Source organism: Procambarus clarkii, chromosome 94, assembly GCF_040958095.1.
Source record: "Procambarus clarkii isolate CNS0578487 chromosome 94, FALCON_Pclarkii_2.0, whole genome shotgun sequence".
NCBI lineage: Eukaryota > Metazoa > Arthropoda > Malacostraca > Decapoda > Cambaridae > Procambarus > Procambarus clarkii.
The window spans coordinates 11,731,475-11,946,910 of NC_091243.1; the positions used below are offsets into that span (position 1 = coordinate 11,731,475).

The window sequence follows — 215,436 nt, forward strand, 5'->3', positions numbered from 1 at the left end:
GTAGAGATACTGAGAGTACTGGTGGAGATACTGAGAGTACTGGTGGAGGTACTGAGAGTACTGGTGGAGATACTGAGAGTACTGGTGGAGATACTGAGAGTACTGGTGGAGACACTGAGAGTACCTGTCTTACGAATTACGTCTGAATTTGGCCGTTTGCCTGTTTGGCCGATAATGGACGTAATTTGATAATAGAAAATAAATTTTGGATTTTTTTCCAAAACAGCAATTTAAGGGTCCTCTGGTAGGTTAGGAGGGCAAGAAATTCCTCCTAAGGTTCCAAAACGTCATGAAAACCGTTAATTGAAAGTTTCCCCTCCTAATCTAACCGAATAAGCCAGGGGACCCAAAGCAGAAAACGGGACAGCATGTCACTTTCGTGAGCCGATAGCACACGAGCGAAAAGCGACGTAATTTTAAGAAGACGGGTTGTTCTCCACCAGAGTACTGTCGGAGACGCTGAGAGTACAGGTGGAGACATAGAGGGACGTCGTAAGTACTCACCATTGAGGCGTTATTGGCAACACACTGCACCAGCAGCTTGGGGCTTGGCAGGAAGCCTGGGGGTGGTGGAGGGCCGGTGCCTGTAGGCTTCTGGCACGCTGTGTACATCATTCAGAAAATATAATTAGAATCAGGGATCTTATGTTATTTTATACGTAAAGTTGATATTTACATTGGTAATTAATGCTGCTGCTTTAAATTTCATATCGGGAGTTATTACTCATAATATTTATAGAATATCTTAGAGGAATATTGATAAATTAATTTAATTATACATAAGATTTTTGTCAATGATATTTGATGATCAAAGTTTTTCAAATTAGTTTGAAATTTTACTAGGTCCTCATAACCAGCTTTATCCAATATATATTTTTAACAAATTTAACTACTGAACAACGCTCAAAATGTTGTCCAGTGCATAAATATACAGAAAGGGAGACTTGGCAAACGGTGTATTTACATGTGTCGTTGGCGTTGACCTGGGCGTCGAGGAGAGTCCCGAAGCAAACTTTGGTAGCGTCCTTAACCGAGTCCTTGATGGCCTGGCAGGTGGCGGCGTCCACGGTGCTCGGACACAAGCACGCAACTGTAAGGCAGATAGACAGCTACAACCTTCTCCAACCATTACGCCCCGACGAAGTCTTTGACAATATGGGGGAATTATTAAGCATATTTATGACAAGAAACATGATCACAGTGACGGGTGGAGTGAGCCAGAGAAGGGAGTGGATTGAGCCTGGGAAGGAGTGGAGTGAGCCAGGGAAGGGGTGGAGTGAGCCAGGGAAGGGGTGGAGTGAGCCAGAGAAGGGAGTGGATTGAGCCTGGGAAGGAGTGGAGTGAGCCAAGGAAGGGGTGGAGTGAGCCTGGTAACTGGTGGATTAGGAAGAAAGACAAGATGCTCGAGTGTGTGGTCCCTACCCATTTTTCCCTTGAAGCAAGGTGGTGGCATATCTGGGGGAGGTCCACCTGGGCCACCTGAAGGAGGAGGTGGTCTGCTAGCCTGGGGTGAGGCGCAAGCAGCCCCCACAAGAAGCACCACCGTCAACATGAAGACCTTCATCACGGAGCTGATTCACTGCGGGTAGTGGACACATACATTAGTCTCTTGAACAGACACGCAACAGCAACGATAATAATATAAATTAAATTAATATGTAAATGGTGGACATAATTGTAATAAAATATTATTACTTTCAAAGCATATAAAAGTTCACATAAAGTTCAGTGGTATACACAATCAATAAAATAGTACACAAGAAAAGTTGTTCTTTTGATAATCCCAGTCTACAAGATGGCTACACCAGACGGAGGTGGAACACAGCCATGACACGAACATTGTTCATATTCAGCGTACACTCCTTTGACCTGACTGGTGACAAGGGTGCTCTAGCAATATATTTTATTCATTACTAGGGGGGGGGTCGTACCCGGCGTTGCCCGGGTCTGACTGTCTGTCTCCCATCCATCTATCTCTTTATCTATCCATACATCTAGGAGGGGTACCCGACGGTGCTCCCCTCGTCGTTCCAACCCTTCCCTATTCCCTCGTGCTCTCCACTCTTCCCCTCCTCCACCCATCCCTCCCCCTGTCCTCAACACTCCCCTCTCCCCTTGTCCTCGCCATCCTCCCCATTGCCTCTACCTTTCCTCCCTCTCGCTCTTCCCCACGTCCTATTCTCTCTGATAGATTATTGAAAACAGTGAATGTCAAAGTTCCATCTATTAAGCCTGAGCTCTTGTTAATCAGTTCTTGATGCTTGGGACAAGATTTAGAACGACAAACTAAATGTGAGGCTACGACGAAAGGCTACATGTAGAGAGTGAGGTTGTTGTTGTTGTTAAAGATTCGCTACCTGAAACAAAAAGTTCCTGGTAACACGGGCTATGGTGAGCCCGTAGTGCCTTGCCGCGACGAGGGACACGGACGGTAGGTGAAGGACACGGAAGGGAGGTGTGGAACGAGGACGAGGGAGAAGGACGTGAGGTGTGGGACGAGGACGAGAAATTGAGTGTAAATGTGTTGGGTTCTCTCTTGCTGGAGTTAGTCTACTTGTCATAACTGTGGTCATTATGTTTCTAAATGGTACATAAAGTATGTTATTTCTAGCATCAGATTCATACTAAGATATTTTTGGTAACAGCAAGAGTTGCGTCACGTGCTTCTCTGTAAAGTCTCAACGAGGACGCAAGAAATAAGATCTGGATGGTGTCGGACCAGCGAGGGGCTCACCTGAGCTGGGCTGAAGAACAAGAGCGTTGGGATACCTGGCCGTCTGTGTCTCCTTCAGCATCTGCTCGGGTTTATATACGGTTGAGGCTGCGTACTCTGCACCGTCACTAATGAGTGTGCACCTGCTTCGGGCTCCGTCCGACCTTCAATCACCGATTGTCTCACTACCAAGAGTAAACCTGTCGCTGGCCCCATACTCACCACCTGTCTACCAAGAGTAAACCTGCAGTTGGCCCCATACTCACCACATGTCTACCAAGAGTAAACCTGCAGTTGGCCCCATACTCACCACCTGACTCACTACCAAGAGTAAACCTGCAGCTGGCCCCATACACATCACCTGTCTACCAAGAGTAAACCTGCAGTTGGCCCCATACTCACCACCTGTCTACCAAGAGTAAACCTGTCGCTGGCCCCATACTCACCACCTGTCTACCAAGAGTAAACCTGTAGCTGGCCCCATACTCACCACCTGTCTCACTACCAAGAGTAAACCTACAGCTGGCTAATTAATCACATTTATCCTTCCTAATGAAAAAATACTGTGTTTACACCATCATACTTACCAATAGACCACGGTACTCATCCAGTAGTGTTTGCAGAGGTTGAGCTTCGGCTCTTTGTATGGACTCAACAGGTTCACAATCTTCTTTTCACCTCAGGTTTCAGTTAATGTCTCCAGATGTCCCACTGGTTGTCAAGTATTCTATTGGAGACATTTGTCTTATACAATAGACTGAATTTAAGTATGAAAGCTGAACAAGAAAGTCTGGTCAGCCAGACTTGAGGCTGATCAAGAAAAGTCAAAATTTAAGTTGATAAGACCAGAATTAAAGCAGGAAAAAACTAACAAGAGGAAATTAGAGCAGAATACCATACAAGACAAATACTAGGCTCGCTGAGCAAAGGACGGCAAGGGGGAATTTCTGGAAACACCAACAATAGTTCACCATCGAGACGTCAATATGTCTATGGAATGAGACGCCTATTTTTATATCAGAAGAGGCCGAAGTATATTTCAGCCACTTTAAAAAAAAAGCATTCTTAAAACAATGGCCAGTGGATGACTGGGCCCAGTTGTTGCAAGCACAATTTACAGGATTGGTGACGGAGGCCGTCTAACCAGTTAACCTTGGACGAATGTCGAGATTACGAAATAGTGAAGGATAGCGTTTAAAACTCATTTACGCTTACACTCGAAAATTATAGAAAGAGGCTTAAAGAGATGGTAAAATCACAAGGGCAGACATGCAGAAACAGCCAGAGACTTAAAGCATAGGTTCCGGAGATGGTTAAGTTCGGTTGGGGTAACAATCTATGAGGAATTAGAACAGCTCATGATAATGGAAAATTTGTGACAATGACGCACCCTGACACCAGATTTAAAATCCAGGAAGCAGGAATTAGACATGTGGCAGAAGCGGCAGACATTATAACTCATCCCTTTGTGTGTATTTTACCTCAATAAACTTATTTCAATTGTAACCGAGCTGCATAAAGAATACCGGAGCAGCCTATCCAAGGCAAGGAAAAACAGAATATTGGTGGACCGATTTGTTCAGACAACAGAGAGCAGAGATACACCAAACCGTACAGCCGGTGAGGGGCCCAGCGCTGGCAAGTCATGTAATCCAGAGCTCTCTGGGACGCCGCAGCCACCATAACCATATGAAATATGCCTTCCTATTCACATTTATTTTTGGTGAGAATGATTCTATTATATCTATCAACTTGAGAATGGTTATCATTTTAGGTTTGGATGTGTCTCTTACTGACATTGACAAACACTTTAAATTTTCTTTAAATTTGGCTTCAAACAAATATAAACTGAATGACTGGTAGTGTTACAGAGAAAATTAATAGTGAAAGGCTTAAGATGAGCTCAGGAGTGTGGAAGGAAGAGCTCTAAGCCTCCTGGCAGGAATCACATATCATCTGCCTCTACCTACATGTGTAAAAATGAAAAAAAAATTATACATTTTGTCATAAACGATTACAATGTGTAAACGCCATATTGATAAGAACATTTTGTCTGTAGGAATTATGTAACTGAATCTTAGAATTTATAGGATTTATTTTCGTTTGTAATACTACAAAGACTTGCCATACAACCTTTAAAACAAGCACAAGTTTTGCGTTTAAAGTGTCCTATGCTGACTCACGCTTCAAGTGTTGTATCCGGGAGGCAGTTGTGGGGTGAGGCTCCGAGCGGGCGGTCGCTTCCCAGGTCATCTACACCAGCGAGTGATCACCATCATTGTTCTACCTTCCATGTGCGGCTACAACACACACTTACCAGGCCCGCTCTCACGCCAAAATCATGTAATGAACTTCCATCTTTTATAATTTGTTTAGTTAAATTATACATAACTGGAGTTATCTGAAGGTCTTGATAATGATTCTATGCGCTAAAATCAACCCGTCCTCCAAAAAGTATAGTACTTTTATCGAATGTGGAGTAACTGTACAAAAATATTAATATTGTTCCCAGAAAACGCCTTTGTTTTATACTATTGTGTATTATAATGGTATTACAAGAACTGCAACAACCTAGCCTCTCCTTAGCCTAAATAATCAATCAATCATAGGCCTAATATACGTAATATTTTGCTTAATTTGTTACATATATGCACTATACTAGATCAAGAAAAGATTATAGGTTGTCGAGTGCCTTCTCTTCCTAATCCTCGGAAAAGCTACATCTACTCAGCAATCACTATATTTACTATACACTTTGGAGGATACGCTGGTTAAAACATAGGGAAGCGCTGTATAGCGATTCTATATCTTCTAAGAATGCCAGTGATTGTAGGGGCTTACAACTGCCTGCAGGGGCCGCGGCGCTGGACAAGGGATTCTCGCCCCTCCGGGACTATAATTGTCGCTACGCTCCATCTGTTTCTGCCACTGCTTCATAAGGTCCGTGCAGGCAGGCACCTTGTTACATTCCAGAATGTGCTTTTTCCGGCATGACTTGTGCCCTTGACTCAAGCATTCAAGGTCAAGAACTTCGGAAGTTTTAACTTTGTATATTGTCGATCGTTAGTTTGGCCCTGAAGTAGTTTTGTGTCCAACCGGCGATCTGCATCATTTGGCTTCTCATTATTAAGGACGGGAAGCCTGCAGGTCGTATCAAGGTTCCTAGTCAAAGGCGAGGCTGTCTGCGCGATCACCCGACCAGTTACTCGCCATACCCAAAAATGTTTCTTGCAACATTAATATAGGAAACAGAAGGAAATTCCTTATGATATACATACGTTGGTATTTTTTCTGATTTTTTTTACACCACGGAAACGATTTATAGTTTATAGCAGAACTAGCTAATTAAATCTGTGTAAGCTATTGCTAGAAAGATTGTGGACCTCAGTAATCGTCTACTATCGCCCACAGGATGGGTATAGGGTGCATAATAACTAGCCTAACCTAACCAAACCCATCATAGCAACATAACTAAGCCTAACATAACCATATCTGACCTAATCTTACCTAGCTAAAGCAATCTACCTCATCGTAACTACCCCTCACCTAACAAGCGGCATTACTAAACAAAAGCATTGTTTGGTAGATAATCCAGTAGTTGATTAAGTTCACGTCGGTGGTAGTTGCCAATACTTCGTAGTGCATATTGCCTCGTCCCCCTATTTCGTATCTCCCCTCGTCATCCCCTCCCCTTTCCCTCCTGCTCCCCCCTCTCCCACTTCTCTCAGAAGATGTATTATTAAGAATCACTGAAACAATTGTATGGGTCTCAGATAATACAGATAATATATTATTACGAACACTAAGAACTCTAGAGGAATCACACCATATATCTCACACATGACTTGAAAATCGCATGAGGGGGTCTCAATAAATGTTAATATTTATTTAAGTATTTAACTTAAGCCTACCTCGACCAGCCTTTGTTCGTCCCATACCCACCAGACCATTTGACCTCCCTGCAAAGTTTTGTGAAGCTAGCCTCCTGTATCTGGCCTCCAGTTTTGGATAGACAGACAAATATTCTCTCATACTATCAAATGTGAAATAACTTGTTTGATTTCCCTAGAGCTTTAGCGATAGTTAATAATACATTCAGCCTATCCTGTTTTGGTAGTATTTATAGTAACGATGAGGACCATAATATATATACCGACGTACAACGCAATTATAAAATAGAAATTGGTACTATTGAATTTGGACAAACTAGAAAAGATTTTATATTTATGTTGCAAAGACAAACTAACCTAACCTTCCTAGGCCTAATACACGATATTTGAGGCCTAATATAGTACATATGTGTGCTATACTAGGCCTAGAAATATTTTTGTTTGTTTTTAGCCTTATTTTTTCACACTATGAAGTACAGATAGTTACAAAAACTACTATCTAAACAGGAGGATGGGTTGAATATATTTTCTGAAACAGATTTGTTTCAGTGCGTCTTAATAATAAATTTTCTGAAAGCGGGGGGAGGAGAGATGAGAATGAGGCATTATTTTCATATACATGATCGAAAATGTTGGTAGTCCTTTTAACCTTTTTGTTTATCTCATTTGGTCATAATATTTTAGATATTAAGTAATTAATTATACTTTAATTTCGAAGAGGACTGATATCTAGTATTTCGATACACTTTATGTCGAAAATTATGTAAGGTTGTAACTGACCAATCTTGGCACATTAGATGAAATAAATGTGAATATTCTTACTATGAACAATTTATAGATCTTATGTGCCAAGATTGGTCAGTTACAACCTTACATAATTTTCAACATAAAGTGTATCGGAACATCACACCACCACATCCTCGCAGTGGACTAATGTTGACAAAAAAAGTGAAGTATTACTCAGAAAGAGCGGAAGACCCTGGGGCAGCTGAGCAGTGATGGGGACGACGACGCAGGAAATAATGGTGAAGATGATCATGAATGCCTAAGGCAATGATAATAATGGCTAAAAAAAGAGCAAGCGATGGTGACGTGGTAGGTTTCCGCAATAGCACCTTGACCCGGCTAGGCTACACCAGGACTACGTCCGGGTTTAGCCTAGCATGTAATCATTGATTGCCCACTTTATCACGGCTAGGAGTCAGTCCTGCAATCATTGCTGTTTTAAATTATTATCTCTTTCTCGCTCTCTCTTAACCCTCTCTCAGCGACTATCTTCGGTAAGCGTTTTGCTGCGGTCGCTGGAGGTGATTGATTGATTGATTAAGATTAAGTCACTCAAAAGGTGGCACGGGCATGAATAGCCCGTAAGTGGTGGCCCTTTGGAGTCATTACCAGTATCATTAGCTGATACTGGAGATCTGTGGAGGTGCGACTGCACCCTGCGGAGAGGTCGTGACCTCTCGGCCGGAGGTGGAGCTTTTCTTGTTAATATGTCTCAGGTGACATTAGACTTATGACGACAATTGGGAAAAAGCCAATCCATCCCGTAAGGCCCGGCCGTCCTTAAGCGTTGTCGTCGACGCATATAAGCTCTCATTTCTAGACTTACATCTTTAAGAATGGCATGAACAGAGAGAGGTAATTGGAAATGTTTCAGACCGCAATTTTTCCATAAAATATATTAATATAGCAGCATCAAAGTGCCATACGCAACATTGCCTCACAAGCATTATAAACAAAGAGTAACGCGTCCGCCTGAGAAACGCTGGACGTCACAAAAACAAAGTGGCTGGATCAATCATCTCTCCTGAGCTCTTTCTTGGTAAGGATTTACAAGTGCGATAATGACACTACTCAATGCTTTACAAAAATAGTGCTATATTATGATTTTTTTTATTATAGTGAGGCCTTGGAAAAGATCTCTATGAACTCTACAAATGGTTAAAAGTACTTTAGAGTAATGGAAAATAACAACAACTCTCAATTGTAGGGTAGTGTACTTACTGAGCAGTCGAATCACTGCCGAAATATCCTGGGTTCAATTCCTGGGACTGGACGGAAGCGTTTGGAGACTGTCAGAATTCGGCTCAAAAATCACGCTCAGGAGTCAAATTTCCAACATTTCATATATTTTGAAAACTGCAGGGGGTTTGGGCAAAATATGACCCATCGCCGTTTTCAGTAATTGGCATATTTTCGGTATAAAAAGTCGTAATTTGAAAATGAAAATAGGTGCAGAGAGTCAGAATTCGGCTCAAAAATCACGCTCAGGGGTCAAATATCGGACATTTCAGATATTTTGAAAACTGCAGGGAGGTTTGGGCAAAATATGACCCATCGCCGTTGTCAGTAATTGGCATATTTTCGGCATAAAAAGTCGTAATTTGAAAATGAAAATAGGTGCAGAGAGTCAGAATTCGGCTCAAAAATCACGCTCAGGGGTCAAATTTCGGACATTTCAGATATTTTGAAAACTGTAGGGGGGTTTGGGCAAAATATGACCCATCGCCGTTTTCAGTAATAGGCATATTTTCGGTATAAAAAGTCGTAATTTGAAAATGAAAATAGGTGCAGAGAGTCAGAATTCGGCTCAAAAATCACGCTCAGGGGTCAAATTTCGGACATTTCATATATTTTGAAAACTGCAGGGGGGTCTGGGCAAAATATGACCCATCGCCGTTTTCAGTAATTGGCATATTTTCGGTATAAAAAGTCGTAATTTGAAAATGAAAATAGGTGCAGAGAGTCAGAATTCGGCTCAAAAATCACGCTCAGGGGTCAAATATCAGACATTTCAGATATTTTGAAAACTGCAGGGAGGTTTGGGCAAAATATGACCCATCGCCGTTGTCAGTAATTGGCATATTTTCGGCATAAAAAGTCGTAATTTGAAAATGAAAATAGGTGCAGAGAGTCAGAATTCGGCTCAAAAATCACGCTCAGGGGTCAAATTTCGGACATTTCAGATATTTTGAAAACTGTAAAGGGGTTTGGGCAAAATATGACCCATCGCCGTTTTCAGTAATTGGCATATTTTCGGTATAAAAAGTCGTAATTTGAAATTGAAAACAGGTGCAGAGTCAGAATTCGGCTTAAAAATCACGCTCAGGGGTCAAATATCGGACATTTCAGATATTTTGAGAACTGCAGGGGGGTTTGGCCAAATATGACCCATCGCCGTTTTCAGTAATTGGCATATTTTCGGTATAAAAAGTCGTAATTTGAAAATGAAAATAGGTGCAGAGAGTCAGAATTCGGCTCAAAATTCACGCTCAGGAGTCAGATTTCGGACATTTCAGATTTTTTGAAAACTGCAGGGGGTTTGGGCAAAATATGACCCATCGCCGTTTTCAGTAATTGGCATATTTTCGGTATAAAAAGTCGTAATTTGAAAATGAAAATAGGTGTAGAGAGTCAGAATTCGGCTCAAAAATCACGCTCAGGGGTCAAATTTCGGACATTTCAGATATTTTGAAAACTGCAGGGGGGTTTGGGCAAAATATGACCCATCGCCGTTTTCAGTAATTGGTATATTTTCGGTATAAAAAGTCGTAATTTGAAAATGAAAATAGGTGCAGAGAGTCAGAATTCGGCTCAAAAATCACGCTCAGTAGTCAAATTTCGGACATTTCAGATATTTTGAGAACTGCAGGGGGGTTTGGGCAAAATATGACCCTTCGCCGTTTTCAGTAATTGGCATATTTTCGGTATAAAAAGTCGTAATTTGAAAATGAAAATAGGTGCAGACAGTCAGAATTCGGCTCAAAAATCATGCTCAGGTGTCAAATTTTCGACCTTTCAGATATTTTGAAAACTGCAGGGGGGTTTGGGAAAATATGACCCATCGCCGTTTTCAGTAATTGGCATATTTTCGGTATAAAAAGTCGTAATTTGAAAATGAAAATAGGTGCAGAGAGTCAGAATTCAACTCAAAAATCACGCCCAGGGGTCAAATTTCGGACATTTCAGATATTTTGAAAACTGCAGGGGGGTTTGGGCAAAATATGACCCATCGCCGTTTTCAGTAATTGGCATATTTTCGGTATAAAAAGTCGTAATTTGAAAATGAAAATACGTGCAGAGAATCAGAATTCGGCTCAAAATTCACGCTCAGGAGTCAAATTTCGGACATTTCAGATTTGTTGAAAACTGCAGGGGGGGTTTGGGCAAAATATGACCCATCGCCGTTTTCAGTAATTGGCATATTTTCGGTATAAAAAGTCGTAATTTGAAAATGAAAATAGGTGCAGAGAGTCAGAATTCGGCTCAAAAATCACGCTCAGGGGTTAAATTTCGGACATTTCAGATATTTTGAAAACTGTAGGGGGGTTTGGGCAAAATATGACCCATCGCCGTTTTCAGTAATTGGCATATTTTCGGTATAAAAAGTCGTAATTTGAAAATGAAAATAGGTGCAGAGTCAGAATTCGGCTCAAAATTCACGCTCAGGAGTCAAATTTCGGACATTTCAGATTTTTTGAAAACTGCAGGGGGGTTTGGGCAAAATATGACCCATCGCCGTTTTCAGTAATTGGCATATTTTCGGTATAAAAAGTCGTAATTTGAAAATGAAAATAGGTGCAGAGAGTCAGAATTCGGCTCAAAAATCACGCTCAGGGGTCAAATTTCGGACATTTCAGATATTTTGAAAACTGCAGGGGGGTTTAGGCAAAATATGACCCATCGCCGTTTTCAGTAATTGGTATATTTTCGGTATAAAAAGTCGTAATTTGAAAATGAAAATAGGTGCAGAGAGTCAGAATTCGGCTCAAAAATCACGCTCAGGAGTCAAATTTCGGATATTTCAGATATTTTGAAAACTGCAGGGGGGTTTGGGCAAAATATGACCCACCGTCGTTTTCAGTAATTGGCATATTTTCGGTATAAAAAGTAGTAATTTGAAAATGAAAATAGGTGCAGAGAGTCAGAATTCGGCTCAAAAATCACGCTCAGGAGTCAAATTTCGGACATTTCAGATATTTTGAAAACTGCAGGGGGGTTTGGGCAAAATATGACCCTTCGCCGTTTTCAGTAATTGGCATATTTTCGGTATAAAAAGTCGTAATTTGAAAATGAAAATAGGTGCAGAGAGTCAGAATTCGGCTCAAAAATCACGCTCAGGAGTCAAATTTCGGACATTTCAGATATTTTGAAAACTGCAGGGGGGTTTGGGCAAAATATGACCTATCGCCGTTTTCATTAATTGACATATTTTCGGTATAAAAAGTCGTAATTTGAAAATGAAAATAGGTGCAGAGAGTCAGATTTCGGCTCAAAAATCACGCTCAGGAGTCAATGTTGAAATTATAAAAAAAGGTGAAAAATCTGTTACCTATCATATGCCTTAGCTTACATGGCCACCATTTTCGGAACTTCCGTTAGTATTAGCTGACCAATCTAAGCTTAGTGAAATTGAAAGTCAGTGGCGCCTACTGTTAACCATTGACTAGTCCAACATTTGTAAGGGACAAATTCCGACATCTGAATCGTCATTTCAGAAGAAGACAATAACTGTCAAGAACACTGATGGCGATCCCATACTGATTGACCTCGCTGAGTTTGTGTTGAAAATATACAGCTTGCCAATCAGTAATGCCCTGGTTGAACGGATATTTTCGAGAGTAACGCGTACGTCTGTGAAAACTAAACTGAGAAATCTTGAATGGGAATGGGACTTGAGCTTTTGACATCAGTCTTGAGAATCAAAACATATCTTGAAGAAAGTGTAACTTGTTGCTCGTCATTTGAACCACTCATGTCAATGGTTATATATGAGTCTGCAATATACAAGAACGAGGTTGTGGATGCAGATCAAGATCTTGATAATCTTCAACTGTAAAGACGTGGAAGGACTTCACACCCATTAAGCTTCAAACAGTAAATATTGGTAAGTTATCCTATTATCATATTGGTTAAATATATATATATGCAGAGATAATGTTAATAAAATAATTAAAATCGTTTAATGTACTCTATATATCATAATAGATTACTTTGAAACCCGTATCAGTCACTGAACAAAAAATTGGGCTACTCTTATTACAAATTCACTACTTTTAGACCGTCAGCTCGCTACTTTTAGCAATTTGAATCTGGCAACCCTGTTTGGAGCAGCGATTTTGTTCACCTGATTCATATGTTCAACCAGCTGCAAATAGATACCTGCGAGTCAGGAAGCTGTTGTGGGTTGCATCCTGGAGAAGGTCAGAAGTCCTATGAGATCCTCGATAAGCCTAACAGAGTTCCGTCACCAATTATGGGAACAACACCATCCTGCAGCAAATTAAAAATATATGAAGACTTCAGAATAATGATCCACCAATCATTGAAAACTGTTCAGCGGTAAGGGAGCTGGTCGGCCGAGCGGACAGCACGCTGAACTTGTGATCCTGTGGTCCTGGGTTCGATCCCAGGCGCCGGCGAGAAACAATGGGCAGAGTTTCTTTCACCCTATGCCCCTGTTACCTAGCAGTAAAATAGGTACCTGGGTGTTAGTCAGCTGTCACGGGCTGCTTCCTGGGGGTGGAGGCCTGGTCGAGGGCCGGGCCGCGGGGACACTAAAAAAAGCCCCGAAATCATCTCAAGATAACCTCAAGAAGATAAGTAAGGTAATTATCATAAGAACGCTCTAATCCAGTATATGACTATATAGTACTTGGAAGGGATATGAGGACGGAGCTGGGATACATGAAGACGTGAGGAACAGTGCACAACACTCTGATCACTGGGCCGGGCCCCGCTCAGCAAGTACAACAGCCGCAGTAAACACAATTTCAACCAAACCCTAGGAATATTTCAACTAAACTTCGACTTTAATGAAATGAAGCTAATCATTCAGTTGTACGAATCCTTGTTGTTCTCCCACTTAGACTACTGTATCCAAACATGAATACATTACTTATAAAAGTGCTTGGTTTGGAAAACGTTCAGCGCAGAACAGCAAAAAATCATCCTAGAACTGTTACCTCCATTCAAAGGTTGTCAGGACTAACAACACTACAAACCAGACACGACAGTGCTGATCTCATAAGAGATCTTTAAAATACTGGACAAACTGGAAGACATTAAACCAGACATCTTTAAAAGCTCCAGTGTAATATGGGCAATAGCATTACCTGTAATCTATAACCCTCTATATAACATAACAGAAGATGCTTTTGTACTCATGGAATCTCCTACCCGCCGAAACCACAAATGTAAAGACAGTGCTCCAGTTTAAAATACAGCTGGAAAAATCCTCAGATATAATTGGGAGGACCTTTGACAAGCAATATAACGGCTTCCCGGACCTCTAGTAAATTCATGTAGGTCAACTTGATGTAGCGTCAGTAATTGCAGATCTAGACGTAAAACGGTTGGCGAATTGTATTCCGAGTATAACATGGCGCTTAATAACCTAACATTTTTTTTCCTGCGCACAAGGGCGAATGTTTGAAAGAAGCAGTGCCCAGTCATGTCACTCAGCTCACAGGATTTGAACCCAGGCTTCTCGCTAAGGAGAAGGGTGTGATGACCTCAACACCTATATCCATACCGGTTCCAATACCTTGCCTCAAGCTAAAGCTAAAATCCAAACATTCAAAAACAAAACAAAAAACTTGGACATTGAATTTCTTTTGCTTATGGGGTGTAGTAGCCTAATATTGTCGGCCACATCTGCAGGCGTTCCTTTGTTCATGGCCACCGACCCTTCCCACCTACCCCGAGTCTCGCTGAGTCCTGGCGTGGGCCACGCCTAGACTTCTAGGAAAATCATATCTTGAGGTGATTTCGGGGATTATCGTCTCCGCGGCCCGGTCCTCGACCAGGCCTCCTGTTTGTTACACACCTCCAGGAAGCAGCCCGTAGCAACGGTCTAACTCCCAGGTACCTATTTACTGCTAAGTAACAGGAGCATCAGGGTGAAAGAAACTTTTTGCCCATTTGTCTCCGCCTCCACCGGGAATCGTACCCGGAACCTCAGGACTACGAATCCGAAGCGTTGTCCACTCAGCTGTCAGGCGCCCAGGCTTCTCGCTAAGGCGAAGCCTGGGCGCCTGGTCTACATAGTTGTAAGTGCAGTGGGCTACATCTTAGTAATGAACTTTTTTCTAGAGTTCTTAGTGTAAGTTGTGTAAAAATAAATAACCACTACTGCTAAGAGAAATCACCTTGCTGAAGCTATTGAAGCAAGAACATGTCTTAGGGTCAGAAAATTCTTAGAAAATATTCAAGCATAATACTTAGGAGGGGAAAAGACCTTGAAGCAACAACAAACTAATATCCTGTCCCTATCAAGGCCATGCATAGACGCGGGAACCAAAAGACAAATTCATGCAAATTTCCGGTGCAAAATCATGCACGTGTTAAACATGGAACGACACTTCATAGATCTTAAGGAATACAGGGCCTAAGCACGCTAGTGTAGGCTACAATAGATTCCACTCGCATCCCATGCATGACAGACTAGAGATATATTGTATGGCACTGTATGTAAAATAAAAAATAAAATAAATAAAATGTTTATTTAGGTAAGGTACATACATACAATAAATTTTTACAAAGATTGGTTGACTTATAGGTAGAGCTAGTACATACAATGCCTAAAGCCACTATTACGCAAAGTGTTTCGGGCATGATAAACTTAAATGACAAGCTTAATACTAATTGAGCATAATGAGTAGAATGAAAACAAGAAATGAAAACATAGATGAAAAAGCAGCACAAATACAATTATGTCGACAAACAGCGCTCTTTACACACAAAAAATGTACTAGCCCTATCTATAAATCCATCACTCTTTGTAAAATCTCTTGTATGTATGTACCTTACCTAAATAAACATTTGACTTTTGATATCAGTAGAGATATATAAGGTGAGCCTAGCTGGCTCTAGGCCTACTGTACACTCTTTAGCCCAAGTGATAGCCTAAAGCGTTGAATCAGCAGTATGAAAGTGTCATTATATCTATAAACTGTTGATTCAAAACTCAAATTTAATTTCTAAAGCAAACTTCTATATACATATGCACCTTTCATGTATAAACAAAAACCTTACATGACAACAGACAGCTTGAAAAATCAAATAATGCAATCCAAGGAACTGCTCCGGTAGAAAAAGGACCTGTGTGAGGAAACAAGTGGCAGGCAGCAACAGAACCAGCCACCCTGTATTTGGAGGGGCCATGAGTAACATCCCGCCAGTGACTTGGCGAAGTTCCATCCACCACACTTCGGGGTCGTTGTCTTCCATGCTGCTTGAGATTTAATCACGGTGTCGCTAGAAACCTGCCTGGCCTGCAGCGGCCATTATGGGCCCTGGCAACCAGTCCCCATGCAGTACCTGTAGCGTAATAGTACCTGTAGCCCAATAGTACCTATAGCCCAATAGTACCTGTAGCCCAATAGTACCTATAGCCCAATAGTACCTGTAGCACAATAGTACCTGTAGCGTAATAGTACTTGTAGCCCAATAGTACTTGTAGCACAATAGTACCTGTAGCCCAATAGTACCTATAGCCCAATAGTACCTGTAGCGTAATAGTACCTGTAGCACAATAGTACCTGTAGCACAATAGTACCTGTAGCACAATAGTACCTGTAGCACAATAGTACCTGTAGCACAATAGTACCTGTAGCCCAATAGTACCTGTAGCCCAATAGTACCTGTAGCGCAATAGTACCTGTAGCACAATAGTACCCGTAGCCCAATAGTACTTGTAACACAAGAGTACTTATAATGTGTTGTATATATAAAGACGTTTGTATGTCCGTAACTTTTCTTGTCACACATTTGTACTAAACATTTTGACCCAAAGATTTCCTATTACTGTATATTACTGTGTAAACACTCTATGCAAATTAAGGGACCTAGTCTATGGAACTCACTCCCTAGTGAATTGAAAAACTGTAAAACTTTTGCCTTATTTAAAAGCAAAACCAAAAAGTACCTAACTTCATCTATTTAGTTTCCTACACTGAGCTTTAAATTTGCTCTGTACCTAGTGTTACCCAATCTCCTAATTTTTATGTAATATCAAACAACCTTATAATTGTGTTCATTGCTGTCTTCTTTTATGTGCTAGCCATATGCTGTATTGTGACTACCAATTTTTGTCAACTACCATCCAAGCTGTCATTGCAATCAATCTTATATTGTTTCTGCTGTATTGTGCCTACCAATTTGTTGTCAACTACCATTTTAAGCTGTCATTGCAATCAATCATAGCTACCTATGTGCTTTAATATACTGTACCTATAATTTTCTCTCATCTTTTTTTTCATTCCATGTAATCTGTTATCATTTTTTTGTCTATAAATTTTGCAAGTATTTACTTCCTTAAAATTTTCTTAGATTAAGGACCTGCCCGAAACGCTGCGCGTGCTAGTGGCTTTACAAGACTGTAATTACCATATTTGTATCCTCACATTCCTTATGTACATTCTTGTATATGCATAAATAAATAATAAATAAATATTAATGTTGAATTAAAAGGGGGCGTCAACATGATAAATATTGCCGAATGTCTTTATAGTGTGAATTGTAACTTTTTGTAGGGCAAAGTGGAAGGTTTTATGGAAGTTTTTTTTAATGAAGGAATATATGTTTTCCTTAAATAAACAAGTATACAGTTCATTGGTGGGATTTTCTGTATCGAATTAAATATTCTTCCTAAATATAATATTATTATATTAGAACTAAATATTATATTTATAATATTTTTTTATATTATCTATTTTTATAATATTATCTATATTTATATTTTTTTATATTATCTATTATTACTAAATAGAATATTATTATATTCTTCCAAATATAGGATTTTTATAAGAGCATCTGTTTATAATCCGCATCTTCAGTCAACACTTGTGACGAACGCCTCCAGACGTAAACATTGATGGCTCCACTCCTCAGGGCTGTCAGAAGATCCCTGGCCCAACGCCCAGTAAACCTTTTGTCTCCTATTTCAGATGTTTTGTTGTGATTTCTGACCTTGGGGTTAGATTTTTTTTAGCATTTAAGTTATCTGAATTTAGCAGGTGATACGAGGCCTGGGGCATAGCCCAGAGTGGCAGCGAAGAGGCATTTAAAAAGGGGAGGGAACAGAAGGCTGTTCCCTCCCCCTTTGCACTCAAATAATAATTATAATAATAATATTGTATTCAGGAAAAGTCCATACATAGATGCAGAGTTACAAATATAATGTTGGATTTATAGATAAAGCTAGTACATACAATACTTTAAATCCATTAATACGCATAGTGTTTCGGCAAAATTCGCAAGTTTTACGCACTCGCAAGATAATGTAAACTTAAGGGTTGTAAGATGTTAATCTCTTGATTGACAATCTGTTCATTTGAGATGGTTAAGTAAGTCCCAGCTCCATCTGGGTACACGTAACACGATGGGTTTTCAGTGGGTTGAAATGAAATCGGTGGGTTTTCTTACTATTGATGAGTGTTGTAAATGCTGCTGTGCACATTCATGCCTGGCATTTTGCTTGGCGTTTCACGAGCGCTTTGTCCTGGGTTCGTATCCTGGCCGGAAAAGATATACTTGGCATCAATCCTTAACTGTAGTCTCTGTTTACCCAACAGTAAAATGGGTACCTGGTTGTTAAAGGATTTGGTGGGGTTGTATTCCGGGAAACATTAGGATTAAGGACTTGCCCGAAACGCTATGCATTCTAGTGGCTGTACAAGAATGTAAGAACTTTTGTCTAAATAAAAAAGGAATAAAAACATAAAAAAAGTGGGAGTTTGGCTTTACAACATTTAGGTTACTAATATAAAGCAGTAGAAAGCTTTTAGATAATTACTGTATTTGACATTTAATAAACATTTATTTAATTGTACATATAAGAAAGATTATTTCAGAGTGAAATATTCAGTGTAATATTGATTGTTTTTGTCAACAGGGTGTGTGAGCTGTAAGGAATAAGCAGTATAAAAGATGTATCCAGCCAGTCCAAAGTTGGGTCTGGCACACCTTGGTGCATCCACCTTCTTTGCCTCAGCTCACCCCAGTGAGTCGTGTGGCAGCAATGGCTTGCCACTCACACCAAATTCAATCAGAATCTATGGTCGTGCTCGAGCCTTGCACCTCATCAACCATCCCCACTTATGTTCTTATGTGGATATTCACAGAGGAAAGCATGGTGAGCCTTATACTAACTTATAATCAAGTACTATAATCAATTTATCCCAATTCAGCATTTGAGTTTCCAACTCGTTTATTGAAAAATGTTTACAGTAATCATCTGCACCAGCTTTTAATACACAGAAAACACTAAATTTGCATAATGGATCTTTCAATGAAAAATCTTGTGCAAATTTTATTCAGGCAAATCAAACTGAAGCTTTTATGGGAAATGAATGGATTCATTCCAGTTCTCCTAAAGTCAGATTATTTTTCACATTTTTTTAAACAAATACAATACAGCACAATACAAAAAGCATTCATACCATTTTCCCCCACAAATGCATTGTTTCCTTTTACATGATGGCTCTGTTCACCTAGTAGTAAATAAGTGTCCTGTAGTTAAGCAACTGTTGTGGTCGCATCCTGGTAAAGGGCATTGGTCTTTTGCCTGGGGGAACTTCGATAAGCCTAACAGGCTTCTTAGCCTCGAATATGGTAAACTATGAGGTGAACCAATATACGTAACTAGAAAAGTGTGTCATACTTTCAAATGAGAAGGGTAGGACAGATGTGGTGCTGTCTGCTATAGTTCTCTTTAAGTACTGTATAGTCATCTATATCCTATCTGGACGAAGGTGACCCGAATAAACAGTATTGTTCGAATATGTGGTCGCTCATGAAATATCCAAATAAATTTTAGTGTTAATACCTCGTGTGAATATTTGAATTACCTGTAGCACATTTGAAGGAATTACTGTTTTATACCAAAAAGTACAGTAAATAGTATCTTGATGAAAATATTTTGTTAGCATGTGAATTGAGGTGATAGACTGTAATTTAATACAGATATCGGTGTCATTGTATGCACCCATAACACCGAATTATCGTCAGTAAACTTTTAATTCTTTTTACTAATAAGATATGGTACTTCAGAGAGAATAATGGTGATTCAAGAGTATTATCTGCTGAACTTGCGGATGGCTGTACAGAAGTATCCAGAGTTTAGATGCCACAGAAGTCTTGCTAAAGTGGCCTATCAGGTTGGTTGTTACTGATCACCAATAGTAATTTGATTATAGCATGCTCCGGATTGTAGAACCCTTGCATGTAGCACCATGTAACTAGCCGTGGGGGTTAAATAATGCTTTGTTCAGATACGTTTAGTGTTATATGTTAATGCTCTAATGACATATACCAGGAGATCTGGAGATGAGATTGCATTATTTCACATCACAATAGTTGACATCATCTTGGTCATTCTCAATGCTATAATCAGTGATACAGCTCTGTATTCATATTTGATACAGTACTATAAACATAATCTGAATACAGCATTATTTGACCCCCATGTGATGTCAGGACAAGGAGTCCATAAGTGAGTATTTAAATCAAGTTGACTTTCTAAACTGTACTTGCAATTTGCATTTTGTTGACAAGTGCTTCCTCAAAAACATGAAATGAATTTCACATTAGTAAATAAATTCATATTATCTTGCATATTTAGACTATTTTATGTTCATGACTGCATATGAATATAATTTTAATGTTTCAGGTGATTCAAGGACTTGTATACCTTAATAACTTTGGAACTGTCAACTGCAATTTAAGCCCAGAAAACATCTTGATTGATCCCTGTGGTAGAGCCAAGCTGTATAATTATGGTCTTTTCTACATGACAGAAGCTGGTACTGCAGTTTCCTTTCCTCTTGGGTTAGTTATTTAAGATTTATTGTATGTCTTTAGCAAATTTTAATACATTCTTCAATGTTTGTATATTATGCAGTACATCACAATATATAAAAATTGGATGAAATGTGCACCAAGTGAGAGAGATTATGACGACGATGTAGTTGTTGTATTGCAACGGGTTTCTAGAAATTTGATAATCATTTGTACGTGAATAAACAAACATGCTTATTAATTAAAAAGAGAGCAGATAGATGTAGATGTACTAGCTAGATATTTAGGCAACCTCAGATCTCCTTGGTCAATTATAATTATCCGACTTCCTTGAGAATTGAGCCCCCCAAACTTTGGACAGATCAAGCAGTCAAGTGGCTGTGGAGAAAATGGAGCAGACCATCAAGTGTCTATGTGAGTGTAGCTAAATAGAAAAAAACATAATGAGGACAGGAGTAACCGAGACCAACTGGTCTGCTACCTGGGTAATGTCACAATTTATTTTATAATACTATTCATAAAAACTTTTCTGATCTAAGTCTCCTTGATTGCTTCCTTACTTAATGTTTGTCAGCATTTTCCATATTCATCACCCTCCAAACTGCTTATATTATAGAAATGCTGTCAAATTGGGCCAGAGCACAGAAAATGGTCAAAAAGTGGCACCCAAACATTGCCATAATCAAAACATAAATGCATTCAAATGATAAAGTGATTGGCTACTTCAGAAAAGTTTTAAAAACAGAAACAGACAACATTGGACAAGTTCTTTGCTAAACCAAGTGTTAGTGAATCATTGGCAAAGGAAATAAAATAACAACTATCACCAGAACTGGAGTTACCTAATGTTTTAATGGAACATGACTTCCCCTCTAAACAATAATACCTTTGCTCCTCTTTCGCTTCTACCATCATCTCTCCTCAGTACAGTAAAGGTAAAGTTCTGTCAAATTTGTATTTATGAATTATTTTTGGGAGACTGGGAACAGATTGCCAGTTTATTGAATTTCAGTTACCGGTAGGCAAATCAAAACAATATTTTTTATTTTTATTTTAAATACTGCACTCACTTTATTTAATCATATTTTATAATATTTACATCTGTAGGAGCATTCAGTATACAGCACCAGAGATCTTGCTACAAGGATGGAGCCAAGAAGGAGGTACTGGTGGGGCTACAGTGTCGGGTAATCCCGCCTGGGATGTTTGGTCTCTTGGCATGATTATGGCTGAGATTATAATGGGATCTTCACTTTTTAGTAGGTAAGATGCTCAGATAGTAATTTTAATTTCATTGGTGCAAAACTAGCATGAAAGAATTCTAGTGCTGTAATAATTTTTACATAAATTTAGATTAAAATATTATGAGTCAGGCTTATTCATATATAGACCAGAAATGTCTTTATTATTATGAAGATACAAGTGGCAATTTGAATATAGTACTGTAAGAACTGACTAATTCTGACCTCAGTACTCCAGTTTTCTGGTTAATTGAACCAAAATCAAGCTGCAAGTTCTCTTGGTTCTCTTCCCTGTGCACACTCTAGTGCTTCCCTTGCACTGCCAGGGTTCTCTTCCCTGGAGTGTTTGGGGACGTTCCTAAGGAGATCTACCTCGCTTGTGGTAGCTTTCACCTTGGAGTGAGTCTGGGGTTTTCGCCCTCCGTCTTGCCCTCGGTTTAGAGCATATTTGGCTAGTGGGATGTCACGGTGTATTTGCAGCTGCACTACAGCATGCCGAGATAGGTTTTCCTAGTCGAGTGGTTTAAACTGGGTTGATTTACCAGAGAGCACCGGCATTGCATCCCAGTGCCTGGGCTTCTCGCTTAGCTCAAGCTTTCGGGCCCTGAAAATTCCCATCGGGTTTGGCAGTCCATAAGGGTATACCTGTCAACCACGCCCTCGCTATTTGCAAGGTTCAGGGTCTGTTCCATGGACAATGTTCATTTGCTCTGCCTCCTCCTGCTCCCTGTTGGGTCGCTGACACCTTCAACCCTGAGTTGTGCGGGGTGTGTTCCCAATACGCCTTTCTTCTCCCCAGCCCTCCTGTTGAAGTTCGGGCTTCCCAGGCAGTGACCATTCTTTGTCTTCGTTTCTCTAGGTTACAGCAATCCAGGTTGTGTGCCCAATTGGATGCCCTGGAGCTGCCCCGGTTGGGTTTTAGGGCCTTGGAATTGCAGGTTTTGGTCACTTAGACCTTGGGCTCTGCTGTTCCACTTCCTCTTTTTCCAGTTTGTTTGGTGGTGCCCACCCTTCTTTCCCTTCCCCACCCTCTCAGCCCCATGGCGTCTGAGGGCTTCGGGGTCGGGGAAGGGTTTAATAGCTAAACGTCACTTCCCACGAGGTAAGCATAGGCTCTACTCATTACATCAGCCTAAGCCTGTACAGTACTTATTAAGTCTTATTCAATTGAACCATTTCTAGTTATAGTATTTTTACCTTGATCCATTTTTTATTAAAAAAATTTACTGATGTTTTGTACCTTAGAACATTGGCAAAAGTTTGTTTGTTAAAGGCAGTAGAAAATGTAAGTTTTCTGTCCATAATTTTCAGGTATGATAATGTTGAAAGCTTAGTGTCTGAAGTCTTAAGAATGTCTATGGCAAATGATCCACTCCACTACTTGTCACAAACTCATGATGCAGTTACCAAGATCGGTGTAAGTTTATATTATACTTAGATATGTAAAAAGTATTGGCATAATTGACTAAATCTACATTAGGTGTTTTAAAGTACAGAAATATTATATTATAAAACATAATTTGTAAATGTTTCGAAAACTGTGCATCTAAAACAATACAATTTTTATTTTGCAATGCAGGCATTAACAGAAGAAATGAGAGATTTTCTATGCCTTTGTCTGACAGTGGACCCAGAAGACCGACCAGTACCACGCAACCTGTTGTCCCATGTGCTCTTCAAGCCATTTGTTATTTCATCTTCTCTTATTCCTGTTCCTCCTCACTTCCCAGTTATTGATCCCTCTCTCTGCTTGGTAGATTTTGTACACTATAAGGTAGGTCAAATATTTTAATTGTGTTCATGTATTTTTGTTATTTTCAGTATACTGTACAGTACTGTATATTCTTTTCTCTGTCAAGTTAATAAATATTAATTAGAAGTACAGTACAGTGGACACCAGATTGAATGAACTAATAAGGATAAAACTCTTTTATTTGATAAGGATAAAAGTGCTATAAGATATGGAAAGCCACTGAAGTGCTGCCCAGAAATGTCATTACATTAGTCTCATCTATTTTTTTTTTTTTTTTTTGACAGGCCAAATTAGGAGTGATGGAAAATGAGAGAGATCAGCTCATGGAGTATCCTTTGGTGCCTGATGATGATTTCATTCAACAAACTCATACAGATGAAAGACCTAAACTTAGGTGATGATTAGCCTTGCAGTGTATTCATCTGGTAAATTTGAACATGTATCATTGAGGCTGAAATTATTGTAACTCTTAATTTTGGTAGAATCAACAGTACAGAATTTTGTAATTATTAAAATTATATGTTTTCAGAACTGGAAAGAGAGACCAGCTGTGTGAACGTCCTATGAGAGAGGTGTACCATTTATGGCAGTTGGCTGGCGGTAATGTAGAACAAGAACTTAGGAAGCAAAAACTTGTTAGGATTAAACCAGCCATACTTACACTTCCCAGGTATATGTTTTTTATTATTAATTTGTTCAAGTGTATTTATATTAGAATATCTTTGAGAGTTTGATAGCCATCAGTAAGTTAGTGAATTCATATTTCATTCATACTCAATTCATGCATTGTATTATGAATATACAACTCTTAAACCAGAATACTAAATAATCTCATGACTACTGTATCTATGGCAGTACTGGAGTTCATAAAATACCTTATTAAATTTCGTAAGGAATGTAGAAGCAATTTCCCTGAATATTTGTACAGACTTTTAAGTATAAAGTGAGTTATACTTGTTATATCTGTTGTTATTTTAACTGTTCTGCAACATGGGTAATTGTAACCCTTTTTTGTTTGATAATTTGCCAGGTGAGAGGGAAGGAGAGTGATGTACAGAGGTAATGGAAAGATGTGCTGATACATTGTATTACAAAGTATCCCCGTGGCGCAATGGTAAGACATTCGCCCAGCGCTTCACAAGCGCTTTGGCCTGGATTCGTATCCTGGCCGAGGAGGATTGACTAGATGCCAATCCTTAACTGTAGCCTCTGTTCACCCAGCAGTGAATGGGTTCCTGGTTGTTAAACGATAAAGCAAGTCGTATTCCAGGGAAAAATTAGAGGGTCCCGGTAGTACAATACAGTCGGATTTGTTCTTGACGCACAATCGAGAATTCCATGTTCAAATCCCGGGTGGGACAGAAATGATTGGACACATTTTCTTTTACCTAATGTACTGTTCCCCTAGCAGTGAGTAGATACTCAGGAGTTAGTCAGCTTGCTATGGGACTGCATCCTGGGGGAAGGGGGGGCCTCGATAAAAGCCAAGCGTGTATGAATACACTCTGGCTGTCTGTCCCACGGCACAATGAATTATATAATTATTTACAAATCTCTTTTGAGATAATGTTGCTGCTCATAATCACATACCATTAGAAAATGTGTATAAGAAAATATTGTTTTGTATTCTAAATGTTAACAGTAGTGCCCAAGGAAAAAACCCACACTTGTTTATTTGTGAAATTTATGTAAGGAATTTACACCAAGTTTTTCACTCTCCTGAGTGCTTTGTCAAGGTCTGAGTGTGTGTGATTAGGATGAGACTTGCATCTCAATGTGTAATGACGTTGTCATTAGACTAATAATGTCTCAACGTCTAATAATATCATTAGATGTTGAGATGTAAGTCTTGTCCTAATCACACACTCGGACCTTGACAAAGCACTCAGGAGAGTGGGAAAGACTCGGTGTAAATTCCTTACATAAATTTCACAAATACACAAGTGTGGGTTTTTTCCTATGTTATTATGTCTGTGAGAAGACATTACCATTACTAAATACAGTAGTACTGAAAACATTGATTTTGTATCATGGAAGTATGTGATGCTAAGGACTTTGCAGTTTTGTAGCTTGATGATGCGGAATAGTATCGAAGGCAATGATATTGTTTATTCCCAACACATGCTGTCAGTCTCTCACTGCTCTGAGCTGTGGTGGTAAACACTTGTGCATTACTGAGGTAATCATTAAGACAATTGTAATGCTATTTAATTCTGCAAAGAAAGTATTTGAAAATGTACTATGAAATAAGAGAATGGCTTTCAATTAATAAATATACTATATTCTGTTTTGTGATTTTCTCCAACATCATTCAGTAAGAGTTAAAGTGGATTGTTTCAGTGTGATGGTGGTGGAGGGAGAAGTGTTTGGTGGAGGTATACACCGACGTCAACTGCTGGAGACTACGACCATCATTTTGCCACTACACAATCTACGTAACAGACTAGCTCACATACCTCCTGAGAAATATTACCCTCTCATTACTCAAGGGTAAGAAAACTTTATATCTTATTTGGTACTTGGGTAGCACTATTGTTTCATGAGTTGTTTAATAGTAGTGATGTGAACAATTGTATTTATATCTGTAGAAAACTGTACACTGTTTCCCACTTCCAAGCCATGGAAAATGCAGTCTTGGAACACTCTTTAAATGAAAAGCTCAGAAATCCTCCTGTTGAAACACTCTTATGCTATACTTTTTTATATTTTATCTTTTTACCTTGTTCATCATTGTCACCTTCATGGATGACATAATTGTTGCAATAATTGTTGTATTATTAGAGCAGTTGTAGTGAACTTAATAGTGCTTCATGATTTAAAGATAGCTTACAGTTTCTCCACCAGAAATTAGTAAATTACACGTAACTTAATAGATGATTATTAAAAATCATAAAGAATGGTAGAACCTTGACTTTTTAGACCAACTGGGATCCAACCCATTCTTATCAAATCAAGGGTTTTGTCATTTTTCACTATTGTCAATATTTAAATGTGGATATGACGGAGCCCATTAGGCTTGGGAAGCTGTGCGCGAGTTGATTCAAGATTGGAAGGCAGGACCATAACAGTAATTTAACTCTAGCAAACACAGTTATGGACATACAATTAGGCAAGTACATCTTTGTGTTCATGTTTACTTCATGTTCATGTTTACCCGTTGTATTGCTTATTTATCCTTATATAACTTGAGATACTGGTGTGTAGGGTTTATCAACACAGGCTACCTCAGCCTCATCTTCACACGACAACATAACAAATTCTGCCTACAGATAACATACATAATGTACAGCCACTTTGTTCAAATTGCTGAACATGTAAACATAAATTATTGTTATCCACTTTCCAACTTTCATTGGATGGGGTGGCATCATTCTATAGAAAAAGTGAGTAATAAAGTATAAGATGGTTATAGATATTAAAAAGGGTCTCATAGTACCGTTGGCTTCGTTACCGACTCAAAATCAGGTATTCCTAATCAATTCTCGACCAGAACCGAAATGGTTGGGCATGTTTCCTTTCATTTAATGTTGCTGTTCACCTAGCAGTAATTAGATACAGGAGTTAGGCAACTGTTGTGTGGGTTGCATCCTAGAGAGGGTCAGTAGTTCAACCTTGGAGGACTTTGATACAAGCCTAAAGTAAGCAATTACCTAAGTGTAATTACACTTAGGTAGTTACACACACTTGCTGTCACCTCCACCAACAAAACAGATTACATAGTAAAAATGATAAAATATCACTTGTCCATTCATAATGCTGTATCATTCGCAATACAATACAGTTGATAGCATCACAGACAGACAAGTGCCACCACACTGTGGCAGTCATCCACAACTGCTCTCCATTACCAACATTTCATGTTGGAGGGATTTCTCAGCTTATTTAGTGAGGAAGCTGAGAAAAGGAAATAATAATAATATTTTGTAAGTTAATGTAAGTTCTATGTCATAGAAGAGTACAGATAGTAAAGTACTGTAGTTAAATAATTGTTTACTGTATTTAGCTATGGTTGTTAAAACAAGGATTTCGTCTTAAATTCATTGATATACAGTACTGTATATTAAGAATGCACAGTATTTCTTATCATGCAATTTATCATATACAGTACAGTATATGATAAATATCAGTTCTATAATTTTCATCAAAAAAGAGCAAATTACTGTGGATAGTATGTTTTGGGTGTGATCCTAATTTATACTGTATTGATTAGCAAACAACTATTGTATCATATAAACTAATGATAGGGTGCAATAGCAAAGTACTGTACTTTTCAAAATATCTACTACGAATATTATGCCATTAGATATGCACTTTAATCTACAAAGAAAAATCTAATTTCCTAGAGAATGTGGTAAAGATCATCTGGAGACTAGTAAGCTTCCACTCGTGATAAGAGAACGTGATGTCGAGTACCAATTCCATCGTTTGCTCATTTTTGAGAGATTACTTCAGGTAAGAAAAGAGGAGAAATTTGACAGGCCGTTGCTGTTTTCAGATTTTTTCTGAGTTATAAAACAAGGTTGCTTCCTTAGGCAAAAGTGGCCTAAGGAAACAACCTTGTGCAGACGATGAGTCACAATAACGTGGCTGAAGTATGTTGACCAGACCACACACTAGAAGGTGAAGGGACGACGACGTTTCGGTCCGTCCTGAACCATTCTCAAGTCGATTTGACTAGTGGCTGTACAAGAATGTAACAACTCTTGTATATACTGTATCTCAAAAAAAAAAAAAAAAGATTGTAAAGACAATCGACTTGAGAATGGTCCAGGATGGACCGAAACCTCCTCGTCCCTTTACCTTCTAGTGTGTAGTCTGGTCAAGCAACCGTGTCCTCCTCTAGTCCAATCCTTCAAAAGGATTGGACTAGAGGTAATCACTCCCTTACTGCTTTATGTTTTTGTACTGCTTTTACCCCTTCTCTTTGTTTTTATTACTAGTACAGATACAGTACTGATAAAGTTACCACTATACTCATGTTGAACTTGAAGGACAGTTTCCTGCTTGGTGTCTTAAGAAGTCAGTTACTGTATCAATTATTTTGAATGTATCTTTTTTTTTTCAAGCTAGCAGTGTATAGATATTTAATAGTGTAATTTCTGATTACATGAACAAGTTGATCATTATGCAAATTACTAGAAAAATATAACCTTGAATCTGTTTCACTTGTTATTATAGCAATGTCATATTTTCCTGATCTAATGATACTAATATTAAGTTGTTTAGGTATTTAATTATAGTAAGTTTTAAAATTATATTCAGTGGCATATTCTATATTTTGTTTGTTTTAATTTCTCAGTCATACCCATTCAAGGCAGAAAGTATTCTGCGAGAAGCTAGAAAAGACACTCCTCCGTTCTACCGAGCTCTAGTATGGGCATCACTTCTGGCCGTTGATGGTGCTGTAGCACATACCTACCACCAAATTGACAAGGAAACTCCTACTCCAACAGACAGACAGGTATTTCATCAACACTATATTAATTTTCTTTTGTCTTTAACATAGTAATGTGATATGTTTATTCAGGAAGGGGGGGGGGATTAAGAATGACATTCAGTCAACCATCTCTTTCATTATCCTTGCAAGATTTGTCGTTCTTATTTTCTTTTATTATTTATCATTAACACAAATCCAGTAATTTATTCCATACTCCTCTTAACTACATATGCTTCAACTCAGGTTACTTCACCACAATTTTGGTACCCCTCTGTGCAGCTCTGTTCTTATATGCCACAACATCCTTCATCAGTTTCATTATACCAACCTCCTTTTCTACTTACATATTTCACACACGTTTCAATTCACCCATTTTGTATTTTATTTACAGTCTTCTCTTTCATTACATACACTTTCAACATCCACATTCATCATTCTGACTATTATTACTACAGTGAAAACACAAAAAAAATACTGTACAGTATTTAAAATATTATATTTTCTGAACTCCACTGAAGAGAGATAGAACAGATGGAGTTTTATATTGAAACTGAAATTGATATTATCACAGGTGTCCTATACAAAGGAAGTTTTTAGTTACTGAATAAGAAGTCAGAAGAAATCTGGCGAACTACTAACTGCTATAAACACTGATGCTTAAATATTTAAACTACTATATTGATTTTCACACAGATCGAGGTGGACATCCCACGATGCCACCAGTACGACGAACTGTTATCGTCACCACAGGGACATGCCAAGTTTGCACGCGTTCTGAAGGCCTGGGTGGTATCACATCCTCATTTGGTGTATTGGCAAGGCTTGGACTCACTCTGTGCACCATTTCTTTATCTCAACTTTAATAATGAAGGTCAGGAATTTATAATAATAATAATAATAATAATAATATTAATAATAATAATATAATAATAATAGTTCTGATGGCAGATTTTTGCTGAGTAATGATGGCTTGAGTTAATTTGCATTGATTGAACCCCATGCACAAATAGCGTATGTAAGATAGGGATAGATTAGTGCGTGGTATGATGAAATGAGAGCAGAGTGGGGCACATAATACAGTATCTGATTTGAAAAAGTATACCGACCGTTTTTTAGACTTTTTAAGCTACATGTTGTATATGTGTGCTGAAGTTCAGGCTCTTGTCTATGTATAGGCCAAGGAATTTTTTCTCAATTTTATTGCTAATGTTAACATTGTCTATCTGAATTTGAATTTTATTTGATGATTTACTACCAAATAAAATGTAGTAAGTCTTTTCTACGTTAAAATAAACAGAATGTTCGATAATGTTCAGTGTAAGTTTGTTGGTTAACATCTATGAGTAGACTCTTTTAAATTCATTACTGACAATATTATTTAGTGTGTGGGGGTTGATATTATTGTCAGCAAATAGTATAGGTTTAAAAATATTAGAAACATTTGGCAAATCATTGATGTATATAAGAAATAGGAGAGGTCCCAAGATGCTGCCCTGTGGCACTCCTACTGTTAATGGTAGACTGGGGGAGGTTATGTTATGTATGGCTACATATTGGTGTCTGTCACTGAGATAGGAAAGCGTGACCTCTCTTCAGGTCACTAAAGAGGTCAAGTGGGAACTCATTTTGGCAAGGGATGTGTTAGATTATATTAAGCAGACTAATAATAGCATCATTGGTACTCTTTTTGGGAACGGAAGCCAAACTGGCAGGGACTTAATATGTTGCATTTTACAAAGTAGGAATAAAGCAGTTTGTAAATAATTTTTTTTCAAATATTTTTGAAAGTATAGGTAGATTTTATAATGGTCTGTAATTATTTGTTTTATATATATTAATAATTATTTATATTTATTATCATTTGTATGGCAGATAATGAGCCATATGTTTAATGTCATGTGTAGAGCTTGTTCACTCTTAAGGTTTAACCTTCTTCCAAAAAACTTATGTAATGATTCTAATGTTTGAGTGTGCATAAATCATAACTTTTCCTTATAGGATACTTTAGTGATATAATTGACTATTTCCTCTTTGCTAGCTCTGGCATATGCCTGCTTGTCTCAGTTTATCAACAAGTATCTACACAAGTTTTTCTTGAGGGACAACAGTGCTGTGATACAAGAATACCTGGCAAAGTTCTCCCATATGATTGCCTTTCATGATCCACAGCTTTTTAACCATCTGGACAACATTGGCTTCATCCCTGAGCTATATGCCATTCCTTGGTTTCTCACCATGTACACACGTAAGTAATGTATTACAATACTTGACTACATAAATACAGTATTAACTTGTTTTTCTAGTTTCTTTTCAGGGCTGGCCCTCCTCAGTAGCTCCCTTGAGCTTATAACACAGGCTCACTAGGGACATACTGAGTATGCCTCGTTTCCATGCCTACTAGTTTATCCATCAATGAAAAGCGCATTTTCAAGCTATCTTGCCCACTTTATGGGGCTGGAGACCCTGGTAGGATAAAAAAGAAGCAACCCTCTGTTTAGGTGAATTGCTTACTAAACATTTGGAGAGTTACAAAAAACTCAACCTCCCTCCCAGCAATGTTTGGCAACATCTACATCAATGAACAAAACCCTTAATTTAAACAGTATATCAAGGTACTTATTCTCCTCCCACAATAAGCAACTAAGGATCCTGGTGAGGTGAGCACCCTACTCTTATGTCAAAGTTCACCTACTGACATGGAAAAGAAGGTAGACACTGTTGGAATAGAACTGAGATGCCACCCAGAAAGGGACACTTCATAACACTCGGTGCTTTATTTGCTGTAAAGATAAGTTTTCTGAAGCCAGATAAGTTGCTTAGATTTATGTTGAATGCCAGTAAGCAGGGAATGTATACTAGTCATTTTGTATGTATCTTCCATTTCTTTTCATGGCTCTTTATGCCCTCCCTCATCCATCAGTAATGGAGTTAGGTGTTTGTTAGTTATATTGTTAGTCTTTTGTGTTTAGTAGCTTCATCTGAGGCTCTTTTTTTGGAAGGGATGGACCCAGTTTCCTGTGCTTTAAGAACATTATTTACTCTGTTTTCCTGCTGGTTGAGTCATGATTGATTCCCCACAGTTCAGAGCATGACTGCTGCTTACAGCCTTCCATGATATTCCATGTTTTATTTTTAACACCAATAGATATCTAAGTTCCCATTTTCATACAGTCTCTGGGTTCATGGGCATTTTAAACCCTCTTGAGTTCAACATGTGTCATTACCAGACCTCTTTTGGCAGTGACTCATCTCTTAAACTCATGCCTTGCAGTACAGGCTTTCACAGCCCCAGGTTGTAGCTGGTATGGAGGCAGGGAGTTGTCCTCTGTTTTTTCCAGGGGAAGAGGCGTAGCTTCCACCTGCTGTATGTCCTTTTGTCCTATTTTCTCTCACTTTAAAGAACCTGACCTGGTCAAACTTCTGTGCACCAAGCCTTTTAGCCTGGCTGCTTTGGATATGTCGTCCTGTGTACTCTGGACCTTTCGCTTCCTCCAGATCCTAGGCTTTAACCCTCTGTGTGGGCTCTATGGTAATGTGTCCTGGGTTCTTGGGCTTTCGGTTTCGGAGCTGAGTGCATAAATTCTTTTGGGTATGTGTACTCCGGGCATTGGACCCATGTGTCCTGATCCTCTTGTTTAGCTGGGCTGATGTGCCAGGTTGGTGCTGCGGCCAACTGGGTTGGTTACCTTGCTCCTCTGGGGATGAGGGTACATCTTTACCTCCTGTTGTACTGTATTTCCCTATCTGGTTGGGGGGGGGGGAAGTACTCTCTCTAGTTCTCTTTGAGTGTCCTTGGCTTCCCATTAAATTTGTGGTCCCATTACATTTGTGGTCTTCTCACTTTCTGTTGGAGGCCCACCTGGCCCTTTCCCTCATACTTAATTAACAGAATTTGCAGGATCAAATTACAGTTCCATGGGAGGGTGCACTATATATATAAAAGTAGGAACATTTTAAAATCCAGAAATTGCTTGGCCCCAACTTTTTTATTATTGATGTTTAGCTGTACACTATCTTGTACAGTGAGGAATATCGTCCATTTTGTGACAGGCTCATGCAAAATAAGTAGTTAGTAAAAATGTGTTTAAAAATCAATTTTAACCCAAACACTTTTTCAACAAAACTAATGGTATTTTTTCCTGCAGATGTTTTTCCATTGCAAAAGATTTTCCTGTTATGGGATACTCTTCTGCTAGGAGAAGCATCCCTGCCATTGTGTATAGGAGTGGCTCTTCTACGACAGTTGAAAGACAGACTGCTGCAGTTTGGATTCAATGAGTGTATTCTCCTTTTTTCTGATATGCCAGGTAAGATATTTTCTACTTTTTTTACTGAGAGTATCTCTAGGCAAACTAATTTTTAATGTTAGGATCATGCAAAGATATACTGTACAGTCATAATGAGATAATTCTTCTTTGATATTAAATGATGGTTATCTTTACATGCTGACTGCAACTCTTATCATTTCCGTTTCATTGATGCCTTATTTCTTCTTACCCTTGGAACTGGTCCAGCACTGCTTGTTCCAGTCATGAATTTTCTGGCTGCTTTCTTGGTGGTGCCCAGTACATTTCCATCCCCCATGGGGTTTCTTTGTTGAAGCTGCCATCTTTCATCCCAGGGCTGAGATGGGTTTTGGCTCAATGTCCGAGCTCCACAACAAACTGCTTACATTGAGGAGACTCTGGACTCCCATTTTTTTCTTGCCCACTGACGGTGACATTGTTGGCTGGCTGTTGGTTCTCTCAGGGTTAAAGAAGTTCTTGATTGCCTCTTCTTGTCATCTTACTTTCAGTTCATCATGTCCAAGTCAAGCACTTGCATTCTGTTGCTTCTTGGATTCCTCTCCTTTTCTGTGGTTTAGTAGTATTTTGCGAGTCTGTTCAGATAGACAGGATATTTCTTTCCTTATGGTACAGTGATCTGGGAGGTTTCCATTTGCCTATTGGGCTTATTGAGCTATTAAGCCCAATAATAGCCCAATATTATTATGCTATTAAGCCCAATAAGTAGTACCTATTGGGCTTCTGCCCACTTGGCTCACATGTAGTCAGTCAGAATAGGCAGTCAAGGCTTTAAAGTTGCTGTTTCACAGGTATTTGCTGTTTCAGTGACTTGGATTCTCTTGGTTGGTGAACAGTATGATCCAGCCATCTTGTTATTTTTAGGACTGCTGCTATTGCTCTTTGGTGGTGTGTTCACATCTGCCATGTGCCTTGTTGGCATCATGTTTTAATGCAAGTAGTGTTAAGCTCTGAGTGTTTGGAGGAGCCTCACCCTACATGTATTTGTCTTGTGTTCCTGCTTGTTATATTTGCTGGATCACTCCTGACATGCCAGGTTGTGTATCTGTTTCTATTTTTGGCACTGCTGGACTCTTGTGTTTAGTGATTGCCAGAAGTTTACATTAGCTGGCCCAGTGCAGATAATTTTGCTCATTTCTTGCGTGACTTGCTTACTCTCCTCGCCACCTCTGGCCTAATTCTTAGCCCTGTTCTCCCTATGCCCAGGTCTTCTCTTTTTGTGGCAGTCCAATCATTGTGTCATTTGAGTACATACTTTAGCACATCTCTGTGCTCTGCTGGGATATGGAACTCTGCTCCCAACTTTCCATAATCTGATTACCGATGTCTGCCTTCTGCTCTCATATCTTTTCAAGCAGTTTCAGGGTTTGCACTCCCAGTCCACTTCACCAGCTCTTATAGGATCCTGTGACCACGCCAGGTTTCTGGCACCCATCTTGGCATGTTGTAGATAAACATTTTTGAAACCTTGAGTTATCCCCTCTTCATGGCATGGGGTCTTGTTAGTATTGATCAATCTATAGTACTACTAATATAAACCTCCGAGAATTAACCCTGACCCTCAGGTGGCCCGACCCACGTGAGGGTCAGGGTTAGCAAGCTCCTCGCATACATTTGCATGGCATTGTTTGTTGCTGAATGGCATACTTCCATTACTGTTTAAAACAAAGTAGCCTGACTCATTGTTGCACTGTGTCTTGTATTGAGCCTCCATGCTTAGTCAGTTTGACAGTTCAATTTTGCCTTTCTTAACATCATTTAGTTTTGGCCTTGTTTCAGAGTTTCCTTCTGTCACAAGGACAGTCAACTTCCACTATAGTTATCTTCTCTGAGGATTGATTCATTCTTGAGAAAGATTTCTTTATAGTTAAACCTGTTTTGGGCTGTGCTGCAAGATTTTATTGGTGAAGCGATGCTTTGGAGGGGAAATGATATCATCAGTGTACTATTGTGTGTGTGTTGTACTTTTAACTGGTTTCACACTTGAGAGACGTTGAATGAATATTCCTGGTTAGATGATTCTTTGTCCTCTTCTCATTTGTCTTTTTTGAGGTTTGGTTCATGGTGCCAGCCTTCTTTGGCCATCTCACCCACTTTTCCATTGGCTCTGCCAGCTGTCAGGTTCTTTGGATCAGTTATATTTTTAATCCTAGCTTCATCATGTTATTTACCAAGCTTTAGTGCCCCAAGTTCATTCTTAGAGTTGTCATGCTTAGTCAGCCACATAAGATATTAGCCTTCAAATCACAAACCGCGAGAATCATGAAAAAACGTCAACATACAGTACAGGTATTACCAAATAAGATGATTTTTACTTTAAATCATATAGTGAGATTTCGTGTTATTTAGATCATTAAATTGCACATCTGTAATGTTCCTGATTTTCGATTAATTTTACCGAACGAGGATGTGCACAGAAATCAGCTCCATTCCGGCTTAAACTTTGAAATATGCAGTAAAAACACGATTTCCCTCATACGTATCCTCATACTTCTTACTAAAATATTGAATAATAGAGAGAACAGTTTGGAAGCAGATAAATAAATATTTCATGGTTTGAATATAATAGGAAAGGATTTTAGATAACAGAACTATAATGGGCTGTAGTTCTGTTATCACAGGAGTAAGGCATTGTACAAAGGGTCTAGATTGATAAGAAAGCAACCATCCTGGAGACAGAAAATGGAGGAATATGTATAAGAAATTGAACAGAACATTTTTCTGGGAAAAGAAGGCATTATGGATTCAGACAATATAATAGCTTTCTAAAAACTAAGATGTAATCATTCAGATGAATGTCTCATTCCAGAATATCACATATGTTAGTAACCCATGGTGATTGGTATTCTATATTCACAGATATTGATATGGAACGTGTTGTACGCGAATCAGTTCAAGTATTCTGCTCTACTCCTCCTTCAGTCACATACCGACAGCATGAACGACCTAGACTTGACCCTAGCAAACATAGCTCAACCTCTCCCCATCTTACTCAAACCAATCAAGATTTGGTAAATTTTATGCTGTATTTTACTATGCAATATCTTATCAAATAATATTTCAGGTATTCTTATTATTATTAAGGCTTTGGTTTGAACATTTATTTCTGTGGGGAGCCCTGTTGGCTACCTGAAGCTTTTCAAACTGATCTGTGCCATATTAGTTTGGATAGCTTCATGGAGCCTCCGAGGTTCGCCCAGAAAATGACGTTTTATTACATTCAATGCTGTTTTTTTATGGCCAAATTTTATAATGTATTCAGTAAGAATATTTCTATTAAAAATATGTAGGAAATTGCAAATTGAGTAATCCTCTACTTATCTATACTGTATTCTTACATTGCTCATTACTCTACAATTATTTACAGGCAATGGATGCAGTACCAGTAGCAGAGCTCAAGGCAGAAAAATGTCCTCGTGCTTGTGGTGCCGACTTATTGGAGCTGTTGGCTCATAAGAAAAGCCGCAGTGGCAGAGCCAAAGTTTTGGTGGTAGATATTCGACCATCTGATGAGTATCCTTTATCTCATGCCTTGAATGTGAACTTTAAATTTAATTCAATATCTATAGCTAATTTAACATAAAAAATCACTGCTTTACATATACAGTATATGTTATCAAGATTTAAGTCTGAGTTAGCTCCCATGGTTGGTCCTGCAAGCAATGTATCCATAGAATGCACCCCAGACTACAAAACACAGCAGTCACAGTCAACCTGTTCCCTAACAAGTATCTTCTTTACCCGAGGGCCACTAACACACTAGTGGCCTCGATGAGGACAGGAAACCGGCAGCTTATCAAAGGTCCCCCATTTGTCCTGATGATTTTTCTAGCTGGATTTTAAAATTCAACCGTTTTTTGGCATTTACAGCCTCAACAAGTAGTAATGGTCACTGAGAGGTCACTATCCATCACTGAGAGACCAGTTCGCTATGAGAAAAAGCAGGAAAACAAAACTCCCATATTCTACTATATTGACTGTGTCTTTCAAATGTATCTTGGGGTGCTGGGCTCTCTTAGAATGTAGACAATATGCTGCATCATTCCCTGGATGTCACTAACTAGGCATAATGTTGAGCTCTTTTTTTTTTTTTTTTTTTTTTTAATTTATTTATTTTAGTTATGGCCTGTTCTCACCATTGTTGATGGAACTTAGTTAGGTCAAACTCTAAGTACAGTACAGACCTCTTGCAACTATGCTTCCTTCCGAGTCCTTACTATGTTGGGGAGGGGATGTGAGAGTAAGAAAATCTGAAGGAAAGTCTTCAAAGTGTTGAGGAAATTTTTCAAAATATAATTTCCTTAATTTTTCAATCAGATTTGCCCGTGGTACATTGGTAGATGCAATAAATTTGCCTGCAGAATCCTCAATAACTCATGAAGGTTTGTTAGCCCCTGGACCCCAGTACGACATTCTTAATTCCTATCGGGGTAAAATCGTGTGTGTTATGGGTTCACGGAACAACTGGGAACAAACCGTAAAGGTAAGTTAACAATGGATTCAGTTAAGCATTGGTAACACTTCTTAGAATTAAGCAAAAATCAAAGCAGAATTTAGTCATGCCTGAAACTGAAAAATAATTTTACCGTACACTTATTTACTGTATAGTTTATATAAAAAAAAATACAATATTGAAATATTTTATTTTAGTTTGCAGAAATGCTTATAGCACAAGAGTTTCCACGAGTGTGTACACTGCATCGAGGTGTGGAAGTTTTCCGTGCATCAGGAGCTCTAGTTGTGCCAACCTGAGCTCGCTCACTTACTTCACAGTAAAGAGTATTAAATTATATCATTAATACAATAATGTGTATATTGTACTTTTAACATTTTATGATGATACTTTTACAAATTATATTGCCTCATTACAAATATTTTAACATGTTTTTTAGTGTTTCGATGTTTTTCAGTTGCATATTGAAGTCATTTTTGCCTAATTCTCTTGGACCTAATTGATTTGAAAGTTCTTTGTTTAAGTAACTTTTTACTTTTGTATACTGATTAGTTTTGCATCATTAGTACTACAATCAAGTAAAATATAATTAAAAAAAAAACTGATCATCTTAGTCTTGTTTGGATAGTCAGAAAAAGTAAATTTGTACAGCATCAGTTCTAGTAATTATAATTCAACTTTTTTTTTGCATGAATGTTGTTTTGGCCATTGCAAAATATTTAAGTAATGTTGGCAGATCAGATCTGATTAAATGCTTTAGAATTACTGAAGTAATTATCAAAAGGCACCAAGCCGAGAAGGCTATGTAGCACCATCAAATGTGCGGAATATTAAAAAAGGCATTACATATCACTACTTAGGATGCCAATACAAGAACAAAAGCACACAAAGGGAACAACATCAAAGGTATCCAATTCACCAAGGATTCTGTCGAGGGACAAGTGACCGCGGGGGGGATGGTCGGGAAGCAAGACACACACATCCTGGAAGTCAGGACATTCAACAAGGATACACACGCCCATAAGAGGGGACAGTAAGGAGCAGGGCGGTGCTCCATTAAGTGCCAGTGAATTAAACGGGTATGGCCAATACGTAACCTCACCAGAGCTGTTTCCATCACCAGTTATGGTGGTAGGAGGAAGGCCAGAGGGACACGCTACCCTTAAGAGCATGCAGTTTTTTACCAGTAACAGAAGACCAACAGTCCTGCCAATGGGCAAGGATTGAGGAATGAATAACTAGGTAGAAGTCGAAATAAGGAACACCTTTGCTGGAAATGGGACAAGTGCAGATAGCCTCCTGTGCAGCAGCATCTGCACGCTCATTTAAGGAAACCAACATGGCTGGAAACCCAGCAAAACTCGACTGTCTTTAATCTGCTGGAGATGAGAAACGGCAGATTTCTGCTGTTTCTGCCAATGTTGAATTTCGACGACCATAGGATGGACAGGATTAAAGAACTCCAGAGCTATGAAAGCACTGAGTCAACTACAACAAAAAGAAGAATGAAGGCGAAAAAACAGTTTGAGCACAGAAAATTGTATAGATAGCATTCCAAAAACCACACAGACAGACATTACCCATACGTTCAAAAGAGTTTGCAGACGCAACTCATTAGAGCAATGGGGCAGAAGTCTTTACAGGATGACTCTAAAGAACCAGGTTTTCAAATAGCAAGAACAACTTTTTATAAGCCGCATTGCCACTTTACATTGCAAAACTGTCATTAATAAGCAGCCGATGAGTCACAGTAACATGGCCGAAGAAATTTTGACCAAACAACACAAGAAAGTTAAGAATCAACGACGTTTCAGTCTGTACTGGACCATTATCAAGCCATATAGATACAGGAGACCCAAGACAGTGATAATGGTCCAGGATGGATTGAAACATCGTTTCTTCACTTTCTGATGTGTGGTTTGGTCATCACATCTGTCATTAATAATTCATCAAAAAGAATTAAAGCAGTTTGAGACATTGTGACATCATCACTGAATAAGAAGAATGAATTAAAGCACTAATTGTATGGGCATTAAGAAATAGCTGTAATTATTCCTCCATACACGAGAGATAAGAATGACTTCAAGCGTTGAATCATCAACATCAACATTGATTTAATGTCAATAATGTTGTTTCAACATTACTTGAGCATATTTTGCCCACTGGGAGGAATAAAAACAGGAAGGAGGGGGAGAGGTGGAAGGATTGGGAAGTGAGAGAACAAAGTGAGGAGATATAAAGATAAAACAGCAAGGAAGGAGGGGAGGGAGGGAATTATCCGGGGAAAGCGCCAAGCCATTACTACTATATAGCACTGGGAAGAGGTCAGGATAAGGATTTGGGATGGGACGGGGGAAAGGAATGGTGCCCAACCACTTGGACGGTCAGGGGATTGAACACCGACCTGCATGAAGCTAGACCGTCGCCCTACTGTCCAGCCCAAGTGATTGGGTAGGAATGTTAAACATACATATTCTTGAGTCACTCTTGTGACTAGAACATCTGATAATTAGTGTGATTTATCTACCTATCTAGACAGCAGCATTGTAATGTCTTAGGTTTCACTCATACAACTGTTGTAGAAATTTTGTTGATATAAATTGCCACATTTCCATAAATTATAATGCAAAAATATACTACAGTTAGTATAATAAAACAAAAAACAAAATATCTTTTGTGTAATGTCACCTGTCAAGTGAGGGATACTGTACCATTCAGCGACACTGCCCCACAACCCGTGGTAAATGAGTTTTTAGACTGAAGATGCAAAGGTCCTCTCTGACCCTATGCACTTGAGAAATGGTGAGTAATGATTATGACTATTTATGTATGTGTTATAAAGTATGAAAATGTAGATATCTTATTGTCTAACAATATGATTTATTCATATATAACATTTGTTTTACATTGGTGCACTATAATATACAAAATATAATTACTGCATATACTAAATCTAAAATTACACTGCAACAAGAGCAGGTAAAATTAAAATGTTTAATACTCAAATAATGAAAATCATCAAGAACAGAAAAAGCTGACATGTAACAGTTTAGTAATGTTTTTTTCAGAAATAATTGTAGTTTGTCATAATTCATGACTTTCATGGTAGAAACATTCTGGATCACGGATTAAACTAAAGCAATTATGCTAAGTGGTTATATTTAATTAAACCCATTTGCCTAAACACACAATTGCAGTTTGACAATTATCTAAAACACTAAAGTTTTGAATTTTTACATAAACTGAACACAATACTGTTATACACATTTCTTATACTATATACTAAATTCACTTTACTATATACACGTTATGAAGGGAGACCCCAAGATTTTTAAGCAAGTGGGTAATAGGCATTCTAAAATAAATTATTATTAATGTTGTACAAATTATAAACAAATAGGTCCTTGACTAAGTATTGAGAATGTGAAGGAAAATGGTAAGGTAAAGGCATTGACTTCTAAAATAGTCAATGTCAATACATATACAGTATAGTTAATCTTTTAATATCTATATATATTTTCATTATTGGTAGGAAATTATTATACCGTCTCTGAATGACTATCATTTTATTGCAATTAAGTTGGCAAGTGCCACACTTTGTGATCCCAACTTGATAATTCACTCCATCTAACATGTACACAAAATTGTCCTTGCAATAAATACTATTTTATTTGTTATTTCCTAATTATTTTTAATTGGTTAATCATTATCTTTAGGTAAATTGTTTAGTTTACAGTCAGTGACAAATACTAGTCTAAATGGACAGCCGCTGAAACATCACAGTTTACACAGTATAGGGTATGTGGTGGTTTTTTTACACCTATGTTCTGGAGTAACACATTATATGTGAGACCATGCATAATGAATGTATGTAGAGTAATGCTTTTATAAGTTACCAGTCTAGTAGCTACTATTTAGGTAATGGAGCCTAAGTTTGTCTCTCCAATTAACAATTTATTCCTCTCAAAGTACATTTGCTCAAACTATAGAAACATAGTTTATACTGTGTTCCACTCTTCAAATCGGAACTTTAATCTGTATTTGTCATGTACAAATTTCTTATAAATCTATAAGAAATTATGTCAAGTGACACTTGATATTTTAATTTTAACACTTTGGCTACAATAAATGATACTGGGTAACAGCTGAAAATACTCCATAGAAAGCAATAAGCTACTTTTGTCCACATGCCTTAAAAAAAGTGTCAACTAGGTTTTCTGTCCTTCAAAAAAGCCCTAGACTCAGTACATGTTATCAGCAATTAATGGCAGAATGTAATATCACCCTATGTGATAGTTCAGCAGATAATCTACTTGAAACAGTCAAAGCAGCATCCACGAGGACCTTGCCCCACATCCCCAAGGCTGCCCGTCATCAAGCAGCAACCAAACTCACCAGTCTGGTGACAAAGGTCAACAATGCTCCTAGAACTATTGGAGCATGGCACAATCTCCTACTGTTTGAGAATGCATGCCTTGCATTACTGCCGCAACATGCCTAGCATTACTGCAAGTCATTAGCAACCTCAGTAATTAGGGTTCTTAATGAATTTCCCAGAGAAGATAACCTTGTCCACCTCCCCCCCTTGTGACAAGAACACAGGCCGCAGGACGACCAACAATAGCCCACCTGAGAACCACAAAATGAGAGCACAGATCACCAGGAAAATAGAAGAGGGCAATACCACTGATGCAATCAGAATCATAACCAGTGAGGACACTAATGTCACGACAGTACATGCTTTACAGGACAATTCACTTAATGGAGCAGGGCAGTGCTCCATTAAGTGCCCGTGAGTTAAACATGTATGGCCAATATGTAACCTCACCAGAGCCACTTACCACCACTGGTTACCATGGTAGGAGGAAGGCCACAGGGACACACCTACCCATAAGATTAAGCAGTTTTTTACCAGCAACAAAAGACCAACGGGCAAGGATTGAGGAATGAATAGCTGGGTAGAAGTTGGAATAAGGAACACCATTACAAGAGATGGGACAAATGCGGATAGCCTCCTTAGTGGCAGCATCTGCACACTCATTTAAGGATACACCAATATGGCTGGGACCTCGGCAAAACTTCACTGTCTTAAATCTACTAGAGATAAGAAACAGCTTATGTTGAATTTCAACAACCACAGAATGGATTGGATTAAAGGACTCCAGAATCCTGAGGGCGCTGCAAGAATCAATGACAACAACAAAGGAAGATTGACAGCGATAAAGCAGTTGACGAAGAGCACACAAAATTATCATAAAGTTCTGCGGGAAGATGGTAGTTTCTGGAGGCAGGCAACACATTGGTGTGGTCAGGAAAACAACAGAATAGCCTACACCCTCTGCAGACTTTGACCCATTAGTGAAAACGGTAATGGAGTAGGAATGCAAAGAAAAGTGTTCAAGGAAAAGGCGCTTCGGAACTGTAGGAGGGGTAAAAGCTTTAGTCACATGGGTCAGGGTTTACAAAACTTAAGGAGGACCCTCCATGGCAAGGATGGAATGACACAAGGAGGAATATTGGCAATATGAACCGAAAGATAACCTTGGAAGTGAGACAACCGTACAGAAAGAGGTGGGTGGTGAGAAGTGAGGGTGTTGTAGGGACCTCTCAAGGTAGTGATCCTGTAGACAGGATGCCAGTTTCAACATACAGGTTTTAATACTTTTGCGTTCTGATGATGGTCTCAATGTCATAAAACCAAAATACGCAGAGGCTCTGATGACGGTAATGCCGTCATCAATTAATAAATTTGTAAAAATTCCATTTATTGTCCGCATATTTTGGGACTGGTTTAAAAATGAGCACCATGATATTGCGAAGAATTTGATACCACAATGAATGATGTACTGTAGTACAAAAATGGAAGTGAGAAAGCCAAGAAGAGTAAACATTTGGGAGTGGTTTGTGCGCTCACGGCCAACGCTCTGCCTACTGTGCAGATTAATAAATTTGTAAAAATTATTGTCCGAATATTATAGGACTGGTTTTAAAATGCACGCCATGATATTGCAAAGAATTTGTTACCAACATGAATGATGTAGTCCGAAAACTGAGGTGAGAAAGCTGAAAAGATTATAAACATTCGAGTGTAGTTTGTGCACTCACGGCCAACGCTCTGCCTACCTTGCAGTATGCGGCGGATCGCCCACCGGGCATGCGAAAGTGTTAATGACTACCTTGCTGGATTAAATAATTTTGTACTTGGAGAGATTAAGGACAAGACCCAGGGTTTTCCTATGACTTCACCAGCTGCAGGTCTTCCAGCAGGGTGTCTTGTGTGCCTGCCATAATCCAGGAACCAGATGTTGAGCTCACTGGACAGACTACTTGTGATTTCTCGAACTGCAATGCAAAAGAGGAAGGGTGCAAGGGGGGGGGAGGAAGTCATAGTTCCCTAACACGAGCATCGAGTCTTTGCTGTAACCTGCTGACACAAAAGGGAAGAATGCTTGGGCAATGTTCCTGGACTGCAGTGAGGACTACTTCTGAAACCTAATTTTACCACTGCCTGGTCTTTGGTAAGAGAACTAATGCAGGCATCGTGAAGCATGGGCTGCTGCTTCAATGCCTTAGGGGATCCCAAACCCCAGCTGGTGTGGTTGCAGCATGGTGGCTGCTTCCATTCGGATTCCTTTGACAGCACCTTTTGCAATTACATGGCGAAGGGTATTGCCAATGGCAATGGGTTTTATCCCTCCATCCATCTTTTTCAGTGTGCATAGGGATGCACAAAAGAAAAACAATTTGATTTCATCAGGAATTAACACAGCGAGGCAGTTGTTAAACGTTGTGATGTGCGACAGGAGCGCCTGTGCAACTATATACAAGACTTTTGAGGGAGTACTTGAACCATCTGCCAAATGTTACCTATCTTATTGCAATATTCCCCCATGGAATTCAAAATGCCAATTTTAAGATGGACTTTCTTATTATTAAATACAACAAATTTTTATAGAGATTTAAGTAATGTTACTTTATCTGACTAAGGGTATTTAGTTTAATTTGTTTCAGTAACCGATTTGAGCAAGGCACAATATAAAAAGCATTAAGGCCTTTCTTAAAATGAAATTGTACAGCTCTTGACTAACAGTACACATTGACTACCATAGGGGTAATGGAAACCCTAAGTTAATGAATGAATAAAAGGAAATACATGCATAGTCCAGTCATTCACTGAAGGAAACACTACTAAAGATGAATAACTCCAAAAACTCAAAAGACAAAAGTGAGCATCATTTACATGAGGAAAACAATCACCGAGGAACATATGACCTTGAGAGAATACTGGTCACCGAGATGTGAGGCACACGCAATACTAATTATAAGATGTTAAAAGGCTAAACCAAGTAGTCTACTGAGAGACTTGTAAAGCTTTCCACAACCACCAAATACAGATGATACTGAGAAAGGAGCCATATTTCAAGACTAAATTCTTGGTCTTTGCCAAATGAATACAGGTAAGTTAAATTTTGATTGATACTCCTAACATTATTAATTAAAATTAAATATTGATCTTTTTAACTAAACAAGTAATTATGTGAGACATAGAGGAAACAAAAAAAGAAGCTCAAGAAAATACATCTTACAAAAGACACGAATGTTAGAAAATATTCTAAGTGGCACGTGTGAGCTTATACATACATGTCAATATGAATACATGTAATTACAGAATTATTCTTGTGTAATTATATCTGTATTCATGCGCGCACACATATTAACACATGTATCAAATGCATGTTCACACAGATGCATGTATATATGCATATATATACTCACCTAGTTGTTGGCTAAGTAAATGTGCATGTGCACATATATATGTTTATGAAGACATCTGTGTTCACTTTTTTTATGCATTCTCACCAATCAGTACTTGCAGAAAGGATTAGCTCTCAAGCCTGCAACTTCACTTTCGGGTAATGGACAGGTAGCGGGTGCAGTTGCCACAGAATAAAAACCAAATTTAAGTAAAGTACGTAAAAGTAAAGAATACATTCCCTCAGTGCAAAAACTACCCAGTATAACAATTTTATCACCCTCATAAATGTTCCAACAAATACTTGTACATGCTAATTATTCAGATATGACAAACTTTCATTAGTACAAGCATTCATGAACAATAGCCTGCATGAAGACTCTTATCCTATTTCTCTCCTAAATGATTGATTATATATATGTCATACCTAATAGGCCAAGTTGTCTAAGAAGCCAAATTTTCCTTAAATATTATACAGTACTGTATTTTTAGATCATTTTTCTTATGGAATGATAAAGCTTTCCATTACGTTATGTACTGATTTTAATTTGTTTTTATTCCTCCGGAACAAATGTGATCAAACCCAACTAACCAAAAATAACTAAGTCATGTTCCTAATATAATAGATTATTATTGTTATTAAAGAACCAATCTGGAAAGAATTATTTGAAAATAATGAAAATCATTTTGCCTGTTAGACAAATCAAGGCCTTGCATACTAGGTCAAGTAGTGCAGTTCTGGCTATTAGGCATGATCAATATAAACATGCCATTCAATTAAAGAGAGACTTCATTACCCTATGGAAGTTTTCCTACCACATACATAAAAAAAGTATGCACTACTTATCTACCTGTCACGAGCACACATGTGTGTGTCTCTCTCTCTCCCTCTATCATCATACACCCACTCTATCAAACTAATACCATACACACAGTGATCAAATAAGTTGATACTTATTATAGCTCTTTAATAGTAGTTCTTAATGACAAGCCCTTTCACAAACTTTTTTTGGGGGCAGTCTTTATTGAATACTTAATACAATTAGTGTCCACAGCCTAAATCTCTCATCAACTTGTATAACAAAATACTCTCTCACTCTGTACATGTGTTATGCACTCACTCTACACCCACACCCACACACACCCCTACCACCCTGCAAACACACAAACAGGGAGAGGATATGCAAAAACTTGCATGCTTAACCATGTTCAAACATTTTACACTAACTTTTCATTCAGAAGTTGAACAATAATCATAACTTACACTGCTACATAACGTATAGTATTTCTCTGCTTAACTGAAAATATCACCAAATGTTTGCTAAATATTAAAAACAAGCCTGAAGTGAACTTTATTTTTATTAGCAATTGCTCAACTGTCACACCCAGTTTTAAGAAGAGTTAGTGCTTTCTGTAGATTGTTAATGGCAGTTTTAGAGTCTTCATAATCAAGTGCTGATACAGCCCACTTGCAATACTTCTGTGCTTTCACGATCATGTCAGGACTCAAGGTCACCGCACCACCTGCACAAATGTAAAATATATTATTAATGGACATAACTTTTACAAATTACTTCAACCTTCAATCATTTAAATTTTATTTTGTCTATACCTGTGGGGAAATATCCCACTAATAGTAGCATAGTAAACAATTCCCTTTGGTAAGCTCAGCAATAATGATAATTAAGCCAAATTTTATGCAAAGAAAATATATATATACATATACTGCCCCCGGACAGACCCCCCAATTAATGTGACGAGAAAAATAGGTGGTATTGCAGTCTCTCTAGGCAGATGGAATGCCAGTCACACAAAAGCAACAAAAAGAAAAACTACTTCCAGACGTCTAGACAGTACCTCCAGTCCCCCCCCCCCCCCATACACCACTGCCCGTCACCCCACCTCGCACCTGGGTCACTGGGAGCTCACGCCATCTCAAACAAGCAGTTAAAAGTGAGCCGGTTCATAGTTGCCGAAGTCATCAGCGCCATCTGCACGGCCATCGTCGTGTATATATAGGGCTACCTAGCCCACTACAGTTCAGATTACTCTCGAGTGCTCTACCGAGTAGACCTGTTGACATACCCCGTGTATGGTAACAGAGTTATTCAGTTTGGCTCACAGTATTCCTGCACCATATTTTATTTTGCACATAATCAAATTTACATTACGTTAATCTTGTTTATTTTGTATACTTAGAATATAGCCAAGTTTTTATATTATTTATATTTTCATGTTAAGTAAGACTATTTTAAATGATTTCTCTTTTGTGCTTTATCCTACAGTTTACCTCACAGTGAAGATTCAACTTGCAGTCTAACTTTTTTTTTCCTTTTGTTGCTTTTATGTGACTGGCATTCCATCTGCCTAGAGAGACTGCAATACCACCTATTTTTCTCGTTACACTGAATACATTATACAATAAAGCAGGGTAGTTATAGAAAATTCTTTATATAGATAGAATATATCTATAATAAAAATGCGATACAATGATGCTCGGTACTCGCTTCCCTTTTCAGAGCGGAAGAGATCTCTGAATTAGAGGGAATACTGTACAGAGAACATATGCGGCACGCATAGACACGACAAATCATCTAAATTATTGGGACCATTTCAAAGCTCTCAAAAATATACTCTTTGGAAAGGAGACAAGAGGTATCAAATAATATATACATGGAAGATACTTAAAGGTCAGGTCCCAAATTTGCACAGTAGAATAACAACATACTGGACAAAATAATATGAAAGGAAATGCAGAATAAAACCAGAGAAGAGTAGAGGTGCCATAGGCACAATCAGAGAACACTTGAACATCAAAGGTCCACAGCTGTTCAACACCCTCCCAAGAAGCATAGAAATATTGCTGGAACAAAGGTGGATGTATTCAAGAGGTAATTACAGTAGATAAGTTCTTGCAAGAAGTGCCAGATCAACCAGGCTGTAATGGATATGTGGGCCTACTGGCTGATCCATGCAACGGCATGTTGGACCAAGTTATCAAGTCGAGCCTGGCCTGAGGCCAGGCTAGGGGAGTAGAAGAACTCCCAGAACCCTCTCAAGGTATACTCCAGGACTAAGTGGGCATCAAAAAGCCTAAATGGCTTTCAGTTCCTCATCATAAGAAACCAAACCATTTGAATATTGTGCTGGCATGGTAACAAAATGTTAGGGATTTTCAACGGAAAATAAAAAATAATGTGAGAGAACATTCCGTATGTCATAAATTAACTTCAGGCTGGTGGTATCTTCAATGTCAGGTCAAGAATGGATGGCATCGCCATGAAGAGGTAGGGGGAAAGTTTTTTGGACTTAAAACAATGAGTAGGACTGTCCAAATAGAATGAGGGTGAATAGTGAATTAGTCCCTATATTCCTCTAAATGGCAACATAGAATTTTGTTTAGCCCAAAGTCTTAATACCTCATATAATGTAACAAAATATTGTGTTTTACCTGCAGCCTCTGGTAATGGTGCCTGGTATGTGTTAGTTGCTGGAGGCTGTGCTGATACAGAGGGAGGGACCTGCAAAACATAAGTTTCACTATCACAACTGGGTACAGTACTTACACAACATTACAAAGATTTAATTGTTCAAAACTTGAATCATAAATATAACTATATTGTAAAGATTATTTTTGGGGAAAAGATCTGTATATCATAAGCATACTATTCTAACTGCAGTATTCTTAATTAGTAGGAGTAGGAAGTCTGTACAGTATATTAAAGAGAACTGGCATGCACAGAGCTCCTGAACTTGACCAATGAGGTGGTAGAGGTCCTTGGAATCAAGGTACAAAATATAAATCTAATTATTATTCTAATATACAAACTGCCAGATGCAACAGCTGACGAATTCACTGAGCAAATACACAAAATAGAGAATATCCTCGATAACCTAGCAAATCCAGTACCAGATATTATCTTCCTTAGAGACTTCAATCTACCCAGTTTAAAAATGGAGAATAGTAAACAATAACATTATATAGCAGGAAATCAACCTGGAAATAACCAACCACAGGTGAGAGAACTACTGAGATTATGTGACAAATTCTCAATCAATCAGCAGATTACAGAAACAACTAGAAACGAAAACATGATGGACCCGATATTCACAAACAATGAGCTAATCAGATATTAGTCTCATACTACATACTCAGACCACAACCTCACTGAAGTGAAAACGAACATTAATAATGGTAGTAGGGCCAAGAGAAACAACAAGCGAGAAGGGAATAAATTCAATTTCAACACTAAGAGGATCGACTGGGGAAAAAATAAATAGAGACTTTACAAACACTCAGTGGGATATGGTCTTAAGCGACAAAACTACCACACAGGGTATAGCCCAACTGACATCTGAATCATACAAGATCTGCTTGAAGCATGTGCCTGTGAAAGTCAGAAAGAGGACCTCTCTAGAAAGTTTCACTGAGCAAATATAACTGCAGCCAGGAAAATGATAGGATGGATTATGAGAACGTTCAAATCCAGAGATCCCACAGCAATGCTAACACTATTTAAATCGCTAGTACTGTCTCGTCCTGAGTATTGCTTGGTACTCTCTTCCCCTTTCTGAGCAGGAGAGATCTCTGAATTAGACGGAATACAAAGAACATACAGCACGCATAGAAATGATAGAAAATCTATATTACTGGGACCGTCTCAAAGCTCTTAAAATGTGCTCTCTGGAAAGGAGACAAGAAAGGTATCAAATAATATATACTATACATGGAAGATACTTGAAGGCCAGGTCCCAAATTTGCTCAGTAAGAAAAACAACATACTGGAGTGAAAGGTACGGAATGAAATGCAGAATAGAACCGGTGAGGTGTAGAGGTGTTATCGGTACAATCAGAGAGCACTGTCTTATCAGAGGTCCACAGCTGTTCAATACCCTCCCAGCAAGCATTAGAAATATTGCTGGAACAAAGGTAGATGTATTCAAGAGGCACTTGGACAGGTTCTTGCAAGAAGTACCAGACCAACCAGGCTGTAGTGAATATGTAGGCCGCAACAGCCTGTTGTACCAAGTTATCACAAGTTGAGCCAGGTCTCAGGTTGGGCTCGTGGAGTAGAACTCCCGAAACACTATGTGTATGCTCCAGTAATATAATATAGACTGTAGCAAGTTATTGAAAGAAGTTATTAGTTATTGAAGTTATTGAAGGGATGAAGTTATTACACAAAACTAAAACATGAAACAATGGATATAAATTGGAGAAGTTTAGATTCAGGAAAACCTGGGTAAAATAATGGTTTGGAAATACGGTTGTTGTTTTACTGAACAAATTACTAAGGAACATAATAGATGCAAGCTCACTGGATTGTTCCAAGTGCAGGTTAAATATATTCTGTACTAACATGTGAACGTGTTTGGATGAATATAAATAAGATCTGCCTCATAAGGGCCAATAGACCCAGTGCAATTTTATGTATTCCTATGTTCTCAAGATGAGGTAACAGGAATCAATTTTCATACACACGTTACCAGTTACGGAAAGGCAGGTATGAGAGGACTAGACCGACATAAAAAAAAAAATGCTACAAATAGTTATGAAGAGTGAAGCAGTTTGAGAGTTCAAGAACCGTGGCATGACAGAAAAGAATCAATTGAAAGATATATGCCTGATTAAGAGGCTCCTGGAGAAACTTGTGCTGTGACCAGCCCCTAATGGTAAGCTCCAAAGAGGAAGACGGACATCAGGGGCTATATTGATAAATAGATACAGTAAGAACATTTTTTTCAGTTCACCATTTAACCTGATATATGTACTTTCTAGCAACTGCAGTACGTGTGTTTTCATTTAATACTGTAATTTTCAATACAAAACTGTATTCATCGAACCTGTGGTTGCAAATAGGGATCTCTGAATGCTCGAGACCCTGCCCCTCCAGACGGTGTGGGTGAAGATGATGACACACTTGGTAATCCACCAAAATCTGTGGCTGCGGGTACAGATGGTATACCATGATTTGGCTGTGCAAGGTGAGACCATCCCATTGCTCCACCTGATGCCCCACCCACAGCACCCTCCTGGTCCCCCTCACCACCACCTACGTCCTCACCTAAACCTTCATCATCTGCAAAATATCATTATGCACCAGTCAGTCAAAGTATTAACCTGTTTATGTAATACAATATGCATCAGGTCTAGTGTTCAGAACCAAAAATCTGCAATAACAAACTATTTTTTTAAAGTTAACAAAATAATTAAATATTTCTTATCACATCTCATCATGAAGGGTTTCTAGTCCCACATGCAAGATATAGCACACAATACAAACAATAGAGTATTATGAAGTACTGTAATGTACTCCGAAAACCACACATTGATTATCTCATGATACAAATTACATGAAATATTTAAATACATAATTTACTTTTCTCTCTAGCACCTTCCTCCCTCCCTCTTACATACAACTGCTTACCTATTAGTGATTACAAGGAAGTAAGAACTAGCTCTTTATGCCCCACCTCCTACCCTTTAACACAAGGTGTACTAATTCCATATCAAAATTTTGATGGTGACCTTTTTTTTCAGATTATGAAACAAATATTATGACCCTTTGTTTCTCAAGTACCTAAGCAAGTGCCTTGTTTAGGTGCTCCCTTACCCAGTCCAATGTCATTCCCATTATCTCTGATTGTCTCTTCATCTTGTGTATTAGACTTTTGAGGAACTATATTAAAAGTTTTCTGCCACCTTAAAAAGAATGCAGTTCCGTATACTGATCCTTCATTCAATTGCCTTACTTTAACGACCCTGTCAAGGAATTGAATCAAGTTTTGTTAGGCATGATTTTCCTTCCAATTCAGTCTCCACTGAACATTTGTGGTTTGGCCTACACTGTCATCATATCAGTATGTAGTCTTGCTGGTTGGATACCCTTGGAATCTCTTATTTTCTCAACGCTCCAGTGATGATGTATCTCTTTCTGCCTATTTATCCTTTCCTTTCTTACTACCTAGTATCCTTTTGGAACTATTGCATCCTCTATTAGGTTTGTCATTTTAGTCTAACTGCAATGATAAGAGGGTGTAGTTCTGCCACCTGCACTTGCAGTAACAATTATTTGTAACATTTCTGTACCAAATTTTTCTACTACTCTACTTATTTTTACTAGAATGCTTAGGTTCATCCCAGGGACCAGATTCTTCTTTTGGTTTAGTCCCATTCCAGAGGGTGGCATTTTAGTGTTGATTTATTCTTACACTCATTCCTCTGATCTCTCATTCTCTCTTCTGTTTTCTTTATTATCATTTCTTTATATCTGCTAGCAAGCATCTGTCAGTGGCAATGCCATTAACCAGCCCTCTTAACCAGTCCTGCCTCTCTCACTTTGTAATAGCCCATTCACACTAGTTTATCATAATTACAGGATGTCCCAGATTTATGAACATCCAACTTACATACAACAGACCTTAATAACAGATTCCAAGTCTAGCTCCCTTTATTAATGTTACAAATGTAGCCTATGAAATCATATCCAGCATTTACCTCCACCCATGGGTCCTGGAATGGGTGTCTCCCCGTTCTTCAAACAGTTATGAATGTATGTGGCTTTCCACTTTGCATATTTCCTCTGGGATGCAACTTCTTCGGTCAGTTCACCAAATACTTCACAAACATCAAACATGAGACCAGCTGTATAGAAGACTTTTACAACATTCCTGTTAAGAAAATAAAGTCTTAAAACTTCCACAAATTAAATTAATAAAATACAACAGGTCACAAACAAAGCAGTAGTAGCTTTGCTTCTTAATTAATCTTCAAAATATCCAAATAATAAACACTTCCACACCTAAAGTAATCTGATACTGTAGTTCCATTTTTTAAATGGAATTTGTTCCAGTTGTTCCTTGAAATGGAACAAATATGTATATTTTTTATCACATCCGTTTGCAGACGGTATCTCCAGCCCTGACACATTTCACAGTACAAACCATATTATGAATATTCTTACAAACAAAAAGTCCCAGCCCAGCCCAGCCCAGGCAGGACCAGCCACTGCCTAAGGTAGCTTGGCCAATACACACAGCAACAACACACATTGCACAATGGTCAAAACACTAACTACTGAACCCAGCAGGAGGAGTGACAAGAGGCAACATGGGTATCCATCACTTCAAAAGAAAACTGTAAAACCTCAGGAAACTTGCAAGCTTCCAAGTCAAGATTTCAATTGTAGCTGGGTCCTTTGCCCCTGACTAATGTTACGAAGTGGTCTAGTAGCCAAGGAACAGATGCAACAAGACCAGTACCATAACCTAAACCTGTCACTCAAGACATGAAAATCTACAAATTCCTGAGGAACTAGTCTATTGTATCCAAGTGCTGAGATGTTATTTAAAAATCTCAGCTCTTTTATTTAAAACATTAAATATAATTTTATTCTAAAAACCGTGACTAATTTAAGCCACAAAACTTGCCCAGCAATCCAAATAAATTCTATCCAAACCCACCTACCCACTGAAGTCCATTTAATAGTAACACACTAACAGATACCAAGAGGACTGTTACAATACCAGATCCTGCTACCATGTGGGATATGAAATTACAAGAAAAACTCACTTATTAAACCTAGCAGCACGGTCCTCTCCATCAGCCCACATGAAGAGTTTATGTGCTACATTCTCCACCAATGCCTGACCAGCAATATCATTTGTTACAGATTCATTAGCAGCATTTTCCTGAAATCCAAGCAAAAACAAACAAAAATTACAAAATACCCCATCAAAAGGTGGTAAAGAAGGCTATTCATAAAAAAAAAATATATGGATTAAATCTATGGGGCCATGTGCTATTGGATTTATTATAAAGTAGGATGATATAATCAACACTAGTGTTGTTATAACAGATTAGCTTATATCCAAATATTGTACTGTAGCACATTCCATAGGTCTATATCTAACATATCCACAATTCTTTAGGTTAGGGTGGGATTCAGTATTCAAACGATTCTTTTATTAAGCGTCATAGAGCACAGTGTTCTTCGACATGGTGCTTGCTGCAAAGACATGTTAAACAGTACACTCAACATCCTTTCTTCTGGACACCTCGGACCCAACTGTGATTGGATATGTAGTCGTGTCTGGATAAATGCATACAAACAAAATTAATTACCTTCTTAAAAGTCTCTAGATAATCCATCAGTCCTGACAAGAGGGCTCGAGCTTCAGGTGATTTTCGATCCAGTTTGAGAGCCGACTGTAGTGTATAGAGTCGTGCTAGAAATTAAAACAAAAACAAAACTTTACAGTATATTGGGTATTGCCTAAATGTAGTACAATATATTGCACAGAGCACAAGATGTGTACTATTCCAGTGATATCATAAATTGAAGTCTGAGGCAGTTTTTGGACATAACTGCTCCATGGAGACTAAAGGATGTGGTGTGTCTTGAAAGCTAAACACATTTTGAAGTTATTCCTTCTGATTCTGATGCAAGCTGTACCTACTGAAGACAGAAGTGCTAACCCAGTTTATGGATATAATGGAGACACTGATCAAATGTCACCAATCAGCGGGTGAAGATCTGCAGCATGAATGGCACAATAGGGAGAGTGGGTTTTAAGTCCACAAATATTGCTACTCTTTAAATAAACATTCTAATCTAACCAAAATACTGTACAGTAAAACTGGATATAAATTTTAGTTTTTTATATATAATGATCACAAGCTGTTTGTGGTGAAGCAGGAATGATCAGGAAAGCTTTGTGTGGCAAAAGTAGAGCAGCTTAAATGCCACTGACATAAGTAAAGAGGGGCAAAGACATGTGCAGTCCTCCCATTGATTTCCGGCTCAACCTTGACGCTGTGCGGATGCCCCTGACCTGTTCCACCTGAGATTCGCCAGAAAACAGGCCGATTATGCTGCCCACTGGGTTACATTTTGCTGTAACACACCTATATTCAAATGCACAGATGGTTGTAATGCCTGGTTATCACCACTGGGTAAAAAGAGGCACCTGATTTTCTTTTTTTTGGGGGGGGGGCTATGCTCTTAGGGCATTGAGTGAGGGTCTCGTACTGGCTTGGTCAAGAGGTGCCAGGAATTGGTGGGACCTGAAGGTTCTCATGTTTCCTCTGGACATAAAGGCTCCTGGCTCTTGTTCCACCGGGGTAGCTACCCTGTGTGGTGTGGGTGACTGGTGTTTACCCTGCCGTGGTAATTTGGATATTGCCCAGTGTGCCAGGCCACTATGCAATTTAGATTTTTGCCATTTGGCTTTTTGTTTTGTTTTGGGGATAGCATCCCCCTTAAATCAACAAACAATAATCACCCTCCCACATGCAATGAAAAACCCCAGATATCATACGTGGAATACAGTATCTCCCTTCCAAAAATAACAGCAGAGACAAACCTGAGATTGCCTTATTGAATGGTAATCTCAGGTTTGCTATTTTCCCCAATTGCCATTAAGGAAAATAACAACCCCCCTCCCCCCCAACACACACACAGCAACCTCTTCCAAGGGTGAAACTGGAGACACTGGGGAGTGGCATAGCCTCTGGAAGAGGAATTATCAAAAGACGGCACCAAGCTGGGGAGAACTGTATTATTATTATCCCCAATGCCAAGTACCTGTTGTACCCCAGTGCCAAAGGGCCTGTTGTCTTTCCTAGAGCTTTGTAATTGTTTAATTGGAAGATATCTCGTGGTTTAGCCAAAGTGTGCTAGTGCAGAATAGAAGACCTGACGTACATCTCAACTTCCCCAAGATGCCATGCATGACTTGCCATCCTGTGAGAGATGAATAATATATGAAGACATAGCTAGCGCTTGATATATACTCTGTAACCCCTCATATAGAATAAGTTAGCAGAATACTTGCGGCCCTAAACGTGTTAATAAAGAAGGAATATTAAGTGTTGGGCAGAGTGGGGTGTGTCACACATCCCCCCCTGGAGCCTGTTCTCCTCTCCCACCACCACCACCAGACCAGTGACCTCCTCACATGACCGGGTCAAGGCCTCACCCCAGTAGGCCACGACGGGCTCCCGCTTGTCATAGTCGCTGGCGAGCTTGATGTAGTGCTGGAGAGCCTTGAGGGAGGGCGGACACGGAGGAAGCTTGAGGCCAGCAGACATGTTTGTTGTTGTGGTCACCTTCCCCCGCCTCGCCCGCCAGGCTTACCACACCACCACGGATTGTGTCAACATTGAAATATATATTTAATACAGTATAATATATATATATTGCATTTTAAAATATTTAGCAAATTTATTTAAAAATTAAGGGCTATATAAGTTACCCAAAAATGTAGATAAATACCGTACATACTATAGTGAATCTATAGCGATACACGTACTGTACTATTTCAAATCAAATCAAATCAAATGTTTATTCAGCTAAAGTACATACATACAAGGTGAGATACAAAACATTGGTGGATTTATAGATAGAGCTAGTACATACAATACCTAAAGCCACTATTAGGCAAAGCGTTTCGGGCAGGCAAATATAAGCGTTTTATTTTTATTGTTTTATTTGTTTATATATACAAGAGTTCTTAGATTCTTGTACAGCCACTAGCACACATAGCGTTTCGGGCAGGTCCTTAATCCTAATATTCCAGGGAATACGACCCGCTAAATCGGGGTATCCATTTTACTGTCAACAGTTAAGTAGAGGCGCCCAGTCAATCCTCCCCGGACAGGATACGAACTCAGCCTAAAGAGCTAAAGCGAAGCTCCGGGCGAGTGTTCGAAATCTTTCTTTGAATTCATTGTTTCAGGGGATAGGTAGCTAGTGTATATATACATGTTAGGCTCATATCGAGGTTCCCAAGGTCGAACTACTGCCCCCCCCCCCCCCAAGGATGCCACCCCACAAAAAGCTAACTGCTGGGCACCTACTTACTCACAGGAGCATTTGGTGATAGGAAATGCGCCCAACCATATCTCTCCCGCCCGGGATTCGAACCCAGAGTTTTCCATTGTGAGTCGAGAACGAACCCGACTGTACTTGCAAATATATACTCTTTGCCTTGCTTTAGACGATATTAAACCACATTACTTTTTGAAAAGGTCAAATGTAACACAAAGAAAGAGCAACGGCATCAGCCTGAACAAGCCTGTAGGACAATAAACAAATGATTTTTCAGTGATGGGTTAAATAAAGACCAACTAATGTCAGCCTACCCGCTGACACTGCTGCAGTTAAAAATCCAGCTGGATAAATTAATCAGCCGGCTTCCTGTCCTCATATAGGCCACCAGAGAAATGGTGGCCCCTCAGGTAAATTCAGGAAAATGTCTCTTCATAGGAATGTTTCTATAATTCCTGGGGTTAACTGTCATCCATCTTGATCTGTGCTAAGTTCAAGTAAACTCATTCCATTCAATAGTATTGGTGATCAAAATTTAACTGCATAATTGAAATTGAGTCTAACAGGACCAAAATAAATCTAAAGAATAACATAGTCGTTTTATTGTTAACATCTGTAACGTACGATTATGTTACTTTGTTGGGTAGATTAGATACACAGTGTTTAGTGGGTTTTCATATTTATTTAGTGGTCTTGTGTCAGCAGTGTCCTAGACGTTGAGACTGAGCTTGGAGCAGAGCTGAGTGAGGCTGGAGTCGTGGAGCTCTATGATGGAGAGCGTGGCGGCTTGATGCAGAATGATGAGTGTCTAAACTCGATGAGATCGTGAGCCATTCTCAAGTCGTGATTCTCATCAACTTTAGAATGGTCCTGGAAGGACCGAAACGTCGTCGTCCCTTCTCCTTCTAGTGTGTGGTCTGGTCAACTGGTGAGCCTTGTAGCTCCATGCGGTTGTAGTCTGGTCAACTGGTGAGCCTTGTAGCTCCATGCGGTTGTAGTCTGGTCAACTGGTGAGCCTTGTAGCTCCATGCGGTTGTAGTCTGGTCAACTGGTGAGCCTTGTAGCTCCATGCGGTTGTAGTCTGGTCAACTGGTGAGCCTTGTAGCTCCATGCGGTTGTAGTCTGGTCAACTGGTGAGCCTTGTAGCTCCATGCGGTTGTAGTCTGCTATCTGCTCTGTAACGAAGCTGTAGCATCTTGGGGTCGGTTGGAAACCAACAAAGATCCTTTAGCCTCCCATATTGTCTGGGTCAAGAAGCCTGTCAGCCTTACTGATGTCTCCATGGTCCAATAATTGCCCTTCCCAATATGTAACCTACAACAGTCATCCAACTCTTGAACATCAGAACTACTGGATGAACAGAAGCAGCAGGTCTAAGGATAACTGCCACAGGATCTCATTGTGCTAAGAAAATCCACTTTGGCTCAGTCAGTCAAGAGCCAACAGCACAATCCACTGCCCTTCACATCACTTCTCTCCTCTTTACTAATAAGCTTAGGGCTGGAGGAACTTGCTACAATGCTGTAATGATTGATGAAGGTTAATGAAAGGTCCAACATTTTTAGTATTAAAAACAAATTTTTGGATAAAACCTACATCTTCTATTGGTACTAGATGCAGTCAGAACATTGTATACAGAACCTTGAGAAAGGATGTAGGTTACATCTGAAAATTTAGTTAATACAGTTACACGTATGTATATTGGGCCTTTCCTTCACCTTCATACTCGGGGATTACAGACCATAGAAGGCAAATCACCCATGTCTGAGTAGAGTAAAGTAGGTCTCATAGTAGAACAAATTCAGAGACCCTTTCCAGGTACGATCAAGATCTAGCTAAAAGGAACAATAATAAAACAAGACCATTAATTAGTGATTTTACTGCAGTACCTTTCCATAGTACAAGCATGTAAAGCCGAGGCAGCAATTTTAGTGCAATAAATTTTACAATTGTAAAATACTTTCACTTTGCTTTTGTTTTCCTCTCCCTGCATAAGTCCAACCGAAAAGTTTCTGATCAAAGGGCCAGGGCTAATTACAGCTAAATCCTAGCAAACATGGTGAGAAAGCCGTGGTAATACTTTTATCTCTCCAACTGGGTAACAGATCTGGATTGTAAAACATTTGTTTTACATCTGGACTACAATAGTCTGTACATCACCAGAAGTGTTAGTCAATTTCTAACCCGCCAATGCTAACATCACACCTAATTTCAGGGTAAATAAAAACTATGGCTTTTATTTGGCATACCATTCAGGCTATTTTACTAAAAAAAAAAATTTAAGTTTGCTTCCAATTATAATTTTAATGATCATAGTGAGACTCGGCTAAAGTGAATACTCTTAAAATATTCTTATTTAAAAGAATATGAGAGAATATACACACCTTAATGTTCACAATGATCAAGTGATACAATATTTGCTATTATAACATACATCAGCTATAAAGGTCATTACAATTACCTTTCTCACAGTCTGATTTATATGTTACTAGACATTTTATTCAAGCAGTTTTACATAATTCAAGGCAATGTTGCATATTGTATTTTAATAGCCGATGCCATGTGGTTAAACCTTGACGTGAGATGATGTAAAAATGGTAGCTTATGGTGACTGACTGCATGAAATTACGGTGAGTGGCACGTGTGATAATATAAACCTGGATATCTCCTGCTGGCAAGGATAAACTTAAGGCAACAGTGGGATGGATAAAATGTAGCTGCTCTCATACTACAATTAAAATAAATAAATTAGCCAAATTAAATACTAGTTTTCTCCATCAGGAATGGACTTTAAAACTTAAAAAAAAAAATTGCTAAAATTGTTTCTAATACCAAAGTTATTAAGGGCACTGTAGGACACCTTGTGTTCAATTTAAAGCTGAAAGAGATCACTCAACCTACTGTAGGAGTGACTGCTGGTCTAGTATAAAGGACATGACAAGTAGTGCCACAGGCTACTACAGCATTGAAAACAAACAGTAATATATATCTATATATTAAGTCCAAGAGATTTAGCATAAACTGTCTCGACATAAAATATATCTTCTCCAAGAACCATACAGCCTATCAACATCTTTAAACCCCATGTTCCCATTGTAACCATCATAACTGGGAATAAATAGGACCTTTCTGACTTTCTTGGCCAATAAGGATCACACAGGAAATTTGTACAATGCCTCAAAAATAATCATCCACTTACATAAACTTAAGTTACATATAAAACCTGAAACAACATTATATTAAATCAGACACTGAACATTCCCTCACTGAGCAATGTCTACAATACCCTCCTTCATTACTGACATCTGACGTACACTCCGTGTAGCGACAAAAATAGGCAAAAAAGGAAAGGAAATGGACATCTCGTTAAAATTTTCCGAGGGTTCATTCCATATTTAAGAAATGAAAACAGCCATTTTGAAATATAACACAATTAAACACCATCTACGAGTATTCCACAGGCTCTTCCAAGATCATGGAAACTATTAACCTAAAATTAAACCAAAAGCAAATTTAGCTGAGAATTATTATTAATCCTCAACAATTAATACATAAAAGCTGTGTAAGTTGCCTCTTTAATTTTATCAACATTAATTTATATATAAAAATACCAGTGCAGTATATATATTAGAAAACCCTATACAAATTATATTTCTAAATAGCTGCTTTTATATCTATTTCATCCATTTAGAGAAATAAATCCATCAAAACATCTTAGGTATATTATGATATGAAACTTTACATTATTGTACAGAGAAAATGTAACAGGTATTATATGATACAATCTGATTGTAAAGATTGGGACATTGTATAATTGTTTAAAAGCAGAATACACCATAAAAAGCCACTGGTGCTTTTCAGACATGTATCAGAAGTCACAATTATTAAGAGTACAATTCACTTCATCAAATCAATCATTTTGGTCCAAATAATTCTCAACTTCACGAGGCTTATCATGTAATGATGAATTGTAACGGAAATTAAACTGTAATTTGTTCTAACAATCTACACCTTTCATCTCCCACCTTAACCATAAAGCTCATCCACAGTGATTTTTAAAACCACAAGACATTTGCATATGACTTGGCAGTTGATCAAAGGTGTCCCCTCCATTTGTGCTTCACTACTTTGCATGTAAACATTTCTTCTGGACTTAATGATGACAAACCTGACAATTCTTACAGGCAAATGATTCACTTATAACGAACCTTGATTTGTACTTCTGAAGGCTTAATTTTAAACTCAGGAAAAAATATAAATCGAGCATCCAAAAATTTCAAGGTAAAAATGTCTTAAAAGAAAAGCAATTGTAATATGCAAAATAATACAAATGTCCAAGGCTCTACAAAATGATATCATTACCTTTACCCCCCTTACTTCCCAACCCTCATTACCCATCTGCCTCGTCAAGCAATGCAATAACAACAAATTTAGTGGCGGGTGCACAAATATGGTGGTATAAAATTGAGATTGGTAACAATGTTTCATGAGAACATGGCCACAGCTCAACATACACAGGGGCTGGATTCTATCTCAGAATCATCGACACCACTAAGTTTAGCTCGACATGTCTGAAAAATACAAATATATATATAAATTTGAAATGTTTAATAAAAATAAAGCATGCTATTTACTGCTTAAAAATCTAGAATTATAATTTGAAAATATTGGTGAGGATAAATGACGTGTATAAATGAGTCATTAACCCCTTCCCCAGGCCTATTTTGATGCAAGAAAGCTTAGTGCCTTAGCAATAATTAAAACTATTTGAAAGGCAGGTATAGCAGTTATCAGAAGACACTAAACTAATATGACTATACTATAAGACACTTGCAAGGGATTCAAGGATAAGAGCAAATATATGAGGAAGAGTGAAGGAATGGAACCCAACCACTTAGACAATTCCTTCGAGAATCAAACCCCAACTAGTCCAAGAAAATTTCAAGTATTTTTGTATTTTTACAGCACTACTGTAACACTCAAAATATTGCTAATAAAGGTCAATTCCTAGCTGTTTATTTAATTACTGTATAGGGAGAGCTGAGGGAAGATATCAAACAGAACAAAGCCAATAATTTGGTACATTTCAAATCTGTCAAAATCCAAATCATGATTTTATTTATAAATGCTTTAATAAGATACTCAAACTTGTTTTCAACATTTAAAAAATAAAAATTGTCCAAATGATACAAAGAGTTCTTTATAATATTTTATTTTTTTTCTGAAGCATCAGTTAATTAAAGAGTTCATAAACAAAATCAAGTATACAGTATTTGATTTGACAAAATGTGAACAGTAGGAATGGCCTTAGGACAAGATCTCTTACAGAGTACTGTAGGCAGGAAGCATAGACTATGAAGGAAAATTTGGTGCTTATATATGGTCAATAAATCCTTAAAAATATTAGATACAATATGGGACATGGTGTTTAAAAAAAAGTTGAATATAAGAAAGTTTGAAGCATTTCACGATTTTGTTATAAGGTACTTATAATAGAGCCCAAGATGAATACAGTATACACTAACTAGTTAAAATGTATATAGAATTGTTTAGTAGTACTGTACTTTAGTTCTTATGTGCTTTGAAATTTGGAAGTCGTGCATTATTTAATTAAGAGTAATTAAAAACAAGGTCATACTACACTCTTCCACTACATACCCATTCGTGCACCACCACTTGCTACTCGCTTCTGCATTGCTGGTGGCTGGTAGGGCTGCATTCCTCCACGAATAACAGGATTGCTTGCATGATTTGGTTGGGGTGCGTGTCCAGCACGAATTGGTTTAGCTGTAAATAATGATTATATTGTACAGTACATCAATGCAAAATGTAAGGTGTTAGCATAATAATCCTAATAATATCTGATCTCTCTCTCTCTCTCCCTCTCACAAACAGCAGATAAGCATTTTCAGAGAACACATTACTGAACCAACCAGAGAAGAAAAAAAAAAAGAGAGGGGACCTGCCAACAACTCTAAATCACATTCAGCCAAAATGATGACCAAATTTCCAAGACCTAATTCTCAATCATTCAAATGCCATTAAAGAAAACATGAACTAACAAACTTGTTTTCTACATACCAATCTGTGCAGCAGTGCCTCTACGCTGAAGATTCTTTTGTCTCACCGCTTCTTTAATTCTGTCAACTTCCTGTTGGTATCTTTTGCGATCCTTCATTGCACCTTCCTTAGCCTCTTTTAATGCTGTCTCCAAAGCCTGAAACATGCAAGTTATGCCATATAAAGTGTTTAATGAATGGCATTTTTCTCTATTATACACAAAGTTTTTAACTCTCAAAAACATCAAGAAGGGTGGGGGAAATGGAGGCATGCCATACCAGGCTTTTACCCTACAACTGCTCCAAGTCCCCGAAGTGATTTAAGGCAGCCAGTAGGATTTGTAATATCCGCTACATCTATGGTGACATTAACCACACATAGACATGCCTAGGCAGTTGTCAGCCATCTTTAAAACAGAAATTGGGTATGGATCAGCATCCCTTCAGAAAAGCACTATTGGTAGTACCATGTCTGATGAAGCACCTTTGAATTCTGGTCCAAGGTGCATATACTAAACACTATGCAATATTGACAAAACTTTGACTTAGGAATTCCTCAATAACAAAAGATGAATGGTTATAAGGCAGGGTGTAGAACCTGGTATTTTCAACTGCACATGCAAAAATCTGTCACCATTCCAGTAGGGTTAGTTCTCAGATCGAACCACTTCTGTAGCCAGTCACTATCTGGCAGCCAACAAAAGCGGTCAACTTCATGACAAATATAGACAAACCACAGTAAGTTGAGCACGTTCGTTTATGTATTTGTAATCTTCACATACTTGTCTGTAATATAAGAAGAAACTGTGTGGATTTTTTGTTTTTCTTGCACCAGTTACAGAGAAAGGCAGGGGGAGTAGTTTAATGAAAATTTTTGTGTGGCTTAAGGTTTAACAGTAACAAGGGAAGGATGACAGCTCTTGGCTCATAAAATTTATTAAGAATTTTAATGTTAATTATATAAAAAATAAGTATCAGTTTTAGAAAAAACAGAAATTATTAATACATACTAGATAAAACAGTGTATTTTTAATTACTGTACTCTTACCTTTACACGCTCCATTGTTGCTCTAAGTCTCTTCTCTAACTTGGGAAGTTCACACCGAAGATCAGCATTATCTCTCACCAGCTGTTTATGTACCTTAGTCAACTGATCCAAATTATTTTCCAAAAATTGGATCTTCTGCTTTTGAGCTAACGATCCACCCGATTCGTCACTCTCCTCTCCCGACACAGACTATAAAGTAAAAAAATTGCTTGGTTATATACAAGCTAAGGTAAACTCTGCTTCACCATGGCCCTTTCTCTACTACTGTTTGTCACTGTAGTTTTCCCCATAAGGTAAGCAAAAACTGCTACATACAACACTGATTTACAGCTGGTCATATTTCACAAATGTTAGCTACTCCTTAATTTCTTCCTTTATGTTTAAATAACACTCAAGTTCTTGATTTATCCAATGAACTTTTCAAGGGTTGGAAACATGTTTGGAGCCAATACTATTTCCCATGTTATACTGCTAAATTTCACAAGAGATTTAAATTTCTACCAATCACATGGTAAACAATTCCCAGAGAAACCTGACTGTATTGAGACTCCACCATCATTGCCAATATTTCTCAGGATCCAGCCCCTTAAATCATACATTTTAAGAAGGTATGGCAATGACTAAACTGGTGTAAATGGACCAGGTCCATTAACTACCTGAAGACTACAAGAATAGTAGATTGTGACATTAACCACATACTGCACAATTGAGTGTTGTACAATTTTTGTTTAAGCCATATTTTATTGTTTTCATCACTCTGATTTGAAATAAAAATGGTTGAGTTTGGAAACATTTTGACATTAACATTAGCTGAACATTTCTAAAAACAAAAATATGTCCTTAACAACTGCACCATGAATTTTTTTCCCAAAACAGGTGTGCAGTGCAGGGGTTAATATGGCTGTGACTGGTGACTGGCATCTGCCAGTCTTTGCTGACACACTGCTGCCTGTTTAAGTCTCTGACCAAATTAGTGCTATGTCATTCTAATTGCCAGAAAGCAAAACCAGAATGCCTATCAACAAAAAAATTAAAATTAACATGCAACTAGTGTGCATATATGATTTTTGGCCTCTATATATCAATGCTAGAAGCTACAAATATCATCAAATTATGAAGAATGAAAGAATGGCTGGGGGTTAAGAGTTTCATTATATTGTCTGTTTGCAAGGTTCAGTAGTGATGACAACACTAATACCCCTCTTAGCCACATCAACAAATCCAAACTACTATAGAGTAAGAAATACAATTAATGCACTTCTAATAGCAGGAGCAACAATTATCAGCAGAATTGTCATCTGTTACATAACTTTTAAAAAATTTTCTGGCCTAAATATTTGTATCCGTGCTATTTTCCCTTAAATTGAGATTAGAGAACTATAATACTTAATACAAGAATTTAAGAAAACCTGAGAAAAGTTACCAGTTCATTAGTTTTGGTATGGAAGCGTGTGTCACAAGCACATGCACAATGAAATAACATTAATATGATGTATCAATGAGAAAATCAGTAGGAGCCAAGACGAGGAATTAAACTTTCAAACCCCCAGGGCTATCAATTGATTTGGGTAGGTAATGTGTGCGTCACATTGTACTGTATGTACAAGCACAAATTATAATATAAATATATAATTTTAAGTCGGCTAATCTTTGTCTATACTGTATGTTGTTACCAGACTAATCATTTCCAAATCCTGGCAAAATATAGTTAAGCTATAGAATTTACAAGTTCCACAACTAGAAAAATAGAAATTGAAAAAATTCACATTACCTTCTTCACTCTGGCCTGGAGATCCTGCACGAATAATTTACGTAAATTGTGCAAAGTCTGCAACTCTTTGGCCACAGTCTCTTCAAGACCTTTAAGGTCCTGCCGCGCCTGCTCCTTACGCTCGTGGACAATCGTTAATTCGCTCAATTTAGTAGTCTAGAAAAAAGGAAAGATGGGTCAGTCAGAGTTTACTGGAGACTCAGTTTTAACCTGGTGTTTGAATTGCTAAACGGACTCTTAAGCTTTAATACTACAGTAATTTCAGAAGCTCCCATATCAATGTCTATCTATACTTGACAATTTTTAGTTTTGTAGTTCCTCACTCTGAACCAGGTTACTCATAAAATAACTGCCCTTGCTATATATATAACAGAAATATCTAAAACATCACCCATCTGCTGGGATGTCAAACTACACATACTAAATAATAATTAAATTAACACAGTTCTTATCCAAAACTATAAACAAATGACTTACCTTTTCAGCAACCTCAGCCTTCAGCTTCTCATACTCTGCCTTCAGCTGTTCCTCTGTGACAGCTCTCTTTTGGGTTTCATCTGTCAGTTCATCGATCTGTTGCTGTTTCTCAGTAATTTCATCTCTCAGTGCTGCCAACTGCAGGACATAAGACACGTGTGATAGATTCAAGACAATGATTTTATTTATTTATACATATTACATATATAATATATATTATGCAGACAAACTATATGTGAAAAAGAATGCTAAATGCATTTTTGGCTCAATTCACCTTCATCAGAGCAAAATAGAATTTAGAATGAAATGTGATAGGCAGACCTTATACCTGCCAGGGCAGGTGACCTGACCAAGCAAAGCTGAAGAAAAGGGGGCAAAAAATGAAACGAGAATGAAGGTGGCTGTATAAGGCCAATAACTGTAGAGCTGCCCATACAAGGCAGCTCTTATTTATACCAATAACTGGATAATATTTGAACATGCCACTGGATAAACACAGGTTAAATGGATGCTATATTGATTTGACGAGCTATATTGAAGCTTATGCGGAGATCTAATTTGTCATGCCAGGGCTAACATTAATAGGGGCCTCGTAGCCTGGTGGATAGCGCGCAGGACTCGTAATTCTGTGGCGCGGGTTCGATTCCCGCACGAGGCAGAAACAAATGGGCAAAGTTTCTTTCACCCTGAATGCCCCTGTTACCTAGCAGTAAATAGGTACCTGGGTGTTAGTCAGCTGTCACGGGCTGCTTCCTGGGGGTGGAGGCCTGGTCAAGGACCGGGCCGCGGGGACACTAAAGCCCCGAAATCAACTCAAGATAACCTCAAGAAGGCTGTTGTTATACCCTTAATTAGGGAAATATAAATTTAAGAGAAGGTTTACCTGTTTCTGGTGCTGTTCCCTGTGTTGTTCAATCTGCTTCTCAAGAGCATCTTTAACATGGCCATCTTGTTCAGATACCTTAGACACTGCCTTCAGGCGAGCAACTTCCTCATTCAGGGAATCCACCTAAAATTCATTAAATATATTAACATTTACATATAATAAATTCTACATTGCAGGATATTGCAACCAGCAATTAGCCTTTGCTAGGAAAACATCAAAATCTGTTCATTTCAAAACAATCTTTGCTTTTCAATTGAACAAAACATACTCGGTACCATGCAAAATTTAAACACTGTATAATAAACTGTCAAGCAAATAAGCTTGTAATAATACAGTATTTAAGTCTGTAGACAGGTTCCCAGAAATATGCCACCAAATTTTGTACAGAACCTCCAGCTAAACATAACAGCATCATATATAGAGAATAGTTAAAGACAAAAGATTACATTCATAATCACAAAATTACTAGGTGATATGAAAATTAAAGCCATTCTAGCCAATTTTACTATATTTGGAATGCTTTACCTGTTCTTCCAAGGACCTCTTCTTATTATCTCCTTCTTTCATAGACTGTGAGAGTGTCTTCATCTTGGCCTCATGTTGCGTAACGAGCAGCTTGGCCTCAATAAGTTCCTTCTCACGTTCTTCCATTTGTGAATGCATATCTGTCTGTTTTGTTTCAAGTGTCGAGCATCGCTGTGACAAGTTCTTCACCTCTGAGCGCATCTTTGATATGTAGAGTCTTGCAACAGTGAACTCCTCTTCCACCTTGCCTTCAACATCCCCAAGGTTCTGAGGAAATTAATATAATTTTAAAATACATTAACCCCTAAACCTCTACTGTTCCCCCTCAAGTGATGGATGCCTATGCCCTGACTGCCTATAGGAGACTAAATGTGACCCATAATATTTAAGTCCCGCTGGGTCTATGGATATCATTCGACACTAGGCATCTCTTCTGGCACTCTTTTTGCCATATTAGAAAAAATCCCAAGAGCCCTACTTTCCTTCCTTCAGTGAAAAGATGGGCACCAAGTCTGGCTCATCACCTTCCAATAATTGGTGCCCACGTTAACACTTTCGCTCAGCACTTTTGCACTCTTAATTAAATTAAGAACCACTTACACCATGCAAAACTGTAAGAACTTATGGACCTGGAAAATATTGGTGATGAGAAATTCTATTATAAATAGTTAACTTGAAAATTATTCCACAATATAACTACAACATTCCTTCACCTCAATATGACCAGACTGAAATAAGTAGAATATATTTTTTCTGACATCAGCGAAGAATGTTTAGGATAGAGAAAGATATTTTTTAACGTGCACCAGAATATCTATCTAATTTTAGGCGTGTAGTACAGGACCCAAGCAAAACTTTAAGAAAACTAAGGAAATTATCAATTTCTATTACACATTAAAGAATTACCATTTGTTTATTTTATTACTGTAATAATAGTTTGTTAATGTTTTATTAACCTTCTACTAACCTTCATGGCATCATTGGAAGTTCCAATGAGTGACCCCACTTCATTCAGATCTTTGAGAAGAGATACCAGCATCTCATTTATACGTTTCTTTTGATGTAATTGAGAGTCTTTCACTGTCTGGAGTTCAGAGGTGGCTACACTTAGTGATGCCTGTGGAAGAGCATCCATATTAGTTACTTTAGCTGGGAAAAATCATTCATGTTTGTTATAAAACTACAATAACAAAGAACAAGGTGGGTAGGTAGGTAGATACAGTAGTATTTATACTTGGAGCATAGCACTGGGATCTTGAAAGCTAAAATTAACACTTTGAAAGACAACATTCAATTCTTAAATGTCATAATATCTCCATTTAAGAGATGGAGATAGTTATTCATACATCAGTATGAATAACTTATAGTAAACAATTGTTTGTCAAACAATGAATTTTACCTGTTTCTGACCAAGTTCCTCAGTTAGACTCTCATTCTCTTTGCTCTTGCGCTCCACTTCTTCTGTTTTCTGGTCGTAATTGACAGCCAATTCCTCCAAGGCCTGTAAAACTTCCTTTACTTCTTCCTTAGCTTTCTCATTCTCATTAGTAAGGCGGGTCATCTCTGATTGTAGAAGTTCATAATCACGTCGAGTCGATGAAATCAACTAAAAAAGGAAAATATATTTAAATCTACATGAACAGCCATTCCACAGTAAGATACAAGAATCTTTCCAGTAGGATGAATAATTTAAAAAAAGTGCTCTTCGAAAATAATGGTTATGAAAAAGTATACGTATATGAAAAGTCCCAAAATTCAGATGCATACATTTATGAACATGAGAATGAAAACAGTTTTTATAAAATCAATGACACTTGTCTAACAAAGATACCAGGAGCAATACCTAGAACTTTCAGGGACATTAAACTTATTAATGAAGAACCTAACGACAGGTGACTGCATGCAAGTATGCAGCCACCAAACAACAACCATTGAACAGGTCATCATAAATTAATACTTTACTAAAAAATATTTAATATATCCCGCTCTTGTCTCTCAACTTCACCTCAGCGCCCTCAACCCTCCCCCTACCTTTTTCCCCTCAAGTACTGCACTAGCATTATTTGTTAAATGTTGATAAAGCTCTTACTGGCAAATCAACAAATAATGTTTGATGGTTAAATTAAATCTTGGTATTTTACTATATTACAGCCAGTACTTTGTGCTCTCCACTGTTTAGACAGCTAGTATAGGTCATGATCTCAACAAATTACCAACAATAAAAATTAATATACAGGTTTCACAACTTCATATATACTGTACACTGCCCCTACAGGCAGTATACAGTACCGGTAATACACAAAACTTCCGTAGTGTAGTAATTCTACCAAATAATTAAAATGCTGCCAAAAATGTCTCCCGATATTAAGTATTTCCATACCTCCTCCTGCTCAAGCATTTGTTCCTTAAGTTTTTCCACAAGCTGTGACTGATGATTGATTTCGTCATCCTTCTCGTCCAAGTTTTGGTAGAGGCGCTCGCGTTCTCGTGCCCACTCGGCTGCATCTCCATCGACAGCCACAGGTGGAGCCAAGACTTGAACTGTGAAAGTTGTGTAAAATAAGGTCCTTCAGCTAATATTTGGTGGAAAGCCAACAATTCTACACTGCACCATATGCAAGTACAAATTAGAATGTACAACATTTTTCTAAGTAGACACTATTTATTCACAGAAAATGCTTCCATGTACCAGTTAATAGACAAAGAACATTTCAGAATAATGGTTGTATGTACATATAGTATTAAAATACCCTGCAACCCCATCCTCAGACAACACTTACTAAATTGCTGTGAAGTTGTCGAAGCATCCATATCAATAGCCACTTGCTCATCAGTGCTCACAGACTCGCCAGCACGCCATCTTCCAAGTTCTAGATCCATTTTCTCCAGTTGTGCCTTAAGCTTTGCAACCTAAACAAGAGCAACAACATATAAACACACTTGAATCAAAGAATTTATTTACAATTAAATTTTTGTTAACAATAACTTGCCCTTATGAATTAAGTTCCCTGACAGGAAGTAGATTTGACTTAACTATTTGGTATTATAATAACAATATACAGTATACTCTTATAGTCTAATATCAGTTCTTTTACTTCTGCATCCCATACCCTCACACTTGTCTCAAATATTCCCACTTCAAATTCCACTTGCCACTTATTTAGTACTTATTGAGGTGCCTTACCAATTTCCTTTTACTATCTAGAATCTAACCAATAAATATCTTTAGTTCCTAGCAACATTACTAACAATTACATTTCCAGGAGAGGAAGCATCCTTCCTCCAGGCAACCATCTCCTAAACACACGTCCCTCCACACCATTGACAGTTGATTGACAATTGAGAGGCGGGACCAAAGAACCAGAGCTCAATCCCCACAAACACAACTAGGCGAGTACCATTCACTCCATTATGCCAGTAAGCCTCACAAAGAAACTATCTAAATTAAGCTACACACACAATCTGAAAACATTATAATGTGTACATTAAAAATGTCTAGATAGAATTATGTAGCACATCACATTAGGACAATATGAATGTCAATCATTATTGACAAATGATGAATACATTTATTTAATTATGGACAATAATTACCAAACACTTCTGAAGTTTGACAAAGTTATAAAGTTTGTTGTGAATGGCTCCCTAGCTAGGTTTGTATGTAGCCATGTGGTTACATACAATCCAAAGCCGACAATAAAAATGAAGATTTGGAGCGAACCAATAATACCCAAACATACTTTGCATTGTTACTATGTAACAATAAAAAAACTATACGAGAAATTGGTTAAATAGTTTAGTCAACAAAAGCTACTTAATTAAATTATCATCCAAAAGTTTCAACTTATTCTTGCCAGCATTTCTTACCAATTTTGATCTATTCCACACTAAGCATCTACCATTCTGCAGTACTTTATCACTAAGCCATATTCATTTATCAAGAGGACATCTCCAGTCATCTCCAACTGTCTTCCAATATGTTCACTTATGCTTTTATCCCCTATTTCTGCTCCATTTGTGTACACACATTAAAAAGCTACAGGAGATTATTACCACAACCTTCTCACTGCTTTCATCATCCATTCGCTTTCACACATGCTCGACTTCTCTTTTAGAACTTTTATACTGAACCTAGCAGCTCACTTCAATCTTTAGACTACCACAGCATATTTCAGTAAACTACCGTATCTAGACAAGTATCTTATCTACCACATCTAGATAAGGGCCAACAGACTAGTTAACTGATTATAATATGCAAAATTAGCAACTTGCATGCTACAAAAAAAAAAAATTTAAATACTTATCATAATCAATGATTAAAAAAGAGAATTACAATATCAAGCACTTCAAACACAATATTGTTCAATAATAATTCAGCGAAAAAATATAAATTTGCCTTTTCTTTCTCCTTCTCATAGCGACGTTTCCACTCCTCAGCTGTTAGCTCCTCATTGACTGTCACGACATTCTTCACAGTCTTGGCTCTGGAAGCAGGAACGAGTTTTAAAAACTATTCATTAAACAGTGAATTCTCACAATAGTGTGATTATCAATGTCCAGAGAACTTTTACAATAATGTGATTATCAATGCCCATAACTTAATCTCTTAGACATTACCTCTTGCCGAAATCAAGTGTCGATTTCGTTTCAGATTCGTTGAATGAAGCTGGAGAGCAGCAAATAACAATTGTAGTTCTTGCATTACCACCAAGTGATTCTTGAAGAATTCGAGTGAGTTTAGAATCTCGGTACGGAACGTGTGTTTTACTGTTGTCAGCAAGGGCAGAAATAACATTGCCCAAGGCTGAAAGGGATTTGTTGATGTTCTTTGCCTCATCTAAAACAGAACCTTCTGCCCCAGTTTTGCTGACCTGTTCAAGAAATGACAATGACAGTCATCAAATAATTAAATTTGACACAAGTTTAAACTAATATGGCTGATACACTCGAGATATAAAACATTAGACACACCATTACATTTTCATGACTATGTTTCCAAATTTACTATTATCTTATGATATAATGTAATTAATAATGTTTTCAACCCTTTAATGATGGCTTTTATCATATATTTTTGTTCATCTGTGGTGAGTCAGCCTTGTGGTCAGGTTAAATTTCTAGTTAAATATCTAATGTTTTCCACTAGAAATTTAAGGTATTTCAGCTTATAAATCCCTGTAATTACCAAGATTTAAATCTCTCTGGTTATCACTACCTAATAAAATAATAGCTAGTGTTGTTACACAGAAATCACCAATTATAAATCTAATCAATTATTATCCTTATAAATGACTACTGAAAATGCTACAAGCAATGCAAAGTTTTAAGAAGCAACTTTTTGAAGAGAGCACATTACAAAATATAATTTTGTAACAAGTTTTCCCACAATCTTAAATAGTCAACCTTCTTGCTACAGCATGCAAAGAGTGGTAGGCTTACCTTCTCACTACCAGCTAAATCAACAAGATAAAGCTTTCCAAGAAGTTTCTTCTGTGACTCTATATTCTCTTGTTTTACTTGAATTAGGAATACACTGTGACTTCTTGAACTATGCTCATTCATGTCTGTAGAGAAAAATCATTTACAAAGAGCCTACAAGACCCCCAAAATATTTATTTATATTGTATGATTAAAAGAAATGCATATATATATACTGTCACTCACTGATGGCAATCAAGAAAATATACACACACTTTGTTTCCCAGTTACTTGTCTTCCAACAAGTCCCATCTCAAGGAAAATCTTTATTTCAGCTACAAAATCCCTAATAACTGTAGACATTCTGTAAGTAGTATTCAAGCCTTATCTCCACCAAACAATGTACCATCTCTATTTAAAAATAAAAAATAGAAAAATAAAAAATAAAGTCTTGTTATAGCTCCTTAAGACCTATCCCCACTTACTTGTAACTGCAACATGACGATTGCTTTTGCCCATCTCTATGACCTCAAGCACTTCTTCTGGAGATGACACAAACCGTTCAGTGGCACCCTTCACAAATGGTACACGGTTTTTATCTTCATGTACAGCCAGATTCACCTTCGACACTAGAAAATAAAATGTTTTCATTTAATATTTCTGTACTTGGGCAAGTTAAACTACAGAATCTATACAAAACAGTATTACTCTGCCAAAATTTTACTTTAAAATGGACCATTTATCTGTAAGAGGTACTGTACTATTAACACTTGTTAACTTACAATGTTATGCTACTAAATCGGCCACGAGTTGCATTGGCTAATAATAAAAAATTTGATATTCCCAATACTTAACAGAAGAGTAAAACAGAAGAAAACAGAGGAAAACAGAAGAGTAAGGGGAGACATGATAACCACCTACAAAATTCTCAGGGGAACTGACAGGGTGGACAAAGACAAACTCTTCAGCACGGGTGGGACACGAACAAGGGGACACAGGTGGAAACTTAGTACCCAGATGAGCCACAGAGACGTTAGAAAGAATTTTTTCAGTGTCAGTAGTTAATAAATGGAATGCACTAGGAAGTGATGTGGTGGAGGCTGACTCCATACACAGTTTCAAATGTAGATATGATAGAGCCCAGTAGGCTCAGGAATCTGTACACCAGTTGATTGACAGTTGAGAGGCGGGACCAAAGAGCCAAAGCTCAACCCCCGCAAGCACAATTAGGTGAGTACTTGTTCCATCTTGCATAATGCAATTGCCAAGACTGCATTCTTTTCATTCATTTTAATCTTTTCCTTATAGGGAGATTAAAATAGGCATAAGTTTCAACAGGAAATCTAGCTTTTATTATTATTTTAATTAAAACATGACGGCTCACTCCACTTCTCCATACTTGTGCTCCTATGCTGTCCTGAAGACCAAACACCACCACCTTCATTAACATTAGCAGTCTCCGTGGTGTAGTGGTAAGACACTCGCCTGGCGTTCCGCGAGCGCTATGTCATGGGTTCGTATCCTGGCCGGGGAGGATTTACTGGGCGCAATTCCTTAACTGTAGCCTATGTTTAACGCAACAGTAAAATGTGTACTGTACTTGAACTATGAACCATAGGATTAAGGACTTGCCCGAAACCCTACGCGTACTAGTGGCTGTACAAGAATGTAACAACTCTTGGATATATCTAAAAAAAAAAAAAAAAAAAAAAAAAAAAAAAAAAAAAAAAAAAAAAATTCCTCAGCTTTGGTTTAGTTTTTTTAAAAAGGACCGATATTCTTTTTATTAAACCAATCTGTCTCCACCATTTCAACATTTTTATCACAAACAAGAGAATCGTGTATAGCATTGCCACGTTCAGAAATTTCCTAGATTTTTCTTTTCACTCCAGCAATACTGCTTATCTGGATCACCCTCCACATTACAACAAAATACACAAATTAAAAATGCTAGTATTTTTGTTGCATGTTAGTTCTAAATATATAGAAAGTATTTTTGCAATGTTACTGTACTACATTAAAACTCAAAACATTACCTGCCATCAGCAGGAATGTACAGTATAGCAAAATTAAGAAATTTGTGTTATTGTAATAATTTTATGTTACTCAATTTATAGTGATTAAAGTTAGAAACAAAATGAACAAGTTCAGTTTAAATATAAGACAAGCACTTTCTATTTAAGAAATACTATAATGTAAATGCAAAAATAAAAAATAAAAAAATTATTAATTAGTAATGATTAAATAAATGGAACTAATAACATTATTGCAATTAACTACTCACCATCTAAGAGATCTCTAATTTTATCCATGTAGATTTCAAAATAAGATACTTTGATATGGAACTCAAGATTTTCTTCCATGTTATAAATATGATTAAAGATATCTTGAATGATACGAGGTATGATGCCCTGCAGATTTGGGTCCCCAATAACACCTTCCATGGTGTGAGTTTTCCCTGATGAAGTCTGCCCATAGGCGAAGATTGTTCCATTGTAACCATTGAGTACATCTGTGTGGAAAATCCATATTAAATACTGTACAAGAAATGTTACTACTGTACATAAATATGATATAATGAACAGGAGAGAAAGGTGATCAATAAAAGTTAATAAAATGTCAAATGGAAGAGGATAATTACAGCAAGATATATTTCTTCTAAACCTCCCACAACAAAAATATAGGTAAAATAAATAGCTAGGCCAAAACATTTTCATGAACGGAATAGGACATTCAACAAGCCATCAAAGCTGAATACTATCCTCTACTTATTATCATGACGGCACAATGAATTTTTATTACTTAAAAAAAGTTCCCATACCTTTAACAATATCTCTGGCAGCAGTATTGTAGACTTTTTCTTGCGAAACATTAGGCTTCAGGATGTTGTCAAACTGATAGACTTTGCCCTGTGATATAAAAACAAATTAGGAAATCATAAATCAACTTCAATACAATATAATTATTACTTTAAATATAATATGGGAATATTTTGCACTTTCTGCCATGCCTCCTGGTCTCATAATGAGTTATTTCTGAGTGCATATTTTGGGACAGTTAATCTAATATTTATCAGAGTAAATTAATAAACATCTCTTGCCTGCACTCTTAAGAGAATACAGTTCCAGAAATGTTAAACACTCCCAATATTTTAGATGTTTTATTGAAAAAATTCAGGCAGTAAAAGATCTCTATACATTCTCCAGCTTTGAATGAGGATGTTAGTGTGCAACAATATTCCACCCGAGAGAACACCAGTGTCTTAATTAATAAGAACAGTACTGTATCATTGGTCTAGCATCTCGTTGAAAATGTTCTTGTTGTACAGCCTATGATTTTTCTTGCCGTTGTGACAGCTACTTCATTGTGTTCTTTAATAGTACAGTACAGTATAATCTTTATATTGATTTTTCTTTCCATTGTGTGATTTGATTGCATTTTATGTGGTTTTTGTTTTAATATTCTTGTCTTTACCAGATCTGTACAGCTGAATCATCACTTTCTCTTCCTTGAAATCAAAGGTTCACTTTATTACTCTTATGGTTTGGTCTGATTTTTTTTTTTTACTGCAGCTTTTATTTGCTGAGAAACTTTCAATAACTGGTGGATCATAACTAAGTTCCTTTACTCTATTAATTTGCTGCATGGTTGTGTTGTTGATATATAGTAGCTATTATGAGTTATTATGCCCTAAATACAAAACCTTACATATTCAATATTGAATATAATTTGCCAGTTTTCTGACTATTTTTGAACTTTATTAACAAAGCAAAGCTTCAATTTTGTTTTTGCTTCCCACTTTACCATAAATCTTTGAGTCATCTGCAAATTAGATGCTGTAGCTTTTTTTGTTTTTTTCATGCATGTTGTTGATGCATTGTATATTACAAAAAGGGTTGACCCTAAAATGGAACCTTGCAGTATTTCATTTAACATTTTTCCAGACACATTCATTTCCATTTAAGGCAATCCTTTGCTTTCCTCGTTTTATTCGTGGGTTTATCCATTCCAGCATTTTGCAGTTTATTCCACTTGAGTGCAGTTTCTGTGCAAGTCTTACAGATGGTACCTTATCAAAATCTTTGGAGTTCATGTATAATATGTCTACTGAAATCCATTGTCTGAGTTACTGGTTAGTTTCCAAAATTGGAAGCAGGTTAGTTACAGGATTTATTTTCTATAAAACCAAGTTCTGTTGATTTTACAAAATTGTGCACTTTGAGATGGAAAATGATTTCCCCCATAGGCTTCTCTCCACACCCTTGCAAATATTACAGGACGAGATTAGGCCAATTGGTCTGTTGCCTACTTATTTTTCTCCCTTTCTTGAAGCTGGGCTGACATTTGAACATTTCCAATCTAAAGGGGATTTGCCTTAGTCTACAAATTTTCCAAATAGTAGTTTCAGTGGTAGATCCAGTTCATCAGCTAGTTCCTTCATGATTTTGGATTTAATTCCATTCATATTTGGAGCTTTTCATTTGTTTAATTTGTACATGTTCTTCCTGACTATTTCACATGTAATGGAGATACTGTATCTCTTACATGATGAGTTCTACTGAATATTCACATGTCCTCTAAATGTCATCTTCACTTTACCTGGAGCATACCTGGAGAGGGTTTCGGAAATTCTTCTACGCCCCGAGCCCGGCCTGAGGCCAGCACCTCATTTGTACAGCAGACCTCAGCATAGGTTAGGAATTATGCTTGATTTAAAGCCATGATAATGCGTTTCTGCCCGAAACGCATTGCGTAATAGTGGCTTTAGGCATTGTATGTACTAGCTCTATCTATATATTGATCCATTAATGTAACATCACTTGTATGTATGTACCTTACCTGAATAAACATTTATATATATTTATTTATACAAAAACATGCAAACATTTCCACCAGTTGTGTAAAAGTTTAGGGATATCAATTGTTCAGCAACATAAATAATGCCATATGACTATATATAAAAAAAAAGTACAAACTGGGTAAGAAAGAAAATACCAGTAGCCTTTAATCACCTCCTACCATCCAGGTGGGAAACTATAATTCCCATCTCACTTTCCCAACACAGCCTTGGGAACTGTTAAAGCCTTTCTAACATCTAAAATATTCCTTCTGTGAATTCACAAGACAATAGGACAAAAGAGGAAAATTACTCAAGTCTTAAATTTCGTTTTTGTTCTTTCTTTAAAGCTTTACAACATTTAAAAAAATATTTAAGTATAAATTAGAGGAGCAGTAACAAGAGGGCCACGCCTCGACAACTTTCCAAATAGTTAATGACATTTTATATGTCAATTACCAAGTAGAAAGTGGCATTCCTGGCCACTGTCAAATGTATTGTACAAATAACCTGATTTTCCTTATTATTTTGGGTGTAAGGAGTGTGTTTTGGGTATGTGGAGAGTGTGTGGAGGTCCCAGAGAGAGGCAGACTTACCCCTATGTTGACTAGTTGGTCATCTTTGTTGTGTGGGAATGTGACTATGAACTTGGACCCCGCTCGCTCCTCAGAGTCATTCAGCGGCCTAAACCTGGCCACCACCTTAATGGAGTCCTCATTACCCTTCTCCGGCGCCTCGCCCGACATGTTGCCGTCCTTGTAGCACTGCTTATCACTATATCAACAACATACACGGTACAGTTTGGTCCATCATGGGCGAGGGAGCGGTGGTGGTGGCAGGAGTCAGCTGTTGTGGGTGGCGCCTCGTGCCCCTCCTCGCCGCCGACCCTCCAACACTACCAATGGCCACCACGGTCCTCGAGACTGGCTTCTCTGCCTCTCAGCGACACATAGGCTCACTCACGCACACTTCTAGCAAGGCTACGAACGCCTAAACAAGAGTCAACTAGTGCCGTGCGGCCATTTTCTGCCGCGGTGCATGTCGGGAGGCGACACAGGAAGTTGAGTCACCGGCCGCCACCTTTGACTCCCACTGCTGCTCCAGCCTGCCATTATGCCCTCACCTTACTCCCCTCTTCCTCTACACTACTCTCTCACAACTTAAATTACTAAATCTACACAACTGCGCAAGTCGGAGGCCGTCAATATACTATATCTTTTTTGTAATTAGCCATCTGTTCTCACAATTTTGTGTTATTTGGAATGTGTGTACATATATATAGGGCCACACATGACTGTAGTTTTAATTTAGTTGGTTTATAATAATAATAATAATAATAATAATAATAATTTTTATTTAGGCAAAGGTACATACATAAAGAGATTTTACAAAGTTTGTTGGCTTTATAGATAGAGCTAGATAAAAGTACAAGCTAGATAGCTAGAGCTAGATAGAGCTAGATTTATAGATAGAGCTATATAATGCACACAGACGCCTCCTGTGATCAGTAGCCTTGCAAACTGCTACCATAATTTATATATAAAAGGTTGAAAAAATGAATTAATATATATGGTCAAGAGTTTCACATATAACCCCGATTTCGCAACCATTATAATGGTTTTCCCAGTTGTGGGGCAGCAAGGAAGCCTGTACTAAGGCTTATCGAGTTCCTCCTGGGACAGAGGTCACGACCTCTCCGTAGGGTGCAGTCGCACCTCCACAGCTCTCTAGTATCAGCTAATGATACTGGTAATGGCTCCAAAGGGCCACCACTTACAGGCTATTCATGCCCGTAAGTGGCATGCATTAAACTTCAAAGGAAATCTGGCAAGATGTAAATAAAGTAGGGGGTAAAAAAGCATAATTTTGTTGCACATCCTGACCCGCAAGGAATCGCGAAATGGTGTCTTAGATAAATGGGCGGAAACTGCTAAACTTAGTTCATTGCTCGCTATAACGAGAGAGTCATTATCGTAGATGTTGTTGTTGTTTTAGATTCAGCTACTAAGAACAAAAAGTTCCAAGTAGCACAGGCTATGGTGAGCCCGTAGTGGACTTACCTGGCACAGGAGCGGTGCTGTAACTGCCTCTATCTTAAATCATTAGAAAATCATTATCTTAGATCTTGGAAAGATCTAAGAAAGGATTTTATACTTACAGCAGGTAATAGTGGTGATGTTACTTGCATAGGTATTACTAATAATGGCGATTAAAGTTGGGAAATCTACCGCCCCTAGGGAGGATGGAGTAATTTATGAAATAGTTAAAGAACTTGGCATTATGACGAAAAGTAGTAAATTAATAATTCGTAATTAATTCGTTTGGCTTTATCAAAAGCTTGTAAATCAATAATTATTCTACAGTAATCATTATCATTAGCTAGACATTTAATACAGTCAAAGGTACTTTTTCCTCTGAGGAACCCGAACAAATTACTAGACAGCTGATCACCTATCATATATAAAAGTCTATTTAAAATTATCCTCTCCATCATTTTTACAAAAACACGAGGTTAATGACACAGGTCTGTACTCTCCATTGACTTTAGGGATAGGGATAATCATAGCTTTTTTCCCTTTACTAGGAATACTGCCCTCTTTATAACTAATATTAAAGAGGTCTAACAGTGGGCTTTTCGTCATAATGCCAAGTTCTTTAACTATTTCATAAATTACTCCATCCTCCCTAGGGTTATCTTTTAGGTTAACCTCCGAAGAGGTTATCTTTTATGAACTAGCTGGTCTTTGTGTTAAAGGGAGATTATTGAGCTGGATAGGGGATTATCTTCACGAAAGGAAGGCTCATGTGTGGTATCAAGGTTGTATGTCAGGTGTGAGATCTTTTGAACTCGGCACACCTCAGGGAGAAGTGTTGAGTCTCACCCTTTTTAATGTACTAATGAATAAGAATAAGATAGCATCTGAGAGATACTCAAATGGGGTAACTCCGATCATAATTTCGGAAATCTGTGTCACCACATGGGACTGGTGGTTAATGAAGACAAAACTAAGTTTGAATGTAGAAGTCGGAGTCCTATTGTATTGAAATATGTTGGTTATACTCATGAGAGTTTGGAAGCTGAGATGAACAGACTGTTGGGTCAATGTCGGAAGAGATTACAACCTCTGAAGGCCTTGGCATGCTGTGGAAAGGGAGTGGGAGTCCCTGTGCTACGAATGTTATACTTGAGTACTGTAAGATCTCTTATCGATTATGCTGCACCTGTCATTTCTTGTTTTGGTAAAGGTAGGATGGGCAAGTTGGAGAAGGTACAAACTGATGCCATAAGAATTATCTTAGGATGCCCAAGAAATCTACATCAGTGACTATCTCTCCAGTAGCTTCGAAAAGGACAGGAAGCCAGCGGCGTATTAAGTACCCCTCCCAACCATTTGTCCTCATGATTTTACCGAGCTGGATTTTGAAAGTCAGCAGTTTTGACATTTACGGCTTCGGCGGGTAGGCGGTTCCATAAGTTTATAACCCTATGACAGGAAAAACATCCGTTCTCTGTCCAACATTGTGACTGGTTGAGCCAATACCTGAAAGTTTAGTCAATATCTACAGTTTGCTAACTGCAGGTAGTAAATGTGGATGATTGTAACCTTTCCACCGCTCCCCAATGGATGTGGGGTGGTGTGCAAGATAAATATTATCAATTATGAAACAAACTCCGAAACAAGGTTGGTACATAGGAGGGCCGGGTTAGGCCTAAGTTAAATTCTTTAAGAAATATTAACATTTATAGAGGAATCCCCCCTGTGATTTTCATAGTCAAGTGTGAAATATATGCCGTATTTCCCCTAGAGTTTTGATGAGTAATAATATTTTCAGAGTCCCATAGGTAGGTTTCTTTGCCTCTTAATAGATTTTCTGAGAGAAGAGGGAAAAGGGGAAATCATGGGGAGAAAGAAGGAGGGAAGATGGGGTAAAGAGACCCAGATGCTGCTGGATACCCCCCTTCCATATTATATATATATATATATATATATATATATATATATATATATATATATATATATATATATATATATATATATATATATATATATATATATATATATAATGATTGTTATATGTGTGTGTGTGTTTTCTGTAAACTGTAACACACACACATACATACATACATATATATATATATATATATATATATATATATATATATATATATATATATATATATATATATATATATATATATATATAATATATATATATATATATATATATATATATATATATATATATATATATATATATATATATATATATATATATGTGTGTGTATATATATGTATGTGTGTGTGTTACAGTTTACAGAAAACACACACACACATATAACAATCATTGTTCCAAGACCTCATCCAGCTCTTTGGAGGTAGAGTGCGTGCCCAAGATACAGCAAGCATTTCCTCTCTGGATCGCGACACTGAGGTGTTGGAATAGAAAAGTAGCCGGACTTGTGCCACAAGTTTGATTAATGAGTTCGTCACCCACCTCCAATAGGAACTTTAGTGCACATTTACCCCAGGCGCCCAGGGTCTCAAGAGGCTATCGTCACGAACCTGTAACAACGTTCTAGGTCCCTGTACTTATTAGTTTTCTGGATCTCCCTGAAGGTGGCTGCCCTGCCTTCATCAGCTGTACTGTGAGGTATTTCGGTATCAGCCAATGTAGACGCAAATGTGTAGTCCCATACGACCTGTCTACCATACCTCCATGGCTGCAGGGTGACTCCATCTGGGCGATGGTGACTGTTGTCAGGTCTGCACAACTGAAGTTCCCTTTGTGCTGGACACCCAGCTGTAGCCAAACTTCTCTTGATATCATTGACTGCTTCATGTCTGACAATATTTCTCTGTGACTTATGACAGATGAGACCATGGCTGCCATATTGGTCTGCCCACGCATAGCCGCAAATACACCGGTGTTTGGTGGAGATAGGGACGGCAAGCTGCAGGATAACACCAATACTTAAGGCCCGATGGTCTAGGCGGGTGCCCAAGGTTGAATTAGGGACAGCCAACAGAAAATCCCCGGCATGGGGAGCTTGCACAGCTAGGAGGCACACTTTGTCCTTCCCAGCTGCTGCCTCCAGCAATGCTCTCCACTATGGGGCTATCTTTTATATATATATAAATATATATATATATATATATATATATATATATATATATATATATATATATATATATATATATTAGTATATTTTGGTAGCAGTCTTTCCTGTAGACATATATTATTAAATATGACCGAAAAAGTAAGATTAATGATTCTAACACGAATTTTCTCGATCTTTCGTACATTTCTTTTCACTGTTGGTGGTAATTCAAAAATCAATTCTCCAAAATTCATTTTTATTTTTAATTCATTTTATTATTAATAAAAATGAATTTTGGAGAATTGATTTTTGAATTACCACCAACAGTGAAAAGAAATGTACGAAAGATCGAGAAAATTCGTGTTAGAATCATTAATCTTACTTTTTCGGTCATATTTAATAATATATATATATATATAGTCTCCGTGGTGTAGTGGTAAGACACTCGCCTGGCGTTCCGCGAGCGCTATGTCATGGGTTCGTATCCTGGCCGGGGAGGATTTACTGGGCGCAATTCCTTAACTGTAGCCTCTGTTTAACGCAACAGTAAAATGTGTACTTGGATGAAAAAACGATTCTTCACGGCAGGGGATCGTATTCCAGGGACCATAGGATTAAGGACTTGCCCGAAACGCTACGTGTACTAGTGGCTGTACAAGAATGTAACAACTCTTGTATATATCACAAAAAAAAAAAATATATATATATATACAGTACTGTATGTATATATATAATTTTGAATGATTATTTTTACATCTATTTCTTAAAAGTAATTATTATAAGGAAGTGCTAAGCCAGTAAGGTTATACTGTATAGTACAGTACCATGCAATTTACAAATAGAAACCACCTATACATCACTCAAGAGAGCAAAATGATATTAATTTACATAAAAAAAGTCAGATTTACTTTTTTCTCTCATGCAAACATATCCTGGTGGTCTATCAGTCACTGGCAAATATTAATGAAATGTTTATATTTTTTGTAAGACTATTCACCTATTCAAGCTATATGTAAGCTTTACTATGCAAAATAAATTACATACAATAAATGAAACACAGTAAGATGCATTGTATTATAGGCTGAATACTTCTTGGAGATCCTCGGATGTCAGGCAGGAACCATGAATGTAGCAGACTTTCCCTTTGTATCACTATGTTTTGGCTTGGAAAAAAAGAAGCTGGCCGCCCTTGGCTCGCTTATTGTTTTGACGAGTCTGGAACCCAAAACCTTCAGGAAACGCTTGGCATTTTTTTACCATGGACTCAGGTTCTATCGATTAAAATTTGAATTGGTGGGACAATCCCTGTACTTGCTTGACTTAGCAATTTCCATGGGTGTACAATGTGTATGCATTATATTTAATATACTGGACAATTGTTCTTTATAATATAAATATATATATATGTACCACCTCTGGTGCAATTGTAGGGACCCATAACCTCAGAGAAGAAAATAAAGAGTACTGGGAAAAGACCTTGTGGATCCTCACTGAGCACTTTGATATTTTCTTCTCTTACCACCCCTATTCTTTTTGTATATTTATATAAATATCTCACTTTATTTTAAAATTTCATTACACAAAAAGGGTTACAACATTGGTTACATGCAGGTACAAGGCTACCTGTCACAGGTTGTAGAGTTCCTCCAGCTCCTCAGATGGCGGGCAGGAACCACGGACACAGTGAGCATTACCTCTCTGGATCGCCACACTAAGACGCTGAAAGAGGAAACTGGCGGCTCACCTCTCAACTGTCAATCAACTGGTGTACAGATTCCTGAACTTACGGGGCTCTATCATATCTACATGTGAAACTGTGTATGGAGCCTGCCTTCACCACATCACTGCTTAATGCATTCCATTTGTTAACTACTCTGATACCAAAAAAAGTTGTTTCTAATGTTCCTGTGGCTCATTTGGGTACTCAGTTTCCACTTGTGTCCCCTTGTTCGCGTAACCCCCACTTCCCCGTGTTAAACATCTTTATCTACCCTGTCAATTCCTCTGAGAATTTTGTAGGTAGTGATCATATCTTCCCTTACTCTTCTGTCTTCCAGTGTCGTGAGTTGCATTTCAAGCCCGTACCTTGTGCTTGACATGGTACTGGCTCCATGCTGGAGCTGCACACTCCAGGATTGGCCATACATATGTGGTATACAAGGTTTTGAATGATTCCTTGCACCGGTTCCTAAAGGCAGTTCTGATGTTAGTCAGTCTTGCATATGCCGCAGATGTTATTCTTTTTACGTGGGCTGCAGAAGATAGGTTTGGTGTGATATCAACTCCTAGATCTTTCTCTGTCTGTTTCATGAAGGACTTCATCTCCCATTCGGTATCCTGTGTCTGGCCTTCTGTTTCCAGGGTTCTGTTTCCTCCTGTGTGCATGTGTCATGTTTAACACCCAGAACTGCACTTCTTGGGCTTGTATGCAAGGTCTAATGTGCCTAACAGGCAGAATGATTTTTGTTATTTTCAAATATTTCTTTCCAAATTAGCTCTTTTCTCACAATAATAACTTATTATATTAGGAATATGAATTGCTGACAGTTATATTGGGTTATGTTAGGTTAGGTTTGATCAAATTTCTATGTTAGTTTTGACTCAAATAACATAAAATGGCAATCATATATAATACAAAGAAAATTTTATTTCATTATAATTTTTTGTTTGAAAAATTAAATATTTCATGAAAATTCAGCTTGTTAGCAACACTAGCTATTAGCAATGATATACATACATACATACATATACCTGTATATATATATTTCAATATATTATATAAATTCAATAGTTATAAATTTATCTGTACAGTTATGCTTTCTAGTTTTCAAGGTCATCCGCTAATGCTATGGTTAATGATTCAAAGAAGTTTCCACCAGTATAAATATGAACCTTTCTTATCCCATCATAAATAAAGTATGACAAACACAGTGGAAAAATAATTATGTGAAAACCACAGAGTATTCCTACCAGGGATAACAATGATATTACACTTGTTAAATAACATGTAGTACTCCAAATAGATACATATCTATGTAATTAAACTACAGTACAAGTAAGAAGCTCAAGGCTGTGCTTCTAAAGGATTCTTTTAGAAACTTGTAGCCCACAGGACCTGACCCTGAACTATCAACAATCAACTCTGAGCATTTTATTCCAGCCATCATATAATGATTTGCTGATGACGACGATTTTAAGTACCGAATATTATTGCACAAAATAATTTGTCACCTAGTTTCATGTGTAGAAAACATTTAGCATAATTCTCGTTGCTGATAAATTTAATGGTTTTGCATGTAAAGTACTGTACAAGATTTTAGATACTAAACAGCAAACTGCATACAATACTCTGCCCAAGCAATATCTTCATGATAATCCAAATATAGAGATTTATCTTAATTTTCACATAAAGTTTTGCACATTAAATATCAATAATTAAATATACCTTTTAATTTGATTGTGCTTGTGTGGTAAGCATGCTTTGTAGCACAAGTAACACAAGGCTCAAATATATCAAATGCAGGAAATGACAACTTGCAGCAAAATGGTAATCACTCTTGACCAATTTTTCTCGATTGATATGGACATGGATTTAAAGCCTTTACCTGGAGTTTCGCTGATAAAACTTCAAGGATGCTTATAGTGCTAGGAGAAAAAGCATATGCAAAGCGAGATTCGATATGGAAGATAGGTTTACATATTGTAATAATATTTTGGTGTGGTTTACTTGCAAGGTAGCAGATAAAAAAAAAATAGACCTGTGTTTTAAACAAGAGTTGGGTAGGGAAAAGCTATCTACAAACAAGTTGGGAAAGCACAAAAAAGGAAATCACATTCAGGTAGGAGGAAAATAAAGCCAGCTAAAGAGAAATGTTTCAGCAAGTGCAACCAAGAGAGCTTCCTGTTGTCACCACCCTCCCAAACTCTTTCTTTAAAATTTGGAAATGAACAGAAATTTTGTATGCTGTTTTTTTACCCCCACTAAATTTAAGATACAAAATGTGAACAATTCTTACATATTGGTCAGTGAGAAATGTATTATACTACTTCTTTACTCTACAACTTGCTATAAAGGAAACTTATCAATTCTTAGCATAAGATATGCTAGTGATAATAATAATGATATTTAAATAAACGTGAAATATACTTCTAATAGTATGTTCGCCCAGTTTTGCATCACACAACTATACCGTAAGCAAAACTGACCACAACTTGGGTTAAATTGGTGGTTTGTTAATATGATTTTCTAAATGTTTAACAAATGGCTGATTTTCACCACCCTCTGTTCAAAGGTCCTTCAATGCAAATGAACACTGGAGAGTTTATTATAATTCAAGATGTCAGGGAATACCAGATTAAAGGTTTATATAAACTAAAGTAAACTCCTGCTCTTTTTATTATCACAATGGTGGTAAAAAAATTAAATGCCCTGCAATTGACTCTGGAAAGAACTTATTTAATCATCACCAATAGAAATGTGTATTGATGATAAGTTAGTTTAAACCTTACAGCAAAGTCAGATATGTAAGTAAAAAAAAGGATGAAATATTTGCTCTTATCAAATCTTTTTTTATAATTATCTAATATTGATGAATAAGTTATATGTTAAATTTTGGCTCGAATGAAAAAATAATGCACATAATTACATTACATACAGCATTTATTCTCTTATTTTAACTTTGGCAACTATATGAAACGCAAAAAAAAATTTAAGGAAAACACTTAATACACTAAAGATTTTCCATTCTACTGTACATATATAATTGTTCAAGCCAAATTTTAATCTACATGTATTCCCCAATAATTCCAATTCTTGAAGAGCACAAACGTTTTTGATAACTTAATACCCAATGAAGTAAACAAAAAATCACTTGCACAAAGCCAGTTAGCAGCAACCATTATCATTCACCAAGTAAAGAAGACACATACACGAAAAGCCAACAATGAACTACTGAGTAAAAGGCAAAGATGACTGCATGTCATTGATATATTACCACACTCCAGTAAGATGCAAACTATTTTCTTGTAATAAAACTGCAAATAATCAAATTAGACGAGTTGATGCATACAAATTTGCCTAGTCATTGCACATGCACGTTTGTCTACCAATTTGGGATACATACATGACCCTAAAGGTAGACAACACCAATATGTTCCTGATAACAAACACACACTCATGCTAGTGTTTGTTACGATAGATACAAGGTAAAGTCATGTTTAAAAATAAACATTTAAATTATCTGCTATAAAGCAGTACATATCACCACTGGCAAATTAGGTGGCCTAACTGCTGTTTAAAGCAAGATTTACATCGCCTTGCCATTAAACTTGCATAAAAAAATTGTCGTTCTTCTTGACAAAGGACTGAATGTACTGTACAGCCACTAGCCAGCTGAAGCTGACTATATAACACCACAGGCTATAGTTGTATTTATATATATATAGATATATATACAGTGATCCAGATACAGTTGCATAAAAGTCCACAACCTGCATGGTATGATACATAACTACTGTACTTACTTAACAACAATTTATAAATAACTGCCCATAAAACCTGGATGAAATGTGTAACTCTCCCAAAGTGACTAACCATCCTGGAGCTGCACTGTAACGATAAGGCCCCAATTCTGGAACGGCACCTTTCAAAGAACTTGGATGACAAGGATGAAAATAATGTCAATAAAAAACTTATTAAACAAGAAAAGGATAGGTACTCTAAATACCTGATTGTATTTGGCATTCATATCCTATTGACAAATAATGTTCTAAAACAAATATTAACACCAGCCAGACCAAACACAAATATTCAATCACACTAAAGCTCCAAACTAAAGTCTAATGAGATACAGATAATTTAAGTCACAGAAAACACTTGCCCAATTATTCCATGTATGGAGCAAAATAACACTGATTATAACTTGCATTTTGCGCTCACTGAGTGCGTTCTCTGGTATGGAAAGTGTATTTCTGTTACTGGGAGCCAGGACAGGCAGACTGGTTAGCTACTTCCATAGGCCCCATCATACTTGCAGGAAGTCCGTCAAAAGGGTGGTTCTTCGCTTCTCTACAATATCCATTTGGTTCTCCAAATCACCTCTGTCAGTCATCTCTGCACGCTCAATTTTCCAAGAGAGATTTTCAATCTCTGCTTCCAGTTGTGCTTGCTGATACTCAAACTGGTGGGAAAATAATTATCATTATATTAACTGGAAAGGACAGGGAAACACAACAATGCTATATGACTAAAACAACAATGAAACAAAACTTACTTTCTACAATGCAGTAATTTATTTCACAACTGAAGAAATTTACACAAAGTATATGCACATTCCTAGCTATCCCACTAGATTGCTATGCAAGGAAAGATTCTCGTGGTTCCATGATTAGAAGCATGCCAAGTCAAGGAACATCATCATTTCGTGCTAACACCAGATTTTTGTACAAATGTATCTGCTGGGTCATACTGAGGCTAGAGAGACATGGGGAAACCTCAATTCAGCCTGGAATGACCTATAGAAGGCTTAATTACAGTATACAATCTTAAGCACCTTAAGAGTGTAAGCTATTGGTCGCGAGACCAACAGCGCCTTGCCATTTACGGTCGCGAGAGAGGCGGAAGGGACGTCTTCAAAGGAACCAGAACAGCAGACGAAGCCACGCCCGACCCGGCGGGTAGACCGTCACAGCAAAGTTCAGGCTCCCGCACAAATCCTCAAGCAGAGCCTCTCAAAAACAGACAAAGGTGGGAATACAGCCGAACCAGAGCCACCAGAGAGAGAGACAAGGAAGTGGCCCGAGTTTCCCCACACAAGACCCGTCAGAAAAGATCAAACCTGAGAGGGAACCAGATGGGACTTCCATCAGTTCACCAGGAACCCAAACCCGGCAAGCTAGGGAAGAACCAAATCCCTGGCGAGCAGATATGCTGACTGGCTGGGTACCCACACCAGCCAGTCTTCGAGGTAGGCCAGAACCCAAACACCTAACAGAAGCAAGCGGGCCACCACGACCCGAGTAAGGCATGTAAAAACTCAAGGCGCCAGATTCAAACTGATTGGAAGGCAACGAACGCGGTAACTCTGACGCCCCACAACAAAACTGAGCCAGTCCCTGAACCTTGGATGAATCGGGACATGCTAATATGCATCCTTGAGATCCAGGGACACCATCCAAGCTTCTGGCTCCAACTGAAGACAGACCTGGGAGAGAGTAGTCATTTTTCACTAGCCCCAGACAAAAAAATTTAGACATGAACAGCATAATACTCCCCAATTATATCCTCACTGGCCTGTCATAAAAACCCAACTGGTTATGAAATATCCAACCAAATAAGGGAGATGTAAATTCCATAAAAAACAAAACTTAAGATGGCTGAACAATTTTTGGCCTTAATTGCCAGTAACTTAAAATAAAACAAAATTTGCCACAGATACTAACCAAGTCTTTTCTAGGTCCAGATTCGAGGTAATATGCAAAGGGATAAGTGTTTTGGAGAGTGTAGCGGCAGCGTGCAAGGAGAGCTGCAGCATCAAGGAGATACTGCCAATCAATCCAGGTGCCAGTGCCAGCCATCACCTTATTTTGGATCCTCTCACGGATCTTGGCTAATGTCTCTTCTTCCAGTTTCAGAGACTTGCTATGATTCTCCCACTGAAAGAATCCACTGTATTAAATAACAAAATTAAGACTTACAATGTCAAGAAAATATAAATTTTCATCATATTTAACAATAACAACTCTGTATCAAGCATGCATACATGTAAACTAACATAGCTGTCCTTCCATTCAGCATTACAGTACTCGACAAAAGTTTGAGCAGACTGTAAGTAGGCTTATGATTATCGTGAAAAGGTTGTGAAAATACTCACCCGCTCATAGTAGTGAAGATACTTTTTGAGAGCTTCTCTGGCTTGCGCATGGGCAGATTCATGAGCTATATTGGGGTTTTCCTTATAGCGAGAACATTCATAATATTCCGAGCCATGGGTTTTCCAACAGCCAAGACACATCCAACAAAAGTCATGCTTACAATTGTAGCATTGCATGTGATTGCAGCCACCATTTTTTTCAATACATATGTGGCATTTTGGACACTGCAAGCCAAAACATTTACATTAAAACACAAATGCTTTGAAAACATTTGACAATACAGTATTAGAATAACATAATTTTACACATTATAATCGACTTGAGAATGGTCCAGGAAGGACCGAAACGTCGTCGTCCCTTCACCTTCTAGTGTGTGGTCAGGTCAATTTACATATTATAACATTTGTATAAAGTGTATTATCCAATAAGAACCAGGGACACTTATGCAATCATCATCTCAAATTTGAAAAATATTAAAATACGTAAAGGAGAGTTTGATCCAATAATATCATTAAAACTTTCAAATAAATTTATATAATTCCTTTTTTTTGTTAATTCGTTATTCATTATACTGTACATAAATTAGATATTTAATGTTTCTGTTTTCATATTTGTAAGTTATTATGCCATGTGTTTTAAACCACAATGACTATATTTGTAAATTCCAAATGCATTTGTTTCTTTAATACAGTACTATAAATGACTTTTAATTTGCGGAAGAACTCATCATAAACATTAAACTAAACATATCATAATCATACATTATCCATTTATCAATCATTCCATTAAATCATTTTGGCATCCACATGCAGCAAAACTATAGCTTAAATATTAAATGAACTGCACACAGAAATCACAATTGTGTGATGCATCAAATGAACCAATCCACAAGTACTGTGATGAGGATTCGAACCTGCGTCCGAGAGCATCCCAGACGTCGTAGCTCAGTCGATTAAGGCAGCGTCTGGGATGCTCTCAGACGCAGGTTCGAATCCTCGTCACGGCCCTTGTGGATTAAATGAACTATCACATCATTCGCCCCTCAGTTTTTGTTATATAACACAAAAGGTTCTAAATCAATAATTCTTACATCTTTGGTATGTGCACTGATGTAGTTAGCCGTCTCGCTGTCATCGGCACACTTGGTTAGCCAACGCTTGATTGTTTCACAATCTGTTGGGGCATGGTAGTCACCACCACATTTGTAACTGTAAGATGAGCAAAAAAACAAGAATGCTAAAAAATGCTTAGGAATTCCATGCCTAGAAGTAATGGGAGAAGATACTCATGCCAATATGTGCAGCAACTGATAAGGGCAAACAAAGGAGGAATCAATCTGCTTAAGGTAAAAAAATGACATCTTAGATACCATTGTTATTTTCCTTATTTACAATATAATAAAGACTAAATACTTAATTTGATAGCAAGATGTCAAATAAAACCACCATTAAATGTAATGAAACACTTCTTTTTTGGGGAAGGAGGGAATGGTTTGCTTGAAGGTAGTGATGAACTGCCAACTGATACAAGAAATGACATACTCCCAGATGAACAAACCAAGTATCAATGACCAGAACGCCCCTTTAGAAGTCAACCATCTCATTCTTTGCCAGAAAAGAAAAACGAAGAAAGGCTGCAGATGACGAAACCATTCACCAGGGTCGAAAAAATAAAAACCCCATTTCTGGAGGAGAGCATGAAGCTTCTCAAGCCAACAGCCAGAAGAAAAGAGAATTCCCCCCCCCCAAAAAAAAATGAAAAAGGATTCATGAATCAAAGGGATGACCAAGAAAATGAATGAAAAATCAACACCTCTATCCAGAGCCCAAGAAGGCTCAGGAGAATACACTGGTCAGAGGTGAAAAATAATACAAGGCAATTTACAAATGGCACTGAGGAAGAATTGATGCTGAAAGTCATCAAAAGTGGATCTGCCAAGACTGAATGATGAAATGTGAGAGTATTTGGCATAAGATGTAGATCAACAAATAACCAGGACAAAAACAACAGGACCACCAAAACAGATGACAAACAACGAAGAGATAAGATGAAGAGTGCTCCAGGAAACCTCATACTGCCACATAGAGAGAGACCAAAAGTTTAACCACATGCACAGTTACACACCATACAATGGCAACAGACAACCATCAGAAACTCCAGATGTGAAGATCAAAGGAGAACCTTGAACCAGTGAGGAACCAATCGGATGAAAGAGGTGGAGCTACAGGAAGACGCCTGGGTTTGTATACAGGATTACAAGGGCTGAAAACCAACGCTGAGCAGGTTACCAAGGAGCCAGAAGGATCACCCTGCCAGTATATGTCTCCAGTCTGGACAAAACCTAGAGCAACAACCAAACCAGAGGAAAGAGGTAGAGAAATCTCCACCTTGACCAGTCCAGCCAATAGGTATCCACCACCAGAGCCTCTTGATCAGGTAACAGTGCCAAGTAAAATGGAAGCTGCTGTTTTCAAGTCGACACAAGATGATCCATCTCAGGGTGATCGAACACCTCACAATGCCAGTGGAAGCACATGTAATCCAGAAAATTGCAGAGCCCAACTCCAAAAGAGGAAAGGACTGAAAAGAACCTGAAGTATACCTGGAGTGTGTTCTGAGAGTTCTATTACTTCCAAAGCTCGGCCTAGGAGTAGTTCGAATGGAGTCAGAGAACAGAGCCAAAACAGAGATGAACTCGTTGCAGGTCCTCTACAAGATTCCTTACTTCACATTCCTGACAATCATGTACAAGAAGTCAGCAATGTGAGGAGAGAATGGGAGCAATTGAGGGACTGCTCAGAAAGGAGCTTTCATGTAACTCAGTAATACTTCTGAGCAAGATTCCATCAGCTGCTCTCCAAGACAACAGAGACCCACTGATAAGGTAAAGCCTTAAAATAACATACAGCACAAGTGGAGATTTACTTGAGCAGAACATGGCTAACAATGGCCACTACTAAAAGGCAAATCCACCAAGCAAGCAAGGGAATGAGCTGAGCCATCTTGGATGAGGTAATGGACCACTAGTCACAATCCAAATGAAAGCACATGTGAGCCAACACTACTAACCGGTGTGGTGACAGGTGGAGATGAACCTCAACCCGAGGCCCAATGCATCCATACATGGCTTGAACAACAGAGGAGGCATGCACCATGTGATTGAACCCCAAAAAGCTTGAAAAAGATGAAAACAAATGTAGGTAATCCACAGGTAAGGAAGGGCATACACCACAAAGTCCCGATCACAGCACATCCCGCTCATACTGAGACAGAATAAGAAAATATGTCCATCAAGAGTAACAAGCTTACTGGGCCTGGAATCAAACTCCAAAAGGCTACTCCTGTAACAACTCCAAATCCTTGAAACTCATTCTCTCCTTAATTAAAGGAATAAGGCCCTGGGATGAAACCAACATAATCCTTCTGGTTCCTATGAGCATGAAGGTAGAAACAGAGCATCAGCAAAGGATGCCAAAGCCCCATGCATATCCCAAACAGTAAAAGAGGAAGGAATAGAAGACCCCACCAGCTACATCAAAGCCAATGGGCCGAGCCACACCCAGTGGCACCAAAGCTAGGCTCTCCTCCTGTCAGTACCTGCAAGCCCAAGGCCTGGGCTGTTTAGGAACCCATACCAAATGAAGCTTAACAAACTGGCTGGTCAGTAGCTGAGGAAGCCACCATAAACTTGGCACAAATGTCCATGATGATAAACATTCTCCTCATAAAACAACAGGAGATTCTGCCACACCACCCGGGCCCACAGAAGCCAGGACTGTGAAGGTCAAGGGAACTTAACCTAACGATCTTAGAGAACAGACAAAAATTATCACTGCATACAAAATACTGAGGACAATAGATAGGATGGACAAGGACAGTCTATTTACATTGAAAGGAGGAGGAACAAGGTGACATCAGTGGAAGCTGGATAAGCAATTAAGTTGCAGAGATGTAAAGAAATGTTCATCCCCCTGTACAGGTGGTCAGCAAATGGAAAAAACTGAAATAAATTGTCAAAGTGCTTCCAACCACAACTTTAAGAAAAAATATGACACTCTAACTTGACCATTAACAGATGTAATTAGCATGCCAGATACAATAGGTTAGGAGGAGAGGCATAAAAAACTAGACCTCACTCCCTTGTAGTCATTGATTGGTAAGAATTATAGATTAATAAACTGATTTTTCTCAATACAGATTATAATCTTACAGATTATTAGTCTCACAAATTTCATTTCAAAATACATAAATGTACCAACTCCAAAATACCATGCTCTCACTCACCAAAACTGAGTTTTACAAGCTGTACAATTAACTCTTTTTGCTCTGCATTCTTTAGCTTGAACAACAATATTACAGTTGGGACCCGGACAGAACCGTAACTGGGGATGACTTCTAACATAGTCAGCAAATGCATACTGTTGATATTTTTCTTTCAGTCGTGGACGTTTTAGCAATGGGACTACAAAGTCTTCTGGAGCGAGAACTTGACAGCTATTGCCCATACACTCAATACCTAAGGATGGTAATATTATCAGTTATTTCTAGCAAAAAAATTATTCTTTATACAGCACAGCAATGTCTCATTTATATTACAGTTACTAATATTCACTTGAACACTTCCCTGCACTTCTCTGTACAGAGAACAATAAAATACCAATTATATGCACATTTTGGGTAGTGTTAATGTCTTACTAGATTGAGCCTTATCCAAACAAGTTCAGCCAACAACCCACTCTTAATCAGATGTAGAAGTGAATATATAATTTTACCTGTGGACATTCCCTGCATAATTTGAACTTCAAAGTGCATGCTCCAGCAATCCCTACAGAATGTGTGACCACAGGAGAGGTGACTGGTATAATCTGGGGACATTGGAGCAAGACACACAGGACAAGTGATTTCGCCCTCTCCTTGCTGGCCGACAGTCAGCTGTTGAGGTGGTGTGACTGGCTTAATGTGTACCGAGGTGAGCAGCTTGTGACAATCTTGGCGATAACCCGCAACAATCTCCATTTGATTCCAGTTGTACATGTGAAGGAGCAACTTTGCTAGAGATGGAGTTGCCTGAAACACAGATGCACAATTTAATTAAGAGAGCACCCTCTGGAATCATGTGACATTCAAGGACAAATAAATACTGTTGTGGTATTTCCATTATATTAGAGAATATCTTTAACAAACAGTAGATACAGTAGATAGTACACATAAACTATCACAATTTGAAATGAAGGCTGAAAATATGTATGGTTAATTGTACATCAAGAAAAACCTAAATTAAAGCAATTCTGAATGGGAGATTTTTAGATGTTGACCAAAGACCCACAAATTTTTTTAATTGAAGATAAGAAAAACAAAACTTTAAAACTACAGTATTAGTGTTATGATAATAACAACTTGTATAATAAGCTTGAATCAGTTACTGTATACTGTATCTAACTGTTCACATGCATTACAACAGCACAACATAAAACTACTTTAATTTTAAACTTCCTTGAGCATCAGGGTATACCTGGAGAGGGTTCCAGAGTTTTTCTACTCCCCGAGCCTGGCCCAAATGTATATGCAGTACAGAGAAATTTTGGTACAGCAATGCATATTAATTTTTTAAATACTGTACGGTCAAAACCTTCCCCAACGATGCATTCAAGTAGTAGTTCTAAAATTTATAATGCTAAAAAATATTGATTGCTTTCCTTGCACCCTGCCATACATAAATGTTAAAAGTTTGACACATTTTCCAGTGTTTTCCAGTTATACTAAAACACTGCACAAAATATTGAATCATGTGAAAATCATAAATTATCCCTACCAGGTATATTTAGTAGCCGTGCTGTGTTACTGTAATCCTGAGCTCATCTCTTACCTGTATACTGTTTGAGAGTTGCTCTACTGATTCATTAAGAAGCCTCTCAACCTCTGTGTCAGTGAGACAAGCAACATCAAAATACTCGGGATCATTCTTCTGGGGATCGACATGGTCAACATCACCATCATATTCTTGATCATAGTACCCATCATAATCATCATCACTAAATTCCATTTCCTCGTCAGACATCTGCAAATTACAATTATGATAAAAAAAAAATTCTATGATAAAATTCTTAATGATTATCATAACAACTTGGGGTCAAGTCCTGAAGCCATTATGTGCCTCCGTAATATTTTTCACTACCTCACACAGGATGGGTATGTGGGTGCAAAATAAATAGACAAAATTAAATCATAACAAATACAGTAAACTCTTAAATGTTATAAGCAAAAACAAAAATGATCTAAGTTTCAGAACACTCCCCATGTGGAGTGCAAAGATTTTGCAACAGAGAAAAACAGGGTTCAGACCATTAAGACTAGGTTTGAGAAACCTAATAGAATTCTATGATACAGTTATCACTAAAAACATAATACAAAATAAAAATAAGTAAAATATTTTTGGGTGAGTACCCCACCCCCCCCAGCGGAGGATAAGCCAGCTGATCATAGTAAACAACGGACTCACAGCAAGAAAACTAATATTACTGTACAGTATATCAATAAAAAGAAAAAATACACTAATGTATATATCATTCTGCTAAGGAAATACAAAAATTTAATGTAGCACTGATGACAGTAAGTTATGATAAATGTGGCCATTGAAATTGTGAAGTAGGAAGACAATGTTATGAATCAAATGTGAGAGTTGCAACACCACTGTATACCACTGTACTTGTCTTGAGATCTCCGACACCTTATGCAATGTATACAACAACGAGGAAACTGAAGACAATGGCCTCTTTCACTTTAAATGCATTAACTATACTGACAAACTCAGTAAACATAGAGAGAATAATGATGAAACAATTGATGAGAATAATAATGGAACAATACATGGAATCAGAGAATATGAAAATATTATATATGAAAATATGTATGAAAATAAAGACAAAATAATTGATGAGAAAATAATAAAGAAATGCAGGAGGGTCACAAAGCAATAAAAAGAGCTACAGAAGGAACAGAAGATACAGTATTGATGAAACAAAGCTTCACGGGCTTTAAACAGTAATAATACTCGTATAGACATGTTCCCCGAGGACAATCGGGAAGAACCTGGAGAGACATCAGGCACTAGGGAAACACAGTGAATACAGTACAAGCAGAGTACAGGATAGGGATGCATATGCCTAAGAGAGGGCTGCAGAAGCCATGGATAGGTAAAGACAAAAAAAAACTTATTATAAGAAACCTTACAAAAGAAGACGACAAGAACGCTTAGCAAATCATTAAAGCAATGATAAGAGAAACTGATAGGCAAGGAGGAAGATCTAAGTATTTCCTGTGTAGGGAGAATAGATAAGTCTGAAGCAAATCTAGTATGCATGACCATTGCAAATTTTGAACATGGAAGAACAATACTCAACAGTGCACACAAACTAAAAGATCATGACAGGTATAACAAAGTTTACATCTTGCCAGACCTCACAGTAGAGCAGCAACCAAAATGACAGGGTACTAGGAGGCAAACTAAAGGCATTCAAAATACAGACCAATACAAAGATTCAAAACTAAAGATCAGGAGAGGGTAGGTGATCATGACAGGAGGAGGAGAGGACATAGTCCTTCACCCGACCAGACAGAACTAACCCTATATATCTCCGACGAAAAATGGGCACGAAACCGGAGTGACAATGAATGGAACAGTATTACAGTAGTGGAAGGGTTAAAGTAATAATCCGAGTCAAGCCTTTCCAGTATTTTTTTGGAGATTGAACACCGACCTGCAAGAAGTGAACTTGTCACTGTACCGACCACACCAAGTGGCGTGGAAAATAAAGCACCTTCTAAAAACACCAAGCTGAGACCAAAGTTCAATAACGCACTTCAGATAACGTGGAGTAACTATAGTGCATGCACAAGTGTAGCAAGAAAACTTTGTTGCCTCATCGTTAAAGTTGTATCTGTTTGCCATTTTTGCAACCAGATCTAAACATTCTAGTTGCAGCTATACAGGTAATTTAGCTTCCCAATTGGATATTGATATACAAGTCATACAAGACGTATACAGAACTACACCTCAGTTCTAGTAGAGGGCAGAGACCCTAAACTTAAAAGTAGTGCAGCATCTTCCAATGACTTTTGGAACAAAAACAATGCAAGGATTTCTGTGAAATCTCACCTTGAAAACTAAAATAACAAATTACTCCCTAATTTGACACCTGATCTAGTAAATATCATCAACATTCACATATAATACCCCAGTAACCGGAGAAAAACCACTAACGTCTTGCACTGAAAAATGTTCAGGAAATAAGGTTGAATCACCATGCACTTGCTCCTAGCAACCAATACTTCATCAATATCCGCCATTTAAAAACAAAATAAGACATCGACTGGACACCAGGAATGTGTATCTACAACTTATTCTGAAAATGGGAAAATAAAAATGGTAATAAAGGTTAAATACATAGGTGTTTTGGACATTAAAACCTCCTCCAAGAGAAGAATTGTACCACCATTCCTGGCCCGTGATTTACCCTCATACATCCCTTGTGTGGCTCGTTGGGTATCTCTAACTTGTCAAAGTTACATTAGGGCAATGCCTTACCTTGGGCACGCTATACAAAGTTAGGACCCTTGACTTATTTCTGAGGTGCGTAATATGTATTGATATTTTTCCAGCTGCTTAGTTTACTATTTCCCCAGTCGGCCGTTCCAATACTATTTGCTGCAGCTCTTTCATCGCTTGTATTCATCAATAACTTCAACCATAACCACGGAACCCTTCTTACGTTGAGAGTTAATGAAGAACCTGTTTTTCCCCTCTCTCATGCAGGTCAATTAAAACAATCATACGGATTTATTAAATCATTTTAAAAGGCTGGAGACTAGAGGGGGTGAGCGTGAGGCTGCCGTTTTCTACAGTGTTGGATCCCTTACAATATTTCCACCAACTTGAACTCACGCACACAATTATCTCTACTCTTTCTTATAATAATTTAGTATTATTGGCATTATTATCATTACCATTATTATTATTATTATTATTATTATTACAACTCCCATTCAATATTTCCACCAACTTTAACTCACACAATTATCTCCACTCTTTCTTATAATAATTTAGCATTATTGGCATTATTATCATTATTATTATTATTATTATTATTATTATAAGCCCATTCTTGTAGCTACCACTGCCACGGACTGTGTAACACATTTGCATATGTATTGGGACAAAGCACTTTAGCAAACTCTTAATGGGACGCGACGAAGGTTTTACTATTGGTATAGACCAACTTTTTTTTACTTTACGTGACAAGTGCAGATGACAGCAGAGGGGTAAAGACGTTGACTAAATGAGACTACATGTATCTTGAGTCCTGAATGTGTATACCTTGCATATACATGGGCAGGAACGGATTTATAAGGGGGCATTTGCCCCGGGCCGCCCCCTTTGCAAGAGGGGGTCTCCTAGACTCTATTCACAAACAATTGTAATAATTGAAGAATTAGTTTTACTATTAAAAAATTAACAAAATATGTGTGGGGGGCGTAAGAAAATAGAAAGACAGGGGGCACCTAAATTCCGTCTAGGGGTTTGTACTGCTAAGAATCTTTAGTATCCAAAGTTTGCTTGCTATACGTGCAGCCTGCACACCGTCGACTCTACCAGGGGTGCTGCAGCCTGCACACCGTCGACTACACCTAAATCCTGCCTCACAGGTTTAATAGAATTCTATGACCAAGCAACAAAAATTAGGCAAGAAAGAGAAGGGTGGGTAGACTGCATTTTCTTGGACTGTCAGAAAGCCTTTAACACAGTACCTCACAAAAGGCTGTTACAAAAGTTGTAGCAACAGGCAGGAGTAAAAGGGAAGGTGCTCCAGTGGATAAGGGAGTACCTAAGCAACAGGAAACAGTCAGTAACTGTGAGGGGGGAGACATCAGAGTGGCGAGATGTCACCAGCGGAGTCCCACAGGGCTCTGTACTTGGACCCATCCTGTTTCTAATATATGTAAACGATTTTCCTGAGGGTAGACTCATTCCTCTCAATGTTTGCTGATGATGCAAAAATTATGAGAAGAATCAAGGCAGATAAAGATAGACAGAGACTATACAGGATGACCTGGACAAACTGGAGGAATGGTCTAGAAAATGGTCTCTTGTTTTTTTTTTTTTTTAGCAAAAATATGTTGCGTTTATTGCAGAAATTATGCGCTGTGAGTCAAGAACGTGAAGAAATGTTTTAATTAAACGTAACCATTCTACACTACATTCAGAAATCACAATAGCGTGATATATCAAATGAACTAGGCAGGATTTGATGAGGGTTCGAACCTACGCACGGAATGTTCCCAGAATAACCATAATCAACTGTACCAAGATAGGTACCCTGTGGTTCTGTTCATTTAACCACTCTGCTACCGAGACCCTCAAATGAAAAAAAGATAATGAAAACTTTAGAAAACAGTTTAAAATTATATTGTATTCAGGAACTCACACAATATATTATGCTTCATAATTTATTATGTAATGTAACAGCTAAACAAATTAAAAAATAAATGAATTAGAAATTCATTATGCCTCAAGACACAATATCCAGGCACAATATTATTGGAACCGTGTATGTTTTGGTGGTGGATCATATGGCGGATGAACTGAACCTTCAGAGAGTTGCCGTAAGGTTTTTGAGACTATGTATGAAGGTCATACACATAATACGGTGAGTTGCAGTCAAATATCTGAGAATGTATTAAGATCTTTCTGTATAACACGTGTCAAATACAAGCGTTTACTCAGGGAATGATATTCTGAGTTTGACTTGGAAAATTTTGACCTGCCAAAGGACATCTCTCACCATTCATAATGTTAGAGCCTCGGGAGGAGGAGGAGTAGCGGTGCTGAGTGCCGCAGAGCTAGTAATAACTTAGTGCCAAGTGTGCCCAACATGGCACAGTTAGAGACCAAAGTATTACACCAGTAGTGGGTGTGTGGTGAGGGAGGCATCACCAGGTACAGTCTCCTCCAATGTCACGACACTAGATTTAGATTTTTTATTCCGGTAAAGGTACATTCATTGAAGATGAGTTACAAATATAATGTTGGAATTTAAAGATAGAGCTAGTACATACAATACCTAATGCTACTAGTATGCACAGCGTTTCGGGCAAACTAGTAGTGTGTGTGTGTGAGAGAGAGAGATGGCATTATTGGTTTAAAGTCATGTCATACTTTTTACATGAACTCTTAAGAAAAGATGAGATACAGTTTGGATATTTTGTAGCATTCACGATAGTCTGCCAGTACAGCTTAGTGAAGTAAATACCAAATTCTGGTCCACCTAGACATTGTCTTTTGGTTAGTTTTTTTTTTTTTTTTTCTCACCAAGGATTCTGATCCTAGATGAGACTAAGGATCAAGCATCCTTCTGATCCAAGGAGACCAAAACATTAAGCAAGGCCAAGCAATGCTTGGCCTTGCTTAATGTTTTCAGAGGTTAGAGTGCCCTTGATATGACAAGAAGCAGGACAAGTTGCAGCATTATGAGACTTGTTAAGTAAGGTTTTCCATTAATATATTAAAACTGTACAACTTGGAGAGCCACTGATGTAAGCTAAAATAACTGTGTATGGCACCATTCCTCAGGCTAGATTGACCTACAGTGTGTTTATACACACTGGCTACTAGCCAGATCACAAGTGTGCATAGGAGATTCATTGACCCAATACTGTATGACTAGTAGGGGTGTTGCTAGGCATTACTGAGGTCAGACAATGAATTTGCAAAATTTGATTTTGGACTTCACTGAACTGTCTGTCAATGTGACTGTGTTTGTGGTATTTTATATTTTTAAGGGTATTGTATGTTTGCATATAATTAATTTTTGTATTCTTAAAACTATTCATAATATTGTTTATAAGATTACTAAGGATTGGGGACTTGGGATAACTTCCTTGTGTATCTACTACAGTAGTTTTAATAGTTTTAAATTAATGGTTGTAATTTTTAGGACATTCAATGTAACAGTTTAGAACATCAAATCTTTTATTAATTTTTATGTCCTTAAAATAATGAACAAAATTATCTGATTTAGATTTTGAATTCTTATTTGCTTGAAATTTAGAGCCTATGTGATTTTACATTTAAGATGTAAAAATAAGTATTAGAACAGTAACTGGTTTGCCAATCTTTGATACACCAGTGTACAATACATTTATTTACTTATTTCTGTAGTACTTTATTTTGCACTTGTATTTGTGCTCTCCAAAACACCTAGGCTTTCAGTCTGATGCTATAGGTTGTGGCATCAAATTTTAAAATTTATGGAAAATATTTTTTGTCACGTTCCTTAAAGTCTTTGGATTGAGCTCCAGACAGCTGAGGATTATAAGCTTAGCTTAGCTTCCCCTCATTCTGTGCAAAATAAACAACAGGTGCATTTAGCACAACACCTGCCATTGCATGTCAGGTTGTTTGAGGAAGTGTAAATACTAGATTCCAAAATCTTTATGTAATAACTTTATTATCAGTGAGCACACACTTTGCATGGTATGATTGAACACACTTTTACAAACATTTTAATGCACAAAATATAGACTGTGACAATAAACAGATACAAACATAAAAGTATTATGTTACAGACATTTACTCTTTTTCTCTCTCCATCTACCAACAGGATCATTATGTGGACTGGTATCTTGCCAGGGACATAAGTATAAAATATCTAAGTGTATGTTAGGTTTACTGATATGCATGTGCACTAAAATATTCATGATACAATTTCTTAGTGCAGCATATAAAAACCAGGCGTCCGGACTAGCCAGGATGTGAATGATTGAGATGTACCTCAAGAAGGGTACCCCATACTTCTCTGGACCAAACCATTGTTTTAATATTGCTAACTGCATTCGTCTGCTCTGTTCCTGGCTCTGGAAGTTGTTACCTGAAATACTGGGGTAAGTCTGTAAGTGTTTCTGTAAATAAAAATACAGTATAGTAATAGCTTTCCACTGGCATGTTTAAATATATAAAAATACTGTAGTAATTTTATTTGAGTTTTGTTTATTTTTCAACAAATCATATTATTCTGGCTGACAAATGATCTGAATACTTTGTAGCTTGATCTAAAAATCCTTTATTAATTACATGATAAACTTTGACCAACTTAGATACTAAGAATAAGTACCAGTGGTTCTTTTCTTCCTTAATTAAATGTTTGCTCTCTAAACCAACAGGTATATATATGGACACTATGATCAATACTCCAACACGAAGAATGTCATTGCGACGTAAGCGAAACACTAAAGGCACTGATGGCACAGGTACAGTATGTAATTTTTATATACTACAATGTAATTTTGAAAAATGCAAGATAGAAAATATTTGTAGGTATAGATTTTATATAAAGACATAGAAAGCAAAACAAAAAATTGGTTTGTGTGTATAAATTATATAGTACACTGTATTACATTTTAAAGGGGAGGGGGGTAAATTATTCAAGCAGAGTTTATACAATTATAAATCAAATTTGGGAGCAAATTTAGAAACTACAATAGGATTAGGTCATTGACCCTTAGCTACTTCTGAGTGAGTTTTTCTTTTAAGGGAATACAAATATCTTATTTAACTTTTTGGAAAATCCTGTTATGAATCAAATGAAGAGATGTTTTTCACATGACATCACAGTCTAGTATGTGCATGCAGTATTTACTGAAACATCAACCAAAATACTGTGCAGTATTGTATATCATTGGCAAAGTTTCTATGCATTTTTAAATCCTAGACTGGATATCATAAAATTGTCAGCATGCTCACACAAAATACTGTATCTGTTTTTCTTGTGAAATAGAAGATCTGTATGGAACAGTTTGAAAACAAAAATCATAAGTACAGTACTATACTGTACTGTATATCCTTATTGTGGCCTGGCCATTGGTCAGCATTCTGTCTAGCATGGGTCAGCATCTCAAGATGATGAGAGCTTGAACCAAACATAAATTAATTATGTATAGTGTATACTGTGTATATATATATTGTGAAATACAGCATATTTATGTGTATATGGAAATGAAAAATGTTTATGTAAAAGAAATAATTTTGTACATAAACAGCATTGATCTTTGTGTTGGCCTGGCAATTGCAGTTTTTCATTTAAGAATATAAAAATAAATGAAACTGCAGAAGGCTTACTGGACCATACAAGCTAGCTCCTATTTTTAATTTGTGAGATTAACATTGTCATACTTTTCTGTACTGATTACAATGAATTTGCCTATTCTTTAATTCAGTGACCAGAACTAAACTACGTAATCTCAGTGTGCCTTAAGAAAGGCAAGATAAAACTGAAGAATACCATAAGATATCTTTTTGTTAATGCTTCTAGATATGAATCCCAGTATTGTATTGGTCTTGGTCTGTACATTTATACATTTGTTTTTTTTACGTTATCGGAATGTGGAAGTTTTAATATAGATGTAGGTTGACCTTAAATCCTTAATAGTAATAATATATATATTTCAGTGTCTGTACATTTTTGAAATTTCCATATTCCTCTTACTCTAATGGGGTTGTTTATGTTTCTATGGAGTAGAGTGTAATTACTGTACTTATTATATTAATGGGTTTCAGAATCACCTGTATCAAAGAAGAGCTCCCCATTAATGGAAAGTAAGGATGAGGAAGCTTCAGCCAATACCTGTACTCCAAAATCCCAAGTTTATAATTCTCGTCGAATTCGAGGCCAGACAGCTGTATCTCCTGGTCTGTCATCAGGGACATTAAAGGTATTGGCTGATGATTTTTATATTTGTTGTGCATGGCATTTTTTTTTATATCCTCTACTCTTCTGACAACATGTGTCTATGCTGTTTGTGTTATAAACACTAAATGAAGTGCAGTACTCTACAGTATACATTGGTATACATATCTTTTCCTACACTGTTGTTCTCAAAGTTTGCTTCTCCATACTTTGAGATTTTTATTACCCTATCGGTATATATGTTGAATGTTATTAGTGTAAGTGAAGTGGAGAGTAAAGTGAGCCAGGGAAGGGTATTGCCTAGTGCAATAAAAGTCCCAATAAGAGAACATACAATAGGTAAAGAGAGAGCCAGAGGGCTGTAATGAGAAGCGGTGGGATGTTGGTGTGGCATGGACATAAAATATCACAAATTAGAGCAGTAGAAATGAAGAAGCTGAGAGGTTTGTGCGATGTCAGAAGAATATAGCGTAAGAAATGAAAATGGCACAGTGTTATGGAGAGCAAAAATTTGGTGAATACAGTAGCAAAACTGAGGAGAGTTTACAGAAATTTCCTATACATTTCCTTTACATATCCTGTACCCCATAACTTATTCCCTTAGAATTCAACATTTCCTAAGTTTTAATAATTTTTTTCTTCAGAATAATGAGCAAAGTTTTCACACACCTAATAAAAGGCAGCAGCATCACACAATTGAACATCGGCAACAACATTCACCCGACACACCGCTCATTTGTAGTCAGCTGTGCGGGACTCAGGAGTGTGAGGTGGTGTGGGACTGTAACTCTCCCGGTTACTCCAAAGATGATCTAAAGCGCAGTGAGTACAGTACTATTTCTCTGAGATCACACTTGACATTTTTTGTATGTACTATATTACTGTGTACATAAATTGCATTATTCGTGTTAAAATGAACATTATGCTAAACATACATATATATGTTAATTCAAAAGAGTTTTTATAACAAAATGTGTTACCATGTACACAGAACTGCCACAGAACAAAATGTGTTACCATGTACTGTAAATTATTTGTACATGTAAGTTGAAAATGGAATTCTTTTTATGACAGGCTTCAAATGTAAAAGGAAACATAGAACTTTGTTGCTTTACAGAATGAGTGGGGCTTTTACATTGAAGGCAAATTTGGTTCTGTATTGTCTTGAGAGGTAACGATTCCATTTATGTTTTATGGAGAGCGCTAAAGAAATAAATTGGGAGATTAAAGAATGGGAAGCATGAAGTGGTAACTAATTGATCAGAACAATACATTGGTGATAGTAAATTATATATATTTCTTGAATTTTGTACAAGATGGCACCTACTCATAAGAATGATTATTTTTTAGTTATTGTAATAAGAAGAGATTATTTATAACGGTAATTATTTTCTTACAGTGCCAGGTGGTGATACCGGAGAGAGGGACTCAGAGGAGAGCCCGGTGGTGTTTGTTGCACCTGCATTTCATCGCCTGTTTCCCCGAGCTCGGGGCCGCCCACCACCACCAACAATAATTACAAATACCACTGCACAGTTAGATGAACTATTGGATCAGCTCAGCAGTAGACGTAGGTTTTCAGACTTGTCATGTGAGATAATTGTAGTACAGTACATAATACAAACTGTACAGTACAAGTTTGCATTTATTTGTATGTAGATGTAGATTTAAGTATCAAGTTATTTTACTGTATATACAGTACCATTTATTTTAGGTATGAAAATTCTTAAATTGCAATAAAAATTTTTGATAACCAGCATTTTTCTTAATTTAGAGGGTAAGTTCTTTCCTGAAACTAGCATTATTTAACACGCTGCCTCTTCAGCAGGAATTAAACTTTGGTCTCTTTGACTGTGTCGGTGATATGATAACCACACTGCCAACTATTTTCATTAAACCACCCTGGAAGCATGGGGATATGTTGATCTAGGGTTGCTTCTGTCGATTGCAATTTCTAGTAAAAGCTGTTTAGTCTCAAAAGTGTCACATTAACATATCTTCACTAGCTGCAGAAAATAAAGTTGTTTAACTATTCTTGGCAGCTGGGGTAAGTGCTAATGTGATGGGGGGTGCCTCAGTAGGCTCTTGAACTGGTTAATTATCTTTTGAAGTGAGGAATCGGTTTATTTTCTACTATACTTTGGTTGAGTTCAGAATGTGAAATTAGTGATTCATGATCTTTGTTTTAGCTCCCTAAGCACCCAGCATTGTTTCTAATAAAATTGCAGTTTGATTTTAGACTAATTAATCAGAGTTGACTGGTGGGTGGGGAAGGGGTTTAATGAATATCACAACCCTTTTAAAATGGTGATTAAAATTAAAAGGCATCACCAGTAAAGAGCTATTGGAGGATTTCCTTTGTCCCCATATCTATGTCCAGTCTTTGAATTACATTTATGAAAGGAAGGAAATGGCAAGTTTTTCCCTGAATGCTCTGTATTCCCTTCTCTGAGGCTGTGGGTCCCTATAATTGCACCAGAGGTGGGTACCTTTATGAAAGGATATTTTTATATTTTTCCTGGTCTTTTGTCAAATTAAATTTATTCTAACAAGTCTATCATATTTGCAGGAAATTCACCAGTGGAAACTAGAGGTCATTCCTTGACTACTCCACTACCGGCTTTAGACTTCAGACAAAGAAGAGCACTTCCTGAAGATGAATCTGATGCAACTTTAGAAGAGGACACGAGCCCCAGTACTTCATCAACTCCAGGGTTGTTACAGGATGCCTTGTCACAACCCTTTGATATAAGAGATGAAAATACTCAAAATGAGCAACAGCTTACAGTTCCTGCAACAAAGAACATGAACCTAACAATTTGCCCAGATGATTCACTGTGGGGTGATGATCTCAATATGGGTATCTGTGATATTAGTGAAGTGTGTGATACAGACACCAGACATTTTGAGAGAGAAAAAGTGAGTGCTACAGTTGATGGGGGTAGAGTGAATGTAGATGATCAGGTGAAAGATGTTTCTAATATGTCATCTGATATATTTGATGATGATCTGTTTAATGAATCTGTGATACGTACTACACAAGCCATGGAAGAAGCCATGAATGACAGTGTCGGTGGAAATTATTTTACAAATGTAGTTCAAAAGAAGGATTTGGAAGAATTGGAGCGAAAGAAGAACAACAGACTTTCAAAATATGATAACTCGAGTGAACATTCTTTAAAGTCTGATATGGATAATGGAGGTATTAAAATTAGCCAGAAAAGTGTAAAGCCCAACAACAGTTATAGAAATTTGAGTCACACAGTCGGTGATAAACGTAGTAGTAGTAGGCATGTCAGCAGTGTTCCCAACACTCTTCATAACAGTGCAAGTGTAAACCAGAATGTTAGAGTGGTTCAGAATTCTACTCATTCTGCCAGTACTGCTTACCAAAATTTAAATGATAATACTAAAGATAAAATAACTAGTGTTAATAGTCTGAGTAAATCCAGTGCTTCCAATGTTTATAGCAAAGCCATAACTAAGAGCCATATAAATCTTGCTGATGATGATAGCTGTAGCCCTGTCCTTGGCAAAACTCATGTATCCCCCACAAATAATCCTGTACGGAAAGTTAGGAATTCATTTAGATTAAACGTGTCTAGCCCTAGAAAAAATCGCCAAATTAATGCTCAGGATAATGGCTCTTTTGTGCAAAGTGCTAACTCCAATAAATTGCTAAACAGTGTGTCTGTAAATGAGAGATGTTCAACAGGTAGTGGTAGTGTAAATAGCAAATCTGAGAGTAATTTGGTAGTTACAGCTGAAACAAGAAGACTTGAATCAGTAAGTGCACAAAAAATATCTGTGATACATCCTGTAGTTGGGAATGAGTCGTATCAGGCCAACACGGCTCCTCCTCATGAAATGAAAAGCACAGTTAAATCTAACTATGGTTCTACTTACACTAGTATATCATCAAAAAAGTCATTTAATAATTGTAGTAGTAGTCAAGTAGGAAATGTGACAAATACAGGCCAGACAATGAGAGGACCTTTATTGCGCTCACATTCCACTGATAATCCAAAGTCTGTTGTTGGTAATTTGCCATCAGTCACACAGCGGAGCAAAAGTTCAGTGGAAGGAGACGCTTCCCGAGAATTTGGAGAGGATGATGAATTTTTCAGGTCATTACTGTCGGTTCTTCCTGAAGACGAGAACCTACTTGAAAACCCTCCTTTCCAATCAGAAATTAGTGTACTGAAAGGTAAAGAGGTAGCCTTACCTCAAGGCAATAAATGTTCCGTGAATACTGTGAGATTTCTTGAAAACTTTAATACCAATAGCAAACATTTACCTAATGAAGTCCATTCAGATAGTTACGCATGCAGAAAAGATGACGCCAAGAAGCCTCATACAAAACCAGTAGCAGCGACTTGCACAACGTTGAAGGATTTGCCCAATCAACCACAGACTCTAACTGCCAGAAGTAGGGCTCAAAGGAGTCTTATCCAAGCCATACCAACAACAACTGCTAACCCTCATAATTCAAGACTAGGCCCTAGTATGGTGTCTTGTGTAATTGTGGATAATTTACGTGGTAAGTAGTTACATTAAGCTTATTATTGTAGTTAAAATTAATAGATACATTATTACCCTGTTCCCCATTTTGATTGCATGCGGATATATGAGCCTGAAGAGAAAAGTGAGTAATATAGTAAAAGACGGTTTCGTATATTAAATAATGAAATACTACAAATATCATTCGTCCAATCACAGTACATTATTTATTTATTTATTTAATTATTTATTTATACATTGTACATTGGTACATTGTATAAATATACTTCTTGTACATTGGGTTTGTACCAATGTACAAGAAGTATATTTATATGAGGTACATTGGGTTTGTGAGAATACATAGCATAGTATTTACAATCTTGTAAAGCCACTAGTACGCGCAGCGCTTCTGCCCGAAACGCTGCGCATTTCATTACAGCTATTACAGTGTATAGCAGTGTATAGATGCTATTACAGTGTATAGATGCTATTACAGTGTATAGATGCTATTACAGTGTATAGATGCTATTACAGTGTATAGATGCTATACACTGTAATAGCATCTATACACTGCTATACACTGTAATAGCATCTATACACTGCTATACACTGTAATAGCTGTAATGAAATGCGCAGCGATAAACAAGCACTACCAGGTACTGCACTCAGCAGTCTTCAGTCTTCAACAGAAGCACGCAACTGATTAATAAGACCAGGTGAATGGTGCGCCCTGTGAATTGTCAAAAAAGTCACTTACACCTGGACAGTTGGCGGAAAGTGGACAGTCGTGCCAACAGAAGCATAGTGCAGGTGTGGTTACATTCTTGCAAATGTTCTGAAAATCAAAACCTGTATAAATCAAACTTTAAGGAATAAGGAAGAAATGGGGTAGGTTCCAGAGATCTCTAAAATTCCACTGCTTCACACTTGAAAAAAACACATTTAATGTAACATTATTTACTGAAATGTTTATTATGCTTATCTCCAAAAAGTCAGGAAACAAGCACTGCTAAATGTGTAACATATCCCCATTTTTTCCCTCACATTAATGACCACACTATTTCTTCCATATCTTATATTATTATGTAAAGAGAATGAAGAGAGAGAAGGCGAGAGAGGCAGCTGGTGATTTTCTACTGCTGTGTGACACCAAACGGCATGGAATTTACACATAATAACTCACAGGAGAAATATGAAAAATTGCAGATGTTTGCAACAAAGATATTACAGTACTGTACCTGAATTAAGAACTAGTTAAGTAAATACTGATGGAATCAGTAACAAGCACAGCCCTTTTTAAAGTGAGAAATGGGACAAGAAGACATAGGGTGAATCTGAAAATGCAGATAAAAGAAATGTAAGGAAATATTCATATCCATTATAGATGCCCAAGACATAGCTAAATTAGAGAAAATTCACAGGTATGCAACAAAATGAATAACGGAACTCGGACATGTTACATATAAAGAGAAACGAGATTTCTTGAAGCTACCCAAACAGGAAGCTGTAAGAAACTGGTGGGATGTAATTACCACACAAAATAATGGTAAGATTTGAGAAAGTTGATAAATTAGATTTCTACAACCTATCTCAAACAGAATGAGAAGACATCAGTGTTTCTTGATCTTGTACCAAAGTAGAAAGAATATAAAAATATTTCTTCAGTGATATTTAATGAATGGTTCGGGGGATAGAACACACTATAGGAGAGTTGTATATGCCAAAACTATCATTAAATTTGATAAAATATGTTTAACAAGATGGAGCACCACGAATATGGCTCTTAAAATTATGTAAATACTGAAAAAAAAGTGTTTGACGCTATCTCCACATACAACTTTAAGGCCACATATGACAAAAACTTGAATATCAAGGAAGTTCATTTAGAATACAAGAGGTGTAACATGGCTTGTAAGCTGGATATACAAAACTAGACTTAAGTCATATGTAGCCATTGTTTGTTTAGCACATTGCTTTTTTGTTGTCTGTATTCCTTAGACCAGCCTGTTTGTATCAGAGATAAGACAGTCCAGGGGTACTTTTCTTATTACCCCTCATTCTATTAAATCATATTTACTGCTTCTGTTTTTATTAAATTAAGGAAGGCACATAGCAACACAGTTTAGATAGTCTGGGAATCTTCATTGATGTTTCTTGCTTTGCCAACTAAAGCGAGCCCATTACATGTCATACATCCTAATTATATTTACAGATACTGTGCAAAGTGTTGGACAGGTAGATACCTTAACCAGCCAGCCTGCATTACCTACACCTCCTCAGCAAGACATCACCACTAGTGATATCTTGGATGATGATCTCTTTGAGGATGAAGTTTTAACATTATTAGATGAAGTGGAATGTGAGTACAGTAAAGTTCCAGTAAGTCAGTACAGGTAATAAAGTAAAATGTTTTATTATTGTAGTTCCTAGGATGTACTACATTTATATTTCTAGAAGAAACATTTGCATGTAGTGTGAACATTGTTAACTGACCCTCTCTAACATAGAAATATATGATTCAAGAGGTTATTGATATCCTCTTGTCTTATCCGCTTTCAATTTAAATAGGCTACGTTTGTCTATTCCACTTAATATTGTGTCCACAGTGATCATATCCCATTTCTTTTCTCTTTGTTTGTGAGGGGTGAGTTCCCTCAACCTGTCCTCAAAGCCAAACCTTCTCAATTCTGGCACAACTATAATTGCAGTGCTCTGTAATATTCTGCCAGTGCTGCATACTTCATTAGTGTTGTCACATAGGCACTGTGTATAGACTTTATGTATATTTTTAAATGCTGTTTTTATGTTTGACAACTTCCCATATCCCGCTGACATTATCCTTCACACACGAGCTTCTGGTTAGTGTTAGGATTATATACACTCCAAGGTCTTTTTCTCTTATTGTGTCTTGCAATTGCCTTCCTCTTATGGTGTCATTTTCTACAGGTCTTGTGTCTTCCTTTCCCAACATCTTTATTGCCTTACACATTACTGTACTGACATGGATGCAGTGAGTTTAAATATAGTAGAGGTAAGTGATGTTACAAAGCATAAGAGACTGGATATTGTTGCGTCCTTAAAATACAACTCGAGATAGTACTAAATGAGAGAAAAGGTGCTGATGAAGAACCCTTGACCATGTCTATTTTCAGAGATTTTAATTTTCCTGCAAAATATGGCACTGGCAACTAACTGTATTAACTGATATAAATAACTTACAATTTTTTTTTTTTTTTTAGCAAGAGGAAAAGATATACTGTACTGGGCCGGGCACACATTAGCTCCCTCATCAGAGCTACGTATATTAACAATCTTTAAACACAATAACATCACTCATATTTGCTAAAATGATCTCAAAATTACAAAGGTCTTAACAAAGCTCATTTCATAGTAACACTGTTTACCAAGGCAAATGGAGTGTGTAGCCTTCATAGAAATTCACACTTACGGGTATCTCATTAAATTCCTGGTAATGCCTTTTTTTTTAACATAAAAGGTCTAGCCCTGTGAAAATGCTCAAGTTTAATTGAATTAAATTTGTCAGTGATGTACATATATTTTTAAAGTTATTTGGAAAGTATATAAAGTCCTTTGATCAGAATGGTGGGCTATAGTGTCGTGGCTGGTATTCATACTGTTTAATTTGTCCAGTTCCTTTAATATCATAACACAAAATGCCCAGAATTATATATATAATGAGAGACTAGGCTATATCAGTTATGACCATTTCCGATAGTTGGAGCAGGCGAAGTTAGTTGTGGGAAAGCCTGGAAGTGGAGGTAATGGCTCTCCTAGGAGAAGGTAGTTGTTGAGGATGAGGAAGAAATGAGTGGTGCTTTGGGAATATAGAAGCACGATGAGTGCGGCATTGTTGGATGGGGAGCTAGAGGATTTAGGAGCAGAGAAATTCTGAGAAATATGTGGAAGAGTTTAAAGTGGGTGAAACCTTTGGATATGGGAAGTCGGATTTCAGAAACATGGTAAATTGGGGTGACTTGGAAGTGTATGGTGACGGGAATGAATGAGTGCAACTTCAGTTTTAGGGAGGGGAATCAGATTACATAAAAGCTTGGTGTGGGGGCAGGTGTAGGTGTGACAATAATAATAATAAGCATACAAGATTCGGTGAAGGGTTCAGAGAACAAGAGTAGAGCAAGTGAAAAAGGTAAGGATTTTGTTGGGTATGAGTGAGGTAGGGGCGAAGTTTGGTTTGTGTACAAGTACTGTAATTTGAGTTAGATAAAGAAATTACTTAACTGGTGCTCCTAGACATGTTATGCTGTATTTACTTGCTTTTCTTTAATTATATTTTATTCAGCCATCTTTTGAACGTGGAAAGTTAAACTGGTACAGATGGAACTGACCAATTTTTTTTATTCATCAGCACTGTATGGTAGCCAGCAAGCACAGTCTGATGCATCCAACTCTCAACAATCACTCTCTCAGCCTCTCAGATGCACGCAAGATGAGATTGCCCGTAAGAAGGAAGCAGCTCAGCGCTTACGTGAAGAGAAACAGAAACTGAGAAATCAGTTGGTACAGCATCAAAATTGTTAATTTGTATTAGTAGCCCCCAGAAATTTTAGTAAATATATTGTAATTTTTATGTTTGTTAAATAATTCATACATTTGTATTTTACCATGCAATAAATGTATGCATCGCACAGTTGGTAACCTCTAATACCTTCTTAATTTAGCATGACTTTTTCCAAGGTATGGGAAGAGGTGCATAGTGAAATAATTTCCATATTTTACCATAAAATGTAGTAATATCTGGTGGTGGCTTATAGAAAATTACCCAAATACCTTTTAAATCCTATGCATTAGTTACAGGTGTGATGTATTTACATTAAATGCACCATGTGAGGAATACCCAACTTATTTAGTAAGTTAATATCACTCCAAGGTGAGAAGAGCGAGCACAACAATGGGGAGCTGGTCAGATTGGTTGACGGAAGACTATCATCAAGGGGGTAGTGTCAAGTCTTGGTCAAACACAAGCAGCCGTGGGGCTATCAGGGAGTCTCTATACAATAAGCAGATACTGGAACCCAGGAGCCATATGATAACACCTTTAGTGGCAGAAAGAGGTGGGGGATTTGCAAGGATACCAAATGCTACCAGAACTTCCCCAATTTTACTGAAGGGTACTAAAACAAGAGTTCACTCCAGTGCAAAGACCTCTTCCTGGACACCCATTATATCTACACAAAGTGGCCCCTTGAATGGCTCAAAGGGAAGTACACTACAGTAATTATAAAAAAAAAAAGCAACAAGCCGAGAAGACTATGTAGCGGCTCGAATGGAAATTCAAAGACTGCAATCTGCTCCAGTAGAAACCACCATCAATTGCCTGGAATACATTTTGCAAATACCCACCTTGCCACACAACAGCCATTCCTGTAAGGAAGATCTATTTTCATTAAAAAAAAATCAATTTTAGCTGTAAACTAACGTATAGTAATTGTATCTTGAAGGGAAAAATAACTGCCAAATATATTTTATTTAAATTTTATTAAAGTATAAAATATAAGTTTAAATATGATAGCACATTTAGTATCTATTATTGCTATATGACAGGTTTAGCTACTAACCTTAATTAATCTACATCCTTTTAAATAGTTTAAGTAATCAGTAGCTCAATGAAATAAGAAAAACAATCTAGTATATTTGTAATTAACACTGTACTTGAGACTATAATGAAAAGTTCAACATAACGGCTGTGGGAAGCACAGTATGCCACCTGAACTTACTAGCAGTTAGCTTGGGTAAACTTTATCCATTTCTATTTCTTTTAATTAACTTCAAGATACTCTGCACACAGTGAAATATGCTCACTATACCAAGATTTTACAGAAATGTGAATCATATTGAGTTTTGCCAATTAATTATACTAATCACCACGCCATTTTACAATGCATTCTTAAATGTGTATACATATAGAAAAATCTATGTAACTATTCCATTAATGTCTTATCAAATGCAAATACAGAGTGAATTTTTACCTATGAAGCTTCACCACTATACATCTCATTCTTATAAATAGGTTTAGAGTACTGAATTTGTTAAGGCTTGTACACACAATATCTATTTGTTTACATATGAAGTGATGTACACTATATGTACTCATTACAGTAATGATGTCAAAAGTCAAAAATAGCTTATTTTATCCAGGTAGTTAACACAGGGAAATGAACCAAGAACTGCTATTGATAGCACAAAGTGCTGACAGCTATGTATAAATTGAACAAAAAATAAGTACAATTCTTTGGCACCGAAAATGACAAACAAACTTAAGTACCTGAATGTTTACTAACTGTATTGTTTATGCTACTTTTGGTGACCTTACTACTAATAATAATATTTTACTTATTTATCCATCTATATGATACATGAATAGTGGAGAATTCATAGGCAAGACATGTACAATACATAAAGCCACTAATATACACAGCACTTTGGGCACACTTCATTGCTCAAGTCTCTATTTTCCTTTTTATTATCTACTTGTTGTAAGAAATTTAAGCAGAGGCCAAGTACTGGAACTGTTGTTAGAGTGATATATATATCACCTGGTGATGCATCAGTGTGAGATTTGAATTATCTCTTCACAAATGTAAAGTGTCTGGGATGCTCTCGGATGCAGGTTCGAATCCTCATCACGGCCCTTGTGGATTTGTTCAGTCTTCTCCTTAGTCACTCTTTTAAACTTCATAAACTACTATTGGCATATCATCAACTAAAAGATATAGATTCATCTAAGTGTCATGGATGGATCTTTACTACCCAATTTTTAATAGCAATATTTTGCCTTTTTTTAAAAGTACCTTCTCCCTAAATATTAAAATACAAAACACCAATAACAATTTTAATTTCGGCACGTTTTAAGTTACAGTACTCTGCTTACCGTGTAAAACTTTTAAACCACCGTTGAATATTTTTAACTGATGGTATCATGGATTAGTGGGCAGAGTGCTAACACACTGCCTATCTGTTATTGTAAGTACTTGGAAATACTTTACAGTACACAAGGAAGATCAACAATACCTCTTCAAAATACGTGTATTTTTTAATAACATTTATTTATGAACAAAATTAGCCCATCCTTCTATCCTCAATACAACCTGCGAACCTAAAGGAATACAGTTTTAATCTTTAAAAAGTTTTAAAAAACATTTATTTTTAAATATGGTTACCCTGACTTTGATTACAATTTCTACATTTCAGGTGTTGAGCGTAAACTGTTGACATGATCAAACATCAATGACAATACTTGTTTGAACTAACACATTATACTGATAGCATACTAATGTACAATACTAGTCATAATGGCTTGGCACTTTCTGCTAATATTTCCCTTACCTTCCTGATAATTGCTTTAGTGTACAATATCTTTGACATTTGTAAATATGAGTTATACAAGTTGATGAATTATGATGCAATTGAATAATGAATTGCATACACTAAATTTTACTTATTAATGTATATAATTCTAAATACTGTATATTGTATTGATTTTATTAAAATGAATTTTAAATTTAAAAAACTATAAATATGAGTAATATCAAAGCACATAAGAATTTGTATTGTCAATATAAACCTCAAAACTTTTCAAGCAACTGCAGCTCAGATGGTTTTTAGACCACCTAAAAAAGTTAACTATCTGGAACTTCAAACATCTTTCAAAACTGAGTTCAAATTATATAAACCCCCACACAGAACCATCTGTTTAATCCCAAAGGTACAGCTTCCATACAAACCTTAGTTTGATCATTTGTTTTGATAAGTGTGGGTTGGTATGCAATAGGCAGTATGCAATACATATTCTATTTGATCTATTTAAAAATAGATGTTATGAATAACATTACTTCAAAGAAAGCAACAATCAGTGCACTCGCTTAAAGCCAACTTCCATATAGTCGATCACTACATTAGGGACCAAGCAAATGCCTCGTCAAAACAGATTTGTTGTATTACAAAAAATAAAGTCCAATAGTGACAAAAGGCGTGGTGAAGTACGATATGAAATTATTTTCCAGTATTTTTGTTTCTTTTTAATACTAAATATTTAATTTTTTTTTTTTACCTTTAACAAATGTTTCATTGTGCTTGTACTACATGTAAATTGTGCCAAAAAGCTTGTTCTTGTGAATTTTCTGTAGCATCCATAGACCTACTTTTCATGCACACACATACTACCCACGAGTATTCCCAGTGCACGCATGCAGTCTGACTTTTCGTTGCTCAAGCATCTTCATTTGCAGTATCACCACTGACAAGTTGAAATCATGTCGTTAGCAAGGTAAGGCCACAAGAAACTTCCTTACCCTGGATAAGGTAAATTTATTGGAGAAATTAGACAGTAGCGGGGCAGACAAACTGCTGGCAGAGGATTATTGCATTGCCACACACATGAAAAAGCTACGGAAGGAAATTGTGGAGGTAAGAGCAGCGACAAGGAAATCTCAAGGCCATCAAAATCCAAGCAGTTAGATGTGACTGCTTATCAGTGGTTTATATATGGCAGGAATAGCTATTGGTGACCTGCCAACTCAGTCGGAAGCAGAATATATGGTACAAACCATAGGCATTAAGGAATTCAAGGTTAGTGCAGAGTGGCCCTAAAATTAACACATCAAAATGCTTTTGTTATGGCCTAAACTGATAGAACATATTGGACAAAGACAACAAAAAGATAAACAATGTACAGTATTTTAAATACAGTATACTGCATTGGAAGGTAAAACATTGGAATATAATTTAAGGCGATAAAACTGTACTTACCTTTGAGAAGAGCTGATTAATTACCACGCTCAATGGGCAAATATTACTGAACAAAAATATTGATTTCAACTTGTCACATGAACAAATTTGACTGTACAAAGATTTAACCATCATGCTATTGTTTCATCATGAAAATGGTGAAAAACAGCTTCTAAACTATATTTTTCCAGTCTTGATGAATGGCAAATGAAAATGCCTACAACTCAAAATGAAAACCAACCATAGAATTTTGTAGTTATGCTCAAAGGATTATGCTGCATATTTTTTTTTACAGTATCTTCACTTAACTTTCTCCCAAATTCCTCATTTTTCTTTTTAGGCACAATCATTTTCCTTAATCTTTGAACAACTTATATTTCATCTTTCCTTTGTAAAATCACTTGGCATAACTTTCCATGCATCCCTTCCTTTTTAAAAGCCCGATATTTTCACAGAAAAGGCAGTATCTTCCCTATTCCCTTTTTGACAGTTAAAATCACACATTTTCTATGTGTTTTGGTTCTTTCCCAATATACCCCTTTTGCATTCACCTTCCCATAGTGACTCCTTACATCAAATATTTTACTTAATATTTCTCGATAATGTACTGTGTATACATTTTTCTACCGTCTTGCTATACACCACACTGATCATAACATTCATCTCCCACTAATCCTACGTTTGCACATCATAAAAATAATTTTTTATACATTAAAAGAGAAGACAAATATTATTTAAAATACAAATTAAATAAAATTTTGTTTGTAATATACAGTATTAACAATTGGTTGAGATTGCAGAGCTTTTCAGTTGCCCCACAAGCACAGCTGCATTGCCTCAATATATGAAGCTTCACTGATCTGAATATTACATTATATATGGAATAATTACAAGATGTGCAGATTTCCCAAGATTTATATACAGTATAAACATAACTGCACTTTAACCACCTATTTAAAGGAAAATGAAGCACACATGTAGAAATATTTGACTTAATTTATGTTACTGGCATAAAATGTTATATTGAGAGTTTATGCACATTCCATCACCAATAACCACATTGACAAGATTTTTTATACAGTACTGGATAAAAATATATATATTCCATTAGTTTCTTGTATTTTATTACATGCTAAAATTAAAGTAAACCTCCACTAAGCATAAACTGAGTCAAGGCACTTGTATTGCGTACTTGTGCACATAATGGTATACTTTAATGGAAGGGAAGAGGGATGTGATAAGGCACTTACATTTTGATAGCACTATTTACACACCACTAACTCTACAACCACACCGCACTAAAATGCCTGGCAATAAATAGAAGAATGCATCAGAGAAATACATTTCTTTAAACATTATATTTCTGTTCAATTTATAACATCAATTATTTGTTTTCATGCATTGTGACCCAGCAAAGGCCTGCATAACATAACAAACATTCAACGGTTAATAAATGTTTACCCGCAGCAATTATATACAATGCTACTGGCAACTCAGGTACTACACGGCTCCAATAATGGCATCACTTTCAGACATGGAGAAGCCTCCACAAGATAAATGCCATCGGCACAATGACAGTTATTATAAAGGATAAGCCCTCTTATGGCTCCATCATATTATATTAACAACTACGTGTACTTGGGTCAACCAGTAGTACAGCAGTAGTAACGGTGCCCATGTCACTTGTCCATGATTAACCAAGCAAGTACACTCACTGTACTTGTAGTTTTCTTATCTCAATTTTATATCCATATCAGTACATCTAACATTCAATTTTGTTTTAATATTCATCTCTAAGTTTAGAAAAAATTACTTTATTCCTTCTTGCATCTATATTCTTCTGATTTCTAATACAATTATCAAAAAATTTAATGCTGCATTAGTCAACATAATACAGTATATCTCTACAAAATATATACATCAAAGAAAGTTACTTTTTGTCAAGCATATTATAAGCATCTAACTTTTGTACTTTCAGCTTCAACATTTAACCCCTAGGCTGCTAACACTTTCTGTAGTTAAATACATTGTATTCTTCTAAGCACATATAGAAATGTAGCAATCATAGTAATGAGTAAAATTGAGATCTGTTTTGGAATTCTTAAAAACCAATAAGATCTGATTTCTTGAATTATAACCCCCTTAAAGGACAATTTAACTGAGAAAAGGGATATTGTCCCTTTTCTCAGGTAAATTGTTTAAATTGTCCCTTACCTGAGTAAGGGACAATTTAATTTAGCAGTTTAAGAGTTAATTATCCAAACTTCTTTAACATTTTCCGGATAATTTTTAATTACCACTTCTTCACCGACATTCTTTTGATAATAATTACTTCGGTTTTAATATTTTTTTTTACATCTGAACATTCCTAAATACCTCACTAACAGCTTTACCTACACAATACATAACTATTTTTATCAATGTATTCACATGCAACCTACGTAAAATTACTTTTGGAAAAGCATTACAGTTTTGTCTGGAAACAATCTTAAGAAAATATTAAATTACAAAAGACTTTCCTGAGTACATCAACAGTGAAAAGTGAAAATTTCTTTTCCCCCTTTTTTAACAAATATCATTAAGTGTCAAACATTAGTATCCTAAAACAATATAACAAAGATGCTCTGTAATATCACATTCTTGATTGTCACATCATATCTTGGCTGAAAGTGTTGCAATTCTATTATTACGCATTTAATCAAACAAATTATCTGACCGAGACCAGTACAGCAACATGCACACATGTACAAGTATTACACAATAATTCAATGCTAAGCTAGCATATTATAAACATTCTCCATGTTGATTTTTGTGTCTTACAACTGTAAGTACATAAATGAACTTACATTCTCTTCAGTATAAAATAGGGAGCATTGTTCTACATGGCTGATAGAGTAGCTTTACAACTGAATAAAAAACTGCCATTTAAAACAATATAAAAACATGACTTGCCAATATTATGGCAAGATTCAGGCCTAAGCCCTAGTATTAAACACATTACTGTACTTGTAAGACCAATCCAAGTGAAACTTATTTCAAATAAAATATTTTGAGCTCCATTCCACATTACCCATCAAAACATTCATGCAACTTGTTGTGAAATGTCAAGAGATATGTCACATCATCTGATTGACCTGTCTTTGCTGTCCTTACAAGCACTGTATTGAAAATTATTAAAACGTTTTTTTTAATTAGGAAAATGTGAGAGGAGGCAAGTGACTCTGCAATACATACTACGTTCTGGCAGGTTCTGTCATTATAATAAATTATTTACACAAAGTAATTAGAGTGGGAAAGACAGAAAAACCAGAGGAACAGTAAAGACTGCCAAGAAATAATGACATCAGGAAATGGAAAAACCTAGGAGATATCACCTGATAGTCTTACACCAGAAAAACAATGTATGCAGAAGATGCACCCAAAAGAACAGCCTTCTCAATCCTGAACATTTAATAATTCAAAATACTACCCATACCTTACATAAAGCCAGTCCTGAAGCAAGCAACAACAGGGAATGTTATTGGAAATGCAAAACCCATAAAGCCAACTTGTTTGCACATGAACAAGGAGACATGGTCATAAACAAGATACAGAGATAGGAGGAAAGGATCGAATGTCATAACAAGAGGAAATAAATGAATTGATGTGCGGAAACTGGAAAAATAAAGTCACTAGAGATACAAGTACTCCTTCAGCAGTTGCACAGCGAACAAGTGGAATAAGCTAGAGATAATAGATGCCAACTTGTATGACAGCATCAAAAAAGACATTATTGTCATAGTGTATTTCAAGGAATGGCTGCACCAGATGCCTGAAAGGGAAGCAGGGCAAAGACTAAGGCTAATCCTCCCTACCTGCAAACACACGTGCATACATCCAAATGAAGCCTCTCAACCTACCAATATTACATTTTAGAAGCACATCCGCGGAATTGGAAAGTAAATAATGCAGTAATGATTTTTAACAGTCCAATCATGTTAACTCGAGACAATATCAAGTAAAAAAGAAAACATTTGTAAAGTTTTACTTTGTAAGCAATGGTCATTGAGGAAGCAAAGAATTTTATCTGTTTGCAAATTCTACAGACATTGGCAGTGTTACAAGTGTTATTTGAGCATGTTTTCCTGTCTTCATAGATAATTTTAAAGTTATTACTCTAACACTTTCGTGCGGGGATGACACAGTATGGCGTCAAAAATTTATTAGACGAATATGCAGGAATGACGCAGTATGGCGTCAAAAATAAAATTTTTTGCTAAAATTCAGGTTTTCACTCGATTTTGGGGGGACTGGTTTTAAAATTGGCGCAATGTCTTCCCATTTTCCGTGATGGCCCATGTAGCACAGAGGCAGCACGACCCAGAAGGCATTTGAGAGCTGGATATGAGTGTGTAGCGGGTAGGCCAATGGGTGTACACTCACGGGTAACACATGATCTGCCTTTGGCTTGGCTGCGGGTGGAGCTTGTCACGGTTTTGGACATTATATGCATATACTCCTGTAGGGAATTCTATTGTGAACACATTGATACCAAAATGAAAGACCTAGGACGAGAACTGAGGTGACCAAAATGAAAAGAGTATTCACATTTTATTGCTTTTGCACGCTCACAGGGAACGTGCGACCACTTTCAGTTTGTTGCGGGTGGTACGACGGGCTTTTGGACTTTATATCTGCATATATTCCTGTAGGGAATTTTATTGCAAACACATTGATACCAAAATGAAAAAAACGAGGACAAGAATTGAGGTGACAAAACTGAAAAGAGTATTTTCACTTTTCAGTATTACCGCGCGCTCCCTTGGGATGCCCGACCAACCTTGGGGTGGGCACGCGTTCGCCCAAAGCGCGAAGGTGTTGAACAATAGTTATTTAAATTCCTGGCCTACAACAAGTTGCTCGATTTTTGTGAATGCAGATGGCTGGCTGCTTTGAACCACCATAGGCATTTCTGTATAGGGTGGGCAACTAGGGTACTCGCAAGCACAGACCACATTGCCTCGGAAAATCCAGTGTTTATAGCATTAGCAATATAAACTTTTTATTATTCATGAAATAGCTGGGATGGATTTGTTAAACGTCTATGGAGGGTATGACTGCCATCTGTTAGTGATTCAGATACCGTTATCATGCTTCCAACTCAATGTAATCGCCTTGCAATTTTAATCAAATAACGGATGCATTTTAACATACTAGTATTTCTTTATATACTCATTAAATAAGATTTGTGCTTAAAACTGTATAACACATTTCAAACAATGTGTGTGTGTGTATACACACACACACACGTACCTTGTACGGGTTTAATGTTACACGTCTTAAGAAGATATGTAACATTATACCCAAACAAGGCCAACATGCTGGTAAACACTAAAAGCCAGAAAATAAACAAATCTGGAAATTTGCTTGACCACAACCAATCTTCAATGCATTACTAAATATAGATATACAGGTATACTTTATGTGCACACACAACATTAAAGTTACTTAGAAGGGGGGACAATTCATACCAACAAAAATGTTCTTAGTCTATGCAAAAAAATTTGAAGGAAATGTCCAGAGAATTGATAGAATTTGAAGACCGTGGTAATAACTTTCACAATAGTAGCAATTTTCCTCAGAAGTTCATATTAAGCAGTTCCAAAAATGCTCCAACTATATAGCCATTATGATAAAACATTATGCATGATATAGAACTATCCCAAAGAGAGAAAAGGTGTTTGGCAGTCTTACATTAATAAAATTTTCAACCTTGAATTTTGTTTATTATATTAGTAAACAATGCATTTAGAAATACATGATTTTATAATGCCAAATGCCATTTATGAGTCACATTCCTCACAAATACATATTTCACCAGTGATTAAATATATAAACACTCCCTGTACAAAATTACTTTCCAATATGGAGAATATAAGCAACAGCGTTACATCACGCTTAAGACCCCTTCACATTTGCCCTACTGAGTGAGCAAAACTCGAACAGTTGTAAAATTAACGCAGTATATCACATTTGTATGGTACACATCAAATACTGAATTTTGGGTATGACCTCCTCAGGTGCCCTTAAGAACTATTAGAGAGACTATACAACAGCTGCATGAACACCCCCCCCCCAGCTTAAAGTTCAACTTTTCTCCCATAATGTCACCATTCTAGTTACTTTGAACTAAATGTTTGATGGGGACAAAATTCAGATTTCAAGAGTCTACCCAATCTGCATTTACACATGTCAGGCTAGTCATCTCTATTTAAGGCCTCAGTTCCTCATAGACCAAATCTTTTTACACATACACACACACACACACACACAACACGTGCATACACGCATACACACATACAATATATATTTAGCATTTTTACAGTACTCGTGACTGCACTATGTCATATATCTATAAAAGAAGGTCTAAATATGGAAGCCTTGGCAGCAATTTGGATTTCTTTTCACAGAACAAGGACAATTTAAATGTGCAAGTCTCCCAAATTTAGATAGCTCCAGTTTATTAATTTACACATGATCATTAAGTGAAAACCATCTTTAGGAATATTGTTAATTATATAAATTATATCTAAGCTGGCTTCCTAATGATGTACCACTTCAAATAACCCTCTGTAATCATTACTGATTAGGCTAAAAAAAGTAAAATCATAATTGCCAAGTTTTCTCATACTTCATTATATACTTGTATGTGCTTAGTTTAGAATGATCCCGATTGAATGCCTAGTCAAATTTGTCACAAGTACCTGAAGTCAATGAAACCAAGTGTTCTACATGTATGACTCAAGTCATGAGAACGATCTTTCCAATTTATATGATTTAGCCAACAGTTTTCAACAATATACTGATTATCATAAATATGGTAACAAATGTGACCCTATTATACAAAAAATGAAATGGTTTGGCCAGCATGATTAAATTTGCAGTACAGGTGCTAGATGAGATGAGGTTATGGTTTGGACAGTGTTGGCATTATAGTTAGTGGATGCATGCTGGGTTAAGGACTTGGAAGGTAGAAGGTGAAGTGCCTGTGTGGCTGCTGAACATACAGCTGGTGGCAAGACATCTGATGCAGTGTAATCATTTTGATTTTCATGTTTGTGAAGTAGCTGGTCTGGGTATTCAGAGATAGCTTCAAGAGGCCTCACCTCTTCTACCTTAACCTTGGAATTAGAAGGAACTAAGCATTCTAAACTTTTCTGAGGATGTTCTACTGGCATATTAATATACACATCTTGTTCTCCATGCCGATCATTCTTACCCTCTTCAATTATCCCCGCTACCGAGAACACACTATTACCTACATCCAAATGGTCAATAATCTCAACATTTTTTAATAATAAATTGTTTTTAATTGTAACCGACTGTTCTATCTCATGTTTAACTGCTGGATAGGTAACCTGATTTTTAATATGTGTAACAGTACCTTTCTTCAACCCCTTCTTACTACTAGTTACAGAGATGGGTGACAACCGTCTGCTGCTGTTTATGGTCTGCGAGGACCAAGGTTGGTTGTCTTGACTAATGGAGACACTTCTGGAGTCTGTTATACAAGGCACAGAAGTAACAACAACAGGTGGTGATGGAGTCATGGCCAGTGAAGTTTGCTGTAGGTCTCCAGAACTTATACTTACAAGACTACCATTCTTAACAATATGATTGTTAAGAACAACATTGTTTACAACCTGTTTGTTTATGAGTGCCTTGTCATGATTAGAGTAAGGTCCATTAATAATACTCATGGTTCTGGATGGAGCAATAGTAGAAGCTCCTGTATTATACATATTACCTACAGTCTGTAACTTCATGCAATCTCTGGCTGCAGCTCGAACAACCAATTTAGAACTGTTCACTGAGGAAGTGAACGAGTTACAAGCAGCAGTGCTAGGTACAGTAGTCACTGGCATGGTCATGTTTTTATTAACAGAACTGCCAGCTAAAGTGTTTGCATTAGTAATGGTGCCTGTCTGAGTAGATATCTGTTGATTATTCCTATTTACAAGTGAAGCATTAGCATGATAAACTTTGGCCAACCGTCCATCCCGGCCCTGAATATACTCAACAACATACACCCCATGACCATCATTAGAATTAATGTTGGTATCTGGATGGGCACCTTGAGTAATTGCCATGGTCTCTGAGCTAATGCTGGCACCAGATTCCACCATGCTATATCCTGGTCTTCCATAACACTTCTGGGGTTTCTTGACAGTAAACCAGTCATTCTTACCTGACCCAGAATGATGCCTGGCCACGGGTGACATTATTGCTTCCTCATTCATGCTTTCCACTCCAGCACAAATTGTTATCACTTCCTCTGGGGAAATCTGATCACCCACAAACTCTGAGGAACCATCAACCATTTGTGCTGTTACTTCTGCCACTTGACCAATAATATCGCCCTTCACATCTTCCATACAATCACCTCTTTTACTGTTACCTTCTACAACAGGTTCTGTGGCCTTTTCTAAACTTTTAAGGTCAATGTTAATGGTATTCCAAGAAGATCTTATATTTACCTTGGGCAATGAGTTATGCTCTGGAGGGGGCTGGAAGACATAGGTGCGCAAGTCATCCATGGCAACTTCCTCTGTTATAACCTCTTCCTCAACCCTCTCCTCCAAAAATATATCTTCAGCTTTCTTTTCTAGAGCTAATGGATTCTCCCAGTCATTTCCTCCTCCTACATGGCTAGATCTAATATTATCCTTGGATGTACTTAATTTATTAGACCTGACATGCAAGCCTGTTTTACCATTGGCAATTTGTTGGACTCCTACTGCTTTTACTAGAGTACTTGACAGCAGCTGACAACCTCCTACATCTGTATGATCACCTGATTGAAGAGACTCGTCAGTATGTGAGCCTTCTTCCTCCTCTTCCTCCTCCTCTTCATCATCATCTTCATCTTCATCCTCTTCCTCACGATCACATTCCTCAAAATCAGTCCATATCTGTTCTTCCTCCATTTGAGCAGCAGTTTCAGGACTAATAATCTTGAGAGGCTGACGAGGCTTTCGAGGTTTACGTCCTTGTGTCTTCTTCATGCGGTCTGCCTCTTCTTGTGAAAGGATGATGATAGCCCCCTGGGTAGTTAACAGTTTCCCATGTCGTGTTCTAAGATGTCGCTTATATGTATTTCGAGTTTTAAACCTGCAAAAGTGTTATTAATTTTTATAATTAAATTTCCTTAAGAAAAACAAAATACATTAATTCCTTTCACGGTGGCAGGGAGGAACTCTCCTCGGAAAGAAGGCAAAATAGGAAAAGAACAAAGATAGTCCACCAACCACTTGCCACAATTTCCTCACAAAACATAACTGCATCCTAACACTTCCACAATTTATCCACAGCAACACATTAATGCTTCACAAGAATAGGTGGGGTTGAATAACGGCCTGGTTTAATATTTTATCTTATGGTAGATCTAAATTTAAACTCTACCATCACTTACAAGAATAATCGTACAGGGCTCGGAAACCATCCATCTATTCGAGCAGAAAGTAACTACTGTATACTAAATTTTCCTCAAAACGCTTCTTAAATTACTAAAGCAAGAGCAATAATTTAAGAGTACTACATTTCTACTACACTTTCCGATTCAGTTTCTTAATTCAAGTCTTAAATTAACGATCTTCCATTCTTTTTTTCTTATTCTTGAATTTACATTATATTTTAATTCTTGTACTCTTAAATCAGTTCAGAAACCTTCACAAGCGACTGATAAAACTAAGAACCATATTTGTCAAAAGTATCAAAGACTGATGCAAGATTCAAAAGGAATATATATAAAATCATACAAGTTTTGTTTTTTCTTAATTACATACCAGTCTCAGTTAAATAAAATTATAACCCATTTCTTCTCATTTTTGACAACCATACATACTATCTCTTCAAAAAAACACTTAACATACCTCATAAGACAATCTGAGCATTCATAAGGAGACTCGCCAGTGTGACGGCGTCGGTGTTCTTTGAAGTGTGATGGATGGCGAAACTTGCGTCCACAGTCTACACAAGTAAATCGTGTTTGGTTGGTGTGGATGAGCATGTGGTAATTCAAGGAGTGTTGTCGCGTGAACACTGCTTCACAGATTCGACATTCATATGGCCGAATGCCTAAAGAAAAAAAAAAATTAATTCCTTCCAACCCAAATCACCCGCTCAAGCTTTATGATTCTAGAAAGCCCTAATGCAATGACTATAAAATATAGATCAGGTAATTATGAACAAAATTCTCAAGCAGAAATGGACAAACATGTTCTGACACATTTTAAATAATGAGCTTATCAAGTCTCAATCATTTCCAACAATTTGAATAACAATCTTTATTAAACTAAAATTTGTTATATACATTAAACAAGCAACTTTCCTATGAAAATATTGTAAGCCTTCCAACTATTTAATGGTACAAGAGCCTAAGTTGAAATTAAAATATATGAAATATATTTGCACATTTTTAGTAAAGCAGGCACTAATTTTCCAGTAGTGTTAGTATGAAAAGCAGAATGACAGGCCAGGTACTACTGAAAAGCAGTTAACTAACTTTACCTTCAAATTTTCCCCATCACAAGAAAGTGGTGGGTAGAGAAGATAAATGTCAAGATAACATTTTTAGTCATGCCTTTCAAGTGATATTTAGGTTTGACTCCACGCGTGCTCAATTATGTTCCCCCTTATTTACATTTTTTAGACATGAAAAGCTGACCTGAATTACCTACCTGCATGACTGCGGTAATGGGACAACAGAGTGGACGGAGCAGTGAACAGGCGAGGTGGATGACATATCTTGCATTCAAGTGTGTCCAGTGCCATAACAGACTGTGACCTTATTTCTGTAATAAGCTTCAAAGCCATCTCTTTTTCAGCCTGAATAATGAAGGTAAGCATTTAAAATTTAAATAAAAATTAATAACAAATCAAACTTCACATCTCACAATGCTTAGTGAACTATTTCTTTAAAGCATTACCTTGGAAAAAGCAAATTATATTTACAGTCAGACCTTGCTATTCACAAGTTTTGAAATTCACTACAATCACTATTCAAGAAGTTGACATTTGCTACAACTTCACTAAACACCACTGCTGGGGTTCACAAACATTAAACTGGCAAGGATTTTATGTGGCTTATGCACATTCTGACTGCTCTAACTTGACACTTATAAAAACGCTCCCTGTAAAGCCTTCTGCACAGAAAGATACCCACAAAAAGAAATAAAAAGGTAATGCTTACTTTATTCTATATCATATGTAATTGAACAAATCTACTTTATATATTACCACCTACATGTTTCTGGCTGGAAAGTGGTGGAAGTACTGTACTTGGTACAAGCTGCCATTGATTTGCACGATATTAAAAATGTAGGTAATTTTTGATGGGGCACAGGTTGAGTAATCTACAATAATCTGCATGATCTTCACTGCTAGTCTTGCATTTCAAAACTTTTGGAGAAATTGTACCCCAAACATCACTGCACATCTCATGCATTCTACATTTCATTATATGCTACATTAAATGAACAAATCCACAATGGCATTGATGAGGGTTCAAACCTATGCACTGAACGTTCCCAGACGTGCTCTAGTCAAATGTACCACGACATTTGTAGAATTGTAACCTGGAACACTACTGCCTTCACGAGTATCCTGAGGCTTCCACTGAAGCAGAAGGCCCTTGTGGATTTGTTTACTTTATATGTCACGTTATTGTGATTTCTGTGTGTATGCTGCATTAATGACTGGAAAATAGAGTAGCATGATATGTTATTGAAAAAATGGACTTTTAGAAGTCTTTGAAGCCTAACTTTTTCTCATATATATATATAATACCTTAATACTTAGTTTGAGTGGGTTTTTTCCATTTACATTGTAATACAGGAATGTAATCCCTGCCAATTCAAGGACCATTTTCAATTATGCTCAGGCAGGTGTTTTATTGACATGTGGAAAAATGTATACTTTGGGAAGTCTCTGGAATGCATCTGTATTTTTCCCATACTGTAATAACATTAAGTTTGCAATTAGCCCAATCACACATGCCAAGTTTGTCTGGAACGCATCACTCGTGAATAGTGAGAGCTGACTGTATATCACTTCAGTTATGTCAGTGCCATAAATTTAAAGCTAGAGAAAAAAAGTATTGCTAAAATACAATAAAGTACAACTAAACTGCCATCTAATTTCACAAACTTTTGTATTTATAATAATTCTTGAAACTTGCCTTGCTTTGACCGATGAACTTGGCTCGGCCTTTGGGTTTTTTTCGCACCTTGTATTCATCCCTTTCTATTACCTTGGACACAGTCTCTACACTGTCAGAGGGATTATTGTGGTCATACACAACTGGCAAATCTGCTGTTAAAGAAAAACAAGAGTTGAATATAATGAAATGGTGGGACTTCAGTTGCTTCAGTACCCAAGATAAGCCAAGTGCTGATACAGTTGTACCTTAGCAAGGTGCTCCAGGCATCAGAGACCCATCCTTGTCTACCAGCATCTGGCTCTCTCTACGAGGGCAGGAAAGCTTGTTTTAGATGCACTTATGCTTTTTGGTGGTTTGTCTTAATTTTGAGTTCATTTCTGACCTCCAAGTAAGATTCTGGGCCTGACTCCTGGTAGGTAAGGGTGGGTGCTGGAGGTCTGTTGCATCTTCCAGAGGCATGGTGGTGTAAGTGCTCAGTTTAGCTCAGGGGGGATATTAAGGGGATCCTTCCAGAACTAAAAGAATGCCAAAAACAATTTTTAATCGCAATAAAAACACTATTTTTAGACTTCTCGGTTTATACTTCATCAGTTTTGAATTGTATGCAAACATTGACATGTAAAAAAACTCTTCTTTGGGCACGATGTACACAGACTAGATAATGGTAATAATGATTGTAATGGTGGAAGTGATGATTTATAGGGAAGCAATTATGGTTCGTAGTGCCTGCCCTTTAGCAACTACAGAAGTGAAATCAACTTTTTTATGCCCTACTACCAAGCCTTTTATACCCAATACACAAGTGATTATGATGTTTGTGGCAGAAGTAATGATAATCATGATAGAATGAGAGTGGGAATAGGTATTCAGAATATAATATAACGTGTATTAAGGGAAAGTTGAAGGAGATGCTAACTGCAGTATCATATTCCAAAATGGATTAGTCTGACCAGAAGGCTCAAAATGAATTTATCCAATCAAATTCATATACTGTACAATATATATATCGTAATATAACTGACATTGTGAAGAATTTCACCTTTAAGCCTATTTTAGTAATGATATATTTAGTTTCATGGTTTAAGAAGTACATTTCCAACTTTAAAATCAAACTTTTTATAGCAAAAATATATAAATTACTTTTGTTATCTATTGACTAATTAGTTATTGACTAATCTATGTAATTAGCTAATCTATTTATATCTATTGCAAAATGTCTTAGGTAATAATCATTTGTAACAACTTTTGAATTATTCACATGCATCACTGAAAATGTGTAAAAATTGTAGAGCATTCACGTATATTTCATATATTGCTCACAGTCCTCCACCTCTCCTCTGATGACCTATAAAGTGGTTATGAAACTTGCCACATTGTCAAAAAACAATAAAGGCCATATTTTGCAACATCATAACACAAGACCAAATATGTGATGGCATTTTACATATATAGCACTCATAGGAGAAATGACTCCATGTTTATCTTTTAAGGTTATTGTAAACAGTTACCTGTTGGATGCAAGAACTCCTAAGCATAACACAATTTCACTTAACTACTGCATGGCTTATAAGTACAAATAGCAACTTCACCAAACTACTGTTGATTGCTTATGTTTCGAGCATTATTAGCAACTCCAGGATCAAGAACTAAAGGTACCAATACTAAAAAAAAGTGAGAACTAAAGGTACTCCTATGCAAGACACCTATTTACTGGTGAAGTTCCCAAGATAAATCACACAATTATGCTTTTCAAACTCCTTTTATGCACTAAACTTTTTTTTACTGCTAATATGCAGTAATTTACTCTTTGAAAACTAGGTACAGGAGCCAATTTCATTAACAACGCACCTGAGCGCATAATCTTGTACTGTTGATCAGGAGTGAATTCCACCTCACAACCCACAACTGGCAGAGGTGTTCCACTGCTGCCAGAGTCTTGTGCCATCTGAAAAAAACAACTAAGGTCAATAAATTTGTATTTATATCTATTTAATTGAATAATGAACACTCTTCAAGATTTATTCTCTTTAGGGACTACTACATCTAATATAATCTAGAGATGCCATTGTACACGTTTCCTGTGAATTTATATCCAATCGGCATAAAGTGCAGATTGGATATAAATATAAAGTGCAGAAGAGTGCATAAAACTAAACATCATAATCTAATAGCACTAAAGAGGGCAAGATAAAGCTGGAGAATCACACAAGAGGCTTTATTGCTAATGCTTCTAGATATGAATCTCGGTACTGTATTCTATTTGCTGTATCGATATTTGACCTGTGATTCCTTCTAATTATGACTCCAAAATCTTTGTTCCCATTCAGATTTGGTAATTTCCAACATTGTCTAGCTGACATCCTGCAACTGTTACCATTACTTAGGCTACGTACCCTCAATTAAACTGCATCTACTACCCTTTTGTGAAATTTTCAAAGCATCTCTAAATTATTTTTTATCGATTTCAAATGCTGTATTCTTAATTTATTTTCTGCATTATTTACAGTGCCTGGAAATTTGCTAATGATTCTACTGTTCAACTATGTCTAAATCATTTATATAAATAATAAAATAAATAATTAATAAAATGTTTTTAACAAATAAATATATATATATATGTATATATATATTTATATATATGTATATATATATATACATATATATATATATATATATATATATATATATATATATATATATATATATATATATATATATATATATATATATATATATATATATATATATATATATATATGTATATCAAAAGTTTGTGAGGGTACCACCTCTGGTGCCAATGTGGGGACCCATAGCCTCGGAGAAGAAAATAAAAAGTATTCAGAGGAGACCTTGTGGCTTCTCACTGAACACTAATATTATCTTCTCCTACCACCCCCATTCTTTTGTATGTACACATATATATTTACTTTATTTGAACTTTGTTACAAAAAAGGAGTTACATATGGGTTACAAAGATGGTTGTCATAGGTTGTCGAGTTCCTCCAGCTCCTCAGATGGCGGGCAGGAACCCTGGATGCAGTGCGCATTTCCCCTCTGTATCGCCACACTGAGGTGTATATGTATATCTATATCTATATATCTATCTATCCAGGGGGAGGAGTCATGAGGCATTCCATTGTCAACATTATTCAAATCTGAATTCACTACTGTTTAATTTACAATAACACAGTAGACCAATATTCAATGGCAGTACATTATATGCTACATTTAACTAATGGAGTAAAAAAAGGCAACATTTTAATTTTGGTTAAACGAGAAACATAAATATACTGAAACAACTTTTACCGTTATAACAAATTCCCGAAGGATCTACTTACTATGCCTCCACACAATTCTTGATTCATGTGCTGGTGAAGCAGAGTTGACCGATCCTCTGAAGGACATTCCTTAATATACACATTGCCAACAGAACCATTAATGCAGCCTCCTGAGCTCCATGATATCTGAAATTATTTATTTCTAAGTGTTGGGGGCAAAAAGTATTCACCAGTGAATAGGTGTGGGGAAGAGCATGTACATGTGGGTGAAATAATTAGAGTGCACATGAATGGGTGGAGAGCATGGATGACAAGTACGGTATTTAGATGTACTGTATTATGCATGGGCAGGGTAGATATTATATGACAATTGGTGCATTGCAGGTAGTTAACTGGGCAAGTGCTGTGTAGTGGGAAGGAGTGGGAGTATATGGTGTATAGGTGTGGGTGAGCACTGTGTACTATAAATACCATAGGAGTGGGTTCCGGATGTTTTCCATGTATGTGTGTGGGTGCTGGGAATGCCATAAATGGAGGCCGTGCTTGAGGATGGCAAGTGGAGGAGAAAGAAGAGGAGAGACAAAAAGCGTAAGAAAAGGAAATGGGTGGTGGTGGTATTTTGAGTGGGAGGTAAGTAAAATGAGAAGGGAAAAGATAAGGAAATTTGTATAGAACCTGATACTATATGACCAGAAGCTAAATATATATAACCTTAAAGTAATCCCACACCAATTCTGAACTTTGAAAGAATGAGAAATCATTCATGAGACCTTGTGTAAAAGAACTCTGCAATACAGAATTGGATGCTTGCCATACACCAGCATAATTGAATAATGGCACAATTATGAAAAATGGATCAATGAAAATTTATATACTGAATAACATAGCCCGAAGATATACAGACTGCTATTCAGTATATAGTATACTGATCCATTTATATACAGTATATAAATGGTTCCAAACTGAAATTTATTATCTAATGCAAAATAATTCCCTAGGGTTGTTGTGATAGGCCTACTGGAAACTTCCCCCGGCCTCAGGGATGTGTATAGAATAGTTTTATTGCAGCTGTGATTATTAATTATAGCTATATCACTCAAATTCTTCCTTTTCTGCACCCTACCTATCAGACGATATGTCTAAAATGTCCCACCACGGGACTATGGTCCAATAACAATGTGAACCTTCCTCATACTATACTTTAATTAGAAACGTGTGACAATTAAATCTATATGCAAACTTGAGAAGGAAAGTTGGTAGTACAATGAGAGCCCCTGGTCAGGAAGGATAATATAGGATGAACTGAAGTTATGGATCTGAACACTTCACAATTTTCATCATGTAAATACTTACAGGAATTAAATGAATAAAATACACCCAAAACATTTAGATAGATTCTCTAAAGTATCTAATAACTTGGTGGCATTATGAGACATTGAATATTAGTTATTTGGTCACAGTCAATGGCAGAAAAAGAAAACAAAAAGTTAAAGGTGAATTAATGAACTAGTAATTCATAAAAAGTTAAGCAATGGGAGGCATATAACCACATTTTCTTGGTAAAGTATCCTACGAAAACAGAATACATGATTAATCAATACCTGACAAGGTTCCTGACCAGTGAACCTTTGAGGGCCATCAGTAGTGAAGACAGCTCCCGCACCCACATCTACCTGCTCTTTATTTTCGTAATTGATGGACGGTGCAGCTTTCAGGTACACATGATCATGTGACACCACTTGCTGAATTGGTGGGCTTTTATCCTCCTTTCTTTCCTGCTAAAATAAAATTGCAATCAATTGGGAGGTATTCCTGTATCCTCTTCCCTATTATAATAGGTGATAAAGAGCCTAGACTGGATACTTTAAAACTAAGGGTTGTAAAAGCAAAATACACCACCTGAATACTCGATTAGTGTTTTGTGGCTGCGTATGTGTGTAATAAATGAGAATAATATTGATGTTTTAGTGCATGATGAATTTTGACCAGTTACTAAAAAATGAGTTTGAGAGAGAAACCTCGACTTACTGACATTGCAAAGCAAATCTGCACATAAAAAGAATTGCACAACCATTAGCTATATGGTACTTAAAAACCATGTAATTTCCTTAAAACTATACTCATAGTTCCAATGAACAAACTAGAGCCTCAATGACTTGTAGCCTTATATGAGTTACTTATTATGGAGGTGGCATCCACTTCAAACATTTCTCCATAAGGCTGCATCACCACCACAAACAATTCAAGCTGTATAACCCAACCCTTTCTTTTGTATAATGTTATACTTTCCTCTTCCAAGATACTTTTCATGAAGACCATATATAGAAGAGATTATGAAGCACTTGACAATTTCAGAATAGTTTTTAATTCATGCAGAAGAAATGCCAAAGAAACTGTTTACAACATATGCATAATACAAATTAGAAAATGCAGATGTATGGTGTCCATATCTCAGCAGCATACAGATAAGAATAGGTTCAAAGACAGGCTACTAAATGGCTCCTAATCTTGACACAAAAGAGCTACAAAGAAAGGTTGAGGCATTAAACATGCCATAGTTAGTAAAAGATAAAAAAAAAAAAGAGGGAATATGACCATCACATAAAATGTTATGACAATTGACAATGTTATGAAGACTTTTTTTTTAAATCCACAACCAAGAACCAGAGGTTATAGATTTAGATTCAAGCCAAAAAAACAAAAGGCCCCCCAATAAGTATGAAAAACTTCTTTTACCAACATTATGGTAGACAAAAACTAAAATGAGAGGGTAGTGAAGCTTATCAAAACTGTATAAAGCTATAAAACTCTTCCTACATAAATTATAAGGAAGATGGACCACAAAGGGTATAGCTCTTATCCTAGAACAACATTTAGGTAACTTAAAAAGAATCTGGTAAATCAATAATTTAACAAAAAACTAAAAATATAAACCTTTATATCAACTTTCATATCTGAGTTGTTGTTGTTATCATTGATGTTGCTATTGGTGGCTTGCATTTCAGATGCCACACACTTCACCTTCTTGGCACGAACTTTTCCTGTAATCTCCACCTTTCTCTTTGGCTGCTTCAAGTCCATGACCACAATTTCTTGAGTAGTCTTTGCATCTACTTGCATTTCATCTGTTCTTACTGAAGGTTGACCAATTTTCTTGTCCTTGCTTATTCCTATCCCATCTCTCTTTTTACAGAATTCATTTTCTTTTTCCGGAGTAACAGTGGAGACTTTCTTGGGTCTACTGGCATTGTCTGCAATACGAGTAAGTGTTCTTGGCGACCCCCCAGATTTGCAACCCCGACCATTTGTTGACAAGTTACGTTTGCGTGACCCTGAACCTTCTTGTTGAGCCAGACGTCTGTTCCTCGCTGGAATGGACTCCAGCACATAACTTTGACGACTTTGTGTACCTTAAAAGATACAAAAGAATTTTATTTCACTTTACACTAAATTTGTCATCAAACAAATATTGTCTATTCACTGTAAAAAATATATTTAAATGAGAATATTGTGATCTGGTTATTGTGATTATATATATATATATATATATATATATATATATATATATATATATATATATATATATATATATATATATATATATATATATATATATATATATAAATAAATAAATAAATAATAGGGGTACATATATATATATAATATATATATATATATATAATAAAAAAGTAGCAGAAAAAAAGCACTTACTTTTATGAACATCCATAAGACTTTTAAGATGGACTTGAAGGTGAGACTTCATGCCTGCTCGTGCCTTGTGCTCACTACCAAAGCTTTGGAAATACTTTGAGCAAGCAGCAGGAAGCATGCCACATGTGTATGTAAATCTTTTCCACATTTCATTGGACTCAAATTCAGCAAATAGTTTAACAAGCAAGTTGTCCGTCATGCCTGCTACGTGCTCTAAGGTTAACAACTCATAGTCACTTGGCTTGCGGCTTGTTGCACTACTGGCCTGTATAGAAATAATAATGGTTATACATTTACAAATAAAATTAACTACTGTATTACAAACAATACAAATAATTTACACAAAATGTAATTAAGATTTTCATGCTAAAGCATAGCTGCTAGTCTCACTGCCACAAAAATAAAGATAATGGCTTTAAGTTAATAAGTACAGTCCAAAATACATGCATCTTCAATACATACAGTAGTTTTCAGGTAGAAAACAGGTTTTCAACATATTGGCAATAAAAACTTGCATTGATGTAATAGGGTTCTAGATACTATACTTAATCATCAACTTTGGGTACAACTTGAGTGCAAGTCCAAGACACTAATATTTGTATTAGGGACCTAAATAAGAGAATAAATGTGACAAATTGCAGTTGGAAGTGGGACCAACCAACCAGATTTACTCTAAGCCTTGGCAAGGTTAGTGAACTCAACCTTTACTATCAAGTGTACATATACAATAAACTAGATATAGTAAACTACAGCCATATAAATAGAATATCATCCCTAACAAAAAATTGTAATTGTTTAAGAGCCTACATGTACAGTATTTATTTTTTGAACTAATAAATCTTTCACTGTTAACAAAAATAGTTGAGTTATGCTGTGCACAATATATTTCATGCCCTTTACCAACCCATGAGGAAAAATGTATTAAAAAATCCACCCAACACACTTTTATGCCTGTCAATATCAAAGAAACCAAAGATATTAATGGAGAAATGGTTACCAAAAGAAGTTTTAAAATAAATTACCTTTGATTTGTATATAGAATTTGTGTCTGTTACAGATGGGTCAGTATGAAGAGTTACAGATGCAACTTCAGCCAACATATTGAGCATTGAGAGTGCATCTGGACCAGCACAAGTCACACCCCCCGTGCGCACACCTTTTGCAGGCGAGCGTGTGCGTGGTGTGGACACGGGGGATTCCTCTGGACGGGGTGCCATACTTTTATCAACTGTAAATAAATAACTATAAAAATTAAATACTGACTAATATAAAAAGATGTGTACCATATTTGTTATTTATATACAAGAAGGTACAATGGGTTATATTAGAAGTCTGGGTAACAATTGGGATATACATTATCACATAAGTAAACAACTTAGGTTGTATTATTCCTTTAAAATCTTGATACTGTAGTAAAAAAATCAACATTTATATATTTTATTATGAGAGTGTGTAAACTTGAAAAAATTACATACACCAATCATATCTGGTAAAATAAATCTCCACCAATGTAACAACAAATAAAAATATGCATTTCATGAATTCCAGATTTTGCAAAATACCTAAAGGGGTCCCAAGTGATAATAACTCAGGTTTTCAAGGTTGCACTGTATTATACAAGTACCATACATTCATAAAGACTTCATACAATGAGCACTTACCAGCTGGATTATCATTAGGTCACAATCACCAAACTAAAAACAAAGTTGATATGGTACTTATACATTTTTTGAATGGAGCTTTTTATTTAGTCATTCTGTACTATGACCAAGTACAGAACTTAACTTATTCATTTAACAATACTGGAACAGTATTGCCTAACAAAATTAAATTACAACTAGAGCAAGATGACCATCCCATCAGAGTAATGAAAAGTAATGCAATACCAGCCAATTAATGTTCCTAAAAGAGTACTGGGGTATATTTCAGGTATTATTATTAATTAGATTTTATCTTTAAAATTATACAGTACAGTACTTTTTAAATGAAAAGGGCGAGTTACTTGTGTATAAAACTTTTTTTTGGGGGGGTTGGGGGGGGGAGATATACAGTACTGAACCAAAAAAAACTAAAAACATTGTTCTTTCACATTTTATATAGAAATATGGTTTGAGTATCTCAATACTAGGTAATAAATGATCCCAATGTATTGAACATAAATAAAAAAATAAGCCTACTCAATGTAATTTTATACATCCGAGTCAAAATAAAATTACAAACAATAATTCCCTATTTTTGTCTGCATTGATTTGTGTAGTTTCCTCTTACAATGCTCCTGACAAATTTAGATCTACTGCACTGGGTTATGTTTCCCTCTTATTCCAAAATGGCTGCACTTATAGTGCCCAAACCTCTATTCTGAAGGCTGGACTAAAATGTTCCTGAATGTTAAAAGTATCATTTTGAGGCAATTGAAGTAACTTGTCTATCACGGTGAACACAAGTGTTCTCGCTAATCAGAGAAATTGTTAAATTATCATCAATAAGTCATCAATATAGCTTATAATTTGAAATTGGAATTGTAAACTAGATGTAGGAATGGTGTCATTTGTAGTGAGACAGCTCACAGCCAAGAAAACACTGGATAATATGCTTTAATTTTAAAATACACTACCTAGTCCTGGCAACTCCTAGAAAATATTAACTTGTTTTATCACAGAATAATGGCTCCTAAATCTGATCAAAACAAGTATGCACCTGCCAAATTTAATTAGCAAACCTACAGTAGAAACCAGGCTGTAAATCATTTAAATAGCATAATGTATTTAATTAAGGATCATTATGCCTTCCATTACCTGTGAATTGTGTGTAATCTATAAATTAGCCAAGTACACACCATGATAATAGACTTGTCTATATAATGTCTATGTTTACATTGAGTGATATAATGGACATGCCACAGAGGTCAGTGAGGGCAGCGACAGGAGGCACGTGCCCTGTGAGCACGAGTAACCCAGCACGTGCCCTGTGAGCACGAGTAACCCAGCACGTGCCCTGTGAGCACGAGTAACCCAGCACGTGCCCTGTGAGCACGAGTAACCCAGCACGTGCCCTGTGAGCACGAGTAACCCAGCACGTGCCCTGAGAGCACGAGTAACCCAGCACGTGCCCTGTGAGCACGAGTAACCCAGCACGTGCCCTGTGAGCACGAGTAACCCAGCACGTGCCCTGTGAGCACGAGTAACCCAGCACGTGCCCTGTGAGCACGAGTAACCCAGCACGTGCCCTGTGAGCACGAGTAACCCAGCACGTGCCCTGTGAGCACGAGTAACCCAGCACGTGCCCTGTGAGCACGAGTAACCCAGCACGTGCCCTGTGAGCACGAGTAACCCAGCACGTGCCCTGTGAGCACGAGTAACCCAGCACGTGCCCTGTGAGCACGAGTAACCCAGCACGTGCCCTGTGAGCACGAGTAACCCAGCACGTGCCCTGTGAGCACGAGTAACCCAGCACGTGCCCTGTGAGCACGAGTAACCCAGCACGTGCCCTGTGAGCACGAGTAACCCAGCACGTGCCCTGTGAGCACGAGTAACCCAGCACGTGCCCTGTGAGCACGAGTAACCCAGCACGTGCCCTGTGAGCACGAGTAACCCAGCACGTGCCCTGTGAGCACGAGTAACCCAGCACGTGCCCTGTGAGCACGAGTAACCCAGCACGTGCCCTGTGAGCACGAGTAACCCAGCACGTGCCCTGTGAGCACGAGTAACCCAGCGCGTGCCCTGTGAGCACGAGTAACCCAGCGCGTGCCCTGTGAGTACGAGTAACCCAGCACGTGCCCTGTGAGCACGAGTAACCCTGCATGTGCCCTGTGAGCACGAGTAACCCAGCACGTGCCCTGTGAGTACGAGTAACCCAGCACGTGCCCTGTGAGCACGAGTAACCCAGCACGTGCCCTGTGAGCATGAGTAACCCAGCACGTGCCCTGTGAGCACGAGTAACCCAGCACGTGCCCTGTGAGCACGAGTAACCCAGCACGTGCCCTGTGAGCACGAGTAACCCAGCACGTGCCCTGTGAGCACGAGTAACCCAGCACGTGCCCTGTGAGCACGAGTAACCCAGCACGTGCCCTGTGAGCACGAGTAACCCAGCGCGTGCCCTGTGAGCACGAGTAACCCAGCACGTGCCCTGTGAGTACGAGTAACCCAGCACGTGCCCTGTGAGCACGAGTAACCCTGCATGTGCCCTGTGAGCACGAGTAACCCAGCACGTGCCCTGTGAGTACGAGTAACCCAGCACGTGCCCTGTGAGCACGAGTAACCCTGCATGTGCCCTGTGAGCAGGAGTAGAGTAGTTTGTTTACACTCAACCCCCCCCAAAGTTACCCTTCAATGCTAATAGTCAAACAAAAAAACCTAGAAATCTCTGAACTCAACGCATAAAATAATTACCAAAATACGTATAAAGAAGCTTTACTACATATTAAGTTCTGGCTGCTATACAACTATTACTGGCGTCCCACAACAATGACAGGACCAGCGAGTCCTCTTCAGAATGGCCCCCTTGTCATCCTCTAATTAAATAATTACCTTTTATACAGTCTGCAAAACTTGAGTAGTAAACCTTAGGCGAGAGAGAGATGTGAGAGGTGTGAGGGAGGTGCGAGAGGTGAGAGTGTGAGGACCTGACTCAGGCCACGCACTCGCGCCAAATTCCTGCCTGAAACGCTTTGCGTAATAGTGGCTTTAGGCATTGTATGTACTAGCTCTATCTATAAATCCATCAATTTATGTAAAATCTCTTTGTATGTATGTACCTTACCTGAATAAACATTTATTATTTATTTAAATACACCACACTACCACAGGGACGTAACCCCCCGCCACCTACTTCTCTCATCACCTCTAGTTTAACTTACTAACTCCTCTGAAACGGTCGTCAAAGAGCACACAATTATTGTAATATTCCTTAAAGTTGTATAGTGGACGTGGTGCCTGAGAGCGGTGTGGCGGGGAGGTGAGATATGTGTGTGTGAAGGTCTATCGTCTGCTGGTGAGGGAAGTGTCAGGACGTGTTGTTTACCTCGCAGCCTCTCAACAGGTCCCTCTACCGCCTCTATTATGGCCTCCTCCTCCCTCTACACGGCCTGTGTAGAGCCTCACGCTTCGCCACACTCTCCCTACACACCGCCGCCACGCTGCCCACATCTACCCAGCATCGCCTTAACGCGCCACACCAACAATGTCTAAAGTTTGGAGCGTGACCCCAGTTCGCGCGTCCCGTACAAAGCAGACGCCATTGTTGGCCGCCTAGCAGCCGACGCTAACTTGACAGATTGTCAAACTTTCTCTGTGCGGCACGGAGCTCTCCCTCTTGCTGAATCCTCCCCCACTGCCCAGATCTGAGATGCTCGTGCCACAATGGTTGCTGCGTGCCACTTACCTCTGAGCATCTCCTCCGTTTCCGTGGCTTTCCGACGAGTTTTCATTCTGCGAGTTTGTTTGACACTTGTCTCCTGGCGAGGGAAGGTGGCGCCACGTGCAGCTGCCTCCTCCTCCCTCGCCCGTACCTCCTCTCCCACACACTCACTCCTCTCTATTGCCTCTTATTAATGTGCCAATATCCTTTATTCTAATCTAATTCTGATATTCACATGTCATATAAAGTATACATTGAGGGGATATATTGAGGTTGTCGCGACACTGGGCGCCCCCACCGACCACGGCGGGGTCCACCTACTTGTTGCTTCATGGCTCCCACACCTCCACCACCATCGCACACACACATCACTGATATTAATTTAATGCCTAACGTTGTGTGAATAGTTTAAGGTAGGATGTATATAGTGCTGGGAACCATCTGGCGATATATTACGAGAGGTAATATGCGTCGCTGCCAACTCGGCCAGAAGGAAGAGGAAAGCGCGGGAAGGTCACTATGGTGGCAGACGATTTCTTTGTTCATAGTTATGGTGACCGTAGGCGGTAGTCGAGATGCCTTCCATTTTACCGATGCTTCTTGTTTATAATGTATCCGCCAGTATTATGTATTGTAATTAGCGCTATATATAACATATTATAGCATATATACACACAGCTGGTTTATTGGAATGCTCGAGCCATATGTTAAAATTTTGTAATGTTTATCACTTTCCAAAACTTAAAATCTATACTAATAGTTAAGAAACGTGGTGTAACTTATTAATATCATCTGAATTCGGACATGATAACGTTGCACAGATTGCTGAGGCAAGCAAATCATTGTTTTCTCAGCTGGGGGCGTGTGGCAGGGGGAGTATCCACACCCCTCACCACTGGCAACACACTTGGGTGCAATATACTCGCCAGGTAATCAGTGCCACTGAGAAAAAAAACATATGTTACTTCTACACGAGTGTCTGATAAGTGCGAGCATTATCATTTTTACATCGTTACTTTAAAGAAGGTTTATTTTGTCTGGTAAAAAAAGACACAAGAATAAACAAGTTGTTATACATGCAACATGGCATCTGTTTAAATAGCGAAACCCTTCACATCAGCGGTCAAGTACCCTTTTACACTTCCTTTATATTATATTAAAGATATTTAGTTTTATAAGCATTGATACACATGAATATTGTTGATGTAGTCCTATATTTCTATTATTAAACATTCAATTTGCAAATGATTGATTCACTGATTGTATATATTTTACAATTTATTTACAGATCGAGTTGGACACGATATATACACGTACATATACACGTACATAGGTTATCGTTACAATTTTAGCTTATACACACAAGTCTGTCTGTTCAAAGTTGGAGGCCAAACGCTTAGGGGCCAGCCTCACCCTAATTTGCAGAGGAAATGGTCTGGTTTTATTTTTTTTTTTAATTTTGCCCCGAGGGGCAAGTTTATTGGGCAGCGCCACTCATCTTGTGAGTGGACATACCGCCATAGCAGCATGTACAACACCAGAATTAAAAAAGGAATAGTGTGCCAAGGTCACATTCAGACTCCCACGACGATTTTCCAAGCAAACATTTGAAACAAAATTGTCTTTTTAGTAATATACACCATTCTTCATTGATATCAGAAAAATGTACAGAAATGTCTTGCTATCTATAATTTGCCCATAGTTGCATAAAACTAACGATCTTCACACAGTTCCAACGGTTTCTAAGTAAATCTGGTAAGTATTCCCATTTTTTAGTATTTTACACCGTTAAGCTCCTCTTGCCAGCAACCACCCCTCACACCTTTGGTAAACAATTATATTTTTTATATGAGAGTGTGACAGAGACAGACACAAACAGAAATAGAGGCAGAAAGTAAGAAACAGAGGCAGTGACAGTAGATAGACTGATAAAGGGATAGACAGATGAGTAGATGAATGGATGGATAGACGGATAGATATATGGATAGATAGTATTTTATAATGCACCACATACTCATCCTGCGAGTGGTAGTTTATAATGCACGCCATACTCGTCCTTTGAGCATTAGATTATTGCGCACTCCATTCTCATCCTTAAAGTGGTAGTTTATTATACACCTCATATTCATCTTGTGAGTGCTAGTTTATTGTACACATAATACTCATCCTGTGAGTGGTATAGTTTATTGTGCATCCCATACTCAACCTGTGAGCGACAGTTGATTGTAAACGGCCATGTGAGCGGTAGTTTATTGTGCATCCTATACTCATCCTGTGAGCAGTAGTTTATTATGCACCTCATACGTACTTACCTGTGAGCGGTAGTTTATTTTGCACACGGTACAGCGACGTCGACGGTGCTTCTTGCAGGTCGGCGTTCGATTCCTGGTACAGTATGTTAGGCATCGTTTCTTCCCATTTTCCTACCCTAGATCTTTATCCTCATATCCCTTCCACGTGTTATACAGTTATACTAGCTTAGCATTTTCTTGTGATAATTACTTTGCCTAATTGTACTTACGGGGGTTGAGCTTCGGCTCTTTGGTCTCGCCTCTCAACTTCCAATAAATTGGTGCAGGTTCCTGAGCCTTTAAATTGGGCTCTATTATCCACAGTTTCGAAACTGTGTATGGCGTCAGCCTCCTCCACATATCTAAGAGTAATATCTAAGAGTAATATCTAAGAGTATGCTCATATATGACACCCCCAGAAAAATTGTCATACTGAGGTCTCTTTCATTAAGAGCTTACGTACTTTACCGAATTTATCAGATCTATGAAGCAGTTAAAGGGCAGCATCAAACGAATCAACATGAACAATTTCTGGCTTCATCAATATTATGTGATAAATGTGCGACTGCCTTTACACTCAAACATATATATTTTTGTTATTCTAGATGCTCCAATCATTTGGAGTAAATGGTAGAGCAACGGTCTCGCTTCATGCAGGTCAGCGTTCAATCCCCGACCGTCCAAGTGGTTGGACACCATTCCTTTTCTCCCGTCCCATCTCAAATCCTTATCCTGACCCCTTCCCAGTGCTATATAGTCGTAATGGCTTGGTGCTTTCCCTTGATAATTCCCTCCCTCCCGTAGAGGCTTAAGCTTAAGCTTACAAAGCAGAAGTCTCTTGTTTTTTTGTTTGCAAACTAAGAGCTCTTCTTCTCACATCTTAATATTTGCAAGGTAAGAATTGTCCCTCCCATAGTTCAGTGTTTGCAGTTAAGAGCTCTTCCTCTCACAGCTCAGTGTTTCCAAGCTAATAGGTCTCTCTCCCACAGCTCATTTGATGCATTACTCTCCTAATTTTTCCCCGGAAGGTATTCCGCTAATCACTTTACAACCAGGATTTCGATTACTGTTGGGTGAACAGGAGCGTACAGTGAAGGAACGGTTCGTCGTCTCACTGGCGTTCCCGCTTGCAAGACGAGTGAGGGCACTAACCTTTTAACAAAGGAATTCCATAAGGAGTTCAGACCAAATTAAGGCTGGTTGTCATTTATAATTATAGTATTTGTTTGGAAAGTATGACACATTTAAGATTAAAGAAGTATGGAAAATACCTTTGCCTGGAGACTGGAACTTACTGTAGAAGTCCAAAGAATAGGCTGTCGCTCATTTGTTTATCGGTCATGGTGTAGTGTTGGGTTTGTGGCTTATCAACCTCTGGCAAGTTATTTGTGTGCAGGGGTAATGTAGAACTTTCTGTGTGCAGGGATAAGCTAGGTAGAACCTTGTGTGTGCAGGGGTAAGGTAGAACTTTGTGTGTGCAGGGGTAAGGGTAGAGCTTTCTGTGTGCAGGGGTAAGGTAGAACCTTTTGTGTGCAGGGGTAAGACAGAACTTTTTGTGTACAGGGGTAGGATAGAACTTTCCGTGTACAGGGGTAGGATAGAACTTTCCGTGTACAGGGGTAGGACAGAACTTTCCGTGTACAGGGGTAGGACAGAACTTTCCGTGTACAGGGGTAGGACAGAACTTTCCGTGTACAGGGGTAGGACGGAACTAATTTGATATATTGTAGATAAAGTAATAAAACACACACAAATGATGAAAACATCAATTACCTTTAAATCATTGATCAGATAAGTAACACACAAAGGGAATAACATAAAAAATAACATTTATAAAATTGCATTTAAGAATAATTCAGTAACATACAAATTAAATAAATGTACAATATTTTACACCATAAAATTCAATTCTGCAGTTATAAACTGTACAGAAAACTTACACGACAAGTTCACAAAATTCAGTGAAAGAGGTAGAAGTGTATGGACATAATAATAAACACAACATTTGACATAATGTATTTATACGTCAAAATACGATGTACTATCCGAGAGGACGGTTTGTGCCCTGGCGCACTCCGATGTTCCCAGTGATTGGCACCAGTCCTTTTCCCCGACCTCATATCTCAATGCCTTAGTCTATCCTTATATCTCTCCCAAGAGCTGTTTAGTCATACTGGCTTAGCGCTTTCTATTATAATTTCTGGATGTGTCGCCTAGCCTTCACATCCCGTGTGTCAGGATGATCCCTGCAAGACAGTACTATGATCGGGAGAGGTAGTGGGGGTTGGGCAGCCCGTTTTATCGATTTGCTACAATGTATAAAGTACAAAGTCCTATTTTGGACTTTGAAAATGTGGATGTTTGTAGGCCGTTATTTTTTATATTACTTTGCATTGTGTACGCTATGGACCGTAACGTACAAAATGAGATGTATTGACTAAACCACACACAAGAAAGTGAAGGGACGACGACGTTTCGGTCTGTCATGGACCATTCTCAAGTCGATTGTGAATCGACTTGAGAATGGTCCAGGACGGACCGAAACGTCTCCGTCCCTTCACTTTTTAATGTGTGGTTTGGTCAACATATTTCAGACACGTTATTGTGACTCCTCGTCTACAAAATGAGATGTATTGAGAGGACGGGTTGGCTATCTCCTCACAGCAGAATCTCTGGTGACGCCCAACAAGGTCTTCTTTATAGGGATCTTGCAGCTTTATCTCGTCTATGAGCAGTTTGGGCCTTTGCCGGCCAATGAGATTACTTATACTTATATCGCAGAAAGATCCCCTTCATTATTCTGAGGGGCATGAAGAGTCTCTCCAGTCAAACAATTTGTCCAATATATCTCAACCATATGTGAAGACTGCGTCATACATATATATGCGAAGGCTGAGCCATACCTCATACATTTATATACGAAGACTCAAACATATATAAATGAGGTGTATGTCGAATAAAATGGAGAGTGCTATTATCTGATGTAGCCTGTTCGACTTTATTAGATAGCGTAACTTTTTAGGCTATGGAATTTAAAATTTTTAGTTAAATACGATGCACAACACAAAACAGTATATTGGCACAAATGCGCTGCTATTGCAAGTCATTTAATTTCGGCGAAAAAAATGTCTTTTCACTATTTAGGCATACACAAATTGTTTAGGCATACACAACTTCTTTTGACATACAAATTATAGGAACATGCTCCGGCGGAAATTATTGCCGTATTGTCACTGGTTCATGACACAGAGAAGTACAGCTTATGTCCATACACATACTAGTTCCAAGTACATGTTAAGTTCTAGTTCATGGTACAGCCTATTATCATATCACTGGTTCATGGTACAGCCTATTATCCTATCACTGGTTCATAGCACAGCCTATTATCCTATCACTGGTTCATGGCACAGTCTAGTACTGTCATTGTTCCTGAATCTGTCTACTGATTCACGACACAGCTCATTATTACAATCACTGGTTGGTACCATAGTCTATTAAGCAATCACTGGTTCATAGCACAGCCTATTAGGCAATCACTAACTCATAGCACAGCCTATTTCCCGGTATTGGTTCAAGGCATCAATGTATCCTGTCGTTGATTCACAGCACATCGTAGTACCCCTGTTACAAATTCATAGTATTTCGTAGTATCATACTCTTGGTTCATGGTACAGTCTTGTATTGTTACTCTATGGCTCACCATAGTAGCCTGTAATTGATTAATAGCACAGTTTATAATTCTGCACTAGTCCCTGGTACAGTGTAGTATTGTTACCCAGTTCATGTCACATTACTATCCTGTTATTGGTACATGGAACATCCTAGTACCCTGTTACTAGTTCATGGTAAAACCTAGTGTTATTACGTAGGCACTTAATATTGATTGGCGTGCAAAAATTTATCTAATCTTTAGAACATCATTTATCTTAAATTTAAGCGTAATAACATTCAGGATATGACAAAAATTATTGAGTAGTGCATACAGGTTTGACATCAATTTAGAGGCATATAATATAATATATAAAAACATTGATTTACAGATTTCTTCTAAAAGTGATGAACATGTCTTGCGCCTATTTCTTATTGTTGGGTGCTGTCAGCGGAACTCTGCCTGCTGTCATTCCTAGACCTTTTAACATTATCTCACATCTGCCCTGGAAGCACCCTAAATCAAACCTAATTTGGAGACATACCAGGTAACTGGACCTCATTCGCGTGAATAGAATTCAAGACACAGTGGCATATGACTATTACAATTATATTCAACATTCAATAGCACTAAGGAGGAACTTGCACCACCTGACTAGCACCACATCACTAGCACCATGGAGATCTAGCACTCTACCACACCAACACCAAGGAAAACTAGTATCATGATTCTCATCATGGGGATCTAATACTATCTACCACGCTAACAGCGTGGATGAATAGCACCACCACCACACGAGCACTCCAGCAAACAGTCAGCACAAGCTTCTCGAACTCACGATCAAACAGCTCCAGCGCACACTCGACCACATGACCAACCATCCCTAACACACACTCGACCACATGACCAACCATCCCTAACACACACTCGACCACATGACCAACCATCCCTAACACACACTCGACCACATGACCAACCATCCCTAACACACACTCGACCACATGACCAACCATCCCTAACACACTCGACCACATGACCAACCATCCCTAACACACACTCGACCACATGACCAACCATCCCTAACACACTCGACCACAAACACACAAAAAAAGACCACAGGAACCTCAAATTGGTCTTCTTGCCTCACTTTTTCAAAGGATCCCGTAGTAGTACAGTCGGGTTCGTTCTCGACGCATAATCGAGAATTCCGAGTTCGAATGACGGGTTGGACAGAAATGGTTGGACAAATATTCTTTCACCTAATGCCTCTTTTCACCCAGCAACAAGTAGGTACTCGGGAGTTAGTCAACTTGTTGTGGGGTTGCATCCTGGGGAAGGTCAGTACTGTAGTTCAACTTTGGAGTGGCAAACTGCGATGAATCCTGTATTGTACATATTCTCTGAAATAGGATAAGGATTTATCGACGCAGACATTGAAGTAAATCGGTCGTTCTTTGGAAAACATTCTTTACGTAACTATTTTGTCTTGTTCACTGTAAATGACAGCACAACAGCCTCCTGAAGATGACAGCACAACAGCCTCCTGTGGATACCATCATTATAACATCTGTGAATGTCATCACAAATAGCTATATAGCCTCTTGTGAATGACGCAAAATAGTTTATTGATAGCACGAAAGCCTGTTAATGCCAACATAATAGCCCCCTGTGTATAATAATAAAATCCCCTCCGGTGGATAAAAACACAAAAAATTCTCCTGTGGATGATATCACAACAACCTGCTGAATTAAGTACAACAGCCTCCATTCTCGTGTACAATTATACCAAGACTAAAAGTCTGACGACGATGTGGATCATGAAAACTAATTAACCAAGTGCTGTTTGCTTAAAGCATCTAGTTCTTCACCATTAGCCTCGGTTATCTGAAACAAACATAACTGATATTCTGTCGAGACTTCCACACGATAACAGCATCTTCTATAATCTCCCACGAGTCAGTTTAAAGAAGACCTTTGTTTATGATGAATAGTCACTGATGTCACTAGTGGTGGAAGGAAGAGGATGCACTTGGAGTTACCATTTGATGATGCTGGAATTGGTTTTTGATGCTTTAGTTGGCTGTGAAATTACTTGGTGCCTTCGTTGAAATCCCTGAAAGAGGAATGCAAGTATCTGTGATAATAGAAGAATTTACAATTCATTAGTAATGTATCTGAATTTAGCTAGAAAGTTTATTAGTGAAAGTGTTCTTTTCTTATGAAAAATTATATGCTAAATAGTTACTAAACATATCACCATATAACGCAGCGCACACTTCTCGAACACACAACCAAACAGCCCCAGCGCACACTCAACGAACACACAACCAAACAGCCCCAGCGCACACTCAACGAACACACAACCAAACAGCCCCAGCGCACACTCAACGAACACAACCAAACAGCCCCAGCGCACACTCAACGAACACACAACCAAACAGCCCCAGCGCACACTCAACGAACACACAACCAAACAGCCCCAGCGCACACTCAACGAACACACAACCAAACAGCCCCAGCGCACACTCAACGAACACACAACCAAACAGCCCCAGCGCACACTCAACGAACACACAACCAAACAGCCCCAGCGCACACTCCTCGAACACACGACCAAACAGCCCCAGCGCACACTCAACGAACACACAACCAAACAGCCCCAGCGCACACTCAACGAACACACAACCAAACAGCCCCACCACGCTGTGTGGCGGTATATTAACTCACTAGATGAGTGATGCTGCAAAATAAACTCGGTCGTTGGGACAAAAGTAAAAAATAAATTAACAAATTTACCTGGAGGCTGTTACAATCTTAGCTTGACCTGGTTTTCCTCATTAGCTTTATATCGTTAGCAAACAGTGGCACAAAATAATAATATAAATAATAATATGATTTCCTCAGCTATTTCAGTTACACATAAAGGTCGGTACTGGTACGCAGGGTACCAGTACCCCACCACAGGGCGAGGGATGACGGATTGTGGGTGAGGTATGGTGGGTGAGGCGTGAGGTATGGTGGGTGAGGGGTGAAGTATGGTGGTTGATAGGTGAGGTATGGTGGGTGAGGGGTGAGGTATGGTGGGTGCCATACCTGAGAGTTCAACAGGTCAAGTGACCGGGGTGGGTGTAAGAGCGGCGGCGGTGTCCGAGGGTGTGGCAGCAGCAGCAGCCTCGTCTCCTGTGAACACAAAACAAACATAACACTCTTGTTGCCAATATATTAACCCAGTTACCTTCACTCGAATAGTTATTACAATGTATACCTGCTGCATATAATCAACATTAACATTGCCTACTTTTGGGATACTACGAACACACAATGATTAACTTGTATCATAAGAAACGCTATTGTTTTGGTTTACTAAAAGCTGGCACTACATGTAAGCTGCTACTGCCTATAAGCTGGCACTGTTTGACACTGCTTGTAAGCTGGCACTGTCCGTAAGACTCTTGTTTATCTAGGACCATATATACCGTAACATTGACAAGTATCAAAAAGTCTAAGCAAATTTACAATTGTTTATAACTAGTTCCCCACACGCGTGAATTGCTTAGCTTATATAAAACATTCGGGGGTCCAGCTCCCATTATGTGACTAACCTTTCCAAACATCGCCCACAGCCTATAGCGCGTTATTTTAGATTGTGATTAAGAATGTAGCGTGAAATATGGCCATAATATTTTCCTAAAGACCTAATTCGAAAATAATGCTATAAGTGTTAGTGGCTTTGCATGAATGTAAAAATAACAGTCTTATGTACTCTCACCAACCCATTGTACCTTCTTGCAAATAAAAATTATTATTACTATTATTATTATTTTAGTCATCAATAAACTATTGTTACTATGTTTTGACAGGTTGGTAATGTGGCATAAACCCTGGAAAAATTGTCTTGAATCTTCGACTCGACTTGATAAAATTCAGTATTAAGCATTAGAGACAACCTTGAACAAATCCACAAGGGCCGTGACGAGGCTTCGAACCTACGTCCTAAGGAAAGGCTACAGGACCCGCAGTAGGTCAGGATGATTTCCCGGTTGCAATTGTTTTAACCATGTCGTAGCTCAATCCATTAAGGCCGCGTCTGGGATCCTCTCGGACGTAGGTTCGAACCCTCGTCACGGCCCTTGTGGATTTGTTCATTTGATGCATCACGTTATTGTGATTTCTGTGTTGAGAGACAGCCTTCTTGCAAGTCCGGCCACACGGAGCAGGCGTGTATGTGCGATGGATAACGGTTATAAACGAAAGTGAAGATGGGTGCATACCACTAACCAGGCCTCTTGGTAGTTGTGCTGTGAGGCGGCGCAACAGAGCCAGACCTGATGTGTTCCTGTTGGTCACCTGTGTACACCTGGTCACTTCTGTACACCTGGTCACCTTCATACATCTGTTGACCACAAGGCTCAACAGGTACACGACTGTGAGGGTGTGTGTAATGAGATAAGGCGGTGCAGTGCGCATAAGGTGGCATACCGTGCGTAGCTGGGTACGGTACTGGGCCATGATGGTGCATGGTGTAGGTGGTGGAGGTGCGCGCATGGGTGGCTTGGCCGTGAAGACCACCAGAGACCAGACCATGGCGCTTGGTGAAGAGTGATGGCGGAGGTGGTGCGGCTGCGCAGGTTGCTGGGCAGAAGACGTCGTCATCTAGAGCTTCAACCTCGTGGTTGAGTGGACTGTCAGGGCTGGACCTCACTCTCCCGTTGGCACCTTCCTCACCTGAGACGGTCAGTCCACTGTTAGTGCCACCCTCCTTACCCGAGACTGTCAACCCTGTCAGTGCCATTCGTCACCTGAGACAGTAAACTCATTCGTTCTTCACAACAAACCGTAAACAATTGGTCTTACACCAACACTTACACAACTAATAATATCACAAATATTACAAGTTTACATGATTCTTGTTACATAAAGTAAAAATTAAGATATTCAATACAAAATAGACAGGTTTATCTGTACTTGCTAAAGCCCTTACAGGTGACACGTCGTCTACTCTCGAAATCTGATTTAAGGCTAACAGTCTACTGTATCAATGTATTCAAACTTGTGCGAGCAGATTTGCTGGACAGCTGACCAAGACATTACAGCCTATACTAGGCTACTGGTATAGCAACGTTGAGGACAGGAAGCATGTTAGTTTAGCGAGGTCTCTATCTGCATGTGAAACTCAACACTTCAAAGTCACTCTATAGATGACACCGGCTTTCTACTGTTAGGAAAATATCGACTTTAGCGTGGTAGTTCATCAATCATTGATAGCAGGAGAGCAAGTTGGTACAGTCATTAAAAAGTCAATCAAGCGTAAGGAAGAATCACCACTTGTATGTTCTCGCTTTGACTACTTTAGACAAATATCTCACCACAAAGGACTAAGCCAGTAAGTAATTATCAAAAGAAGGCACCAAGCCGGAAAGGCTATGTAGCACCATCAAGTGTGCGGAATAATCAGAGGGCGCTAAATATAACTAAGGATGCCAATATGAGAACAGACTAGTATGACTGTATAACACTATGAAGGGGTATGAGGACGAGCTGAGGGAACGGTGCCCTGCCATTGGACCATCAGGGACGTACTGGCCATGTAAAAAGGGAGGCGTTGCTTTAGCGACATGTTCAAACGGATGGACATCTCACCGAAAAAACTATATATAGCACAGGGTGACGAAAATAGTTCCGGAACTAAGTCAACCACAGTCAATAATTTTTGACGGATGGGTTGGGATGTTTTTATAAAATGTTTGGACAATTTTGTTATATAATATTGACGACTAAGTCTAGGAATCCTTGAATGATAATTATGAATAACCTTACTTGGAGTTAATATTCTGGACTAATCAATACTTCTTTTACTTTACTAAGTTTAAATGTTTTTAATTAACCATACCGTTGGTGGCGACCTTGATGAGCTGGTCGAGTATCTGATCTGGAGTGCACGATTTCCAGCCCCAGTCCTGAAGAAGGTCTGGAGGGAGACAAAGCTTCACTACCGCCATGAAGTCCTCTCTTAGTCGCTGTTGTGGGTTGGGATCCTCTGAGGGCCTCGCACCACCCCGCTTCAATACATATACTAACTGCTGCTCTGGAGAACACGACCCCTGTTGAAGTTTGGACGCCTCGGGGACCGATAAGAGATCATTCAGCACAAGCCTTAGACGTCCCATGAAGACCTCATCCGTGTGTGTGTCGCTCGGCGTCTCAACAAAAGATTTATTTTGATGGCTTGTGAGGCTCGGCAAGTTGTTCTGGAGTTTTATGGAAGTCAACATGCAATGATGTTGTTGTCCAGCACCTGGTAAGGATGCAGGTCGTTTACTTGCTGATGCAGCATTATTAGTCACTGAAGGCAGTCGGAGAGGCGGCTCGGAGGCGGGTCTGTGGTGGTTGACATGACGAGAGCTGTGAAGGCTGTGGAGCTGGCCAGGGCCAACAACATGACCGTCTTCCAGTGTTCCTCCTGACTCTGTGATGATGTGATGTGACTCAGTAATCTCTTCCCCACGAGGCGCAGTCTGCTTATTGTCTTCATGGGAATCAACGGAATTAGCAACTTTTTCTACACTTTTATCACTATTCCATGTGGACACTTGTCCTGCACTAGTATTTACATTGTCCATACTAGACTCGTTATGTATAATTTGTTGACAATGTGTTAGTAATGAGGTACTTCGTTTATCTGTGTTATCTATGCTAGAAATGGATTTACATGCATCGTACATACAATCAATTGTTCTTTTCGATAATTCATAATTATTATAAGCTCTAGTCTGGGGAATAGCAGTGTCACTTTTGGACCTACTGTGCCCTTGTCCTCGCTGTGGTTTAGCTAAGGCAGCTTCTTTCCAAGCTGCTCCCGGAGGCTGATGGTTAAATGATGGTTCTGACGAAAGACAACGCCGAAAGGGAGGATGATCTTGTGATGCAGGAACTTGCGGACTTATTGTGGAGGCTTGATGATGAGAAGCATTAAGAGATTCTGGCCTCACCACATGTGTTCTCCATTGGACAGGATGCCCTTGTGGTGCTAAATTTTCACTATGATTGACACTAGCATATGTGTTCTCTCTAGGAGATAAAGAGGGAGGCTGAACGTGATGAGAGATGTTGCTCTCCATCTTTTGTCGATGAGGATCAATTACAGCAGCTTCTTGTCGCATAGTCGAAGTACTGAACGAATTAATGGATTTTCTTGCCTCAGGCGGTGGGCCTAGAGGGATGAGCTCCACGCAAGGTTTCGGAGGTTCCATAACTCGACGGGTCTGTATTCTCTCGGGAGGCTTATCTAAACCATCAGCAGGACGCTTTAAACTCCAGGGAGAGTCATAGTTCTTTAGCTGCTCGGGTGTGTATGGGGATCTCACTGGGATGGCAGTTCGGAACCTGTCTGGTGATGCATGAGAGGACATGATTGCAGCAGTCTGAGGCGATCTTGGTTTATGCCAAAGGGTATTCATAACAGACTCTGAGCGTGGGTCATAGGAATGCTTAGGATATGCCTCTGGCGCTCTCGGATGCATATGGCGATACTGACTTGAGGGTTGATGATTGTTTACGGAATAGACAGAGCCTGGCGCATGATGCATGTTGGAAGAATTGACTGGGATGTATACTTCACGAAGGGATGCATTATTTTGATGTTCAATACGACTTTGTAGATCAGGTCTACCTGGAACTTGACGTACATAAGAAAGACTTGCCAGTGTACCTGCTGGTTGTTCAGAGGGTGGCGGGGGCATGCCAGGAGAGTCGCGGAGAGCTGTAGGAATTCCGTAAGGCACATCTTGATGTCTTGGTCGTGAGTGGTGCATGTCAGGAACTGTGAGGCGCGGATCATGGACTAAGACAGGTGCTTCTGATGGGGAACGATGAAGAGTTGGAGGAGGATACGAGCGGAGATCAGTCGTGTCCGGATGACCTGGGGAGCTGCGTGGTAATGTCAGCCGGTGGTCAGCGGGTCCCGGCGGGGCACCTGGACGCAACATTGGGGGTCTACTTATGAGGTGATATTTGCCAGGGTACTGCGGATAATGACGATACGGCTGAGGCTCTCCAGGTGGTATGTGCATGTGGTGTTGGGCAGGGTAAGCAGGGTCATGAGGGCGAGGTTGATACTGGTGATAGGGATGCCGGACTTCTGCAACTGCATAAGAACCGTCAGGAACGGATCGGTACACCGGGTACATGCCGGGGTAGACTCTGAACTCGGGGCGTCTCAACCTATGGCCAAGTGGTATACCCAGTGAGGAGGGCCGGACTCGCAGGTACTGCTGCTGAGCGGGAGTAGTGAGTGGGGAACTCACGGTCGCTGACTGGTGGCTGGGTGGTGGGTCATCCACTACACTCACCACAAGATCAGAGTCGATCCCAACGGCTGAGCACACTCTGGCTAGGATATCAACGTCTTCTTGTTTAGCTGGTTTTGTAATTTCATGCACCTCTGCACTTTCTGTGGCTTCCAGAAGTCGCCTTTTCTTAGTTATAGGTTCGATATCCCGACGACCGTTCTCAGTCACCAGAGGCTGTGATGGTGCTGGATAGTGTGTTGGTGGAGGATTGGTCGCGAGATGGCTAGTTTCTGTGTGAGATGACTGAGGAGGTATTGGATGGTTTCTGGGTGATGAATTGGTCACTAGTTGGCTAGTCTCCGTTTGAGTTGTTGGTGACTGAATAGTTGGTGGAGGATTTGTTTGTGGTTGTATGGTATGTGGGTGTGATGCTGCTGGCTCTGTTGCTGACTCTGTTGCTGCACACTGCGTGCTGGGTCTCGATTTTAACGTGCTGTTGTCTTCAACGGGAGTGGCGTTGGCCATGGCAGGCGTGGAGTTTGGAAGTGTGATGGGCGGCGCGGAGCATGGAGGGCGTGTGGGGCAAGGAAGGTGTGTGAGCGGCGCGGAGCGTGACGGGCGTCTGGAGCGTGGAGGGTGTGTGGATGGCGCTGAGCGTGAAGGACGCGTTGAGCGTGTGGGCGGCGGTGAAGGTGGTGTGGGCGCTGGCAGAGCGTCGACCAGGTCACGAGGCTTGAGACGATGGAGGCTCATGTCGCCCCGAGACACTCTGCGGAACAACAACTACCATTACTATACACTCGTCATCATCATCAAATAAGAATATGAATAATACATTATATCAAAAGTCCGCCTTTTCAAGACAAGTGTGTGTAAAGATGGCTGGACGCTGGAACAGGAAGAACCTATGTGTCTTACAGCTCCATTTTTGTTTCCTGTTTTAAATTTTATCTGTTGTCGGAAAATCCGACACCATTTAATAATCATACAGATAATAGCTGTATTGTATAAACAAGTTACCCATAGAAAACGTAACTTGTAGTGGAATTACCGTCTATAGAAAACGGGATATCATCACCACATACTATTATAAATTCACCAGCTATTCTGCTGGGAATTATTCTTAAATACATTAGTCTTTGGACTTTACCATCATAAAACATCTCATATAAATTAACTTAATTATCAATATTAAAGTAGAGTAAATGTGACCCTTTTATCACTTACTGTCATCTGGACAATGTAAGCCAGGCGTCAGTGAGGAAGGAGGGGCAGCCATTGTTTATACTGAGACCAGAGGCGCAGGGAGCAATTCGGCTCCTGTTAATTTTACTTGGACGAAGTGTTATGGAAACCAAAGGTGTACCATTATCACACGCTGTCAACAAATTCAAGTTAAGTGTTCTACCGAAACCCATTTATCTATCATTAGTGGCCATTAATGTCATTGGGTAGGGTGAACCGGTTAGAGCACGAGATCGCCTCATACTAAAGGTAATTAAGCCAGGTCTTCATTGTTCCATGTACAGTGTTTCTCTGATATACCTGTCATATATAGGATTCTGGCTTTACAGCTAGCGCCCTTTTGACAGGTCAAGACGAGGAAGCATGCTTTGTGCATCAGTTACCAGGGTGATGGAAGCTACCTCAAAGAGGGAAAATGTGGTGTCTACATCCTGGTTATACCTGGTGGACTAAGGCCTGCTGTACAAATAAGATAAGGAACCTCTTCAATGTTTAATAATGTGTAGTTAATACTGTAGTTTGATTGGCTGCATATATATAAATTAAATTAATATAAACCCCTAATGTGTAGAGGATCGATTTGTGAGATTAAGAGATTATTGCAGAAATACAGTCCACTTATCATCATACAAATTGCTATCAAAGTATATAAATTAACGTAAATATAAATTCTATATAAATTCATATAAATTAAATAAATATAAATCTCACAGGTCGGTTCCCACATCTGTAGCTAAAGTTTAGCTGTTGAAACCTAAGGCTGTCATTGTAGTACTCGAGTCCTGAGACTGTCTTTATGTTATATTACTTCAGAACTAAGACTATTATTGTATCACTAGTGATGTGAGACTGTCATTGTGGCACCTGAGACTGTTCAACACTAGACTTGCACAAAAGGTTGCCAAGTCCACTTGCTAAGTCCAAGTTGCCAAGTCCTAGTTGCTAACACTTGCACAAAAGGTTGCCATACTTAACCCTTAGGCTGCGACACACATCACTTGACATAAAGGTACAGAGGATCGCACTGTAACTAATGTCAAGTGATATTTACCACAGAAAATCTGAAATATTAGCTTTGATAATAAATCCCTATATATATATATATATATATATATATATATATATATATATATATATATATATATAATATATATATATATATATATATATATATATATATATATATATATATATATATATATATATATATATATATATATATATATATATATATATACAGGCTGCCTGTTTCCGACAAAATAATTATAGCTATATAAACAGGCCCGTTCCACAGCTACACCCAAATACCCCCAGAGGTATATAATTTATAACACGTCATATTATATGCATTTTCAAATATCGTAATACAACCCAACAATGAACCATTTAATAACGCAATGTTTGATAGACATAGGGAGTACTGAGGGTATCCAGGATGTTGTTATAGATTCAGCTACTCGGAACAAGTTCCAAGTAGCACGGGTTATGGTGAGCCCGTAACTTACCTGGCACAGGAGCGGGGCAAATAGCACGGGCTATGGTGAGCCTGTAATGGACTTACCTGGCACAGGAGCGGTATCCAGGAAGTCAATTACTGGCCATTAATATTGGCCATCCCCCCACAGGTGGTGTTGTGAGGGGCAGGAGTCTGCGGCTGGCGCACTCCACCCTTCAACTGTTGACATCATTAGTAATGTATAAACTTCGCCTTCCCGATGTGCTTCCTTCATTGCTATTCATATAATCGTTATAATTGCTATCATCATAATCAATATTATATATGTAGAATTATGTGTACTCACCTAGATGCTCTGGCACGAAAGAGCTAAGCATCTATTGCCTATACTTTGTCAGTTTCCTCTGGAATCTAGTATGTCATTATCATGTCCCCTGTATCTCCTCTCCTTCAATGTACTTAACTGGCAGTACTTACCCAGCAATGTCTGCAGGGCAGTGAGGTCTAAATCTTCATTCCCTGCCAACTAGCCTTCTTCTACCTGTTAGGTTGAGGAAGATCATTCTTTCAGTCATTCCTCACAGCTTAAGAACCAGCCATGTTGCATTCATTTCTAGTTTTATTTTTTTTAGATGAAGCTGTGTATAGGACCCGGGAGGCTCTTTTGTCCGAGTTTTAGGAGGAACACAGCTAGGGGAGTACAATGATGGGCAGGTGCTGATGTATATGTTAGTGTTTAGTGATCATATAATGTCTTGCTACTGTGGGTCGCCGCCTGCCCACACCCTCCTTGTCAACACCTGAGACAATAACAACTTTTCATAATGGTCTACCAACAGACATCAGACATAACACCATCTAATAGACTTACAAACAGATAATAATTATAACTCATGATGATGATCATCGACCATGATCAGCTACAATAACACCAGCCACCAGTGTTAACATATTCTAGCCCGGCCAACAACCCAAGCTGACTACTCTCCGCCATTGTCGGCGGTCATGAGCCAACAAGAATGTGTCGTCTCTCACGGGCAAGTGTTGACGAACACCGCCCTCAGCCAATATTATCGGCCCGGCCGCCACTCAAACTGGCTGCCTTGTGCTCTTGTGTTTTGTTTTAAACTGGCTGCCTTGTGCTCTTGTGTTTTGTTTTAAACTGGCAGCCTTGTGCTCTTGTGTTTTGTTTTAAACTGGCTGCCTTGTGCTCTTGTGTTTTGTTTTAAACTGGCAGCCTTGTGCTCTTGTGTTTTGTTTTCCTCTCCAAACTGGCAGCCTTGTGCTCCTGTGTTTTGTTCACGTCTTCCGGAGACACTTAACGCGTCGTCACTTTCAGTTTCATTTTTGTGAGTTCTTGTTCGAGGTTCTGGGCGTTATTTTTTCCCTTTTTTGTAAATGTTGCTGCAATGTTTGCCGACTTGTCATATGTGGCTGACGTTATACTGTTCACATAAGCTTTTGTTGTTAGTGTTGGGGTGGTATCTGCTCACCGGTCCTTTTCTCTTATTGTTTCTTGTAGTTTTTTCCCCTTGTGAATCAGCTTCCTTACAAATCTCCTATCTTCTTTTCGAATCTACATTTTCTTATATTGATTTGGATGGAGCTTTATAAGCTTTATGAGAGTCTAAGAGTCAAAGAGTCTTGCCTCATTTTAGTGGCGCTGACGTAGAATTCAGTCAAATTTGCTAGGCATGATTTCCAGTCTCTGAATTCATGATGTCCCTAGACGTACTCTCTCCAAGTGATCCACATTCTATCCCAGATGACTTTTGCAGGAATTTTACATAGTAATGTGTGTTGTGGTTTTGAATAGATGTTGTGTCATGAAATTAAGATGACCTCAGTGATGTCTAGGGCTGAACATAATGTCCAGGGCTGAACATAATGTCCAGGGCTGAACATAATGTCCAGGACTGAACATAATATCCAGGGCTGAACATAACCTCCGGGCTAAACATAACGTCCAGGGCTGAACATAAGAATTAAGGACTTACGAGTGAAACGCAATATTTTGTGAATATCAACAGGAAATGACTCAGTTTAGGCTCCAGCACGCAGTTGCCAGGACAGGACGAACCAACGACTGATATTTCATATAATTTTCTTACTTGCGTATTATTGTTAATCGTGTATTATCTTCTTTGGAATGTTCCCATTGGGTTGTTTATATGTATTTAAAAGTATATAGGGGACTCGGCGGTGCTCGGGTCGACCTCGACTTCGACGAGGTTGCCATGGGAATCGACACCTTTGGGGGGACAATGGGGGCCGACCCCGACCCGCCTGTAACTGTCCTCTAACACCCATCAGTCACCCTGCACAGTTTAATGAGGCTAACCTTAAGCGTCTGACTTTCACTCTTGGAGAAGTAATATTTTTTTATGTATTTCATCTTTGGCAAGTGTTGTAACACTCAAGGCATGCTGGTATTTTCGTAATTTTTTCGTCAGTGACGAGTTAATCATGTCCAAAAAGATTGAACGATTAGGCAAGCACAATAAAAACTGAGCTGTTGGGCAGTTATCGAGTCAGTAAATTGAACATTAAAGCATGATAGGAGTGATCTTTGTGTGACAATGTATACTGTTGACAATGTGTACTGTAGTCTATGTCTTACAATTAATGTCTGAAGTATCTTGCAATATTAAAGGGAATGTCACTGTTGCCGACGATAATAATTGTTGTTTAGTTTGTGTGGATTCCAACCCGTACTGGAAAACATGACTTTGTACATCGATTGGCCAATGAGGCTTGCACGAAATATACTGACGAAATATACGAATAAAATACTAACTTTAACTTTGTACTATATAATACATTATTAAAAACCTTCAGATTAAAACAATTCTTTCAGATTTAGAATTCAAAAATACTCAAAGATTTGAAAATTGATTTCGACAGGTGAGAGATGACAACATACACATAATTTGTCACTTGTTTTGACTTTTAGACCACTGAAAGCATCTCACAAGTTAGTAAGCGGACTCTTGGAGGCTACAAACAAAGCTCTCAGTCTAGTTCAGTTTTGTGTACAAATATTTGGAGTATATGTGTTAGTGTTATATCAACTCCTAGATCTTTCTCTCTCTCCGTTTCATGAAGGACTTCATCTCCAATTCGGTATCCTGTGCCTGGCCTCCTGTTTCCACCGCCTAGTTTCATTATCTTACATTTACTCGGGTTGAATTTTAGTAGCCATTTGTTGGAACATTCATTCAGTTTGTCTAGGTCATCGTGTAGCCTCATACTATCTTCCTCTGTCTTAATCCTCCTCATAATTTTTGCATCATCAGCAAACAATGAGAGGAACGATTCTATACCCTTTGGGAGATCATTTACATATATCAGAAACAGTATAGGTCCAAGGACCGAACCCTGCGGGACTCCACTGGAGACGCCTCGTCAGTCTGAGACCTCACCCCTCACAGTGACTCTCTGTCTTCTGTTACTTAGGTACTCCTTTATCCAATGGAGTACCATCCCCTTCACTCCTGCCTGCATCTCCAGCTTTTACATTAGCCTCTTGTGTGGTACTGTGTCAAAAGCTTTATGGCAATCCAAAAATGTGCAGTCTGCCCACCTCTTTCTTTCTTGCCTGATTTTTGTTGCCTGGTCGTAGAATTCAATTAATCCTGTGAGACAGGACTTGCCATCACTGAACTCATGCTGATGTTGTGTTACAAAGTTCTTTCTCTCCAGATGTTTACTAGCTTTCTTCGCACAATCTTCTCCATCAGCTTGCATGGTATGCAAGTTACGGACACTGGCTTGTAGTTCAGTGTCTCCTGTCTATCCCCCTTCTTGTATATCGAGACTACATTAGCCGTCTTCCAAATTTTTGGCAGTTCACCTGTTACAGTGATTTGTTATACACTATGGAGAGTGGCAGGCACAGTGCTCCTGCTCCTTCCTTTAGTATCCAAGGTGAGATTCCATCCGGGCTTATGGCCCTTGTCACATCCAACTCTAGGAAAAGCTTCCTTACATCCCCACTGGTAATCCCAAACTCTTTTAGTGGTTCTTGGTTATCTATTCTCTTTCTTATCTCTGAAACTTCTCCTTGCTCTAATGTGAAGATCTCCTGGAATTTCTTATTCAGTTCCTCGCCCACTTCCTTGTCGTTTGTAGAGAATCTGTCTGCCCCTATCCTTAACTTCATTACCTGTTCCTTCACTATTGTTTTTCTCCTGATGTGGCTATGCAGCAATTTAGGCTGAGTCTTTGCCTTGCTTGCGATGTCATTTTCGCATTGCCCTTCTGCCTCTCTTCTCACCCCCTGACATTCATTCCTGGCACTCTGGTATCTTTCTCTGCTCTCATGTGTCCTGTTATTTCTGTAGTTTTTCCACGTCCTTGTACTTTGTTGCTTTGCTAGCTTACATCTCTGATTAAACCATGGGTTTCTCATCTGCATTTCAATTTTGTCCTTATGGACTGGGACATACTTGTCTGCTGCCTCCGTAAACTTCTGCGTGATGTAGTCCATTATGTCTTGGGCCGTCTTTTCCCTGAGCGCTGTTAGGAATTTTCTTATTTCCTCATAGTTTCCCTTTAGGAATGCTATCCTTTTGTTTTCAGGTCCCTTCCTTGAGTTCATTAACCCTTCTTCGACCAGATACTGAAACGTGTGTGTGTGTGTGTGTGTGTGTGTGTGTGTACTTACCTAATTGTGCTTGCGGGGGTTGAGCTCTGGCTCTTTGGTCTGTGTGTGTGTGTGTGTGTGTGTGTGTGTGTGTGTGTGTGTGTGTGTGTGTGTGTGTGTGAGTTTGCATGTGTGGGTATGTATGCTTGCGTGTAGATGTGTTTTTTTAAATGTATGTACTCACCTAGTTGTGCTTGCGGGAATTGACCTCTGGCTCTTTGGTCCCGCCTCTCGACCGTCAATCAACTGGTGTTGTACAGATTCCTGAGCCTACTGGGCTCTATCATATCTACATTTGAAACTGTGTATAGAGCCAGCCTCCACCACATCACTGCCTAATGCATTCCATTTGTAACGACACTGAAAAGATTCTTTCTAATGTCTAATGTGTGCAGTTGTGTATTTGAATGTACAAGTGTAGGGTTGCGTGAGTGTGCTTGCTAGTCCAGGTGTGTGCTTGCGTGTGGCGGCGTGTAGAATGAGAATTGTGGTGACGGGGTCAGTGGCGGAGTGGGCTGAGGGTTAAGCCGCTGGTAACCACAACAGTACTGGGTGCCTGGAGACACGCCCGCACAGGCCAATTCAATTGCTTTCTTTATTATGCACCTCATACCCATCCCGTGGGCGGTGGTGTAAAGGGTTACAGAGGCACATAATCGGTTCAGGAACTGATCCCTCTAGTTCGTTTAGTTAAGCAAATAACAATCTTTTGACGCTAGTTATGCAATTATTAATGTTATATATACATGTACACATACATACATGTACATATACATATATACATACACATACATATTTAATCACCCACACAAATACACACATCAATAATCTTTTGTATCACAAGTGATTCAGCAAGAGGCTCACAACAGTCACTATACAAGGCACTTTACATCTATGGTGAGTCACACAGTTACTAGTCTTGCTGCACACCCACCTAACTGGGCGGCAGCTTTGCAACCATGTGCAGTCTGCACCTACAATAAGCAAATTTTGGATACTTCGCTAAGATATCGGGCAGCACATCATTATGAATGAAGTACTTACACATTTCTTGGACACTATTGATGGTGTTATCTCTGAATTCCGCGATTTTTTCACATTTCATTATATAATGACGCAAAGTATGCGAATAGTTCTGCTGACAGAGTTTACATTTAGTCAAATCTACATCAGCAGATATTACAAATTCCCAGAGGTACTTGTAGCCGAGCCTAAGCCTAGCAGTGGTAACATCTAGAAGTCTGCTAACATTATAGGATGACCCATAGACGTGCGGTTCTTCCTGCATAATAGAATGATGATAGATGAAGTAACTGGTGTGAATTTCACTTTGCCTCAAGCCAAGGTGCCTATATTAAACAACCGACGGTTAGAAAGGTCGGGTCCAAGAGCTAATAGCGTGACCCTGCATACACAAACATTAAATACACTAAGCCCACAAACACACGTCGCTAGAGCAAGCAAGAGACGTGATAAAGAATTATCAAATACTTCGGAGAATTGACAGTGAAAAACGAGATGTTCAAAATAAATACTAATATATCTCTAAGGCATCGATCACGGAAGCTTGATAATAACACAAGTTTCACAACATGTGAGAAAGTTTTCTTTCAGCGTAAGAGTAATGGGAATATATAATGAGCCAAATGAACATGTTGTTGTAGAAGCGAACTCTGGTAACAGTTTCGGAGTCACTGCATTAGACAACCAGTGTCTAGAAGAAAGTGTTCGCTGACAACCACTCCACTCTCTAGCCTTCACCTCTGACCCACAGTGAGTCACTGCCACCAGCCCCTCAGCCTCCTGCCCTGACCCTTCACGGTCACACGCCCCACACCCGCCCTCACCCTCCACAGGTCAGGGAAATTGAAATTGAAATAAGTTTATTGATGTAAAATACACACAAAGGGATGAGGTAGCTCAAGCTATTCTCACCCCGTTCAGTACATCGTGTTAATACATACATATACACACATCACAAACAATAAACATATTACCAAACATTCTGAGAGATAAACATCTACATTTCCTCCTTTACACAAGTAGTATGGTATCAGACGTACACACAAATACTTTTATGACCGAGGTATACTGTATAGACAATTTGCAAGAGACAGGTCAGGGTGTTGGTCTTAACCCCCATCAACCTATGGCATGTCATGAAGGCAACAACATCATCTTACTGACCAACCAACAAGAAGACTTTAGTCCTCAACATAGTCCAGGACTAAATTAAACTCACAGTGTATATAAACCGAGGAGCAGGTAACACTGTGTATATCTCCTTTCTTTGATTTGTATAGATTATAAAATAAGAACCAAAGCTTATCAGTTCAATTAAAAAAAAGACATTGTTATTAATAAATGTTGCAACATTTATTGATAACATGCCTTAAGTTATTGCAATGAATGTCTCTCTGTTGAGTCTGGTCCTGACCGCCAGACAGTGCAGACGTGTTTCTAAGGAGCTTCTGGCTGGCGTTTGCCAAACAAGCCAGTTGGCTTGTTTGGCCTTTACTTGCAGCCTGCCCATCCCACCTGACTCACTCCATGTCGACACGCTGGGAGGAAGGAACTATCAGGGGAAAACACAAAGCCATTACGACTATATAGCACTGGGAAGGGGTCAGGATAAGGATTTGGGATGGGACGGGGGAAACGAATGGTGCCCAACCACTTGGACGGTCGGGGATTGAACGCCGACCTGCTCTTCGACACGCTGGAGTACGTGATATGGTAGACTCCTACACATCTCCATTACGGCAGACGCATTGGACGGGAATTTAAGTGTCGTCTTGATAATGACATCGTCTGCACGACGTCTAACGTGTTACAGATCACGCTCGACGACATGCTCCACTTTCAAAGCCTTCGCAGCACCAGGGTGGTGACAGTACCTACGGGCTCACCATAGCCCGTGCTACTTGGAACTTTTTGTTCCAAGTAGCGAATCTTTAACAACAACAACAACCAGGGTGGTGGAGAACTGTGCAAACAGCGCGTCAATTTCGGAATTTGCGAGAAAGCATGATGCTGACTTTGCCAGTTTGCCTAATGGGAAAGATTCAGTGCAAATGATTAATTTGTGTACGACGTTTTCTCATGCTGCTGTGAGGGAGGCGCTGTTTGAAATGTTGACTGGGACTATTGTTAACTTGAACACAACAGAAAAGTGGACATTATTCGTCTGATTCAGCATACTTTTGGTCCAGCCAAAGGACTTATTCAATGGCTCTCGAACACTGAAAATAGAACTTAACCGAAATATTCCTTCATCAGTGTCAGGCCACAACAATAACTTTATTTACACTGGAGAGCTGTATGTAATAAGTATGGAGATGCGGGCCACTTTGCTGCTGCTTGCCAAGTGAAGGCAGTAGTGCGTAATAACATTAGTCGTAAAGCTGACTGTCCATCACCAGGGGCCACCACCTGTACGTACTCAGGTACGCACTAGTACAAGGAGGTGTGGGTGACACAACCCTAAACTCTGTTAGTGAAACGACTCGGGCAGTGTCCCCCAGTGCGAGTGCAGGAGAACAACAAGAGTGCAGGAGGCGTAGTTTGGAAGAAGAAACTGAATGTTGAAATACTGTTTCCTCAATGTTAATGGAATCCAGAATGCTTTGATGGATTCAGGAACTGCTAGACCAGTACGATAATAGTGAAGCGACCATATGAGTCATAAATACTCATACTCCGCCCAAATAAAACAAACAAGCAACACTTAGTGGGCCAGCCAGAGGCTTAGGGCCCGCGCAGGAATATCCCTATAAAAAAGGTACGATAATCACTCCACCATTTGTTTTAAATTTAATTCAGATTTGTACAGAGTTTGAGCACTTCATATTTGTTTCCCCTGCTTCCGTGTGTGCGTGTGGGGGAGGGGGCGCCACCCCCACACTCACCCCCCCAGACATGGACGCAGGGCCGGCCAGACATCACGCTGAAAATGCGACACCGGCTGCCGTGAGCCACGGTGTAGCGTGCAGCCATCTCCACCATGGAGGGACTAACACCTCCTCACTACAGGGGGGTCCTTCCTCATTATCTCCACCATCTTATCGGTGTTTTCTAACAACACCAGTCGCAATCTATCGTCCCCCCCCCTCTCTTCCCTCCCCCACCCCTCCCCACACTATCTCCTGAGGAACACACCAATTACATAACCTCTGGGGTACATGTAAGGTTAATAAACATAGTGGCTGCATTCAACACTGAACAATGAATCGTTTAAATTACTGTGTGCACATTTATCTTATACTAATTGTTGAGCACCTGCAGTTTGAAACCCTTGGTTAGGCTGTCACACAAACTGATATATGTAATAAGCAGTTGTATCTTTGTTGATTACCATCAAGTACTGAAAGGGAAGGAGTGATTGTGTCTTTCCCCAGACATAATAAGTGCCAGTGCCACTCTGCCCTGCTTCAAGCACCCCCCAACTCATCAAATGAGTAGTAGCGCTTACATTGGGCACATCAAGTCTTAATCAGACCGCTTTTGGCATTCACATTTTACTGTGACAGACAACGGATCTCTCAGTTCCTGTCTGCACTCTTTCCCTCTCTTCAGTATTATCTCCAGGGTGCTTCTCTTGACAGTTTGTACAGTTTTCTCTGATAATACTAAGATGACATTCAGCTTCCTTTCTTTTTCTCTTCATTTATTGACAAATTAGCGATGGTATCAGCTTTGCCATGTCCTAATAGATAATCTATTATAAAGAATATGCAATTTTAATATCTTGAAAGTATTTATATTCAATAGAATATAATTTGTTTACGAGGGTCTGAGCTCAGGACGGCACGCGAGCTGGCATCAGGCATTCTACATACACGCTGCACGATAATACGCTTCTTAGTTCATTCAATTATAGTAGATAATTCACACAGCACTTTACCGCTGTTTACCTCGTGTTTGCCTAACGTTTATCTTGTGTTTGCCTAGTGTTTACCGGTGTTCAAGAGCCGCACACCACGTACTTAACTGGTGTTTACCTGACGTTGACCAGGTGGCTCACCTGCTGGCGTTTGATTGAAGTTAAGATGATATATTTACTAGACCAGGTGTTTACCTCATGATCACCTTGGCTGCGTATCAACGGCCATGACCAAACAACCAAGGTGGTCACGTGGTCATGGCCGGTAATCCCCGTCAGGTCAAAGTGGTAAAGGCCGCACTGGTGGTCAGAGGAATGCTCTCTCACGTCCCCTCCATGTTTACACACGCTTACTACCTCCTACAACCCCAGGAGACGAAAATTGCAGCATTTAGCGAAGTGGTGAAGGTTCGGAAGTGTAACGTGTACCTTTGGGGGGTCCAGGTTATCTTGAGATGATTTCGGGGCTTAGCGTCCCCGCGGCCCGGTCCTCACTAGGCCTCCTTTTTGTTACACGTCCCCAGGAAGCAGCCCGAAGCAGCTGTCTAACTCCCAGGTACCTATTTACTGCTAGGTAACAGGGGCATCAGGGTGGAAGAAACTCTGCCTATTGTTTCTCGTCGGCGTCGGGAATAGAACCCCAGACCACAGGATTACGTGTAAATCGCGCTGTCCACTCAGCCACCGGCGCCCTTAAGTGTGTGTGTGTGTGTGTGTATAACACTTCGTTATAATATGAACTGATTATGTTCTCAGAAAATATCGATATATAATTGACGTCTTCTCGGAACGATTCGAGTGAAATGCTCTTTCAAGTGTTTGTTAACAGGAACTGGAAGTCAAAAATGTAGTGAGTGATATACCCCCCCCCCCCACACATACACAGAAAATAATACTAAAAAAAACTCCTAAGACACAAAGCCTCAAATTCTCACCCTAAGAAAAGTTAAATTCTGGTAACAAACCAGCTAGTCATAATACAGGTATAGTTCTATTTTATTTGGCTATTAATTTAAGAAATTATCCAGAGAAATATCTCCAGCATTGGCCAGATACGAGGTAATTCAGCACCACGCTCTGTGATGCACACTTCACAACAATCCTGACAGCAATGCTGTAAAAGAAAATATGAACCTAGGGGTGCATTATCGTGTGTCAAGACAATGATAAGTGAAGGTACCAAAGTGTTTGTATCCTGAGGTTATATACACTTGTCGAGTATCCTGTAGATCATGTTTTAACAATTCATTTATAATTATCACTATAAAGTTATTATATATATAGTTTTACCGAATGTTTACCTGGTGGTTCTGGGGATGAGGGCCAACTTCCCTGCGGCCCTGTGTTTATCTACTTCTAGTAATATTTATTTATTTATATACAAGAGGGTACATTGGGTTTGTGAGAATACATAGCCTGGTAATTTACAATCTTGTAAAGCCACTAGTACGTGCAGCGTTTCGGGCAGGTCCTTAATATAACATAATTTTAAGTAGGTAAATTCTTGCGGAATTAATAAAATAACAAATACATTGCAAGAAAGAAAAAAAATGAGATGACAGAGATTAGGTATATTAAAGCACATTGGTCTATTAAAACTCTGTTTGATTGCATTGAACGCTTGATTGGTAATTTAAACGAAGATTAATAGGCACCAACTTTAAAGTTTAAAAACAACTTTTAACAACTTGTACGTATAATCAACGCATCAGTATGACAATGCGATTACCCTCTCTACGGCTCTTAGTGATAGGAAATTCAACTTATTAGCTTACCTGGAGAACGTTGATGGCTTCCATCACTGATGGGTTGGTCACAGTACTCGTCTGGCTTGATAAGTTTTGTCCCACCTTACTTCCTTATAATATAAGTCATGAAAATGTTTCTCACTAATTACAAGGGCATGAAGCCCGACTGGGAAGCTTTATGTAAAGGTCTGTTAGGCTACATATTTTCAATGTCAGCGGTCAGTTCACAAAACCTTTCTGATAACGTGCAGTTTCATGATTTCGTATTTCAATAATTCACTTCATTTTTGCTGATTAAGCAATTGTTGGTTTATAATCATAATGACCTCACAGTTTTCTTAGTAACTTACATAACAAATTTGACAGGTTTGTCATGACGTTGGTCTAGAACTCTTACGGTTCTAGACAAATAGACGAGAAAAGTGGGACGGCGAAGAGACGTAGAGTGAAGAGTGTGGTAGTGGATGGGTGACAGAGCCGTCATCACTGGCACTGTGACAGGAAGGCGACCACCACCACACACTGGCCGCTGGCTCCTCCCTCCACACCTTGCACCCAACTGGGTCTTGGCACTCACACACACACAGCGCAGTCACCACGGGGACCCGGGACACTCTTATCTCTGTTTTGGTTGCGTTATCTCCAGCTTCCTCCCTATCACACGAACCACATTACGGGGCTCACAGATTAATACTTTTGCTAGTGGAACCTGCGTATTAGTGGAGGGTCCTTGTGCGTACGGATAACAATTATGTGCATGTTTAGTGTTATTGTGAAGGTATAGGCTTAACACAAGATGGAATGAGACAATGAAGAATTTGTGTACTTGGAAGGTGATATAATATCTATACGGCATCCGCTGCGGCAGCTGTTGTTTCCTCAGTTTGTGGAGCTGGAGCAGTACATTCCTAGTATGTACGCCCTTTGTGTAGTGCCACACAATACAGCCTAGGCGGACACGTTATAGTCCCGTATCGTCGGTCCTAAAATTAGATCCAAATGTTCTCGAATTTAAGCACCTTGCACTTTGAGATATATACAAGAGGTGTTACATTCTTGTACAGCCACTAGTACGCGTAGCGTTTCGGGCAGGTCCCTGGAATACGCTTGTGGTGAACTAGTTATCTTGAGGTTATCTTGAGATGATTTCGGGGCTTTTTAGTGTCCCCGCGGCCCGGTCCTCGACCAGGAGTACCCCCAGGAAGCAGCCCGTGACAGCTGACTAACTCCCAGGTACCTATTTTACTGCTAGGTAAACTGCTACTTACTGCTAGTTAGTCGAAAATCGAAAATTTCAGTTTGCAGCATTATGCTGCTTCCGGAAACTTTCCCTATTAAGAGCACTCAATATCTTGGTCGACAGAGCTTCAGCCTCACACATGTGGGGTCCGCGGTTCGAGTCTCCTAGAGCCCAGGTGAATGGAATAGTTACAAGCAGCTTTCATTGGCCTCACTTAGTGTGGAGTTTGCTAGGATAGTAGCCTAGTTAGATTACTGCATTATTTTGGTTTACTGTGTATGGTCATGAAGTAAGAAAATAAGAAACTTGCAGCCAGTATATGAACCATCTACAATAGGTAAACTTGGCTAGTATTTTTGGTAATATATATATCATTAAATATAGACAGTTCTTCAACGAATGTGTATGAACCCTCACATATCATCCACATTACATAAACCCATCAATAATCACGCAAACTACCCAATTAAGGAGCGAGTTAACATTTGGATCCAGAAGATTGTGCAAATTATTAATGAGAACCCCATCCACCTCTAGCAGTAGCCTACTATCTATTGTTGTTCTTTTAGATTCAGCTACTGGAACAAAATTTCCATATAGCACGGGCTATGGTGATCCCGTAACTACCATCTATAGTACATAGTATTTATTATATAGGATACTACAGTCATGAACATCCAGTTGTATGTTCCATACTAAATTACTGTGTCATAATATACCAAGGACGGAAACTATTAATTGTATGCAATTTATTCATATTCTATTTTGCTTAATTAATCAAGCCTTTTTCTTGAGATAATCAGTAAACCAGTATCCTGGTCTAAGTTAATATATCAGCTAATTTAATGTCTCCGTGGTGTAGTGGTAAGACATTCGCCTGGCGTTCCGCGAGTTCTTTGTCACGGGTTCGTATCCTGGCCGGGGAGGATTAACTAGGCACAAATCCTTAACTGTAGCTTCTGTTTAACTCAACAGTAAAATGAGTACTTGGTTGTAACAACGATTCTTCGCGGCGGGGATCGTATTCCAGGGACCTGCCCGAAACGCTACGCGTACTGGTGGCTGTACAAGAATGTAACAACTCTTGTATATATCTCAAAAAAAAAAAAATATGTATTAGATGTTAAAATTAAGTACAGAATAAACTGTGGCATATTACGTTGATGATAGCAGTGCAGGGCGGAGAGCCTAGCGAAGATTGTCTTGGGTTTCCCATATCTTCAAGAGCAGCTCAGCCGTACTCCAAGACTCCTCTCACTTTCTCTGAATTTTTGTTTGTATTCCCACAAATAAATCAGAATTATAAAAGAAATACAATACCGGCGGTAGCATAGACGACAGGTATTTCCCCTCTTATTATGTCTACTACATGTAATTCTCTCTAACACAGGCACACACATACATCCCCAGGAAGCTGCCCATAGCAGCTGTCTAACTCCCAGGTATATATTTACTGCTAGGTGAACAGCAGTAAATCAGGGTGAAAGAAACTGTTCATTTGTTTCTGTTTCGGACGGGAATCAAACACAGGCCCTTGGGACTACGATCACCGAGCGCTGTCCACTCAGCCACGAGGCCGTGTGTGTGTGTGTGTGCACACTCACCTAGTTGTGCTTGCGGAGGAGTTGAGCTTGGGGGGTCTTTGGTCCCGCCTCTCAACTGTCAATCTACTGGTACTCACATAGTTGGGTAGAGTACCGGTAGATGTACATGCTCTATCATATCTACATTTAAAACTGTGTATGGAGTCAGCCTCCACCACATCACTGCCTAATGCATTCCACTTGTTAACTACTCTGACACTTCAGAGTAGTTCAAGTTCAAGTTCTTTCTAACGTCCCTGTGGTTCATTTGGGTACTCAAGTCTCCACCTGTGTCCCCTTGTTCACGTACCACCTGTGTTAAACATTTTATCCTTACAGTACATATTGTTTTTGTAGATTTTTTTAAGAAGATTTTTTAAAGATTGTTGTGAAGAGGATCGAACATAGAGGTAGCATGTAAGGGAGGAAGCGTGTAAGGGAGGGAGCATGTAAGGGAACATATTATTAATGACAGTCTTTTAAACAAAACTACATATGCTTATTACCTATGTAGGAACAGACGGACAGGTCCAAATGAATGTTCTGCATATGCAGGAGACATGCCAAAATAAGTGTCTAGTCTCAAAGGAATTGCTGGATGATCTCAGGGAACTATAACTTCTGCTAACAGTATAGGCTGGAAGCTTACCTGTAGCTGGGGAAACCGTTGCTTCCTTAACTAGATAAGATTTCTCTCTCACCTGCTGCTACACACGACAACCCTTAAGTGCCCCTCTTCTCCATGCCCTCCCCCCCCCCACTACACCTTTTATCACGAGGACCCTCAATATGTGCCTCGAGTACCGGGTTACAACACTGCCTTAACATGGCTCTGCGCTGCGAAGGGTCGCAGTTGTTCTATTATTAATTGTTGTAACTAAAATTAGTAGTTGTAATAGTTATTATTTTACCGCTGTTACAGTTGGTATTAGCATGATTTTCTTCTGTTTGACGAATAAACACTGTGTTGTTGGGCTTCCTGTTGGCTTGGTTTCGAGTCGTTCACATTGACAGTCGAAGACATGTTAAGTATGAATAACTAGAAAAGAATTTCATATATTCCTTTTCCTTGATGTCAATCAGTAAGTTAATATAAACTAAAAGCATATGATCAATAAGTAGCCGCCTCCATTACCAATATTGTTAACACTGAATTCCCAATTTCATTCTTGAAGCGAAGCCTGCGAGTGCTATGACATGAGAGGAATGCGTGGCCAAGAATATTGGCGAGGAAGAACTTACCCGAGAACAGTGGAGCTGGAGGCAGGGTTCTTTAAGGGTATCTGCGTCCACCACACTAACTGGAGAGTTACTGGTCTTCCTTGTACTCCAAGGTTAACATCGTTCCAGAAAGCGCTCTCAAGATTATTGTAATATTCATATAAATTCTGTCTTTGTGGAAAGCTTCAAGTATTCAGTTATTAATTTCAGACTTCAACAGGTTTACTGTCAAGGCGCTTGTTCCTAACCACAGTAAAATTTAACATTACACTTTAAATCTAGGATACGAATATTATCAGTTCTTTCGTCCGTAATAATTAAGGTGCTTATGCTTAAGTCACAAACAAATATTTCGCACTTTAGTAAGAGCTCTTCAAGAGCTGTTGACTTGTCTGCATTGGGTAATATTCCTTAAGAGCGTATAGGAGAATGACAGTTCTAGAAGACTAGCAGCGAAGGCGGTGTGCTGAAGGTGAGTACTGCTAGAGCTGTGGTGTTCTGCCTCCTCCCCCCCCCCCCACTCCTCAAGCCCTGTTGTCGCGTCTCCACATACTTCCTCTCATATATTCCTCATCTTAAACCCGCATTCATTCTTGTACAAACTATATATTCCATACAAAATACTGCTTAAAGTTTAAAATGTTATTTTTTTTCCTGAATGTTACCAGATATTGAACTGAAACAATTCAGTGCTCCAAATAATCGCGGGAGTCGAAGTGAATGGCAACATAGTACTGCTATCAGAAGATAAGAAGAGCTACGAGATATGTGTTATCATTACCTTGTTATCTCAGGCTTGGAGAGCTAAAGTTCTTGTCGACAGGAAGAGAAAGGAAGAAGACAACCTCCTGGTTCAACCTGCCGGTGCAAGCCAGCAGCGGCATGGTCCTGCTGACCTCTCCAGCACCACCTCACACCTCGCTATCCAAAGACATAAGGTCACTTTATTATTAACTTGGGCCACCAACACTTATCTAATCTAAGAGAAAACAGTGAATAACGAAGTATTGTTCTCTACCTGTTATCTCAGTTATCAGTCCTCCAAAACACCAAAGGCTGCAGACCCTAAAGTTGCCTCAATCCAAGACTGCGATACGTCATTAATTTGTGAGTTCTGTATGCCACTTATGAGCTACAGAAACACTAGGAGATACCAAGTTATAGACAGGCCGAGTAAGGAAAGAATGTAATAAGGTAAGGTACTATTCCAGCTTATGGAACTTTTACATGACGCAAACATGAGAGGTTCCAAAGGTTGAGAATACTTCATTTGATGCTACCCTGAGTATTATATAGTTGTATTGACTAGGTTCAGCATCAGTATAAGTAGGCATACATCCAAGAGACCCGTCTCCAGGAACATCGGTTACAGCCCCGCTCCTGTGCCAGGTAAATCCACTACGGGCTCATCATAGCCCGTGCTACTCGGAACTTTTGTTATGAGTAACTGAATCAAACAACTACTTGTCTGCAAGTGTCACCAAACATCTCATATCAAAAATGTCTCATGAATATGATACAATAATTCACGTTGTTTTGGGGCAATAAATTTTAACATGGTTTGCCCATATTACTCGCCGGTTAAAGAGTGGATATGCCTCCTCCACTCTATGAACTATATTTGGGAGCAGAACATAAACCTGTTTACTCTTATCATTAGAAAACCTTCATTATTATAAATCCGCCTGAGAACATCAATTGCACACGGACCCAGGATATTAAAAAAAAAGTAATTATCAAAAGGCGACACCAGGCCGGGAATGAACTACATGTTAACAGGTATGCACCCAGCTTCAGTACTAGACTATATTCACGAGTATACTTGATCAGTAAACTGTTGTGGTGGCATTAACTCATGCTGTTGATACTTAGGCCTTTGTGCTTTGCACCGCCCTGGTAAATCAGATTTAGTAAACTAGGTCACGGTACACTTACGTAAACTATATATATACAGTATTTCGATCTGGTAAATTACGTTAACTAGCTTATGATTGTTGTAATTTTCTTGTTAAAATAATTTGTGTTCAGTTAAAAAAAATGTTCCCGAGCACAGGTTGTGCCTTAACCTTTCTCCACTACTACTTACATAATGTACTTAAGGATAATAAACCCCAAACACTGAAACACCTTTTGGGTTGGTTAAACGTAATATTCGAAATACGGAGGAGCAAGCAATTAAAAATAAAAAATAGTAAGTACAAGAAATATTGCCGGAACAAACGTGAACACAAAGAAAAAACTAAATATCTTCAAAAAGTGCTGGAACAACCGGGCTGTGGGCCACTCCAAGCAACAGCCTGTTGGACCAAGCTCTCAAAAGTGGAGCATGACTGGGCTTGGATAGGAAATCTCAGAACACCATCCTGGTAAGTAATGTACAAATTCTAGGAAGTTTTTGTAGCCGAGCTCTTTAAGACTATTCGATAACCACAATTCACTATCAGATGGAGCCAATGTAGAACCTACATATGCATTTGCATTATTTTCAGCAAATATACCTTAAATCCTATGTAAGCTTTAAAACTCTTGCAGGACAGTACTGGATAAAACTGCAAATGGAGGATTGCAGACGAGTCAAATGTAGTAATTAATTACCAAAAGACGCCGTGGCTGAAGATATGACCAAACCAGTGTATAGAAAATGTTTTGGTCCGTTGTGTACCATATCAAATGCACTTTATAATTGTCCAGAACGGACCGCCTATTGTGAATTAGGTAATCATACAGAGGACTGTTTAGTCTAGCACCACCCAGAACGTATACTTTAGTAAAACACTTTCGAACAGTCGCAGATAATTAACATGAAACCAAGAGGGACAAACTAAAAAATTTGACCTGTTGAGGCAATTTCAGTGTAACGGGCAGCTGGTAGAGTTCCCATCAAATTTATCAATTTCATTAAGCACGTAACCGAACATTTTACAATTCATCATGGTTAACGATTATTAAAGGACAAAATACACAAATTTAAACACTAATGTTTATTAATAAATTCACATGTAAGAATCCTTCCATACAATATTTGAATATTCTACCACAAAGACAATGTATCTAAGAAAATCACCCGTCTGCTCCCTCCAGGAAGAAACGGACCCAAGTACTTATACACATCATTAATGAGTCATTAATGTACAGAATGCGAACATTTATTTACTGACAATTCAATACAAAAATTTTAATTTGATAATCACTGAAGGGCTATTTCTGCCACATTTAAAGAATCGCCAAAATTTATGACTATTCCTTTTCCCCAAAGAAAAGTCTTTCACCAAAGGTAACCATTAAGACTGAAGAACGTGAACACTCATTGCAAGGTAAGGCTCCCTTACACAAAACCAGCAAGATAATACAAGTCTCAACATACTGGTATTGAAGAGATGGAACCCTGACCGGCCACAAAATAGTTACAGTACTGTACATGGAGGAAAATGCTTTAAAATTTAATATAAATAAAATAATGATTGATCATACATTGATCTTAGCTTGAAATAACTGTCAGATATATATACTAACCATAACCTCCAGAGCATCTTTGAAGCTAAAGATTCAACAGCTCCTTTCATGTAGGTGAACTGCAAATGAAATTTAATTTCATTAATTAATATAACCTTACAAAATTTTCATATTATATTCAAAATCTAACCGCTCAGCTCTCATAATCATTGCACATATGGTACAACGCCCCAATTTTAAGTTGGTCAAGGGACTCTGCAGCACAGAATAGTCTGAATTGAGTTATGACCAAATGGTCACCTTGCTCATCACACTGAACTAGGCTGGACACAAGAACATTCCAAACAAGGCTAAGGAATCGTCTCCACCTGTTAAATTAACAGATGTCCTCGACTCTCCATAGCCAGGTTACAGGTTTCTGGTGCTCTGCCCCTCTTCTCAAAGGTTGCCCGTCTGGAGCATCAATGTCCCTTCTCTCAGACCTTCCCAGGGGCAACAGGCAAAAATAGTACCCATAACAACCCCTAAAGCAAGCTTGTGCTGCATTGTCACCAATTATCACCAAAAACTGGGTCAACCTTCGCACATGTGTTTGTCATCATAGCTTCAAAATGTAAGCAATCAAATGATTAAAAAAAACTACTTCTGTACTCACATTTAGGATCCAATTGCTGAAGCTAGTGTCTAATGAATATTCAGCCTGTGGCTAAGCCAATTGTTCAAGTTTTTTGTTTGAAAACAGAGGGTTGGTCTATCCCAAATCTTTAAATTTGTAAAGTCTATAGACAGCTGAAAATGTGGCTGTATATAATATATTGAACAAAAAGCTACCAAGATGAAACATTAATATGAATATTTTAAATTCAATACCACCTAAATCTAGTTTTCCCAATTGGTATATTGATAATACTTCCAACAGAAGTGCCTTGTAATGCTTAAACAAATAGCTTAGCCATCCTGTGCTGTTCACCCATTAATAAGCAGCAATCTCTTGGTTCAGCTCATTTCAAGAAACCTTGAAATCTGAAAAAAAGGGAAAATAAAATGGTTAAAGTAACAACTTAATACCATTGTTATGGTTTAAGGTTCATGAATAGGTTTTACTTTGGAGAGGAGCCAGTTCTCTCCTTTTGACCAGAGGACATTAGTACAGAATATCAGCCTTACTGTTTATATAGGAGAGCCAAGAGAAAAATGAGGAAGACAGCTGTATGCAGCATTAGTAGCATAGTAGGGATTCTGAAAAACATTTAGCAAGCAATAGGAATGAGCCAAAGGTGTAACATCTTGAGCACAAACACACAGGAGGCAGCCCAGATGCTTAAATTTCCCCCCTTGCCATAAGGTTGACAATTTTGCAGGATGGATTGCTTCAATTTAAAAGTCAGTGCTTAAAATACACATGCAGCATAGGTTCAATTCACCATAAAAAGCCAAGAGAATTATGCAAGTACATATTGCACATGCATATTCTAGCCTAAGGGTCCATTGAAGTAATTAATTTAACAAAGGTACAGAAACCCAGAGTCTGGTTTGTTAAAGAGCAAAGAACTCACTACATTATCCCTATCCACACCAGTTGCTGCTGCTTACTGGGCAGATAACTTCCAAATAAAAGTGAACAATGAATATATGAATCTCCTCCATACAAACTACCTGCTTGATGGGGTTCTGAGTTCAAGCTCAATTTTTAATTTCACTTCAGAGGTCAGTATAAACTTTACAAGCCACCCTGGATTGCCCATCGAAGATATCATCTCTCAACCTATCAAGTCATTGACCATGACAGGGCCATGCAGGGTCAGGCCTGGCCTCAGACTGGGCTTGAGAGTAGAAGTCCCAAGACCCTCCCCAGGTATGTTCAAGGCCTCATTTTTTTTTTAATTTACTGCACTTTCATGTGCCAAAGTCATTTTAGTGGTGTGCATTCTAGTATATTACTAATCTAATATTGACAATATATTATCTTTAATGTTATCTTCCAGTATTGGACATTCATTCAAAAGTAAATTAATACTGTATCTAAAGCTTGCAGTTATTTTGATGAAAATATACATGCATTAACACCTTAATAAATTTTGCTTAGTATATAAACATTGATGGCCAAAAATATATCTTTAGCACACTGCTTGTACTTCACTGCAAAGCTTACAAGTCGAGATCTTTATCACTCACCATATTGACTTTCAGGAGCATCTTTGGAGCTAAAGATTCCACAAGCACAAGGCAGAGATTGCTTCTACCTGTAATGGAAATGTAATTAAAAAATTTCCTCTTATAAAATTTTCATATTATATTCAAAATCTAACCGCTCAGCTCTCATAATCATTGCACATATGGTACAACACCCCAGTTTTAAGTTGGCCATGGGACCCTGCAGCACAGAATAGTCTGAATTGAGTTATGACCAAATGGTCACCTTGCTCATCACACTGAACTAGGCTGGACACAAGAACATTCCAAACAAGGCTAAGGAATTGTCTCCACCTGTTAAATTAACAGACGTCCTCGACTCTCCATAGCCAGGTTACAGGTTTCTGGTGCTCTGCCCCTCTTCTCAAAGGTTGCCCGTCTGGAGCATCAATGTCCCTTCTCTCAGACCTTCCCAGGGGCAACAGGCAAAAATAGTACCCATAACAACCCCTAAAGCAAGCTTGTGCTGCATTGTCACCAAAGATCACCAAAAACTGGGTCAACCTTCGCACATGTATTTGTCATCATAGCTTCAAAATTTCATTAAGGAAACTAATGATTGCAGCATAAAAAATTACAAAATAAACTACAATACTATATTCATGTAGCATATCCATTTTCTAAAACTAGTGCCAGGGTAAAAATTCAGTAAATAGGCAAGTAAATGTGTATAAATTTTGTGAAAAAAAAAAACAGTTTTGCACCAGGCCTGTGCAAAGATCAAATGGGTCAATTTTTGTTAATCGTGAAACGTATCTCCAAACTATCAAATTTAAATTGGCCGAATACAGAATGACATTTTAACTATCAGAATGTTGAAACTAAATTGTCTGCTAATTACAATAAAATTCAAAATATTTATTGAATGGCATAACTGTTCCACTACCTACTGTACAATAAGGCCCTTTTCTCAAAACTATTTTAACCATTATGAAAATTCTCAAGTTGAAAACAATTGCCACCAACATATACCAACCATTATGATTGCGTTCCTTGAAGTTACTGCTTTGCACCGGGTCAAGATATTCATTCAAGCAGCTGTAATGTAAATACATTACATTAATTAATGTTTTAACAACATGCACATTACATTCAAAATCTAACCGCTCAGCTCTCATAATCATTGCACATCTGGTACAACACCCCAGTTTTAAGTTGGTCAAGGGACTCTGCAGCACAGAATAGTCTGAATTGAGTTATGACCAAATGGTCACCTTGCTCATCACACTGAACTAGGCTGGACACAAGAACATTCCAAACAAGGCTAAGGAATTGTCTCCACCTGTTAAATTAACAGATGTCCTCGACTCTCCATAGTCAGGTTACAGGTTTCTGGTGCTCTGCTCCTCTTCTCAAAGGTTGCCCGTCTGGAGCATCAATGTCCCTTCTCTCAGACCTTCCCAGGGGCAACAGGCAAAAATAGTACCCATAACAACCCCTAAAGCAAGCTTGTGCTGCATTGTCACCAAAGATCACCAAAATCTGGGTCAACCTTCGCACATGTGTTTGTCATCATAGCTTCAAAATTTAAGAAAGTTAATGATTGCAGCATAAGAAATTACAAAAACTACTATAGCTACTGTACAACAAGGACCTTTCTTCAAAAGTATTATGAAAATTCTTAAAAAGTTGAAAACAAATGCCACAAACATATACTAACCATTAAGATTACTTCCTTGAAGTTACAGCTTCGCACTAGGTCAAGATGCTCATTCATGCCGCTGTAATGTAAATACATTACATTAATTAATAAGTTCTAACAACATGCACTTTACATACAAAATCTAACCGCTCAGCTCTCATAATCATTGCACATATGGTACAACACCCCAGTTTCAGGTTGGTCAAGGGATTCTGCAGCACAGAATAGTCTGAATTGAGTTATGACCAAATGGTCACCTTGCTCATCACACTGAACTAGGCTGGACACAAGAACATTCCAAACAAGGCTAAGGAATCGTCTCCACCTGTTAAATTAACAGATGTCCTCGACTCTCCATAGCCAGGTTACAGGTTTCTGGTGCTCTGCCCCTCTTCTCAAAGGTTGCCCGTCTAGAGCATCAATGTCCCTTCTCTCAGACCTTCCCAGGGGCAACAGGAAAAAATAGTACCCATAACAACCCCTAAAGCAAGCTTGTGCTGCATTGTCACCAAAGATCACCAAAAACTGGGTCAACCTTCGCACGTGTGTTTGTCATCATAGCTCAATAAGGTCAAACGAAGATATAAATAACCACTTGCCTTGTTCTTTGATATTTTTATCAATTTTCTGCCAGGGGTGTATGTCCGTATCAGGTTCAAAGCATCAAGTCCTGTTCAACGAAAAGACGTATTATGAATACAATGAAAATGTATTATGGATACAGTGGATAATTCAAATAAAAAATAACCAACCATTACTATACTTAAACTATATACAGTACATTACAAGATGTGCAAATATATGCTCTTGAAACAGAAAACAAAGAGAAAACAGCACATGGGATAAAAAAAAAAGGTAGATGAGAAAAGGTGTGAAATGAAGCAAAGAAATTTTGCAAAGCAATAAGAATGCAGATTGGAATAGTAATAGGAGCACCCAGTTTTTAGTTGTTCAGTAGAGATGAACATGTGAAGCCCAGCTAGCTGACAGGTGCATTCAAACATGCACCTTTATATTAATGGAGCTATATTTAAACAATGGACAGAAGCCAACAATACAGATTTCACAGCATTTAATTCAGCTTGTTCAACAGCCTCCCAGCGAGTATAAGAATTATTGCCGGAACAACCAAACAGTGCCAGAGAATACTTTGCTCTACATATATACAGCACTTAGAATTTTGTGGATATTATAATATCTACAAACCATTTGTTGTATTGCCAAAAATCCCCACAATTTGTAGCTAAGAAATAAATGATTCAACGGAAAGAATAAGCACACTAGGCATGTATACACTACAGTACATTTAAAACATACAAATAATTACAAATCAAATATGGACTTACCAAAAGAACTCTTCAGCGATGAATTGCACACCGAGCCTGCTCTAGGCTTGCCATGCTTTCTGTTGGGTAATAGAAACTCATTAGTAATATGATTTCCATCAAGGATAAAAATCCGTTATTGCATATTCCTCAGTTGGTAGTGCATGTTAGAAATTTCATGCATTTTCATATAATGGTGTTTTGGAATCATCACAACAAAAAGCAACTAAATAGATTTGGATGAGCACAATATAATTGAAAGCAACAGGATAATGACAAGTAAGGCTTTGTTTGCAAGGTTAAAATGAATTAAAATACCTCCCTGTAACAAAATTTTATGTAAACAAGGAAGTGTAATGCAAGCACACAATGAGCAGAGGCTGCCAAAAAGATGAGTGGGGTGTTTCATGGAGCAGGTGTGCAGTGTTTATTGGCAATTTAAATACTATTAAAAAAATAATACATGATCTACAATACAGGAACTTAAACACATCCTAATCACAACCAATAGTGAAATAAAATGCATATTGATCAAGTTCAAACGTACTTACTGAAAAATATTTTGGCACTGTCTGCAAGTTGAACCTCAACTCGACATTCTGTTGGGTAGAATACACATGCATCAGTAATTTGATTTCTATCAGAGGTAAAAATTATGTATTGGATATTCCTCAGTTGGTAGTGCATGTAAGAAAATCATTCACTTTCATTTAATGGTGTTTAGGAATCATCATATCACTGAAAAACTAAAGCTAGGACTATTGTTATGATATAAAGTAATAGGTAACCCAAATATATTGCTACCAACAGCATTAAAGATACATCTAGCATCTGGAATGGTGCACATGGGAAAAAGGGGGGGAGGGGGGTGGTTTGCATTAGTGTGCATGGGGGGAGGGGGATCACATCAGTGTGCATGGGGGGAGGGGTTGCAAAGGTTTATTTATTGTTCCAAATTTCTTGGCATCTGAAATCTTTTCCAAAACCCCTACAAGTACTGCACACTTCAGTAAAATGAGGAATCTCGAACATATTCCAATCACAACCAACAGCAACCTGTCCATACATTTGAGTAAAGGCTGCCAAAAAGATGGGTGGGGTATTTTATGGAACAGGTGTGCAGTGCTCATTGGCAATTTAAATTCTATTAAGAAAAATAATACATGATCTACAATACATGAATCTAAATACTGTACATCCTGATCACAACCAATAGTAAAATTAAATTTATATTGAACAAATTCAAATGTACTTACTGGGAAATATTTCAGGCACCCAGTTGAACCTCATCTCTACATTCTGTTGGGAAAAATAAACACGCATCAGTAATGTAATTTCTATCAGGGGTAAAAATTATGTATTGGCTATTCCTCAGTTGGTAGTGCATGTAAGAAAATCATTCACTTTCATTCAATGGTGTTTAAGAATCATCATATCACAAAAACTAAAGCTTGGACTATGGTTATGATATAAAGTAACAGGTAACAGATTTTGCTACAAATAGCATTAAAGATACAACCAGCACCTGGAATGGTGCAAATGGGTAAAGGGGTTGCATCAGTGTGCATGGGGGAGGGAATTGCAGTTTACATCAGGGGAGGGGGGGGGGGGGGGAGGGGTTGCAAAGGTTTATTTATTGTTCCAATTATCTTGGTTTCTGAAATATCTTTTCCAAAACCCCTACTAGTACTGCACGCTTCAGTAAAACGAGGAATCTTGAACACATTCCAATCACAACCAACGGCAACTGTCCAATGTGGAATGCATACATTTTGTACAGTTACTGGCTGTGAATAGAATGTGTTCCCAAGATCCATTAGATTTAAGTACTTACTGGAAAATATTTCAGCACTGGCTTCGCTAGCTGGGCCCAAACTGGATTTGGTTTCTGTTGGGTAGAATAAACCATTAATACAACTATTTCCATCAAGGATTAAAAACCTATATTACACATTCCTCAGCTGGTAGTGCATGTAAAAATAAATCATGCTTTTTCATACAATGGTGTTTATGAATCATCACAATACAGTATGCAAATTCAAATGTTATTCTAAAATTTGTTCTTTAATTTCAGAATATAATGGCTACTAGGATTGAGAGAATATATTTCAATAATACCAAACAAATAATTTAACAATAACATTTGCTTTAAATTAATAATGTTCTTATTTAATGCTACTTTATGAAGTACAGTATGTACTTAGATTTAAAAATTTCTAAATATACAAAATTGGAATGTTCCCCTTAAAAATTTAAATGTGTACTTACCGGAAACCAATTTTGGCACTGGATTTGCAACCTGGGCCAGAACTGGGCACCCTGTTAAGGAGAGTAAACATTAACACTATTTCCCTCCGGGGGTCAAACATTTATACGAGACATTTTCTCAGTTGGTAGTGCATGTTACAATTTCATACATTTTCATATTACGGTGTTAATAAATCATCATTAAAGTAAACTAATTTTGTTTTAAAGCAGTATACAACAAAAACTGGGTAGAGTATTATCCTGCCAATGTTACACATCTCGGATAAGGATATGAATTCAACGTTTATTGTTAAATTTTGAAATTTTCGTTCATACATATTGTTAAATATATAGTGTATATAAAGCATTATTAATAGTAATATCTTCACACAATACAAAACACTCAATATTCAAACACTTACCACAATTACTGTATTATACTTGTACTGTGCAAGTCAACTTCAGGCAAGGACAACAATTGGCACAGGTTCTGTATGCTGGATGTTAAGAACCTGTTGGCAATGATTGTTTCTCCAAACATGCTTCATATTCCTTACCCAGCTGATGAGTACAAAAGGATTAGGAATATTTAAGCATTAGTAGAAACTGAAAGGGAAATATTAGTTATTTAAACTAGTAATCAGTACAGTACTAGAGTATGGAGGCGAGATAATAGGTGATGGAAACAAAAACAGCCTGACAAAGAGACTGGGCTAAAACAAAATAACTTTGCTTACAAATACAAAGTATGAAAAAAGTGAATGCAAGATAAATTGAAGGCAACTAAATATACAGATTACTTTATTAAAACTAAGGGAAAGAAGGAACACCTTACTGGAGCATGTTCTGACATTTTAACATAGCAAACTAAATAGGCAGGTTATCTAATGCACGTATGGTTTTCCTATATTGCTCTTTCTCCGAATGAAGGAAAATAATGAATTATAAACTATGCAAAAAACGAAAAAAAAACATACCTGATTACTATTGGAAGCATTTTAATTATATTAATTAAATCCACTCTTGTACCATCCTTTAATCACCATTCAAGAAATGGCCTGCATTTAAAAGGGAACTATCCGGAGAAAGCACCAAGCCATTATGAGTATAGCACACAAAGAATCTGGGATAGGATGGGGGAAATGAATGGGGCCCAACCACTTGGATGGTCAGGGACTGAACATCATCCTGCATGAAGCGAGACAGTTGCTCTACCATCCAGCCCAAGTGGTTGCAGACTTGTATTGGGTCACTTAAAAATTAGCTTACCATGTAATATTAAAAAAAATTCCTTAACCCAGGAAAAGGATTGGAAATGTATTCAATTATAAAAAAGCACAAAATGTCTTCTCAGATATTAATAAAATTTATGGCATTTAGCTTTATTTTTAACAAGCTTAATTTTTACAAATATCAAAGTAAATAATTAATAGTATACTAAACAAAACATTAAATCTTTTATGAAAACGGTTTAAATAATTACAGTAATGTATTACAATTTGCTAGTACTGTAATGGTTTACACATTTCAGATTAAGAAATGTAACCAAGGACAGAGAAACACTTTTCCAATCAAAACAAGTTTATTAACTGGATATCCCATAACTGGTAATGACTTTGGAGTAGGGCTCAATCCTCTTGGCTACCTTGGCCGTGGCACGTTTCTTCAGTTTCTGAAGAGAAGCACGTGACAAGATTAAAAATACTGAACTATACCGAAACAAGTATTTTGAACCATTTTCTTGGTCATTATATTCAATTAATTTTAAATAAACCAACATCTAGAAAATATTTATATGAATAAAAATTTGTAGTGACAACTTTTTCCGTTAGTTATGACAAACGTCTAGCTTTTGTGACATCCTAGACTCAATTTTTAACCAATACTAAACAGCATTTAATACAAGATATCTGCATACTGTATAAATATTTAGTAATTTCAGATCATAACCATGTTTAATTTTTTATAAAAGCTAAGGTAATTGAGAACGCAATTGGACCATCGGAGAATGAATGCAAACTGCAAGACGTGAGGCCTCCGCTGTACCTACCAAACCAGGTTGGGAAAATTCATTAAAAAGTTAAAACTATTCTTACCATATCTGTTTTTCTCGCCTTGTAGAGAACAGCAGCCTTCAGTTTCCTACGTGCCTCAAGTGTTGCAACAACATTCTTGTACTTCCATCCCACCTCATGAGAAAGGCGGCCCAAGTAGCAGTACTGAGAATTTCAAAAATTAAAAGTTAACTTAAGAACCTGTTAAATATTAGCAGTCACAGGTTACGTAGCAAAAGCTGGATGAACTTTCATAACAATTTAGCCTGTCCTAGGGGAAAGGCGGGAGGTTACAATTACCGTCAAATACAATGATTGGACAATATGACAAGCACTATTATATTTATCCAGGCATGGCAGGCACTGGCACTCCTATAGCACAGCTTTTTACAATCTAATTTTTAATTTATGAGATCTCATAATTACAATGCTGTACATCTCCAAATAATGATTAAAAAATGCATTGTTCTACATACTGTTAGTAGTAATGAATATGAAATTACAATTTTAAGTTAAAAAACCTTATTAACTCTTAAGATTGCAATTACTTGTAGTCAAAGTCCAACCAATTTTTTATATATGCAGCGTCAACACCTGCTCCTTCCAGCAAAACTACAAAGTAAATTATGCCCCCCCCCCAAAATCGAGGCAACACTAGTATAAAATTGTCAAGTGATGTAAATCCAGTATGCGTGTTCATTATAATTGAGCATTCCTATTAAAAAATTAAGATGCATTTTTCCATACACCACAGAAATACACAAGAGTTAAATTTACAACTACTGCATACCGAATTCACCTTTACGAAAGCTTTAAGAGTGTGGGCTAAATCCCCAAGGTCCCAGAAACATACCTTACGGCCAGGCTTAAGCCTTGTAATCCTCATAGCATCAGGAACAACCTTCCGGGCCACTTTGTCATATGGAGGTGGGACACCCTCGTAACTCTTAAGGCGCTTGAGTGCTTGCAGACCACGGGTGGTTTTGTGTGGCAACATTCCTGTATAACATATGCTATTTTAATATCTTAGACAATTTTCAGGAGATAAAACTTCTAAAAACCAACTAGATACAATTAGATCACAGCCAATTAAAGGAGGCATCCCTGGTCCCTATGCCATAAATCACTATACAATTACCATAATTATGAACATGAGCAGAAAACAAACATGGTTTAAATACATTACAAAAATTGAAAAACTTAATGAAAGGTTTGCATAGCTTAAGATATTAAGGAAAATATTTACGACCATGGCAATATATTTTCGAAGTGGCAAAAACAACAGTGGCATTAAATTTGTGTTTTGTATGGATTATGAACTTTAGTCGAGGTGTGGAGATGAAAAGGACCGATTGATGAAAGTTTAGGCCCTAGACCAAATGCTCAGAAGAGGTTTATGTAAAAAGCAGGAGAAATCAAATGAATAGGAAAGCAACTTTTATCACCCCTAACAGATGCATGAAAAAATATACAATTGGGCAAACCAGTTATGATGAAAGTTAAACCAAAAATACCCATAGCTCTTGTAACTATAAATACTAACCCCTAACAGTTCGCTGGAAAATCTTTGATGGAGCCCTGTGATGGAAGGGACCACGCTTGGGATTCACATTACACCTCTTGCGGAGAAAGGCAAGATACTTCAACTTGTTACGGTAGAATGAGCCAGAGATGTTTATTTTCTCACACCTGTAAACATGTTATATATCAGACAACAAGGCCCTCACTCTTTCAATTAAGGAACCCATATTTTCAAATCAGAATTACCAAATACTGTAACCCAATATGATCAGGGTGTCGCCTCTTAAAAAATGCTGGTAAAAAAAAGGGTAGGGTTGTTTAGTGCCAGTGTTAAGGAAAGTGAACGGTTATCATTGTTTATACAATCCAGTGTTGTGATAAATGTATGCCTGGAATGTATATTTAAAAACCATCAGTGCACCACTACACTGATGCCTTCCCACTCCAATGAAATAGAAAAAATGGGATAATAAATTATCAGTGAGCATAAGGCATAATTAAGACACCAATACCATTAAGATTATAACTAAACTTAAATAAAATTGTACTGAAATGTACACACATTTCAGGTCTATATACAGTACATGACATTCTACAAGAATTGAAGAACCAAAAATTCCTAAATATTAATAACTACAATGTTTTATGTTTTAAGCAGATTTTTAATATTCACAGCACATGAAGTAAAAAGTTCAAGAATTCAAAATTAAAAAAATTCACAAAAAAACAAAACATACCTGACTACGACAACACGCTGGCCAGCAAGTGTCGTCTTGGCAACAATGGCCGCCAGGCGGCCCAAAAGATGCCCCGAGGCATTTATCAGTATTGGCTGGGGGAGGAAAAATTAAATTGAGAACATATTGAACCTCCAGCACTTATTGTCAAGGCATACAAAAACATCAAACAATTTACAACTAGGCTAGGTCAATACAAATACATTATACTGAAACAATATAGGTCTAATTAAAATTTTATACCAAGTACCAAAGAATATAAAATGTTATGCGCAAGATTGCAAAATTTATTTCCTTACAATGATTGTGTAAACTATCCAATAAGTAGTTACTGTAGGTGGTTAAATAAAGATTATCGAGATTTCTGAAAACCTAAATAAAACATTGAACTTTAGACTACAATTTGTCTCAATTTGACAAGATTTGGATAGCCACCAATTTAGTAAGTTATTAAACTGCAACCTCAGGCACTATGTACTGTACACACACCTATCTTCTTGACTCTGGACATTCTTTAGTAAGTTTGTAAGAATGTAAGTTTACATTCTTGACTGCAGTACTGTACAGTGAGTCATATTTGAGAGATTAGGCAGTGAATCAATTGGACCAAATGACTTGTTCCTGAAGATGGAACAAGCTTCTTAAATCTGTGGCAAAAAACTTAACGACTAATTTCCTTTAAGATCACCAGGACACAATCTGCCCACTACAAGGTATTGTCATAAGGGGAAGTTAACCAATTCATGGAACATTACCAGGGCTGTTTAGACAGTGCAAATTTAGAAATTATATGAACCTTTTTTTCATCTTTGGGTTTTAATATGGAACACATTTTGCACATTTATAATATAAATTATAAAAATTACAAATACAACTGGCTGTCTTTGATAACCCTTACCCTGTTAAAACAGGCTTCATAACAGGTTATGTACAATTTTCATACGATCAAAACAAAAGTGTACTAAATCTTTAAATTGCTGCAATCTACTTTCACTAAAGACTGTAGAGTAAAATTGTAATTAGAAAATTCCTTTAAATTATATCCTCCATCTCCACCCACCTTCATCAACCCTCCATCTCCAACCACTCTGCCTTCAAATTGCCTTTACCACCACCTTAGTTACGTACTGACCTGCACCTTATTATTTTAGGACAAGCTGCTTATTGGACAAGGCTCTCATGTTGGTCAGTCCCTAAAATCTCTTGTACTTGTGTTAAGAAACCTTCGATTATAAAAGTAGCACTGTAACCTCAATTTCATGATATTCAAAAATGCCCTAGCCAGGCACCAGTCTCAGTCTCTGGGTGCAGGAAACAATGGCTGGGTGCTGTCTACCTCATGCTGTGAATATTGTAACTAGCAGTGTTCATTGTTATCTGCATGTTGTACATAATCTGTCAATCATCTATGACACTATCAACAATAATTGCAATTACATATTATATTCATCATTAAGCAGTGCAGTGCTGATGCTCATGTGCTCACACCCAGTACGCATGATAATTTTTTTTCCAAAATGGTCTGTTTACTGGAGTTCAGGATGAGAGCCACATGTATCCCCATGAACTTTAAATTCATGTCTTGAGGCCTACAACGCAAGAATAAGAGTTTTTTTTAACTGGTTAATCTGTACACTTCATCCTGGAGACCATGTATCAACACTGTAAACGAGCTACAAGATTGAAGGAAGGGGATATTCCTTCAATGCTGGATTTGATATTCACCAGGAAAGAAGTTATTCAACATTTAGTACATCCCCTTCCCCTCGGGCAAAAGTGACCATGTCCTTTAGGAAATAATGTAATGCATTATAATCTAGAAGAGAATGAGGGACTATGGGCAACTCATTCTTTAATGAATTTGACTGGAAAGACTTGCTGTTAAAATAGGAAGTAAATGAGACTTGTTAAGTTTTGGTAAATAATATAAAGGAACAAATATTTATACCAAAACAGATGCAGAACTAGAAAACAGGATTGGTTCAACAAATAGTGGGAGACCAGAGACAAGTGGAATCAATATAGGAAGAGGCTAAACCTTCAAACATACCAAAGAATAATAATACACAGCAGTGTACAAAAGTCCTGGCGGATATATGGAAAAAGGCTAACAGTTCCAATCTACAAAAGTGGCAGCAGGGAAAACCCTCAACCTGTATCATTGGCAAGTGCATTGGAAAAAAAATTAAAACCAAATGGATAAAACGCCTAGAGAAAACTGATAAGACAATGGTTTTCGATCCAGAAAATCCTGTGTAACAAATCTACTTAAAACAAATCAATTTTAGAGTACAGATTTTAAAGGAGACGGTTGGGTTGACTGCATTTATCTTTACCTAAAAAGACTTTCAACAGTCCCACATATGAGGGTGTTCTGGAAACATACTAGAAGAGTAAGAGAGGCTTCTAACATGGATTAAATCTTCTAACCGACAAAAACAGATCAGAGTAATCGGAGGCAATGTGTTGGACTTGAGAAATGTCACGAGAAATACCACAGGGTTTATTTTTACCAGTATTTCATTGTCTACATAACTACCAGAAGGAATGGACATATGAACATTTCCTGAACATATGAACATCATGCAGATATACTTGGGAAGATAAACTTGTCTAAGTATCTTCCCCTGAAGGAGGCCAGGACTAAAGTATGGAGCACGATTTCATAAATGAAGTTTAATGTAAATAAATGCCATGATATGGAATAGGAGAAAATAGGCCATACACAATCTACAATTATCAAGAGGCACCAAGCTACAAACTGTGAACACTTAAAAAAAATTGAGACAAAAAACTAGGGGCTGTTCTAGATAATTCTCCTGAAGACAAAACTTTGTGCAAGGAGCCTATGCTACACTTTCCAATTTAAGAATTGCTTTTAAATACACAAATGGTGAAATTGTCCACGACGTTTGTGAGACCAAAGTTGGAATATGCAGCGGTTGTATCTTCAGGTTATCTTGAGATGATTTCGGGGGCTTTTTTTTAGTGTCCCCGTGGCCCGGTCCTCGACCAGGCCTCCACCCCCAGGAAGCAGCCCGTGACAGCTGACTTAACGCCCAGGTACCTATTTACTGCTAGGTAACGGGGGCATAGGGTGAAAGAAACTCTGCCCATTGTTTCTCGCCAGTGCCTGGGATCAAACCCAGGACCACAGGATCAAGTCCAGCGTGCTGTCCGCTCGGCCGACCGGCTCCCTTGTATGGTGGCCACATCTCAAGCAGCACAAAATGAACATAAGAACAAAGGTAAATGCAGAAGGCCTATTGGCCCATACGAGGCAGCTCCTATCTATAACCACCCAATCCCACTTAAACATGTCCAAGCCATGCTTGAAACAATCGAGGGACCCCACCTCCACCACGTTACGCGGTAATTGGTTCCACAAATTAACAACCCTGTTACCGAACCAGTATTTACCCAAGTCTTTCCTAAATCTAAACTTATCCAATTTATACCCATTGAAAAGTGCAGACCTGCAACTAAATGGCTCCTGGAACTGAAACACTGAGCCATGAGGAGAGGTTAGAGGCACTAAATGCCAAAGCTAGAAGAGAAAATGACAATATGATCACCACATACAAAATAGTAACAGGAACCGACAATATTGATACGGGAAGAATTCTAGAGACCTGAAACTTCAAGAAGAAAATTTTAAATCAAAGCTGCCGAAGAAGTATAAGAAAATTCACTTCCATTCGTGGAGGGATGGAACAAATGAGGCGAGAAGCCACAACCATCACTAGTTTCAAACCATTATACAAAAAGCTGGAAATACGGGGCACCACGAGCCTCGCTCATCCTACGTAAATACACTTTACTAATTACACCCAAGACAATAGCAGTACTGTTGGGTCTCTTCGACAATCGGGATTCCTGTAGGAATACACCAGGTAGTGGTGTTGTAGTTCACTACAAACCACCAACGGTTAACGCAGTCTAAGGTGTGAGAGGTAGGAACATGCAGGCGCCATCACCCACACCTTTCCCAGCCCCCACACTCTTATTATCACATTTACACCCTATTCCCATTAGCCTGGACGCCCTCTGCACTATATAACGGGTGCAGCTAATAGCAATGCTGTGTTTGGGGAGGTAAATGGTAGCTAAAAGGGCCAAGAGACGGCGTAAAACCCGGAGATATGGCACTGACCTTCTCGGTGAAGCCCGGCATGGTGGTGGAAAGGACTGGAGGATCGGTGATGGCGGCCACACGCTCTCCCACGCCTCACTCTCCCTCGGTAAATATCTCCCTACTCTTTCCTACCATTCTACATCATTATTTTTACTTTAAATTACATAATAAAATTTACAATATATTATTAAATATTTCAAAAATGTGTTTATTGTAAAGTGGGAGAAATGGAAGAATGTGTAATACCCGCGCGGGATTCAAAAGCACTAGGTAACCCAACATGTTGTAACATCAACGGCAGAGACATTAATTATATATTATTTATATATATAACAAGAGTTGAAGATAAAATAATTTTGAGGTATTGAAGTGTCTTGAGCCAACGTTCTGGTGATTCCTAGAACAGTTTAAGAGGTGAAGTATTAAGAGCGTTTCTGGCTTTCATGAATGTTAAAATGTTATGTAATCTCACCAATCCATTGTACCGTCTTACAAATAAATTATTATTATTATTAAGAATGTTTTAAGAATGAATGAATGAAAGAAAAAAAAGTTTTGTACATGTTTTACATGTACAAAACAAGGTTTGATACACACATTGAAATTGAATTAATTGTACACACATGAGAATGTGTAGAGTGAATATATGTTTAACATGTTTAGGGACTTAAACAGAGGGGTTGTGTGTTGTCTGAAGGCAGAGTTTGTTATTGTTCTGATATCAGATTTTTGCTGAGTGTTTGAGGTAATTTGCAGTGGTTGAACCAAATACCATATGTAAGATAGGATAGATTAGCGAGTAGTACAATGAGAGGAGAGCAATGGAGAATATAATATCTCATTTTAGAGAGTACACCAACAGTTTTTGATACTTTTTTTTGGCTATGTGTTGTATGTGAATGCTGAAGATCTTGTCTATGTATTGGCCAAGGAACTTTCCTTCATTTTTATTTACATGGAATCTCATTTACATGGAATCAAGAGAGAATATGAAATGCGAGGCTAGTAGATTAACTACAATGTACCTGTTGTTAATCCTCAAATTTTACTATAATGTACTTACTAATTCTCTTCAAATTTTCTTACAATGTACGTGTTACCATTTTTTCAATTGTTCTACAAATTACCTACTTAAAATTATATGTTAGATTAAGGACCTGCCCGAAACGCTATGCGTGTTAGTGGCTTTACATGAATGTAAAAACATCAATGCTATATGTACTCTCATACACCCAATGTACCTTCTTGTATATATATACAAGAATAAATAAATTAGACTCGTAATATATGTTCTCTCCTGATTACATATTTGACTATATATTTGCCAGAAACGCTGTGTGTATTAGTGGCTTTAGGTATTGTATGTACTAGCTTTATCTATATATCCAATATTATGTTTGTAACTCATCTTCTATGTATGTACTTTTATCTGAATAAACATTTTGATTACACACTCATTGATTTTTTATTTTGATTTTGACTAAACATCCTGTGAGACAGGAATATAGATGAATTCATAGCTAGTTCTCGACCTACAGTCTGTAATCTATCATATATTATAGGGGGTAGCAGCATATTGCTGTGCACACTTAAGACTGTTATTAAGTTTCTAGTTCTACTTTAGTTAATTATGCACCCCATACCCATGTTGTGGGCGGTAGTGGAAAGGGTTACAGAGGCACATAATGGGCTCAGGGACTGAACTCCACAATTCATTTACCTAATCAAGTTACAGTTTTAATGAGCTAGTTACAACTGTTAATTAAGAAGTAGAATCAGGTAAATATGATTTTTTATTAACAAGCCTAGGTATACACAGCAATGTGCTGCTACCCTATACTACATTAAAAAATTACATAGTGTAGATAAAAAGCTAGCTATAAGTTCATCTAATATTTCCATCTCACAGGATGGTTAGGTTATATTATTGACCAAATATACAGTACTCGCTACAGTCATAATATGCCCGAAACGCTATGCGTACTAGTAGCTTTACAAGAATGTAAAATCAACTAAATTTCTGTGTTCTCTGTTAACCCCCAATGTACCTTCTTGTATATAAATAAATAAGTAAATAAATAAATAAATTAATTAATTAATATATATGGTCCGGTTCCTCCCTCATGGATCACCTATTGCAGCAGACTTAATGCACATATCTTATTAGATACTTGTTATAATATTTACTCCTATATAAATAACCTATGTAATTTTCCACTGCATTATTACACACACAAACAATAATGCGTGAAGTTTGCAATACAAACACTATTGTTTGTTTACTGTGGCCAGCTGGCAGAGGGTGTCATGGCCGCCACAAACGTCACTTTCCGATGGCTCGATATACTGGAGAAGGAATTCGACAAGGCCTTCGTTGACCTTGACCTCTTGATAGGTGAGGACAACCGTGTCAGGTGTTAGTTGTTCCATTACTATTAAGACAGAAGTGTGATAAAGTCTTAAACTACTCACACGCTGTGGGGAAGGTTGGCCACGTCGGATTTTGAATTTTCCTGAAGGACTTTATCTCTAGTGGCATGGACTTGTGGCAGGAAGTCGGCGGCTTTTCTAAGGTCCTCCCATTGTTCTTAATGATTTTTTCCAGAATTATTTTAAGATGAAGCTGTCATGGTATTTACAGCTTCGGCGGGTAGCGTAAAGCCAGGGCTTTATTACTCTCTGGGGGAAAAAAATATTTCCAGTTTCCTGTCAGAACTTGTGCCTTCTCGAGATTAAGGCTCTTACTCCTTGTGAGAGTTATGGTGGATCTTTTAACAAAGTGTGTGGATTAATGTTTTCTAACTGGTTCAATATTTTATGTCTCGAGATTAACTCTCAAGTTTTCTTTGCAGTTGTTCATTTTGAGGCTCTCAACCTTTCCAAAATGGGCTCAGTGATTAAGTTTAGACTGGCAATTCATACAATAGGTGGGAGGATTAGAGTTTCTGATAAGAGATAAATCTGACAGTATCTGTTAGTTAGTTTAGTTCATTTACTATGCACCCCATACCCATCTTGTGGGCGGTAGTGGAAAGGGTTACAGAGGCACATAATGGGCTCAGGGACTGAACCCCACAATTCATTTAGCTAAGCAAGTTATTATCTTGAGCTATTTACAAAATTCAGTACAAGTCGTCACATCATCAATGAGTTCGAGATCGATCACAAGTACAGTTTCTAAATTTAGCAACTGACATATGAGGAGAGCTAGTGTCACAACTGATATGTTTGTCCCGCACAACGCCCCCCCCTTCCATCCAGTGGGCAGCGGTGGATAGGTTACAATCACTTAGTTACTACCTACAGTTAGCAAACTGGGGATATTTGGCTAAAATTTCTGGTAGCAAAAAATTTTGAATGAAATATTTACACATCGTTGGAACATTCATTACAGAATTGTCTCTGAATTCACGTATCTTTTCGTGAAAAGATACGTGAAAAGAGGGTGTCAGATGAATATATACTGAAATTGGCTGCAGCAGGTTACAGTACAATACACTACTGTAATAACAGAGAAAACATGGACATGGAGCTGCCAGCATCTCCAGCATTGGAATATATAGGGTTACATTAAGACAGGAGAGACCAAAGTATGCAGAACTGTTTCCACTACCTCACAGAGAACGACTGTCTGCTAGCCAGAAAGAGACAGTCCAGAAAGCAGTCATAGACCTGAATTTCAAGCAGTATAAGTCCACTTTAGAAACATGTACTCCATTATGTCAGAGGAACACTTGCCTTGCCTAGTATGCTTGATGAAAAACAAAAAGCTTAGACAAGAATCTATGGAAAACCAGACGATTGTATTAAAATGGAGATAATGCAGTACTGTACCTGTGATGGTAAAGGAATGTGAATTGTACTCGTACAGATATTTACCTGAATATGCCTGAGGACCACTAACATTCTAGTGGTCTTGATGAGGACATAAAGGCGGCAGCTTGTTAAAGATCCTCCCATTTGTTCTGATGATGAAGGGCACTCAGTCCTCACGGCCTGGCGATCCGTGTCGTCCTCACGGCCTGGCGATACGTGCATCCAAACAGAAGTTCACATTTAGTAATATTAATTTTGTAGAGGGGTCCAAGAAAAACCTAATGCTTTCTAGCTCTAGGAATTTAGTACAAAGATTACTGGTATATATACACAGTACAGTACTAAATTGATCCTAAGATTGATGTTAAGCCTCGGATTGTGTAGTTAGGGCTAGGATAGGTTAAGTTAGGTTTATGGTTAGGCTGTTTCATTTTTGGTTATGCCCTTTAGAATTTATATACAGTATTTCAGAACATGGACCTTTTTTTTCTGCCAGGAGGAGGAGGAGGAGGAGAATATGATGGTGGTCTCCTAAATAAACCTTCATGAAAAGAGGAAGGAAAAAATAAAAAGTTCACTTTTGCACCAGAGTGGTAGACGGTTAGAACACGTTACAACACTAAATACAGCACAGTATTCAGCTTCTGTCAAGGTCACGAGTGTCTGTAATAAGTATGGTACCTGTATATATATTCACTTGCAGGTGAAGTTGACCACTATGATGTGGAGGAGCCTGACTTTCAAGCACAAGCTCGATCTAGACTGGAGGCACTCTCGTCATGTTTTGCACAACTTGCTCACAAGGCGCAGACAGTCTTCCAGGCCAATGCTAAACTTGAGGTCAGTTAAATATTTCCTTCAAGTAGACTTAGTTGTGTGGTTTTACAATTCATGTCTTGATTATGTAACTTAATATTGTTGTATTGTTCACTATTAATACTGTGTTAGCCTTGCAGTAGGCACTGTATAATGAGGAAATACACACAACTGTATTTTCATTGTTATTGAGTAGCAGGCGCCTCAGACTTCTCAGCCAGTCTCTCTTTCTCCTCACCTCCCTCCCTTTGTTCTTTATGCAGTATGCACACTTACAGTATTTTATCATTACTATTGTACAAAATCGAATAAATAAATGGAACTTTATTTATATTTATACTTTTATATTTAATTAAATTTATATTTATTCATATTTATTTATATTTATACCAGGAGCTATAAATAACAGCAAATGCCCGGTCTGTGTAACGCACTTTATATAATATAAAAATTCAATAATATTTGTGTGTACTGTACACTACTTTATGCCTTCAAGATGCATGTAATGTGCTGTACATTGTTATAAGAATAAAAATCTGGAACAAAGAGAAAAATTTTGATACCTGCTGCACTGTATCATAAAGCTTGTAAATCAATGTGTGTGTGTGTGTAATTTTATATACAGTATATCAGGTTTCAATAGTGCAATGCTGAAGACACCATAACTTCAGTAGAAACGAGTCCCTTTATTAATTGGATAATTATAACAAAATATGCTGCTGAGCAGAAATGGATGGTGGCATTGAGAGCTGAATTTTGGGATGTTACCACAAGATAACTACATATCCCTGGAAGTTTGTTGGTTTGTAAGGTCATGAGATTATTGTATATTATACCTACTCTGCAGGTAAATATATTAAATTTTCTGCAGCACATGTAGCTGAGTAGATGCAAATTAGAACACACACGATGGGTTGTGTGACCAAATAGTGCTTGGGCCCAGTGCAGCACTGCTTGCAGCTTTATTACATATGATGAGTGTTTCTAATTTGTAGTTTAACTTTATATTGATATTGTAATGTGTAATACACAAGTGTAATTATCAATGTAATAACATTAATTAAATTTACGACAGTATTAATGAAATACTAATAAAATGTTAAACATGTTAGGCAGAGTTGGTGCACCTTCGCCACGAGTGTGCAGAGGGTCGAGCCTTCCGCCAGGTAGCTGAGGCAGAGAGCAGAGAGCTCTTAATGAAACTTCACTCCAGCCAGCTACAGTTACACTCCACTGGTGGAGCAGCTCGCACACAAGACTCGGAGAAGATCAGAGAGCGGCTAGTACTGTATCTATTTTAGTTCGTTACGTTAAGATGCAAGGTTTTCCAAGTGTTTAATTCTGGTTCCACTAAGCCTTAGCAAATTTACCAGACCTTGAGGACCTATCTTTCACCTACCTGAAGACAAGACTAGTCTGGCTCGCTGTGAGGCACGGAACTTTTAAGTACAGTAGTTTTGTGTTGCAAGTCCACAGGCCCGAACTGATGCAGTGCTAGCTGGGGCAGCATATTATCCTCTGTTATTATGGTGGTGTGCCCGAGCTTCAGGTTCAGCTATTTCCTGTTTATTGTTGAGGGTTTCCTCTGGTTTTTGGAGCCATGGACTCTTGGTTTTGGGTCACTGTGCCAAGTTTATAATGACCTGTTGGTTTCCTGGCATCCTTCTGGGTCTTTTGGCCAGCCACTTTTTGGTCCTTTTTACTTTGTGGTTTGTGACTCCTGGTCTTCCGTTGAGACTCTGGCCCGCTTCTGGTCACATTTTGTGTGCTTGTTTAATTCTGCATTGAAAATGCTAGCATCCTCTGATGAGGCACCATTGAGATAGCTTCGGGTAGCTACTGAGGGCTTCCCTCCAAGAAATCAAGTATTGAATTTAATGAATTTATTTTCTGGTGGGGACCTCAGTAGCTCCCCATCTACACCCTGTTCTCTTCTTTCCCATGAAATGGGGGTCTTTTGTCGAGATGGGCCATAAGAAAGGGTGCTAATCTTTTGCTTGGATAGGTTGTGTGTGATGGTGCGGGGTGGCGGGACCCGCCTGGGGACCTGGACTACCACTTAAGTGTTTGGTGGGCACAACAGCATCAGTATTTACATCATGGTAATGGTTAGTTTGTGTTGTTAACCTTTGGGGCCTTAATTTTTGTTAAGCAATTGCCTGTTTTGCTGCACTTATGCTTCATAGTTCTTGAAAGTTTCTTAAGGAACACATTTCTTGTACTATTCAAGGGTTTACTGTATACAGTATTATTGTAATAAAGCTCTATAGTTAGTGCTTGCTCCTGTGTTATTTTTTTTTTTTTTTTTGCACCAAGAGGCAGGCTGGTGTTGTAGGTAAAGTAGAAGTGGTGGTGATACCGGATGTAGCTGATAGGTGGTCACTTGGGTATGTCTGTTGCTAGTTGTAGCCGAGGTCTAAAGAGATCCATTTTTGCTGCATTTTTGGGTAGGTTGCTTGAAATTATTGGACTTGGATACAGTCCTTGGATTTTTATATTTAGGTTTTTCTTCTAACTTGGTTGTATTGACATTGTGTGCATTTGGTACAGTAATGTTTGGATTTTGTAGTTGGTAGATTTGTTGATGACAAATGAAGTCTCTGTCTGGGATATATATGTCTAATTGTGTACAGCTGTCTATTGGAGAGAGCATAAAGTCATTTGTTTCAAGAGCATTCAAGTCACAAAGTTCAATATTGGATACTACATTCTGTTGCTCTTTTTCAACTCATTTATAGATATATTGGCATTGACACGATGCCACTTTTCGCTCTTTGCTTTTAGCTGTGTTGGTTTTCATGGCAAATGGTAGCAGGAAGCATGGGTACTATTGTGCTGGCCTGATTGTTATTTTGTAAATATGTCATTGTATGTCCTGGAACTTTTTTAATCTGTATTATTTACTAGTGTAACCTTTAGCCTTGTATGCACTTTTTCATTCATGTTTACTGGAATTTATCAAAATTAGATTTTTTGTATCCTAGGCAGGTGTTTTGGTTGTTGTGGGAGCGCTTCAGCTACTGATTATCACTTGTATTTAAAAATAAGTCAGATGAATGGTAGACAAAATGACATTATTTGCTCATTCTATCTTGTGCTAATAATAATTGTTTATTATTCACGGGCTAAGTCAGTTACTTCTATGTCACTGATCATCTGAAATGTGTGTGTGATGTTTTCCCGCTCACACACACTCATGGTTCATGTAGTAGCTTATTATGTATGCTTCCTTCTCTGTTGCTTCATCACAAATAATCTGTAGAGTAAAATGATTATAAAGTAATGATTGATTTCTGTGTGTTTTGTAGAGTATTTAAATCTTATTATTTATCATTTTTGTTAATAAATGAAAATTATTGAAATAACAGGTTGAAATCAAATGCCTTGCCTATTATAAAATTAACTTGCATTTACAATTATCAATGCTCAAAATGTTACATTCTACTAAAATATACCTACCTTGTTTGTGCTGCTTTAAATAGGATGAATGTGTAAGTATTAATAGTTCAGTCGAACTTTTTTTGATAAATGCAGCAGCATAAATAAGTTTTCTGTTTATTGTAATTCATATGCAATATTGTACATTGAAAATTCAGTACTGTATGTTGGGCGAGGAAGTTGTAGATAGATGATTTTGTATTTAACAAAAACGTTTAATATGAATGACTGGCACAGGAAATCTAAGCACATGGAATCTGGCAAAAATACTGGGATAACATAATATAGTAGTTAGGATATTTTGGTTGTGTGAGAGGGAATGAGTGAGGATGTGTCAAAGGTGTTTCAACAAAGTTGGAAGTACAGTACTGTACTGTATTGGAGTATTAGATGTGGACTGTCTCGTTCAGATTTAAAAAAAAAAATACGAGACTAATAACTGGTGAATAATGCCTAAACACCTATTTGTTTCTGAAATACATGTGCAATTTATTTATTTTCAATTTTTTTACTTTCATTGAGTTTAAATGTTATATTAAGTTATTGCTGTTAAAACTGCTAGAACTTTGCTAAATAGTAAGGCAATTATAATTTTATACCCCCTTCTTAGGAAAAAGATTTGGAAGAGCAGCGATCAGAGAACCTTAGAATTATGATTGGAACACATGAAGCAGCCATATTAAGGAAAGAAAATGACACTCTACGTCGATATATACTAGGACTACAAGGGGAACTCTTCGGAGCCAAACTTGCTGCCAAGTACTTAGATAAAGAATTAGCTGGAAGGTAAGTTCTCTGTTAAAAATCAAGCTTTCCCCACATACTTGAGGTGAATTTAATTTTAATTTGATGACCCACATATTCAAATGCAGTGTGCAAATACTGTACAGTTTCATTGGGCAACAAGACAACCCGACCCAAGCTGCTACTGGAATACTGCATGTTTGAGTTGCTACTAACACCCACCCTTGTTTGTGGTAGAGTGAAGTGTAGGTGACTTTGGGAGGGATTGGATGAAGAATTGAACGTGTGTATGATTGATATAAATGGAATAAATGAGGAGGAAAGGAGAGAAGAATTGAAAGTAAATTTTGTAATATGAAGAGATTTTCTTACCCCCTCCCCACTCCTTGTATGATTTTGATCCTTCTGCAGTTCTCCCCAGGGTTTGTTTTCATGTACTTTACCATATGGTCTATCGAATTCATCCTTCTGGATGTAAGGAAACCTCCAGAAGGATTTAGGGTAAAACAAAGGGAAGGGAATGGTGCCCAACTACTTGGATGGTCAAGGACTGAACGCTAGACCATCTTGCAGGTCGGCGTTCAATCCCTGACCATTCAAGTAGTTGGACACCATTCCTTCCCTTCATCCCATCCTAAATCATTCCAGAGGTTTCCTTCCTCTTGGAAAGAATGACGTGTCTTTCTCACCATATATATGGTACTCGCTTAAAATGTGCTTGCCTATATTTGTCGTTAAGCTTGTGCTAATGAGCTGTCTCTGGTTTAGAGAGATTCGATCATTTGTTTATATTGTTTGGGGGAGTTCATTTGGCAATCTCGAGGCTTCTGTGTCTTTCAACCCAACAGTGGTCTGTATTGATTTGGTGACTTTCAGGTACTGTGGCAACAGTGTCACCTGTGCTCTGCACCACTGTAAAGAGGTCAAGGTTCAGGCTGTGGTCCCTGGTAAGCTAAACAAAACCCCGTAGGTTGATGTGACCAAGTAGTTGGGAGCCATCTTAGTGAGATAGCTTTAGGGAACTACTGGGCTCATCCAGAAATATGCATTTCATTACATTCATGCTGGTTTCATTTACACAATGATTAAATATTTATAATTCTTGTTTTGTAGGATTCAGCAGATTCAGCTGCTGGGTAGAGACTTGCGAGGAGAAGAACATGACAAATTGTGGCGCCAGCTGGAAGCCGAGATTCACTTACATCGGCACAAGACTGTAGTGCGAGCTTGTCGCAGTCGTTTCACTCATTGTTCACAGGTAAAATAATTATAGTTGGAAGAGGCAACAATTTTATTGTATTCTTTCACCACAGAAATACCTGAAGGATAATAAATACTAACTGCTCAGTGTTCAGTAAGAGAGAGGTTAATATACTGTGTTTGTCTTTTTGAACTCTTAGACAAGTTTCTTGTAAATAACCATCCCTTTTGACATTACATAGGAAATAATTCTGAATGTTGTGAAAGAAAACTAGAATTGCCTCAATATAGATGTACAAGTGAGAAAAAAGAATGAAAATCATTGTAAAATAAAATGGAAAGAGGAAAGATAAAGTTCAGTATTGTATAAGAAACTAGATTTTATTGAAAAGAATAAGTGGAGTAAGATATGTAGCAGATTGGAAATGGTACTGCAGTTTGAGCATGATAAAAAAAAACAAGCAGTGGATAGCTTGAATGACCACAATGTAACTTTATATTTCCTATTCTGTAAACACAATTTGATATGTAAATAGTCTTTACTGTTAGAGTACCAGGTATACTAATTCTCCTTGTATCCATATAAACACTGATGATACACACATTTTTACGTATCTTGTGAGTTGTTGGCAAGACACTCGCCAACAACTCGGAAAACCACCAATACTGTAATCATTTAGAGCTGGCACACTTAAGTAGGCATTGTTTGTGATTCTAGTTACTTTTATGAAAATACCTTAACACTCTATCCTCTGGGTGTAAAAAAAGAATGACGTTTTTAATTCTTAAAAAATATCTGCATTATTAGGTGTCTGGAGATGGAAATGCTGGTATAGTAAATGGAGGTGGAATGTCACGGCCAAGCAAGCAGCAGCAACGGAGAATTGTAACCTTACAGAAGCCTCCGGATGAGGGTCTTGGTATGTCAATTACAGTGAGTATTGATAGTGTCATTATAACTTTTATAAAATCCTAGAATCCTTTGAAATTTAAACATACCTGAAATGGAACTCGTGGTACAAATATTTACTACAGTTTGATTTAATATTACTGTATTTATATAGCATATATGGTGTCAGGAAGGTAGAATGAAGAATGGTATTAAATTATGTAGAAGTAAAAGTCTCTTAATGATGATAGTGTTGCAGAATTAATGAATGTGGTACAGTAATACATTTTGCCTCTTGTCATTGTCTTCTAATTCTTTGTTTCCTAAAAGATAATCAGAGGTACAGTACAATATTTGACAATAAATATGTATGGTAATGCTGTATCTGTTACTACTCTAAAATATAATACTGTACACACATACTGTATTTTCTTTCTATAACTATACTGCATTTGGATTCTTGCAGTTTTGATGTAAAGGTTAAGTTAAGAACCAAATGCAGGCGATGAGTCACAATAACGTGGCTAAAGTATGATGACCAGACCACACACTAGAATGTGAAGGGACGACGACGTTTCGGTCCGTCCTGGACCATTCTCAAGTCGATTGATTGTCACTCACAATCGACTTGAGAATGGTCCAGGACGGACTGAAACGTCGTCGTCCCTTCACATTCTAGTGTGTGGTCTGGTCATCATTAAGAACCAAATGTGACTTTGCTTTCCTTTAGATCAGTTAAGTCATATATATTATACAATTTGTTAAAATAGATTTCACTAAACTCTTCAGGGAGGCCGAGAGCATGGTGTGCCAATCCTTATATCCGTCATTCACCCTGACACGCCTGCTAGCCGCTCTGGACACCTATATGTTGGAGATGCTATACTATCTGTTAATGACAGGTCTCTAAAAGAGGTAAGATGACTGTATATAGATATTATAGCACTGATAGGAGAAAATATATATAACCAATCTTTAAAATTAATTTAGTCATAAATTCCTCGTTCAACAGTTTTTATTACGCTTCATTTTATATTATGCATGTTACGTCTAGCATTTCCATGGTTTAATACAATATACACATACTGTATGAAGTAAATTTCATTCACCTAAGCTATAGCAATTAGATGAGGGGCATATTATGTTAGAGTAGATATATAGTACAGGTGTTGAACTTATTGTTAATCTTCTAAATAATTTTCATAGTGAAATTTTACAGGTAAATCATGCAGATGCAGTACAGTTGTTGTCATCACAAGAGGGAACTATTAGGTTAGAAGTAGTGTATGTCTCTCCAGAAGATGATGAAGACGATGCATCACTTGTAGAAGATCCTTATGGCTTCAAGTACGTTACACTGTATTCCTTTTGATGGTTTACTTTTTGGGGAGACTTGGGTGCATACTAATAGTTTTATCCTTGATTATTTTTACTGTTGCTTTTCTCACTTTCCGAGCCAAAGATTCTTGGTTGCTTCCTGGAATGTGCTCTTTTATGGTCTTTCTTCTTTTGGTCGAATTTGAACAGCATGGAAGGTGAATGATTCTTTTATTTAGATATGCAATACATTCAGCCTTTTCAAGGCTGAATTTCTTATCACCTCAGCATGCAACTTAAACTTGCTATGTTTGTGGATCCATTTCCCAACTTCCATATGTGTATTGGATAAACTTTATGTTAACTAAGAGTCAGTTGGAGGTGATTTATTTCCTCCATTCTAAATGCTGCTGCCTGTTCTGTTGAACTCGAGGCACTTTATGGGCCACATATCTTCTGGCCCCTTGTCACCAGACCCAGTCTTATGTTGTCCTGATTCAACTATGTTCTTGCCCCTTCATCTATAATAGCAGATCGGTGGCAGGAGCTATACATGCTCTTCGAGAGAGTTCCCCAGTCTTCATACACGATGTTTTAGGGGCTGCTGTGTGTATGGGTGGCAGGTGGTGGTTCTCCTGGTTACTTGATTGTCTCTCCTCATGTCATCAGCATTAGGTGGCACTTGAATGCTTTCTTGCAGTACTGTAGTTGTTCCTCGATAGGTCTGTAGGCCTTCCAGCACTTCTTCAAAACACTCTTGAGTTTGGTGTTCTGCAGCAGTATTTGGTGTATGTAGTCTACTTCTCCTGGCTTGGTTCATCCAGTCTGATGTGCATCATACCCTTTTTCCTGTGGCTATGTTGTGCTGTTATATCCGTGCTTTCAATATCTTTCGATTTGTTGCTCTATTTATAAATCCTCCATATGTGCTTACATCATTGCAGATGTTCTCTGGAAAATTGCTGTGCCTATAGCATTCTTCCCTGCCATATCCTATACAGAGATTTACTGTACGTCTGCTTGATTCTGGATAGAACTGGATAGTCATGACTCTACTCTCCCTACTATCCTTTACCCATCTGATTCTGGTAGACAGCAGGGTCAGTTTGGTCCGATTTCTCTCCCATTTCACTTGGTCTCGGTGCCTGTGCCATTAAATTGGGTAAGTGCCCTTTCTGTTTTTTTTTTTTGTCATATTTCTAGCATTACTCAATGTGAATTGAAAGTTTAAAAAGCATCTGAGTGGCTGGGCTGTTTATTTAATTATTCAGTAGAGTTAGTCTGGACTGTTGCAATTATTTCCAGGAATACAGGTCTTCTTTCAGATTCATGTGAACCAATACATAATCAAAGTCTTTCCACTATTTTGTGGTTTCTGGAAGAAATGTCTGGATTATCAAGGTTACACTCTACACACATCACTAGCCTTGTTCTTATATTAATGTAATCAATAATCCTCTTTCTATAAGATTAGGCATTGTAGTTTAAAATTGGATTGACCTGTATAATATAAAATTTTGGTCAAACTGTATAATTTAAAATTTGGAGGTAGATTGGATACAGTTTAGAATAAATATATTTTCAGAGTTAAATAAAAATTTGAAACTACAGTACACTGTATACAGTATCAAGATGGCTGTTGGGTGTGGTTCGTGACTTTATTGTGTTTGTAATTTAAAAGTTTATTTGAGTTTATTACTATACGTCATTTAATTTATTAACATTATATTGTCATCGTTACCTTCAATTCCTGGTGTTGACAGATATCGAATATATGACGAAGATGTTGTTAGCCTTGCCAGCAGTCAGTTGATGCCAAATGGTCGCCTTTCACGGGCCTCGGTTGAAAGTGTGAGAGGATCCACAGATAATATGCTTCTTGATTCTCCTAGGTAAGGGTTCTTTGTTTTTGTCAAGTGAAGTGACACAGGGAGAATGTTTACTACCTCTTATACATATTTATATAGTATACAGTAGTCTACCTAATTATAATAATTAATATTAAATATTTATTGTAACCTGGGGCTATGACTATGTCCCTTATTGTAGTTTATAGTGCTTTACTATGAAATTCAAGTTTAAGAGAATAAAGGTGAGGACTGTTATTGCATTATTAATAATGCAATATTAGTTATTAAGTCATAATAGAAAGGTGAATGCAATTTTTTTTAGTAAATACATTTAGTTTTTATTCCCTGGGAATAACATAGAAATCAATTAAATTTTATATCAACTTGGAAATAAAATAATTTTTATATCAATTGCCTGCCCTTCATGTAACTTGAAAGGAAATGTCATCCTGTGAGACTGAACTGCTTAATAAAGATTGTGGTTAATGGTAATGCTCGTGAAATCCCCTTGATGACATGTGGAAGGCCAACTTCAGTGCCAAGTTATTTTCAAACTGTAGTGAACATTAATATACTGTATACAATATTGTGTAAAATATAAATAACAGTAAACTAATGAGTTTTGAGTCTGTTTAAAAAATATTGCAGGAGACGTTTGGATGTTGACATAATTAATGAGAGTGGAGAAGGCCCCACAAGTAATGGTGCTGATGAAACATACACAACCAGTAATGGCATGGATGATTTAACAGCCAGTAATGGCATGGATGATTTAACAGCCAGTAATGGCATGGATGATTTAACAGCCAGTAATGGCATGGATGATGCAGTATTACATGGAAGCCTTAATGGAGCAGCTGGCCATCTTGAGTTTCATAGTGATGTGACAGGTAAGGATGATGCTGTTAAGGAAGCTGGATGCCTCATCTTGAACTGTTGTCTTAGTTAATTAATGGACAAAGCCAACATGGATGTGAACTCTACATCTTCAGTATGTTTTTGAAAGTACTGTAATACAAAGCATTCCCCCTTCTCCCCGTATTCATTTTTAGCTGCCTGTATAATGCGTCCATCTGTGTTGTTGTCTACCAATCATATTTTTGGAATTTTTTTCCGCTTTTTCACAATCAAATTCACTGGAAAAGGCGGTGGAAGCCAAAACTGTCGGTAGGTTCAGAGCGTTACATGACAGAGTACTGGGAAGACGGGACACCACGAGCATATCTTCCATCCTGTAACTACACACCACACCTTCTATCATCTACTCATTCAACATGACCATTTTGGTATCCTAATGCTTGCAATTTACTAACTTTTACACTCCATACATTTCCATGACATTTGTGCGTTACTCTGTAAGGAATCAAAGGTAAGTGGCAAGTGCAATGGAAGTCTTGGTTTGAAAGAACTGGGTTGGGAGAGATGCCGGTATAAGGCTGCATGAAGGAGTGATAGTAATTACCTAAGTGTAGTTGCAGGATGAGTGCTACGCTCGTGGTGTCCCGTCTTCCCAGCACTCTTTGTCATATAACACTTTGAAACTACTGACGGTCTTGGCCTCCACCACCTTCTCACTTAACTTGTTCCAACCGTCTACCACTCTATTTGCGAAGGTGAATTTTCTTATATTTCTTCAGCATCTGTGTTTAGCTAGTTTAAATCTATGACCTCTTGTTCTTGAAGTGCCAGGTCTCAGGAAATCCTCCCTGTCAATTTTATCAATCCCTGTTACTATTTTGTATGTAGTGATCATATCACCTCTTTTTCTTCTGTCTTCTAGTTTTGGCATGTTCAATGCTTCCAACCTCTCCTCGTAGCTCTTGCCCTTCAGTTCTGGGAGCCACTTCGTAGCATGTCTTTGCACCTTTTCCAGTTTGTTGATGTGCTTCTTAAGATATGGGCACCACACAACAACTGCATATTCTAGCTTTGGCCTAACAAAAGTCATGAACAATTTCTTTACTATATCGCCATCCATGTATTTAAATGCAATTCTGAAGTTAGAAAGCATCGCATAGGCTCCTTGCACAATATTCTTTATGTGGTCCTCAGGTGATAGTTTTGTATCTAGAACCACCCCTAGATCTCTTTCTTTATCAGAATTCTTTAAAGATTTCTCACATAATATATAGGTTGTATGGGGTCTATGTTCTCCTATTCCATATTCCATAACATGACATTTATTAACATTAAATTCCATTTGCCAGGTGGTGCTCCATATACTTATTTTGTCCAGGTCTTCTTGAAGGGCATGGCAATCATCTAAATTTCTTATCCTTCCTATTATCTTAGCATCATCAGCAAACATGTTCATATAATTCTGTATACCAACTGGTAGATCATTTATGTACACAATAAACATCACTGGTGCAAGAACTGAACCCTGTGGTACTCCACTTGTGACATTTCTCCATTCCGATACATTGCCTCTGATTACTGCCCTCATTTTTCTATCAGTCAGAAAATTTTTCATCCATGATAGAAGCTTACCTGTCACCCCTCCAATATTTTCCAGTTTCCAGAACAACCTCTTATGTGGAACTCTGTCGAAAGCCTTTTTTAGGTCCAGATAGATGCAGTCAACCCAACCATCTCTTTCCTGTAATATCTCTCTGGCTCGATCATAGAAACTGAGTAAATTCGATACACAGGATCTTCCAGATCGAAAACCATACTGTCTGTCTGATATTATATCATTTCTCTCCAGGTGTTCTACCCATTTAGTTTTGATTAGCTTTTCCAATACTTTCACTATTACACTTGTCAATGATACAGGTCTATAATTGAGGGGGTCTTCCCTGCTGCCACTTTTGTAGATTGGAACTATGTTAGCCTGTTTCCACATGTCTGCTACGATTCCTGTACACAGGGATGCCTGAAAGATCAGGTGAAGTGGAATGCTGAGCTCAGATGCACATTCTCTCAGAACCCATGGTGAAACGCCATCTGGGCCAGCTGCTTTGTTCTTCCCGAGCTCCTTTAGCATATTTTCCACTTCATCTCTAGACACCTCTATCCGCTCTATGTTGTTCTCTGGAATTCTTATTGTGTCTGGTTCTCTGAAGATTTCATTTTGTACAAACACACTTTGGAACTTTTCAGTTAATGTTTCACACATTTCCTTTTCATTTTCCCTGAATCTGTTTCCCATTTTCAACCTCTGGATATTATCCTTTACCTGCAATTTGTTGTTTATGAATTTGTAGAATAGGCCCGGTTCTGTTTTACATTTATCTGCTATCCCTTTTTCAAAATTTCTTTCTGCCTCTCTCCTTACTGCTGTATAGTTGTTTCTCGCACCTTTGTATCGCTGGTATGTTTGGGGGTTCGGCCTCTTCCTATACTGATTCCATTTTTGTGTCTTTTGGTCTCTTGCCCTCTCACAATTTCTGTCGAACCAATCCTGTTTTCTGGCCCTGCATCTCTGTTTTGGTATGAATGTTTGTGTGCCTTCCTTGTATAGTTTTAAAAATTTGGCATACATTTCATTTACTTCCCTGCCTAGCAACAATTCTGTCCAATTACACTCATTAAAAAAATTTCGAAGTTCCCCATAGTTGCCTCTCCTTAAATCGAGTTTATCAACTGTTTCAATGTCCCCATTTTCTTCTAGATGATATCTTAAAACATATTTAATGTCTAACAGGACGTGATCACTCTTTCCCAAGGGAGGAAGGTACTGGATGTCAAAAATCTCTTCTTCTTTCCTGGTGAATACTAGATCCAGTACTGACGGTACATCTCCTTCCCTCATTCTTGTGGCTTGCTTTATGTGTTGATACAAGAATGTCTCCAGAATGAGGTTCACAAATCTGCATGTCCAAAAGTCCTCCGTTCTTGCTTCATAGGCCTCCCAGTCTATTGCTCTAAAGTTGAAGTCCCCCAGTATCAACAGTCGTGATTTATCTTTATCTGCTTGTACAATAATATCTCTCATGACCATTATGAGGCCCTCTCGTTTGTCATCCAGTTCTTCCTTTGTCCACGTGTTGCTTGCTGGTGGGCTGTAGGTATTTACAATTATCAGCTTATCATCCTGATTCCAGACCTGCAATGCCATTATGTCAATATCTCGAGGGTTTTCAAATATTAACTCTTTTACCTTCAGGTGTTTTTTCACCAGTACAGCCACTCCTCCTCCCTTCCTAGTTTTCCTGTCACGTCTCCAAACTGAGTAGCCTCTTGGGAATATAACTTCATTTATTATATTTCCTTCAAGTTTCGTTTCTGATAATGCAACAATATCTGGGACCCTAAGCTGGATTATATCTTGCAACTCCAAAGTTTTTGACCTCACTCCATCTATGTTGGTATACAGTATACAATTTTCAGGAACATGTTCCCTTTTCCTTTGCTCTTTACTCCCCCTTCCACTACTGATCTTGTTGCTTTGTTTTTATGTACCATTTCACAAGCTTTCCAGTCCCTGTCACTTTGTAAAAAAAAGAATTTCTGTCTTCTTCATTTCTAGTCATTTCGACGTTTTTAGACGTTTTGCCTCAATTAGGTTCATTTTCAGCTTTTCTCTGTCTTCCTTGGAGAGGTCTTGTCTTATTGACCAAAATTTGCCAACCTCATCACTCTGCAGTTTCCTGGCATTTCTTAGCACTTCCATCATGTTTTTCACTCCATTAAACGTCACCCATAAGGGGCGGTTCTTTTCTTTCTCATATTTTCCTATTCTTCTAAAATCACACACATTTTCCTTTGAGCCTTCTCCTAAACCTACTATTTTCTCTATGATTTTCATCTCTTCTGCCGCTCGGTCCACCCTAGATGAAATTTCCTTCTCTAAACATCCAAAAATGATTATGGACTTAGTTCTATCTGCAGTGTTTTGTACCAGTTTACTGTTGGTAACCAGTTCTTTCCTAATTGCTTGCCTAATTTCTGCTTCTTGTTGGTCATTTCTGGTTTTGACTTCCGAACACACTTCTTTGATAGTCTCTTTCTCTTTTACAACTTCAGCATATGTCGCTTTTATTTCTTCTTTATACTTTTCTAGTTCTTTATTCACCTCCTCTATGTGAGTTGTCAGTGAAGTTTCCAGTTGGAGATCCTTACCTAACTCTATGTTAGCCCTTATGTTATGTTAGTGTCTGACCTTGTGTGTGTGGATGTATGATATTGGGTTAAAATATGACTTAAAATTCAGAATTAAAGTAGTAGAAAGAGACATTCAGAAAAATCTTTGGTTTTAGGAGAATATATATATACAGTACATATAGTAGGAGAATGAAAATATAGAAAGATGTGGAATGCAAAAACTGTTGTAAAAGTGAGAGTAGAGAAATTTTGTCGTTCTACAATAATTGAATGATGATTGCCTGGTGAATGACGGTGATAGTATAATGTACTGTATATTGGTATTGTGAATGGAGATTTTTATGATTATTAGGTGATGACTTAGCAGATTCATAACATTAGACCTAGAAATATTTTATTACTCATCAAAGAATTTCTATATATTGTAGGAAGTGAAGATGAGGGCAGTGCTTACAGTGACACTAGAAACCAACTTGCAGCTGGCATTGCTATGTCACTTGAAGCTATGCCAACTGATTCTACACCAGATGAAGGTCTAACAACAGAAAAGCTTAACAAGAAAAAAACAGAAAAGGAGCTCTCATTTATTAATCCGCAAGATTTAGGAGACATCAGTTATAAAGAAACACAAGATTCTGTGACAGAATCCTCTCTGAGGTCAGTGCTGGGAAATAGCCCATTAGAATTATCTTTCCGATTCCTGTCAGGATAATGAATATCCGTACAGTATTACCATTTAATTGTCTTTGCTATTTTCAAATTTGGAAGCTTTGTTTGAAACTAAATAATTCAAATAATTTAGTTCTGAATTTTCTAAGTAGGTGTATGGTATATTACAGTATATTAAATGATTTTAACTGTCTCAAAATATTTATTTGTAAATAAAGTAATAACAATAATGTAAATAATTACCTGAAGGTGCTAAGCCTGAATGGCTATACAGTAGCAAGTAATGTACATGGGCATTATGGAAAAAGCAAAGCAGAATAAGTAGTACCAATATTGTCTTCCATTGTTTCTCTTATACAGTATGATACAGCATTGGTAAA

The 215,436-nt window shown here is 38.1% G+C and overlaps 10 protein-coding genes and 1 long non-coding RNA gene across 29 annotated transcripts in view; 3 read left to right on the forward strand and 8 right to left on the reverse strand.

The window, feature by feature from the left end:
- Nucleotides 1–2,802, reverse strand: part of LOC123747198 (uncharacterized) — a 3,986-nt gene extending 1,184 nt beyond the window's left edge. Inside the window, exons 1-4 of the mRNA XM_045729232.2 lie at nt 2,735–2,802; nt 1,423–1,579; nt 965–1,090; nt 505–602 (exon numbers count right to left, since the gene is read on the reverse strand). Of these exons, the coding sequence (XP_045585188.1) occupies nt 505–602; nt 965–1,090; nt 1,423–1,564 (366 nt within the window). The 5' untranslated portion in view covers nt 1,565–1,579; nt 2,735–2,802. The remainder of the gene's footprint in view (nt 1–504; nt 603–964; nt 1,091–1,422; nt 1,580–2,734) is intronic.
- A 14,640-nt stretch (nt 2,803–17,442) lies between these two features.
- LOC123747385 (TBC domain-containing protein kinase-like protein) lies at nt 17,443–40,262 on the forward strand. 2 transcript variants are annotated; one of them, XM_045729565.2, is made up of 19 exons: nt 17,443–17,530; nt 18,503–18,742; nt 19,660–19,766; nt 20,279–20,436; nt 21,514–21,669; nt 22,959–23,064; nt 23,227–23,421; nt 23,685–23,794; nt 23,930–24,070; nt 25,741–25,890; nt 27,744–27,852; nt 28,700–28,861; nt 29,531–29,708; nt 30,876–31,082; nt 32,983–33,144; nt 36,001–36,152; nt 36,509–36,654; nt 37,459–37,624; nt 37,792–40,262. In XM_045729565.2, exons 2-19 carry the CDS (start codon nt 18,538–18,540, stop codon nt 37,891–37,893), a joined length of 2,712 nt encoding a protein of 903 aa, XP_045585521.2. In that variant the 5' UTR covers nt 17,443–17,530; nt 18,503–18,537; the 3' UTR covers nt 37,894–40,262. The 2 variants fall into 2 exon arrangements, with proteins under 2 accessions (XP_045585521.2, XP_045585519.2); XM_045729563.2 differs by having other exon boundaries at nt 17,460–17,583.
- On the reverse strand, nt 40,171–56,500 carry Vta1 (vesicle trafficking 1). The gene is made up of 7 exons (XM_045729566.2): nt 56,328–56,500; nt 54,472–54,575; nt 53,920–54,038; nt 52,846–53,018; nt 51,192–51,427; nt 48,799–48,868; nt 40,171–46,871 (listed from the first exon to the last, which is right to left on the reverse strand). Exons 1-7 carry the CDS (start codon nt 56,437–56,439, stop codon nt 46,720–46,722), a joined length of 966 nt encoding a protein of 321 aa, XP_045585522.2. The 5' UTR covers nt 56,440–56,500; the 3' UTR covers nt 40,171–46,719.
- A 2,541-nt stretch (nt 56,501–59,041) lies between these two features.
- LOC123747387 (kinesin heavy chain) lies at nt 59,042–79,290 on the reverse strand. The gene is made up of 19 exons (XM_045729567.2): nt 78,796–79,290; nt 76,184–76,271; nt 75,647–75,874; nt 73,848–73,991; nt 73,384–73,508; nt 72,562–72,815; nt 72,341–72,428; nt 70,725–70,854; nt 70,325–70,485; nt 69,344–69,550; nt 68,912–69,061; nt 67,945–68,211; nt 67,417–67,542; nt 66,534–66,671; nt 66,057–66,212; nt 64,286–64,474; nt 63,260–63,395; nt 62,837–62,965; nt 59,042–61,749 (listed from the first exon to the last, which is right to left on the reverse strand). The coding sequence occupies exons 1-19, from the start codon at nt 78,943–78,945 to the stop codon at nt 61,736–61,738; spliced, it is 2,880 nt and encodes a 959-aa protein (XP_045585523.1). The 5' UTR covers nt 78,946–79,290; the 3' UTR covers nt 59,042–61,735.
- Nucleotides 79,291–87,680: 8,390 nt separating this feature from the next.
- Nucleotides 87,681–99,894, reverse strand: ari-2 (E3 ubiquitin-protein ligase ari-2). Its single transcript, XM_045729568.2, has 8 exons — nt 99,757–99,894; nt 97,039–97,230; nt 95,945–96,239; nt 95,457–95,688; nt 92,263–92,380; nt 91,172–91,396; nt 90,741–90,953; nt 87,681–89,479 (listed from the first exon to the last, which is right to left on the reverse strand). The coding sequence occupies exons 2-8, from the start codon at nt 97,228–97,230 to the stop codon at nt 89,324–89,326; spliced, it is 1,431 nt and encodes a 476-aa protein (XP_045585524.1). The 5' UTR covers nt 99,757–99,894; the 3' UTR covers nt 87,681–89,323.
- A 1,857-nt stretch (nt 99,895–101,751) lies between these two features.
- Nucleotides 101,752–115,074, forward strand: LOC123747391 (uncharacterized). 4 transcript variants are annotated; one of them, XM_069320019.1, is made up of 10 exons: nt 101,765–101,875; nt 103,941–104,108; nt 104,388–104,474; nt 105,781–105,935; nt 106,555–106,732; nt 107,310–107,480; nt 108,480–110,450; nt 112,623–112,769; nt 113,357–113,441; nt 114,795–114,932. In XM_069320019.1, exons 3-9 carry the CDS (start codon nt 104,396–104,398, stop codon nt 113,422–113,424), a joined length of 2,769 nt encoding a protein of 922 aa, XP_069176120.1. In that variant the 5' UTR covers nt 101,765–101,875; nt 103,941–104,108; nt 104,388–104,395; the 3' UTR covers nt 113,425–113,441; nt 114,795–114,932. The 4 variants fall into 4 exon arrangements, with proteins under 4 accessions (XP_045585532.2, XP_069176120.1, XP_045585531.2 ...); XM_045729576.2 differs by lacking the exon at nt 113,357–113,441 and having other exon boundaries at nt 101,752–101,875; nt 103,946–104,108; nt 114,795–115,074; XM_045729575.2 differs by lacking the exon at nt 113,357–113,441 and having other exon boundaries at nt 114,795–115,074.
- An 833-nt stretch (nt 115,075–115,907) lies between these two features.
- LOC123747389 (uncharacterized) lies at nt 115,908–144,601 on the reverse strand. 5 transcript variants are annotated; one of them, XM_045729572.2, is made up of 11 exons: nt 143,741–144,601; nt 139,384–139,589; nt 138,362–138,626; nt 137,585–138,060; nt 136,252–136,425; nt 134,711–134,836; nt 133,221–133,317; nt 131,391–131,524; nt 129,892–130,039; nt 129,085–129,289; nt 115,908–128,323 (listed from the first exon to the last, which is right to left on the reverse strand). In XM_045729572.2, exons 1-11 carry the CDS (start codon nt 143,784–143,786, stop codon nt 126,085–126,087), a joined length of 4,116 nt encoding a protein of 1,371 aa, XP_045585528.2. In that variant the 5' UTR covers nt 143,787–144,601; the 3' UTR covers nt 115,908–126,084. The 5 variants fall into 5 exon arrangements, with proteins under 5 accessions (XP_045585528.2, XP_045585527.2, XP_045585526.2 ...); XM_045729571.2 differs by having other exon boundaries at nt 131,391–131,521; nt 136,252–136,428; nt 143,741–144,600; XM_045729570.2 differs by having other exon boundaries at nt 136,252–136,428; nt 143,741–144,598.
- Nucleotides 144,602–147,831: 3,230 nt separating this feature from the next.
- Nucleotides 147,832–176,879, reverse strand: LOC123747392 (uncharacterized). Of its 10 annotated transcripts, none has more exons than XR_011226187.1 (5): nt 171,948–173,489; nt 155,547–158,713; nt 153,928–154,435; nt 152,750–152,836; nt 147,832–151,769 (listed from the first exon to the last, which is right to left on the reverse strand). XR_011226187.1 is itself a non-coding variant. In XM_069320013.1 (5 exons), exons 2-4 carry the CDS (start codon nt 158,695–158,697, stop codon nt 152,766–152,768), a joined length of 3,723 nt encoding a protein of 1,240 aa, XP_069176114.1. In that variant the 5' UTR covers nt 158,698–158,713; nt 176,746–176,879; the 3' UTR covers nt 147,832–151,769; nt 152,750–152,765. The 10 variants fall into 10 exon arrangements, 8 of the variants coding, with proteins under 8 accessions (XP_069176114.1, XP_069176113.1, XP_069176112.1 ...); XR_011226188.1 differs by having other exon boundaries at nt 153,928–154,381; nt 171,948–173,484; XM_069320013.1 differs by lacking the exon at nt 171,948–173,489 and adding an exon at nt 176,746–176,879 and having other exon boundaries at nt 153,935–154,435.
- Nucleotides 176,880–178,930: 2,051 nt separating this feature from the next.
- LOC123747395 (uncharacterized) lies at nt 178,931–187,238 on the reverse strand. The gene is made up of 11 exons (XR_011226189.1): nt 186,846–187,238; nt 186,412–186,465; nt 185,834–185,876; nt 185,129–185,176; nt 184,599–184,657; nt 183,852–183,922; nt 183,271–183,331; nt 182,587–182,648; nt 181,593–181,660; nt 180,073–180,440; nt 178,931–179,536 (listed from the first exon to the last, which is right to left on the reverse strand). It is a non-coding gene; the product is annotated as an uncharacterized lncRNA (long non-coding RNA).
- Nucleotides 187,239–188,387: 1,149 nt separating this feature from the next.
- RpL13A (ribosomal protein L13A) lies at nt 188,388–195,426 on the reverse strand. The gene is made up of 6 exons (XM_045729582.2): nt 195,290–195,426; nt 191,137–191,231; nt 190,422–190,567; nt 189,732–189,877; nt 188,921–189,043; nt 188,388–188,496 (listed from the first exon to the last, which is right to left on the reverse strand). The coding sequence occupies exons 1-6, from the start codon at nt 195,308–195,310 to the stop codon at nt 188,410–188,412; spliced, it is 618 nt and encodes a 205-aa protein (XP_045585538.1). The 5' UTR covers nt 195,311–195,426; the 3' UTR covers nt 188,388–188,409.
- Nucleotides 195,427–197,554: 2,128 nt separating this feature from the next.
- On the forward strand, nt 197,555–215,114 carry LOC123747256 (Golgi-associated PDZ and coiled-coil motif-containing protein). Of its 2 annotated transcripts, XM_069319758.1 has the most exons (12): nt 197,555–197,666; nt 199,791–199,927; nt 201,016–201,186; nt 203,952–204,127; nt 205,199–205,343; nt 206,094–206,219; nt 206,964–207,089; nt 207,394–207,521; nt 209,255–209,383; nt 209,990–210,066; nt 210,121–210,231; nt 214,816–215,114. In XM_069319758.1, the coding sequence occupies exons 1-12, from the start codon at nt 197,579–197,581 to the stop codon at nt 215,097–215,099; spliced, it is 1,698 nt and encodes a 565-aa protein (XP_069175859.1). In that variant the 5' UTR covers nt 197,555–197,578; the 3' UTR covers nt 215,100–215,114. The 2 variants fall into 2 exon arrangements, with proteins under 2 accessions (XP_069175859.1, XP_069175858.1); XM_069319757.1 differs by having other exon boundaries at nt 209,990–210,231.
- The last annotated feature ends 322 nt before the right edge of the window (nt 215,115–215,436 follow it).

Excerpts from the sequence above, each read along its gene's own strand:
- LOC123747387 (XM_045729567.2), bottom strand. The coding sequence starts at position 78,945 with ATGTCGGGCGAGGCGCCGGAGAAGGGTAATGAGGACTCCATTAAGGTG. Across the intron at positions 73,992-75,646 it reads AATTAGAGATCTCTTAGATG|TGTCGAAGGTGAATCTGGCT; the intron begins GTGAGTAGTTAA and ends TTTATTTTCTAG. Across the intron at positions 69,062-69,343 it reads AGGAACTTGGTCAGAAACAG|GCATCACTAAGTGTAGCCAC; the intron begins GTAAAATTCATT and ends GCTCTTCCACAG.
- ari-2 (XM_045729568.2), bottom strand. The coding sequence starts at position 97,230 with ATGTCTGACGAGGAAATGGAATTTAGTGATGATGATTATGATGGGTAC. Across the intron at positions 96,240-97,038 it reads AACTCTCAAACAGTATACAG|GCAACTCCATCTCTAGCAAA; the intron begins GTAAGAGATGAG and ends TCTGTGTTTCAG. Across the intron at positions 91,397-92,262 it reads TCAGTGCACATACCAAAGAT|TGTCCAAAATGCCACATATG; the intron begins GTAAGAATTATT and ends TTTGGCTTGCAG.
- LOC123747391 (XM_045729576.2), top strand. The coding sequence starts at position 104,396 with ATGGACACTATGATCAATACTCCAACACGAAGAATGTCATTGCGACGT. Across the intron at positions 107,481-108,479 it reads GGATCAGCTCAGCAGTAGAC|GAAATTCACCAGTGGAAACT; the intron begins GTAGGTTTTCAG and ends TCATATTTGCAG. Across the intron at positions 110,451-112,622 it reads AATTGTGGATAATTTACGTG|ATACTGTGCAAAGTGTTGGA; the intron begins GTAAGTAGTTAC and ends TTATATTTACAG.
- Vta1 (XM_045729566.2), bottom strand. The coding sequence starts at position 56,439 with ATGTCTGCTGGCCTCAAGCTTCCTCCGTGTCCGCCCTCCCTCAAGGCT. Across the intron at positions 53,019-53,919 it reads CGTGCTGCTAGGTTTAATAA|GAATGTTGTAAAAGTCTTCT; the intron begins GTGAGTTTTTCT and ends TTTTCTTAACAG. Across the intron at positions 51,428-52,845 it reads TCCAGGACCCATGGGTGGAG|ATGATGAAGGTTTAGGTGAG; the intron begins GTAAATGCTGGA and ends GATATTTTGCAG.
- LOC123747385 (XM_045729565.2), top strand. The coding sequence starts at position 18,538 with ATGTATCCAGCCAGTCCAAAGTTGGGTCTGGCACACCTTGGTGCATCC. Across the intron at positions 23,795-23,929 it reads GATGAAAGACCTAAACTTAG|AACTGGAAAGAGAGACCAGC; the intron begins GTGATGATTAGC and ends ATATGTTTTCAG. Across the intron at positions 25,891-27,743 it reads TACCCTCTCATTACTCAAGG|AGAATGTGGTAAAGATCATC; the intron begins GTAAGAAAACTT and ends CTAATTTCCTAG.
- LOC123747392 (XM_069320013.1), bottom strand. The coding sequence starts at position 158,697 with ATGAGCCTCCATCGTCTCAAGCCTCGTGACCTGGTCGACGCTCTGCCA. Across the intron at positions 154,436-155,546 it reads CATCAAGGTCGCCACCAACG|GGTTGACAGTCTCGGGTAAG; the intron begins GTATGGTTAATT and ends TGGCACTGACAG. Across the intron at positions 152,837-153,934 it reads CACAACTACCAAGAGGCCTG|GAGACGAGGCTGCTGCTGCT; the intron begins GTTAGTGGTATG and ends TTGTGTTCACAG.
- RpL13A (XM_045729582.2), bottom strand. The coding sequence starts at position 195,310 with ATGCCGGGCTTCACCGAGAAG. Across the intron at positions 189,044-189,731 it reads GGCTTAAGCCTGGCCGTAAG|TACTGCTACTTGGGCCGCCT; the intron begins GTATGTTTCTGG and ends TGAAATTCTCAG. Across the intron at positions 188,497-188,920 it reads AGGCGAGAAAAACAGATATG|AAACTGAAGAAACGTGCCAC; the intron begins GTAAGAATAGTT and ends GCTTCTCTTCAG.
- LOC123747389 (XM_045729570.2), bottom strand. The coding sequence starts at position 143,786 with ATGAAAACTCGTCGGAAAGCCACGGAAACGGAGGAGATGCTCAGAG. Across the intron at positions 138,061-138,361 it reads TCTTATGGATGTTCATAAAA|GTACACAAAGTCGTCAAAGT; the intron begins GTAAGTGCTTTT and ends GTATCTTTTAAG. Across the intron at positions 136,429-137,584 it reads ATATGAAAGTTGATATAAAG|CAGGAAAGAAAGGAGGATAA; the intron begins GTTTATATTTTT and ends ATTTTATTTTAG.
- LOC123747256 (XM_069319757.1), top strand. The coding sequence starts at position 197,579 with ATGGCCGCCACAAACGTCACTTTCCGATGGCTCGATATACTGGAGAAG. Across the intron at positions 201,187-203,951 it reads AGAAGATCAGAGAGCGGCTA|GAAAAAGATTTGGAAGAGCA; the intron begins GTACTGTATCTA and ends CCCCCTTCTTAG. Across the intron at positions 207,090-207,393 it reads ATGACAGGTCTCTAAAAGAG|GTAAATCATGCAGATGCAGT; the intron begins GTAAGATGACTG and ends GAAATTTTACAG.